Source organism: Microplitis mediator, chromosome 5 (assembly GCF_029852145.1).
Source record: "Microplitis mediator isolate UGA2020A chromosome 5, iyMicMedi2.1, whole genome shotgun sequence".
In the NCBI taxonomy this organism is placed as follows: Eukaryota; Metazoa; Arthropoda; class Insecta; order Hymenoptera; family Braconidae; genus Microplitis; species Microplitis mediator.
Genome location: NC_079973.1, coordinates 27424389 through 27709773, shown reverse-complemented (window position 1 = coordinate 27709773; position 285385 = coordinate 27424389). Strand labels below are relative to the sequence as shown.

Genomic DNA, 285385 nt, shown 5'->3' with positions numbered 1-285385 from the left:
ATATAGTGTCCTGTAGTAGGAAAGACCACAAAAAGTCCTGAGAAAAATTTATTTGTTGAGTTTCGACCAGTAGAAGGATGGGTGGACATGGGTGGAGATGGGTGGAGATGCCACTATGTATTTTTTTGATGAGTAGCCCGTAACTTTTGCCCTGTTGGAAATAACCCATCACAATATAAACGTTTTTTGTTTCATATAGTTTCCTGTAGAAGGAAAGACCACAAAAAGTCCTGAGAAAAATTTATTTGTTGAGTTTCGACCAGTAGAAGGATGGGTGGACATGGGTGGAGATGGGTGGAGATGCCACTATGTATTTTTTTGAAGAGTAGCCCGTAACTTTTGCCCTGTTGGAAATAACTCATCATAATATAAACGTTTTTTGTTCCATATAGTGTCCTGTAGTAGGATAGACCAGAACAAGTCCTGAGAAAAATTTATTTTTAGAGTTTCGACCAGTAGAAGGATGGGTCGACATGGGTGGAGATGGGTGGAGATGCCACTATGTATTTTTTTGAAGAGTAGCCCGTAACTTTTGCCCTGTTGGAAATAACTCATCATAATATAAACGTTTTTTGTTCCATATAGTGTCCTGTAGTAGGATAGACCAGAACAAGTCCTGAGAAAAATTTATTTTTAGAGTTTCGACCAGTAGAAGGATGGGTCGACATGGGTGGAGATGGGTGGAGATGCCACTATGTATTTTTTTGAAGAGTAGCCCGTAACTTTTGCCCTGTTGGAAATAACTCATCACAATATAAACGTTTTTTGTTCCATATAGTGTCCTGTAGTAGGAAAGACCACAAAAAGTCCTGAGAAAAATTTATTTTTTGAATTTCGACCCATATAAGGATGGGTGGACATGGGTGGAGATGGGTGGAGATGCCACTATGTATTTTTTCGAAGAGTAGCCCGTAACTTTTCCCTTTTGGAAATAACTCATCATAATATAAACGTTTTTTGTTCCATATAGTGTCCTGTAGTAGGATAGACCAGAACAAGTCCTGAGAAAAATTTATTTTTAGAATTTCGACCCATATAAGGATGGGTGGACATGGGTGGAGACGGGTGAAGATGCCACTATGTATTTTTTTGAAGAGTAGCTCGTAACTTTTGCCCTGTTGGAAATAACTCATCACAATATAAACGTTTTTTGTTCCATATAGTGTCCTGTAGTAGAAAAGACCACAAAAAGTCCTGAGAAAAATTTATTTGTTGAGTTTCGACCAGTAGAAGGATGGGTGGACATGGGTGGAGATGGGTGGAGATGCCACTATGTATTTTTTTGAAGAGTAGCTCGTAACTTTTGCCCTGTTGGAAATAACTCATCACAATATAAACGTTTTTTGTTCCATATAGTGTCCTGTAGTAGGAAAGACCACAAAAAGTCCTGAGAAAAATTTATTTGTTGAGTTTCGACCAGTAGAAGGATGGGTGGACATGGGTGGAGATGGGTGGAGATGCCACTATGTATTTTTTTGAAGAGTAGCCCGTAACTTTTGCCCTGTTGGAAATAACTCATCACAATATAAACGTTTTTTGTTCCATATAGTGTCCTGTAGTAGGAAAGACCACAAAAAGTCCTGAGAAAAATTTATTTTTTGAATTTCGACCCATATAAGGATGGGTGGACATGGGTGGAGATGGGTGGAGATGCCACTATGTATTTTTTCGAAGAGTAGCCCGTAACTTTTGCCCTGTTGGAAATAACTCATCATAATATAAACGTTTTTTGTTCCATATAGTGTCCTGTAGTAGGATAGACCAGAACAAGTCCTGAGAAAAATTTATTTTTAGAATTTCGACCCATATAAGGATGGGTGGACATGGGTGGAGATGGGTGGAGATGCCACTATGTATTTTTTTGAAGAGTAGCCCGTAACTTTTGCCCTGTTGGAAATAACTCATCACAATATAAACGTTTTTTGTTCCATATAGTGTCCTGTAGTAGGAAAGACCACAAAAAGTCCTGAGAAAAATTTATTTTTTGAATTTCGACCCATATAAGGATGGGTGGACATGGGTGGAGATGGGTGGAGATGCCACTATGTATTTTTTCGAAGAGTAGCCCGTAACTTTTGCCCTGTTGGAAATAACTCATCATAATATAAACGTTTTTTGTTCCATATAGTGTCCTGTAGTAGGATAGACCAGAACAAGTCCTGAGAAAAATTTATTTTTAGAATTTCGACCCATATAAGGATGGGTGGACATGGGTGGAGATGGGTGGAGATGCCACTATGTATTTTTTTGAAGAGTAGCCCGTAACTTTTGCCCTGTTGGAAATAACTCATCACAATATAAACGTTTTTTGTTCCATATAGTGTCCTGTAGTAGGAAAGACCACAAAAAGTCCTGAGAAAAATTTATTTGTTGAGTTTCGACCAGTAGAAGGATGGGTGGACATGGGTGGAGATGGGTGGAGATGCCACTATGTATTTTTTTGATGAGTAGCCCGTAACTTTTCCCCTGTTGGAAATAACCCATCACAATATAAACGTTTTTTGTTTCATATAGTTTCCTGTAGAAGGAAAGACCACAAAAAGTCCTGAGAAAAATTTATTTGTTGAGTTTCGACCAGTAGAAGGATGGGTGGACATGGGTGGAGATGGGTGGAGATGCCACTATGTATTTTTTTGAAGAGTAGCCCGTAACTTTTGCCCTGTTGGAAATAACTCATCATAATATAAACGTTTTTTGTTCCATATAGTGTCCTGTAGTAGGATAGACCAGAACAAGTCCTGAGAAAAATTTATTTTTAGAGTTTCGACCAGTAGAAGGATGGGTCGACATGGGTGGAGATGGGTGGAGATGCCACTATGTATTTTTTTGAAGAGTAGCCCGTAACTTTTGCCCTGTTGGAAATAACTCATCACAATATAAACGTTTTTTGTTCCATATAGTGTCCTGTAGTAGGAAAGACCACAAAAAGTCCTGAGAAAAATTTATTTTTTGAATTTCGACCCATATAAGGATGGGTGGACATGGGTGGAGATGGGTGGAGATGCCACTATGTATTTTTTCGATGAGTAGCCCGTAACTTTTCCCTTTTGGAAATAACTCATCATAATATAAACGTTTTTTGTTCCATATAGTGTCCTGTAGTAGGATAGACCAGAACAAGTCCTGAGAAAAATTTATTTTTAGAATTTCGACCCATATAAGGATGGGTGGACATGGGTGGAGATGGGTGAAGATGCCACTATGTATTTTTTTGAAGAGTAGCTCGTAACTTTTGCCCTGTTGGAAATAACTCATCACAATATAAACGTTTTTTGTTCCATATAGTGTCCTGTAGTAGAAAAGACCACAAAAAGTCCTGAGAAAAATTTATTTGTTGAGTTTCGACCAGTAGAAGGATGGGTGGACATGGGTGGAGATGGGTGGAGATGCCACTATGTATTTTTTTGAAGAGTAGCTCGTAACTTTTGCCCTGTTGGAAATAACTCATCACAATATAAACGTTTTTTGTTCCATATAGTGTCCTGTAGTAGGAAAGACCACAAAAAGTCCTGAGAAAAATTTATTTGTTGAGTTTCGACCAGTAGAAGGATGGGTGGACATGGGTGGAGATGGGTGGAGATGCCACTATGTATTTTTTTGAAGAGTAGCCCGTAACTTTTGCCCTGTTGGAAATAACTCATCACAATATAAACGTTTTTTGTTCCATATAGTGTCCTGTAGTAGGAAAGACCACAAAAAGTCCTGAGAAAAATTTATTTTTTGAATTTCGACCCATATAAGGATGGGTGGACATGGGTGGAGATGGGTGGAGATGCCACTATGTATTTTTTCGAAGAGTAGCCCGTAACTTTTGCCCTGTTGGAAATAACTCATCATAATATAAACGTTTTTTGTTCCATATAGTGTCCTGTAGTAGGAAAGACCACAAAAAGTCCTGAGAAAAATTTATTTTTTGAATTTCGACCCATATAAGGATGGGTGGACATGGGTGGAGATGGGTGGAGATGCCACTATGAATTCTGATGAAGAGTAGCCCGTAACTTTTGCCCTGTTGGAAATAACTCATCACAATATAAACGTTTTTTGTTCCATATAGTGTCCTGTAGTAGGAAAGACCACAAAAAGTCCTGAGAAAAATTTATTTTTTGAATTTCGACCCATATAAGGATGGGTGGACATGGGTGGAGATGGGTGGAGATGCCACTATGAATTCTGATGAAGAGTAGCCCGTAACTTTTGCCCTGTTGGAAATAACCCATTACAATATCAACGTTTTTTGTTCCATATAGTGTCCTGTAGTAGGAAAGACCACAAAAAGTCCTGAGAAAAATTTATTTGTTGAGTTTCGACCAGTAGAAGGATGGGTGGACATGGGTGGAGATGGGTGGAGATGCCACTATGTATTTTTTTGAAGAGTAGCCCGTAACTTTTGCCCTGTTGGAAATAACTCATCACAATATAAACGTTTTTTGTTCCATATAGTGTCCTGTAGTAGGAAAGACCACAAAAAGTCCTGAGAAAAATTTATTTTTTGAATTTCGACCCATATAAGGATGGGTGGACATGGGTGGAGATGGGTGGAGATGCCACTATGTATTTTTTCGAAGAGTAGCCCGTAACTTTTGCCCTGTTGGAAATAACTCATCATAATATAAACGTTTTTTGTTCCATATAGTGTCCTGTAGTAGGATAGACCAGAACAAGTCCTGAGAAAAATTTATTTTTAGAATTTCGACCCATATAAGGATGGGTGGACATGGGTGGAGATGGGTGGAGATGCCACTATGTATTTTTTTGAAGAGTAGCCCGTAACTTTTGCCCTGTTGGAAATAACTCATCACAATATAAACGTTTTTTGTTCCATATAGTGTCCTGTAGTAGGAAAGACCACAAAAAGTCCTGAGAAAAATTTATTTTTTGAATTTCGACCCATATAAGGATGGGTGGACATGGGTGGAGATGGGTGGAGATGCCACTATGAATTCTGATGAAGAGTAGCCCGTAACTTTTGCCCTGTTGGAAATAACTCATCACAATATAAACGTTTTTTGTTCCATATAGTGTCCTGTAGTAGGAAAGACCACAAAAAGTCCTGAGAAAAATTTATTTTTTGAATTTCGACCCATATAAGGATGGGTGGACATGGGTGGAGATGGGTGGAGATGCCACTATGTATTATTTTGAAGAGTAGCCCGTAACTTTTGGCCTGTTGGAAATAACCCATCACAATATTAACGTTTTTTGTTCCTTATGGTGTCCTGTAGTAGGAAAGACCACAAAAAGTCCTGAGAAAAATTTATTTTTTGAGTTTCGACCCATATAAGGATGGGTGGACATGGGTGGAGATGGGTGGAGATGCCACTATGAATTCTGATGAAGAGTAGCCCGTAACTTTTGCCCTGTTGGAAATATCCCATCACAATATTAACGTTTTCTGTTCCTTATGGTGTCCTGTAGTAGGAAAGACCACAAAAAGTCCTGAGAAACATTTATTTTTTTAATTTCGACCCATATAAGGATGGGTGGACATGGGTGGAGATGGGTGGATATGCCACTATGTATTTTTTCGAAGAGTAGCCCGTAACTTTTGCCCTGTTGGAAATAACCCATTACAATATCAACGTTTTTTGTTCCATATAGTGTCCTGTAGTAGGAAAGACCACAAAAAGTCCTGAGAAAAATTTATTTGTTGAGTTTCGACCAGTAGAAGGATGGGTGGACATGGGTGGAGATGGGTGGAGATGCCACTATGTATTTTTTTGAAGAGTAGCCCGTAACTTTTGCCCTGTTGGAAATAACTCATCACAATATAAACGTTTTTTGTTCCATATAGTGTCCTGTAGTAGGAAAGACCACAAAAAGTCCTGAGAAAAATTTATTTTTTGAATTTCGACCCATATAAGGATGGGTGGACATGGGTGGAGATGGGTGGAGATGCCACTATGTATTTTTTCGAAGAGTAGCCCGTAACTTTTGCCCTGTTGGAAATAACTCATCATAATATAAACGTTTTTTGTTCCATATAGTGTCCTGTAGTAGGATAGACCAGAACAAGTCCTGAGAAAAATTTATTTTTAGAATTTCGACCCATATAAGGATGGGTGGACATGGGTGGAGATGGGTGGAGATGCCACTATGTATTTTTTTGAAGAGTAGCCCGTAACTTTTGCCCTGTTGGAAATAACTCATCACAATATAAACGTTTTTTGTTCCATATAGTGTCCTGTAGTAGGATAGACCAGAACAAGTCCTGAGAAAAATTTATTTTTAGAATTTCGACCCATATAAGGATGGGTGGACATGGGTGGAGATGGGTGGAGATGCCACTATGTATTTTTTTGAAGAGTAGCTCGTAACTTTTGCCCTGTTGGAAATAACTCATCACAATATAAACGTTTTTTGTTCCATATAGTGTCCTGTAGTAGAAAAGACCACAAAAAGTCCTGAGAAAAATTTATTTGTTGAGTTTCGACCAGTAGAAGGATGGGTGGACATGGGTGGAGATGGGTGGAGATGCCACTATGTATTTTTTTGAAGAGTAGCTCGTAACTTTTGCCCTGTTGGAAATAACTCATCACAATATAAACGTTTTTTGTTCCATATAGTGTCCTGTAGTAGGAAAGACCACAAAAAGTCCTGAGAAAAATTTATTTGTTGAGTTTCGACCAGTAGAAGGATGGGTGGACATGGGTGGAGATGGGTGGAGATGCCACTATGTATTTTTTTGAAGAGTAGCCCGTAACTTTTGCCCTGTTGGAAATAACTCATCACAATATAAACGTTTTTTGTTCCATATAGTGTCCTGTAGTAGGATAGACCAGAACAAGTCCTGAGAAAAATTTATTTTTAGAATTTCGACCCATATAAGGATGGGTGGACATGGGTGGAGATGGGTGGAGATGCCACTATGTATTTTTTTGAAGAGTAGCTCGTAACTTTTGCCCTGTTGAAAATAACTCATCACAATATAAACGTTTTTTGTCCCATATAGTGTCCTGTAGTAGAAAAGACCACAAAAAGTCCTGAGAAAAATTTATTTGTTGAGTTTCGACCAGTAGAAGGATGGGTGGACATGGGTGGAGATGGGTGGAGATGCCACTATGTATTTTTTTGAAGAGTAGCTCGTAACTTTTGCCCTGTTGGAAATAACTCATCACAATATAAACGTTTTTTGTTCCATATAGTGTCCTGTAGTAGGAAAGACCACAAAAAGTCCTGAGAAAAATTTATTTGTTGAGTTTCGACCAGTAGAAGGATGGGTGGACATGGGTGGAGATGGGTGGAGATGCCACTATGTATTTTTTTGAAGAGTAGCCCGTAACTTTTGCCCTGTTGGAAATAACTCATCACAATATAAACGTTTTTTGTTCCATATAGTGTCCTGTAGTAGGAAAGACCACAAAAAGTCCTGAGAAAAATTTATTTTTTGAATTTCGACCCATATAAGGTTGGGTGGACATGGGTGGAGATGGGTGGAGATGCCACTATGTATTTTTTCGAAGAGTAGCCCGTAACTTTTGCCCTGTTGGAAATAACTCATCATAATATAAACGTTTTTTGTTCCATATAGTGTCCTGTAGTAGGATAGACCAGAACAAGTCCTGAGAAAAATTTATTTTTAGAATTTCGACCCATATAAGGATGGGTGGACATGGGTGGAGATGGGTGGAGATGCCACTATGTATTTTTTTGAAGAGTAGCCCGTAACTTTTGCCCTGTTGGAAATAACTCATCACAATATAAACGTTTTTTGTTCCATATAGTGTCCTGTAGTAGGAAAGACCACAAAAAGTCCTGAGAAAAATTTATTTTTTGAATTTCGACCCATATAAGGATGGGTGGACATGGGTGGAGATGGGTGGAGATGCCACTATGTATTATTTTGAAGAGTAGCCCGTAACTTTTGGCCTGTTGGAAATAACCCATCACAATATTAACGTTTTTTGTTCCTTATGGTGTCCTGTAGTAGGAAAGACCACAAAAAGTCCTGAGAAAAATTTATTTTTTGAGTTTCGACCCATATAAGGATGGGTGGACATGGGTGGAGATGGGTGGAGATGCCACTATGAATTCTGATGAAGAGTAGCCCGTAACTTTTGCCCTGTTGGAAATATCCCATCACAATATTAACGTTTTCTGTTCCTTATGGTGTCCTGTAGTAGGAAAGACCACAAAAAGTCCTGAGAAACATTTATTTTTTTAATTTCGACCCATATAAGGATGGGTGGACATGGGTGGAGATGGGTGGATATGCCACTATGTATTTTTTCGAAGAGTAGCCCGTAACTTTTGCCCTGTTGGAAATAACCCATTACAATATCAACGTTTTTTGTTCCATATAGTGTCCTGTAGTAGGAAAGACCACAAAAAGTCCTGAGAAAAATTTATTTGTTGAGTTTCGACCAGTAGAAGGATGGGTGGACATGGGTGGAGATGGGTGGAGATGCCACTATGTATTTTTTTGAAGAGTAGCCCGTAACTTTTGCCCTGTTGGAAATAACTCATCACAATATAAACGTTTTTTGTTCCATATAGTGTCCTGTAGTAGGAAAGACCACAAAAAGTCCTGAGAAAAATTTATTTTTTGAATTTCGACCCATATAAGGATGGGTGGACATGGGTGGAGATGGGTGGAGATGCCACTATGTATTTTTTCGAAGAGTAGCCCGTAACTTTTGCCCTGTTGGAAATAACTCATCATAATATAAACGTTTTTTGTTCCATATAGTGTCCTGTAGTAGGATAGACCAGAACAAGTCCTGAGAAAAATTTATTTTTAGAATTTCGACCCATATAAGGATGGGTGGACATGGGTGGAGATGGGTGGAGATGCCACTATGTATTTTTTTGAAGAGTAGCCCGTAACTTTTGCCCTGTTGGAAATAACTCATCACAATATAAACGTTTTTTGTTCCATATAGTGTCCTGTAGTAGGAAAGACCACAAAAAGTCCTGAGAAAAATTTATTTTTTGAATTTCGACCCATATAAGGATGGGTGGACATGGGTGGAGATGGGTGGAGATGCCACTATGTATTATTTTGAAGAGTAGCCCGTAACTTTTGGCCTGTTGGAAATAACCCATCACAATATTAACGTTTTTTGTTCCTTATGGTGTCCTGTAGTAGGAAAGACCACAAAAAGTCCTGAGAAAAATTTATTTTTTGAGTTTCGACCCATATAAGGATGGGTGGACATGGGTGGAGATGGGTGGAGATGCCACTATATATTTTTTTGAAGAGTAGCCCGTAACTTTTGCCCTGTTGGAAATAACCCATTACAATATCAACGTTTTTTGTTCCATATAGTGTCCTGTAGTAGGAAAGACCACAAAAAGTCCTGAGAAAAATTTATTTTTTGAGTTTCGACCCATATAAGGATGGGTGGACATGGGTGGAGATGGGTGGAGATGCCACTATATATTTTTTTGAAGAGTAGCCCGTAACTTTTGCCCTGTTGGAAATAACCCATTACAATATCAACGTTTTTTGTTCCATATAGTGTCCTGTAGTAGGAAAGACCACAAAAACTCCTGAGAAAAATTTAATTTTTAAGTTTCGACCCATATAAGGATGGGTGGACATGGGTGGTGATGGGTGGAGATGCCACTATGAATTCTGATGAAGAGTAGCCCGTAACTTTTGCCCTGTTGGAAATAATCCGTCACAATACAAACGTTTTTTGTTCCATATAGTGTCCTGTAGTAGGAAAGACCACAAAAAGTCCTGAGAAAAATTTATCTTTCGAGTTTCGACCCATATAAGGATGGGTGGACATGGGTGGAGATGGGTGGATATGCCACTATGTATTTTTTCGAAGAGTAGCCCGTAACTTTTGCCCTGTTGGAAATAACCCATCACAATAACAACGTTTTTTTTTCCTTATGGTGTCCTGTAGTAGGAAAGACCAAAAAAACTCCTGAGAAAAATTTAATTTTTAAGTTTCGACCCATATAAGGATGGGTGGACATGGGTGGACATGGGTGGAGATGCTACTATGTATTCTGATGAAGAGTAGCCCGTAACTTTTGGCCTGTTGGAAATATTCCATCACAATAATAACGTTTTTTTTTCCTTATGGTGTCCTGTAGTAGGACAGACCACAAAAACTCCTGAGAAAAATTTAATTTTTAAGTTTCGACCCATATAAGGATGGGTGGACATGGGTGGACATGGGTGGAGATGCTACTATGTATTCTGATGAAGAGTAGCCCGTAACTTTTGCCCTGTTGGAAATAACCCATCACAATATTAAAGTTTTTTGTTCCTTGTGGTGTCCTGTAGTAGGAAAGACCACAAAAACTCCTGAGAAAAATTTAATTTTTAAGTTTCGACCCATATAAGGATGGGTGGACATGGGTGGACATGGGGGGAGATGCTACTATGTATTCTGATGAAGAGTAGCCCGTAACTTTTGGCCTATTGGAAATATTCCATCACAATAATAACGTTTTTTTTTCCTTATGGTGTCCTGTAGTAGGACAGACCACAAAAACTCCTGAGAAAAATTTAATTTTTAAGTTTCGACCCATATAAGGATGGGTGGACATGGGTGGACATGGGTGGAGATGCTACTATGTATTCTGATGAAGAGTAGCCCGTAACTTTTGCCCTGTTGGAAATAACCCATCACAATATTAACGTTTTTTGTTCCTTATGGTGTCCTGTAGTAGGAAAGACCACAAAAACTCCTGAGAAAAATTTAATTTTTAAGTTTCGACCCATATAAGGATGGGTGGACATGGGTGGACATGGGGGGAGATGCTACTATGTATTCTGATGAAGAGTAGCCCGTAACTTTTGGCCTATTGGAAATATTCCATCACAATAATAACGTTTTTTTTTCCTTATGGTGTCCTGTAGTAGGAGAGACCACAAAAACTCCTGAGAAAAATTTAATTTTTAAGTTTCGACCCATATAAGGATGGGTGGACATGGGTGGACATGGGTGGAGATGCTACTATGTATTCTGATGAAGAGTAGCCCGTAACTTTTGCCCTGTTGGAAATAACCCATCACAATATTAACGTTTTTTGTTCCTTATGGTGTCCTGTAGTAGGAAAGACCACAAAAAGTCCTGAGAAAAATTTATTTTTTGAGTTTCGACCCATATAAGGATGGGTGGACATGGGTGGAGATGGGTGGAGATGCCACTATGTATTTTTTTGAAGAGTAGCCCGTAACTTTTGGCCTGTTGGAAATATTCCATCACAATAATAACGTTTTTTTTTCCTTATGGTGTCCTGTAGTAGGACAGACCACAAAAACTCCTGAGAAAAATTTAATTTTTAAGTTTCGACCCATATAAGGATGGGTGGACATGGGTGGACATGGGTGGAGATGCTACTATGTATTCTGATGAAGAGTAGCCCGTAACTTTTGCCCTGTTGGAAATAACCCATCACAATATTAACGTTTTTTGTTCCTTATGGTGTCCTGTAGTAGGAAAGACCACAAAAACTCCTGAGAATAATTTAATTTTTAAGTTTCGACCCATATAAGGATGGGTGGACATGGGTGGACATGGGTGGAGATGCTACTATGTATTCTGATGAAGAGTAGCCCGTAACTTTTGCCCTGTTGGAAATAACCCATCACAATATTAACGTTTTTTGTTCCTTGTGGTGTCCTGTAGTAGGAAAGACCACAAAAACTCCTGAGAAAAATTTAATTTTTAAGTTTCGACCCATATAAGGATGGGTGGACATGGGTGGACATGGGGGGAGATGCTACTATGTATTCTGATGAAGAGTAGCCCGTAACTTTTGCCCTGTTGGAAATATCCCATCACAATATTAACGTTTTTTGTTCCTTATCGTGTCCTGTAGTAGAAAAGACCACAAAAACTCCTGAGAAAAATTTATTTGTTGAGTTTCGACCCATATAAGGATGGGTGGACATGGGTGGAGATGGGTGGAGATGCCACTATGTATTTTTTTGAAGAGTAGCCCGTAACTTTTGGCCTGTTGGAAATATTCCATCACAATAATAACGTTTTTTGTTCCTTATAGTGTCCTGTAGTAGGAAAGACCACAAAAACTCCTGAGAATAATTTAATTTTTAAGTTTCGACCCATATAAGGATGGGTGGACATGGGTGGACATGGGTGGAGATGCTACTATGTATTCTGATGAAGAGTAGCCCGTAACTTTTGCCCTGTTGGAAATATCCCATCACAATATTAACGTTTTTTGTTCCTTATCGTGTCCTGTAGTAGAAAAGACCACAAAAACTCCTGAGAAAAATTTATTTGTTGAGTTTCGACCCATATAAGGATGGGTGGACATGGGTGGAGATGGGTGGAGATGCCACTATGTATTTTTTTGAAGAGTAGCCCGTAACTTTTGGCCTGTTGGAAATATTCCATCACAATAATAACGTTTTTTGTTCCTTATAGTGTCCTGTAGTAGGAAAGACCACAAAAACTCCTGAGAATAATTTAATTTTTAAGTTTCGACCCATATAAGGATGGGTGGACATGGGTGGACATGGGTGGAGATGCTACTATGTATTCTGATGAAGAGTAGCCCGTAACTTTTGCCCTGTTGGAAATAACCCATCACAATATTAACGTTTTTTGTTCCTTGTGGTGTCCTGTAGTAGGAAAGACCACAAAAACTCCTGAGAAAAATTTAATTTTTAAGTTTCGACCCATATAAGGATGGGTGGACATGGGTGGACATGGGGGGAGATGCTACTATGTATTCTGATGAAGAGTAGCCCGTAACTTTTGGCCTATTGGAAATATTCCATCACAATAATAACGTTTTTTTTTCCTTATGGTGTCCTGTAGTAGGAAAGACCACAAAAAGTCCTGAGAAAAATTTATTTTTAGAATTTCGACCCATATAAGGATGGGTGGACATGGGTGAAGATGGGTGGAGATGCCACTATGTATTTTTTTGAAGAGTAGCCCGTAACTTTTGCCCTGTTGGAAATAACTCATCACAATATAAACGTTTTTTGTTCCTTATGGTGTCCTGTAGTAGGAAAGACCACAAAAAGTCCTGAGAAAAATTTATTTTTTGAGTTTCGACCCATATAAGGATGGGTGGACATGGGTGGAGATGGGTGGAGATGCCACTATATATTTTTTTGAAGAGTAGCCCGTAACTTTTGCCCTGTTGGAAATAACCCATCACAATATTAACGTTTTTTGTTCCTTATGGTGTCCTGTAGTAGGAAAGACCACAAAAAGTCCTGAGAAAAATTTATTTTTTGAATTTCGACCCATATAAGGATGGGTGGACATGGGTGGAGATGGGTGGAGATGCCACTATGTATTATTTTGAAGAGTAGCCCGTAACTTTTGGCCTGTTGGAAATAACCCATCACAATATTAACGTTTTTTGTTCCTTATGGTGTCCTGTAGTAGGAAAGACCACAAAAAGTCCTGAGAAAAATTTATTTTTTGAATTTCGACCCATATAAGGATGGGTGGACATGGGTGGAGATGGGTGGAGATGCCACTATGTATTATTTTGAAGAGTAGCCCGTAACTTTTGGCCTGTTGGAAATAACCCATCACAATATTAACGTTTTTTGTTCCTTATGGTGTCCTGTAGTAGGAAAGACCACAAAAAGTCCTGAGAAAAATTTATTTGTTGAGTTTCGACCCATATAAGGATGGTCGGACATGGGTGGAGTTGGGTGGAGATGCCACTATGTATTTTTTTGAAGAGTAGCCCGTAACTTTTGCCCTGTTGGAAATAATCCGTCACAGTACAAACGTTTTTTGTTCCATATAGTGTCCTGTAGTAGGAAAGACCACAAAAAGTCCTGAGAAAAATTTATCTTTCGAGTTTCGACCCATATAAGGATGGGTGGACATGGGTGGACATGGGTGGAGATGCTACTATGTATTCTGATGAAGAGTAGCCCGTAACTTTTGCCCTGTTGGAAATAACCCATCACAATATTAACGTTTTTTGTTCCTTATGGTGTCCTGTAGTAGGAAAGACCACAAAAAGTCCTGAGAAAAATTTATTTTTTGAGTTTCGACCCATATAAGGATGGGTGGACATGGGTGGAGATGGGTGGAGATGCCACTATGTATTTTTTTGAAGAGTAGCCCGTAACTTTTGGCCTGTTGGAAATATTCCATCACAATAATAACGTTTTTTTTTCCTTATGGTGTCCTGTAGTAGGACAGACCACAAAAACTCCTGAGAAAAATTTAATTTTTAAGTTTCGACCCATATAAGGATGGGTGGACATGGGTGGACATGGGTGGAGATGCTACTATGTATTCTGATGAAGAGTAGCCCGTAACTTTTGCCCTGTTGGAAATAACCCATCACAATATTAACGTTTTTTGTTCCTTATGGTGTCCTGTAGTAGGAAAGACCACAAAAACTCCTGAGAATAATTTAATTTTTAAGTTTCGACCCATATAAGGATGGGTGGACATGGGTGGACATGGGTGGAGATGCTACTATGTATTCTGATGAAGAGTAGCCCGTAACTTTTGCCCTGTTGGAAATAACCCATCACAATATTAACGTTTTTTGTTCCTTGTGGTGTCCTGTAGTAGGAAAGACCACAAAAACTCCTGAGAAAAATTTAATTTTTAAGTTTCGACCCATATAAGGATGGGTGGACATGGGTGGACATGGGGGGAGATGCTACTATGTATTCTGATGAAGAGTAGCCCGTAACTTTTGGCCTATTGGAAATATTCCATCACAATAATAACGTTTTTTTTTCCTTATGGTGTCCTGTAGTAGGAAAGACCACAAAAAGTCCTGAGAAAAATTTATTTTTTGAGTTTCGACCCATATAAGGATGGGTGGACATGGGTGGAGATGGGTGGAGATGCCACTATGAATTCTGATGAAGAGTAGCCCGTAACTTTTGCCCTGTTGGAAATATCCCATCACAATATTAACGTTTTTTGTTCCTTATCGTGTCCTGTAGTAGAAAAGACCACAAAAACTCCTGAGAAAAATTTATTTGTTGAGTTTCGACCCATATAAGGATGGGTGGACATGGGTGGAGATGGGTGGAGATGCCACTATGTATTTTTTTGAAGAGTAGCCCGTAACTTTTGGCCTGTTGGAAATATTCCATCACAATAATAACGTTTTTTGTTCCTTATAGTGTCCTGTAGTAGGAAAGACCACAAAAACTCCTGAGAATAATTTAATTTTTAAGTTTCGACCCATATACGGATGGGTGGACATGGGTGGACATGGGGGGAGATGCTACTATGTATTCTGATGAAGAGTAGCCCGTAACTTTTGGCCTATTGGAAATATTCCATCACAATAATAACGTTTTTTTTTCCTTATGGTGTCCTGTAGTAGGAAAGACCACAAAAAGTCCTGAGAAAAATTTATTTTTAGAATTTCGACCCATATAAGGATGGGTGGACATGGGTGGAGATGGGTGGAGATGCCACTATGTATTATTTTGAAGAGTAGCCCGTAACTTTTGGCCTGTTGGAAATAACCCATCACAATATTAACGTTTTTTGTTCCTTATGGTGTCCTGTAGTAGGAAAGACCACAAAAAGTCCTGAGAAAAATTTATTTTTAGAATTTCGACCCATATAAGGATGGGTGGACATGGGTGGAGATGGGTGGAGATGCCACTATGTATTATTTTGAAGAGTAGCCCGTAACTTTTGGCCTGTTGGAAATAACCCATCACAATATTAACGTTTTTTGTTCCTTATGGTGTCCTGTAGTAGGAAAGACCACAAAAAGTCCTGAGAAAAATTTATTTTTTGAGTTTCGACCCATATAAGGATGGGTGGACATGGGTGGACATGGGTGGAGATGCTACTATGTATTCTGATGAAGAGTAGCCCGTAACTTTTGCCCTGTTGGAAATAACCCATCACAATATTAACGTTTTTTGTTCCTTGTGGTGTCCTGTAGTAGGAAAGACCACAAAAACTCCTGAGAAAAATTTAATTTTTAAGTTTCGACCCATATAAGGATGGGTGGACATGGGTGGACATGGGGGGAGATGCTACTATGTATTCTGATGAAGAGTAGCCCGTAACTTTTGGCCTATTGGAAATATTCCATCACAATAATAACGTTTTTTTTTCCTTATGGTGTCCTGTAGTAGGAAAGACCACAAAAAGTCCTGAGAAAAATTTATTTTTAGAATTTCGACCCATATAAGGATGGGTGGACATGGGTGGAGATGGGTGGAGATGCCACTATGTATTATTTTGAAGAGTAGCCCGTAACTTTTGGCCTGTTGGAAATAACCCATCACAATATTAACGTTTTTTGTTCCTTATGGTGTCCTGTAGTAGGAAAGACCACAAAAAGTCCTGAGAAAAATTTATTTTTTGAGTTTCGACCCATATAAGGATGGGTGGACATGGGTGGAGATGGGTGGAGATGCCACTATATATTTTTTTGAAGAGTAGCCCGTAACTTTTGCCCTGTTGGAAATAACCCATCACAATATTAACGTTTTTTGTTCCTTATGGTGTCCTGTAGTAGGAAAGACCACAAAAAGTCCTGAGAAAAATTTATTTTTTGAATTTCGACCCATATAAGGATGGGTGGACATGGGTGGAGATGGGTGGAGATGCCACTATGTATTATTTTGAAGAGTAGCCCGTAACTTTTGGCCTGTTGGAAATAACCCATCACAATATTAACGTTTTTTGTTCCTTATGGTGTCCTGTAGTAGGAAAGACCACAAAAAGTCCTGAGAAAAATTTATTTGTTGAGTTTCGACCCATATAAGGATGGTCGGACATGGGTGGAGTTGGGTGGAGATGCCACTATGTATTTTTTTGAAGAGTAGCCCGTAACTTTTGCCCTGTTGGAAATAATCCGTCACAATACAAACGTTTTTTGTTCCATATAGTGTCCTGTAGTAGGAAAGACCACAAAAAGTCCTGAGAAAAATTTATCTTTCGAGTTTCGACCCATATAAGGATGGGTGGACATGGGTGGAGATGGGTGGATATGCCACTATGTATTTTTTCGAAGAGTAGCCCGTAACTTTTGCCCTGTTGGAAATAACCCATCACAATAATAACGTTTTTTTTTCCTTATGGTGTCCTGTAGTAGGAAAGACCAAAAAAACTCCTGAGAAAAATTTATTTGTTGAGTTTCGACCCATATAAGGATGGGTGGACATGGGTGGACATGGGTGGAGATGCTACTATGTATTCTGATGAAGAGTAGCCCGTAACTTTTGGCCTGTTGGAAATATTCCATCACAATAATAACGTTTTTTTTTCCTTATGGTGTCCTGTAGTAGGACAGACCACAAAAACTCCTGAGAAAAATTTAATTTTTAAGTTTCGACCCATATAAAGATGGGTGGACATGGGTGGACATGGGTGGAGATGCTACTATGTATTCTGATGAAGAGTAGCCCGTAACTTTTGCCCTGTTGGAAATAACCCATCACAATATTAACGTTTTTTGTTCCTTGTGGTGTCCTGTAGTAGGAAAGACCACAAAAACTCCTGAGAAAAATTTAATTTTTAAGTTTCGACCCATATAAGGATGGGTGGACATGGGTGGACATGGGGGGAGATGCTACTATGTATTCTGATGAAGAGTAGCCCGTAACTTTTGGCCTATTGGAAATATTCCATCACAATAATAACGTTTTTTTTTCCTTATGGTGTCCTGTAGTAGGACAGACCACAAAAACTCCTGAGAAAAATTTAATTTTTAAGTTTCGACCCATATAAGGATGGGTGGACATGGGTGGACATGGGTGGAGATGCTACTATGTATTCTGATGAAGAGTAGCCCGTAACTTTTGCCCTGTTGGAAATAACCCATCACAATATTAACGTTTTTTGTTCCTTGTGGTGTCCTGTAGTAGGAAAGACCACAAAAACTCCTGAGAAAAATTTAATTTTTAAGTTTCGACCCATATAAGGATGGGTGGACATGGGTGGACATGGGGGGAGATGCTACTATGTATTCTGATGAAGAGTAGCCCGTAACTTTTGGCCTATTGGAAATATTCCATCACAATAATAACGTTTTTTTTTCCTTATGGTGTCCTGTAGTAGGACAGACCACAAAAACTCCTGAGAAAAATTTAATTTTTAAGTTTCGACCCATATAAGGATGGGTGGACATGGGTGGACATGGGTGGAGATGCTACTATGTATTCTGATGAAGAGTAGCCCGTAACTTTTGCCCTGTTGGAAATAACCCATCACAATATTAACGTTTTTTGTTCCTTATGGTGTCCTGTAGTAGGAAAGACCACAAAAAGTCCTGAGAAAAATTTATTTGTTGAGTTTCGACCCATATAAGGATGGTCGGACATGGGTGGAGTTGGGTGGAGATGCCACTATGTATTATTTTGAAGAGTAGCCCGTAACTTTTGGCCTGTTGGAAATAACCCATCACAATATTAACGTTTTTTGTTCCTTATGGTGTCCTGTAGTAGGACAGACCACAAAAACTCCTGAGAAAAATTTAATTTTTAAGTTTCGACCCATATGAGGATGGGTGGACATGGGTGGACATGGGTGGAGATGCTACTATGTATTCTGATGAAGAGTAGCCCGTAACTTTTGCCCTGTTGGAAATAACCCATCACAATATTAACGTTTTTTGTTCCTTATGGTGTCCTGTAGTAGGAAAGACCACAAAAAGTCCTGAGAAAAATTTATTTTTTGAGTTTCGACCCATATAAGGATGGGTGGACATGGGTGGAGATGGGTGGAGATGCCACTATGTATTTTTTTTAAGAGTAGCCCGTAACTTTTGGCCTGTTGGAAATATTCCATCACAATAATAACGTTTTTTTTTCCTTATGGTGTCCTGTAGTAGGACAGACCACAAAAACTCCTGAGAAAAATTTAATTTTTAAGTTTCGACCCATATAAGGATGGGTGGACATGGGTGGAAATGGGTGGAGATGCTACTATGTATTCTGATGAAGAGTAGCCCGTAACTTTTGCCCTGTTGGAAATAACCCATCACAATATTAACGTTTTTTGTTCCTTATGGTGTCCTGTAGTAGGAAAGACCACAAAAACTCCTGAGAATAATTTAATTTTTAAGTTTCGACCCATATAAGGATGGGTGGACATGGGTGGACATGGGTGGAGATGCTACTATGTATTCTGATGAAGAGTAGCCCGTAACTTTTGCCCTGTTGGAAATAACCCATCACAATATTAACGTTTTTTGTTCCTTGTGGTGTCCTGTAGTAGGAAAGACCACAAAAACTCCTGAGAAAAATTTAATTTTTAAGTTTCGACCCATATAAGGATGGGTGGACATGGGTGGACATGGGGGGAGATGCTACTATGTATTCTGATGAAGAGTAGCCCGTAACTTTTGGCCTATTGGAAATATTCCATCACAATAATAACGTTTTTTTTTCCTTATGGTGTCCTGTAGTAGGACAGACCACAAAAACTCCTGAGAAAAATTTAATTTTTAAGTTTCGACCCATATAAGGATGGGTGGACATGGGTGGTGATGGGTGGAGATGCCACTATGAATTCTGATGAAGAGTAGCCCGTAACTTTTGCCCTGTTGGAAATATGCCATCACAATATTAACGTTTTCTGTTCCTTATGGTGTCCTGTAGTAGGAAAGACCACAAAAAGTCCTGAGAAAAATTTATTTTTTGAGTTTCGACCCATATAAGGATGGGTGGACATGGGTGGAGATGGGTGGAGATGCCACTATGAATTCTGATGAAGAGTAGCCCGTAACTTTTGCCCTGTTGGAAATATCCCATCACAATATTAACGTTTTTTGTTCCTTATCGTGTCCTGTAGTAGAAAAGACCACAAAAACTCCTGAGAAAAATTTATTTGTTGAGTTTCGACCCATATAAGGATGGGTGGACATGGGTGGAGATGGGTGGAGATGCCACTATGTATTTTTTTGAAGAGTAGCCCGTAACTTTTGGCCTGTTGGAAATATTCTATCACAATAATAACGTTTTTTGTTCCTTATAGTGTCCTGTAGTAGGAAAGACCACAAAAAGTCCTGAGAAAAATTTATTTGTTGAGTTTCGACCAGTAGAAGGATGGGTCGACATGGGTGGAGATGGGTGGAGATGCCACTATATATTTTTTTGAAGAGTAGCCCGTAACTCTTGCCCTGTTGGGAATAACCCATCACAATATAAACGTTTTTCGTTTCATATAGTTTCCTGTAGAAGGAAAGACCACAAAAAGTCCTGAGAAAAAGTTATTTTTTGAGTTTCGACCCATATAAGGATGGGTGGACATGGGTGGAGATGGGTGGATATGCCACTATGTATTTTTTTGAAGAGTAGCCCGTAACTTTTGCCCTGTTGGACATAACCCATCACAATATAAACGTTTTTTGTTTCATATAGTTTCCTGTAGTAGGAAAGACCACAAAAAGTCCTGAGAAAAATTTATTTTTTGAATTTCGACCCATATAAGGATGGGTCGACATGGGTGGAGATGGGTGGAGATGCCACTATGTATTTTTTTGAAGAGTAGCCCGTAACTTTTGCCCTGTTGGAAATAACTCATCACAATATAAACGTTTTTTGTTCCATATAGTGTCCTGTAGTAGGAAAGACCACAAAAAGTCCTGAGAAAAATTTATTTTTTGAATTTCGACCCATATAAGGATGGGTGGACATGGGTGGAGATGGGTGGAGATGCCACTATGTATTATTTTGAAGAGTAGCCCGTAACTTTTGCCCTGTTGGAAATAACTCATCACAATATAAACGTTTTTTGTTCCATATAGTGTCCTGTAGTAGGATAGACCAGAACAAGTCCTGAGAAAAATTTATTTGTTGAGTTTCGACCAGTAGAAGGATGGGTGGACATGGGTGGAGATGGGTGGAGATGCCACTATGTATTTTTTTGAAGAGTAGCCCGTAACTTTTGCCCTGTTGGAAATAACTCATCACAATATAAACGTTTTTTGTTCCATGTAGTGTCCTGTAGTAGGATAGACCAGAACACGTCCTGAGAAAAATTTATTTGTTGAGTTTCGACCAGTAGAAGGATGGGTGGACATGGGTGGAGATGGGTGGAGATGCCACTATGTATTTTTTTGAAGAGTAGCCCGTAACTTTTGCCCTGTTGGAAATAACTCATCACAATATAAACGTTTTTTGTTCCATATAGTGTCCTGTAGTAGGAAAGACCACAAAAAGTCCTGAGAAAAATTTATTTTTTGAATTTCGACCCATATAAGGATGGGTGGACATGGGTGGAGATGGGTGGAGATGCCACTATGTATTTTTTTGAAGAGTAGCCCGTAACTTTTGCCCTGTTGGAAATAACTCATCACAATATAAACGTTTTTTGTTCCATATAGTGTCCTGTAGTAGAAAAGTCCACAAAAAGTCCTGAGAAAAATTTATTTGTTGAGTTTCGACCAGTAGAAGGATGGGTGGACATGGGTGGAGATGGGTGGAGATGCCACTATGTATTTTTTTGAAGAGTAGCCCGTAACTTTTGCCCTGTTGGAAATAACTCATCACAATATAAACGTTTTTTGTTCCATATAGTGTCCTGTAGTAGGAAAGACCACAAAAAGTCCTGAGAAAAATTTATTTGTTGAGTTTCGACCAGTAGAAGGATGGGTGGACATGGGTGGAGATGGGTGGAGATGCCACTATGTATTTTTTTGAAGAGTAGCCCGTAACTTTTGCCCTGTTGGAAATAACTCATCACAATATAAACGTTTTTTGTTCCATATAGTGTCCTGTAGTAGGAAAGACCACAAAAAGTCCTGAGAAAAATTTATTTTTTGAATTTCGACCCATATAAGGATGGGTGGACATGGGTGGAGATGGGTGGAGATGCCACTATGTATTTTTTTGAAGAGTAGCCCGTAACTTTTGCCCTGTTGGAAATAACTCATCACAATATAAACGTTTTTTGTTCCATATAGTGTCCTGTAGTAGGAAAGACCACAAAAAGTCCTGAGAAAAATTTATTTTTTGAATTTCGACCCATATAAGGATGGGTGGACATGGGTGGAGATGGGTGGAGATGCCACTATGTATTTTTTTGAAGAGTAGCCCGTAACTTTTGCCCTGTTGGAAATAACTCATCACAATATAAACGTTTTTTGTTCCATATAGTGTCCTGTAGTAGGATAGACCACAAAAAGTCCTGAGAAAAATTTATTTTTTGAATTTCGACCCATATAAGGATGGGTGGACATGGGTGGAGATGGGTGGAGATGCCACTATGTATTTTTTTGAAGAGTAGCCCGTAACTTTTGCCCTGTTGGAAATAACTCATCACAATATAAACGTTTTTTGTTCCATATAGTGTCCTGTAGTAGGATAGACCACAAAAAGTCCTGAGAAAAATTTATTTTTTGAATTTCGACCCATATAAGGATGGGTGGACATGGGTGGAGATGGGTGGAGATGCCACTATGTATTTTTTTGAAGAGTAGCCCGTAACTTTTGCCCTGTTGGAAATAACTCATCACAATATAAACGTTTTTTGTTCCATATAGTGTCCTGTAGTAGGAAAGACCACAAAAAGTCCTGAGAAAAATTTATTTGTTGAGTTTCGACCAGTAGAAGGATGGGTGGACATGGGTGGAGATGGGTGGAGATGCCACTATGTATTTTTTTGATGAGTAGCCCGTAACTTTTGCCCTGTTGGAAATAACCCATCACAATATAAACGTTTTTTGTTTCATATAGTTTCCTGTAGAAGGAAAGACCACAAAAAGTCCTGAGAAAAATTTATTTGTTGAGTTTCGACCAGTAGAAGGATGGGTGGACATGGGTGGAGATGGGTGGAGATGCCACTATGTATTTTTTTGAAGAGTAGCCCGTAACTTTTGCCCTGTTGGAAATAACTCATCACAATATAAACGTTTTTTGTTCCATATAGTGTCCTGTAGTAGGATAGACCAGAACAAGTCCTGAGAAAAATTTATTTTTAGAATTTCGACCCATATAAGGATGGGTGGACATGGGTGGAGATGGGTGAAGATGCCACTATGTATTTTTTTGAAGAGTAGCTCGTAACTTTTGCCCTGTTGGAAATAACTCATCACAATATAAACGTTTTTTGTTCCATATAGTGTCCTGTAGTAGAAAAGACCACAAAAAGTCCTGAGAAAAATTTATTTGTTGAGTTTCGACCAGTAGAAGGATGGGTGGACATGGGTGGAGATGGGTGGAGATGCCACTATGTATTTTTTTGAAGAGTAGCTCGTAACTTTTGCCCTGTTGGAAATAACTCATCACAATATAAACGTTTTTTGTTCCATATAGTGTCCTGTAGTAGGAAAGACCACAAAAAGTCCTGAGAAAAATTTATTTGTTGAGTTTCGACCAGTAGAAGGATGGGTGGACATGGGTGGAGATGGGTGGAGATGCCACTATGTATTATTTTGAAGAGTAGCCCGTAACTTTTGGCCTGTTGGAAATAACCCATCACAATATTAACGTTTTTTGTTCCTTATGGTGTCCTGTAGTAGGAAAGACCACAAAAAGTCCTGAGAAAAATTTATTTTTTGAGTTTCGACCCATATAAGGATGGGTGGACATGGGTGGAGATGGGTGGAGATGCCACTATGAATTCTGATGAAGAGTAGCCCGTAACTTTTGCCCTGTTGGAAATATCCCATCACAATATTAACGTTTTCTGTTCCTTATGGTGTCCTGTAGTAGGAAAGACCACAAAAAGTCCTGAGAAACATTTATTTTTTTAATTTCGACCCATATAAGGATGGGTGGACATGGGTGGAGATGGGTGGATATGCCACTATGTATTTTTTCGAAGAGTAGCCCGTAACTTTTGCCCTGTTGGAAATAACCCATTACAATATCAACGTTTTTTGTTCCATATAGTGTCCTGTAGTAGGAAAGACCACAAAAAGTCCTGAGAAAAATTTATTTGTTGAGTTTCGACCAGTAGAAGGATGGGTGGACATGGGTGGAGATGGGTGGAGATGCCACTATGTATTTTTTTGAAGAGTAGCCCGTAACTTTTGCCCTGTTGGAAATAACTCATCACAATATAAACGTTTTTTGTTCCATATAGTGTCCTGTAGTAGGAAAGACCACAAAAAGTCCTGAGAAAAATTTATTTTTTGAATTTCGACCCATATAAGGATGGGTGGACATGGGTGGAGATGGGTGGAGATGCCACTATGTATTTTTTCGAAGAGTAGCCCGTAACTTTTGCCCTGTTGGAAATAACTCATCATAATATAAACGTTTTTTGTTCCATATAGTGTCCTGTAGTAGGATAGACCAGAACAAGTCCTGAGAAAAATTTATTTTTAGAATTTCGACCCATATAAGGATGGGTGGACATGGGTGGAGATGGGTGGAGATGCCACTATGTATTTTTTTGAAGAGTAGCCCGTAACTTTTGCCCTGTTGGAAATAACTCATCACAATATAAACGTTTTTTGTTCCATATAGTGTCCTGTAGTAGGATAGACCAGAACAAGTCCTGAGAAAAATTTATTTTTAGAATTTCGACCCATATAAGGATGGGTGGACATGGGTGGAGATGGGTGAAGATGCCACTATGTATTTTTTTGAAGAGTAGCTCGTAACTTTTGCCCTGTTGGAAATAACTCATCACAATATAAACGTTTTTTGTTCCATATAGTGTCCTGTAGTAGAAAAGACCACAAAAAGTCCTGAGAGAAATTTATTTGTTGAGTTTCGACCAGTAGAAGGATGGGTGGACATGGGTGGAGATGGGTGGAGATGCCACTATGTATTTTTTTGAAGAGTAGCTCGTAACTTTTGCCCTGTTGGAAATAACTCATCACAATATAAACGTTTTTTGTTCCATATAGTGTCCTGTAGTAGGAAAGACCACAAAAAGTCCTGAGAAAAATTTATTTGTTGAGTTTCGACCAGTAGAAGGATGGGTGGACATGGGTGGAGATGGGTGGAGATGCCACTATGTATTTTTTTGAAGAGTAGCCCGTAACTTTTGCCCTGTTGGAAATAACTCATCACAATATAAACGTTTTTTGTTCCATATAGTGTCCTGTAGTAGGATAGACCAGAACAAGTCCTGAGAAAAATTTATTTTTAGAATTTCGACCCATATAAGGATGGGTGGACATGGGTGGAGATGGGTGGAGATGCCACTATGTATTTTTTTGAAGAGTAGCTCGTAACTTTTGCCCTGTTGGAAATAACTCATCACAATATAAACGTTTTTTGTTCCATATAGTGTCCTGTAGTAGAAAAGACCACAAAAAGTCCTGAGAAAAATTTATTTGTTGAGTTTCGACCAGTAGAAGGATGGGTGGACATGGGTGGAGATGGGTGGAGATGCCACTATGTATTTTTTTGAAGAGTAGCTCGTAACTTTTGCCCTGTTGGAAATAACTCATCACAATATAAACGTTTTTTGTTCCATATAGTGTCCTGTAGTAGGAAAGACCACAAAAAGTCCTGAGAAAAATTTATTTGTTGAGTTTCGACCAGTAGAAGGATGGGTGGACATGGGTGGAGATGGGTGGAGATGCCACTATGTATTTTTTTGAAGAGTAGCCCGTAACTTTTGCCCTGTTGGAAATAACTCATCACAATATAAACGTTTTTTGTTCCATATAGTGTCCTGTAGTAGGAAAGACCACAAAAAGTCCTGAGAAAAATTTATTTTTTGAATTTCGACCCATATAAGGATGGGTGGACATGGGTGGAGATGGGTGGAGATGCCACTATGTATTATTTTGAAGAGTAGCCCGTAACTTTTGGCCTGTTGGAAATAACCCATCACAATATTAACGTTTTTTGTTCCTTATGGTGTCCTGTAGTAGGAAAGACCACAAAAAGTCCTGAGAAAAATTTATTTTTTGAGTTTCGACCCATATAAGGATGGGTGGACATGGGTGGAGATGGGTGGAGATGCCACTATGAATTCTGATGAAGAGTAGCCCGTAACTTTTGCCCTGTTGGAAATATCCCATCACAATATTAACGTTTTCTGTTCCTTATGGTGTCCTGTAGTAGGAAAGACCACAAAAAGTCCTGAGAAACATTTATTTTTTTAATTTCGACCCATATAAGGATGGGTGGACATGGGTGGAGATGGGTGGATATGCCACTATGTATTTTTTCGAAGAGTAGCCCGTAACTTTTGCCCTGTTGGAAATAACCCATTACAATATCAACGTTTTTTGTTCCATATAGTGTCCTGTAGTAGGAAAGACCACAAAAAGTCCTGAGAAAAATTTATTTGTTGAGTTTCGACCAGTAGAAGGATGGGTGGACATGGGTGGAGATGGGTGGAGATGCCACTATGTATTTTTTTGAAGAGTAGCCCGTAACTTTTGCCCTGTTGGAAATAACTCATCACAATATAAACGTTTTTTGTTCCATATAGTGTCCTGTAGTAGGAAAGACCACAAAAAGTCCTGAGAAAAATTTATTTTTTGAATTTCGACCCATATAAGGATGGGTGGACATGGGTGGAGATGGGTGGAGATGCCACTATGTATTATTTTGAAGAGTAGCCCGTAACTTTTGGCCTGTTGGAAATAACCCATCACAATATTAACGTTTTTTGTTCCTTATGGTGTCCTGTAGTAGGAAAGACCACAAAAAGTCCTGAGAAAAATTTATTTTTTGAGTTTCGACCCATATAAGGATGGGTGGACATGGGTGGAGATGGGTGGAGATGCCACTATATATTTTTTTGAAGAGTAGCCCGTAACTTTTGCCCTGTTGGAAATAACCCATCACAATATTAACGTTTTTTGTTCCTTATGGTGTCCTGTAGTAGGAAAGACCACAAAAAGTCCTGAGAAAAATTTATTTTTTGAGTTTCGACCCATATAAGGATGGGTGGACATGGGTGGAGATGGGTGGAGATGCCACTATATATTTTTTTGAAGAGTAGCCCGTAACTTTTGCCCTGTTGGAAATAACCCATTGCAATATCAACGTTTTTTGTTCCATATAGTGTCCTGTAGTAGGAAAGACCACAAAAAGTCCTGAGAAAAATTTATTTGTTGAGTTTCGACCCATATAAGGATGGTCGGACATGGGTGGAGTTGGGTGGAGATGCCACTATGTATTTTTTTGAAGAGTAGCCCGTAACTTTTGCCCTGTTGGAAATAATCCGTCACAATACAAACGTTTTTTGTTCCATATAGTGTCCTGTAGTAGGAAAGACCACAAAAAGTCCTGAGAAAAATTTATCTTTCGAGTTTCGACCCATATAAGGATGGGTGGACATGGGTGGAGATGGGTGGATATGCCACTATGTATTTTTTCGAAGAGTAGCCCGTAACTTTTGCCCTGTTGGAAATAACCCATCACAATAATAACGTTTTTTTTTCCTTATGGTGTCCTGTAGTAGGACAGACCACAAAAACTCCTGAGAAAAATTTAATTTTTAAGTTTCGACCCATATAAGGATGGGTGGACATGGGTGGACATGGGTGGAGATGCTACTATGTATTCTGATGAAGAGTAGCCCGTAACTTTTGCCCTGTTGGAAATAACCCATCACAATATTAACGTTTTTTGTTCCTTGTGGTGTCCTGTAGTAGGAAAGACCACAAAAACTCCTGAGAAAAATTTAATTTTTAAGTTTCGACCCATATAAGGATGGGTGGACATGGGTGGACATGGGGGGAGATGCTACTATGTATTCTGATGAAGAGTAGCCCGTAACTTTTGGCCTATTGGAAATATTCCATCACAATAATAACGTTTTTTTTTCCTTATGGTGTCCTGTAGTAGGACAGACCACAAAAACTCCTGAGAAAAATTTAATTTTTAAGTTTCGACCCATATAAGGATGGGTGGACATGGGTGGACATGGGTGGAGATGCTACTATGTATTCTGATGAAGAGTAGCCCGTAACTTTTGCCCTGTTGGAAATAACCCATCACAATATTAACGTTTTTTGTTCCTTATGGTGTCCTGTAGTAGGAAAGACCACAAAAACTCCTGAGAAAAATTTAATTTTTAAGTTTCGACCCATATAAGGATGGGTGGACATGGGTGGACATGGGGGGAGATGCTACTATGTATTCTGATGAAGAGTAGCCCGTAACTTTTGGCCTATTGGAAATATTCCATCACAATAATAACGTTTTTTTTTCCTTATGGTGTCCTGTAGTAGGACAGACCACAAAAACTCCTGAGAAAAATTTAATTTTTAAGTTTCGACCCATATAAGGATGGGTGGACATGGGTGGACATGGGTGGAGATGCTACTATGTATTCTGATGAAGAGTAGCCCGTAACTTTTGCCCTGTTGGAAATAACCCATCACAATATTAACGTTTTTTCTTCCTTATGGTGTCCTGTAGTAGGAAAGACCACAAAAACTCCTGAGAAAAATTTAATTTTTAAGTTTCGACCCATATAAGGATGGGTGGACATGGGTGGACATGGGGGGAGATGCTACTATGTATTCTGATGAAGAGTAGCCCGTAACTTTTGGCCTATTGGAAATATTCCATCACAATAATAACGTTTTTTTTTCCTTATGGTGTCCTGTAGTAGGACAGACCACAAAAACTCCTGAGAAAAATTTAATTTTTAAGTTTCGACCCATATAAGGATGGGTGGACATGGGTGGACATGGGTGGAGATGCTACTATGTATTCTGATGAAGAGTAGCCCGTAACTTTTGCCCTGTTGGAAATAACCCATCACAATATTAACGTTTTTTGTTCCTTATCGTGTCCTGTAGTAGGAAAGACCACAAAAACTCCTGAGAATAATTTAATTTTTAAGTTTCGACCCATATAAGGATGGGTGGACATGGGTGGACATGGGTGGAGATGCTACTATGTATTCTGATGAAGAGTAGCCCGTAACTTTTGCCCTGTTGGAAATAACCCATCACAATATTAACGTTTTTTGTTCCTTGTGGTGTCCTGTAGTAGGAAAGACCACAAAAACTCCTGAGAAAAATTTAATTTTTAAGTTTCGACCCATATAAGGATGGGTGGACATGGGTGGACATGGGGGGAGATGCTACTATGTATTCTGATGAAGAGTAGCCCGTAACTTTTGGCCTATTGGAAATATTCCATCACAATAATAACGTTTTTTTTTCCTTATGGTGTCCTGTAGTAGGACAGACCACAAAAACTCCTGAGAAAAATTTAATTTTTAAGTTTCGACCCATATAAGGATGGGTGGACATGGGTGGTGATGGGTGGAGATGCCACTATGAATTCTGATGAAGAGTAGCCCGTAACTTTTGCCCTGTTGGAAATATCCCATCACAATATTAACGTTTTTTGTTCCTTATCGTGTCCTGTAGTAGAAAAGACCACAAAAACTCCTGAGAAAAATTTATTTTTTGAGTTTCGACCCATATAAGGATGGGTGGACATGGGTGGAGATGGGTGGAGATGCCACTATGAATTCTGATGAAGAGTAGCCCGTAACTTTTGCCCTGTTGGAAATATCCCATCACAATATTAACGTTTTTTGTTCCTTATCGTGTCCTGTAGTAGAAAAGACCACAAAAACTCCTGAGAAAAATTTATTTGTTGAGTTTCGACCCATATAAGGATGGGTGGACATGGGTGGAGATGGGTGGAGATGCCACTATGTATTTTTTTGAAGAGTAGCCCGTATTTTTTGGCCTGTTGGAAATATTCCATCACAATAATAACGTTTTTTGTTCCTTATAGTGTCCTGTAGTAGGAAAGACCACAAAAAGTCCTGAGAAAAATTTATTTGTTGAGTTTCGACCAGTAGAAGGATGGGTCGACATGGGTGGAGATGGGTGGAGATGCCACTATATATTTTTTTGAAGAGTAGCCCGTAACTCTTGCCCTGTTGGGAATAACCCATCACAATATAAACGTTTTTCGTTTCATATAGTTTCCTGTAGAAGGAAAGACCACAAAAAGTCCTGAGAAAAATTTATTTGTTGAGTTTCGACCAGTAGAAGGATGGGTGGACATGGGTGGAGATGGGTGGAGATGCCACTATGTATTTTTTTGAAGAGTAGCCCGTAACTTTTGCCCTGTTGGAAATAACCCATCACAATATAAACGTTTTTTGTTTCATATAGTTTCCTGTAGAAGGAAAGACCACAAAAAGTCCTGAGAAAAATTTATTTGTTGAGTTTCGACCAGTAGAAGGATGGGTGGACATGGGTGGAGATGGGTGGAGATGCCACTATGTATTTTTTTGAAGAGTAGCCCGTAACTTTTGCCCTGTTGGAAATAACTCATCACAATATAAACGTTTTTTGTTCCATATAGTGTCCTGTAGTAGGATAGACCAGAACAAGTCCTGAGAAAAATTTATTTTTAGAGTTTCGACCAGTAGAAGGATGGGTCGACATGGGTGGAGATGGGTGGAGATGCCACTATATATTTTTTTGAAGAGTAGCCCGTAACTTTTACCCCGTTGGAAATAACTCATCACAATATAAACGTTTTTCGTTCCATATAGTGTCCTGTAGTAGGAAAGACCACAAAAAGTCCTGAGAAAAATTTATTTGTTGAGTTTCGACCAGTAGAAGGATGGGTCGACATGGGTGGAGATGGGTGGAGATGCCACTATATATTTTTTTGAAGAGTAGCCCGTAACTTTTGCCCTGTTGGAAATAACTCATCACAATATAAACGTTTTTCGTTCCATATAGTGTCCTGTAGTAGGAAAGACCACAAAAAGTCCTGAGAAAAATTTATTTGTTGAGTTTCGACCAGTAGAAGGATGGGTGGACATGGGTGGAGATGGGTGGAGATGCCACTATGTATTTTTTTGAAGAGTAGCCCGTAACTTTTACCCCGTTGGAAATAACTCATCACAATATAAACGTTTTTCGTTCCATATAGTGTCCTGTAGTAGGAAAGACCACAAAAAGTCCTGAGAAAAATTTATTTGTTGAGTTTCGACCAGTAGAAGGATGGGTGGACATGGGTGGAGATGGGTGGAGATGCCACTATATATTTTTTTGAAGAGTAGCCCGTAACTTTTGCCCTGTTGGAAATAACTCATCACAATATAAACGTTTTTCGTTCCATATAGTGTCCTGTAGTAGGAAAGACCACAAAAAGTCCTGAGAAAAATTTATTTGTTGAGTTTCGACCAGTAGAAGGATGGGTCGACATGGGTGGAGATGGGTGGAGATGCCACTATGTATTTTTTTGAAGAGTAGCCCGTAACTTTTGGCCTGTTGGAAATATTCCATCACAATAATAACGTTTTTTGTTCCTTATAGTGTCCTGTAGTAGGAAAGACCACAAAAAGTCCTGAGAAAAATTTATTTGTTGAGTTTCGACCAGTAGAAGGATGGGTCGACATGGGTGGAGATGGGTGGAGATGCCACTATATATTTTTTTGAAGAGTAGCCCGTAACTCTTGCCCTGTTGGGAATAACCCATCACAATATAAACGTTTTTCGTTTCATATAGTTTCCTGTAGAAGGAAAGACCACAAAAAGTCCTGAGAAAAATTTATTTGTTGAGTTTCGACCAGTAGAAGGATGGGTGGACATGGGTGGAGATGGGTGGAGATGCCACTATGTATTTTTTTGAAGAGTAGCCCGTAACTTTTGCCCTGTTGGAAATAACCCATCACAATATAAACGTTTTTTGTTTCATATAGTTTCCTGTAGAAGGAAAGACCACAAAAAGTCCTGAGAAAAAGTTATTTTTTGAGTTTCGACCCATATAAGGATGGGTGGACATGGGTGGAGATGGGTGGATTTGCCACTATGTATTTTTTTGAAGAGTAGCCCGTAACTTTTGCCCTGTTGGAAATAACCCATCACAATATAAACGTTTTTTGTTTCATATAGTTTCCTGTAGAAGGAAAGACCACAAAAAGTCCTGAGAAAAATTTATTTGTTGAGTTTCGACCAGTAGAAGGATGGGTGGACATGGGTGGAGATGGGTGGAGATGCCACTATGTATTTTTTTGAAGAGTAGCCCGTAACTTTTGCCCTGTTGGAAATAACTCATCATAATATAAACGTTTTTTGTTCCATATAGTGTCCTGTAGTAGGATAGACCAGAACAAGTCCTGAGAAAAATTTATTTTTAGAGTTTCGACCAGTAGAAGGATGGGTCGACATGGGTGGAGATGGGTGGAGATGCCACTATATATTTTTTTGAAGAGTAGCCCGTAACTTTTACCCCGTTGGAAATAACTCATCACAATATAAACGTTTTTTGTTCCATATAGTGTCCTGTAGTAGGATAGACCAGTACAAGTCCTGAGAAAAATTTATTTTTAGAGTTTCGACCAGTAGAAGGATGGGTCGACATGGGTGGAGATGGGTGGAGATGCCACTATATATTTTTTTGAAGAGTAGCCCGTAACTTTTACCCCGTTGGAAATAACTCATCACAATATAAACGTTTTTTGTTCCATATAGTGTCCTGTAGTAGGATAGACCAGAACAAGTCCTGAGAAAAATTTATTTTTAGAGTTTCGACCAGTAGAAGGATGGGTCGACATGGGTGGAGATGGGTGGAGATGCCACTATATATTTTTTTGAAGAGTAGCCCGTAACTTTTACCCCGTTGGAAATAACTCATCACAATATAAACGTTTTTCGTTCCATATAGTGTCCTGTAGTAGGAAAGACCACAAAAAGTCCTGAGAAAAATTTATTTGTTGAGTTTCGACCAGTAGAAGGATGGGTGGACATGGGTGGAGATGGGTGGAGATGCCACTATATATTTTTTTGAAGAGTAGCCCGTAACTTTTACCCCGTTGGAAATAACTCATCACAATATAAACGTTTTTTGTTCCATATAGTGTCCTGTAGTAGGAAAGACCACAAAAAGTCCTGAGAAAAATTTATTTGTTGAGTTTCGACCAGTAGAAGGATGGGTGGACATGGGTGGAGATGGGTGGAGATGCCACTATATATTTTTTTGAAGAGTAGCCCGTAACTTTTACCCCGTTGGAAATAACTCATCACAATATAAACGTTTTTTGTTCCATATAGTGTCCTGTAGTAGGAAAGACCACAAAAAGTCCTGAGAAAAATTTATTTGTTGAGTTTCGACCAGTAGAAGGATGGGTCGACATGGGTGGAGATGGGTGGAGATGCCACTATATATTTTTTTGAAGAGTAGCCCGTAACTTTTGCCCTGTTGGAAATAACTCATCACAATATAAACGTTTTTCGTTCCATATAGTGTCCTGTAGTAGGAAAGACCACAAAAAGTCCTGAGAAAAATTTATTTGTTGAGTTTCGACCAGTAGAAGGATGGGTGGACATGGGTGGAGATGGGTGGAGATGCCACTATGTATTTTTTTGAAGAGTAGCCCGTAACTTTTGCCCTGTTGGAAATAACCCATCACAATATAAACGTTTTTTGTTTCATATAGTTTCCTGTAGAAGGAAAGACCACAAAAAGTCCTGAGAAAAATTTATTTGTTGAGTTTCGACCAGTAGAAGGATGGGTGGACATGGGTGGAGATGGGTAGAGATGCCACTATGTATTTTTTTGAAGAGTAGCCCGTAACTTTTGCCCTGTTGAAAATAACTCATCATAATATAAACGTTTTTTGTTCCATATAGTGTCCTGTAGTAGGATAGACCAGAACAAGTCCTGAGAAAAATTTATTTTTAGAGTTTCGACCAGTAGAAGGATGGGTCGACATGGGTGGAGATGGGTGGAGATGCCACTATATATTTTTTTGAAGAGTAGCCCGTAACTTTTACCCCGTTGGAAATAACTCATCACAATATAAACGTTTTTTGTTCCATATAGTGTCCTGTAGTAGGAAAGACCACAAAAAGTCCTGAGAAAAATTTATTTTTTGAATTTCGACCCATATAAGGATGGGTGGACATGGGTGGAGATGGGTGGAGATGCCACTATGTATTTTTTTGAAGAGTAGCCCGTAACTTTTACCCCGTTGGAAATAACTCATCACAATATAAACGTTTTTCGTTCCATATAGTGTCCTGTAGTAGGAAAGACCACAAAAAGTCCTGAGAAAAATTTATTTGTTGAGTTTCGACCAGTAGAAGGATGGGTGGACATGGGTGGAGATGGGTGGAGATGCCACTATATATTTTTTTGAAGAGTAGCCCGTAACTTTTGCCCTGTTGGAAATAACTCATCACAATATAAACGTTTTTCGTTCCATATAGTGTCCTGTAGTAGGAAAGACCACAAAAAGTCCTGAGAAAAATTTATTTTTTGAGTTTCGACCCATATAAGGATGAGTGGACATGGGTGGAGATGGGTGGAGATGCCACTATGTATTTTTTTGAAGAGTAGCCCGTAACTTTTGGCCTGTTGGAAATATTCCATCACAATAATAACGTTTTTTGTTCCTTATAGTGTCCTGTAGTAGGAAAGACCACAAAAAGTCCTGAGAAAAATTTATCTTTCGAGTTTCGACCCATATAAGGATGGGTGGACATGGGTGGAGATGGGTGGAGATGCCACTATGTATTTTTTTGAAGAGTAGCCCGTAACTTTTGCCCTGTTGGAAATAACCCATCACAATATAAACGTTTTTCGTTCCATATAGTGTCCTGTAGTAGGAAAGACCACAAAAAGTCCTGAGAAAAATTTATTTGTTGAGTTTCGACCAGTAGAAGGATGGGTGGACATGGGTGGAGATGGGTGGAGATGCCACTATGTATTTTTTTGAAGAGTAGCCCGTAACTTTTGGCCTGTTGGAAATATTCCATCACAATAATAACGTTTTTTGTTCCTTATAGTGTCCTGTAGTAGGAAAGACCACAAAAAGTCCTGAGAAAAATTTATTTGTTGAGTTTCGACCAGTAGAAGGATGGGTCGACATGGGTGGAGATGGGTGGAGATGCCACTATATATTTTTTTGAAGAGTAGCCCGTAACTCTTGCCCTGTTGGGAATAACCCATCACAATATAAACGTTTTTTGTTTCATATAGTTTCCTGTAGAAGGAAAGACCACAAAAAGTCCTGAGAAAAATTTATTTTTAGAGTTTCGACCAGTAGAAGGATGGGTCGACATGGGTGGAGATGGGTGGAGATGCCACTATGTATTTTTTTGAAGAGTAGCCCGTAACTTTTACCCCGTTGGAAATAACTCATCACAATATAAACGTTTTTTGTTCCATATAGTGTCCTGTAGTAGGATAGACCAGAACAAGTCCTGAGAAAAATTTATTTTTAGAGTTTCGACCAGTAGAAGGATGGGTCGACATGGGTGGAGATGGGTGGAGATTCCACTATATATTTTTTTGAAGAGTAGCCCGTAACTTTTACCCCGTTGGAAATAACTCATCACAATATAAACGTTTTTTGTTCCATATAGTGTCCTGTAGTAGGATAGACCAGAACAAGTCCTGAGAAAAATTTATTTTTAGAGTTTCGACCAGTAGAAGGATGGGTCGACATGGGTGGAGATGGGTGGAGATGCCACTATATATTTTTTTGAAGAGTAGCCCGTAACTTTTACCCCGTTGGAAATAACTCATCACAATATAAACGTTTTTTGTTCCATATAGTGTCCTGTAGTAGGATAGACCAGAACAAGTCCTGAGAAAAATTTATTTTTAGAGTTTCGACCAGTAGAAGGATGGGTCGACATGGGTGGAGATGGGTGGAGATGCCACTATATATTTTTTTGAAGAGTAGCCCGTAACTTTTACCCCGTTGGAAATAACTCATCACAATATAAACGTTTTTCGTTCCATATAGTGTCCTGTAGTAGGAAAGACCACAAAAAGTCCTGAGAAAAATTTATTTGTTGAGTTTCGACCAGTAGAAGGATGGGTCGACATGGGTGGAGATGGGTGGAGATGCCACTATATATTTTTTTGAAGAGTAGCCCGTAACTTTTGCCCTGTTGGAAATAACTCATCACAATATAAACGTTTTTTGTTCCATATAGTGTCCTGTAGTAGGATAGACCAGAACAAGTCCTGAGAAAAATTTATTTGTTGAGTTTCGACCAGTAGAAGGATGGGTCGACATGGGTGGAGATGGGTGGAGATGCCACTATATATTTTTTTGAAGAGTAGCCCGTAACTTTTACCCCGTTGGAAATAACTCATCACAATATAAACGTTTTTCGTTCCATATAGTGTCCTGTAGTAGGAAAGACCACAAAAAGTCCTGAGAAAAATTTATTTGTTGCGTTTCGACCAGTAGAAGGATGGGTCGACATGGGTGGAGATGGGTGGAGATGCCACTATATATTTTTTTGAAGAGTAGCCCGTAACTTTTGCCCTGTTGGAAATAACTCATCACAATATAAACGTTTTTCGTTCCATATAGTGTCCTGTAGTAGGAAAGACCACAAAAAGTCCTGAGAAAAATTTATTTGTTGAGTTTCGACCAGTAGAAGGATGGGTGGACATGGGTGGAGATGGGTGGAGATGCCACTATGTATTTTTTTGAAGAGTAGCCCGTAACTTTTACCCCGTTGGAAATAACTCATCACAATATAAACGTTTTTCGTTCCATATAGTGTCCTGTAGTAGGAAAGACCACAAAAAGTCCTGAGAAAAATTTATTTTTTGAATTTCGACCCATATATGGATGGTCGGACATGGGTGGAGTTGGGTGGAGATGCCACTATGTATTTTTTTGAAGAGTAGCCCGTAACTTTTGCCCTGTTGGAAATATCCCATCACAATATTAACGTTTTTTGTTCCTTATGGTGTCCTGTAGTAGGAAAGACCACAGAAAGTCCTCAGAAAAATTTATTTTTCCAGTTTAGACCCTGAGACAATGTGAATTGTCTTTCATCACTCTCAGCTCAGAAAAAAGGGGCTCTTGTTGTCACATATAGGCCCAACGTGCCGCTCTCTTCTCGGAGACGCTTGCGAAATACATGATTAAAGATATTCTAGACGTGAATACTTGTCGACATGACCAAACGTGGGGACGCGACCAGAAATAAGCCGAGAAAAAAAAATATATATTTTCAGAAATTGAAAAAAAAAATAAAAATAATAATTTTCAAAAATCAAAAAAATTAAAAAATCATAATTTTGAAAAATAAAAATAATAATTTTTAAATTATAACTTACCAACTGGGGTAAAGCGGGGTTGTTTACTTGCCATCATTCGATCAAACAGGGCGGGTGATTTGTCGACTGACGGTAAAACAGGGCTCGCAGTGACTTACTGGCGGTCAGTAAAACAGGACTGGTAGTAACTTTGAACTCGGTGTTCCTCTACAATGTAGGTGCGCGTACTACAAGAGCGCTGCCAAAACTAAGCGCTGTCCGCCCCCTAACATGGGGCTTTCGGCCTTCGGCCCCATGCATATTTTGATGGCGAGTGGGCCAACCTCCGCCATTTTGTGCCTTAATACATCATGGCGGCCACAATAAACTCGCAGATTAAAAATCATTAGGTTATGGGTGAGGGCAAGTGTTAATAATGGCGTGTCTGAAATTTTGGTGATAGTATTCTTACGTAGAGGTAGCCCTTATGGGTTGGGGAAGAACTTGCATTTTCACCACTAATCCTACGCAAGCAGTTTACCAGAGCTGAAGTCTGGTACCATGGGGGATCCATTCCAAGCCCTACTTCGACCCGAGTCTCTCTATTTCCTGAGATGGGAGGAGTTTTTGGGTCCAAATGAGGTCGGTCTCGTGGTGGTTGTCGTCGAGACACCCACATGCAATGCATGCCTAATGGGTAAGTTAATGTGAGCTTATGCTCATATTTCGCTTTTATAATATATGGTGGATTCAGTATATACGATAGGGATTTCGCAGTGCGAGTATGCCCAAAAGGGCGAAGTATCGGCCTCTCGTCAAACGGAGGTGGGTTCAACGGCCTCGTTACATTAATTAATCATGCGTATTTTGAGACACTAGGAAATTCCATAATCCGTAATTATGACCCACTCTTACCCCTTGGAGCACCTGTATATGGCTTTGTTGTGAATTCTTAGGTCATACTCTACCTGATTTTGATAGAGGGGATCAATTTCTACTTCCAAATCAATTTTCAGCCGAATCGCATCATAATTGTACCCGGGAAAAAAGAATTATATATGGCCATATATAAATGCGTCATATATGGCGATAGGAAGCTTGTTATGACCATATATAACTTGACATAACTATGTATAGAAATTGACAATATGGGCATATATAGTTTGATATGACTATATACTAGTACTGATTATAAGTTTGTCTTTCTACCCGTCTTAAATAAACGGATGTGTCCGTTTATCATGAACCGATACACCAGTGCAGTTTAAAATTAAAAAACGGGCGCGCAATACGACCTGCTGACTGCAAGAAAAGCTGAATTTTATTTCTTGACTGGTGGTTTAGAAAATTCCTACTCTGCCGGCGAAGGGCACAACGGATATCCAATTCTGCTTCCTACATCCCGGATAACACGACTCTGCCCTTATAACCACCCTAATCGTAAATTAACTACAAGTTACTGCCATATTTTCAAGGCAACTTACAAGAAAGTATTACTCAGCCAAGGTTTGCCAGAAACTTGTCTTCAGGTTAGCCGAAAATGTTTCACTGCAGAACTTGCTGAGCACCGTGTGGTTATTAGGGTTATACTCAAGTTCACGGGAAACTAGCCTCTCAAGTTGAAAACACTACAGTTGTCGACAACTTGTCTCTATAAAATGTATAAACTCGATTAATGCTTTCCGAGAACTAGGAACTTACAAATATTTCGATATAACTATAATAAATATATACAAGTGTTGATAATTACACTAATCACAATACATATAATTTTTAAAATATCATGTAAAAATAAAAAAATATACATCAACTGTTTCAAGAGATATAGTCAATAATTAATTTATAAATAAATATAATGTTAATTCTAGTTATGCGATAATTCAGTAATTGTCTTGATTATATTATCGAGTAAACTTGATGCTCCTAATCTAAATGATTCTTTGTTCAACCATTCTTCTCCCAACTCTTGTTTTACGAGTAACATCCATTCCAGTGCTTCAACTGATGTTTTTATTCCACCAGCAGGCTTTAATCCAACCTTTAGATTTAATTAAAATTTATGTATAATTATTATAATACAATATAATTTTCATTTATTTTATAATTACTTTTTTTCCAGTCAATTTTTTGTAGTCTTTTATTGCTTTACACATTACTATTCCAACAGGTAATGTTGCATTTATCAATTCTTTGCCTGTTGAAGTTTTTATGAAATTACTACCAGCTGCCATTGCCACCATTGATGTTTTGTAAACATGATTTAAACTAGGAAGATCTCCAACAGACAATATTGTTTTCATTAATTTATTTTCACATGCTTGTTTCATTTTCGACAATTGATTAAGTAATTCATCCCAATCATGTGTCATAACAAGTGACCTGTCAATTACAACATCTATTTCATCGACTTCAAGTTTTACCGCATCTACAACTTGTTGTAATCTGACATTAAATAATGATTTACCTGATGGAAAATCACCTGCAACTAATCAAACAATTTTTCCATCAATATTCTTATAAATTTATATTTTTACCATTTTCGTAATCATATAGTTTAGAAATAATAAAAAATTAACGTACCAGTTACTACAGATATATATTGACGAGCATCGTGATTTTCTAAACAGTCCATAACATCTTGAACTCTTTCATTATAAATACATATACCTGCCGGATGTAAAGGTTCTGGTGGTGATGATGATGATTTCATGGCATCACCTACATCAATTGGTTTTATAGCCTGAAAAGAATTTTATTCAGACTTGAACTAAACATTTATATTTATATGCACAAGAATAATAGTAATAATAATAATAACACATACCTTCAAACATAAATTTTGAATTGATTCTAGTGTTTCGTTTTCATTTAAAGCTGTTAAATCAATAAATGTGATTGCTTTCCACAGCCAAAACAATTTTTGTTCGTTGTTCATGTCACTTACTTGTTGCGATATTTCTTTTATTTTATTATTTATCCACACTTGATCAAAATTTTGATCATTATTCAATCCACACATTATCAATATTTTTGATTGTGCTCCCATTATTGTTATATGTTAATTTAAATTATGTTATTATTAGTGTTGCTTATAAATAAACCAACAATATAACAACTATCGTAAATATTAAAATATCATCTGCTCTTATTGCATTTAGCCCATAAAAACAAAACAAAAAAAAAATATCAGATAATATTATAAGAATTCAGTAACTTTTAGTTTTCTCAACTCAAATATATAATAAACAAAAATAAATAACACGTCAATACTTGTAGTAGAAATATATAATACTTGTATGGTTGAATAAACTCTGGTGATAAAATAACCAAGTTTTGCAGAGGTCTCTGCTTGTTCGTTTCGCGAGCGTAATTTTGAAATATATATATTCTATGAATATATGTATATGCATAACAAATACGTTACAATTTGCGATAATTTGGAAAAAAATAAATTTTATCATTTTTATTCAAGCTTTCCTCTCAAATAAAACAAATATAAAAATGATAAATTACTTTCAAGGTGTAGTAATTCATTACTCAACAATATACTAATCCATATTTAACGTAAACAAACTTTTATTTACTGCGCAGTCATGTGTAAACAATTATAGCACACTAAATACTAAAGCAATAGGTGCTATAAAACAAACGACAGCTCTTTTTTGAATAAACTTTTATTATCAATTAAATTAAATTGACTTTTTCCCTATGATGTGATTTGAATTATATACTATTTACGGAATATTATCTGTACTGTTCCCACTGTTCCCAATATTCTTTAGTTTGCATTTCCGAAAGCCTGGATACTGTACGATCGAATGCAAATAATTCTTCTTCGCCAGTAAAAATATTTGATTTGTGATTATCCGAACCATGAGATATTGCCAAATCATCCATTAGCATTCGTTTTTCATCCGTATATTCAGTATCACCTTCAGGTACAAATAATTTATTGGCTGCAGCTGCTGCAGATATCACAACTCGTATCTATTTACAACCAAATAATAATACATTTAATTTTTAATTCAAATATATATATATATATATATATTTTACTATAAATTTTTTCATTAATTTATAATCATTTTTATATATTTACTTTGTTATCATATAAAGTATCAATAAGGGTGATAAATCTTCTTGCTTGAGACTTTAGTCGTAAATTAAGTTGAGGAACGTCTCTTATAATTACTGTATGGAATGCTTGAGATATTTCAAGATAATCACTTGCTCCTAAAGGCTATATATTTTATTTCATTATTATTATTATTATTATTACTTATATATTCTAATTAAATTTGTTTTTCTTATTAATAATAATTAATAAAATTACTTACTCTATCACATAATTCTTGAAATGTTGAATCAATTATTTGACCACAAGTTTTTTTAAACGTTACATTACGACCTTTAAATGTCAAAGTTTTCGGTCTTACAATATCATTTTCCATTGAACACAAGTATTTAAAAATAGTATCAACAGCATCATCCGGATCTTGTCCTTTAATAAAATACTTAGTATCTTTTCCTGAACATGATTTTAATCTATAATCTATACCCGACTCCAATGTCTCAATGGCACAATGATCTTTAAGTACTTTAATAAATGGTAAAAAATTACTTCGTTGTAATCCATTTTTATATAAATCATCTGGGGATCGATTACTCGTTGCTACAACAACTACTCCATTATCAAAAAGTTGGGTAAAAAGACGTTTTAAAATCATTGCATCTGCTACATCAGTCACCTTTTAAGTTATATTTAAATTTAATAAATAATATAATTAATTATTATTCTTTATTCGATTAATTAATATAAAAAAGAAAATATGTTAATACCTGAAACTCATCAAAACAAAGTAACCAAGTGTTTTCGGTAATCATCTGAGCAACCGGAGGTATAGGATCAAAAGGCTCAGGCTTTGTTTTACTTACATCTCTTTTAATTGTTTGCTTAACTTGATGAATTTTAGCGTGAATATCCAACATAAAAGAATTAAAGTGAACTCTTTGTTTGTTCTCAATCTACAATATCAATAACAATAATTATAATAATATTAATAATAATAATATTAAATAACAAAATAATTTATTACCTTACAGCAATTGTAAAAGAGATCCATCAACATAGTTTTACCACCTCCTACAGCACCATAAATATACAATCCTTTTGGTGGTTTATTAATTTTATTATTATTTGTAAACCATTTATTCAAAAATGATAAACTTTTTACAGGTTTATATAATTTTAATTCATTATAAACTCTTTGTAAATTTTCAACAACTTTCATTTGATATTCATCTTCAATCAGTTCATTATTAGCTATTTTATTCTTTAATATTTCTCGTGGACTACAACTGTCAAAATTTTCATTACTTTCATCATTTTTAACTACGTGACTTTTGTACTCTCTATAAATACTTGTAGATTTTTCCTTTGGAATACAAAATTTAATAGTAAAACATTTATTCAGTCTCTTCAATAAATAAAAATAACAAGCCATTATATATGTATGTAAATTTATAAACCTGCAATTGTTAAATACCTATTAAAATTTGGGTCCTTATATTTTTTAATTATACATTAATATTTAATAGTAATTATTTTTTTTTATATACTTACTTGAATAAATAATAAGGACAAAGTATTGTGAAAATTTAATTCACGTAACACTTTTATATATCTAAAATCTATACATCAAACTTATGTATACATATAAATATATAAATATAGATGTATATTATTGCAATTGTTTTTATTGCATCTACAATCTATAATATAATTAATATTATCAGATTGATGATAAGTACGCACTGTATAACTATTTTTTACTAATAAACAACTACTGACTTAATTTAATAATTGTAATAAACATTAACATTTCCAGATATTGGATCATCTTATTTTATTTATCATAAATATCATTATATTTACACATAACACGGGAACCATGGGAGGTCATATTTTTAAAAATTATAATATGCTGCTGGTAATACGTTTGTTTATACTGGATGGATATTTTATTCTTACATCTTCAAGTAAAATTTTAATTATCGTCCCGTATCATATACTTAAATATATATTTAATTTTTAATTTAAAAAATATATACAAATATAATATAAATAAATACTTAGTTTATAGTCGTCGCAACGAAAGCTTTGGATTTTTATCCCACCACGGTTTCTTTCCCCACCCTTTAAATGTTAATTTGGCACATGCGCACACTTAATGGCGCATGCGCCTATTTTAATTAATATTGTTTCGGAGGGGGTAGAAATTTGTGGGAAAAAAAATCTTAAGTTTTCGTTGGGACGACTATTGGGAACTCACGCGGGGGCGTAGATTAACAAACATGTCGGACAGTAACTTATACTTTTAAATGCATAACCCATGTGATAGTAGGATAAATAAATAAAATGTTATTAAATTTCATAGACATATCATCTTGGACGGGTAAAAACTAAAAACAAAAAAGTATACATGATGCCGAACGAATTTTATTGGTCGGCTATTTAATTAAATGTAAAATAAATCACGAAAAAAGTGATAAAAATATATGTGATCTTAGTTGCCGCGCTTTGTGTACGAACGTCTCATATGAAAGAAAACCTCATGAAATTAATGCAAAAATTTTTTAAATTATAGGATAATAACAACATTACTATAATTAACATTTATTTACTTGAAACAACAAAAATAATATTTTCAGTTTTAAAGTTTTAAGTTAAGCTTTACAAACTAATCTGGCAATATTTAATCGTTTTTTTTTTTAAACGTAAGTAACAAACTTTTATTTGAGGAGTAATTTTCTTTATTTTTAATGACTTTATCCACGCATTTAATTTATCAACTTTTTCTAAATTATCAAAAAAATTTTCTAATAACACTGAACGATCACCAGCCTCCGAAAATTAAAAAAAAAAACCGCGTTTAAATTTTTTATTTGCTTTAGTCCGACAATCTCTTACTGCACAAAACACTCAATTTTTTTACTTTTTACGTTCTATAAATATTCCAACTTGTATTTTAATTTTCATTTCTTAATTATTTGTTGTATAAAATTTATCGATGACGTTAACCGCATGCATTTACTATGTATTTACTTGACTGTTGTAAGCTATCATTAGTTTGATTTTTCACCACCAGACGACGTGACCTAGTTTGTCAGTTCTCAATATATATTGTATTTGATACTTAAGGACAGAAAGCGTTGTTGTGTGTTCATTAATTAGAATTTGTATATATACATAAGACATCAAAAAACCAAAACTTTAATGGAGTAAAAAGTTTTTACTTTACTAATTTAAGGATAATTAAATATATATTGTTAGAACGTTAGAACGTTCACTCATTATTAACAATGATTGACATAATTTATTGTATATTGTATAATATAATATAAATATTTTGTTTAGTGTTACGAATAAAGTGTATCTGTATATAAGTATTAAATTAATAATAACAAACAACACTAATACAAGTATCATGGCACAAGGAACTCCTGAATCAGATATTGGAAGCTTCGAGTGCTTTACTAATTACACTGCACCTGAAGTATTTATTCAAGGACTCGCCGGCCTTGTTGACCAACAAGATGTTGAATCTATGATAAGAGCTCAAAAACAAATGTAATTATTTTTTTTCAATAAATATAAACAATAATAATAATAATAATAATAATAATAATAATACTTTATTTGTCCTATAGGTTACAAAGATTTGAAAAAACTAATGAAATGCTGACTAATTGTAATCAATTGTCTATTAGTCGTCTAAAATCTGCTGGTGCTGAATTTAAAAAACATACAGCTTTGTTAGCTGAAATGAAAAAAGATTTAGATTACATATTTAAAAAAATTAGAATTGTAAAAAATAAATTAAATCAACAATATCCACAAGCATTTAATGGTAAGTATTGTATTATATTAATATAATATAATTTCATATTATTTTTATAAAATATATATTTTTTTAATTAAATAGAAGCCGTAAGAAGTAGTTTAGCTGAGGAGGTATTAGTTGAAGATATTAATCAAGGACCAAAGCCACTAGAACCGGAAATTATTACCCCAGTAAACAATACGTCAACAGTAGCAGAAAAAAATCAAGACCCCGATTCTGATGGTAATCAACTCGTTCTTAAATCTTAAATAGTCTTATATCTGTATGTCTGTCTGTCTGTCTGTCTGTCTGTCTGTCTATCTGTCTGAAGAAATGTGTATTTCTGTGTGTATATGTAATTATTTTTTATTATCAATTACTATATTAAATTTAATCTTATAAAACAGGAATATGATATTAATTCTCAAACTTACAATAAATCAATTCAAATAATTATTATTAACGGCATTTATTATTAGCAAACTTATTCTTTTCAATTAAAATTTAACTGTTATTCGTTATTATTTATCATATTATAATGTAACAATATTCAAATATTATTTTTCCTACAAGTCAATTTATTCTTTAAATATTCAAAATTTAAGTAAAGTAATAAATGTGTTAAATACAATACAAATGTCAAATTTATTCGATCGCCTGACAAAAGATATTTTCTATTTTATATTAATAACAATAAATCAATCGTACTTAAACTATATTAATATATCAATTATTATAATATACTTGATGATCAATCTTTTTGTTTTTAATATTCATTTCTGATCAAATTTTATAAATCTAACTAATATATATCTAAAATTTACGTGGATCTTTATAGGACAATGAAATTATTATTGAATAATAAAAAAAAATTATAGATTAAAATTAAATGCCACTATCTCCATCTAAAGCATGCGATTTTCATCTAATTGTATTTGTTGAAGATAAAATTAAAATATACACTATTTATGATGAAATTCCATTAATATTACAAAACAATATATATATATATATATATATATATATACATATAAAGATATAGTTCCAGTCGAAGAGTTTCAATTTGCAAAGCTGCGTAAACGACAATTAAAAAGAAAAGACGATAGTTCCTCAACAGATAGCAACAACGACCACAGTAACGCGGATGATTCGTCGGGTACATCGGACACCAATTAATTCATTTGCATAAGAAGATTAACATTATCTTATTTTGTTTATATAGAAAAACTAATTTATTTACTTACTATTATAAAAAAATCATTATCAAATAAGTGAGAACAACTCAATTGTTATTATTATCATGACATCAATGTAATAAACGCGAATAATAAGTTATAAAATTATACACACGTTCGTTACATAATTTTCATTTATACTATTGAAAAAAAAAATCTTTAATTTTAATAAAAGGTATGTCGAGAAGAAGAGAGAGAGAAAAAGTTTATCTTAATATATATATATATCAATTGAATGACTAAGCTAAAGTTAATAATAAACAATTTTAAATAAAAAAAAAAATATATAATAATGAAAATTAAACAGACCAGAATGATATTGTTTAATTTCCATCCTTAATAGAAGTACGTGAACGTTGTACTTATAATTGTACTGTAGAGGAAACACCAACACTAATAATAGCACATTCAAAATCGGAAAAAAGATGCCAACTACCACCGTCATGCCCTAAACCAATCCCGAGCGGTACACAAAAAAATTGTTGACATTTTGTTCAAGTTAAGTTTACGATTGGTCACATGATAATGATTTGTGGCCTTAAATTAAACAAAAAGTCAACAATTATTTTTGGTGCCGCTTGGGTTGTCATTTCCTCTGTTCTGCTCCGTGACTAAAATGAAATTATTTTCTAAGCTGACACCATACCTTGAGGCGAAAAAAAAAATTACTTTGCTAATCTAAAGCTTCGATCGTCATTTCCTTTTTCATTATAATAACTAACGTTACATTGACATTAATATATGGCAAGCCGGTAAATTTAATATTCAAAGATTAAATAATTATTATTATTATTGTCATAACTAGTTTAACAGTGAAATAAAATGGTAAATTCGTCAACTTCACCTATTATGGAGGTGCTATTGGCATCTGCCACTTGCTGTTATTGGCATGTCTGTAATATTTCTCTCCCTCGCTCTCCCTCGTTCTCTACCTCATTTTATTTATCGTATAGCTAATGATATTGTTCCAGTTATATATATAATTAAATTGCAGTTAACTCTCTCAAGTATATTGTAATTTGATAAGAATGTCAAAATGATTCGGAATGCTGAAATAACTATGATAGGTAACTATTCAAATTGAATTTTATAGTAATCTATAACCACAGGCTATATAGAAAATACATAATATTTTTTAGTTTATTATTTCAATTGAAATCTATTATAAGTAATTAATTGTCTAAATATTTATAATTTATAGATATAAAGTTACTGGTGTCAAATAACGCAAAATGACTTAGTTTCAGCTGCAGAGCTTTCTTTTACGAAAATATATCGAAACACGTCAAAAACACACAAAGTTGTTTACGATATTTTATCGTAGTATGTATTACAATACATACATGTACAAACATATTTTTTTTTTTTTTCATTTTTGTTGATAGTATTTTCGTAGTTAAAAAAAAAATGCTAATATATACATAAATAACAAAATTGAAATAAGTAATTCATAAGGACGCTATCATTGAAATATTAATAATTCAACCAAATAATATATATATATATATATATTATATATATTGATGGACTGCCATAAAAATATAAATTTAATTTAATTTAAATAAGATAACATTGACATTAATTGACAAGTTATAAGAGTTGACATAAGAAAAAAGGATTGGGGTTTGAAAATGTTGTTGACCAGTGTTTAGGAGTATCTAAAGGTAGAGTAAAAATGAATTAACTTTTAATTATAAAAAGCTCCCAACTTTCAGGAGTGTATATAATGTAACCGGTTAGTTGTTAATTGTCAATCGTTGTTATTAATGGTGCATATAGTAGAGTAGTAGTCACAGTAATAGTAATAGTGAGCAGTGAATGTTATATAGTATAGGTAGGTATTATACGCAGTGGCGCCAGCAGTTTCTCGTCTCTTTTGTGCTTTGGTTGGCTTTGGTTGGCTTTAGGCTTTGGCGCGTGCATTCACGCGCACTTGCTGACAAGCTTTTATGCCACTCACTTGTGTCTTGTGTACATTACATTAGAAGTTGTAAAAGCTATACTACATTAGACCTTAAAAAAATTTGGTGTTAAGTGAGTGAACTGAAAAGACCGGCAATATTTAGTAGTCCGGTCAAATACTGCTAGTTTATTAATCATTCAAGTGCACTCATTTTTAATTTAATATTTTTATTTTATTATTGTTAATTCAAATAATGTAAAAACAATACAATGACAAAGTGATTGTAAATAAAAATTTTCATTTTCATTGTTTTACAGTTTTAGAATACGACTTACAACAATTAAAAAATTTATCATAAACATTATTCATTGGCTTGATATAAAAATAAAGTTTATTAGTATCCATTAAATAATCAAGATATTTAATTTTTATTACATTTCATATCATTAAATCTGAGGTACGATAATTTATAATTATTTTAAATAATTTATCATTTTTTTTTTTTGAGTAATTACAGTTATAAAAAGAATTGGAAAAATTAATTATTTCAAAGCTTAGAATCAAACACTAATTAAACTAAAAAAAAAAAAGTCAGTTTTAATCGTAACAAAGCTTCTAATATAACATCAAAATAAATAAGAAGAAAATTATATATAGGTATAATACCATAATAGTAAGCAGTTTAGTTGCCGGTAGAACGGAAAATCTTCATCTGCATGTTTTTTCACAATATTATTGCATGCGTCACAACGCGGAGCGTTTCAAGTATTGCACGCGTCATAACACGGAGCGTTTCAAGTAATGCATTACTCTCAACATGTAAAATTCAAGCAATTTTGCAGACTTCAATTGCCTCTGTTGCATTTATTTTGTATTTGTAAGGTATTACAAGTACACTTTTATCCAGAGAAATGCTTTTATTATCATATTCGATGTGTTTAAAACAGATGTATTTTTTTTAATATTAAAAAAAATTCGATTTTAAAAAATTGTTCGTGGACGTCCGGATGTCTGTACGTGTGGATGTGCTACGATTACGTCTGAAAAACTTAACGTATCAGGACCATTCCTGTAATATTAGCTTCAGAATTACAGCGGATTATTTGCTATTTGAAATGACTGTTTAATTCTGTGTTGTTTAATTATAATTAATGAAAAATATTTAAAAATACTGGTCATTATAGGTATATTTCTATGGATATACGATGTTCAGCTTTTGGCCACGTTGGAACGATGTTAGCCAGGCTGATAAATATGTACACGCATGCGCTGTATGTTTCTCATCGGACGCCAAAACCACAAAAGATTGAACCCTAAAATTCAAATAACTAAAAGTAATAATAATAATAATAATAATAAAACCAATAGCACTTATTTATTTTACTTATTCATTAAATTTTAATTTCTTCGGTAGGATACTTAAATAATAAGTTATGTTGTATTTTCGAATAAGCGTTATGAGGCGTGCACTTTTGATTTTTCCAAACTTTTAATTAATATATAGTAATCTCTCTTGACTTGTATACCTATATACTTGATTTATTATAACGATATTTATAAATACACAATATGCAGTTATTAGTTCTCTTATTATGTTAATAATAATGAAATTAATTAAATTTCAATCATCATATAATAAATAAAAAATGAAGTGTTTATCCCAATTTGCATATCGATTAACTGTTGTTTCACAGAAGCAAAAAGAACAGGATTTCTGATTTTGACTTGATTCTATATAATACGTAAACACACATAAAATATACATACATGTATACACATAAATCTTTCTGTCTCTCACGCGCGTAATTCTGCTCTACGAAGCCCTCAGGCTTTATTTCCTTTATTTTCATCTTTCATTCTCTCTCTCTCTCTCTCTCTCTCTTGACTAGTAAATCCTATCCACCAGACAACTTGTGGTACGTATGTGCATGCTCACTAGTCAGCATGACTCAGTCAGGTGTTGTGGGCAGTTTCCAATGTTCAAAGAGAAGCAAAAGTTCTGTTAGAGACATTTCCTTTAATAACATTACAACAATAGCTCTATTATAAATAACTATAGTAAGTTAAATTTTACACATAATATTGCTTAAAAGAAAAACTGATATACGGCAATAAACATCGAATTCTATTATATTAAATACACATAATATATTATTTTGCTGCAAATTCTATAAATCCATAAATTTTCGTGATTTTTTTATCTTTTTCCATTTATATAATTGACTATGGAATTGGTAATTGAAATTATATGTGTATTTGTTTTAATAGATAACATATATTTAATATAAAATACATAAAAAAAAATCCCGAATAGGACCGTATACTAGAATTGTGCGTGACATTTTTGTAATGAAACCGCGGGAAATGTTATTAGTAGTAGTTGTCATTGGTATATATATATATATAGCCGTCGCAACGAGTAGACAGACATCTGGGCTGTCTCTCGACAGAACATTCTAATATTGGAAATTTCAATGATGTCTCTATATACATGTTTTCCTGTACATAAATATATAATATGTTATCAACTAAAAGTATAATATAAAATCGGAATTAGCAGCGTCATATTTACTCACGTTACTAATAATTTAAATATTTTCTAAGTTAAAATATATGTTTGGTACAGATTTTACTATGAAAGCAGAGGGATCAGCTACTGCAATCGTTGTATCGCAAAAAGTAAAAATAAAAGAAGAAATAAAAGAATGTGAGTCACAGGAATTATCCCTATCATTTGATAAAGATTTACCGTCGACTGATACGACTACTGCTATTAACGAAAGTATAATCACAGCATCTGTTACAACTAGCACAATCCAAACTAGTACCATTACAATCAATAATTCATCTAAATCCTCAAAAATACCAACGACTATTCATAACACCAACTCTGTTGTTGGTTTAATTGCAAAGGAATCTTTGCCAGGTGATTTTAAAAATAAAGGTAAATTTTTTCGATAATTTAATTACATAGAGACTGTTAATTTTTATCATTATAATAAATATATAAAAAAGAAAAAAAAAAAAAACAAAAAGCGCTAAATGATAACAATGTCATTAATAAATCAGCAATAGATTTATATACATACATATATATATCCCGTATAGGGGTTGAATAGGTACAAAACAAATAGTTTGAGTGAATTCACTTGTTAGTAGTATATAGTATTATTGCGCATGGTGGTACCCGTATTCAGGCAAATATTTAATGTTGGCTTAAATCGTGCGCATTTTGAGTTGAAAAAGCCCGCAGCTATATTCAAAAGTTCTCAGTTGTTACAATTGTATACACAAAATATATTTATGTAGATATAATTATTTGTATGCGTGTGTCTTGATTATTTTTGATTAAATTAAAACGATCGATCTACTTTTTAGTAGTAGTATATTTATATTTTATATATTATAAAGAAAAAAAAATGCTAATGGAAAATAGGATGGTGTATACAGCAAACATAAGCAAGGAATAAGGACACAGGCGTCAGGCAGTCGGTTAAGCTTATATTAGTTTGCTTGTGCTTACGTATGTTACCCATCCAAGCGACGACTGCCTGGTCCAAACGCGATAAGGCACGTCCAACACTTGCACCGGAATTCTGCTTACTACTGATATCATATCCTTTTCATTAGCTATTTGCTCCTAGTTCCTGTCATTTTCCTAAAATATAAGTTAATAAACTAGCCAGCAGACAATAAAGCCTATTATTCTTTTTCTTTTTCTTTTTCATCATCTTGGTCTCAGTTTTACTTAAACTTTTATTTTATCCTTCATTTTCTTAATTTGTTTTTTTTTTTTTCATTTAAACAAAAATCCTTAGATAGATATGGATACTGATGCAAAAATATCTTTTAAAAATATAGTGGGCTGAATATATAAAATCTTATGGTCGATTTTGCAAAGTGTGGCATACTAGAATTGGTTACAGTAGGAGTTGCGGGCGTGATGGGCTGATGGGCTGATGGCGAGAGGGTGGGAGGGAAGAAGGAAGGAATTGCGATCAAAGCCATCTGTTGCATTGTCCTGGCAATTAGGAGGCGACAGCTGAGTCCTACCGTACTTACACTTCCTCCAGTCTCCAGTGATTCTCAGTGCTCGTGGAGCACGTGCAACTTATCGATCCTATCTCTGTTTTTCTCTAGAGCTCACATAATAACAATAAAATTTACCTCTCACAAATTAGATGGATTCTTCGCATCCTTGAAAAATACAAATTGTCTTAGACGTGTGTATTATTATATATAACAATTACATTTGAGAGTATTTTTTTAAAATAAAAATTTATATATAAAGCAATAGCTATAAAGACCTGATTATTTGCAACCAAATTATACCGAGGTCATCAACAGTTGAATCAAATATATATATATATTTGTATAAATATATTCTATCTTGAGAACGACAAAAAGGTTTTGGTTACAGAGGTATTATCCCTTGTAAATCGCTCGCAAGAAAATGACAGTGAAGAAGAATCACATGACCGAGAAGATAATATATCATCGTCTCCGACTAATTGCAGTTTACTCAAACAAAATTTATCACATCATCAGCAACAAGAATCCTCCTTGGTCGAATTCAATAATGGACAAAAATCTTTATCCTTGTCGACGGAAAAGCAAAGTCTTAAAGAAATATCTATCAAAGTCGAAGACCAAGTCGAAGATCTATCTACTATGACAGGGGGTGCAGATAAAATCGAAGAAAATTTAACAATATCTGAAATCAATAAATGTGACTTGAGCTCATCTAATACTAAAAATAGTATTGGACCCAGATGCGTTGCAAGTATTTTTACAGGACATACTAAATTTAGAAGACTTCTGGGTACTCTTGTACAATTTGCAAATAATATATCTAATGATACTGGTGATACTGTTCGAACTCTTATATTTGGGCTTTTGGTAATTTTATACTATGTATATTAATTAGTAATTATACTCTTTAATATACCACTTGAGTATTTTTTTTTTTCTGTTTCTATAGAGTGGTGGATTGGCTGCAGAAGAGTTTCATGCATCTCTACAAGAAGCAACTAATTTTCCTCTTAGAGATTTTGTTTTACCGTACCTAAAACACACACTCCCTTTACTTCACCGAAATATTACTGCTGCTGCTAGGTCCAATAATCAAGTAATTAATATTTTTTTAGTTACATAAGTATATATTATACAGATAATTAAATACCGATTTTATTTATTACAACTACTCTAAAAAATAGCATAATCAATAGTCAACTGTACCAAGTAATTTTATTACTATGGCACGAAAAAATATTAAATATATCAATGCATAGATTTAGAAACTGAAATTTTACAATATTATTAAGATAAAGAACATAAAAATTTGTAAATTTATTAATTATTATCATTATTAATTTACAGACATGTGCGCAATATTTGCGATGTAATGAGTCAGCTATACTGGAGACTATCAGTCTTATCGTACCGTCTGGAGAAATAGTTCAACTATTTGGTGATTACAATAACAGCAGCAGTAGCAGTAGCAGCAGCAACAACAGCAGCAGTAGTTGTAATTACGGAATACGTTCTACGTGTATGACCAATTCAAATATAAACTCATTCCTACAATCTTCAAATTCTTTTTCAACAGTATCTCTTCACCATTGCAATACTGGAAAAGCAGTTAAACGTCGAGCTTCTGATACTTTGTTCGTAATTTATAAATAATAATCACATTCAAAAATATTCAATTTAAACACACTATTCACAAACTCATAAAAATAATATTAAATAATTAACTACATATATTTATAATTGACTGATCTTCATGCACGTTAAATCATATAATACAGAACAAGTATTCTATGTTAATGTTATAATCCAAGATATACATAGATAATAATATTTATAATTATAAAATAGTCGATAATTTAAATTAATTAAAAGCCATATATAAGCTAGACATGCTGATGATATAAATCTCTTGATCGATTGTCAATGTCAAGTGTCAAAAACACGTAAACTCATCAGGTTTACTTGCTGCTGTACTAACACGTAACACGTAATCGCGGTCAGGATTGATATTCCAGTAGGTTTAAACGGGGTGCTTATGTATACAAGTTATATATATATATATATATATATATATATATAGTAGAGGATTTAGATGAAACGCATAGAAGGGAGGGTGATAAAGCGCGACCAAACGCGCGCGACAAAACGTACTAGTATAATATAGTATAGCAGGAACTGCTCACAGCCAATGCCAGGCTATACTACACCGTCCTCTCGATATGTTCTGGTGCTGACGTTTCAATATATCACTGTACATACACCTTTCCGTCCTTACATACTTATCCCGAGGGATAGACATCTAACAGCGTACAACCATTCATTATTTTTTTTTTGTTTTTATTATTATTATTATTATTATTTTGTTTTTTCCAATTCAATTTATTATTTTATGTATGTGTGCGTAGGTATTATGAGAATGGTGTTGAAGATCCTGTAATTTATGGTAAACGGCCAGTTAATTCGTGTAATCATTCTCAGCATCATCAACAACAACAACAACAACAACAACATCAATCACCTGATTCTTATTGCTTGTATCATTTGTCTTCTGGTAATACTGTTCAAAATAATTTACAAACATCTGGACACGGAAACAATCTCTTACCACCAAATCTTATTCAAATCAATCAATCGCCGTCATTTAGTTCATACCATCGATCACAGCAACAGCAACAACAACAACAACAACAACAACAACAACAATTAAATTACATGACCGCAAGTGCACAAAATATCTCAAGTCTTGATGATGAATGGAAAAATATTCATGTAATGCTCAATTGCATCTTAGGTATGGTAGAAAAAACAAAACGTGCTCTGGTGATTTTACAAAAACGTGGTTCATCTAGTCCTAGTGGTGGTAGTGGTAGTGGTAATAGTAGTAGTACAACTACTCCTACAGTAGCTAATGTTTCTCAACTTATTTCTTCTACTCAGAATCTAAGTAGTAACAATAGTAATCATAATTGTTTAAATGGATCACAAGTAGAGGCAACCGGAGATCGTGGTGGTAATCTTAAACGACTTTCTGGAGAAATAGTTGCTCAAACAATAAGAGCTACTCAAGATCGTCTCACTGCGGAAATTAAAAGACATGCTGAAGAAGCTGTCCAAGAAGTAAAACGTGTTGCTATGGCTGAAGTGCAACGTGCAGTAGCAGCAGCAGTCGCTGAATCTCAAGCCAACGAAAGACTTGGGACTAATCAACAGCATATTGATGGTTCAGTTTTACATTTAAAAAATTATGGAAATATCAGACAAGGATCATTTTTCCGTCTAAATAGTCATTTCATTAATCAAAATATCGAGATGACGTCAAAAACTAATATAGGCACAACTGTTAATTCAAATTTATCCAAAGAGGATGATAAAGAAGCTATTCATCATCTTTCTAATTCCGCATCTGTGAGTATAATTAATGATTGATAATAATAATAATAATAAATATAATTTTTACTTACATTACAGAGTTGTTGGAATTGTGGAAGATCAGCTATGGAAACTTGTGGTGGATGTGGAATTGCAAGATACTGCAGTTCTTTTTGCCAACATCGTGATTGGGAAACAGGTAGACATCACATAACCTGTCGTCACACAAGTCCGCCAACTAGTGAATCACGTCGTTCATCTTCACGTAGTCCACCAAGAGTTGTTACTTTAATTCAAAATGATGTTATCGGCGTTGCTAATAATGGTGCTAATTTATCTAACAATATTACTCAACCAAAGTGATAAAAAAACTATTTTTTTTTTTTTTCTTCTAATTAATTTAATTGAAAAATTAATATAATATACAAAATTATTATTTAATAATTAAATAATAACAAAGTTTTCTTGATATTCATCGATGTATTAATATTTAGATATTTTTTAAGGTGATAGTCATTATTATTATATATTACATTACTCTATTTCTTAATTACATATCATTGTATAAAGCGCGCGCGGAAATATTCGATTGCGATTATAACTAATACTTTAATACAAGATATAAATTTAAATATTTCAGTAAAAATACATCAAATCTTAAGATTTTATTTATATTATTATGTAATATTATCATATATAAATAATGACAAAAAAATTTTGGGAAATGGTAGAATAACTTTTTACATTTGCACATAACAAAATTATTTACATTATAAGTACATATTAATAATTATTAACTATAAAATCACTTAACAATATTATTAATCAATCGGTTCTCTCTCATTGTTTAAGTTTTTATGATTTCATACATAATTTTATTAATATCTTTACTTGAAACAATCAGACATTTTCCTACTATGGCCTTGCACGTATATCTTCATTCTAGTCAATTGATATAATAAGCCAGTGATATTTATGGACTTAATTTTATTATTACGTAAATATTTATCAATAAATTATTTAGGTTTAGACATAAACAATGTATAGTTTATGAAATAACTAATGCACTCAAATATTTCATTATTAATAAACAAAAAATAATAAAAATAATAATAATAGCTTGTTAATAAATTTTGCTCAATTATAGATTTAAAAAAAAAAAAAACATTCATTTCTCTACAGTAATTTATATTTTAAAAATGTTGAATATATAAAATTCACATGAAAAATATATCTATTGACATTTAACATGAACTGTTTATAATATATTAAATACCAAGAAATCAGAGTTTAATTTAGAAAAATTAAAAAAACAATAATGTTTTAATTAAAAATAATAATAATTTATCATTAAACCGCTCCATATTCTTCACTGGAGGGCGATTCATCGCTACCGAGTGGTCGCAAAGGTCTCGGTGGTCTGGGTGGTCGATGATGGTGATGAGACGAATAATGGTGATGATGATGATGATGATGGAGAGACGGTGGTCTACGTGAAGGTACTTGTATATGATTTCCATAACCATCATCACCTTCTTCACTGCTAGGAGACGGTGAAGGGACTCTTTCATCGTGTTCCTGAACTAGTTGCCGAAATTCTTGAATTGATTCGTTGAGTGACCATAACTGGGATAGTAATGAAAGATCTAATTGCCGCAGTCCAAACTTTAATCGATAATAAGATGATAATAATAATAATAATAATAATAATAATAATAATAATAACAATAAAACATTTTAAATGTTAACTAATACCATTTCTTTTCTGAGAATCGCCAGCTGTGAATCCAAAGTGGTGAGTTGTCGTCCAGGTGAAGGTGAAGGCCTGGAATTTGATGACTGTATTGTTTTTCCTACTTTAGATGTTTTACTTGAAGATCTCAAAGGTGGTGGAGGCGGTTCATTTGTTTCTCTAAATTCTTCATTAAGATATAATCCACTTAGGCTTCGAGGCAAAGGAGGTAGTCCTTGAAGGGAAGACATTGCTATTTTATCATATATACTGTAACAAATTAAAATTTTTTCTCCATTATTTAATATTATAAAGCAATAAAATTAAAAAAAAATAATATTTGTGTATATATTTATAACACTGATATACAAACAAGTACCTGGTAAAATTACTTTCAGGTCTTGTCTTACTAAATTTATTAAAAATAAAATTATGATGTGTCGAACAAGTTAAAATTTCGTTGTTTATTGAATCATCATCTGCAGGTAGAGTTATTTTAGTAGATGAATAACGAATCCCTGCTTCTAACCAATCTTTATGATGAATATTATTTTTATCATCTTCGCTGTTAACGGATTTTATATCATCATTTGGTTTTTCAATAACAACAATTGTTGTGCCATCATCATTTAAAACAGTCAAGGCACTGGATGTCAATGAATTTTCTATAAGATGTTTATTTTTTGAAAATTGTGATTTCACGTCATTTTCAGTTGAAACTACAACCTTTGTTAATGTTGTTGTTGTTTTTATGAGAGAATCAGGTAACTTGCTAAGTTCATTATTAGAAATCGCTCCATAAAATATCTTGCGCGCATTCTCTCTACTTGTTAACTCGGTGTGTAAATTACTATTTTCGAATTTATCTATTGCAATAGGTGAAATACTACCTCGAGTTATTGTACTCACACCTATTGATTTACACTCTTGATTATTTGAAATTATTATATTTTCATAATTATTATTATTATTATTATTATTGCTGTGGTTTTGATTATTAGTAGCTACATTTAAATCTTTATTGTTTATATTATTTTTGTTAATTTCATTTGTATTTAAAAAAGTTTCCGTTGTTAATTTACTATTGGATTCATTATTATTATTATTATTATTATTATTTGATTGATGAGACTTTTCTTGGTTAGCTTCTTTTATAGAATCGTAGACAACATTAAGATTTTTTTCAACAGACTCAATATCGTTATTTGAAGAATAATCCGATTGCTGCCAGGGTCGTACGTTAGTTGGAGGCGGTGGAGCTTGACGCGTTGGGAAAGTTAATCTAGCAGATGATCTCTTGAGGGCCTCTGCAACAACTTGTCTGCTTGGCCTCGGAGGTACTGGAGGTGCATGTGGTCGCTGCTGCATTGATGCAAGTTTCATAATTGTAGCAATACTCAGTTACACCTTTTTCTTATTATTATCTTTTTTTTTTATCTCTTTCAATTAATTTATTAATCATTTTAAGTTATACCGTAATTCAAATTTGATATTTATAATCCTTCATACTGTACATTGTCACATAAAAGATTCATTAAAATTTTGATAATAATTATTATTGTTATTAGCTTAAAAAAAAAATTACCATTCTTTTATCTTTATTTTTTTTATTCATTTTCAGCATTATTTTCACTGTTTTTTATCACCCTCTTTTATAGGCATACATTTACTTGTTTATTTATTTATTTTTTCTCTTATATCCCTCCTACACAATCTTACTAGAGTTAAAATTTCAATGTACAATCACTGACATTAAATAGATTTAATATAAAACTTTACGGTACTGTATTTAAAAAAAAAAATTTTGTGATTATTTAAAATATTATTAATTACGTTAGTATATTTGTATGAATGATATTTTTATGCTAAAAGCATTTTTTTATTATTATTTAAAGCACACAATATTCTATGATTTGTAAAATTTTACGTGGTAATTTATATAACAATATTAAAAAAATGTTTTTGTTTTATTTTTTATTGTTATATTACACGTTAACGGTGAATCGTCATCAACAGCAGCAGCAGTAGACTGAATTTACAATCTCTGATTCTCCTACAAATATCTTTTGCACGTCTAAGCTACTCACGTGACTCTCTTTTTTTTTTTTTTCTTTCTCTTTTCTACAACAAATCAAGAGAAGTGTATACATATATTTTCAGTACATAATATTTGTATATATATATATATATATGTATCTTGATATAGCCACGACGCTATCGACAATTGCAATAGGTTTATCAAGTAAATCAAGTCTCAACTAAATTAAACTTATAATACAGAGTACAACAAGTACTCTCACTCACTCACTCATTTAGTTGATTTTTTGTACTCTATAAGTAGTAGTAGTAGTCGTAGTAATACTAGTGTTGTTGTTGTTGTTGTGTTGAGAATAATGACGATGATGAGAGAGTAAAAAGTGCGGGTGATAACGATGACGATAGACTGTAGGATGTGGTATTATAATATGTATAGCAAGGAATTAGCTAGCTAACGTATAGTAGTATCGCGTGAGAGAGTAACCTGTGGTCGTCGACCAACGACCAACCGCGTGACCGGGAAGACAGAAAAAAGCATAAGAAAAAATATGGTGGAACAAGTGGTGGGGAGAATCATGAGATATCCACTATACTATAATGTATAATAGAGAGAGGGTTCCACATTCTCCCTTTCCATACATTTATATTTTACCTTTTAATATATTTAACTCTTGTTTCTTATTCTCACAGTTTTATAATAACATGTTGTACTGCTCACTTAAATATAATAAATAATTTTAAAATCAACTTGTTGTTGTTGATGCACATAATATATTTAAATAATAATATTTATTATTTTATTTTTTTCTAAACTAAATAAATTATCTTACCTGCTTAAACTATTGTTGATGTTAAAATATAATAATAATTATTATTATGTTTATTTATTCTTTGAATTTCCATTCCTGGCGGCACATTGGACATAGGCTGCTGGTTTGTTGGGAGTGTAACCACTTCATGATACAGTGAATGTGAAAACAATGCGAGCACTGTCCCCATACTATGTGTTAAAAAAGTTAAAAAAATTTATTTTTACTATTGACATAATCAATATTACACATTGAATAATAAATAATAAATAAAAAATCAAAAACTAGACATGTTATAATAATAGAAGCTATCGTGTCAGCGAGTCAAGTTATACAATGATGATGCCGATTCATAAACGTGTGGGAGAAGTTCACTCATCAACGATCGATATTTTATGCTTATAAATTTACTTTGCGCAAGTCCAGTAATTTCATTTTAATTTTTGTATAAACTGTACGAATATATTATATTAAAATTTACTTATTATTCATTTACTCATTATGTTGTGGAAAAAAAAAATTTCAACAACTAATTATTAATATTATTTTAAATAATTACTTTTGAAAAGAAAATATTTTTAAAAATGAATGTCGATTATTATTATATTTACCTAAAGGACAATCATCACCAGGAGTTTTACAATCGGGACAACTTGCATCAAAAGGCATTCGACAAATTCCACAATTATCATCATTAGCAATCCATCTCCAAGTAGAAACACCAGTCCAGCCTAAAATAAAAATTAATTATATTATTTTATATATTTAAATAAAATAAAAAACAATGTTAAAAAAATTAACTTACTTTTAATAGTAACTTTCATATTTGTTATCTTTAGTATTATGAGTATTCAAATTTATTTAATATGAAAAAACAAAACTAAAATGATACTGATACAATAAAGGTTAAAATTTTGACAATTCAAAAAACATAAAACTTTACCATACATTTAATTTCACTGCTTACACTTGATTAAAGAAAAAAAATTACCCTTTATTATTTATTCATCAATTAAGTTTAATTATAATTTATTATTTAAAAAACAAAATCATGTTTTTTTTTTACCGATGAAACGGACAATACAATTGTACTTGTATTATTAAGTACGCCGATACTCGTCTCTTTTTGTTGTATTCTCAAGTTATCTCTCTATCTTTTTTTTGTTTTTCAGTTTTTGTTTATTGTTTTCTCGTTTTCTAACAAATGTTAACAACCGTACATGTATACACACATCCTTAACAACAACAACAATAAATAGTAAAGTAACATTGGCGTTCTTGCAGCGTGGCGGTAATAAGAAATAAAAAAAAGTACGCGGAAAATATATAAACGGCGGTTTATTTTTAAAAAAATTATCTAGAATAGCTACACGACTATATGTTTTGAATTATAACCGAGTGACAAAAAAAAAATAGTAAATTGTGTTATTTATTCTACTATAAGTAAATAAGAACTCGGTTTTTTTTGTTTTTAATTTTTTATCATCAGTAAAACACAAGACGCACAAGTCAAAGACAAGAACAATTAGTGACATCTTGAGTTTGATAAATATAATCCATATCTAGTTGCATCGGTCACATTGGAATTAAAAAAAAAATATTAATAATAAATAAGAAAATAAGGGGTTATAATAATTCAATAGTCTGTTGGTTGGGTGTGCTGGTGTTTAAAATTTCAGTGATGTGTGTATGTGTGCTTCTACTGGATCTACTGGATAAGTTTTGTTTAGAGCTTACCAGTTACATACATATCATATAATATACACATATATGTAAGTGCTTACGAGTGTGTAAATGACACACACACAGAAGCAGTAGTATAGATATATATATATATATACAGTAAAATAAGCAGTAGCGTCAGCGTCTTTTATCACAGTGACAGCAGACTGGCTGGATTGGGTTTGGGTTTGATTTTAGCTGTTGGCTGGAAAAAATTTGTGTTTTCGTGATATCTTGTTGCGTGGAGTATAATATATCACCAGATATAATTTTTTACTTATTTATTTTTAAAAACTTAAATATAGTTAATAATTATATCTGTTAAAATGACGTCTCGATTAGAAAAGGAGCGAATTAAACAAATTCAGGATAAGTGTCAGGATCTTCTTACACAAATGCTACGCGACGAAGACAATAAGTATTGTGTAGATTGCGATGCTAAAGGTTTGTGTATGACAACTTAATGTGTAAGCTATCGATATCTACATAATTACTCCAACCAACTACTATCAAAAAAACTAGACATTGATTAATATATTTATTAATTATAACTTTTTAATTAAATATTTATAATCGATTAGTATTTATTGATTTTTCAATGACCTACTTTTATTAAGACAATACAAACAGATAGATAAATAGATATACATAAGCATTTAATAGGTTAAAATTGTATTTTTTTTTTTTTTTTGTTGATATGCACATGAATTCCGAATAAACGTCATCAATATATTGCAGGATTACACGTTTACACAATAATCTTATTGATTAGTCATATTATTTTTCAACTAATTAATAAAAAAAATATTATTTATTTATTTAAGGACCAAGATGGGCCAGTTGGAATCTTGGAATATTTCTTTGTATCAGATGTGCTGGTATACATCGAAATCTTGGAGTCCACATTAGCAAAGTTAAATCAGTCAATTTGGATACTTGGACACCGGAACAAGTTGTGGTAAAAAAATAATAATTTCATATATTATTATTACTAATAGTTTTAATCTAGTAGTAATGTTGAATAATCAACAATAATAATAATAATAATCCATTTTATAGAGTCTTCAACAAATGGGAAATTCTCGTGCACGTGCTGTATATGAAGCCAATTTACCAGATACTTTTAGACGTCCTCAAACTGATTGTAGTCTTGAAAGTTTTATTCGAGCTAAATATGAACATAAAAAATATATTGCACGTGAATGGGTACCACCGACAATGCCTAAAGTTAATTGGGACAAAGAATTAGATGAAGAAGCTGAAAAACAACGAAGGCGAAAAAAATCATCTATTAAAACTAATGCTGATCAAAATCCATTGCCATTAGTTAAAAAACCGGAAGTTATGCCGCAATTGCCAAAGCCCGGTAGCTCAATCAGTCCGAAACCTCCTTTAAAGACACCATCTAATAGCACACCAACTCTTGATTTATTAGGACTTGATAGTCTATCTGCTAAAACGACAAATAATTCAAATAATTCAGGTGATGACATATTCTCTTCATTTTTGTCTGCAACACCTCTCACATCTTCATTAAAAGCCGAAAATATTGTTAATGGTAATAATAATAATAATAATAATAATAATAATAGTAATATTAATAATAGTAATAGTAATAGTAATAGTAATAGTAATTCAGCAGAAAATACTTTGAGTAATAATGAAGCAAGTAAAGCTGATGAAGAAAGTTTTTTCAATCAACCGGCACCAACACAAGAAGAAAAAAGTAAAATGACCAAGGACAGTATTCTTGCTCTCTATGGTACTCAGCAAACTCCACAACATCAACAACAACAACAACAACAACCTGTTTATGGTCTTTCTAGTGGAATTTACACCCAACAAACGCCTGGAATACAACAATTCTCTCAATCACTCTCAGGTGTTGGAGTGTTTGGCCAACAAAATAATTTAGTTGGTCAACAACAACAACAACAACAACAGCAACCATTGCAACAACAAATACAGCAGCAGCAGCAAAACTTAGTAATGGCTCCTTTGATACAACATAGCGTCATGTCTCCACAACACGGTATTGCAATCACTAATCATCACATTAATTTAGCAACGAATCCCATAGGGCTCGTAGCAGCCACTAATCAATTGGGAGGCGGATTACAAATGGCTCCAATTAATCAAATAGCTAATTTATCAAACCCAACGATGCTTGTGCAAACACAAATGGTATTTATTAAATTTATTTTAATTGTTTATTATTATTTTAATTAATTTTTACTGTAACAGGGTGACAGTAATGTTGTGCCTGTTATGAATAAACAGATGGTTCAAATGGGACCAGCTAATATTATAAGTAATAATGGATGGAGTAACATGTTAACAACACAAAATATTCAGCCATCACCAGGAAGTAACCCATTCTTTAATTTATCTAACCAAGCTTCTACGAATAATACTTTTCCATCACAGGTAAAAATTTTTTTTAACTTTTTTAATTATAATTATAATAATAACAATAACAATTAATAAATTTTTTAAAAATATATATTACAGTTGTCTCAGCAGATGTCTCAAATGTCCTTGGGTGGATTGGTAGGGAAAGCAGCACCTGCTACACTCCCTGGTCAAACTCTCTCAACCAACTTGTGGCAGTAACGATTTATGTAATTAAATTCGGCTTGTTAATTGATTCAATCTTATAAAATTGTATTAAAGAAAAAAAAAAAAAAAAAAAAACGTTGATACATTTTATTGAACTTGATGTATAATTTTGATTAAAAAATAATAAATTTTAATTGCATGTTAATATTTTAATATGCGACAAATAAAAAATTATAAATATTCAACGATGTCAATAAAATATTTTTCTGTTTTTATTTGAAATTTTAACAAGTGCACAATTAATGCAAAATTATAATAGATAAAAATTATCCAACAAAAAAAGCTTAATTAATTTTTATTTAAATTTAGATAATTTTTTGTTTGAACTATATAAATATATGTAAAATAATGAATATGTTATTTAAGATATTAAAAAAATATATATAAGCTTACGATGACACAGCTGTGTCTCTAGGGAACTTGAAATTTTTGATTGACAGGAAAAAAAAAATTTTCTCACCTCCGGGCGGAAAGCGTCAACTTTCGTCCCGCTGTGCAAAACGAAGTTGCCGCTTCCCGCCTCCGTCGAGGAGAAAAATAGTATACACTCCTCGGGAAGTAAATAAGAAAGCCTCAGATCACATGTTTGTTGACCTCGGCTTCGCCTCGGCCAACAATTACATGTGATCTGAGACATTTCTTACTTTACTTCCCTCGGTGTGTAATATACTATTATATATATATAATTATTATCTGAGTGAATAGTGAAACAAAAAAAAAATCCCCATCACTGCTATAAACAAAAGGCTATTTCGCGCTATACTTAATAATGTAAATATTTAATGCGATTATAGCAAATAAATATTTAAATAATATTTTATTACGAGCGTGAATTATGTGTTAAGATAATCCGCCTTACTATACGTCATCATTTCAGACAATGATATACAAAAAAAATTTATTTATAAATCGTTGATGTTATATTTTTTATCCATTAAATTAATGGATGTTTTTAAAATTTTAAATCAAAAATGAATGAAATGTTCGAATATTTTATTTAATGATCTTATTTATTTTTTTACTACTTAATCGATTAATTTATAAAAAAAATGCCTAATTATTAATTTACGTGCAAATAGTATTAAAAAAAAAAAAATGATATATAAATATATATATATTAAAGCAAGTTTCTATTGATTTTAATAATGTGCATGATAATCTGTTGAGAATAAATAATTTGTAGTTTTGACGATAAAATACATGATAATAAAATAGATAAATTATATTTAAATAATATATTTTATAAATGAATTTATTTAGCGGGTTATTTTAAATATTAGTTGATATACTACAAGCTAATGCAAGGGGGGGCGCTGATTTCCGGATATCGCCATTTTTATAACTTTGATTGAATGACGTTCGTTGGTCCGTTGGTTTTCATTTTTCATCGAAGCTTCCTTTCCTTTTTGATATTGCTGGATCAAAGAGCACGTGAATAAATAAGAACAAAATGGATAAACCATCAGTTACTGCTCGCGTAATTAAGATCTTAGGCCGAACTGGATCACAAGGACAATGTACACAAGTTAAAGTTGAATTTATGGATGAAACTAATCGTCAAATCATCCGAAATGTAAAAGGACCGGTACGAGAAGGTGATCTCCTAACCTTACTTGAGTCTGAACGTGAAGCCAGAAGATTAAGATAAATATCATTCACGTGGAAAAAAATCATAAACTGAAGTATAAAAGGTATTGTTTTCTTTAAATTTATTTATTGTTTTTCCTTTTATTTAATTTAACAATGCAATAATTGTCATATTTTTATTATTTTATGTTTCAGGTTAGAGCAAGCATAACATCCAACATGTGAACGCCTATTTATCTTCAATTTTTTCCACGAGAAATTAAAAAAAAAAAAAAAAAATGTGGTTATCAATTTATTGTAAAACTCAAGATCCAAAAATATTTATCTATTTGAAGAATTATTATTGATTAAAATTTATAATTATATTATTTCTTAACTAAATAATGCTACGAAATTATGTAATAATAAAACTTGATGATTGGTAACCGCAAAAAACAATTTGTTTCATTTTTATTTTTTCATTAAACTTAATACCCATTTCTTTAAACAGTTATTATTATTATTATTATTATTATTGGATATAAAAAAAATTAATTTATTTACATAATATGAATAGTTGGTTGAGTATAGTGTAGTAAACATTAAGTAGAATTAAGAATAATATTAATAATAGTTTTATTATTAAAAAAGAAGATGTTTTTATATTTAATGCGTTCATGTTCTCCTTCTTTTGGGTGGCGGAGTATCTCTTGGACTCGATGATGCTTTACTGGCATTGTCAATACTTTGTCTGGTTGGTCGTTTTGGTACTCGTTTAGGAGTTTCTCTGCTGGCATCTGAATCTTTTCTCTCTTTTTTCGCTGCTTGAATAACTATAATAATTGAAATCATATTAACAATAAGAAATTATTATTATTATTATTATTATTATATCAAATTACCTGGAGTTGGTTCATCAGCTTCTTCTTTTCCTTTACCACGATTTTTTATCAATTTATTGTCTTTTTTTATTTCTTTAACTTCTCTCTGCTTTTCCTTTTTTATTTCAACTTCTTTAATAATTTTTTTAGGATCTTCTTTTTTTTTATCCACTTCTTTTGGTGTTTTTTGATCTTTCGTTATAACCTCCCGCTTCGGAGTTTCTTTAATTTCCTTATCTTTTTTAGTATCTTTACTTTTATCTTTGGTATCCTTTGCTTTATTTTCGATTTCGTCTTTTTGTTTATTTTTCATAAGATCCATAAAATCAGATTCTGGTAATGTAAAATCTATTTCACTACTAAGATATGGTAAATCTTCAGTGTCATCCTATTTAATTTTTATTTATATATTAATTTATAATATTATTTAAAAATAAATAATAATAATAATAATACATACCAATGCGACTAAATCATACATTGATTCTAAATGATCCCAAATAGCTTTTAAAGAAATATCTTTATTAATAGCTGTTCGAAATTTTTCCCAAATACACAGCATGTGAAAATATTTATGAATACCTAAATATTATAAATAAAATTAACCTATAAATTGATTGTCTAACTAAATATAAATTAATATTCATTACCAACGGGTTTGTGACCATTCATTGCAAAAAAAAGTTGAATTTCATTTTCAACATTCCATTCAAAATCCTCCGTTGGTTCATTTGATTTTTCTTTAACTGCCATTATTATTTTCACTAGATAAAAATTATTGTTTAATATATATATATATACATATATGTTGTTGTTTTAATATTTATTCTTTTTTTCTTTTTTTGACACAAGCCAAATAAAATTAAACAGGCACTGCCATCTATCGATATAATTTTGTATTTTAAATAAATATAGACTTAAGCCCTCTATTTCAAAAACAGAAAACTACAATATGATAAATACTTGACTCAGTTGATTCAAGATTCGAGAGGGGTTCAGATTTGATTATTAAACAACAATACAGCTCTTTCTTTTTTCTTGTCAGCTTTACTTAATTTTTTTTCTAATTTAATCCTGTCAATCAACAACAAAAATTTGTAAAATTATGTCAAAGATAGAAACCCAATTAGAATTTTTAACAAATAATTTTATTACCACACGTTCACAAAATATATCATGTCAAAGTATTGTGCAAACAAATTAAAATGGTTAAATTACCCCTAACTTTTCTCATATTCATAATTGAATATCCTTTAAAGCTATAAATATATAGAAACGTACAACTAGTTAATATCCGGTTTAAAAAAGTGCAATATTTAATGGGTTGCCTTTTTTATTTTTATTTGCTTGATTTCGGTTGAAAAAAAATAATGATACATCACAGTACATAATAAAGAGGTAAAGAAACTGTATGTTTAAAGAAAATAAAAAAAAAGTTATAATAATAAAAATAAATGGAGAATATGACAAAATAGATAGTAGCAGCAGCAGCAGCAGCAGCAGCAACAACAACAACAACAGAACATTGATAAAGATGAAAAAAAAAATGTATAGTAGTGAGGTAAGCGCAAGGTAACTTGTTGGTAAAGGTAAAGCAAGATTTCCAAGGAGAAGAGGCAGAACGGGAGAAGAAGAGGGGATTGACTACCGCATGGAGTCAACGTTCCAAACGGGTCAGCGACCACTATCTCTTTACATGCCTGCTTCCCATCTTTGTGCTTATATACTTGGTCGCGTCTCATTTTTATTTTCTTTCACCGGATTTATTTATTTTTCGTTCTTTATAGCATTAGACTTATTTTCTTCTTATTGTTTTACATTTTTTAAATTATTAACAATACAATAAGTTGGTATTGGATTAGGAAATATGTAGTCATCGTTATATCTTTTATTTTATACATATACAATAACTGCATTAATTACAATTTACTCTATAGAAATTCAATGATTGTGAATATCCTTGATCATGTATATCTGTACAGTATAATAACAACAATTATATTTGAATAGAACAAACTTTAAATAGCTGTAAAATTTGAATTAATTAATATAAGTAATAGATAATTATTAAAAATAAATTTAAGTAAACTGAGATGTTAAATAGTATAAAAGAAAAAACAAAAAATACCAAGCTCTGATAATTAAAGAATTTTAACGAGCTCATCAGCCCCTCTTACTTTTTTATATTTCTCTCTCAATAATGTTTTATTTATTTATTAATTTTATCGAACCTGATAATTATATAATACAATAGGATACAAATAGTACATACAGATAATTATTTAAATCTTGCATTATCAATTATATTAAATTAAAAAATAATTATTCATATATATGCATATATGAGTTGTTGTGATGTATATTTATTTCGGTAAAACATAATTAGGATTTATTATAATCGTAGTTATGTGTAACATAAATGATATTGATGAGAGATAATTTTTCAACTAATATAAAAAAAAAAAAAAATAACCGAAAAGTAAACGATCCGACGCCTATGGTTCGCACCTTACGCAACTTCACTTAAAGCTGTGGACGATTCCAAAACTGGATATACAAGTCCTGTGATAGCCTAGAAAGTATACAAGTCAGATTGTATCAGTGGTCGTCACGTCTCTACTTCCATCAGACAAGATATATCCATTAGAAGATGATTAGATTTACAGGAAATCGGGTTAATAACATGATGTATATATGTGTATAGTATAGATATATACAATCTTTGGAAAATTATTACTGTACTATAAAAAAAACCTGTTCATCTATCTATTGTTTTTTTTTTTTTTTTAACTGATTTATATGAAAAATTCTAATATAATATATATTTGATTTATTCATGTACGGATAAATATTTATTATTATTATTATTATTAAACGCACAGTACGACAGTAAACGTAAGTTAGATATATTGCTTAGTTGCGACCCGCATCAAACACCTGCCATACCTTTTGATGCATAAAAAAAATATGGGTTGATTGTACATAAAAAAAAAAAAACATAAAAATAAATATATATATATATATATATATTTTAAGTCGACGACGATATTTTTCTATATAATAGTTGGTTTGATTGCGGCACCGTGACTTACGGTACAATGTCCGCGCTCTGTCGATGACTACATCCCTATACTTGTACTCTACTAGTAGCTCAATTGTCGATTCATAATCCATAAAATACTCTATATGTTATATTTTTAAATGGCATTTTGTATTACATATTATAGTTATTACTGTAATTAAAGTAAATTTATTTAAAAGTAATAATATTATTAAGTTAAAAAAATTTATGTTTTTTTTACCTTAATATAGATGTAAATATAGATACCAATAGATATAAATAAATGTATACGTTAAAGTTGTATATCACGATGGATAAATTGGTTTTGTTATTATTATTAATATTATTATTGCCGTTGCACTTGTCTCGTCACTGTGTCATGTTTTAAAAGCATCAGTTTAATACGGCCAATAGGAACAGAAAGAGCAACAGGTGATCGTCCAATAGCTAGTCGAGTCCAAAACCAACACCTATAAACAGCATATTATAATATTATAATAATACTCTGGCAACAGCTTATTTTATACCATTATGAGAATACACTCGAGGATTTTATAGAAACAACTAACAAATATTAAGATATTCCACAAGCAACGATTGCATTAGCTATAGGTGTATTTTCTATTATAGATATATGTAACATTTGTTTGTTCAAGTTCAAGTTGATTAGGTCCTCTTAATCACTTTTCACCGTCATACATACATAAACATATCTTCTTTTTTTCATATTTAACAAATACATCAAAATGAAATTTTAAGCATTTAGAATTCAATAAAGTAAATCAAATTATAAAAAAAAAAAAACATTTTAACGATATTTAAGTTGAATAATTTTACTAAATAAATAGACATCATATTGTTTATTGCCATACATTGATCATACTGAATGAAAATTATTATAAATCTGGATAAATCTTAAATATTTTATTTTTCTTAATCGCTACATACATGTATGTTCTTGTAATCAACAAGAAAAGAGACGATTAATTATTATTATACGTCTGTGTATATAAGAATAAGTATATATAACGGTAGATGCTGTATGGTTGTACATATATATATATATATATTGTAGTTATGATAATATGCTCTTAGTTGAAAAAAAAAATTTTTAAAATTATCATGTTTAATTGAATTATTACGGATGAAATTTAATTAGTATTGTTTTTAAAAATTAATTTATTATCAATTGAAAATTTATAAAAATCTACATGTTTTTGATGTTTATTGAATAATTAGATGTTTCATTAAAAAAATATAATTAAATAAAATAATAAAAGAAAAACAGATACATTAGTAATAACATTAACAACAATAATAAAATTCTAGCGTTCTAGGTTTCCATTAATCTTATAAATTCTTTGGAAATCGGAGTGATCGTTCAAAGTCTAGACGCTCAGGCTCAGACGGTGTTTTGAGAAGGGATGTCGAAAAGTGGAGGGATGATGAAAAAGTGAATAATGGAAGGGGAAAAGAGCAAAGAGTGTCGATTTGTATAGTATATATATATATATAAGAGCGTATAGAGTGAACTGGACAAGGATTATATGAGTGGAGGGTCTGAACACCTGGCTTATAGCATACCTACACTAATACATATATACACTGTAAATACCTATAGATAGACACAACATAATACATAAAAACTCACCTTTCCCTTTGATTTTCCTACCTGTACCTGTACTCTGCTTTAATTTTTACAGTTGTTGTATTGCTGACTGTAATACCAAATAAATTTAATATCAATATTCAAATATTTTAACTATTTATTTATTGTAGTAATAGCAGTTTTAATTTTAGTTTTAGTTGTAGTTGTGCAGTAACAACGTCAAAGAAACAACAATAATAATGGAATTGAATACAAGTAGTTTATGGTAGTATATAAACGACAGAAAGAGATAAATATACAAGTAGATGAAGAAAGAATTGTATATGTATAGAACGTATAGAACGAGCGGGGCCTGACGGAGGTAACCTGGAAGTAGGGGAGGGAAGCAGACGAATCGCAAACGACGCGCAGTCGCCAGGTGAACCAACGACAGTGCGCGCGATCACCTGAGACGTGTGAGCGACAAAATAAACGTTTACTCTTTTTTTAATTTTTAGTTTTATCCAGTTTTCGTTTCGTTTTGTTTTGTTTTTTTTTTTTTTTTAATTTTTGTTTATTACTTTTTTTTTTGTTTTTGTTATTAAATAAATTTTAATTTACACAGTGTTTTAATATTGTTAAATATTAAACGGACATGAGTTTTGTAAGGTTAAAATGTTTAAACGACTTTTAGATTTGTCCAAAGTGATTGTTGTGTATACTTACCGATAAGTGGATATATATATATAATTTTTACTATACCTTACCTAATGGTGCTTTCTTAGTAAAATTAGTTTTTGTCATCAAGTGCTCATCGATCATAACCTTTAATAAATAATAATATAATTAACTGAAATAAAAATTAAATTTGAATAATATCGGGTATTCATAAATCATGTTATGTGCAGACAAATAAAATCTCAAGATTTAAAAAAATAAAATAAATTATATTTGATTATAACGGTAAAATTAAAGTTAGTAATTTTGTATGAATCTTTGTACACCAGTGATATTATATTATTATAATAATAATAATAATTATAAAAAATAAATTGTGAGTGCGGTTGACAAGTGTAGTAAAAGAGCTCGAGTACGGCGCTATAAGCGCCTGAAGGAGCTCTAAAAAAATGCAGATGATGACGGGAGAAAAAGGACCGAGCCACCTTGTCGTTCTTTACGTAGCGACCGCAGGACTTCAGGGCAATGCACTCGGTTCTGACGAAGAAGAAATTATACTTCTCATTTATGCCCTCATTGATGTACTCCAAAATAAGGTATATCATCAAAATACGATATTAAATGATAACATTTTATTAATTTATTCAATCTATTAATATATAAACAAAAACATTAACTTGTAAATTTATTATTGACAAGTGGTTGTATATTCTGCCAATATCTATAATAATATTTAAGAATTTAAATTTAACCTTGTCAAACATATTATTATCGTATGTCGTGTTAACATTTTGCTTTGTCATTCTACCATTATACCACGCTTCTTCTTTCTGTTTCTGCATATCAGTCAACTTGCTATATTTTTTTATTTTTATTACAAAATAATAAATTATATATAAGAATATTGACATGTTTATAATATTAAATTGTAATTAAAAAACAATATTTTTATTTTTAAATTAATTTGATTAATTTTTAAAACCATAATACCAATGAAATGCGGAGTCTTATATTATTAGAGTTATACATATGTAGAGAGAAAATTATTTTTATATACACATACATATTTAGTATACTATTACTCAGTAGGTGTCAGTAATTTTTAGAAAAATATATACGTAAGTAAATTTATCAATACGTTCATAGTGAAATATAAGATAACGTTTGTGAGATAATAGATATGATTGCATATGAAGCATGTGGAGCAGCTGCCATTGTTTTTAAAATAATATATCTGGTAGCGGAGGCGGAGCGTCGCGCCCTCGGAAGGTCGTCCATCGAGAGAGTTCGTGCCGGCCATTGCGGCGAATTATAACCCGTTATTTTATATTAAATTATATTTTCAATAAATTATTCATTTCATTAAAATTTTTTCCAAAGACTTTCAATAAAAATTTGTTACTGGCAATGCTAATTTTCTGTAATACGCGTATATATATCATGTTCATAATTTATTCACTTGAAATTGATTTTTTAATCCTATTGTATGAAAAAAAAAATTTTTTTTCTCTATAATTACGTAAACAAATAATGTTTTAATAAAGTCATTTAATATTAAATTTGGTGTTATCTTATCCAGTTATGAACAAGATAGATGATTTCTTACTGTTTTTATGATATTTATATATATATCACTAATTTTTGATAACACATATGAATTATTTTAAAGATTTGTTTTTATTTTATATTAATACTATTTTCAAGTAAATTCTTATATTATTTATTATAATTAAAAATTATTAATATTAGGCATGACTTAACAGTTTTAATTGTATTCAGAATCTCTTAATAAATTTTATTTTACTTATTTATTCATTTATTTTCCAATTTTAAAATCATAAAAATTATTTTACCAAAATAAATTTTGAATAAAACATTAATATTCTGGTAATTTTAAACCTACATATTAGCTATTATCGTGATCCCCAATTCAGCAATTATATATTAACAAAAGTTTATAATTGAATGTATATATATTGCTTTATATCATGCTATAGTTTATATATTTATTAATGATTTTAGTTTACGATAAAAAAAAAATCTCAACTCTGATAGTCTCATCACGTTATATTATGTTCACTGATGAGTACATCGTGTTTATAAATTAACGCAGTATGCATTTATATATTACTAACTTAAATAAAAATTATTAAGGAAATGTATATATGAAGGGCGCGGATTATAACTCAAGAGGTATAAGTGACAAAAACAAGTTTTTATTTTTTTTTTCACTTATACATCTTTACATACTTAATTTAAATTATTTCTGTAAATATTTTTCATTTTAATTTTTCAAAATATCGGTTCTCTCGGATTTTTTGTTGTTAGAGATTGGCAATTTTTCCTTAAACATTTAAAAAAAAACGTATATATAGTTGTGTATTACGACAATGACTAACAAAACGTGCAAAAAATTAACTTTATAGAAAATATATGGAGTAATGCGTTTTGCTATACTGACAACTTTTATATATATATTATCTTTATTAAATTACATTACTAATTCATTCATTATCATCGCAAAGTTAATGATATGTTAATAAATTTAACGTCTATCATACAAGTCAATGATTTTTTTTTTTTAATTGCAAACTAAATAAAATATTATTATAATTTTTGTCATACATATGTATTTCTTGATGTGGTTACATTTTATGGGTAAAAAATTAAGATATTGACTGTTGAATAATTATTGTTTTTATGTATTTATTTCCAGGTGATAGGTCATCAACAATATATTGTACAGCCATCATCTATGTTGGAAGCTAATCAACAAGAAGAAGATACTTCAGAATCAACAACATCAAATAGTGTTATTAGCGAAACAGCATTAACGCATGCGCCAAGTCTAAATGAACAAACTCTTCGGGAACATGGTGTTCCATTGAATCAAGCTATTCAACAGGTAGGCATCATATACATATAATTGATAATAATAATAATAATAACATGAAAAACTATTTTAATTTTAGTAATTGTAACATTATTTAAAAAATAATCATCTGTTTTATTTATATTATTGATTGACAATATCGTTATGCGGGCATAGTCGTTAAATCATATAAGCAAATGAATAGTTGCTAAATTATGTGTTTAAAGTCCACATATTGATAGGGGCATTTCTAATAATTTATCATATTAAGTATATATGATCATTTGTGTTTTAAATTATCATAAGCTAATGATTTTAATAAAAATAAAATAAACATTTAAATAATTAATTAAACATTATTATTTAAAATTTTTAGTTTGAAAGTTGGTGGTCATCTTTGACATGTATATCCGCCGGAAGTTCACCTCGTTTCGTAGTTGATGGCCAAGCTCCTCTTAGACAATGTCTTCATCCTGAATGTTACAATAAAGATCTAGACCTCCCGGAATATTACAATTATTTTTATGATCTTCGTAAGGAGTTTACCAATTGTTATTCAACTCAAGGAGAACTTGCTACCCCCAGTATTCAAGAAATGATTCAATGTATCCTTTTCATCATTTAAATAATTACATAAAATATGGTAATATTTTATTATTATTATTATTATTATTATAGCAATATTCATGTACCAATACTTGATTTTTTTTTATTAACACTAAAAAATACAACGTGAGGTAAAATTTAATTATATATTACTCTTTAAGTACACACGTATATTCTGAAGCATACTATGATCGTTATAGATATTATTGAATAACATATTAATCTCAGGTCAACCGTGTCAGTGTTTCTTAACATCGCGATTGCATTTGTATAAATTGCTGCATTTATTTAAATAATTTATTAATTACCCAAATTAAATATCATATATTTATATAGATCAATAGTGACTTTAAATACTGGTAAAATTAAAAATGTTGATTACTATATTATTAATATGAGTATATTTTGTCAGGTATAATTGTATAAAAATTTATTTAATTATTTATTTATAGTTTTTTTTATTTGAAAAGAGACAAAAAGTTGTTTCAGTTATAAACGTAACGTAAAGGTCAGCCATCTCATCACCTAACGTGCGTCACATATGACTACTACTATACGATGAGCATATACTTTAAAGCCTCACATACATTAAACATTAGTTATCCATAAAATTTAAATTCGAAACTCTGCGTAACTGGCATGACCCAGCAGGTCTTCTTTATATGTGATGACAAATAAGTATATAAAATATAAAAGTATATATACTATATTTTTGACATACATATGCTGTTGTCCATTACATTTAATCTAGTCAGTTTGTATTTTTGCTGGTGTAGAATGTTTATTGATAATCATTCTTTATTGCAATTTCTGCCATCAGTCTAAATGAAAAAAAAAAAAAAAAAAAAAAAAAAAATATATATACAGCTAGTTCTATATTATGCAACAACATGGCTGTGATAACTAACCTGTGACCGTGTACCTTTGCTCATTTCATGAATAATAGAATGCCATAAAATGAAGCATATAAATATAAATCCGGCTACGATATATATATATAGTTTTAGTTTATTTTTGTATTAATTATCATAGAAAAAAAATGAAGAATTTAATTAATGTTAAAATCATTCATAGTAATGGCAATTATTCAAATAAAATATTTGAATCATAATTATTTATCGCGGGTTTTAAATTAATAGTCTTAGTGCGCAAGCGTCCAGCGTATTTGCCCGCGCATGCCCACACTATTATCAATGTTACCAGTGTTTGTGTATAAAATTAATATATATTTAGTCGTTAACAAATACATGGAGAATTAAAGAATACGAACTAATATGAACAAATAATATGAGCAATCATCAGTACATATACAGCATAAATGGTCGGTAAAAATCTTGTTGGATATCACCGGAGTCAGACTTGACAAACTCTACCAGTACGGTTGAGTACGACAGTACGTTATAAAGTAATTATAAATCGTTTTGTTCTTGCAACCTCACACAGTTATCTAAACATTAGCTCCATTTTATTTTTAATATCGATACAGTTGTGCTTTAAAACATAAAAATAATTATATGTTACAGAATATTTAAAATTTATTTAAAACATTGATGTGCTAGTCTTGTATGTGATTTTCGTTATTTTATTAAAAATTTCATTTATGATATTTTTTATCGAGATTCTGAAATAGGTATGTAATATAGTTTCATTTATAATCCATATTAAACTAAAATTTAATACATTTTAATAATATCAAAATTATATATTAATTACACAAATATAATTGTTGGGTTGAATATTAAATCTCGAGTGAATCAACAGGTGCCTTCTATTCAGCTTTATCAAAGCGCCACAAAGCATCTATATATATATAATATACGCAGCATATACCGGCTTAAATATATTTACGTTTATTACTTTTTTTTTATTTTCTTTCTCTCTGTCGGCGACATAAGAATAAATAAAAAGTACGTCATATGGTTTCAAGGACACGAAGGATTTTAAATTAAATTATTATTTTGTTATCTTTATATTATTAAATACTTTTAAAATAATGAAAAGTTGTATATAAACTGAAAGCACAGTTGATCATTGTACTTATTCAACACCAGTTGTATTGTTTCTCAACAGTTGTGTGTATATAAGCATAATACTTAAGTATACGTTAAAACGATTAAAACGATTAAAACATACCTATACCTATATCTAAACTTATACACTTATACAGTATTAATAAAGCCATACATCTGGTACAGGTGGAATCAATATAAATCTTACACTTAATAAAAGTTTTATTATATTATTAAAAATATTTAATTTATATTAATTATATAAATGAGCTTTATTATAAAAACTTTATAGAGTATTTAAATAATTTATTGGGTCAGTAAGAGCAGTAGTTATATATTGTAGTGATATCTACTCTGTAATAAAAAGACGTGAGGTTAGAGCAATGCTTATCAGTTTACTCAGATTAAAGGTCACAATCACCATCTACACCATTAAATATCATCACAATTTAATTATATTTTATTTAAATTTTTATGTTGATATATAATATATTTTAATAATTCTCTTTTATTATTATGATAATAAATTATTCATTTAACATTATATATTTAAAGATATTTGATGTCATATGGTCAGCCGTGTCCGAGTGAATCTAAGTTGAATAGCTTTGATTCACCAAACGGCAGGTTTAGCGTTCGAGCCCTTGCCGTTAGACCGAACCTAGTGTCTGTATAATGTGTTGATATGTTTCAAACCCTTTCCCCTGTATAAATCAACACTTTGACGTTCTCTGGCTGGCCTAGAATTTTTTTTATTTATTATTATTATTATTATTATTGAATCCTTGACTTAAGAAATGATAGATTTTGGTATGTCACTGGACACTGATAATGATTTTCATGTTAAGGAAGTTCAAGATATGGTTAACGTTATTCAAAGAATGATTAAAGATGGTAAGATTTAGAAATTTCAAAAACAACAAGTAAATTTAGTATTTTTTTTTTCAATACTTTTTCATCTTATAGTCATATGATTTGTAAGAAAATTAAAGAAGAAATAAAATAAGAAAAAGGTATTAATAGATATAAACTTGCTACTTGTTTTTTAATATATTGGTTTACATTGTGCGACATGAGATAGCTCCATATATAAAGAAAAAAAATTTATAAATAATGTAAATTATCGTATCATATTTTATAATCTTTTTTTCTAAATATACATGTTTGAATACAATTTATCTAACTTTTATAGTTACAAAAATGGAATTAAAAAAAAAAAATATATATATATAAATTGTTATACTGGTTCAACAAACAATATATACGCTCAGATTATCCAACATGTTCAATATTATTATTCGTTAACGAGAGCTACTGCAATATTCTTATCTCAGTTGTTCTCAACTCATTTGATTATTTAATTATTAATATTTTTTTCATCTGGTTTTGCAATTTACTCATACATAAAAATATAAATATAAAATACAAAGAGCAAGACTTATTTTAATGGATGGTTCTTTTATTCGTTACATCAATTCAGCAAAGTCAACAAAAAATTATTAAGCCAAGTATTGTGCTTAGCTTTCAGTAAATAAGTCGAAAGAGACTGAGTCAGAAGTTTTATTGGAAAAAGTAAGAAAGAGAAAAAATAAAAAAATATTTAAGAAATAAGAGACAGAAGAAAGGCGTATAATTACTCAAAAACCGAATATCAAATGATTCATGTATTGAATTATTAATATATATAATATATATATTATTTTCAGGACACATATTTCACATTCCAGAAGTAATAAATCTTATTTTAGAACCTGGTATATGGTGAGTTGATTGTTTATAAATGTTTAATTTAATTTATAGTTTAAAATTAATATTCTTTAAATTAATTTTTTTAGCTCAAAGGATGAAGAAGTTGATAACAATTGTGTTGTGAGAGCACGTGGTTTACCGTGGCAATCATCTGATCAAGATATTGCTAAATTTTTTCGTGGATTAAATGTTGCAAAGTGAGTAATAAATAATAAATTTAAAATTAGTAGATTAAATTGTTTCGTTATTTTACACAAAACAATTGTAATAAAAAACAAAACAAAAAAATTTAACATTTGCTGGTCATTTTTAGGACTGATTCATCAAGGTAATAACAATAGTATTAATAAAATGTCTATTTTCTTTATAACAGCAATTTAATTTTTTTAATTTTTCTCATGATTTTTTATTGCATAAATTTTTTACCTAGATAATATTATATTTTTACTTAATTTTTTTCGATAAAATTTATCTAAGGTCAAAGATTACTTTTATTCTTCTTTATAATATCGACGTTATTTATTATTTCATTTAAATGGATGAATAAAAATTTTTTAATACTTAACCCTTGAAATAAAATAAAAATAATAATCGATTATTAAAATTATTAAATAGGGGTGGAGTTGCCTTATGTTTAAGTCCGCAAGGCAGACGCAACGGTGAAGCTTTGGTACGATTTATTAATAAAGAACACAGAGATATGGCATTAAAAAGGCATAAACATCATATTGGTAAACGATACATTGAGGTGTACAAATCATCTGGTGAAGAATTTGTAAGAGTTGCAGGTGGTGCTAGTGGTGAAGCTCATGCATTTCTTTCACGTGGTGCTCAAGTTATTGTACGAATGCGAGGTTTACCGTACGACTGCGTTGCCAAACAAGTGGTTAGTTAAAATACATAACAAAAAAATAAAAAAAAAGTTTAATGTTTTAATTTTATTTTTAGATTGAATTTTTTTCTGGTGGTCAGAATCCATGTCAAGTGCTTGATGGTGAAGATGGAGTGTTATTTGTAAAAAAACCAGATGGCAGAGCTACAGGGGATGCTTTTGTTTTATTTTCTAAGGAAGTTGATGCTGAAAAAGCACTTAGCAAACATCGTGAATGTATTGGCGTTAGATATATTGAATTATTTCGAAGTACAACTGCAGAAGTACAACAGGTGTGTAATAATAATAGTAATAAAATGAATCATACACATACATATCTGTATATAATTAATCAACTTTTTTATTTTTTTTAAATAAAATTTTTAGGTTCTCAATAGAGCTATAGATATTAAACCACAAGTCGATATGACACCAATGTTACCACTACCACCTCCATTGCTTCCACAATATATAATTACATCAGGAACTAGAAAAGACTGTGTCAGATTACGTGGACTACCTTACGAAGCGCTGGTTGAGCATATTTTAGAATTTATGGGTGAATACGCAAAGCACATTGTCTACCGTGGAGTTCATATGGTTTATAATTCTCAAGTACATATCGATATATATATATAAATATTTAAAAATAAATTTATAAATTTAACAATGTAAAATTGTAATTGTTAATTAAATAATAATATTTTTTTTCTTTTTTTTTTTATTTTTCTAATTATCAGGGTCAACCCTCGGGTGAAGCATTTATTCAAATGGACAGCGAGAGTTCAGCATTCGCGTGTGCATCACAACGTCACCATCGTTATATGATATTTGGAAAAAAACAACGTTACATCGAAGTCTTCCAGTGCAGCGGTGATGACATGAATCTAGTATTGACAGGTGCAGCACCACCAGTTGCCAAATCGCTGCTGTCATCCGGTACGTTGAGCTCACATACACACCCGGCCCTAGCTCCTCCTGCCGTACCAGCATCTTTACCGGTACAAACAACTACCCAACCCCCATTATGGGATATACATGCATTAGTACAGGCACAAGCTCAAGCTCAAGCTCAAGCACAAGCACAAGCTCAAGTGCAGGCTCAAGCTATGAGAAATCAAGATTTTTGGTTAATGGCACTTGCCGGTAATCCGCCACCACCATCACATCAATCTACATCAACAACTGCCGGATCACAAAATGCTGTTGTAACTAGTAAAGCTCTTGCCTTACCCTCCCCCACGCAACATCAACTATCTTCTTATTCAATAAATCATCATCATCATCATCATGCTGCTGCTGCAGCAGCTGCTGCAGCTGTTCATGCGGCTGCTCTTCATTCTCCACCAACACAACCACCATTTTTATTTTTTAATATGCCCTCGAGAATTCCAATTCTTCGACCTCCCGGTCCTCATACACTTTTATCACCAATTGTACAAACCCAATCAATAAATCCCGCGGCATTTATGGGAATTAAAAGATCATGGGAAAATGCATTTTCTAGTAGTGATACTGTCACCAATATACCAAAACGCCCAGCTTGGCAAACACCTTCAGGTTTTCATGCTGCTGCGGCACCCACTGGTACATCCGGTCTTGCCTACCCCGCTCAATTTTATCCTCAGATTTAATCCCCTTCTTATAATAATCTGAGTAAATTTAAATTTTTTATATAAATAATGCATTTATTTACTTAAACGATTTTATATCTGATTAAATTATTAATCTTGCACAAAAACAAAAATTTATTTTTCGATAAAATCGTTTAATGGTTGTGTTTAAATCATTAAGTACAATCAATAATACGGCGGCTATTTTAATACATTCATCAATATTTTTTCTAACATTTTTTTCTTTATTCTTTTTATACTTGTCATTTGCGAAAATAATAATTACGGAGAAAAAACAGAAAAAAAAAAAAAAAAAGTACTTAGAAATTAATGGCATTTTATCATAAATAGTTTATACTAATCAAAGTATTGCAGTACAATCATTTACAACTAAAAAATATATATATTTTTTTTTATTTGTTTTTACAATCTTGTTACTTAAATATTTTATAAAATTTTACTTAAAGATTATAGTGCCTTAAACAAAATGAAAAATTATTGGAATAATTTTTTTCATATCTATTGCCAGTACGAAGAAAATTAAAAATTATTATGTTTCTTTAGTGACTTATGACTAATGTTAAATATGATGAAACCGTCCGATAACTATTAAATAATTAATTAACTATTAATATTAAAAATAATTACAGTAATATTAAATATATATAGATTGAAAATTACCGTTAATACATATTTATTCGGTTGTACACTATTTACATTGAGTAATTTTTTATGCAATCAGCTCTATATTAGATAACTACAACTTGGTGTTGGCAGTTGTTTTTCGAAAAAAATGTCCTCATTTAAATAATAAAAAGTAAAGTAACATGTACCATAATATTTTTTAAATATTTATACTTTTATGAAAGTATGTATAATCAATATTTAAAGTTTCATGAAACCTTTGATTCTAACAGATTAATTATTATTTTTTTTTACTTTCATTTCGGATCATATAATTGAGTAATCAAACTCTAAATATTCCCATTAAATTTATTTTTAAGATAACTGGTTAAATAAAAAAATTATGTCTTGCCACGTGATTCAATGATTATTATGATGATGAATCTTGCTTCAGAAATTACTCAATATTTTATTGAGTGATACACTTGCATGCAGTGAAATATTATAATAGTTAGTTTTTCAAATAATTATTAATGGACATTCGAAATCATTAATTTTTGTTTTTTTTTTTAATTAAATCATTGTCATTGCAATGCTTAATTTTTCTAATCTTTTTTTTTTTTTTGTTGACAATTTAGTCTTCCATTAATAATACACATGGTAAGAGTTATATAAGTATCCCACAAGTATATAATTTTTTAAATAATTAAAAAATATTTTTTGCTAAAGTACTTATTATTAAAATAGATATTAAATTCTTTGAAAAAACAATATAATTCAGATTTAAAAATTTTTATTTAAATTAATTTAGATAAATAGATACTTAGATTTTATATTCTTCAAAGTGGTTAATGGTACACTCGTCTCCATGTGTATATGTATGAATGTATGTATGTATGCGTGTGTGTGTGTATTTGTGTGATAATTAATTTTAAAAAACGATAGCATTGTATTACTGGTGGAAATATAGTGTATAGTTTTTTTTTTGTATTATTTCAAATTTTTATTTGACAGACTAACTCAAACTCAACGCTATTTTATATATTACATAAAAAAAAAAGAAAAAGAAAAAAAAACTATACACATGTGTTGGAGTTATTTGGGTATATTGGGTTGATAGCTAACATGGTGCCTAAATTCTTTTGTTTTAATTACTTGTTTTTTTTTTTCTTTTTTTAAATATACATTCCGTCAATTATTAATTTTTTTACGAATTTACCGTTTTTTTTCTTTTTTTTTTTTAACGCCTCTTTAACAATGTCAATATGAATTATTTATTAGTTTAATCAAGTTTTAATAAATAATTTATATAATGAAATGGTAAATAAATGAATTGTGATTGAAGATGTGTAGGGTTGTTGTTTAAAAGCTTTACACTATTGCCTTTACTAAATTTAATAATATACATGGGAAAACTACCATTTATTAAATTTTTATGTTTAGATTAAATATTTAAGTAAAATTTCACATCCACATATACAAATTTTGTGTGACGTTTAATACCATTTTTTATACATAATACTAATTATTATAGTGATTTAGATATGGGATATACAGGTCGCTGCAATGTTAGCACCAACATTATTATGCTATCACTTGAATAATTAAAAAAAATATTAAAAAAAAATAAATAATAATAATAATAATAATTTTTTTATTGCTGTATACTCTCTGTAAATTTATAATTATATTTTTAATAATATCCAATAATCATGTTTAATAAATGTAATTGTGTCTTGTGGTTATCTTTGCGCTTGTCGGTATTGGTAAACTTTTATCCTCATTATAAACCTTACAGACGTACTTTTCCGACTGCTATTATTTATCATATTTTTTTTTTTTTTTTCTAAACCACAAATATTGCTACTGACTATATTTTATTTAAAAAAAAAAAAAAGGAACAATTATAACTGAAATATACATGGTAGTATTTATTGCATGGCTTCTTTACGGGCAATAGTCTGAAAATATAATTAATATAGTAAGTAATTTAAAGCTTGATAAATTTAGTAATAGGTAAAAGTACGTCTATCGTCCTTGTCACATTACTTAAAAAAAAAATAAATAAATAAATAAAAAAACATGAAAATACTTTACTTGGGTTTTCAGGTTTATCTTATCAAGTTAAGAAGATTATGCCGTAACACTGTGGTTTTTGTTTTAAGTTTCATATTATTATTTTTATTATGGTTATTGTTATTATTGTTGGTATTTTTTAGCATTTATGTCTTTTCTACTTAATGTTCTAATTATTTTCTTATACATTCATAAATGTATTAGAAAACTTTTCAACACTCGGTTACTCTTATATCGCTGCTTTCTTTAAATTTCCCGTGATATTTTTACATATATATATATTTTTTTTTTTTCTTTTAATTGTCATTCTTATTCACAGTCATTAACTAATCTAAAAGTATCTTTCATTCTTTCTCTATTGTTGTCTCGCAAATTAAATTCTCATACGTTCCAGATGGAAGCAGTCGCACGATGGTGAGTGGTTTTCAAGGTGGAAGGAAATAATTTTTAATTTAAACATGTCACAAAAAGTTTATTTTCGTTTTTTTTTAAATTAAATTTTTAGTCGATATAAAAATAAAAGGATGCACAAACAGTTATTATTATTATTGTTATTGTTGTTGTTATTATTATTATTATATTAATAATATAACATCATCGTCTGTATATGGAAATTTTTAGCCAAAAATGCTTAATGTGGTTGTTGTTGTTGTTGTTATAGATATGAGGTGACGGAGCGTAAGGATTACTCAGAATAATAATCGTTATATATATATGAATTCTGTTGGGAATTACTTATACTTATGTGAATAAAAAAAATGATAATAATAATAATAATAATTAACGAATGAACGAATTGTATGAATGTAATGTATGTGAGTGAGGTAATTTTTTCTGGTTTTTCTTTTTTTTTTCTTTTTTTTTTTAATGGTGATTTGGCAGAAGGGCAAGACACGCAAGTGATACAGTCTATCTACATAAATACATAATTTGTATATTACAAATGTGGTTGGTCAAGTGTCAATCGCGGTATGGTAGCGGGGATCTACATACGATACTAACTTCTGTGCTTTAAGGTAGGCCAAGTCCATTCATAATTTCAAACTCGATCAAGGCATTCATCAAACAAAACACACTCTTATTATTTAATTATTATTTATCCAGAGTCAAGCTATGGTCATTTTATTATTTATAAATTTATTAACTAGTTTTTTCTTTTCAATTTTTATTGATATTATTATTGTATTGTATATATAGAAAATCATTGGGTTCATTGATTAGTTGCTGGTTATTGGTGTCTTAATGTATGCAATGTTTTCTATTTTTTTTTGTTTTAAATCTTTTATAGTGAAATTATTTAATGATAATCGCGTTATAATTTTCAAATTCAATAACTAATGAGTGGGTTATTTATTTTATTTTTATCTGAATGCAAAACTTGGTGTTGATTTATTTAAAATAACATAAAATATATTTTTAAGCAACTTTAAGTTTAAGATATTTAATAATTTTATTGATTATGAATTTGCTAATAATAAATAATTAATAAAAATTAATAAAATTTAAAAATAACAGATGAATTGATGTTGCCGCCAGCACCTTCACAATCAGGGTTTCCACCGGGGCCAATATTTTCACCGCAAGCAACGATACTGCCTCACAATATGCCAGTTTTGGCACCGCCACCCTTTCAAACAGTCGTTTGCTTTCCTTATGCATCACTGTCGTCCCCAATAGATCCATGGCATCATCGTATACATGCACCTGCGAGTTGTATCGGTAAGATAAATAATTATTTATAATTTTTAATTTTATATTTTTTATTTATTTATTTATTTATAATTTAAGCTGATGTTGGACTTCATGCTACTGCAACATTTGGTTTAATAGAAAGGCCAATAGAATCAACAAATGATGTTGATCAACGCCAACAGTTGCTAACATTACAAGCTGCTAATAATTAATTTATTTTATTATCAAGTGCTCCAAAGAACTTTAATGAAAAAAAATTCTACTTAAATTTATTATAATTTCATTTAACTTTTATATCAATGCGTTTAATCTTTCCATCTTCTCAAAAATACTTCATTTTTTTAGTTTTTTTGTCTAGTCTAGAGAGATCAAGCCAAACTGTCATAATAACATATTTCATCGGAATTTAATGATTTCACTTCATCTACGCGGTTTAATAAAACTCTTGATTTTTATTTTAGACAAATAGACATTATTAAATATATATATATATAAGTAGAGGCATATTTATAGTCGTGAATTTCATATAAAGAGAAATTTATTTAATATATTTTTTAATAATAATGTGATTAAAAGATTCATAAATAGCAAAAATAAAAAAAATAAGAATTATCAATAATATAGTTATATAACAACAAATATTACATCTGTCTTCCGCACAAATTATTTTATCTATAAAAAAAAAAAAAACATGATAAGAATAAAAGTAACGTGTAGTAGAAAAAAAAAAAGTGTATCGTCTAACTGTAACAATAATAATCTATAAAATCGTCTCAGTGATTTATATCGATGCACTAAACATATTGTCATTTGTTTAAATAATAATAATAATTTGAACGGCGTATGTTTATCCAAATTTAATATACTTACTATATTTAACAATGACAATTAATTAACTTAGTATAAATTTAAATAATTGATAAATAAATAATGGCAATTGCCAAAGGAGCAAAGTGCTATTACTTTTTTTTTATATATTTAAAAAATTCTATAAATATTGCCGCATATTATATGTACGATCTGCGCGCATAAATTATATTATAAAATGAATTGTTTTCATACTGTGAATATCTCCTCATTAGTAGGAAAATAATTTTGGTGCAATAAAAATTTTTTATTATTATTATATAATATACATTAAATTGTGCAATATTTATATATTATCAATTTAAATTTTATTTGTTTACTTATTTTTTCGTGCAGTAGCTTTTATCAAGTGGCTGCTAGTTTTTTTTTTTTTTTTTTTTTAATTTAGTACTATAATGATACTATTATATAAATAAATTGTTGTGTGATTTTAACAAGTGCTCAAAAGAACAATGTACCGATCAATATTTTTTTTTTTACTTAACATGGCAGATATTGTGAATGATTGATCCAATATATATTTATTTGAAAAAGTAAATAAGATAAATAAAAGTTTATAATATATTTATAATATTAATATATATATTTTGTATAGTATCTAAACTGTAGTTAGTGAATTATATAATAATCAATATATATATGTACTCGTGACAAAAAATTAATATTTTCAGTCTAAGACTTTGATAGTTATTTGCTCTAAGTAATTATTTTATTGTAATTTTAAATAATAAATGATTAAGTGTTATAATTATTATATATTATAAAAAATAGCATGAAGAGTTTAAATATTAAATAAAAATTATTTTAAAAATTGTTTGTTAAAAATTTTATTTATTGCACGTAATCTAAATGTTGTATATATAATATATAAACTTGTAAATGATAAGTACAGATTTATTTTTATATCTAATTTTTATCCTTATAATTACAATAAAAATGGAGTATACTTATATATATTATACAATTATAAGTGATTAAGCTTAATGTTAATTTTTTTTTCTTGTGATAAAAAATGGACGGATTAAATACACAACTTATATTAATACTTGCAGTCTGTATAGTATGACGACTATACATAAATAAAAAAAAAAAATATACTACCTATATAATTACGAAATATTAATTTGTATATAAATATATTTGTATAAAAACAATTTAATGACCTTATTATACTCGTATATAATACGAGTTTACATATATATCTAAACATTTTTTCTTAGATTAACAAAAACGTTTGGCAGTATATAAAATAAATCCTCTCATTAATTTACATATTCATTCAATTAATTATCTATTTCAAGTTATTTATAATATGAAGACTATTATTTACTTATTTAAATTAAAAAATGGAATAAAAAATACTCATAATATACATGCATACGTAAAATAAAAAAAATTATAAATTTATTGATATAATTAAATTTAATAATAATAATGATGATGATGATGATGATGATGATGGTAGTAGTAGTGAAAAAATGAAAAATTAAAGAGCATTAGTTATCAATAATAATAATAATTTAATAAAATTTTTGTACTTGATGATATATATATGTATATATATATATTTTACATGGCCGTTTCCAACGGTTGACTTTTACTTCTAGACTCAGCAGACAATTGACAGAGTTCAGTTGGTTCATTAGACGGTAGAAAATGATCAAAATTTGTTTCCAAAAGAGCCTCACTTTTAGAGCGTAATGGTTTTTCGTCACCACTATCAAGATTTGTTTCAAGTAGTGTACTGCTTTTTGGTCGTTGATCGTAATAATATGTTTGGGGTGGTGTTACAGGAGAAAAATATACTGGAACAGGTTCTGAAATAGGTGTTGTCGGTGAATCATCATTATTAATATATTCCAATGGTTGTTGATTATAACGTTGAAATTCATTTGGTGAATTATATACTGGAGTTGATTCAATATCACGTTTTAATTCACTTATTGAATCTGATGTTGTTAAACTTGAATTCAATGGCAGTGTTGATGTATTATTATTATTAATATTACTAGTATTCATATAATCAGACTGATGATGAGATAAAGGAGTTATTGGTATATCATCTTCATTAGTATCATTGTTGTTGTTATTATTATTATTATGAGAAATAATTTGACAATTGTTTATAGAGGGCCAATTACTATTTGTTCGTGATGTAAATGTTGAATGATTACGAAAACCATCATTTCGATAAGCTAAATCAAATACTGAATTATTATTATCAATATGCATTGATGATGATGATGGTAGTGGTGGTGGTGGTAGTGGTGGTGATTGAATATTTTGATATTTATTTATTGATATATCTTTAAAATCACTGGTACTTGGTGAATAACGTGGATTATGAGCTTCATAAACATCATAACTGTGATTATCTTCAATTGATGAATTTAATTGTGATTTATCCATTGAATCAATACTTCCACCGGTATTTAACATTTTTTTATAATCTAAAGATCGTGATGTTAATGTATCTGTTGATTTTGTTGAAATAGGTTTTCTTCTATATGCTAATTCAGTAAAACCAGATGTTGAACCAACAGATCTAAGTGAATGTAATGATTGACGAATTGAATTTCGTCGTTCAAGTCTTTCTATTTTACGTTTTTTAGATTTAGATATCCAAAATCCAATAGCAAATGCTAAAAGAGCAATAGCTGCTCCCATTGCACCAAGAACACTTATAGCAACAATATCTTTTCTCCATGATAAAGGATCAATATATACTTTTGGATCTATTTCACAAATAAATGGACTTGGTTGACTACAATGATCTATTTCAATAGTTTGATATGTAAATGTTGTACATTGATCTACACGTTCTAATTGTTGTATCCATACTCTATCTGAATATTCAAATCTTTCTTGTTGTCGTCGTAAAAATTTCCATAATTTTAAATAATCACCCATTATAAAAGGCATTGATGCATTTGCTATTCTACAAAATTCACGTGCACTGTAAAAATCCATTGGAGCACCAATATAAATATAACAAGTATCACCAACAAGATCCCAACCTGGTGGACATTTACCACTTAATACTGATTTATTACTAGTATGATATGGATTATATTTAACAACAAGTAATTCTGGTGAATCACTACGGTCTCTTATTCTTCCAGCTACAGCTATTGATTCATTATAACCCCACCAATTAAATTTTGCATCAATATATGATCTCATCATTTCCAAATGGCTAATAAAAAAAAAAATAAAAAATAAATCAATAAATACATTTATATGATATTAAAAAAAAATTGAAGTAATATTAATTTTTAAGCTTGTAAAAAATATGTCTTTAAATAAAAACAAATTTTACTCACTTATCAAATGATTTCATGTTGATTACTCTGTTTATATAGGCATGCATATTCAATATATATATGAAATAAAAAATATAAAAAACAAATAAATAATTTTAACAGTAATAATAAAATAATTTGAAATAAACTTACGTTGATCTGTTGATAGTTTGCATTTCATAATCATTGTCAGGATTAAAAAAAACATTATCAACGTATTGTTGTCCTGGTGTACCAGCAATTACAGTACTACGTCCATTTCTATCAATAGCATAATTTCTATACACAGAAAATAAAAAAACAAGTTAATAAATTTTTTTTTTTATTAATTTATTTAATAAACTTACTTGTAAAAACCATTGTGAGTTGTACTTTGATAAATTGGAAGCCGAACACGTTCAAAACCCGATATTACCAATAAATGTAGACCAAGATTAGCATGTAAATAATTATATGACATATTACTGACAACTTGTTTAAGTAGAATATTGTTATCGTATTGTGCATAATTTTTAATAAAATAATTTCTATATATTGTTATTTCTTGATAAGGGCTACTTTTACGACCCTCAACATATAATGCCGGTTTGTTTAAATTTTCAGCAAAAAGATTATTATTTATCCATCCTTTTAATGATGTTGCTGATCCACGTGAATCTGAACGAATAAATAATCCTCCAGCTTTATTATTACGAATTAAATTATTTCTAAAATACAATGATTGAGTATTTTGTATATCAATTGTTATTGCAGCATCACAAGTTGTAAAATTACCATAATATTTTTGACAATTATTTATAATTTGATTACGTTCAATAGTCATTATTGCATTAACTTCACCAGCACTTGTATATTTAATAGCTCCATAAATACAATTTGATAATACTGAATATGATATATTATGTTGTACATCACGATTAAAACCAATTGCTGATATTGGTAATGTTAAAATTTCAGCAATAAAACCATAAATACCACTAGCACCATTTGCAAATAATTTAATACTTAAACTTGGTCCTTGAGTTGTAAATAATTTATTTTCATTTTTACTGTTAAATTCAAGATCAATTATTTTACGTGCTGTTATATTATAAATATCACCATCATAAAGAGTTATTGTATCTAAATTATTTTTATTATTATCATCATCAGTTGAATTAAAGATATTAAATTGTAATAATCTAAAACCAAATGGTTTAGCACGAAATGAACTTTTAAATATTTTAACACAATTTACTGGATTATTATCATATTTATAATATATAATAACTCGTTCTTCAATTTCAATTTCTTTCATTGTATCACATATATCAATCATACTAAATAAATTATATGGTATATTTAAATTTTTTAATGGTGTAAATGAACTTTCTTCAGCTTCTCTACCTTCACCAGTAAGTGATGCAATATTTATACCATTACCTAAACTATCATTAACAATATTAAATAATAATTCAATATTATGACTTGGTGATATTATATTTATTCCATGATAAGCACTTTGTTCAATAGTAACATGAGATATTATTGGACTTTTCATAATAGCTTGGATTGCTGGTGATTTTTCATTATGAAGTATTCCAGCTCCAGTAATATTTATATATTTTAATATTGATTCAACACGACGTACTGTTTCATGAGTTTCAATATCATGAAAACGATGCTCATAAAGATAATTTTCAAATTCACTATTAGCAATACGTATTCCACCCCAATAATTATCATATTTAATATCAAGATTACGTTTACCACAATGAATAAATACAAATTTACCATCCCAAGGGCAATTATATTTATTACCAAATAATTTATCATCATTTAATCTTAATTTACATTCTTCAAGATTTTTTTCATTACCAATACACTGTATTGGCTCTGGCCATGACCAAATACGTGTTAAAGATCCTGGATGAAATTCATAACGACGATAATGATTAACATAAGTATTTATTGGATCATAACCCAATTGATGACAAGCAACTTGCCCATTTCTTTCAGTAAATTTTATATCACACAAAGGTATCCACTGTAATGTTGTACTATTAAAAAATTCAATAAAACCTTGATTACTTGAACTTGAACATATTCTATCTTTGCACAAACGTATAGTTGTTGTTGTTATTGGATTTATATTAACAATATCTTTTGATTCATTGTTTTGTTTTTTAATTGGTCTCATTATTATTTCATGTTCTTTAACTCCAACAGCATTAAGTGTTCCAAGTACTAAAATACCAACATTTGGTGCAAATTCCATAGTAACACCTGGATAAATATTAAAAACAGCTTGGGGCATTATTGTTATATCAGAGTTAATAATATAAGGTTCTGGTCTTGCATATAATTCAATATTATCAGTAATACGACCACCAAGATTATCTAAATTAATAGGTTTTTTAATTTCCCAAGAAATGGATATTGATGAATCAAATGAATCACTTGTTAAATAAGGTTTAAAATCAGCAATAGCATGATTATTCCAATCATCAAAATCAAAAATCATTGATTTTATTTTAGTATCATTTGTTGTTCCCCACCAATTTTCACTAACATCTATTTTATTATTTATTTTAGCTGTTTTAATACCAGCTAATAATTCATAATCAATATTATTATCACCAAATAAATTTCTATTTATTTTAACTTTTTGAATACCATCAAAACCAACAACATAACTAGGTAGATTTTTCTTGTTATTATTATTATTATTATTATATTTAATTGAATTATAGTAAAAATTAGCTGGAATTTCACCTAAAATTTCCGATTGACTGTCTATTTTAAATTCAACCATATAATTACAATTATTATTTTCAATACGATTATGATCTATTTTCATTTTTTTTTCCATTCCACGAATAGAAATTAAACCATATTTACAATTATTATTATCAAATATATTACGAGTTATATTTAATGTTGCATAATGACCATCAATCAAAAAACTAAACATATTATTATTTTGCCAGGTATTATTTATAAAATACAAAGAGTGTGTAAAATTTTCATTATATTGCCATACATATGGTAAAGATATATCTAAACCACCATTTTTATTTCTTTCAATAGTATTATCTTTCATTATCCAATGAAATAAATTATTTGAATATCTCATATCACGACTAAATTGTACAATACCACGTCCATTATCTGTTATTAATGTATTATTTATATGAATTGTAATTTCGGAAATATTTGACGATAAATAATTCCAATATGGTGAATTAATATAAATAGCTTCCTCTTGATTATGAGATAATTCACAATTTATAAAACGTATTGTTTCATTAGATTTTCTTAAATAATGATCACCTAATTCATCAATATATCGATTATAATATGATGCCATTAATCCTCGTTTATTATTTTTAATTTTAGTTTTTGATATTAGTAATGTTGGAATTGGTCCTTTAACAATACGATTACGTATATCTTGAATAGGAGCTGGTAATGTTGTTAAAACCAATACTCCACCTCCAAGTGCATTTAAACCGCTGATATATTCAAGAATAACGGTAAATGAACTGGAAGATACAGGAAATATTGATAAATCTTTTGTAACATCCCAAACATTATTATTATTATTAATATTATTTTTGGTGGTGGTGGAAATTATTCGTGGAGAATCATGTATTATTATTTTTTCTGTACTAAGATTTTCAATTGGATTAAGTAATTGTATACCAATAACATAACCAGGTGTACATCTTATTTGAATAAAATGTCGAACATTTTCTCCGATTTTTTTACCAGTAACAATATATTTTATTTCACCAGTTACAATATCTATATTATCAATTGTTTTTGGTATTATTATTGGTTGATATGGATTATCAATATTAGTTGTTGAATCAAATGATTGCATAAACCATCCGGAAAATTCTCTTTGTTTAACAGCAGATATTGATGGATTATGTCTAATACCTGAAATTTTATTATTTTCAATAAAACAATTTAATATTTTAAATCCCAATTGTTTAAAACTTATTCCACTTCCTTTATTATCTAAAAAATAACTATTTTTAATAGTATTTACAGCATCTGCTGAAAATATATCTGAATAAATAACACCAAGACCATCTTGAAGACTATTTGATATTTTAATTCCTTCTAATGAATGACGAGAAAAATCAATTTGTAATGCTGGTTTTAATGAATTTGTTGTATAATCTAAAAGACCAGCTCGTTCTATTGTTATAAATTGTAAATCACTTCGATCAGCTAAAGGACTAAGACGTACACCAGCCCAACCAGCCTCTAAACATTTAACGCCAACATCATTATCATGAGTACACGAATATTCAAAATTATCCCAATTTTCAAATTTACAATTTGATATATCAATATCATATTCAGTACATTTAACATTTGTTATTATTATATCTTGATTTGTTCCAGCGTCAGGTATATTTGATCTTTCAAGGTTCCAATCATCTGGATCAAGAATTAAACCCAATTGATGACAAACAAGTGCTGCATCTCTTATAGTCCAACCATAATTACAAACAGTACCCCATTTTCCTTCAATACGAACTTGTAATCTTCCTTCATGATTTGTTTTACCTCCCAACAATCTTACTGGTACTCCAGTCAAATCATCAGGTGGTAAAGTCATCATAGTAATACTTTCATCAGTCATAGTTGTTGCATCATCATAATCATTATTATTATTGTTGTTGTCATTTTCATTACTAATTGTTTCATTTATTTCTTCAAATTGTAGTATATTTATTTCTTCTTTTAATGTCATTATAATATTATTTAAACCTTTACCACGTGCTTCAAGTTTACCAGCTATCATCATTCCAACAGCTGGAGGAAATTTTAAAGTTACTCCAGGTTTTAAAACTAATTTACCACCTGGTCGTACATTTATATCACGTTCAACAATATATTCACCAGCTGATAACATTTCCAATCCATCAACTTCACCTCCAACAAAATTTGTATTAGGATTAACAAATTTTGGTATAAATGATGAATGTGATATTATTGTACTGGTTGCTGGATTAGTATTATGTAATAAATATGGTAAATATTCAATTTTGGCTAAATTATATCTATCTTTACGATCAAAAATTCTTTCTTGGATTTTTTCTTCATCTATATCACTTAACCAATTATAAGTACAATTTATTATTTTACTTTGATCCTCTAAATGCGATCCTATTTCATATTTTGAATATAAATTATTTAAAATATTACGATAAATATCAACATTTGCTGAAGAAACAACTAATACAGCTGCAACACGAGATCTTGGAATTAATTGTGTTATTTGTTGTTGATCGAAAGGCTCTTTTATAATATTATTTCTTAAATAATTTCGTGTAAATATTATTTTTTGTACATCACTGTAAGGTGATAATCCAATACTTACAACAAATACACCTCGATTATCATCAAAATAATTATGTTGAATTAATATATTACTCGGTAATATATTAAATTCTTCATATAGTGGATTACGTATTAATAATCCACCATAAGTATTATAATTGAATTGATTATATTCAATTTTACCTTTTATATTTAATGCTGGAGTTAATTTAATACAAAGTTTAAAATTTTCAATAAACACATTGTGTCCTATTTGAAGATTCATAATACCATTATTATATTTCCAACTTGATTCAACTTGTACAGCAGTTTCTGAACTACTATTAAAACAATTACCACTAATATTAACATATGATATACCTGTTGAATTACCAACAAATACACCAATATCTTTATTTCGAAATATTTCCGAATATTCAACAATTGTTGTTTGATTAAAATGTAAATATTCAGTTGATAAACTATCATTTAACCAAACAGCAATACCATACCCTTTATTTGATGAAATTGTTGTTTTAGATATATTACGATTACCTCCTGTTACTGTTATATTAATACCATCAGCATAATTATAAGATATTCGACTATTAGTTATATTAATGTCTGGTACACCATATAATACATGAATACCAGCAATATGATTATTATTTGAAACTGAAGTATCATGAACATGTAAAAGAGAACGAAGTTTTTCAGCAGCAATTCCACGTCCATTATTATTAGCAATAGCACTACTTGTTATATTTAAATCATAAAGTTTATGATAACCAGCAGATAATTTAACAAAACTAATCATTTGTGTTCGTGGTTGTGCATTAAATTTAAGATATAAATTATGACGAGTTGTTGTAATACTTTGTGGCAATGTTCCATTTCTTATATAAACACGTGCTAATAATTTATCATTAATACTAGTACCATCATAAACTTCAATTGTTGCACTGTCATTACGATCAGTTTTCATTTGTAAAAATTGTAAAGTCAACACATGCCCTGGAAGTGTTAAAATACGTTGTCGACATTCTTTTGAATTTAATCCATAAATATTTTGTTCCATTGATACAATAATTGGAAATGTTTGACTACTTCCCACTGGAAGTGTACAAAGATCATATATATCTGTTCTATCAAGTCTGTCATCTGGTTTTTCATCATGATTTACGTATTTTATACCATCAGCTCCATTATCCATTACTACACAATTTTCAATGTGCGTTAGCCCAGTTGAACTATTTACATAAATTCCATACCCTGTAATTAAAACAATACAATATAATACAGTACATTTATTTATAACAAATAATAATAATATTACCTCGATTATTACGAATAGTACAATTAGTTATGGCAATTGGAGCTTCAGGTAAAGTTATATTGATACCCGTAAAAGATGAGTAAAGTATTGAAACCCATTGCATACGAGGTGGAACACCTTCCACATGTAGAGCAGATGTTACATTATTTTCTCTCCCAGTACCAGCATATCTAATAAAAATTTATTTATAAATAAATTTAAAAAATAATATTAATAATAATTATTATAATATTACATACTTAATATTTATATGTCGAAGAATAGATTTAGATTGTCGTATGTAAAAAGTATTATCTTGAGTCAAAGGATTGTCGTAAGGGGCATTTTCAAATTTAATACCACGCCAATGTTTTTTTGCTTTACTTGATCCATCATGAAATGGTAAACAAACAATTGCTAAATCAGGATGGTAATCACAAACACCAGCACCAAGCTGTCTAAATGACCAATTTTTACAGTCTTGTAGCGATGATTCAATACCCCGACACTGTGGCTCTTCATAAAGTAGCCTTGGATTTTCTGGCCATTGTCTGTCAAACCAACTTGACCATTTTCCACCTTGAAATCCAAGCTGACGACAGGCTATTTCATAATCCGCTCTAGTCCAATTTCGTGAATTTGTGCAAACTGATCGCCATAAGCCCTTATGAAAAAGTTGGACTCTACCCTCAAGGGGACTTGGCCCATCCACCAGACGAATCGATCGAGACTCTGGTAGACCAAGCGATGTCTCTGAACTTGTTAATGATATTTCAGCATCCGGCTCTCCCTAAAATTCATTTTACAATAAATTATATAATTAATAAGAAAAAGAAAAAGAAAGTAAATTATAAAAGCTAATAAAAGATAATTGTTTAATTTGATTGAAACAGTTATAATATATAACTTAGGTCATAATGGTTAATTCGGGTCGAGAACTTTAAATTACCCTTTAACTTGACTGAAAATAGTACACAGAAGCATAAATTATTAGCTCTTCTTTTAACGTTCAATATTCAATTTTATGTTTATAAATATATTTTTAATAGGATCTCAGCTTTGTTTTTGTCATCACATCACACTAGATATTATTTACCAAAATCTCTAAGCTTAATTGATATTTGTATTTTTTAATTTTATTTTATTATATATAAATAAGTTTTTTAAGATTGCATATTTATATGAATACGGTTATATTATATTCTTGAGAAATTGACGCGTATTAATCAGAGCATATAGTGATGTAGCTATAGTTAATGATTTATAATTGAATCAATGAATGCATAATAATAATTTTAAATATTTTATAAAATAATAATATAAAACTCTGTAAGTAAATTAAAACAGAAAAGCGATATCCAACTTAAAGCCCTATTCAAATATATTATATTTTTAATAAATATAAAATTTACGAAACCTTGATAATGTTATACAAGATTTATGCATTTATATATATGCAAGGTAAACAACAAGTTTGACGCGTTTTAATTACGTACATCAGGCAGGTGAATATATTTATATATAAGGTCAAATATAGGTACTATATGATAATATTTATAATCAACAACAAAAAGTCATCAACCGAAAAGATGTGCGGTAAAATTAATACTCTTTCTCTTTCAGCTATTCTTTTAAAACTTCCGGCATATTCCCGCAAGTTTCGGGCCACTGATCTTTATGGTTGGTGTACGGTCTGTACGGTTTGTACGGTGTATCCACCAACTGTAACTTTATGGTTCCCATTGTTAAGATTATATATTTTTTTTTTGGTACTGATGGCAATAAACACAGTTTCTCTACTTTAAGCTGTTTTTATCTATTTATTTTATACATATAGAATAAAAATTATCGCGAAATTATATTAGATATATTGAAAGAAATTTATAATAAGAGTAAGGATCATATTGAATGAGAAGCCCATCCACCAGTTTCTGGTATTTCCGGCGATAGGACAACTCTCCCTACATATATAATTTGATACGGCATCAACAGGCGTTTCTTTATCTTTATTTTATTATTATCTGTCTCATTGTTTATTACATTGTAATAAACTTTTCAATCAATTATAATAAATAAAGTCAAAAGTGTGGACTTGTATTCTGGAAGATATCGTCATCAGAAGCAAAAGAGTAAAAAATGATATATATCGAGTTACACATATAATACTATCCGTAACATTTTATATATATATATATATATATTTTATTTTTTAAATTTTTTTCTTACTCTTGTGTGAATGCACTCAACACTCAACACTCGACGGTGTTTCTGAAACAAAAACTAGGGTTTCTCAACGGTTTTTATTTAGAATATTTTATTATATAAAAAAATAATAAATGGCAAAGTTATTTATATGTAGAAGAAAAAGGGAAATTATTATTTGTTAAGAATCCATAAGTAGAAATTTAAGTGCTTTTCTTTTAACATAAATATTATATAGGGTTTAGATAAACTTGCACACTAAGTAAATACGTTAATTGTATTTAAAGTACACGTGTGTGTGTGTGTGTGTGTGAACAAGTGTTGAAGTAACGGCTAACGTCGCTAAGTTACGGTAATTAAAGTAATAAGCTCTATTTTTTATTCTTGTATAGGATCAATTGCATACAGTTTAAATTAGTCTAAGGTTACTCATCGTTAATCTTTCGTAATCTTTATTTCGTTATATATGATTTATTAAATTAACTAATTTATTCCATCTCAGTATATATACACTATTTTACTTTTAATTGTCTAAATTGTAGACAGTCAACCATCACCGATGAGTAATTCATCATTATTCTCTCGTATTATTATTATTATTCATTGACATATCTCAAAAATAATAATAATATCTTAATTGTTAATAAATTCAGTGTTAGTGAATGAATCACAATGAGAATGTTGAACTGAATCATCCTCACTATCATAATAATAATAATGGTAATTGCGATAAAGGGTGTTTAATTTTTAGTATTATCTTTAAATGTCCGGATTGTAACTTTAGTTGATGGTTCGTAAGCTCCATTTTATGTGATAAGATAAATTCACACACTTAACATCACACATTGATATAAAGGTTTTAGATAAATAAAACTAACATTTTTACCTAAGATATAATAAGTCAATATCACTGAGAAGGGAAAATGCACCAACTACAAAAAAAATCATTTTAATTCAATAAAAATATAAAAGATTTTCTCCGAAATGCATTTCGTTAGACTTTTCTTTTTTTACAATAAACGAAAGTACAGTTAAAATATATATATTTTAAGTAATTGTAAAAATACGGTCGTAAATTTAAAATCATTTGTTGTATACAAGTTTTATGAGTTGAAAGATATACATAAAACTTTTTTTTATCATTACAAGGTAATCTTTTTTTTTAAATTCTTTAGTCTACCTATTTTAATGATATAAATTTTCATCACTATGGAATGTAGTTAACTACAATAACCCACCCACTATATATATATATATATATATATATATATAATATAATATTAAATAGACAAAGAACATTCTCAAGTCCATTGAGTATATCCTGTATAGAGCGCAGAACGCAGAGCACACACAATAACAGACAGGAGAGTAGTGTGTACTTGAATGCATTTCCTCTCACTTAAAAGTTATAATAAATAATAAATCATTTAACTTGGATTGCTATAGCTAAGTAGTAAATATTAAGCAATAATTAAAAAACAATAGTAAATAAATTACCTTTGCTGTGATAACTCCTCGGACCGTAATTCCGACCATAGGTGAAAACCTAATTTCTACTCCTGGTTCAATTACAAGTTGTCCATCTTTTTCAACAAAAAGATCTTCTCGCAAAATATACGGACTAGAGGATCTTTTAAAAATCCGTTGTCCACTAATAATGTGACCACCAGGTAATTCATTGAGCTCTGTCGCGTCATTGTTCTCAGGTGTAGATGGTTCTGTATAGTAAATGGACGGAATGTCTGTTGAACCCTCTGGTTTATCTGGCTTACAATAACTCAGACCAGTCAAACACACAATTGTCCATAAAAACAACCATAAAAATTCTATTTTATGTCGACATATATTTCGATCCATTTTTTAAATCTTTATTATTATTTAAAATTTATTTAATTTATTAATCCTGAGAGATCATAACATTATTATCCCAAGTATTTATTTACTTATTATAATTTTTTCATTCAAAAACACCATTACTTTTTTTTTATATAAATAACATGATTAGTAATATAATAATACACAGAAACTTTTCACTTTTCGCTGATAAGTACTATGTAACATATTTATATGTATGTATATAGATGAAAAAGCACATAGCACACAAACGCACACACACACTACACGCTTACGTTCGATTAAATAGACTGATGCACTCTCCGTGATCCGTAAATTCACTTTCCAGTTTTTGCTCATCCAAGACAAACTTGGATTTGTGTAGGAGTAACCAGTAACTCCAGGAAAATCCACATAGGCCACATATTATAACTTAAACTGACAATATATAATTGTTATCAATAAATATAATTTCAGGACAACTCACTTAAAAAATGACATTGTTATTGTATATATTAAGGAAAGAATCGTTATTATTGTTGTATAGGTCGGTCGGTCGGTCGGTTCGTTGGTTGGTTGAGTGGGTGCGGTTTCTGTTTCTGCACTGGTGTATGCCTGTATGGTAGGTATAGTGGGTATAGTGGGTATAGTGGGTATGGTGCTACCAGGGATTGGGATTACTACTAACAGCAACGAGCAACAGCTTGCTACAGTCAGAAAGACGCTCTTTCCTCTTTCCTCTTTCTTCTTTCCTTTTTCCTCATGCTAGCTTTTAGCTGTTTGCTATACTATAGCGTTATAGCCTGTGCCCTGTATGCTGTATGTTAGTTATGTTACTCAGGCTTGATCACCAGCTCAACCTGACTACGTGCTTGCTTGCTGTACTTTACTCGCTCCTATTCGTTAATCTTCGTTATTTTACTGTACATATATATATGCTTGGTCACTTGCTCACGTGACTCTCTACGTCATGCAGGTTGTTGTGAAACAGGTGAAGATATAATAATTGATACTAACGTTCACTCACATTCATTTCTATACTTGCAGTACTTTACTATCGCATGTTTCATATAATAGAGAGTATAGTTATCATTGCATTACCTTCACATACATGCACACCTGAGTACACCTGAATAATGTTCTCCATCATATATATATAATAATGGAATGCGTTACCTTGGAGACCATCTTGTAATCGTTATTAAAAATAATAATATACTTGCTCTAATTATATTTATAAATAAAAATTTTTAGTTAAAAGTAAAAATAAAAATATTTGCATGAGCAATAAAGGTATAAAATAAAACATATACGTAGAGCGTTGATAAGTTATCATCAATCTATAAGAGAGAAAAAACTGTCTACAATAAATTATCATTCAACATACCACAGCACAACACTACAGATTTAATATTTGTTCAAGGTAATTGTAGATGTCATTGTTAACGTTTTTCTCGTTCTCTCCCACCTTTTTTCCTCCGTACATATGTATGTTGTGTAATCTGTAATGTGGAATATGCATTATATGCATTATTTGATGGAATAGAAGAATAGGGCAATCAGTTGAGTTGAGAGCAGTTGAGAGCAGTTGAGAGTATCAATTGACAAATCACAATTCACCATCAGTTCATCAGTAGCACAGTAGCAGTCCAAGTATATATTTACCAGTTGCCAGTCGTACTACAGTTGTACAGTCAAGTAATTTACAACACCTACGGCACCAACAATAGCAGTAGCTGACAATCAATTAAAAATTTGTTGTTTTATTAAATATCCGTTGGAATTTGGACTTAATGTATTGGATAGACTATTAACAAATATTAAATATTATTAAACTATCTATTGAAACTTAAATTTAATAATATAATAAATAACTTTCATGTAAATTACTACTTTATAGTTTATATTTTATAAACATTGTCAAGTTAGTGAGAGTAAAAAAAGGGTGAGTATTTAAGAAACAAAATATATTTAAAACAATTAATTTAATGATTTAACATGAAAATTATGTCAATTTATTCATACAACAATTTTTATTAGTTTAAATTTATATTTTTTTAATTTTATTTTTTTCGCTGACACACCTAAATATCACTAAACACATTGACAAAAAAATCCCTTAATATTAATTTTAAGGACTTTCTTTTTCATTTAAAATTTTTCCCATTTAAAAAGCATGTAAATCGAATAGCTTTGCCGGATTTTGAGTTATCGTTTTGAAACCAGTTTTTATTTGTAGATTATTTGTTGCTTTTTGAAAGTCTATAAAACGATTTTGCTCTAACTCGATTCATGACGATTGTTTCAACTCCGAAAGTTAATTTTTTCACTATTTTCATATATTTTTGTTAATAATGAAAAAACAGCTCATCATAAAAAATATGCATGGCGCCAATCTTTTAGGAAATTTTGTCCTCTACAAAATTGTTCATTACACTTATATTGCTAAAGTGCATTGTTGATACATATGATACGAGCAGTTGTTAACATTTTACAGTAAAAAAAATTTGTAAGCTTAGGATAGTAAATTTAAAATTAATAAAAAAGTACATGTACTTAAAATTAATATTAAGGGCTCAAACTCTTAAGGAATATTTTTTTTTCGATGTGTTCAATGATATTTAGGTGTGTTTTTAAGCACCCTAATGTACATACTTTTGTAAAACGATGTAGTACTTATTGATGGCCTTGAGAAAGCTTCAGCTCTAGGGTCAAATAAATATGTTTATCTATATATATAAACAAGTATGTTGATTGCTTATGTAACTTGAGCTAATAAATTTATTAGAAAATTTAACTAATAATAATTCGTTATTGTCAATAAATTGAATAAAAATTTTTATTATTATTTAATTTATATGACATGATCAATTTTAATAATTGTATTATTATTGATTATATTATTAAAGTTTTCAGTTAATCACAATGGTGGCGCACACAGTTCTTCTTGACTTTACAGTATCATCAAATGTTATCACTGATGTTGAAAAAAGATCAAATCTCAAGTCAACAATTGTCAATGTATTGAATGATTATTTCAATGATTTAAAACCACTTACTGAGGCAACTATTGATGGTAGCTTTATTGTACTATACAGTGGACCAAGGGCTAGTCTCATAACTGTTAGAGGATATCCACAAGGATTAGTTACTATCAATGTCGAGTATTATAAACAAGATGAAGAAGAGGCATTATTGTCATTTGAGGTATATATCATTTACTTTTGTTAATAGTTCAAAAAAATAAATAAATAAACTAAGTATTTATTTACAACGGTTAGAAAAATATAGGGTTTATACATATTTATTGTCGCGCCTTTTTTTTTTTTTATTTTTTTATTCATAATTTATAATAATTATATGATTGAAAGATTAAACGGTTAGCATATTTTGTCCAAAAGTATATTTAAAAAAAAAAAAAAATTAGTATATTAGAATGATAGAAAATGATAATATGCGAGTGGATAGTTGGGTATATTATAAAAACGCGAAAAAAAAAAAAAGAAACACAGCTTAACAGACAGGACAATTGTAGCAGTGGCGTTACTTGGAAGCTGACATTGCCTTGGCTTTGAATAGTCAGCGAAGCAAACGTTTACCACCCGTAAGGCGAGGCACCATATATGATCTCTATTTGACATTATCAGGTAGAAACAAACTATTTTTCCATCACCAGTTCGAGTTTATAACAATCTTTATTGTTTTAACATTTTTATTATTATTATTATTATTTTATACAACACACTTACTATTAAATAGTTTTTTTAATCCTTTTTATTGTTTAAAATATAATTAGATAATTATTAGGCTAGTCGGCTTGCCAGGAATGCTGAATGAGATAACCGAGCACTTTTTTTACATAATATTTATATTAATTACATGCACTAAGTATTCTTATAATAATTATTATTATTATTATAAAATTTAAATAAATATCATCCAATTATAATAGTATATGCACAGTCAAACAATTGTCTAGTTTAAATAAAAATATAAATTTTAAACTAATAAATAACAAAATTTATAATAATCATTGTTCAATCATTGATTTTATTGTTGTTGATGTTTCATTTGTTATTCATGTTGGTTGTTTTTATTATTATCATTAACGCTGCTTGTAAATTGTTGGAGTATTCATATAAATCACATAATTCATTATAAAACATTTTGCCTGGATGTTAATTAATTTATATTTACATAAATGTGCGGGGTGTGTTTCCATATTTTACTTAGGTTACATTTAATATCATATTATGTATATATTATATATACTAAAGTATTATAATTATATTATATTATAATAGATGACGTAGAAAAGTTTTTTAATTAGATAGTACGTTTATTCTGTTTATTCGTTGATTCGCTTGACGGCTATGATAGTCGACCAGAAATTTGGAGATGGCAATGCAGGCAGCGGCAACAGCTACGCGATCACACACGCTTGTCCCAATAAAACGCGGAGGCTCATTTGAGAGATACTTTCCTACCAGCGGTGAGTTTTTTTATTTATTATTATTTTTACCGGTCGATCCTTGTCGGATAACTATTAACCCAAATTAACTATTATCGAAAAATACTATATACTTATTTTCCCCCCTCAGCTATAACAATAATATTTTATCAGGATTTTAATTGATAATTATGTAAAATTATATATAACATAGCCAGTAACTTATCATTTTTAAAAATAATAGTTTCATTATTATTTGCATTATATCACTCACCATAAGTGCTTTCAGCAATACAGCTTTATCATTATTATTATTATTATTATTAGTATAGACCCATTAATAAGTAATATTGGCTGTGCTTGAGTAAATAATATTTTTAGAGTTTATGTTTATTATTTATAAACTATACTTAACTAATGTTTTTATCTATTTTTTATACTCTCTTTAAATTTTTTATTAACCATAAAATAGGGAAAAAAAAAACTATATCATATTGATAGTTTTTTTTTCTTTTTTGCAATAATCCAATATTAATCCTGTAAAGGCAATATTTTAAATGGAATCGATTACTTAACTACTGCATGCTCTCATAATAGAATGTTTTTTTACAATAATATACATATATATGGAGTATATATTTATTTTATTAAATTTATCGTTTAATATGACACACAGCACGCATATTATTTTTACAAAATATTTATGTTGTATATCCTAATAATTATAATAAAACTTTTATAAAAATTTAATTATTCAGATGAAAGACTATTGGAGTACGATATTGATAAGCTGGTATTTGAAGAAAGATCGCCGTATCAAAAAGTTCAAATTGTCCATTCAAAATCTCTTGGTAATTTATTAGTTCTGGATGAATTACAAAGTAAGTAATGAAATAATTTTTATATTTAATAATTGTTGATCTACATATATATTTTTTAAAGATATGTCAGAAGCGGATCTCATTTATACACAAACTTTGATGCAAAAAGGAAAAGAAAGTTACACTGGGAAAGAAATAGTAATTTTAGGCGGAGGTGACGGTGGTTTATTATGGGAATTGCTCAAAGAAAAACCTAAACACGTAATAATGCTTGAGGTAATTTTATCTTTTATTAATATTTACAAATACAATATTATATTGTAAAAGTATGTAATATAATAATAAAAAAAAAAATTAAAGATCGACGATGTAGTTATAAAAGCTTGTGGTCAACATATGAGAAGTGTCTGTGGTGATTGTTTGGACAAAAGAAAAGGAGAAAACTATGAGGTAAATTATAAATTATAAATTGTATTGTATCATTATTTTTTAAATTAACTTTATTGTTACAATAGATTATTATTGGTGATTGTGTAGAAGCACTTTCACATATGGTAGAAGAAGGCCGGCAGTTTGATTATGTTTTTGGAGATTTAACTGATTTACCAATCAGTCCACCTGATGGAGATGCATGGGATTTTATTAGGCTTATTTTAAATAAAACAGTTAAAGTATTAAAACCTTCTGGAAAATACATGACACATGTAAATGAAATATTATTATTATTAGTACTATTCATTAAATATTATTTATTTATATATATATTTTTTTTATTTTTTTTTTATTACAGGGCAATGGAGCGTCCTGTCCTGAAGCTCTGAGTATGTTTGAAGATGAATTATCACAATTATCAGTACCCGTAACATTCACAAAAGACCGTGCTTTTATTCCTTCATTTTTTGAGGATTGGATTTTTTATCAAGTATCCCGTAAATGATTGATCAGATATTATCAGTATAATGTATCAAAAAAAATTATAAATTTAATTAATAATTTTTTCCTATTATTATGACACAGAATATAATTTAGTTAGATATTTTAAATTTACAATTAATAGGACAGTTACCTTTTAAAATTAAAAATAATAAAATAAAGTTTTAGAAAAGCGTAAATATATTTTCAGCAATTTAGCACAAATAATTAGATTATAATAGTCATAGTAAATTTTAAATTATTCATTTATTTTTGAGAAAGAAAAAAATAGCATTAACAAATATAATATTCCTGATGTTGAAATAATTTAATTATTCAATAGATAAGTATATACTTTTTAAAACAAAACGATAATATTGATTTATTGAACAATAAAAAACAATAATTATGTCATTAAAAAAATTATACTTTAATTGAAACTTATTGCATTTACATATGTAAAAAAAAATAATCATCACTAGCAATCGGTTAAGAAATTTATTTATTTATTTCCATTATTTTTATTAAAGAAAAAAAAAATTATAAATAAATAAAAAATTATAAAAAAAAATGCTTGGGAATTGTATAAGAATAAAAATATAAATTTATTGATTTAAAAAAAACAATTATTCATTTAAATTAAGTACAAAGCGATAAAGTGCAGTGAAAAGTAATTATTAAATAGTGCAAAACGTATCAGACTTTTTGAATAATTTGGTTTTTGGCCCCGATATAAATAAATAATATTACTTCAAGTACAAGATTACAAATATAAAATGTTTATGTTTCCAATAAAGATTCGGTGCAACGAAATTTCAAAATCTCATCGGTAAAATGATCGATTTCTTGTATTGACGGTTCTGTTTCACTTTCAATTAATATTTGCTGAAGCCACTGTTGAATTTGTTTTGGATGTTCATCAGTCATTTGTTTATCGTTTTCAATATTATTATTATTATTATTAGTTTTATTGGTAAAATCAGTAATGTTATATTGATTATGAATAATTGTTTGTTGCGGAACATGATTATTAGAAGCTATTTGTAATTCTGAATAAAGATCAAGCGATGAATTAATTGTTTGATTATTGGTTATTTTTTTTTCAATAGAATCACTTTTTGAATCTTTAATAATATCAGCATCAGTATTTGAACACATTGATGAGCAATTTTCTTCATTATCAATTTCATTATTATTATCTGATGATAATAATAATAATTTAGAATCAAAATTAACTTTAGTCTTAAGATTTGTATTTAAAATACCGGTATTACTATTATCAGATATAGAAGATCTATTTGAAAAAGTAATATTGGAAAATTTAATAGTAACATTTTCATCGTTATCATCTATTTGTAATGATTTATCAAAAGTTATATGATCTTTGTTGTCATCTTCGTATTCATGAATACTATAAGGTTCAATATTTTTAATAATAAAATTGTCTTTGTTATCAATAAACTCAAGTTTACCAAATTTAACAATCGATTCACTCAAATTTTTCGAGTCATTTACCAAATCGACTGCAATACCTGGTATTGAATTAACCAACTCCCAATCAGATTGTAATATTGACAATTGTTGATTATGAATAGCCTCTATTTGTCGTAATAACTGTTTTTCTCGAGCCATCAATGAATTTTTTAAATCTTCAAAGCAAATAGTAACTTGTGTACGTACCTATAATCATTATTATTATTATTATTTACTGAAATAATATATTTTTTTAAAAATTCATTACCTTTGATACATTTTCATCCAATGACTTAATTTTTTCCGTTATTATTTTAATTCTCGTTGTATCACTATTGTTATCTGCTGATTCTTCTTTTTTTTCTATCATTATAATCTTTTACTAAAAATATATCAATATAAGTATCTTGTTGTTTTTATTTTCTTTTATAAGAATTTACTAAATTTTATTTATTTTTATTAATTTATTTATTGCTGTAGAATGTGGATTGAATATTTGGATCAGTTCAGAGCTCAGATCAGCTGCTTACCAACATATTCACATACACTCACACAATTGACATCATGTATATACAATGTAGAACTAGACAATCCCAACAATCCATAATCCATAGCATCCATAGTCATCTGCAGATGTTTTCATTGCGTTATTGCGCACGAGTTGATGGAGATACAAAAAAAAATCATAAAGATTAAGAGTCGGCAAAAACGAGCAAAACTCCTTTGCTTCTTTCAGTGGCATTGAGTTGATTATTTTAAAATAAATAAATAAATTTCTTCTTGACTATTATGTTCTATCTTTTGGATTTTAAATGATCAAGATCAAAATTGATTCTCTCACGCCTGCGCAAACATTATTCTCTATCTCGCTTCCTCACACGTATATCGAGATATCGACCACAAATAACCCGACCAAGAGATGTCCGAGATGTCCGAGATGAAAAAAATTGAAGATTACTGATATTTACATGATACTGAAGTTAGCCGACGCCTAACAATTTTTTGATTTTTTTAAAAACGATAGATTACAAAATAAGAATATTTTTAAAAATTGCACTTACAGTTTATTAAATTTTCTACAAGTGCATATTTTTAGTTTTTTTTTTTTTTTCTTTAAATTAAATGGTTGAAAACGAAATTCGAAAATTGTTAATTGTTTGCTAACTTCAGGATCATGCTATTTACGCATGCGTAATCATTAAATCGCAGTAGCACGCAAGCGTAGTAGTAAGTGTTTATTTTATATTCCAATTACTCATTTCAATTTTTCATTATTTTTCGATTAAAAATTTTCATTAAAGCATTTTTTTTAATAAAAAAAATCGATGTTTGTAAATCGTTAAGGAAACGCTAAATTGGTTTTTTTAAAATTAATCGAAACTCTCACAATCGATTTAAAATATCGATTGTTCGATTAATCGATTTGGAGGTTACACACTTATTCGTACTACGTATATCAGTTATCAGTATAATATATGTATATTAACATAGGATGAAAGATGAAACCGTAATTTAGTTTGAGTTTTTAATAATCAGTATTCAGTTGAATTGAGTTTAAGTTATCATTACGACCAGTACCATCAGTACCTGTCAGTACTACCATTACTATTCAGCTAGTATTTTAAGTCTCTGTACCATTAAGACTGTAATTAATTATTATATTAGTTATATTACTCTGATTGTGTGTGATGACCACGGTACTGTTTCAATTCATTTAATAATATTTATTCAATTGTTTTTTATTTTTATTTTTCTGAGGTTATACTTTGATTAATTCCATTTTCACCGTAAACTCACACACACACACCGACAATTAGATAGTTTAATGCAGTTTAATCTATCGTAAATATATATTTTTAATAATTATTATAACCCTTAAAAATACTTAGTGATTTATATTTTCACAAAAAACAAGGTACTTTTTATTGTCCCGGTGATAGTGATGATGATTAATGATATTCTATAAATCAAACCATTGTAAGTACATCCCAAAGTGTTAAAGTGAGTGAAGAAAAAAAAAAAAGGAAAAAAAAACCGTTAATTTGGTTCTCCGTGTGTGTGTGTGTGTCAAATATTTATTGATGATGTCAGTGACATGTTAAATGTAACAATTGTACAGAGGCATATCAAAAATGTTTCATGACAACAATAACAATTATTATTATTAATATACAAATAGATATACATATATATATATAAAATTATTTTTAAGCATAGAATTGACGGAAGAATAAATAAATATATATATATATATATATATATCTATAGATTCTTGTAGTTGTGTATTGAGGAATTGCAATAATATAAAAAAAGAAAAAAGAAAAAAAAAAAAAAAAAAATTATTAACGCGCACCAATGAGCTTAGTAATAATAACTCTCGAATCAATTTGGTGTGGAGATTTTTTTGTATCTAAAAAAGTGTAATGCCTGGGAGTCGCTCTAGTACCGCTGCTGATCCAGAACATAAATCACCACGTGAAAGTGGTGAAGATTCTGAAGATGAGAGTGAAATTTTGGAAGAAAGTCCCTGCGGGCGGTGGCTGAAACGGCGAGAAGAGGTAAAATTAACTCATATATTGACATTTATTTTTTTTTTCAACATCATTTTACTTGCACTGTATAAATTAAAATGCTTTTATTTTTTATTTCTGTACGCTTTGTATTGAAAAAAAAATTTACTTTTGCAAAATTAAAAATTAAAAAAATAAATTATTATTTTTAATAGTAATTATATATGTTAATTTATAATGTGTGTTTGTGTGTGTGTGTGTGCGAGTATAGGTTTACGTAGGTTCAAAGTCAGCTGTGGCCGGTGCTGAAGGTGCTAATTTTTCTGGACAAGGTATGTCAAGAGGATTCGAGAGAAAAGTATCAGAGTTGGAGGTAATTTATTATTATTTAACTGAAAATCCTTAATACATGTATTTTTATTAAAATAATAATAATTAAGTAGGATGTTTAATTAATTTTGTAAAAAAAAAATAATAAAAATATTTTTACTGAAATGAATATAAATTTGTTTGTGAATGTGCAGGTGGGACAACGTGATGTTCCAGGAATTGACTGCGCTTATTTGGCAATGGACACTGAGGAAGGTGTCGAAGTTGTATGGAATGAAGTGCAATTTTCAGAACGTAAAGATTTTAAAGCACAAGAAGAAAAAATTCAACTAGTCTTTGAAAATTTAATACAATTAGAACATCCAAGTATTGTTAAATTTCATAGATATTGGACTGACACTCATAATGACAAACCACGAGTAAGTTCATTTCATCACTGATGTTATTCATTGTAGTTATCATTTTTTATTTATCTCTATCCGGTATTTCCGGTTAACTTTATTATAGGTCATATTCATAACAGAATACATGTCATCTGGCTCACTCAAACAATTTCTCAAACGCACAAAACGCAATGTAAAAAAATTACCACTACAAGCATGGAAACGATGGTGTACACAAATTTTATCAGCATTAAGGTAATAAACAAATATATATATATATCTGTACATATGATAAACTTGAAATTTTTTGTTACATCTTTGCAGTTATCTACACTCTTGTTCACCACCAATTGTCCATGGTAACCTTACATGTGATACAATATTTATTCAGCACAATGGCCTAGTAAAAATTGGTTCAGGTATATTTACATTAATGAAAAATAAATGATTTATTATTAAAATAAATAAATTTCAGTTGCACCAGATGCGATACATCATGATGGACGAACCTGTAGAACAAATGTTAAAAATATGCACTTTGTTGCACCAGAATATGGAAGTGAGTAAATTGTTTGTTAATAAATATTTAATAAATAACTTTAGCTTAAACAATAATTTTTTTTTTTTTCGAATATAGATTTGTTAACTCCGGCAATTGACATATATGCTTTTGGAGTTTGTGCCCTTGAAATGGCTGCATTAGAAATACATGGAAATGGTGAAAGTGGAACTCCTGTTACTGATGAAAATATTAAAAAAACGATTGAATCATTAGATGATCCCCAACAAAAAGATTTTATAAGAAAATGTCTTCAATCAGAGCCGCTTAGTAGACCAAGTGCCCGAGAATTATTATTTCATCCAATATTATTTGAAGTTCCTTCGCTTAAATTACTTGCTGCACATGCTTTAGTGACATCAGCAAGTAAGTTATTATTAAATTTAATAATAAATTTCCGAATACATATTTATTTATATATTTATTTATTTCTCAGCCAATATATCTGAAACAATAACAGACCAAGTTTTGCAAAGATTATATGGACCGGATACAGTAGTCGCTGAAATAAGATATCAAAATCAATTATCACCTTCCACCGCCATATCATCAACATCATCATCATCTTCATCCTCGTCTTCATCATCATCGTCATCACAACCGCCACTACAGCAAATTCGATTGAGTGACATATCTGTCACCGAGAAATTGGAAAAATTTGTCGAAGATGTCAAGTAAGTTTATGATGATAATATTAATAATATTTTATTTTATCTCAATATTGTAAAAATTATTGACACAGATATGGAATTTACCCTTTGACCGCATACATGGCTAAACTACCTCCACCTTCGGCAGTTCGACCTCGAGCAATATCACCTGAAGTTACTGAATCAGTTAAATCTGTTACACCTGAACCTCTTACTCCAGAAGCCCGTAGGATAGTTCATATGATGTGTAATGTTAAACCTAGTGGCGGTGGTTGTGATAATTTAGAATTAAATGTAATTATTAAATTTACAATTATCATTAACTTATAAAATTAATACTTATTCATTTTTTTTTATTTATAGATGACAATATTGTTAAGAATGGATGACAAAATGAATCGTCAATTAACATGTCCTGTTACTGAAACAGATACACCACTTATACTTGCACAAGATCTTGTTGATAATGCATTCATAAATGAGGTAACAATTAATATTTATTTTATAAATTTTATCGTTTAATATAACTATTCTTATATTGATAGAGTGATCGTGACGCACTGGCCCGTTTAATGGAGGAAACAATTCGAAGTTTTTATAACAAGCAAAAAATGCGACCAACAATGGTATCTTTAACAAATTTGCCGGCATCATTGCTACTTCCTGAACCAGAATTACCCCGTATACAAGATTTGGAAACTTTAAATCATAATCCATCATCAACATCACCCCCATCATCAGTAACCTCAACTACATCAGTATTGAAAAATGACGTTAAAAATATTATACACAATGATTCAACATCAGTGGGCGCAATACCAGGAACAACAGAAGCAATATCATCCACGTCGTCTTCATCGTCCGCTTCATCATCATCATCAATGATACCTTCTACCAGCTGTAGCAATGCTGAAGCTCCACCTTCTACAACAACAAATAATGATTCAATAGTAATTACTAATAATAATTCAGGAGACATTGAATCAGCTGTGGTGGCTGATAGTATTATTGGCAGCTCCAGTTAACCAAAATACTTATAAATACACATAAATATTGTGTGCCACGAGCACAAATATATAGACTGTATTTTTATATACATATATAAGACGTAATAAGATCTTTCTCTCTTCTTCCCCTTGTGTATATATATATACACATTATATTTTTAAAAATTTTAACATTTATTTCAATCAATTATTCTCTCTTATTTTTACGTATTAGTGTGTATGTATATATTATATTGGTGTATTATTTGTTAATTCAAAAAGATTTTTAAGAAATAATCAATATGTACATTAAAAATGATTTTTTTTTTAACTTTTATTGCTATATTTTTTTGCCGCGAGAGAACGACTAATAATTCCAATTAATATTATTATTAATAATAATAGTGCTATTATTTATAGAATATAATATAAACTCGGAAATTACGTATACTGTGAGTGTATATTTAAATTTGTACATATTTTATGTATATGTGTCGATTAAATTAATTTTATTGAATTATTAACTTTAAAAATAACAATAATAATTTATAATTCAAAAAATTAAAAATTTTATAAATATTTTAATATTTAAACTAGTCATACAGTAAATTCTATTTCTCATTTTTTTTTTTTTGGTAAATTTAAAATTAAGACACTACGATCGTATCGTGTAGAGGCTGCTTTATTTTATTATTAAAGGTGCACTTGACTAATATAACTAACGTAAATAAAACCAGTACATTAGTGAAAATAAATGTGATAATAATCAACAAATAGTTTATACAGATCTGTCTTATTATATTTAAATGTGCTTCATACACATACATCAGCTTTACATCAGCTCATTAATAGTATACATATATAAAATTGACTGTCGGCGATAGTTATCGTTACTATTGATATAACAATCAAAATATATTTCAAATAATATATACACAAACAATTATTTTTTAATGTTGTTTCATCTCTTTTTTCTTTATTTCGGTTATCTTATTATAAACTAAAATTATTTTTTTAATAATTATAAATATTATTTATATAGTAAGTTTGATGTTTAATATCTAAAAGTTTATACTACATAGTAAATTAATCAAGTAAGTTTAATATCTAAAAGTTTCAAGTAATTTTGGTATCGAATGCAAGAAAATTACCTTGTTGTTTTTTTATATTATTTCTGACAAAAGCACCCGAGTACGTTTATTACGTTTACACTATTTATTTTCGTCACGACAAAGTTATGAAATTTATCAAACTAGAAAAATCACAGCATTGTGGACGATAAATATTATTATTATTATTAATATTGTTTAGTGGTGCTGTCTTTTAACAATCAAATACGTATTTTTCTTGCATGAATTTAAAAAATTTTAATTTTCGCACGCATCCTTACCCATACATACAGCTTACATTATTTTAAAATGTACATATTAAAATTGCTTGATGCTTTAAATAAATAAAATAAAATCCTTGATAGTTTGAGCTCATCGATTTAATAAATAATCCAGATCATGTGATATACGATCAAGCATACCCGCTCCTGTAATAGTATTTGATGTTGTATTATCACAATCAGTAATTGTAATTTCAGGATTTTCTTCTTCTTTAATACTATTAGATCGTATACATTTGTGTTGCTGTTGTTGTTGTTGTTGTTCACTTGTACTAGCGATATCTGGAATAACATTAATTGTATAATCATCAAGACATTTTTCTTCAACTACATTGTCAACAGAGGAAGATGTTGATGTTGCAGCTGCTAAAGTTACATCTGGCATAATCATTGTTACATTTATTCTTGATTCAATATCCGCATTGCACAAAACTTTAGGAATGCACTCTGAAGAATAATCTACTTGCTGAGCATTACTTCGACGACGATCAATACTTCCGCCCGCAGTACCTAATTGATCACAATTAAATGTCGTAGTATTTTTATCCAAAGTATGATAAAATTCTGGTGGTGGCGGTGGCGATGGCGATGGCATTGATGATGAAATATTGTTATTATTAAATGTATTTGTAATAGATTCTTGATATTTACGAGGACTTGTACTGTATGTTTCAAGGTTTATGTTATCTGAATAATTAATACGAATTTCAGGAAGAAATATATCACGGCGATTTGATGAACAAGGAGGAAGAGATGAATTATTTAAAAACTGTTTATTATTTATTTCACTGGAAATTTGTTTATTACTACCAGCTGTTGCTGTTGCTACTACACCACGTGTTCTTATGTATGAGCTCGGTGGCAAACGAAAGACACTCGCTGTTGCAGAAGATGATGACGCCGGTGGTATACTTTCGGCACTTTCGACAGGTATTTTACTATTCACTAAAAATAATAATTCAGTTGTTTTTAAAAATAATCGAAAATGTTAATATTATTTTTACCTTTAGCGGGATCTGAAAAAGTAATCATTGTTGTCGTAGTGGTCATATCTTTTTCAACATTTTTCCGTCCTATAATTTGTTGAAAAATCGGAGCTATCAATTCGATCTCAGGGCTTCCGATATTTAAAATTAATATTCCAAAACCCTATTGAAATAAATAAATTATTTATTTATAATTAAAAATTTACTCTATTAAGATATAAAATACTTACAAAATAAGCTGAGACCGATGCAAATAGATAGTGATAAAATTCTGACGTGTAATTTATGTAAAACATAGAAGCTACCTCGACAAGAATAAGATTACATATTATTATAGCGGCGTGATTAATTATTCTAACTCTTTGCTGAAGAAATTTATTTTTCACGACGACAATTCCACCATCGCCACTTAGATTTTCAACATTTTCAGTGAACGCATGAGCTCGGTGTAAAACTCCAGTGTAAAGTAACATAAATATCAGAAGCATTGTAGCGACACAACTGACAAATATACTATATACTCCACCGCCAAAAATCAACCACCAAGATTCATGTCTTCTGCCAGTACTAGTGTTGTGAGTTAGCTCTGTTGTCAAGATACATAAAATTGGTAAACCCGTAATTACTCCAATAACTGTTGGCTGAAAATGTCGACTTAAACGTCGACGACGACTATAAGTTATGTCTGCATAGACAATCAGAGCTTGTGATATAGGTGCTGCCATTCCTATCAGCAAAAATGCTTCTAAAGTTACAGCAGTTCTTGCATAGTCTATCTAGAAAAAAAAAAACAAAGAGTTAAATACCGTAATCTATTTATACAGATGAGTTACATAATGTGTGGATTTATTGCTTACTTCTGGTACAATATTGCATGTTGCATACACAAAAATTGACATTGCTCCAATAAGTGCACTAGAAGTTTGTAATTTCAAAAAATTCAACCATGTTGGCCGTTTCCACAGTATAATACCCAAAATAACTGAAGACATAGTACACTGGAGCAAGCAACTACTACATCCCAGCAATACTATGAACGTTGATGGCTTACTTTTTGCATCAACCACCTGTACGAATTAAATATATATATATAAAACATGAATTTTGTTTGCTAATAAAATAACACGAACCTTAATTGCATGCGTTGTAAGAAAAACTGCAAATGTTCCTGGGCGTGAACATATGCACTGTGTTCCTCCCTGATTATTACCAGCTATCAGTGTAATGCAAGATTCAAAATCCCAGGAACCAGTAGACAAATCCTCGACACCACAAGATACGTTCCATCGTTTCAATAGTGATTGATTTTGATGTAAGTGACCCATTGTAAGCACGATTTCCATTTTTGATGTCGATAAATCAATTTTTTGCTTTTTATTTAGAGATTCTTGTTCAACAATCGCGACAGTTATAACACGTGAATTAAAATGATACTCGAGATCAGTACCATCCCTAAATAATATATATTGTATTAAAAAAAATATACATATATATAGATATTTAAAAATATCATATACTAACTCTAATTCCTTAACATAAGCAGTCGGTAAAAAACTTGTAATGTTTTTATAAAGAATAATTGCCCCGTTTAGTAATGACGTCCCGTTAGTAAATAATTTAGACTCTTCTCCTCGTCTCCGTCCTTGTTTTATAAGTCTAATTTCTACTTTATCATTATACCAATATGGATATCTATAAACGTAACAACAAATATTTATTTAAAGTTTATAAAATCCAAGTGTATATTTTTTTTTCTTTTTCTTTTTCTTTTACTCACGTAAAATCATCAGTAGGAATTTGTAACAAGAACTTTGTTTCAGTAATTAAAGATGAAAAAACGGTAACGACATAGAACGGCTGAATATCTATTATCAACGATGGTAAGGCTAGATGTTGTTGCTGGGTTGTGTTTTTCCCCCAATATTCTACAGTTCGCTGAACAAGTTGCTGCATGAGTAACTGACGTCGAAGAATCGAATTTTCATCAGCAAGTATTCGGTTTATTATTTGCATAAACACTTTTGCTGAATCATGTCCACTGTTAATTTGCTTTTTATTAACGGCGTATTGTTCAATTTCAGCCAAAATATCTATTATGCCGTCAGCTTCTCCAGGATACAGAGATAATTCGCGTGAACTTAAAATTTCCCATATACCAATAATGGTATCGTGAGTGGTAGTGTTCTGATAACCGAGAGTCAAGCTACGAAACTACAAAAATGTAATAAGAAAAATATATTATCAATATACAATCTTCTTATAATAAAAGGAAAAATAATTACACTCGAATCTACTTTTCTGAACATCTGATTGATTAAAGGTTCAAAACAATATAAAGATATACATAATTTAGAGAATAAAGAATATAAGATATAGTATCTGATCACTCGACTAAATCTTTTAGCTTACACGTTAAAATAAAAAGCAACACGTGCGCACGTACGCACTTGCTGGTAACACATTAAATTTAGTTTTATATTTAAAATTAATAAAACAAAGTGAACCTTTGTGTACGGATAAATGAGAGGTTGATATAAGCATTCAGAAAAATCTGGAATCTGCCACATTGGGGTAGTAGCATCTTTCATCGCACATATTCTCGATACTTTGTCGCCTGTAAATTGTCGGGGACACTCTAAAAGAGCTGTTGAACCGGGTCCAGTATCTGGCCAGCGCATTCCCCAGGTACTTTCTTTTCTACATATTGGAACAAGTGTCCGATTGATAACATCCACTCGGACAGACATTGAACGATGAGCAACATTACAAGTATATATTGCCGATTTCTACAAATAACTTAATATTATTATTTAAAGTATGCTATAAAATATATATAATATAAATTGTTTTCTTACCTGAGCATTCATGATTTTAAGAATACTTCCAGCCGGGTAAAGATCCTCCCATACTTGATGTCCGGGCTCAAGTTTTAGCAGCGCGCGATTTTTAGTCCAACCAAATCCTATGTCCAAACTTTCTTTGTTCGGAGATGTTATACACATGAGCTGAATGCTGTTACCTTTATCTATAGTAGCGCTCATAGGAAGAATTTTCACATGAGGGGGTCCGTCTTTGACATTTATGTAAATACTTTTGCATTGCTCAAGTCCACTGTCAATTGCTTGACAGGTGTAATACCCAGCATCAAGAAGGGTTGCTTTGGGGATTACTAAAGTAAAAGTGTACGTTTCATCGTTTATCTCTTGTTGGATCTCTATAGCTCTGCGAATTTACATTAATATGTATGATCCTTTAGTTATTATTATAATTTATTTCAGTACAAAATAACGAAAATTACCTGATGGATTTGCTAACATTCACTAAAATATCATCCTTATACCATAAAAAATTAATTTCAGAGCTTCCTTGAACAACGCATTTCAAATACAATTCATCTCCTAGACGAACTTTATTGGTATTTTTAGGATTATTAATTATTTCAAGTGACTGGCAATGAGTCGATGGCAGAAAAATTTATATCAGTATATAAACATAGAATTATTATATAAATATTAGAGGTGTGCTCGTAGTAATAAAATCAATGAATTATATTCTACTCTAATTTAGAATCAAATATTTAATCTAAATAAGTAGAAACAATTGAACTCACTATTATTGACAAAAATATACAAGAAATTTAATCTTCAATCAATCTCGACCACGATTTTTAGCACTTTAAGACCCTCTGCGAGGCTTTCTCGTGAATTCTTATAGCTTACCCTGTTTGAGTTCAATGCGGAGGATCGATTCCTACGTCCGAGTAAATTTTTAGCCCTCTAAATTAATAATTCAATATTTTACGTAGAATTAAGTGGCCGGAACGGCGATTTTTAGCCCTTGGAGACTTTTTGCGAGGCTGATTAAAATATTCATAATTACTAATTATATTTTAAGGGCCAGTTTTCCAAATCGGGGTTATTTTTAATCTGGCTTTAAATTATTATTGCTGGTATATCTATATACATATTATTAATTTGTTATTTTGGGCCTTATTCTTTCTCCGTGTTGTTACTTTTCGCACACTTCTAATATTCATTTATTTATATAAAAATAATAAAACAAAGTACCTTTATTTGAAGAGATGGTTTCTGTTTAAATGTCAAATGAGTTGATTCTAAAACAAAGTCATTTAGTCGTCTTCTTTGAACAAGGCGGTTCAATGCATCACGAATTTTATCACCCTCCGTCGAAATTCCAAAAAACATAAATAACACTTCACCCGATGGTCTATTTATATAATTAAATTTATTCGTAAATAATGTATAATCATAAATACATATAATAATAAATTTAACAAAAATATACTTACGTAACGCTCTGTACTTTCAAGTCCTCTATAATAGTTATGTCTGCATTATTCTTCAAATACTTAGTAAGCTATAGACATAAAAATTATTATTATTATTGTCATCATAATTTTCTTTTATACTTAATTTATATATATAGTAGTGCGCTAATTTTATAAATTTACTTGTTTCTTCAGCAAGCTTTCAAGGGTACTTATAGTCTGTGACAATACCGAAGTACTCCGAATTAAGGAGCTAGTGTTTGCTAATTTTATTCGAAATTCATATCTCGCCCTATCTATTAAAATAATTATAATTATTAATAAAAACTAAAACTAATAGATATTTTTTACCGTAGTACAGTAATGTACTAATATAAATATTAAATATAAATTACTACTATAAATAGCAGATGTTGATTGTTGTTGCCGTTTGCAATTATTACAGGGTCGATTATTTTCTTGGTTTTTTTCAATATACAGACATTGGAAAATACATCTCGGGGTACCTTCCTGACATTCTGTCAATATCATTTCATTTAATAATTTTATTTTTTTAAAATTAATATCGTGTTATATAAATATAAATATACCTTCATTCGAGTTAATTATTGCTGTCATTTGTTGATTATCATTAGGAATTATTGGTATTTCACAATAATCACCGGTATAACCAGGCCTACAATGACATTTTATATATTCAGCTCCAATATGACTACAGGTACCTCCATTGTAGCAAATTGAGCTTCGATGATTTATATCTTTATTATTTTGACTAATACAAAGAGGCCCGTATGAACAATCTTTCCCGCTGAATTCATTAAAGCAGTGGCACTTGAATTTACTAAATAAAATTTGGTTTTTTTTTTATTTTTTTAAATTTAATAATTTATAATTATGAATGTAAGTGATTAATATAAATACCTATAACTTGAATCAATGATACAATTACCAGCAAAGGAACAATTTTTAACAGAACATGAATTTATATTTATTGCTTCTGGAGTAGTTATTTCATACGTTAGATTAAATCCATATACATCCAACAAATTATGAAGAACCCGAACATGATTACCCTCGAGTCTTTCAAGCTCAAATTCAATAACAACAAACGGTCTGTTTGTTTTCAATAAATTATCCTCAAAAACATTACTTTCAGTGACATCCTTTAAGACTGTTGCTCCAAAATTAGTACTCTCCGGGGACTCATAGTATGCATACTCTGTGATCCTGAGACCTTTGTATACATACAGTTGAGTTAGATAAACAGCAATAGTAATGTTATCAATGTTACTGCTAGCCAATTGTATTTCTGTGGCATCAATCACCCAATGACACTTTATTGGAACACTAAATGCTCTGGGAAAATTTGGTGTACTAATTATTCCTCGTAAAGACGTAAAGTAACCACCACAGTTTCGTGATTTTACAGTCTCTTTATTTCGATTTATATCATCATCATTGTTACCTCCACCATTACTTACACCAATAAAAAAAATAACTAATAATAAAAATAAATAAATAATATTACATTTATTAGATATCTTTCTCAACATAATTATAAAATACTGTTGTTGTCAATAGATAGCTATGTATCACATACACTTTGATTTTTCACTGCACCGGCTTTACTGATAGACATCATCATTTTAAAACTTAATAAATATTTCTACTTATACCTAAAATTATATTAACCATAAATAATAAACTTTTATAATTGTATTATCTCTATCTCTATCTCTACGTATGATACTTGTGTGCTATATACTTAAAATTATTTCACCCATATAACTGATTCTCCTCCGGAATTCATTGACAAGCTAGTGGATTGTATCAACACATACTTTACGACTTACGACTTTAAGATCTACATATTTTAAAAGTATTACGAAAATTATACAGCACTTAAAATTACTGAAAGTGACAGGGTTACTGGATGTACAATAAATACTTATCATTTTTTAGTATTAAATATATTTTATTATAGAATATATACGAGAAGGGTGAAACCGGGTGCACACGCGCAAATACAATGATGGAACAAAGGCGCGTATGGCTATAAGAATTTAGTACTGCGACTACTACTAATACTACTACATGGTATTCGTACGCAAACCCTGACACACCTTTTTTTATATATATATTACCCAAATTACAATATATTTATTTATAATATAAAAATAATATAACTAGATGATACAAGTAAGAAAACCAAAATTTGATATAAATTTAAATATATCCATATAGACCGCGTATTATTTTCTAAAAAAATTTGATTTGTCGTTGTTTTATATCACCAAGTTACGATATCGTTGATGATGATTATAATAATGATAATATAATTTTAATACCAATAACGATTGTATACGTATTTTTATTAATCGAAATATTTAAGTTTGTATTAATATACAAATAACAGTACAAGTATATTTTTACAAGGAACGGTTATAATTAATGAATAATCGTAATGATATCGGCAAAGGTAATTGCGATATTTTTGTTTTCATGTGAGAAGATAATGATTTTATATCGACAATATAAGCACAAACTCGTGGTTGATTATGATGGTTGCAGTTCTGCTGTGAATTGCCATAATTGTTATCGTTGTTATCAATGTTATTAACCTTTGACCGCTTCGATAACGATGGATGACTCTCAGTGTTATTTAAATAATCGGGTATCCCCGATTTATTAGTTTGCTGCTGATGTCGGGGTTTTATTGAATTCAACCATTCCATTGAAGAATCATCATCATCATCATCGTCAACATCGCTGCTATGTTCTAATAATTTTATATTAGTTAATATCGAGGCTTTTTGCTCAACGGACTGACTGTCATCTACAACGGGTGAATTTTCCTCAGATAATTGTTCATGTTCTTTGTCAACTTGCATTATTTCTTCATCAAGATGATTATTACTATTGATTTTATAATTTGAATCACATGTTAACGAATCTAATGATTCTTTTGCAGAGGTGAAAACTATGTCATTAGAATTTATTTTCGAGTCTTGTTCTTGTTGACTGTTGTCATTATTTGAGCATCCCTGCGATAAATACTGACTAGTTGACGGTTGGAAAGCATTTCCCGACAATTCTTGTTCTTTGGATTTATTATTATCGTCTTTATCGTCAATACTCTTACTATCTAATTTAAATAAATTCAACTTATTTTTAGCTGGAGATATTTTTTTTACAACCCGAAATGAGGTAACTTGTTCTATTCCATCATCATGTTCATCTTCATCGTGTTCCTCTTGTTCGTTTGGTTCATCTAAAGGGTGATGTTCAAGACAAAAAAATAATCTTGTTTTACGATTTTGACGCCGACGAATTCTCAAGCTTCTATCTTTATTATTTACACCGTTAGTATCATAATCATTATTACCATCATCATCATCATCATCGTCCTCATTATCATCATCATTATTATCATCATTTTCATCATCATCATCATCATCATCATCATTTAGAGTACTGTAGTATGAATTATCGTTTGATTCCTCAAATAACGGCACAATACATCTTTGTAGTGAAGATTGAGTTGCTGAAGAAAATGAATTGGTTGCAGCTTTATGAGCTCCTGCTGTGATTGGATGTTTTTTTTCTAGCTCTGGATGTTCAGCCCAAATATTTTCACGTAACTGACACCGAATTTTATATCGGCATAATTCTTGCAGTGACAAAGGCTCCGAAAACGCTTTATTGTAACAAACAAACAAACTATATTTATTTACTTTTCAAATAATTAAAAAATATAGAATTATTATTAATAGACTTACGTAATATAAGTGAAGTATTGTGGCAAAGACTATCATCTTCAACTTTATCACTATTGTTGTTATTGTGATGATCACGGTTATTATTATTGTTATGATTATTATTATTATTGTTATTATTATTATTACTACTACTACTATTATTAGTATCTGTAGGTAAAACTAGTGAAGCAAATATAACTGGTAACATAACTTTATGTTTCCAACTGTCTTTATCAACTCTTTCAATACGGAGCAGATGATCTTTATAAGGCATAACTAATATCCCTCCAACTTTGACAAATTGTTTTATAAATGCTTCATGAGATTCTGGGCAAGCAGCACCACAGTATACTCTGTCGTATTTTCTAGTACATTCTACTTTCAAACAGTTCCCTAGTAATGACCAAATAATATGATTAATATAATTTTTAAATTAAAAATTAAACAAATAGATAATATTATGTATATTTACCGTGGATAAATACTGGCTCGCAAAAATCAAACTCATCAATGGCTAAAGACTTTTGTTTAAATTCCTCTAATTTTTCGTATGCATACTCCATGCAATCTTTATTCAATTCAATACCATGATTTGTTCCATGATGTTCTGTAATAATATTAAAACCATGTATGAGATTTGTTGTTATTGTTGTTGTTATAGTATAACTTACTTAGAATTAATCCTGCCATGGTACTCAAATATCCAGTTCCTGAGCCAATGTTGAGGAAACTTAATCCAGGCTCCAGGGACAATCCTTCCATAACTTTACTGTATATACAGGGTGCTGACAGATGAATATTTCCGATCTTCCATGATAAATCTTTATAAGCTTCACTTCTGTGGCTCGGTAGAACGTAATCACCCCTATCAACAGCTCGAAAAATTTGCTCAACATTTTTAGTTTTTATATATCCTAAAATTTTTAGAATATCCACTAAATCATCATTATTTTCACCACTTGTCACATTTCCCATTTTTTAAAATATATTTATATTTTCATGTACAACCACACACTGTTTAAATCAAAGAATAACAACAACAAAAAACTGCGTCTCTAATAGTATTATCACATGTAATAATAACAATATTAATGATAATATTATTAATTATTAAAGGGAAGATATATATATTTAGTATGACGTGAGTAAACGACTTTTTATGTAAAACCAGTAATACACAAACGTTTGCTATATTTATTTTATGTGTCGTATATATGGTATATGTTCACTTGATCTTACTGCGCACAACAGATATCGACATAAACAAACTTAAATACGATGTAATAAATGACATCTCTATTTTTAATCGACGTTAACTAAATAAATAATTAAACAAGTAAAAATTAACAGAAAACTATTTAAAAATTATTTTATTTAATGTCAATTGCTATTTATTTATTCATGACATTTCAGATATTTCTGCATAGAATTTATAGAATAGCGCCAAATAAAGTGCCACAAAAAAATGACAAGCTACATATACATATATAGAGTATTGATAGCAGTCTATTAGCACTCACTCACTCACACATTGTCCGCACGATAAAGACAGCTGATTATATTTAAAAACAACCATCAATTCATTCTTTATAATTGTGTTGTTAACTCACGTAAACAAGAGATAATAATTATAATAATAATAAAACTTCTTAGTTTTTTTTTTTTAACACACTCATATACTTTTATCTTTTTATATACATATATGTAAATATTATTATAGACTATCAATTTATTTTTTAGACTTTGTAAGCTAGAGACACCTACGTATAATGTTATTTTTTCATAACTAGTCATATAATTCCCTTATTAATAAGAAAACAAAATACGCGCGTAACTTAATGTTGTTTGAGTTAATTTAATTACATAATTATTTATTAAAAATACACATCATACATTATTAATTTATTAATTATGAAATTTCAAGTATCATACATCCAACAGTTTTAATGTTTTTATAAACAAATTACGTGTAATTAGAAAAACATTTTTTTTTTTATTTTTGACGTGTATTTTTAAAAATTTTTTCCTATTAATATTTTATTTAAAAAAAACTAATATCTGCTACTGAGTGTTATAGTATTTTTTATTTTTAAAATACATTAATATCAAGGCATATAGTCATTATTATTATTATTATATTTAATATGCATCAGTATTTTTCTTTTGTGTATAATGTAAATTCGGCTTTAATTTTAACTCGTAGAAAATACTTTCATGGGGGTGATGTTCGTTCGTAGTGGTGTAGTATAAGGATTGAAAAACGCATGCGCACTAATTATTTTACAATTTTACACAAAGCTTACGCACTTGGTTATTTAGTGTGTATATGTGTCGGTATGTACAATAGTTACAAACGATGGCGACTGATAACTTTAAAATGTGAGTACTTAATTCTTTAAATTATAGTTTTAAATATTATAAAATAATAGTATATACGTTCGGTAAAGATAATAAAATACTATAGATATATTTCTATAAATTGACATTTAATATTTAAACCATTTTGCAAACGTTATAATTGTATGTAATGGCATAGCGCGAAATACAACATACCAAGTAATACGTTATACCATTTTTTGCTACCAATAAAAATAACAAATTATATTTATAAATAAATAAATATAATGTAATAATTTGTAGCTATTTGGTCATTAATTATGACTTGAGTTTCAAAATATATAAACATGCTTTACTACAATAAATATATAAAGATTATTAAATTTTAAAAAGTACATTATATATCATGATCTAGGACCAATTGAGAATGTATTAATTTAATTTTAAGTTAATATACTTCCGTAGCATGAGAAATAAAATTTTTATCATCATCAAATAACTTTTAGTAAGATCGTAATTAAATTATTATTACTAACAAAATTAATAAATATAATAATAATTTTTGTGGTAGTATGAAAAATGACTTAGTTACACGTGTATCTGTGGATATGTAGATCTGTAGATCTGTAAATGAGTATATAAATGTACGTGCGTTGCACCATTTCGATATGAAAAACTGAGGAAAACCCAAATATTTTCGCTGAAGTTTTCAACCATTATAGGAAACATTGATGTATGGGTTAATTAAAATTAATATAATTTAGTCTTTACATCAGAAAGGTGACATATTTAAAAATTACTTATATTTAACATTCAGTAAATCAATCGACTAAATTTTTTTTTTATTGGTTATTTTTCATTGGACTTTTAATTTTATTTTAATTATTGTATGACTAGTATGTTTATTTATGTGATAATAAGTCATATCAAATAAAATATATTAATGGTTATAATCAAAGTATTATATATATTAAAGTTTGTAAATAGCTATTTTTTAAATTTATTGATAAAAAATTTTTTCAACATTGGATAGTTTATTTTACTTTTTTAAATGCAAGGTTATCAGTTTTTATTTTCATTATATTTATTTCTGATACTTTTGATTCGAGTTTCAGTACCAAGTAATTATTATAAAATTATAATTTAAATAACAAAAAAAATTTAAGATAACCAATAATGTAAAATTATATTCAAATTTTAGTCGTAATGTATTGTCACTAGGGTGTGCTGAGTTACCTCACTTACAATCTATACGAAAGTATATCTATATATATAATGATATGTAGTGTCATCTAGTGGGAGAATAATAAATTTAATAGACAAAAATTAATTACATATATAAAGGAATATGTAAATGCAGAGCAGTCGTTTTTAATAAATTAAAAAAAAAAAAAGTTATTTTAATCGTAATATTCAAACAATTAAGTATTAAATATTATTTGAATAAAATGTTTATTAAATAGACTTTTAAATAATTTTTTTCTTACGAATTCCATATACATATTATAGTTATGTGATCAACACGAGTTTAGTGTTTAAATCAAAATTTTAAAAGAAAAAAATTATATATAGGTATACAAATACTTATATTGTCATAAAATAAAAGGTAGGAAGTAAGAAGAACAAGATGTAATTTGTTAATTTTATTATTAATGACGATTATATGAGTTTTAGTTTAGATACTAAAACTTTATTTCAATGTTATATATATATATATATATATATATATATATATATATATATATATATATAAAATTTGTTATAACAGATAAGGTGTAGTGGGAGAAAAGAATAAGAGTACGTGATGTAGTTAATAAAAAAGTTATTGGCTTATTTTATTAGTAAATTTTTTACGGTTCGACCAATTTAATAAACAAATTTAACAGTTTAAGCTTTTTTTACACTTAAATTATTATTTTATTCATTATATTAAGATATAAAGTCATTAATTACATTCGTAATATTTTAAGTAACACTAAAATATATTTCTCAGTAATCGCGCCTTTTTTTTTTTAGTTTAATTATGCATGTATACAATTTATATAAATCACTTTCACTGTTATCTTTTAATTCAAAAATTCTTAATTATCTTCTTATAAAATTTTATTTTAAACATTCAACCCTTATGAACAGGATGGAAGAAACAATTCAAGTTGAGGATATTTCAAGCTCAGAGATACTACAACAGAGAGTATCAGCAGTAACCGATGATGATTCAGCAACACCAGCAGCAGCAGCAGCAGCACATGTTGTACCAGTGGTATACATTCAACCGAATAAAATTCAACATTCAACCCCTTTAAATCAGCAGATACCATCATCTACTTTACAATTAGTAAACTCAACAACATCAACTGCAACCATCATTAACCCCATTAACGCTCCGGTAAATTATTAAAAATTTTTATTTATTTTTTTTTTCCTGTGTTTTTGAATTATTTAGCTACATATTTACATGCTTGTTAGCTATTATTAAAAACATTAATTTCATTTTGTTTTATTTATGAATTTATTTTTTTGTTAGATTGTTACTGCTCAAAATAAAGTATTCATACAAGGCCCACATACAATTAGTTTGTCTCCAAATAAGCAGCATTATGTAATAAGACAACCTATAACAGCTAGTGTTGTAACTACAACTCCAACTTCTGCTCAAGTACAAAAGCACATATTAGTGCGAAAGCCTGCACAAATTTTGCCATTAAATAAAACACCCTCACCACCGCCTCAGCCACCTTTACTTCCGCCAGTTTCACCAAATAATCAGATAATTAATCAACAAACTGGAAAACATAATAATAATTTATCATATATTAATACACTTGATAAATCCATAAAGCCACGAGACAATCGGTCAATTATAATGGATTCATCAACATCAACACCAGCAGTACCACTTTCAAAAACAACAGTAACAGGTAAATATTCTCAAACGGTATTTACCTTGTAAATAAAAATAATAATATTTATCATCATTATTATTATTATTGTTTTTTTTTTTTGTTATTGATAGGAATTGGTTCAACTAACCAGACACTTTTACCAAAACAAAAGTTGGTAATTGCTCCAGTACCAATACTGGGCCAAACGACAACGACAACAGCAGTAGGACCACAAGTAAAAAATGTTACAAATTTTTTGTTACCAGTAACTATATCACAGCAGGGTATCACAGAATCTTCAAAACAACAAAGCGTATTTAATCTTAAAGTGACCAGTGGCAAAGTCAATAGTAGTGTAGAGATTAGTAATAACAATAATAACAACAGCAATACCACTAGCAGCAGCAGCAACAGCAACAGCAACACTAGCAAAGGAGCTATAACAGGTAAGCCATAAATTTAATAAAACATATTATTTTATTATCTTGTTTTTTAAGCAAATGTTCACAGTCGTATTTTAATAAATTATTATATTATTTTCATTTAAGTATTACGAGAATCTTCTAAGTCAACATCGTCAAATAATCCTCCACCTCTTCATCCAATAAAAAAAATAAGTCTATTCAATAAAAGTACTGAAATTAATGTCAGTTCATCAACATCAACATCAACATCATCATCATCATCATCATCATCATCATCATCACCACCAACGTCAGATGGGATTAAAATAACCGAAAATCCAGACTCAGCGGTCATTACACCAATACCGAATAATAATGATAGTAATAAAATTGATGAAAGCCATACTGAAAAAAGAAAAAAAACAATTAGTAATATTTTATTACGAGGCTCAGGGGTAACTACTGAGAAAAGGCCAAAAAAACAAAATCTTTCAAAAACAAGAGAATGCCCTGAAGACAGTGAAATAATTGATCAATTAAATAGTCCGCAGTTATTGGGAAAAAATATACGAGATAAAAAACCGTCTCAAAATGACGATGATATAACTTTAATTAAAGTTGTCACAAGTCAAATAGGAAAATCTAATAAAAATAATAATATTAGTAACGGTAATATCAATAGCAATACTAATAGCAAAAATGATAATAGTTTCACCGATACTGCTACAACAGATGATGATATTAAAATTGAAATGATTAAATCTTCAAGTAATGTTAATTCAAATATGACAAATGGTGATAAACAAAATATTAAATCCAACAGTCACACCGAAGAACTTAATGGTAATAATACTCAATATCACAATAATAATAATAATAACAATAATAATAATAATAATACCAATAATAATAATAATAATAATAATCATCGTCATCATCACAACGATCCAAATTTTGACGTAAACAAAGCTTTGGAATGGAAAGATGGTGTTGGAAGTTTACCTGGAAGTACCCTTAAGGTAATTTTATTATTTATCTTATTTATCAATAATTACGTATAAATATATATTTTAAATTGAATTTTATGCACATCTCGTGTAGTTTTGCATTAACGAGTTTGGGCTAATGGAAGTCGTTGATGAAGATAACTCCAAACAAGATAAACACAACAACATCGGTGATAAGGAAAATGTCTGTTTATCACCCCAAAATTCTTTGAAACCAGCACCAGCAATTACCGTAACCACTGTTACCACCGAAAAGAAAAGTACGTATATTTACAAATAACATAATACAATTTATATATATATATATATATTATAATACATATTAACAGGTGAAGATAAGAAAAGTCGTACTGCTGTATCCTTTGCACCTTCAAATGACACCCTATACTGTTGTGAAAGTTGTGGTTGTTATGGACTGGCCGCCGAATTTGAAAGTCCAATATCTTGTAGTCCAGCGTGCTCTGAAATTATAGAAGATAATAAACAAATTCAACTACGTCGAGAAAAGGAAGCTAGGTTAGTTTTGTTTTTCTTTTTATTTATTTATTTAATTATATAGATTTTTTCGTAATTGCTTATATATTTTGTGAATTATGATATCTAGAGATTTAAAAGCAAAAAGAAAGCGAAAAAAATTATTGCAAGAAAAAACAGCAAAAGCACTGCAACAGCAACAACAAGAAAAAGAACAAGAACAAGAACAAGGACAGGAAGAACAAGAACAACAAGATAAACAGAAAGATGACAAAAAGGAACCGATTGAAATAAAACATGATCCTCCACTACTGACGCCAAAGATTGAATCAGATGATGATACATCTATTAATAACTTGGATGAAACAAGTCGACAAAGTGGTAGTAACGTCAGTAATGAACCGGCATCAGAACCAAAGGTATATTATCAAATATTTTATTGTATATGTAATATATATTTATGTTCTTTTTTTCTTATAAATTTTTTCAGTATCCTTGGCAAACAGGAAAACACGGTTTTTCATGGGCTAAATATTTGGAGTACACTAAAGCAAAGCCAGCACCACTTAAACTATTTAGAGATCCATTCCCGTATGGAAAAAATTTGTTCAGAGTCGGTATGAAGCTCGAAGGAATTGATCCTGAACATCCTTCGCGTTACTGTGTACTAACAGTATTCGAAGTAGTTGGTAAATTTTATTTATTTATAAATTTATAAACAATTAAAATAATCCGTCATATAAAATATTAAATTTATTGTTCAATAGGTTATCGAGTACGTTTGCATTTTGATGGATATCCTGAAAATTTTGATTTTTGGGTAAATGCTGACAGTATGGATATTTTTCCGGTTGGTTGGTCGGAAAAACACGGACATCGATTAAATCCACCAAAAGGATACGTTCCAAGTAATTTTAATTGGAATGCTTATCTTAAGACTTGTAAAGCAACTCCAGCACCAAAAATTGCTTTTGCGAATCATAAAAGTGTAAGTTGTATTCATTTTTAAACTCTGTTGTAGTATAAAATAAAGTAATTAAATTTATTTATTAAATTTGTTTTTTTTTTAAATAGACGGTGTTTGCACCAGTTGGATTCCGAGTTGGAATGAAGTTAGAAGCAGTAGATAGAAAGCACTCGCCTTCGGTCTGCGTCGCAAGTATAGCTGGTGTTATGGATTCACGAATTCTTGTGCACTTTGATTCTTGGGATGAAGTCTACGATTATTGGGCTTATCCAAATTCACCTTATATTCATCCTGTAGGATGGTGTCATCAGTATGGACACAGTCTTACGCCACCAAACCGTAAATTTATTACTAATATTTTTACACATAATTATTTAATAAATAACTAACTAATATATATATATATATATATATATATATATATATATATATATATATATATAATTTTTTTTTTCGTTTAGATTACAAAGACTCTAAATCATTTACTTGGGATGCATATTTACGAGAGACACGCTCGGTTGCGGCACCTGCTAGAGCTTTTAAGCAAAGAGCTCCTTTAGGTTTTAAACGAGGAATGAAATTGGAAGCAGTTGATCGACGTGTTCCACAATTAATTCGAGTAGCAACAATTGAAGATGTCAAAGACCATATGTAAGTTTTATTTATTTAAAATTTAAATTTTTTATCTTAAAAAATAAATCAATATCAATGATAATTATTAACAGGGTAAAAATTCGCTTTGATGGATGGCAAGAGAGTTATTCTTACTGGATTGATGATGATTCACCAGATATACATCCAATGACTTGGTGCTCAAAAACTGGACATCCATTAGAACCTCCTTTAAGTAAGTTATAATAATAATAATAATAATAATAATAATAATATTTAATTTGTTAATTGAATTTTTTTTTGTTTCTATTTAGCTCCAGAATTGCTTAATGAACGCACAGAATGTGGTACTCCTGGTTGCCGAGGTATCGGCCACGTCAAAGGACCTAAATTCGCTACACATAATTCAGCATCAGGTTGTCCTTACTCTGCTCAAAATTTACATAAAATTCGAATGGTATCCGATCGTCTCAATGTTAAGCATGAAATTTGTGATTATGATGAAGATTCACCGTCATCACCATCGTATGACATAATACTGAAAATTGAAAAATCAGAAAAAATTAAAACCTCTGGGGACAAATCGGGAAAACATTCTCCAATAAATTGCAAACCATTGAAATTAGAGAAGGATATAAAACTCGAGGATTATGAAAATGATGAATCTGATCAACGTTTGGAAACATCAGAGAGGTTTGTTGTTTATAATTATTTAATAAATTTATTATATATATTTATTTATTTAACATTATTAATTTTTTATTTTTTTCCTTGTTACACTTGTAGATCGAAAAAATTTTCTAAGCACAATTATCATCACAGTGATGCAGGACAGACTGATGATGACGATGTGGCACCACCACCTGCAAGAAAACGCCGTAAAAAGTATGAAAAAAAAATAATTATTTTTGTTTTAACAATTAAATGTTGTATTATAAATTTTAATTAATTTATTATCTAGACGGCATGTTTCTGAAGAACCTAATTTTTCATTGCCTGTTACGGATACAACCACACCAGGGACACCTGCTCCAACTGCAAATTTATATTGCTCCAATAATATTCCGGACAAGCAACTTCGTACTGAAATTTATCAATCTGTCTACAATCCTGGATACAATCCTCTACCAGATGCTCCACACATATGGGCTAAACACAGTAATGCTTTGAATCGTGTAGTCGCTAAACAGAATACCAATCCTCGAAGATGGTCCAATGAAGAAGTAATTAAGTTTATTGCAAGTGTTCCCAATTGCAAAGAAGTAGGCAGCATTTTCCGTAAACATGTAAGACATACTAAAATAATTGACAATTATTCAAATAATAATAATAATAATACTTATAATTATATAATATATAATATTTTTTGTTCATTTTTAGAGTATCGATGGTGAAGCATTTTTAATGTTGACACAAGAAGATCTGGTATCACTCTTAGGTCTACGACTGGGCCCAGCCATAAAATTATATAACAGTATTGTATTATTACGTCGAAAAGCAACGTGAAGAAAAATTGTGTTTTTTTTTTTTTAATATTTTTTTTTATCATTATCTCATGAGCCTTGATCGCGTTCATTATTAATATTAATATTATTATATATTTCATTTAGTGTTTAATAAGTTAATATTAATTACATTAATGTGACACACGTTGTGATTATCATTCACATTTAATTATTATTATTATTATTACTGTACAAATGTACATATTTATATATATATATATATACATATTCCCATACTTAATAGATTTAACTAGCTATGTAAATGTGTCCTACAATATAATAAAAATTTTGTTGAATACAATTAATTGTTATTATTTAAGCTTTTATAATAATAATAATAACAAGTATCATCACAAGATCGTTCAAAAAATATATGAAATAAACGCACGCGCACAGTTAATTTTCTCACTCTCTCTCGCACATGTTGTTGAAGACGTCCTTGATCGTGATTGGTTCTTTCGAACGCCCCAACCACCTTTTCATCCCTACTATTCTACTTATGTTAGTGTTTTAGTTTTACATATCTTTATGTTTAATGTTGATTCTCTCTTCTCTACAGATGCTAGTGATGCTACAGACTACAGATCAGCTCAGTCTCAGTGTGCTCTACACTGCTCTACACACCACTAACTACTTTACTCTTTACTACAGCATTATAGGATTTATAGTGATACCACTGGATACCACCACCAGGACACCAGCAGACCAGCAGCAACTAAACACCAATATCATCAGCCCTGCCAATGTTTACACACTTTACTCACATACATTCATATATAATGTCTTGTGTCTTGTTGTATTACTACTATATATACATATATAATACTTGTATACCAGCCAGTGTAACTCGAACGACTCGAACTAACTGTCCCTCGGTAGTTGGTGTCCCAAGTCTCCAGTCCCCAACTCCCCAGTCCCAATAACCAGCTGCCAGTTGCTTCGTTGCTTTCATCCAGTCAACAGTCAGCAGTTAGCAGTCAGCCGTCACGAGTTGTTGCAATATTTATTTACTTATATTTTAATTCATCATCAATTAGTAATTTTTGTGTCCTATTATTATCAGGTATAACCAGTAGCTTAAATAAATAGCGGGCAATTTAACAACCAGTGTATCCAAGTTTTATTATAAAATTATTTGTGACAGTTAATATGTTTATGTGTAAATCAAATAAATATCAATAACTTTAAATACTATTATTGAAATAAAGTGAAAATGATGAGGATGATGAAAAAAATAACAATAATTTACTGTAAAAACTATTTTTTAGTCAGGTTGATAATTAAATAACTTAAATGACATAATAATAATAATAATAATAATATTTGATGAATTTGAATAAATCAATAATATAAAGTTATAAAATAGATTGTTGATCGGGACAGATAAAAGTTTAGGTGTAGTAGTTGTCGTAGTTGTTAGTTGGACGCGTGAGCGTGAGTACGTTATGAGTGTATTGTTTTTATTGTTTTCGTCAGTTAGTAGTAGCAGTTGCAGTTATTGCAGTTATTGCTGTTATTGCAGTAAATTTTCAAATGAAAAGAAAAAAAATGTTGAGCCACTAGTGTTATTATCATCATCGTTAATGCTCGACAGAGTGGAAAACCGTGACGGCTCCCGCCAGGACGAAAAAGACAGTAGTGGGCTGGTTAATTATAAATTTATAAAAAGTGTTGGCGTGCTGGATGGTGGGATTTCTATTAACATCATCAGCACCACCAGCAGCATCACCACCACAACCACCACCATCAATAAAATAATGCCTCGGACGATTACAAGACGAGGATTCCAGGCCCTTGTACTTGTACTCGTTACCGTTTATGCAACCGTATTAATATATCAGGCAGTTTTGTCACCACCGGTTATTTCCCCAGTCATGTCACATCAACAGGTGATGATTATGATAATCTTTATAATTTATTTGAAATATATAAATGTATTGATTTAATTTATTATTTTTTGGATTTTCTTAAATAGTGGCCTGAAGAAAATTTAATTGGATTAACTAACGGTCACAGTGTAAATTTTCCAGTGCAAAGGCTAATCGACGTCGAAGAAACAACTGTAACACCTTCACTGGCAACAGTTACAACAACATCTTTATCAACAAACCTTAATGATCTTTTTATTAGTGTTAAAACTACAAGGCACTATCATCATTCCCGGTTACCGGCTATAATCACCACGTGGTTTCAAGATGCCAAAGATCAGGTTTGTACAGCACGCGTCATATACTCATATACTCATATAATGATATCCTAAGGCCAGTAGTGTGAGCTGTTGTTATTTCATTTTTTCATTATATCATTTAAATCAACCATACTCACAAACTCACAAACTCACAAAAACCTTGTTTTACATTTTTTTTTATCTTGTGTATATTATAATTATAATAATAATAAGTATAAGAATAAGAATCGTTTCAATAATATGCTAAGAGATATTAGTACACTTAAAAGTTGTTGTAATTAATTATGTTTATGATAGTGATGATATTTTTAACGCGACCGTCAGTTCTTCCTCTTTACTCTATATAAATAAATGGGATAATTGAGACAATTATACGCATTAAAAAATTAGCTGAAATATGCGAGGCTTTTTCGGTGAATCATCTTATCCGTGTTACTGATGATTATCATGATGATGATGATGATGATGGTGGTGGTACGTTCATTACTAAAAACTACGGCATATAAGAAACAGATGTTTTAAATGGACAAAAGCAATTCATGTATATAAATTTCAGATGATTTACAAAAAAATCAATCTAAATTTAATCATTGCATTTTAAAAACTTAATTTGTAAAAGGTATATAAATTTTTTTTATTAAATATTTCAGACGTGGTTCTTTACCGATCGTGACGATCCACATTTTCAGAATTTAACAAGTAAGTTACACAGATTCTCGCCCAAATAAATACAATTTTTTATAATTTATTACATGCCGTAAAAATTCAGATCACCAATGATGTGCAATTAATCAGAATTTTTTTTTTTTTTTTTTAATTTATTTGTAGATGGTCATATGATCAATACCAAATGCTCATCTTCTCACAATAGGAGAGCATTGTGCTGCAAGATGTCTGTAGAACTGGATACATTTCTTGAAAGCGGTAAAAAGTAAGAACAAATCTTATTATATTTATATATATGTTGTGATAATTACTATTATTAAAAAAAAAAAAATAACAGTTATAATAATTTTATTAAATAATGGAATATTTAAAAAAAAAAAATTTTTTAAATAGCAGCCGGTAATCGGGATGCGCGCTATTCGGTGATTTAATCATGCGTCGTTGGTCTTGTCTAAGATGTTTAAGAATGTCTATGTAATACGTACATATATGATGTATATAATAAAAGAGAAAATTTAAAATATACTGTGTGAGTAGAACACGCTTGGCGGTATAGTGTTTCAAATGTCACATGCGGGTTACACACACATACATTTTTATAGTTAAAGTTACGGCGGTTTTATAGATAAATTTATACGGTGGTTATTGTGTGTAACGTGATAATGCTCTATATTAATAAGTTTTTTTATTAATACAATTTCGCTTTATAAAAATAAAGTTGGTTGATTGATTTTTTGAATTTGCAGATAACACAAGTTTAATATACTGGTGGTATTTTCCCAGTATGTATTAATTATTCTTAGAAAATTTAATAAATACCTCTATAATTTTAAGACGATTATTCTGATACCTGATATTTGTATCCATATAAATTTTTATTTACTCGATACAAATAATAATAATAACAAAATTTATAATGACAACAGCTATACGATAATTATATATTAAGTATGTTATATATTATTCGTACCGGATGAAAAATAAACTAAAAATTGAGTTATTTTTTCGTTCGGCAAAATACACGTGTAGCGGCAAGGTACGCAATTCCACGGAGTAGATCTTGCGTGACTTGTAAGCCGTTGCATGGTAATGTCACGTAATAAGTGTTTTAGAGAAGACCAAGAGATGCCATATCCCTTATTTCTGTTCGCTCAACTCTTCCTGAATGTACACCACTTTTTTTTTTTATTTTTCATTCAATCCTTTTTTTTTTTTTTTTTTTTTTTTTTTTTCTGTGTAATACCTCCGACAGGCAGCGCGGTTAGTTGCTCGAGTTATTTTTTTCTTATTACATTCCTGACACATTGTCATCATTTATAATACTCATCACACGGACCTTTACTCACATGCATAAAACACGAATCAAAATTATTATTTTTATTTTTTATAAAAAAAACCTTTTTCATATTCAATTTACATATATAATATGTTTTATTATAATTTTTAGTACTCGAACTTGTAATTTATTTTATAATATGCCGAAAAAAAAGTTTATTTGTCTCAAGGCAATAAATTTAATTGATAATTTTTTATTTTGACAGCAAAATTTTTTTTATTGAAAATAATATTAATATTAAAATTAAAAAAACTCTTTAATCATACATCTTGTCACATGTATATACATTAATTTGCTCAATAAATTTATTATACATATATGTATATATAATACGTAATGAATGACACAAGCGTGTCGCGGCGCTTCATCATATAACAAGTCAACGGCATATGTGATAAGTATAGCACACACCCATCAATAATATAACTTATGTGTTATGTGACTCTTGAGAACCGTCTTTTATGACTTTATTATAAATATCATAACCATTGATAAAATTAATATAAAAAAATAGTTTACTACAGATAAAGTTAAAGAGTATTGATGGAAATAACATATATAATAGAATATAAAAGAAAATAAATATATAAGCAGTTTCATCCTCATCCTCATCCTCATGATGACATGAAAGTTGAGTTGTAATAATGCATATATACATAAAAGATGATGAGATACACGAGCAGACGCATACAACATTCGTTTTTCATCTAGATGGCAAAATATTAAAGAGTTTCTCTCGGTCCATGATATGAGTTGCGTGCATGTCGCTATTTGAAGATTTACCCGGCACGGTGTGGTTTCGTGGTCGTGCAAGAACTGGTTTGCACCTGATACTAGCCTCACTAGCCTCACTAGCCTCGCTAGCGATCGTATGACGCGGTTCGTTGCCTCCCTCTCTCCCTGATACTTTCAATCCCCATACCATTGCTCCTTATTGTCCCTTATATTGCGTCTTTGCTGTGTACTCCACATCCTTTATATACGCAAACTAATAATTTTTTTTTTTATACTATTTTTTTATCATAAAATGTGTATATCAATCCAGTTTAATCGTGATCAGTGTTATGACTTTTATTCCACTTGAAATTTGATATAAGCATTAGTCATTAAAAAAAAAAAAAAATTGGAGTGAAAGTAGGCAGCAAAATTTAATACCACATTCGATTTGAAATGTTTTGAACGAATAATAATAATAACAGTAAAAAATAATTATTACATTTTTGTTACATGATAGTTTTATCATTAAATATAAAATATAATATCAAAATATATTTGATTACTCTGCGATAATATACAACGATTTCATTCGAAACATCAATATTTGATATACAATAAATTTCAGATGAATTACATCCTATACTCTGGCTATCAAACTTTTATACTTTTATTATTGCATATAGATCTATTTCATTTATAAAATATAAATTTTAAGTATATGTACTCTGTGTTGGAACAGTGAAAAAGTTTAATTTTATATTGAAATATAATAGTAGTGATAAGTAGTTTTATAGCTGGCGCTAAAATGTATTAAGAAAATGAATTTAAATAAGTTAGTTTTGCATGTGCGACGTGCGAGCGGGTTGGGGTAGAGTGAGGATAGGGTGAGGGTACAGATCGCGGCTGTTACGATGGCGGTGGTGGTGGCGATGGCGGATGTACCAATGAACTCTGTTGCGATAGTCAACGAGCTTCTTCCGGTAGCGACGGGACCAACCACTCCCCATGCATTCGCTATTGCAGAATATTACTATATATAACTCGAAAATTTTTTAATCCAAACTTTTATACCGTCAATCATATTATTTATCAACATAATAAATTTTATCAAAAAATTTATATTCAAACTTGTGTGTAAATCCATGTATACATATAACTCAATGATAGTTATTTTTATTTTATGCAAAAGCGTTTTTACTGAAAAATAATCGTATAATATTTTAAATATATATCATGGGTATTTACCATCATCCTGCTTACAGAGCATAAAATATTGAGGATTTATATATTATTATTATTTTTTACAGATCGTAAAACAGGTGGTATTCGTATATATTATATTGCCTTAAAGTTTTTCTAAATTATCATTCATACATAAAAGATATCGATTTTCTTGAAATTATTTATTATTGAGATGATAACTGTAATCATCGATAAACAAAAAACTTATTCAATATTTATATTATTTTTCAGATGGTTTTGTCATTTTGATGATGATAATTATGTAAATGTCCCACGTCTTTTGCGGTTGCTGGACAATTACAATCCTCGGAAAGATTGGTATCTTGGTAGACCCTCAATACCAGCACCTTTGGAGATTATGAGACAACACGGAAGCTTAGCTGAACCTTCCAAACGATTTGTAAGCATTGTTTTTTATTATGTTAATACTTCATTTATTTTTTTATGATAACTTGATGTGAATTAGTTTACATTAATAGTCAAGATATAATTTTATAAAATGTTGATGTTGGTTTACATGATAACAATGAAACAGATAAATATAAATAGCCAACTAACTTAAAATAACAATGTTATTAAATTCTTGATTTCCGTTTAAAAGCTATTGCATTACATTAATGCATACAAAGTTTATTGATCTTGTTGTTTTCTGATATTCACTCAGTTAATATTTTATAATAACATTATACTTATATAAGTTATGTCGTGCACGCGAATTCATTTACTGAAAAATTTTCATATTAAAATAACTAATATACCCATGGTGCGTTGAAGCGAACAATTTTTGATAGGAAATGTAGCTATTATATGGAAAAAAAAAAAAAAAACCAAATAAAAAAGATGTCTGTACAGAAAATAAACCCGGTGTGTGTTCATGACCCGTGTCGGCCTCGTTGCGGTTATATCTCTCTGGATTCTAAGGTATGCTGCTGCTGCTCCTGCTGCTGCTGTTACTGTTCCTGTTGCTGTTGCTACTCTTATTGCATCGAGATGGATACTTTTGCTCTTTCGCTTAAGTCGTTTATAGTTTCGTTCTTGCACGTACATTACCTTCATTATTACTTTGATAATAATATTATTTATTCATAACAATTTCACTTTTACAGAAATATACATATTCTATGTATTGAAAATTAATACACGAGATAAAATATATCTGTATTTATTTAACGAAAGTTATAATGGGCAATGTCTGCACTTGCAAAAGTTTCTGTGGTAGCGGCCTTATTTGAGCTTTTAAAATTCAGTTATTACCTCGTTATAGTATACCGTAACACAAAACAAAAAAAGTCTATTAATATATAAATATAAAATGTAAAAAGTTTCGCATATAACAAGTATAAACATATAAAACAAGTATTTCATTATATATTGGATCATAGCATCTTTCGCAAATAACCGGATTGTATGTTTAGTCTCATATTGGATGATGCTATCGGTTAATGTGAGCTTGAGTTCATCAGTAGGGTTAACCATATATGCTATCTCACAAGAGCTTAACTTTAATATATCGATGTAAAGATATCATAATAATTAATATTATTATTATTTTTAGTTAAAAACAATAATTAATAATAATTTTTTTAATTTTTTTGTTACAGCGCAAAGTTAAATTTTGGTTCGCAACTGGAGGGGCAGGTTTTTGCATCAGTCGAGCTCTGGCACTGAAAATGGTTCCCGTAGCTGGGTGAGTTTTATATAAAATATTTTGATAATGGTGCTAAAAATACAAGGGATAGGTTTGCAGTTTGCATTATCATTTTCAGTGGATTTTCTATTTCTCTATGTATCGTTTGTGGCTACATTTTAATTGTAAAGAAAAAAAAGAAAAATTTTAAACATCTGGGCAATTTATTTGCGAAACTACAGAATAAACATATGTCTAATATAGTATTTCAAGTATATATTATTATTTCCATTGTATTTTTTGAGATGGATTGTTAGAAAAAATTAAAAAAGATGCACATATGATTATTGGCTAAAAAATAATCAACTATATTGTTAATGGTTTATTTTAATTATTCAATCGCGGTAAATAAATTAAGCTGAACCTGTCCACCGCAGATATTTTAATAGGCATAACCACTTACGAATTTGCTGTGGGTACATTTAGCTTTATCGATAAAAGTTAAATATTTTGCATTTAATTAATTGGGAGACATGAGTGCATTAAAAAAAAATAAAAAATAAAACAACTGAATAAAAATTCAAGGTTATTGGCAACATATGCACAAGGTGTATTAATGAATTATTAACATGATATACATGCAGCCTCTATAATTGAATGTGAAAAAAATTAAAAAAAAAACGAGATTATCAGCGCAGAATTACGTTTTCTGACGGACGTGGTATTTCCTCACGGTGGCAATTATCACGGGCAACGAAGCAAGTTACGTAGTCGGTAATAAAGGGGAGGACCGCTCGCGTTCTCACGTTGTGCCCCTCAAGCTAAAAGCCACACCACAACACAATGTTAAAGTTGATTATTCAAGTATACACATGGCAGTGGCAGTGGCAGTGGCAGTAGCAAGAGGAACAAGAGGAACAAGAGGAACAAGAGGAACAAGAGGAGACGTCGACCGTTCCGCTTTGCGATTGCCAAAGCAAGAATCACCTTGAGAATAACTACTAACAGATATTATATGTATAAAAAGGACATTGCTCCAATCCTGTGGATCAACATTTTAAGCCTGCCGCCTTTCTGCAGACTTACAACATAATTACGTACAGAACCTAATGGTAATACGTATATACAGACCATACAGACGATACTTGTCAATCGAAGCACGTTTAAAGTTTTTCTTTATATCGAACAAGACATTTCAATTTATTGTCAACATGAATTTTAAACTCTATGCAAATAAACTTTTAAATTAAACAACTTTAATTTATTGCCTCAACTAGTTTTTATAAAAATAATATTTATTTTTGCTCAATTAGTTATTTTGCTATTACCGGCAACCGTCAATTATCCTTAATAAAAAATCTATTCAATATAAAGAGCCTTCTTCAGTATTTAAAACAATTAAATGGACTTTTGATAAATTATACTGATCTTATATTATATGCTCTTTATTTATTATTATTGTTTGCTAAAATACGTGAAATAACTGGTGACGAAAGTGAGTTAGAGTTGAGTTTGGTTGGGTCTTATTAACGATTAACAAAAAGCAATGCCATGACACTGTCAAAGTCACATTATTAACGTAGTTTTTAATGTAGAAATATATATATACAGAGGTAGGAAGGCAGACAGACGGACATACTAAGTTTAACTTGTACTTGATCCCAAAATTTCGATTTCGACGGTTGGTATTTTAACGAGGCCGATATTCTCGGTGGATTTGTTGGTTCAGATTGTTATTTTTTTATATTTTTTTTTTTTTTTACTCGACTTTTATGTTAGAAAAGCCGAAAGGACGCGATCGGTTCTCTCAGATCCGGTGAGAACGTACATGAGATGAGAGACTGAACGACCGGTTGCAAGAGAAAAGATAATAAAAATAGTATAAAGCGCTTGAAATCTACGCGACAGAGAGCTCTACTGAATTGCGTACTCAATAATAATAAGCTATTCTTTAGAAGGGGTGGACGAGGCGATTTCGGTGCTGAAGCAACTAATCTGGCCAATTAAAAAGACCTCTTAGATACGACGAACCATCACTGTAGATATAACCAACCGAGGCCAAATCACACACTCGGGTATAAAAGGGTGAGGTAGGGAGAATTGAGACGATCGAGAATCCGACTGAGGTATTTGCTAATGAGCTTGCGTCCCTCCGCCAGCGCACAAACAAACGGACGACCCAATCCGAACAGAAAATGTTAATTAAGCGTGTCGCCGGCAACCGGCAACCGGCAACCACCACACTCGACTATTTATTTCATAAATTCACTTTTAATTGGCACCATGAAAATTTTTATCTCCGTAAAAACGACTAAAAAAATTTTTCAATTTCATTTTTTTTTTTTTTTTTTTTTAATTAATTTATAAATTTTTAAAACTTAAAAACATTATACTTATATTATCATTATTATCTATATAAATTGATTAGATGTCAATTGAATGAATGATTGATTATATGGCTGAATTTGTAAAATTAATTCATGAAAAAAAAAAAATAAAATAAAAAAATTTCACCAAGCCGTTAAAATATTAAGTATAATTGTAGAAATAAATTATATTAGTTGAAATCTCTTATCGCAAAAACATTTAATTGATTTCCATTTCCAAGCAAGTTTTATCATAATGGATATTTTAAAATTTTTCTGATATATTGATTAAAAAGTACTATTAATAAAATTTAGCTTTGTGAGCTGCAAACTGTAATATTTCGTGCCATTAGCATTATGTCGTTACCCAGCCATCGATTTGTGAGCTATATTATATAACTTTTATACTTAAAGTTTTTCAATCGATGGCGTTTTTTGAACTTACTAAACTCATTAGGACATATGATAAATTTTTTAAAATTTAAGTCGTGAAAACACCATAAATTATATTTAAAATAATTCCTCCACATGTTTTTACAGAGGTGGAAAATTTATAACGGTTGGTGATCGAATCAGACTTCCCGATGACGTGACAATGGGTTACATAATTGAACATCTTTTGAAAAAACAGCTTACGGTTGTCGAACAATTTCACTCCCATCTTGAACCGATGAAATTTCTCAACAACGATACATTTCACGAACAGGTATTTCAATATTGTATCCTTACTCGATAAAAAATATAAGGTTGCATGTTTACCGATACTTGAAAGAAAAAATAAAATATTCCATATTGGCATGTATACAAATCATAAATTATTATTTCCATAGATATCATTCAGTTATTCCAAGGGCCCCAGAGTCGAGTGGAACATCGTTAAGATTGACGGTTTTGACCTTAAGGATGATCCAAACAGGTATTTATTGACACAAATATTATTATTATTATTATTATTAGACCGGCTATATTTTTTGCTCGTATTATCTTATTTATTGACTACGTATATATAACTTACTTATCTTGAACTGCTAGTATTACTTTCCATTCCAAGCTGTTCCATTCCGCTCTGTGTGTGTGCATACGTGATTATTATAATAATTGCGTACATGAATTCAGTGTTGCCGTTATACAGCAAAATATATATAAGCGCATAGTAATCGAATAGAAAAAAGTATTTACGTTCTGAGAAATTATGCGTATAATAGTAAACTAGATATAGTTATATCCCGTTTATTATTTATGACTATGAAGATATATAATTGTGTTGATTAATATTAACAATTTATTATTTCGTTTCAGATTTCGATCAATACATTGTCGTTTGTTTCGACAAACAGAGATCAATTGCCCTCACAGATGATGATACACTACAATTGTTTGTAGTTTGCATATCAAACGCTTTCAGTAATTAAATCGCGCGTATCCAAAGAGAACGTCGTATGCATGTGAAAAATAATTTTTACCTTTGTTTCACATATTCTATTTGTATATTTTGTATAAATAATATTAATTATCTCTTTGTAAGCTATTAAGTCTATTTCATCTATAAATACATATACAAAAATCACATTATAATTGAAATGATGGTGATATATATCTATATCACATAAAAAACGGGTGATAAATGAATTTTAAATTGATTTAAAAACAAAATATAATATTAATTAGATTTTATATTTAATTGTGCAAATATTATATTATTTTTTAATACTAAACTAGTCTTTTGATAAATAATCAATTAAATGTAAGTTTCTTTTGAGAACGTGATATCTGTAATTAATTAAAATATTATATGTATTTATTTTACTATTTTATATTGAGTAACCAATGTAATTAAATGCGTGAATGGTAATGACCGTGCAATAAGAATTAAGAAAATGGATCATCTTCTTCGATCAAAGTCGAAAGAAAACATGTAGACTGATGTAATTCTATGTACTATACAGCATATGATATGCTATGATATTGCAAAAAACAAAATATTATATACTTAAAAATACTTTTAGAATATATTTATACCAATACAATGCGTATTTGATGGTATATGCATGTATATATCAAAAGTTGCCTGGAAATTTAATAAGCATTGTATTTATTATTACAATTGTAATGTATCATAACATGATGATAAAACAGATATCTTTATTTTCTTATTGGATCGATCAACTTATTCTCTACTTATGTATAAGCAGATTTGAATAAATCTTAAATTTTTATAAAAACCGATTTATTAAATACTTAATTATATTTTTATATATTTTACTAAAATAGTTTATATATACAGTTTATTAGACTTTACGTGCAAATTTTTGACAACAAAAGCCCATACTGCTTCATTGTTTATTAAAATTTTTCTAAAATTCAAGAGTTTATTCGTTATTTAACTTATTAAATATTTCTATGTTAAAATATTACACACGATAAAAATATTATTGTTATTATAATTATGAAAAATACAAATTGTGGTTAATATAAAAATAATATTTCAATTTTTTAAAATATCATATTATCCAGGTCTCTGGATATCTATTCATGTGTAATTTAATAATTATTAAAAAACCGAAATACAATTATTATTATCATATATATTTTACTTGAATTTATTCTTTTGATAAAAAAAAAAAAAAAATTATGCTAATGTAAGATTACAATAAATTTCCATATTATTATATATATAATATAACATAAAAGTTTAACTTGGCTGTTGATAATATGAAAACCTTCTGGTTTGTATCGATGTGTTCTCAAATGCCGTAGGAATAAAAAACAGTAAGCGCATGCTGGCTGACTGAATGATGAGATTAAGCTGATTTTTTTTTCTTTTTTTTCTACAGAAAATGTAAAATTGGTTGATGTTTAGCATCGAGATTGTGATGGGCATGATAATCACATAATATTGTTACACTGAGAGATGAGATGCTGTCAGTGAAGTAGATTGGTCAGCAGATGATACAACCGGGTATAATAAATGCGTTTGTCATATACATATATATAGCTTTAACATGGTGTATAGTAAAAGAAGCTTCGATTTTTAGGTAGCATCACTGCGCACAGTGATCAATATAGAGTGTGGAGCAGAGAAAAGCACAGTAGTAGAGTAGTAGAGTAGTAGAGGGTAGTAGAGGGTAGTAGTGGTGGTCGCTCCAGGTAGTTATCGGTGCTTTTGCGCGGAACGATCACTACAACAGCTCTGGCGGCAGCAGCAGTACAGGGTTGCGAGGGGTTGATGTTGCTGCTGCTGGTGGTGCTGCTGCTGATGGTGGTAACTCGCTGATGGCGGGGGTGAACATTCGAGGAGACTTGGTTGAGGAACGGAGCTCAGTGAGACCCGCGTCGCGATAGCGTACACTACCGCGCACATTCCGACCATAGCAAACTAGGTCAAGCTCACTGCCGCTTCTGCACGGCTCGCTCTCGCAGTCGCATCACAGCCAGCCGTGCAGGAGCGCCCTTACGCTCCTTCCTTCTTTTAACTGTACGTATTTTTTTATAACCGAGGTTTATCATACGACAAATACACTCACTGATATATATATATTTAAATACCAACTAGTATTTTATTTATCAGTATCATAATTTTTTTATTTTTTATAAAATGACATATCAGTCAATATGGTACTTGTCTATTCTTTGTAGTTACTAGCTAAGTCAATACATATACATATATCATACTGTAAAAAACCACAATGTCGCATAAATATTATATCCGTGCAGATAAATAAATCCTCATTACATCCCTCTAGTGTATAAACTATTTGTGTCATAATAAGTATGCAGAGTTGGTTAATAATCTTGAGATTAACCTTCTACCTTCTACATCTACTAAAATTCACTCAATTTTATAAATAAACACCAATTAATTATCAGCAGTATTTTTTTATTTTCTCCCAATAGAAATGAACTATATAAATTGTTATTTCCACTGGTCAAACAATTTATGTACACGTGTGACTTTTATTTATTTCCCTTGATATTAAAAAATTTCTCCTTTAATATCACAGTTTTATTTTCTTTATCGTACTTTTTACTAAAAGAAAATTACCCCCAAGAACACTTTTAAGTTCAGTTTCTCATACGCAAAAGTATTTTTACCTTTTTAGTCCTTGGCCGTGAAATTAAACGCATTTGTAATTTCTACAGTTTTTCCAGACTCACAAAGTTTAAAATATATTTTTTTTTTTATATTTCGAGACAAGTATTTTCACTTTACGTAACTCCCTTACATGAGATATATATATATGTATATATATATATCATTATTTTTTATTTTTACAGCAAATGACAAGAATTTAAATGCACAATAATTAACCAGTATTAAAACTTAGAGATCTTTGAAATAATTACATCTTATAACTCCGTCACAGACAATCGAAAGTAAGTATTTTAACGTGGAAATTATTAAAACTAGATAACTAGATTCTTTTATTATTTTAATCTGTTTCCACAGTTTCATTAGTTTATGTTAAATATATACATAGATTTTTTTTATTAATCAGTAGATAGAAAAGTATATACTTGATAAATGTTTTGACTATATTTGCTATCATTAATGCATAATATAGATGCTTGAGAACATAAGAGTATAAATATATAATAATAATCATTTATTATTTAATCACAAAATTACATCATGTAATACATTTTACAGAGATTATAATATCTCGCTACATGAGTTATTAGTGTTGATAGTTATTAATTTTAAGCCCATAAAATTATTATTATAACAGAAAAAATAATATCGTTAGTTTTCGCACAGGCTATAATGTTGTTTATGAATTATTTAAAAGTTTTTTTTTTTTAACTACATATATATATAATTGACCCAGTACATAGTGTGCTGAAGAAATATCATTGTTGTAAAACTATTTAATGGAAAAAAAAAGTAGTCATGGATTCATATTTTTTTATTTAAAAAAAAAAAAAAGAACAACTCCTCGGAATGAGTGATGTTTAAAAAAATTTTAAATATTTAATTTATTCATATTAAATTATTTTAGATGTTAGTTAATGAAATACTCGAGCACAACCGTACACGCGATAAAATTAAATTACGTTAATATTTGCTCGCGGTCGGTAACGCGTCATCTCAAGTTTTTATTTAACTTTAAATCTTTAAAGAACCATCTCTTTTAAGAGCAACGCTGTGTAACTACTCTTGGTTTTCAACTACTTTGTCCTATTTTTTGATGCGCGTAAAATATCACTATATATATATATATCTTTTTTTTCGGATGGTATATATAACATGTATATAATACGTGCGCTCAGATAAATTAAAAATATGTCTGTGCCATTTTATAAATCAACTTGTACGAAAAGCAAACAGAGGATAAATAATATTTACTTGATGATAAGTGTTTATACACTGGAAAATAACATGTTTATTTCATAACTATTACTATTGCTATTAATTAATTTAACTTGGGTTATCATCGTAATCTATCGGTTATCCTATCAACCTAATATAACATTGGGATGAAATTGACAAAATTAAATTTAAGAAACTTTTATTTACAACAAAACCGAATGAAACGGGCATAAAAAATGTATAAGTAATGTATTGAATATTAAAATTGTAGATATAACATAGAGCAATTTTAAAATATTTATTTCACTCAATCGTCTGCAATTAATCGTCAATGGCAAAACTAAAAGATTATAACTCAAATATTTGAGCTGAGTGTCGGGTGAATTTACTCATCGAATATTTACATATACAATATACAAGAGCTCGAGCACTGATAAATATATATATAGATATATTATATTTACCCATTGATACAAGTCCAGTATTTGTCAAATACATAAATTCTTGATGCGTAAGTGCACGTAAAAAATAATAATGGATTATATTTAAAAGATGTGAATAATAAAGATGATAATATTTATTGGGGATTTGAAATAACGGGGAAAAAGTAATTAATCAAGGATTACTGTAGGAGAAGATGAGAACATGTTGGTTCACGTATAGGTGGTAGCTGGTAGCTAGTAGCTGGTAGCTGGTAGGACGAATCCGATATGTCCGTCAACCAAACAACCACATAGATATGCATTATGCATAGTTGAATGATCGTATCGGCAATCGGCGGTAGTTTGATCATATCATGGTGGACATACGTTAACCCCCAGAGGTGTTTCATACTTGTACTCTAACCAATCATTATATATCTATATATCCCACAATACACTACCAATAAAAATCATCTTTCATTTTTATATCCATTATAAATTTTAAATTAAATAACCACATAATATTATTTTTATATAGAAATTGGCGAGAGAAAAAAAAAAATAAATCGATAGGTTATTAATTGTTATTAGAACGTAAGGAATATGATAGACTTGAGGTGAGCTAAAAGCTAAAGCTTTGTTATCAAGTAGTGGATAAAAATAATAATATTAATAATATATATTGGACGTTATGAATATTATATTACGGATATTAATAATAATAAATTACCAGGAATTAAAACAAAATTTAAAGTTAGTGAATAAAGTTTTATTTTATAAAACTAAAGGATTTATTCGTTAAATTCTTATATAAGTATATTAACTTTGAACAATCGATTAGTATATACTTCCTTGCATGCACAATACTCGTACAACTTTTAAAAATCATCAGCATACAAAAACTTTAAAATACAATATTAAAGTTAAATTATTTTATATCGATGAAAAAAAGATAAAAATATTAAAATGGTAAATACGAATAAATAAGATGAAGATATTAAATATTAAAAATCATTAAATATATATAAAATAGTGATGGCGATGGTTATAAAAGACGACGGCTGTCCAATTAAACCCGTCGCCGTCGTCACCGTTACCACCGCCACTGCCACCGCCACTGCCACCTTACTCTCTTGTTCATTATCATCGCGTGCCTGAGAGCTAGATAGCTAGATAGCGTTTCCGCAAAGGCAAAAAAGCTCTATGCCGCATCGCGCTACTTTTACTCTCACCAATCACAATTAATGAGGTCTTTGAACTTAAATTATTTTAACGATTACAATTAATAGTACATTAATATCAAAATTTATTTTTTAACAAATTCGTATATACTATTGATGTCAAGGGACATGATTGATTAGTTTAAATAACCAAAAGTTTCATCAACAGACAATAACATATAAAACAAAATTTAGTTGTTATACAAGTTATAAGTATATATTTTCACCTATGTCCCATTTAAATTTATAAATTCTTGCTATACTGAGGAAACAATAACTTGTAGTCATTGTATATTTTCAAAGGCTATTTTTATAGCTTGTGACCGTACACCATAAAGAAGAAAAAAAATCAATATTATATATGTAATTTTATAAAATATCTTGATTTTTCTACTCCATAACTTGTATATATGTATTATATATTTATTATAGAGGAAATGGGGGTAAAGTTACTGAGGAAGACAGGAAGAGAGAGTTATTAAACCGGCTTAAGAGTTGTTATAAAAAGTTTGATTAAAAAATTTGTTTTTAATTTTATTTCTTAATAACTCAGAACGTGATTGATTTATTTTCAAATTTAAATAGACTAAAGTCTCGGTAAATATGCTCTCGACCCCAAGTTCACTTGAATAGATCTATTTGCTTTAAAGATCGTCCGACAAAATTTTTATTACACATATACTCAGCTTTCGTATGCTGCACATCCTGAAATAACTTTTTTAAATAATCATAAAAGATTACCAATACTTTTTTACGAGTAATTCAAAGCATACTGATTAAAATAACTTTTTATATTGATGAAAGTTTTCAATTTACATTACAGGAAATATCTCGAATAATAAAAAAAAAAATACAAAAGTATTTAACGTATACATCCACACACAGCAGAGCTCAAAAATACTATTATTAAAAGTATTTTATTGTTGCTGCTGATCAGCCACGAAGCATTACACATGATATATGTTGTGGATATAGTCGAGTGATATATATTATAAAAGAGTATTAAAGTGTGTAATTGGTTAAATAGTTAAACATTGTTAGGCAACAGAGCGTTAAAAAGACATAGTTATGGTAGATTGCTTGCAATATACTATTTCTATGATGTAGGTGTACATATATATATACATATAATGAAAAGTCTTTGAATTTACTGATGAGTAAAGTGAGTAACACTCAAGTATTGTTGACGAGTGCGGTACGCGACGCGGGCAAGTATTCACTCTCTCATTTAATAACAACTATATATAACATTTATAAGATCTCACGTCTCAAGTTTGAGTGTGTGTTATTTATACTATATAATAATAATAATATCTATTTACAAGCATCTTTCATAAATAATTATAATGTTATTAAAATAATATATTATCGGATTTTATTACACATCATTATTGATAATTTAATGGTATATTTATTTTAATTATAATTAAATACATTTAAAGATAAATATTACCATAATATACCTATATGTATATTAAAAATAAAAGAATGTAATAAAAGATATTTGATATAAAATTTATTTGAAATGAGAAATGTTTTAATGTGAAACTGTATGATGTGTATAAAGCGTCACAAGAGGATTCATAGTGTCTGAAGGGTACATAAAAAAAATTCCCGTCTCTGTAAATTTATTGGATTCCGAGACGTAAAACGTATGCGCATATTATTATTATATTCGTACAATTACGATATCTAGATATACCTAGTGAGTTGAGCGAATAAATGAGCAGAGCGAGTATAGTGAAGCAGAAAAAGTAACAGGAGTTTACATACTCTCAGCACATTTAATTCAAAAAAATTTACTGTATACCACCATATACAGTAAATGTAAATATCAAATTATATTACACGTGATATTATATGTGTTGTAATGTTTTTTTTCTTTTATTTTTTTTATTTTCCATTATTATACATAATACTTAGGGTGCATTTACTAGCATAATATACTTGCATGATTCTTTGCGTCGCCACTTGGTTCAACTCTTTTAGTATATAAAACTACTGCAGTAGTAGTAACACATGATCACAGACGACGATATCACACACAACGAACGCTGACGGCGCTTACTCTCGGTTATTTTTTTCACCCTGGATACTGCATACTGCATACTGCAGGGTGTAACCAACCTCTTGGTTCTCTTGGTGCTCTTACTCTCTCATTCTTTAACTATTTCTGATTCTCATCCTACTTGGTTTGTTCACAGCTTTAGATATCACGCTCACCCCTGCTCATCTATACAGAATTATATGAGCCAGCCACGTGTAAGCATTCGCACACAATCGCTTTACATTTTTCCTTCGAAAAACGTTAACACGGAAAAAATATATTTATAGTCTATTTAATAAATATTATATTAATATCCAATTTCATAAAAGTTATCAACCATAGATAATACATTTATTTAAGTCACCAACCTGATTTAAATTAAATGTCTGATAAATATTTACAAGATAAAAATTTTATCTTATTTATTTATTTATTAAAGACATAAAAAAAAGTTTTACGTCTGATATACATCCCATCGTTAAGTCACGAAAACCTGAGATTTAGTCATGTTAAAAAGTGTATACGTAAGTCTATAAACAACAAAAACAAAAAACAACAACAACAACAACAACATATATTTTTCGTGACACCAACATTAGAGATAAACTTGAGAAACTTTAACGTAAATTTTAAACTCCCAAGATACTTATTTTTTTATAAACTTGTTTACAAAATTTATGTATTTATAAATATATAAAGTTTAATAATCTGTATAAGTACATAATAGATTTAATTATAGGTTTATTTATCATAGATAGATAGATAGATAATCATTTTTATTTGACCCTTAAAGCCATAGCTCCCTAAGATCCATCAAATCAAACGATTATCTTTATATCTTTATAATTATTTTCATTATTTTACATTGTTAATTATGTTAATTAATTAAAAATTCGTTAAAATTTTTTGGCATGCACATATTAGAGTTTGTTGTGAGTAATCATATCTAATATTACCTCCACACAACGCAATTGACAGTAATTATAATTTATAACCAAACAATCATAGCAACAAATACGATAACAAGTTTAAATAAAATTTTTGTGTATACAGAAAAATGATGATGCAGCATGAGTGTGTTGTATCAAGTTGGATATCGAAAGTCTTAATACAAGTATAAAGGTTAACGTCTATTCCTCTATTCCTCTATTCACTGTAGATACTCAAGAGTTGAATGGCGCGCGCGGTAGTAGTATTGATCGAGTAAGCGAGCAAAAGTCTCATCCCTGAGTTGGTCCGCGAGCGTGCTGGACCACCACGGTACCCTTATAATATAAAAAATATATATAGAGATCCTCGTATGCTTTATAGTTTACCGCCAACAGTGAGCATTACGTCATTTAGTCATTTATATTGGACACTGGTCAGCGTAAAATTGACGAGAAAAATAATAAAAATTAAAAAAATAAAAATACCTGTCGCGATAGATAATTGAAAGTGATAGTTGGTGACATTTTCTCGAGTATTCAGTAACAGACTACTCGAATGATATACTCTACTCTATCTCTCGAGTTTTTTTGGTATATACTGGAACGTTGAGAGATGTAGGCATCGACTACCATACACTGACATATACTACTGGTGATATTTTGTCAGTGTGATGTACAATCGAGAAAAACTACTCGAAATAGTAACATCATTCCCATGTCACGTACTATATTTTACTGCAGGCACGTGAGAAATATATATATAGATCTTTTGTCAGACACAAGTACAAGCGAGCAGAACAAAAAAAAGCGGATGAAAGAATCAGCAGGCCGCTGGTACCTGGATAAAATACTTGGTCACATCTCAATTTATATTTTATACTTGTTTATTTGTTATCGAAGCATGTAACAATATCCTTGTTTATGCTTGTCCTAAAATATAGTATATTACATACCTAGGCCAGTAAAATAAGAAAAGTCTCAGAGCACATGTAATTGTTGGCCGAGGCGAAGCCGAGGCTGACAAACATGTGGTCTGAGGCTTTCTTTTTTACTGGCCAAGGTGCGTATACTATTTTTCTGCTCGACGAAGCCGGAAAGTTGCAACTTCGTTTAGGGCAGCGGCCCGAAAGTTGCCACTTTCCGGCCGGAGGGCAGAAAATACAAATTTCCCACGGAAAAAAAAAAAAATAAATAAAACGTGAAATAAAAAAAATTTAATTACATTTAGATGAGGATTCTTAAAAAGTCAACATGCGATATACACTCTTAGCAGTTGTTATTGCGCAAAGTTAAATAATTTTATAACTATCCATATACACATCAAACAGCTTTCGAGAGTACGTGTATAATACTTTTAAACTCATATTGCGAATACGCTGAGTGAAAGCAAACCACGAAATATTCCCAAAAGTATAGTAACAAATTAAAAAGGAAAATATAACTATACCACCTTAAACCATCTAACCGCTTTTAATGAATAACGTTATTAATTATAAACATGTAATTAATACCGTAATATTATATTTTTGTACCCAGGCTTTACTTAAGTCTGATTTTTTATTTTCCCAGATAATTGTAATACTTTTAAGATAATTTTGATTTTATTTATTTAAAAAAATTCGTTAATAATTTTGCCGGAACAAAAAAAAAATTATGCAACTAACTTTATTCGCGAATGCTTTAATTTCGCAATGCTGAATAAACGACAAATTTACCCCAGGCAAAAGAAAGAAAAAACCATGAGAAATTTTAATAGCAAAGTTAACAGGAAGTGAATTTCTTTAGTTGCCAGAGCGTATATACTGAAAATGCCAAAGGATTCTTCTAAATTAACGCCAATTGTATAACTTACTTTTTTTCATTTAATTTCTCCCATTTATTTATTTTTTTTTTGTTTAGTTTCTGTTGCTCTGTCGACTCATTTCTCAATATTTTATCCTCAGTGATTACAATAGTCGCGGTACTTATCCTTTGTTTACTTTACAAGTGAATGTGTACCGTTAATATGGTATACAATTTATCTTGTTATATGTGTATAGCAGCAACCCGACAACTTGTACCACTCAATTCTCGGTGATCCGTGATTGGATATTTTTCATGCACATAAATCATTCCTATCCCCGATTTAGTATAAATAGAAAAGTAAAAAAACAAAAAAAAAAACCAATAATAAACTAATAAAAATAATGAATTGACTTTTTTAATTATAATTACAGATATGTATTGGTTTTTGCGTATTACTATTTTAACAACTGCCACAGTATTTTGCTGCCGACAAAGTGAATTCCAATGCGGGAACGGAAGATGTATTACGCTCAATAAAGTATGCAATGCCTTGGACGACTGCGGCGACGGAAGCGATGAGCAACGAGCATGCTCCCGTAAGTATATTATATATCATTATTATTGTTATTCTTATCAGCTTTATTTATATATTTTATAATTTATTATATTTTCCAACAATTAAGTTTAAAAAGAAAATTAATTTTTTTTATTTTCTTTTATAAATTTAATAAATTACCGTTGAATGTCGAACAAAGGAGAAAAACTATGGATTAAGTCAGACTTTAGATCACATAAAAATAACTTTATAAAAGAGCATTAATTTATAAAATTATTTTATTTTAAAATAAGCATAGTAATATCAATAATATGTGTTTATGAAAGTATGGAAAAAAAATCAATCAGCGTTTTCTCTTATGTTTCTGTCTGCAGTAATTTAGTAAAAAGCTATGATAAACAGTACAGTGTGTTATCCACGTAGTTGTACACACTGCAAATGAAATATGTAGCCAACTCCAATAAGATCTATCTATATATAGTGGTTTGTTTATATATATATATACATAGGTACACATACGTGCAGGTATATAACTGATCAAATTTCTTGCAGCGGTTTTATATAAATTCACCGCACGTATAACCATCATTCTAGCATTCTAGCATTCTAGCATTCTAAGACATTCTAAGATATTCGCCTTTATGGCACGAGTACACGGCCAGTTAACCGCTATTATTGTGCTAGAAAACTCTACCGGCAACTCTTTTTTTACTTTATTGTTACTGCATAATCATTGATAATATACATCACAAAAAATAATAATAATAATAATAATCAAATTAGTCTCCTTTAACGACAATAATAAAAAAAAATTTGATCACCAATTATAATATTTATTTTATATTTTATTACTATTATCAAACCTCATATGTGATATCTGATATACTGATGCACATTATCAATGATTGCAATAATTGGTTCAATTTAAATATGATACCATTATATTATACACCAGAATAAAATTAACCCGAATAATTAATTGATAATTGAAAAAACAAATGGATATGACAGTTGATAAAATAATAAAATAAGAGAGGGATGGAAAAATATAAAAGTAAAGAGCATGTGCAGCTTGGTTGCACTTGGTTGAGTCGCGCGGATCACTATATATATGTATTAATATATATATATTTGTGTATGTGTGTGTATATGTACGTAAGGTTGCGGGCTGTGGGCAGACACAGCCAACTGGCCAAACGCCAGCCAGCGGCCAACATTTAGGTCATACTCTTTATACTACATACATATATCTATACTTTTATTCTCAATATAGTAAACTCTTGGGTGTATGGCCCGTCCACCCTCTTATACTATAGTATACTCTCTGTACTTTGTCTGGCACGTCTTCGGCAGAGCTCCACATTATAGCTCAGCACCACATAATCAAGAGCAACGTTTACACAGTGAGACGAGCCCACAATTATTCTGATAATGAAACAATATTTTAATTTGCCAATGTTATTTCTAACATTAGCGGTCTGAGATGAGTTACAGCATCTCACAGCGGCTTACAACACAGAATTAAGTAAAATAAATTCAATTTGTTAATGACAAATTTTTTTTTTCTTCTAATTTTAAAACATCTCTCTGTTATTTTGTTTGAAATTGGAAAAGTCTAGCTGGAATTCATTGGTATTTCGACTTTGTACGAGTAAGCTCTATATAGATATATATAAATATATATGTATTACAGATTTCATTAAAGCTTTCGTTGGATTTGTGCAATCACAGCACTTTTTTATCATACCTTTTTTTTTCTTTCTACTTTATCGAGATACTCGTGGAAATAATGCACGTACGGATAGAAAACGAATGACCAGGCGCAAAAAGTAAAGAAAAAAAAAATGACAGGGGGACTAGAGAAAAGATGAAACCGTGCACCCTCGATGAGGTACGTACAAGTAACCTGCTCGAAGGGTTGTCTCGTCGACCGCTTGAAATGAATACTATAGAAATTTTTTTCTCTTTTCTCTTTTCTCTTTTTTTTTGTTTTCAATCTTGACTACACCCTACTTGAACGCAGCAGGGTGCTATCGTGAGATATACATGCGTGAAAGAGACGGGTTTCTTTATGAGAGGTTTTCCCTCTTCTGTATATAAAATTCATCGCGCATTATATCATGTACTAATAATGAACCAAATATCAAATTCTTTTACTCATTGTACCTCAGCATAATTATTTTTCATCGTTAATTAAACCGTAATTTGAATAATAATAGAAATACGACTTAAAATTATTTCCTCTGAAAATAAGATAAATAAACCCATATAAGAAAAGGTTGAGTGTCCTCAGTAGTCGGGTTATACAAGTGTTTAAATTGTGTTTGATAAAGAAAAATAAAGTGCTTGGACACGAGGTATTCCCAAGTGGCTAAAGTCACATATCCGTCGGGTGAAACTTTATGTATATTTGAATTCGTCCCGTTGGTTATTAATACACTGGTTACACTATAACTATTTTTGGTGTTCATCTACATTATTATTCGCAAATAGTAATAAAAGTACATGTCATTTATCTCTCGTCTATTAAATTATTGTTTGCCGTACAGTTAAAGAGAAATTATATAATGAAATGTTGGGATAGATAAGAGAACGAAAACAAATGAAATTTAGTTACCAAGTGGTGAAACTAAATCACAAGTCAGACTCATCATAGTCAGCAGTAATATAACCGGCATTCAGTAGTTGAGTTATAATATCAATATTCCTATTATTTTCGTCAATCATATTAAATGTCAATATAATAATTAAAACATTTATAAATATAGGAAATAATGTGTCATGTTTAACAATTTATATTTTGACATTTTTTTTTTTTATAAAAATTTAACAACAGTAAATGACAAAGGTGACTTAAATGTTGGCACAAAAAAAATTATTATTTTAAACTATCGGAATTCAAAGGTCGCGAATAATGTCATCATCACAATAAGATTAAATTTATAAATGTTTATTATGTCAATCTGTGACTATAATATAATATTGTGTGAAAAATCAATAAGAGTATATATGTATATATAATATAGAAGCAATAGATAATTGGTCCTGAGTTGGCGCATCAACCAATTAGCCGTTTGTGAAACCCTGCACCACAGTAGGAGACTAGTAACTCTCCCCTCAGGGTTTTTATCGACAGCCACGTTCGCATAATCGGATAGTGCGATTCTCCTCACCCTACTCTAACTACTATACCAAAGTATACCATTCAGTCCAATAATTTCCCACAAAGAAATACCTTTTTGTTATAAATTATCCATATAATATTTAAAAAAAAGAGAGAGAGAGAGTTTAAGCCTCTAAAAATCTAAATTTTTTTTTTTTTTTTTTTTTTCAATTCTTGGCAAAATTTAAGATCTCAGCTTTAGGTGTAATAAAAAAGAATGCCGTAATTGAGAAATTATTACCATGATTATTATTGTATTGATGTCAATACATAAAAAAATAAAATAAAAAAAAATATAGATGTATATATTAATGAATAATTCAATTGACACGGCGGCGTTATGAATAAAATATCGTGATGGTGTAAACGGAGCAAATAGAAATGACAGAATAATGCAATGGAGAAATGGCCAAGCTACTGGTACATCACACTGGAAATGACGGGCATTGTAGGCTCGCGGTGGCATTCACTCGCCTAACAACCGCTCGCCATTCTCTCCCCTCTGCTCATACGATCACCAGCATGTCCGTCTCTCTATCTCTTTTACTCTTATGAAAACGGGTTTAGTTCCATAGAACCCTTTACCCGGCTTCTCCATTTCCTGTGATCTCAATCACTATATATATATATATATATATATATATATATATATATATATATATAAAATAGCTAGCCCTTGAATCTAATAGAATCAACTGCACGTGGATTATTCTGTGCTACACTGTAGAATCACCACCAACATACTCTCCAAACTTGTTATATGCTCTCAACCGTAAATCCTCGTCCTTGCGTAATAATAATAATAATAATAATAAAGGACTTTTATATACTGTATATATTTTATTATATATTAAGATAATAAATAAAATATAAATAGTGCATGTATATGTGTGATATTAATTACAGCTTGCAATAAAACTTATTACGGTGATGTGGGGAAAACTTACTACCTCGAACTCCATCGACCCAAAGAGGACAAAGTACCTTACTTCTGCAAGCTCACATTCAATGCTGTCGGTGGTAACTTTGGGGACATTGTTCAGGTAATGCCTACATATATGCTTCTCTCGCCTAGAATACATTGAATGCCAAAGATAGATTGCTTGAAACTAGGAATTTTTAATAATCTACTCTCAGTGATAGTGTTGCGAGCAATTTTTCTTATTCCTCTTGGAATATGTCGTGATAAAACTTTTATTTAAAATAAAAAAAAAAAAAAATTTGGCATATATTTTATTATATAGTTGACGTCAAGTGTGTATCAATCGTCATTCAACTGGAAACACTCCAGAAAACACCTATAAGTTATTATTATACCGGAAAATTTTCATAAATTTATTCTGTATATAATCATAATAATGATAAAAACAATATTAATAGTAATAATAGGTATATTATGTATTAATAGTGTTCGATGTTTGTCGTCAGCTGACTTTTGACAGTTTTACTCTTGGAAAATTCGTCTCTTTTACTGCGGAAGGATGTCCTGACGGATCACTGCAGATATCAGAAGCTCAGCGTCCCGACGTTGGCGGGTTGTGGTGTGGCACATCCTGGGGACCTGCAATTTACTACAGTGAAACGCCGATCGTCACCATTTCCCTCCGACTTTTTAGATTAAGCCAAGATCAAACGGGATTTAACTTTGACTTTCGTATGGCTTATAAGATGATCCGTAAATCAGACGCAGTAGTTCGATATGGAAATCCTTTTGTCGGTAATATTTTTATTTTCATTTACATTAATATTTAATCATCAAATAATAATAATAATAATAATAATAATAATAATAATAATAGGAATGACTCAAGTAACTCAACCGACAACAGCAGTGGAGCTGGAGCAACTCTCGACGGAATATTCAAATACAACAATGTTGATGTCGACATCGCCGCTAGTAGAAATGGTTGAACCCGAGCAGCAATCTAGAGATAGTAAACCAGTACCCGAACAACAATACCTCGGGGATCTAATTTCGGGTACATACTGCTCGCGGATATTTAGCGATTGCGATAAAAAAAAGTGTCGATTGCAGTCACCAAATTTTCCTGGTCTTTATCCACGTAATCTCACATGCTATTACGCTGTAAGTTTATTATAACATTATATATTATCTATAATAACAATAACAAAAACAAAAATAATGATAATAATAGGTACGACAACATGAAATTCCACCGGGAAAACATGCCCTTATAACTGTTCGACAACCACGAGGACAACTAATTGCTGTTCGAGCCCGGCCGGCCAGCCAAGCTGAGCCACCACCTCGAGAACTTCGTCTCTGGCAAGACTGCGATGTTGTACAAGACTACGTGACTATTTACGACGGCTACACTACTCGTGATCCGGTAATCCTTAAATTCTGCGGTGGAGGTGAACCCGTCCCTGAGGCTACCAGTAGCGGCGCTGAAATTCTTGTCGAGTTTACCACTTCACCATACGGCACCTTTCTTCATCCCACTCCACCACACTCGTTACATGGATTTCAACTTGAAGTTCAAGTACAATTATCATTTTATTTTACTTAAACTATTATTATTGCTATAAAATTAATTATATCAATTATTAATAACTACAGGTTAAGTTTGTTGATGCTGACTCTCCAACTTATGCAAAAAATAAACGATGTGAGTTTTGGCTAAAAGGTAATACTGGCGGAGTACTAACCTCACCAAGTCATACTTTACCGAGAAACACAACTTGTCTGTATCATTTGCGCGGAGCTGGACCAGTTGTACCAAGTCCTACACCACCGAGACCACTTCCGAAATTTCCCGAGACTCGGCCTGGAACTGTATGGAGAAAGCCTCCACCCAAACCACCACAACCCCAGTTCAGAGTTTGGCTTTCGATACTAAAGTTTCACATTGGAACAAACCCCACAGTTGTTCCTTCACAGAACGCTGCCTCTGACGACGATTGCAATACCACTCTCTTCGTTTGGGATGGAGAAATGATGCCTTTATCCGATTGCAATGATATATCTTGGTATTATAACAACTATTACTATTTTTATCATTATTATTATTATTATTATTTGTTTTTTAAAATTAAAATTTCAGTGAAAAAGAGAGATTGAGATATATGGAGAGAACAGGGGACTCTATAACGACAGTAGGTGCACGACCAGCCAGCAATACATCTCTATTAGCAAGATACTGTAAAGATCGAGTCCCTAAAACTTGTGACCACGCTATTTTACAAAATACCAGTCGACCCTGCTCACTTGTCGAGGGTTTTATTTCCTCTGGTAATAGCCTCACCATCGAGATACGTATGATTGAGTCTACAGCTCTCAGGTAACAATAAATTTAATCAATAATACGTTTTTTTTTTTTTTTTTTTTCTAGCCTACGCAATTTAAAACATTTTGCAAACTCAGACATCTTGCAAATAATCGTAGTAAATTTAAAATACCCATAAATACAAGATAAAAATAAAATTTTATTTATTTTTTCAAGGCCCGTAAATTTTCGTGCACTTTATGAGTTTGTGGATCTTCATCATGATGGTGAACCGTACGGCAGTGGACCGTGTTCACGGGTCTTTTACAGCAGAAATCGAGATCAGTACCCGGATCGGAAATTCCAAGCTCCGCGAAATATTTTTCTTTATGGCCGAGGGGGTACTAAAAATTTAAGGTAATAAATCACCTTTTTATTATTTATCACGAGATAAATAGATTATTCTGTCTATAAAAAGACTCTTTAAAACTCGATATTTGTAATAATAAGGTTATTTGCATGATAAAAGAATTTTTTTTTCCAACATTCAACAAATATTTATGAAAAATTATTCAACTTGTTTTAGCTGTGTGTATCGATTCGAGGGTGAACAGGATGAAGTTGTCAAACTACGATTCAATAAGCTTCTCAATGGGAATCGAACATGTCGCAGTGTGTCCAGTATTGACTATAATCGTTTTCTCTGTATTGGCTCCAGCAATTTCTCACTCAAGGCAATTTTATTATTTATTATTACATTATTAGTTATCACGCATTTGCTATTATATCATCATAATAAAAAAATAAATATAACTATGTGATCAATGATAAATAAGAGTGCATGCTGAAAATTATGAGAAAAAAAAAAAAAAAAAAAGAAAAAAAAAAAAGATCGATATGGTAAGAACACAGTAGGATGATGTATATCTGGTCTAACCTAGATGTGCAACGAGCTTTCGCGTAATATCCTGAACTGTCTGACACGAGCTATGTTTATATTATACAAGTTATATGTATTTGCGTGTGCATGTATATGATGTATATACCAGTTGCCATCAACACATTAACATCGTGTGTCTTTATTACTCTCAACATGAGTAGTAACTTGAATTCGTGATTAGAGTTAGTTCTCAACACCCTCTAGCACTATACTAAATTTAAGAAACGATCGATATTTATATGCAACTCTGATATGCCCGCATGGTTCTAGCTCTTGTTCTTGTTCTTGTTCTTGTTCTCGACTCGTCAGAGAATTACGTGGCTGAGAGATTTAACTAAAACTTGTACACATTATTAAATTTTTTAAATATGTATTATCTATTATTTTTATTATGATAAAAAGGTGATGGAACTGCCTTGGTTGAATGCGGCGCCAATTCAGCGAGACTGTCTCTGCTCTAATCGATCACTACCTATAAACATAAAATCACTGTCCCACGTTGTTGAGGTGCATTTTACGATCCACTCAATGAATGCTCTGGATGATTACAACAATATTTTCTTTGAGGGTGTTTGGGATTTCATAAAAGCCGTCCCGTGTCTTCAGAAGCGAAGAGTTCGTGGACCATCAGGGGAAATTAAATACGAATTACCCCTTACAAATGAAGACCAGGTTTCTATATTTCTTAATCTAATTGTAGATAATAATAATAATAATAATAATGATTATGTCTTTTATTTGAAGAAAAATTGCAAACACCATCCGTGGTTGATTGACCCAGGACCGGGACAATATCTGTACATAGAAACACATGGAATAGTGATGAATAGTAACAATAGCAGTGGTAAATGCTTAACCAGCAACCGTATTATCGTACACACAGGCGGAAATGTAAATGTTTCGGTCTGTCCTAAGCCTGAATCAGACTCAAGACATAATGTTGTCCAAGTGTTTAGCAAAGGTTGGTCTGTTGAGCATAAAACAATGATGCTAGCACCTCGTTTTGATCCAACCAGAACAATTGCCGTTGAATTTATTATGAATGAAGCTGATTCTTACTCTGTTACGTGGCTTGAACTAACCAAAAGATGGTAAATAATAAAATAATAATAATTTATAATTGATAATAATTGATAATATAATAATTATTTAATAGGCCATCATCAATAATGGCAATAGCTGAACTGGGAGAAAGTCTACCGCGTGATTGTGAGCAACGTTGTCCAGAATTGAATGCCTGTATAAATACATCATTGTGGTGTGACGGTACTTCTCACTGTCCGTCTGGTTACGATGAAGCACTTACTCACTGTTCAATGCTGTTGCGACTTCCTCCTTTACATTTGGCTATTGGTGCTTCAATACTTGTTACAATAATTGGCTCTGTGTGCTTTATCTTTTGGCGGTGTATTCGCCGAAAAGCGAACCGGTCAATTTCACAACATCGGCTTAAAAGTATATCATCAGAGACAGCTATTATTGGAGATGGAAAGGAAGTTATCTGCTGACAAAGCGACAGTTCTGTACGTTACGTCGAAGTTGACCGGGTTACCACTGTGTGACGATCGTTACGATCATCCTCACGATCCTCACCATTGACGCCATTGGTCTCTCTATGGCTCGTTCATTGCTCCTATTACTCCTTTGTGGGTCTGCCAAGGTGGTACGGACATGATGCCTTGTTAACACATAATTTAATGTTGTTATGGCTATTCAATGCCGTTCAAGTTATTATTATCCTCTATCCCTCGATTATAAAAAGTCCCACTCGCAATAAAAATAATAACTATAGAACGAGCTATAGTAACAATACTTTAAACTCGCTGTTACGTGCAGAGCTGGATAATAATCATTATTATTATTATTATTACTATTATAACTAATTAATTTTATTATCATATAATTAATTATTATATTACCGTGTACGTGGGAGTATGCATGCGTTCGACCGTATTCAATCTTTAGTTATCCCGTTTTAGTATTAAAATTATTATTATTATTATTATTATTGTTATTATGAATAATATTTATTATATTATAAAAAAAAAGGTGGTCGCATATAATCCACAGAATTTTTTAAACTACTCTGTTAATTCCACTGGGGTTAAAAAAATGTATATCTGTTGGAGTCAACACTTCTTGATGTGATTGTTTTATTATTTTTTTTTTTATTCTACTTCCCCGGGAATTCTCTCGATAACAATGACCACACGCTGCCAATATTTTATTGATCATTTCAACAAGAATGTAATTATTGTACAATATTTTCACATAACTTGAAATATATATATATATATATGTACCTATGAAATTATTTAAACCCGAATTAAAAAAAAAATCCGTTTGCGACCATTTAAAATAATAATAATAATGAAATAATTACGTGTGATTTTTAATCACATTTTTTAACGAGGACAATAACTTTATAAAGAATAAAATATGTCTTGAATCGAGAGATTTGCGTGGAAAAGTATAAGTATATAAATATGTATAAGAGTGTATCGAGTTGAAAGTGTTTAAAGATATGATGCATATAAGCGGGTTGATAATGATAATAATAAAATTACTCAAAGAAAATGTAGAAATTGAAAAAATTAAAAACTAAAAAATATATTATAATCATACACGTTCGATTGAAAATATTTGTATGAGTATAATTAAAATTTTTGTATGAATGTGCGCGTATACTGTCTGAATATGTACATAGATAATATATAGTAGTAAATAACAATTGAAATAACTACTTTGTGAAACACGATATAAATTTAGAATACTTATTTGGCATATTATATTAATTAAATGTATACCGACCAAATTCAATATATATAGATATAAGAATGTTGCATTACTTAACAAACAGAAAAATAAAATTTTAGGCATTGAAAGCATGCAAAAAAGTATTGAGGTAGAAAAGATTTAATAAGGAAATGAGTGTTAACTTTTTGAGTTAGAAATAATAATAATAATAACAATAATATACATATGTCATGTGAAATATGCATATATATATATATATATGTTATTTAGTTCGGAGCTGTGCTTCGAATTGTTACGCCGAGATTGACGTCAGCGTCGCGACGAGGGCACGCGGACAATCCAATCGATTTTTACGGCACAAGTGTGGAAACCAACCACATATATTGTAATAGACAAATATTGTAATATCAAATTTTTATTCCTCCGTATGTACACACACACACAAACACGAATTAAATCTCCATCACTCTTTATTCCACGTCTGATTTACGAAACTCCATTTTTTTTTTTTTATTTATAAGATGATATTGTAAATAGATATTAAAACTGTGTACTTTCGCGCATAGTAAAAATTCATACTGCAATATGCAAAAAAAAAAATGACTGAGTTACAATGATCATTATTAAAATAATAATTATTATTACTATTGACTATTCAGAATAACGAGAAAGTAATTATAAAAAGGGAATAGTAGTGTTGCGCACATACACCACGACAATAGTTAATAAATCAATGATAAATTCGGTCATTTAAAAGAAAGCCAATAATAATAAATATTAAAAAATAATAATTTAAAATAAATACACATACACATCCAGCTAGCCGCGGAAGCACAGCCATTATTTTCTTCGTCAGTGCGTGTATATAATAATTATAAGCATTTGCTTGTACACTTAAACTAAATTTGCATGTCAATACTCAACTACCGCCCAAATAATTATTTGACATCTGGAATCCTATTGAGTAATTATTTTTTTTAAAACTTCTTTATATTTTCCAATTGGCATTCGTTATTTTGTTCATTATTGACTATAATTTTGGGACCAATTCGAAATATCAATGAGTAAATGTTTAAAATATTAATTCTACTAATTCTCTTTCTCTCACTTAAAATTTATAACTTTATAGCCGCTTTTCATATTTTTATTCTTTTAATTATTAAAATCAAATAAAAAATTTTTGGGTGGTAATGAAACCAAAAGCACTACGAAAAGAGACCATCACACTGTTTATCTGTGCATTTCTATTGTTAAATTTTACAGTCGTATCTAATTATTACTATTTGCTACCTGCGAGTTAATTTTTGTTGTCGATACAACACTCATACATACAAATTTAATTATAGATATAATTCCATAGAAACGTATAGATATAATAGTTAAGAAACAAAAAAAATTTTTAAATATTTCACAGTATGTTGTTGTTAAACGGACGAAATATACATGAAAAAATTAAATAATAATGAATACTTGATTCGGTATTCGATAATACTCTGTAAATATCAATATCTCTATCAATTTTAAATGACGAAAAAAAAAAAAGATTCAAATCAGCGAAATTCTACTATGTAGATGATAAAGACGTTTCATTATTATTATTATTATTATTATTATTATTGTTACAAAATTCGATTGTAGAAATTGCATATCTCAAAATTGTTAAAAAAATTTTTTTTAAATATATATATAGAAAAAAAACAATTTTTTAAAATCACGTCGAAGCGAAAATAAAGCAATTTCTTTATACATTTAATTATAGTTAAAATTATTTATAAAATTTGTATTGTGTTATATTATGATATTGCAAGATTGAGTTTTACTGTCGAAAAGTTGAACTTAAAATTTATTAAAAATAATACTTACTAAGTAATTTATATTGCACGAATGTGCGAGTGGTCTCGACCATTTTTCAAGACTGCCGAAATACGTCATGTGTATTTTAACAATTATATGATGTATATATGTATTTATGTTTTTGTTATTATTTAAAATTTGTTTTTACTATTTAAATATTGATAATAAAATGAACTGTCATATTGGAATATTTTAAGTGCCATATTTTAAAATTTTAACATTCTGTAAAATTATCCGTTCGTCAGCATCATCGTAATTATAACAACTGTTTATCTTTGCAAAGTGCGGTTGGATAAAATAGTTAAAATATAGCTACTTAAACCTAATAAATCTCCATCAATAACTTTAATAGAGAGAATAAATTTTCGGATTAAATGCAAAAATCAACTCTTTTCGAGCCATAAGTCGACAATAACTTGTAGAGAAAAAAATATATATATTTCAACTAAACACGCACATTAATTACAATTTGAATAAAAACAAATCTAAAGCCAGGATATTTGCAAAGATAGATAATCAAAATAAAAATATTTAAATGTACCTCAACTTATATATAAGATGAACAGTAATTACTAATTGAAAAATTTTAATTATAATTCAGCATTAGAATTTGGTTTATTATCAACTGTTGAATATTTATGACAACATAAAATTTTAAATGAATTAATTCAAATATTATTTGTTCACTTTATTTACTTGTTTTTCCGTTTTTATAATATAATTCATCTTTTTTTTCTACTCCCTCTTCCGGGTTCTTATTATTATATTATAATTATATGTGCCGAATACTATTGTTATATGTATAGATTTATTTGATAATTGCGCAAAGTATTCAATACGTGATGTACATATATACTGTTTTTAAGCACATACAGATAATAAAATTCATTGTAACAGTTATATGTTTTTGGTTGATATTTTTTGTAGGATATCACTGTTTAGGAAGAAAGCAATCAAAAAAAAAAGTTTTATTTTGTTCATAAATTTGTGTTGTCATATGACATTTAAACACGCTTATATTCTGCGATTAATACAATAATAACAACAACAACAACAACAACAATAATTATTTTTTGAAATTAATTATACGAATAAGATTATACAATTTTTTATTGTTGGGATTAATTATGATTTTTTGTTATAATCACCCACCAGTATTATTTATAATTGATCTATATAATATATAATAATAATAATAATATTGTTGAATAAATTTGTTGTTGTCATTAATAGGAATAAAAATAATAATTATTCCCAATAAATTACAATGACAAAGTAGAGTATTATTAACATCGCGTTTCATAAAGACCACTTCTGCCGATATATCTCACCCACTTGATGACATCATGATCAGAATAATTTAGTTTTGATTCAAATACTTTAAGATATCTAACTTTAAAGCCAGATGGAGCAAATGGTACCTCAAAGTTCATTGAAATAGGTGGTCTTGTCCATTTTTTCTTGGTATCAGTTTCGAGTAAATCTATTTCAGCAGACAATTGAGTCTCTTTCATACCTGCCATACGTTTTATTTTCCATACAATTGCATTTTCCGAGGCTTTATATTTAGCTTTACCCTTTAAACATATCAATTGAACACCGGCAGTATTTAATGGAGTTGGTACTCGTACTTCTATTTTTTGTCCCAAAAGTGAGGGCTTAAAATTTGATTTAAGAACAGCTTTAACTTCCATTTTTGTACGGCCAACTTCTCTTACCAGTGGTATTAATCGGAATGGCAATGATATATCTTTTGTTGTTCGGTATCTATAAATTAATTAAATATTTATATTTATATTTATTTATTAACTTATTAAATATTTAAAAAAAAAAAAGTTAAGTATCAATACCTCATTAATTCAAATTCGCCATCCGGTGGTATAAAACTAATGGAATGTTCAGTTTCAAACTTTGACAATTTAACACATTGATGAAATTGACAATCATCAATAACCACAACGGGTTTACCAGAACGTGCGCCTGTTGGATCTTCGCCACCTCCCAGTGCACCACTACCACCCTTCATTCCACGTGCATCCATCACTATTTTATCATTAATACCAAATTTACATTCTGGCATTCCCGACAGATAAGATTTCATGACAACCTATTTATTAATAAACCATCATTTTTAAAATAAAATATCTATATATATTGTTTTTATTTTTACTCTAAATAATATTTTATTAATATGATTATACCTTTCCGGCAACATGAGCGCTTAATACTTGTCCCTGAGGACTCATCAAGAGATTCACATACTCCAATACATCAAGGAATAATTCATTACGTCGGTATTTAATTCCTTCTCGTCTCCATCCGATTTGACCTGTTACTTGAGATGTAATTTGTGCTTGTTCTTCTTTTGTCGCTGACTTAACTCCTTGCTGAGTAATAAATGTCTTGAGGACACCGGTATCGCAATTTTGTGGATATCCAAAATCCAATATTTCTATTTAAAAAAATCTCTTTAATAAATTAAATTTATAAAAATAAATAATTGAATCTTACCGTCAAGCAACTCGTAAATCAGAACAAAATTATTTTTAATATTTTCTTCGGAAATTTTTCCAAAGTACGACTGCATAACATCATTGATCTTGAGAAGAAATTCAAAAACCATTGCTGCGTTAACATTTTGTTTAGTTACTGCAGCCAGCCAAATATTTGCTCGTTTAATATGAAAGAATGATGTACGAGCAATATTGGTGACGGGTGAACGAACTTGCTGACGAGCATGAATAACATTAACTCTAAATGCATCTACGGCATTTCTACCGATGTCATCTCGATACACCCGAGAAATTAATACTTCTCCCTTGTGATTGTACACAAATAGACCTCCGATCATTTTAACGGTGAAAGCTAATTAAACTTTCAATTTATTTATTTTATTTTATATTACTGTACTGCTGAAAAAGAAAATAAAAACATTTACATCATCTACAATGTACGCTAAATTATCTTTGCTAAGTAATCAAGTGCCACGAAATAGCAACGGAATATAAAAATAATTTTTTTAATTATCATTATTATTATTATTATTATTATTATTGTGTGTGTGGCTTTTTAAGACTGAGAAAAATATCAAAATCGATAACGCCCTCGATATCATAATAAATGACATTTGAAACGAAAAAAAAAACTACATATATATATGACGGAGATGCTTCACACAAATGATCGCTGTCGCTGATGATGTATTTTATCGACCACCCACTTTTGTATGACATTAAGAAAAAAATTTTAGAGTAGAAAGAAAGAGAAAAAGGAATAAATGCCAACAAGTAGTAATGGTAATATAATAATTATTTACTCACACATTTCACAAATTAAAATACTGGAATAATGTATTTAATTATTCCAGACTGAGATAAGATTTAAACTTAAAATACTATCCAAGTGCAATCATTACGAGCCAGCAGCCAGCAGCAATCACTGGTAATATCAGTCAATATCAGTAGCCTGCCCAACTGTTCCCAACACCCAACACAGTCCAAATCCAACAACCGAACAACCGTTTTGTCCCTTTTCATCAGAACCAGAAGCCGCGCTCAGCCATCTTCGCGCAACAAATTATACACCCACTTTTTGTTACTACGTAATTCAAAATTATTCATCTTTTTAAACTTTTTCAAATTTATTTTCATTTAATTATTATTTTTTTAATTTTTTACTATTCTCTCATATTTGATTATTTTATTTTAAACAGATTAAAGGTAACAAATAGTGGAATATGGAAATGAAATTGATTGAATATTCCATAGTTCCCTTTGTCTGAGATGTTCGATTGGATCCTACATTAACCAGATGACGTTCTAGGCAATTTCTAAACAATAGTCGAGTTATGTAGTGGTAAAAAATTCAAAAGAGTCATTTGTATATTTATTTTTAAAAATTAATTACAATTTAAATTATTGGAATAAATGTCAAAGAATCGTTAATTTAATCAAGTGAATATCATCACTAGAATATACCGGATGCTGATCAGAGCGAGGTATGTACTCTAATTTGAATACTTTTTTCAATCTTTCCAGAAATTGTTGCCATACTGACACCTGTCCAGGAGTATCTCTCTCTTCTTGAGATAAAATAGCATAAGTATTTTTATTAACTTTACAAAAATACTCGAGAGTTTTAATCAACGGATCTATGGACTTGAAAATTATTTATCAATTAATATTTATTAAATTAAATTAAATTAAATTATATTATATACCTCTGAATAATATACACAGTCAGCAAGAAGAATAATATCTGGTGAAAAATCAAATTGAATTTTAGTTCCCCATTGAATAACTCGTGCTTCAACAGATCCTATCCCATTTTTCCATTGATTTTCATTCATGGAAATGTTGTATTTTAACATTGGAATTGCACTCTCTAAATCAGTCATAACAACGTGAGCTCTAAAATTTAATTATTATTTAACTGAATTTAAAAATTATTTAGAAAAATAAAAAATAAAAAAATATACCCAAGACAGGCTGCTGTCATTCCTACGCAGCCAATTCCAGCTCCAAGTTCCAATATTTTTTTTCCAGCAAGCCATTGACTTGTCGTTGTATTTTTATTATTTAAATTACTGAATGTAATGTAATCCAAGTATTTAGCTAAAACAATTGCTGCGTCCCATACTACACAATTAACATCACCGATTTCTTGTTGATACAGCGTCAATTTATTATCTTTACTCTCTAGTTCGAAATTTCGAGTAAAAATATTTTTTTCCATTATTTTACAGATATATGTACATTTATCATCATTAAGTGTTAGAGGTTAATATACTTTACTATAGTAAATATATATCTTGATAACTATACAAAAATATTTTTGCCGCGAAAAGAAAAACATTTGTTGTATAATGCGTCTGCCGGCCGGCTGCATTTGAGAGCATTTGAGTTTTAGTTGAATATATGATAAATGTGCTCATAAGAGGTTATATATAATTATTTTTTCATTATAAATTTAAACATAATCAAACTTAAGTGGTTATTTACTAAAAAATTGATTTGAATAGTTATAAAAAATAAAATAAATAAAAATGAGTGTGGAAAATGTTGGTTGTAAAGAACTACTATTTAAACGTATATTATTGGCAATAACTGCAAGTATTATTGTCCAATTAATATTTATGAGCAGTGTTATTTTAATTAAAAATATAGACATGACATCTCCATTGTCATGGTTTCAAGACACATGGAAAATAATAACATGTTTAAAGATGTGGTTATACATGGTTATTTTTTCAACAATTATTATTCTTCAAGGAATCATCTTGAGTAAAAATTATTTAAATTACTCATATTCACCATACGCTCAAAGCAGATTTATAATCTTCTGTCGTTTATTTACGCCACATAATTTAATTATTATTTTTATGTATCTTATCAGTGGAATTGTACTCGTATGGTTACATTTGGCATTAGAAGATGGAAAGTACAGTTCATTAACTAAAAAATGCAGCACAAATATTTCAACAACAATAACTTCAACTTGTCTTGTTGAAGAGCATTTATTTTTGCTCCTCGGTAGTCTATGGACAGGAATTTATTATTTTACAAAAACAAATATATTTGTTTTTCATAGATTACAATTTCCTCTTATACCACTATCGAAATTTACTCAAGTACGCAGAGGTATCAGTAATCTAGTGCCAATTACAGTAATCAATGCTATTTGGCCAACATTGTATTTCATAGGACTGTATTATTTTATCGGTTCATATTTAAAAAAGTTTATTGCGTCTTTGTTATTTATTCATACAGAAGAACAACAGCCATTGGACTCAATATGGAGATTACTTAATTTATCATTGATATTGCATTCATGGTTATATACATCATTATTTGGATTAACAATAAACAGTATGCATTTACTATTTAAAGCTTATTTAACAGAATGGATGCAGTTTGAAATTGGACAGCAGCTAAATGTTTACAACAATGTTAATCAACAGCTTAAAGTAACAATAACTCTTCCTGATGCATTGACAATGAGCAAAGTCCCCATTATTCAGCATTTAGGATTTTTGGATCTGGTAACACTGGCACAGAAAGAGAAACAACGTAGAGCAATACTATTTAGCTTGAGCCAACCTGGAGGACATCCCTACAACTGGAATTGCATTGTCGAAAAGTGTTTATCATTTATAAATAACTTTGCTGTTGAAATAAATAGCACTGTACATCCTGCTGGTCAACAAAATGACAAAGTATCAGCATCTCCCTCTGCTGCTTCACCTACATCACTTACATCGCCTACATCACCAGTCACGTGTTTTGAAAAACTAGGAGCACAACCCTATCATATGCGTAATTTGATAAATAAAAATCTATCTCCAACACCAGCAGCAGTAGGAAAAGACATTACGCCAACTGAAAATTGCAATAATTATATTGGACAATTTATTGGAGAATTTATAAAAAGTACACGGCAAAATTTAATATCTTACTTACTGTCAAAGCCTATTATTTTTTATTTTTTTGGTAAACTAAATAACAACAACATTCAATACTTGATGTTTAATGGTCAGCCAATTATTTGGGCTGTTGATGGAATTTCTTCACTTGCTGTGGCATCTCTCCACGAGGATCCGTATGGTATTGTACAAAAAGATTTACCAGCTATAATTGAAACGCTACTCGTTCTCAAACAATCGTTAGATAAACTTCATAAAATGAATATGATAATAACAACAAAAAAACAGCCACATTATGATGACAAAGACGTTAGACAAATGCTCACATCTCTGAGAAGTGCCAACAGACGGAGTATTTATAGAATTGTAACAAAATTCAAGGATTACATTGATGATTTAACTCTGGATCAATCAGTCAGGGATCAGTTGAATGGATTTTTTGTTTGTAAAGAATAAGTTACAAGTTGTTACTGTTATTATTATTATTATCATCATCATCATTAAAATTTGAAATAAATATGTGCGTGTGTGTGTGAGCGTATGTACGAGTAGAGATTCAAACAATAAAAACTCATTATTTCTATATTTAAAATATTTTTCATATCATATAATTAATGTATAAGTAAATAAATTAAATTGTTTTTTTTTTTTCTAATTAAAAAAATTTTATTATTATTTTTATTTATGAATAATAATTTTACATTTTTTTTAAATATTGTACAACGCTTATATTATAAAATAATTTTTCACGCAGTAAATTCCAACTGTTACGTTGTACAGTCGACAATTTACTTAAATATTTGAATAATTTTTCATCATTTTGTATAGCCGTACCATGAATTTTTAAAAATATACCTAAATATGATTGAGATAACTCAAAATCGCGATTACTCATCATCATATGTTTAATCATTTTCAAAAATTGCAACATTATCTCTACTGAACATGTAGGATCTGATGAAAGCGATTGTACTTGCAAATCTATCGAGCTGGGTCCCAATACTTTAAGTCTTTCAATAATTTTTGAAAAATCATTGTCATCATTGTCAATAGTGTCTTTCAACATTTTACCAAATGACGTTAAATTACTAAAATTATTTGGTATAAGTAATTTACTATTATTATCGATATCTTTATTTTTATTAACATCAGACAAATCAAACTCAACTTCCAATGAAGGTATAGTCGGCAAAAAGAATGGCGCACTCTCAGGTGCTTTTGGAGGTTCAATTGGTTTGTTTCGTTTTTTTATTATGTCAATATTGAGAAGATTTTGCCATCTTGAATTTGCTAATGATGACATTGTTATCAGATTCGAAGCTAATTGATCCGGTGAAATATATTTATTTTCATCGTCATCTTGTTCATCAACAACTTGCATGTTTTCTGGTTCACTATCATTATTCGGTGCTGAGGCTATTTTTGGTAATCCAACTAAAGGTATTGAATAATTTGATGGTAATGCTTTCAATGACACATGAGAATATAATGTACGATTGGACCACAAATAAATTCCTACATTATTCATATGAGCTGTTACCAAAAATTCACTAGTAGGAGAAAAATGTAATGATATACAAGCTTCGGGTATCTATTAAAAAAATATAAAATTATTATTATTTTTATTGTAATTATCAAGTTAAAGTTAATTTATTTAAAAAATTACCTGAAATACGTCAATTGTTTGGGCAGATGGTATGTCCCAGGTTCGTATAGTACAATCCAAAGAGGCAGTTACTAGCCATCGAGCATCGGGACTAAATGTAGCGTCAGTTAAGTGACCAGTATGACCACGAAAATGTCTAACTAAACGCCGGGTATCCAAATCTATTAAAATCGTTGAAAAATCTTCTAATGCTAGGGCAATAAGAGAACTTTCTGGATGTGTTCTCACCCATCTTACAGCTTCACTTAAAGTCAATACTGTTTGTGGTTCAGTATCTGGAAAAAAAAGAAAAAAAAAAAGGTTAGAGTATTTAAATAAAAAATAAAAAACGATTAAAAGAAAAAAATGATAACCTTGAGTAGGTTTAAATGGCCAAAATTTAACTTTAGCATCTCGGCCAGCAGAAACAACATACTGATTTAGTGGATCAACCATGATTGCTCTAACGGAGCCTTGGTGTGCGCCTTTTTCATCTCCATATGTCGCTCTGTGCAATCCCGATTGAATATTAAATCTATCAACGTGTCCTGTATTATATCCTATTACGACAAAATTTCCACAGTGTGTTAAACACACACTCGTTGCATTAGCATTATAATTTCGAGAAAAACGTTCGGGTAATATTTTATGCTCTCCCATTTTCAATTTATCATATGACCAAGTGGTGACAACACCCAAACCCAAATGACATGCAGCAATATTGTCCCATTCTTTTTCACGTGTTTTTTCATAAGCAAATTCGGTTATTGGTGGCATTATAAGATTATCCTCAACGTTACGTTTCTTTTTCTTTGATGACTTTCTGTTAAATGACGCTCTGCCTAAACTCTTATTAAATATTTCGGTGACAGTAGAAAATATTCTCAATGATGAATCACCACCAGCAGTCAATATGTTACGACCGTCGTCTCCATAAAATCTAACACAAGTCGGTGGCTCAGAGTGTCCTTGTCGAACAATCAGTTGTCGAGCAGCTCCATCAGCTAAATCAAAAATCCAAATTTTTAAAGAGTTATCTGGCGAAGATGAAACGATTAATGGCTCATTTGGCAAGCACTGTAATCCAGCAACAGGTCCAGAATGAGCATTTATAAGCTGTGAATCAACTCTTTTCTCATCAAGGTTCCAGAAAACAATATGACCAGGAAGACTACCAGTAGCCATTATTGGACGCTCGTGATCGTCTGTTCTAAATGTTATTGATGTAACTAAACCCCAGTCTTGAATAAGTTGAAAAACAGTCTCATCTAATTTTAAATTATGTAAAATAATTTTTCCATTGGCCAATCCAATAGCCACTACATCCAATGCTGGTGCCTGTTCAACGACCGTTACCGTTGAATTCCATCCATTAAAATTATAAATCATTTTTGATGTCCTGATATTCCATAACTGCAAATTACCCTGCTCACTACCCAACAGTATTTTATTTATATAAGTATTTGGATGCATTATTGTTGTTATTTTAAATACATTAGTACTAAAATTCAACTCTAATTCAAGTTGCTCTGTTTTTATGTCCCATACTTTTAAAATACTTTCATCATCAACGGAGATTAAATTTGGTCCAAATGGCAATAATGCATGAACATGATGATTATGTTTAGCATAGGTATGCTTGAGTTCAGTCCCTCTACGCCAGGCATAAATATTACCCTCGCTGGCAGTATACACGTGATATGTATCACCAGCCAAACATGTTATATCACCTGGATGACTACCAGATACTGTCAAAAGACTCAAATGCGAACAACTGTACGTATGAAAACTTTTTCCCACACAAGTTACTATCAAATTATCCTTTCTTCGTTTAATGTAACGTGTTACAAGTGGTATATGATTACTTACATAACCTAGAGCACGATTTTTTATAAATATTTTACTTTCAGGCATTTTTACACTATTTATATCATCACTCATTGTTTCAGGCATTTTTATATATATTCATTTATTTATTTATTTAAATCCTGCAATAAATAAAATATTCAAATTATTTAAAAAAAATTATAATATAATATTATTGTAGATTTAATTATTATAATATTATAAAAATTAATACTGATGATAATAATTATCTTACCTCGTATAAATTTATAAAATAAATTTAAAATTTAAAAATCATAATTTATTTTCCTATAAGAGCACGTGTTTTCTGACGATGTGATGATCGCCATTAAGTTATTTCAAGTCATTATTGCGCATGCGCGTTGATGCAAAGTCATGGACTCGATCGTAGCCAAATAGTGGGAGAAAAGCCCATTCTCCCCATTCATTTGCAGGTTAAGAGGATGTTGATAAATAAGATCTCTGTAAAAAAAATTAAATAGGTACAATATGTGTTGATGATTATTGATTTTGATTAATGTCATTGATGAACATGACACCAAACAGAGCATGCATTAACACGTGTTGTATTTATTTATTTTAAATTTTTTATAACTCAAAATTATATCTTTAGTGGAATAAATTTTTGAAATATAAAAAAAAAATAACACGTAAGTTATATATACATTTAAATTATTCAAAAATAATAAATTTGTTTTTTTGCTCATAAAAAAAATTTTACAGGTTAATTTAAAAAATAAACTGAAAATGACAACAGATTCATCAGACAATCAGATAGCAACAACGCCTAATTTAAATTTAATTAATAAAAATTCAAATAATGATACTGACACAAGTAATTTAAGTAAAAGGCAGCTCAAAAAAATAAGGAAAAGAGAGAAATGGCTCGCACAAAAACCAGAAAAAAGGTATGTCATTTTGTACAATAGATAAATATAATATTTTAATTAAATATTTATTGTTGTAATTAATAGACGTAAAGAGCGATTAAAAACAAAAGAGAAACGGGCTTTTGCTCGGGCAAATAACATAGATCTTGGACCTTCAAGAAAAGAATTAAAAAAAAGTACCATGGAAAATAGCACTTGTCGATTAACAATTACTATCGACATGTCATTCGATGATTTAATGATTGACAAAGATATTGCTAAACTTGTAAAGCAAATACTGAGATGTTACACTCTGAATAGGCGAGCACTTGCACCAGTACAATTTTCATTGACAAGCTTTAATAACAAGTCGAAAGAACAAATGGAGAAACACAACGGCTATCAACATTGGGATGTTAGTAGACAGTACACATAATTAGATAGTATAGTATAGTTATTATTTATTTATTTATACTACTTTTTTTTTTAGGTTAAATTTTATGGAGAATCATACTCAAAGGTATACAGTGATAAAAAAATAATTTACCTTAGCAGTGAATCGGAAAATATTATTGATAACTTAGACGAAGATTGTGTGTATGTAATCGGTGGTTTAGTAGATCATAATTGCCACAAGGTAGTTATAACTTTTTAATTGATAGTTTATATATTTTTTAAATTATAATAAATTCATGTTTATTATCATATAACTATAGGGTCTATGCCATAAACTTGCTGTTGAATCGGGTATTCAACATGCTCGATTACCACTAGATAAATTTTTAAAAATGAAAGCTAGAAAAGTTCTCACTATAGATCATGGTAAATTATTTTATTTATTCTTAATTTTAATATTAATTACTATCAAACATGTTATTAATTTTTTTTTTTATTAATTATTGCAGTCTTTGAAATTTTATTGAGAATGACAGAGGGGAAAACGTGGCAGGAAACATTTCTTCAAGTATTACCAATGCGAAAGAATGCCGAACTGGTGTCGGAAGCCGAGGAAGAAATGGATTCATCAAATGAAAGTAATGAATGTCAGACTGATGTTTGAAAATTGTACATAATATATAAAAATAATAATAATAATAATGATCTAAGATGATAAAAATTTATTTCGTTTTTTCATTTTTTTTAAAATTTACATTAATGAATTTTAAAAAGGGGTACAATCCGATGATACTTTTATTAAACACGCCCACACATGCGTGTATATACATATTTTTTAAATTCTCATTTTAATAATTACACAAAGTGTAGAAATATAATTTTCAAGCATACGAATCACTGTTAATCTATTACATTAAGCACTTATTTATTATTATTATTGTTGTGTTGTTAAATTAACATGATTTTTAAATTTCGAGAATAGGCCAATCTCACTCATAATATCTATCTTACTTTATTTTTACAGTAATAAATAAATATTAGTAATACATACAATTTCTGTAAATTCTCTCTGTAATCTAGTTATTAGTATACATTTTTTTTTCTTTTTATCAATCTCTTACTAAGTATCCAGTGTTAAAGCTTTAAAAAATTAAAATTCACAAGAATCGTTAAAATATAATACAAATGAGATAAAATAATTCTATTAAATATGTTGTAAAATGATATTTGATGTACATGGTTTCTATTGCTGATTTAAAAAACTGCGTTTAAATTTATTTAAGTGAACAGAGTTTTCGGTAAAGAGATAAAATTCATAGATTCTCTTAAAGTCCTGCTCAAAAGATAACGTATGTTTATGTATATATATAATACATATATACAGTGTGATATGAATTTTTAGTGAATTGTTGAGAAAAATATAGAAGAAAAAAAATAAAATAAAAACAGTAAAATTACTTTCGACACTTTTTTTTTTTTTAGTTTTTTCTTTTATTTTATAAATCTAATTGATTTGTTGTTTTTTTTATTTTATTTATATTTTACAGCACCATGTTGTTATTTTCATAATAAATATTACCAAAGTCAACACCCCACATATGACTTATGGAAGGTACATATTATGTACTATTAAAAAATGATAAAATAAAGTTAAATATTTAAAAGATAAAAGTACCGTCAGTCATTGTTTTCTGTGTACAACACATACAATTATTTTTTATACATACTGTAGTATAAATGTTTTTTTTTCTTTTAAATTTATAGATTACTATCATTGTTAATTTCATGACTGTCGATAACTTCAAACTCGCTTTCGTCACTATCCCCGTCACTATCACTAGATAAATCTTTGGATTTAAGTTCAAGTTCTTCTTCATCTTCCTCAGATGAAGAAATTCTTTCAAAATGTCTACTTTGAATTTTCAATCCATCTACGTCAGTTTCACCACCACTCAACTCTAGCTCCGAAAGCTCAAGTCCATCAGTGCTGCCATCATCATGAGATGGCATTTTTAGTCCAAGAAGTTCATCGTCATTAAATGGATCTTAACAAATTAATATAATAAATAGATTAGTTTAATAAGGTAAAATAATTTTGTTTTGCATATATAATTTATAAATAAGTACATATTTGTAACATACCTATTGGTTGATCGAATGATGCGCCACTGGGTGGCGTTGGAGAATGGTCACCGGTCTCTCCCGCTCTATTTAAAACTTGTAAGTTATCCTCCGTAACAACCGGCAAAAAATCATCAATTTCACTTTCCCATTCTTTTATTTTACATAAAAAAAAAAAATAAAAATATGTAAATTTTTTATTATTAATAATAACGACAATATTTTTTCTAAAGAATAATAAAATTATTTACCTTTAGATGAAAATATCTTTTTTGGTATTCTTAGGAACAAAGCAGGTCCCAATAAAATGCTCATACAAATGGTGTAAGTTAGAAGAACACCATTTACTGCACCACCGATAAGCCATAGCACGATTGATGCAATACAAACTCCAATACAAAACTAATTATTCAATAAATAACATTATTTACAGTTTATATTGATGAAAAATATAAATAAATTGTAAATAAAATAATTACCACTCCTGGCTGATTTTTTCTCAGCAGCATTAAATTTTCAAAGCCCACTTTAGCTTTGCTAATTATTTTACCAATACATTCTGCGTGTGGCGTCGACGATCTTTAAATTAAATTTAAAAAATTTTATATAGAAAATAAGTATTTAATAATTATTTAAAAAAATTAAAAACATACATAGTGGAGTCAGATAATGATTTGTTATCCTGTCCTTTCTCTACTTGTGCTTCTAGAGTACTATAGCAGAGAACGAGGACCAATGCAGCACTGCTGGCTGCCGCAAACCCACGAATCTCCAATACCACAATACCCCTGAAAAAAAAAAAAAAAAAAAATTAAAAATAAGACAAAGACATTTCGACAAACAACAACTTAAGATTCATACAATAACAGGAGTTTTTAATAAAAATACATAAATATGTATTTATAAAACAATGACTGTACTGGTTATTTGTTTCATCAGATGGTCATTCATTTAAGAATACATACTTCTAAGTATAAAAATATTTCACAACATTGTGTAAATAAATAAAATTACGTTTTATCAATGTGTGAATACCGGGAAAAGTATTGATAAAAAAAAAAGAATTATGATCAATATAAGATGAAAAAAAAAAAAAAAGTTTTGATATCGAAAAATTACTGACGTAATTATAAATATAAGGTATTATTGTGATTGATGTTTAACGTATTCAAGGTCACGAGCAATTATATATATGTATATATCAACTAACTAGAAAGAAATATCAAAGTGAAAAAGAAAATAAAAAATATACTTGTATAAATGTGCACATTAAATAAGAATCACGTGATTATTCACGTATGTCTAAGTTTTAGCTTGTTGACACACAACACACTTATAATAATATACATATTTATATACATCATGCGCAAAAGATAGCAAAAGATAGCATAACAAGGTTTAGTTAATAATTATTTGTTAAAATTTATAATTATTTTATTAATATACGATAATGTGATTATAATTAAGTATGTAAATACCGATAATTAACATTAATTTTTTACAATTAATAAAAATTATCAACTATGCGCTGACATTATTTACACCAATTATAATAATAATAATTAAGAAGTTAACTCACCAAAATAAAATGTTAAAGACAAGGACAACAGAAATGCTGTTGAATGAATTTTCCCACAATAGTATACTCTCTATTATGCTAAAAAATTTTTCCGATGTTTCTAAATCACCAGGAGGTAATTTTTTTGTTGTTTGTTGCTCATGATGATGAGGATGAACAGATGATTTATTATCGACCAGATGTTCAGCTGTCCCTTTCATCCTCCGAAAATACCATCCAACTGTCTTCGATAATTTTTCCATATTTTTCGGATTATATATTTATAAATAACAAAATAATTCTATATATACATATATATATATATATATTTAAAAAAAATACTACAATATCACGTTATTGTCACTTGGCATGTTATTTTCGAAAGACGCACATTAACCCCTACGACTATTTCTGTCGCTTAACAAACTTTATTTTCCCAATTCTCGTATCTCGTCACCGCTAACTGCGTTGTTTGTGAGGCAAGATGAATAGAGAACACCCTCGCTCAATACAGACTACAGGCAACTCAAATAAATCCCTCTCTCTTTTTTTTTATTTCTTTCTCTCTCTTTCTCTTGATTACTTTCGTTATATACCTGCTGCCACGAGGTACTAACTATTTTTTTTATTATTTAAATAATTTATATATATTGAGCTTAACCCCTTTGTTAGCTGTGATATATTTAAATTTTCACTTGTACAAAATTTTCTTTGTCTAAAAAAAATTAAAGTTACCACACACGATGAGTAATATGATCCACATAGATTTAAATAAATCTAGTAGTTATATTGCACACTAAATTAAATAAATTTAAATAATAAATAATAAAATGACACTTGGTTTAAGTTTTAAAAAGTTTTTCTCTAAACTGCGTAAGTTATTATCAGTATATTTATCGAGGAAATTGCGATGTGTTTAATGTGTAAAACTGAAACGCTGAAACGACTTTTGTATGTTGTGTGGGTTGTGTGTACCAGTGTACCATGTGGTTACCCCACTACTGTATACTGCAATACTGGTTTTACTTCTGCCTCTACTCACTTCTACTTGCTTCTACTGATCGTCGTTGTGTCGTCACTGCCAGTACTTGGGCTATTTTTCCCCCTCTTACTTATTCGCTCTCTTTCTCTTTCTCTCTCTTTTTTCTCTCTTTTGTGTTTCAAAAACAACCCTATCAATAATTTATATTTTTCTTTTTATTAACGATAACTCTCTTTGACAATCGTTATAAAAAATATAAAAATTTATCATGTGTAAAATAACTCATATCTTAAAATATAAATAAACAAATTTTATTATTATTGTTATTAATAAAAAAGAGTTTACTTTTAAATTATAAAAGTACTTGGAAAAATAATAATAATAATAAATTAAGACAGTACTTACTGAACGTCATACTTTTAATGCTCTTTTAATGTATATACCTATATATAGATATTAGTGTATATTGTAGACAATATGAATATGAACTAAACGGCGTGATTCTCTTTCGCAAAGTATAAGTATATAATAAAGTGCATAAACCTCCGTCTACAATTCCCACCTTGTGATCTTTGCTACTTTTATACACAAAACATGTGACACATATTATTATTATTATTTTGATTCTTAATATAAATTACATTCAATTTAATACTCTTACTATATCGATTATACCTACAGATTAAATGTATGAATGAATCTTGCGTCATTATTTCTTATTATTGTTATATTTGTTTATTTATAAACATATATGTAGTATTATCAAAAAGCATGTTCTCCCTCATTGCTGCCTTAATTAATCATTAAATGATATGATAGTACACGAGACGTAAATGTCAGGCGATTAAATATACATATATATAGAGAACGTATTTTTAATATAAGCTAATGAATTGTATATGTACATAGTATAAATATTTTTCATCAATTCATTGATAGGTTGTTAAAACTTATTTGGCTATTGCTCCAATTTTTGGCATTAGGTCATCTTACTAAATCGCTTTATGGCCTTTCACTTTACCTTGACCTCAATCCAAACTTATATTTCCCTCTCTGTTTAATTATTATTTTTTTTTTTTAATCTCAACTATATTATAAATTAATTAATGAGATGTTGATAAAGATCACTGTTAATTAAAAATGTATTTTGCTTAATTAACTACTAAGCCTAATTGTAATGACAAAGATAATTCAATTGTTAAAAATTTATTTATTACACATTTTTGACATGCACGCACTCTTAAACATTTTAGATAATTATTCAGTCATTTCATATTTATCATACAATACTTTTTTTTCTTTTTTAAATTAATAAAACAACGTATGGTACTTTGAATGGTCATCAAGTTCCTTTAAATAGATATCTTGGCTTCCGCTACGAATACTCGCAACAATTACATATAGTACATTAGAAAAAAAAAAAAAAAAGAAAAAAGAAACCAACGATATATTTTTTTCAACTGTGCTGAATCATCTTTTTCGTACAAAAACAACATATTTATTATGTATTTTTTCAATCTCTTTAATTATAAATTATTTTAAGTAATATACAGATTTATATATTTTATAATTTCATCATAACTTTAATTAATATTTTAGCTGTATAATTGCAACAAAATAAATTTATATATATATGTATGTATGTATACGTATCAATAGATGAGGTTTTATAAAACAGTTAACGATATGTCGGCACAGAGAATTACGTTATTGAATATGTGTTATATAGTTAAGATCGTTGTATAAATATTGAAAATAAAATAAAATAATAATTAATAAACTTACAATTAATAATTCAATAAAATATATAAAAATAAATTTTAAAAAATGCAATTCACTATGGCAATTCAATACAAAATTGTGTACATTATTATTATTATTATTTTTTTTTTTTTTTTGCTAAGTATTATTATTATTGTTAGTCATACTTATAAAAAAATTAAGTAATTTAATAATTGTAATTAAAAATAAAAAAAGATAAAGAAATTCGATAAAAAGTCACTTTGGCCTTGTTTATAAAATTTAATCATACACTGGGAGACAGATTTTTGAATTTCAACAAATAAATTTTTAAAAAGTTACTTTCCATAATTAAAATAATTTCAAATGCTAAGTATAATTGTAATGAGTGTTTAAAATTCATAAATATTTTAGATTATTACAGCATCATTACTTATTTGATCACTCTATATGTATATAGAAAAGGCACTTTAATAGAAATAAAAAGAAAAAATTAAAATCACGTTTAAATAATCCAATAGGGGGCTATTTAATTACATTATTTGTCCGCTAATATTTAAAAAAAAAAGATTAAAATGATAAAAATAAATAAAAAGACAAGTTAGATATTTTACTGGACGTTCTCTTTACATGTTGTCATTATTCACACCCGCTTTCGTCGTAGTCTAACTAGTATATTATATGGCAGTAATTTATATTGCAATAACACGACGAATAATAGAAAATAAAATTTTAAATATTTACCGATTTTTTTTTTTATACTAATGTAATAAACTAAAAAAATGAATAATTTAAAAAAAAATTATTCTTTTACATAAAGTTGGAAGTAACAAGTTTTGTTTAAAAAAATTTTCAAGTTGGTCGTTAAATTTTTTTACTTGCCGGCATAAGTAGGATTTTTAAATGTGGATGTTGCTTGTTTGTAAATTGGATTTTCTCCCTATAAAAAAATATATATTTATAGATAATTAAAATTATTAAGATTTAATAGTAATAACTAAAATAAATTACCGTATCCCATTTAGCCATCATTCGTTCTTTTTCGAATTTCGCAAACTCTCTTCGATCGTGAATTGTCGTTAAAAGTTTCCAGAGTAATAAAAATGCTAAACCAATAAGAACGATAGCAGCTATTACTCCAAGTACTATTCCCAGGACGTAAACCGGAGAAGGACATTCTCGTTCAGCTTGAGCTTTCACTTTCAGACAATTTTGTCCATCATAATAGTATACAAAATTGTATTTACAATCGTACTCATCCGTTCCGTAACACGGGACTTCATCATTGTCTACATCGACTATTACAGCTTCCACAGGCTCAGGTACAAACTCTGTGCAAACTCTAGCACACTCTTCCTCAGTTAAATTTCCAGTTTTGTACATTTGACACTGAACACAAGGCTTTAATTCTTCACAACGACTTGGACAAGTTGGACATTTGTTACAGTGTTTACCAGAGTATCGTATATTACCCTCCTCGTGGCATACACATTCACCACAAACACAGTCACCCTGTTAATACAATACATACATATAACATATAACATAATAATAATAATAAAGACAAGGTTTGTATAAATTTATTAGTACTTACATGACCAGAACATAAAAGGCCGTTGATAGTACCTGGAGCGATACAGGTATCATTGGAAGATCGACATTTACAGCTTGGACCAGTCCAACCTGCATTACAAACACACTGTCCACATTGGCATGTACCGTGATTCGAACAAAGATGTCCTTCATCACGATCACATGAGAAGTTATCGCACTCACAAAAATGACCTGAAATAATCTGAGAAAAAAAAAAAATAATAATAATAATAATAATGATAATGATTAATAAAATAATAAAATAATAAATGAATGAATTACTTCTTCAGGATTTTCACGTTCTTCGCATTCACATTGACCGCATGCACATGTCCCACGGCCGGAACAGTCTACCAGAGATGTATTGTCCGGTCGACAGGATTGGAAATTACGATCAAATCCAGTTATTTCCTGGTGTGAACTGCATTCACAATGTTTGCCGAAGAATCCATCATAGCATTCACAAACACCGCATTTCAATGTGCCTACACCATTACATTCTGGTGATTTAGGCTCGTACATTGGACCCTCATGTTCACATTCACAATCACAAAGCATTTCTAAATTAACAGTCAACGTTTCATTTATTCCAACGGGATATATATCGAATTTTTGTTTCCATTCAGAGCGATTTGTAGGGCAACTTGTTACCTCTATTTCCGCTATGAATTCAACTTTTGTTCCGACCTTTAATCCATCACATTTTGACGTTTCTATTGGAGGTCCGTCATTTAAACAACTCGAAAGATATCTAACTTTAATAACACTACTAGCAGTATCTTTCATTTCAACAGAACTTGATATTTTATCATACTGTTCTCTTATCAATTCAACAATATTACTCGAGTCATTGGAAAGTTTACCAGCAAATGAACCCTCAACATGTTTTGTTAATCTTTTATAGACACTTATCTGTTCCTCAGTAACTGCCCAAATAATATTTATAGCATTTTGTTTAACTTTTAAATTAACTTGAGATATACTGGGATAGTCTTGTACTGATGAATGAGTATAAAGTCCAGTATGGTCAAGATGGCATAGACCGTCATTTGGCCGTATAATACCACCTAATTTTCCATCACCGGCATAGTGGAATCCAGCGTCTGTTGAAAATACCAACAGCCTTCGAGCTTTTTCACGCCAACCAATTTCACTTCTACACACAATAGCCTGCATGATAGCATCAAAACCACCCTCAGGAGCATCTAAATTACCAGACACGGATGCGTTACTCACCAAGCTGGCAAATGCACTCGTATCAGTTGACAATCTCATAACATTTTTGTAACCATAAGGTGCCGCACATCCATCGCATGGCTCAATAAGTGCTTTCGGCAATGTACTGACATATGGCATAACAACTTTATCAACAAAACTACCAAATCCTAAACGGAAGTTACTTGTTATTTTACTCATACTCTCAACAAGAAGCTGTCCTAAATCCGATAATTTTTGTTTATCATCTTCCATAGATTTACTCAAGTCCATAAGATAATAAAGATCAACAGGATAATCTTCAGCTTGTGAATAAGCAAAGGACATTCTGTGTGCTTCATTTATTCGAAGTTTTAGATTAACTTCTTGAGGCCATATTTGAACAGCTTCTTGTCTACTTGAGCTGCTGCTACTGCTACTCCAAGATGATGAACTGCTTGATGATGATGACGATGAAGAGGAAGAGATCGATGAACCAATTAAACCAGAGTTTTCACCACCAGCAATAAATCCACCCTTGGTTAAATTACGATACCTTACCATACTAAATACATTATCAGGATTCCATGTAAATTCTTCCGGACATATTGCAAATATTTTAGTATTTATATTTGGTAAAAAGCAACGTTTTTCATTGAATTTCTGTAAAACAAACAAGTTAACAAACAGGCATACATAAAATAATAATAGTTTTAAGGAAATAAGTGAGACTTACTGGAGCTGCACACCAAGCACAATGAGGCGTTTGTATGCAGTCATGACAAGTTTGTTTGCTAATACATGGATTCATTCCTGTCAATCTTTCAGGCGGAGGAAGAGTAGCTGCGATTTCAGTGATACATATCGCCAAAGATACAGCAATCACTGTCTTGTATATTATATCCATCATTACTGCAATAAATAATTATATTTTATTGTTTTAATTTAAAAAAACAAAAAACATTATATACACATAATAATATATCCTCATATGTGTCCGATAATATAAATTAAAATTAAAACGGGACAGCAGCGCGACATACTTATGTTTACTGAGTCAAATCTATTATTAAGACACTGACTCAGTACTTGGCAGAGTAATATTTAACACACAAGATGATGCTTTCCTTGCATTAAGAATCATACATTAATATTATTATTATTACTAATTTATATATATATATATATTTCTTTTTTTTATGAATAACAATTGTTAATATTTTATAAGCATAATTTGTGTACAGAACAAATAAAATATTTTCATTTTTTCTTTTTCGATATGAAATGAATTAATAAACAGTTGCAGCAAAGCAGCAAAAAGTATTTATTAACACGGTGTTGAATTTCTGACAGAGAAAAAAGTTAAACTAAAGTGTGAGAAGTTTAGGTGCGGTTAAAACCAGCTCTCCCACGCTTCCTTCCGACCGATGTTCCCCACATTACTCAACACCCTCACAGTAATCAAACAAATTAAAACGAAATGAATTAAAAAAATTAAAAATAAAAAAAAACTGTCCTTTTATGGTTCGATTTTGATGATATCTCAAATGAACTGAAAAAATAAGGAAAAAGGAAACACCCCTGTGACACTAGTTGCTATTCCAAGTATTGTGGTGTTGTCATAATTTATATGATGATAAATCGAATAAAATAAAATATTTAAATAATAATTTTTGGATATTTATTGGTAGTGATTGGAACTAAATAAATGCTTACTTTTTAAAATTATATCTTGTATTCCGTATTGTTGTTGACTTTATAGAGCATTACAAATATATCTATCGTATTATTTTTTTCTTATTAACTGGATTACCATAAAAGGTAACCCTTACAATTCCGAGGAACTAGCTTCCTAAACTTGTATCACACACAATCCACTACACACCACAGCTTGGATCACTCTCATGAACTTTCAGATCAACTGAGATCAACAACTCCAACAAACTCTTGCTTACTCTTGCTGTCTTGCTTTCTTGCTGGTTGCTGCTGCTGCGCTACGCTACAACTTATTTTCTTTCTTCTCTCTCTCTCTCTCCTTGCCACTTTGCCGCTTTCAGACCCACTATTCTCTCTGCTATTCTGCTGAGTGCAAGTGATACTGTAGCGCTCTGTAAATGTGTAAATTACAAGAGAGACCAGACTATCTGTCATATAGGTGACAGCACCTGTCAATTCATTTTTATTCAAAATAACCGCGCCAAAATACAAGCATAATCTTTTACTCATTCTTTTTTGCTCATAAAAAAATTCATAAAAATTATTTACAGTAATAATGTATAAATACAAAATTTATCATGTAAATAGATTAAAAGTTGATAAATATATATTTAGTAAAAAATATAAGCAATAAAGCAGAGCGCTGGTGGCAATATTTTCAACGCAAGGTAATTGTGCTAATAAAACTCTATACACATTTGTAATATAAAAAAAAAAAAAAAAAAACACTTGAAAATTCAACACATGTGAATGTAAGTATATACAGTACAGAACACATGAACATAAACTTAGTAATGGCATGAGTTTGTGTGTGTAAATACTAACATCACGACATCACTGTATTCTGAACACTGAACACGCAGCAGAAAACAGAATACAGAACCTACAGAACGCACTACGCAGTAGACATATAAATATATAAATACGTCGTATATTCTTTATAGTGCGTCACTTTAGTCCACGGTTAACGAAAATTGCCAATCAGTTGAGTTTTGAAAGTACGTCTGCTTCCAACGGCAACATATTGTTCCATTGTTAAATCATTTACCGTATTATTATTATTATTATTAATAATTTTTTTTCTTTGTGTTTTACATCAGCATTTTACATCAGCTTTAACAATGTCAAGTCCAGACGAATGCAAATTAAAAGCTGGACATCCACCAGCAGGTTAGTAATTAATATAATTATACTAATTATTATTACTTATTCATATTATAATTTCAGTGAAAGCTGGTGGCATGAGAATAACTCAGCATAAAACACCACGAGAAGAACGTGAAGCTAAACCCAGCAAAGATTCCATTGAAAGTAAAATATCAAACAGGTCATAGATTTTCCATTGTTTACTTTCATTATTTATTTATTTTTTTTTTTAATAATCATTGATTTTTTTTTGTATGTAGCCCTCCTAAAACAATAATGATAAGTGGCGCACCTTCAAGAGGTAACGCTGATTTTCCTCCAGAAGCTGTTCAACATTTTCATGAAAAACCAACTTCATCTCATGATTCCAAAGTATCTCATTCTACTCGAGCCATCGTTATTCAACAGCCTAGGAAGTAAATTATATTGAATATATATAAATTTATTTTTCAAGTGTTGTTAAAACTAATACACTTTAAAACAGGTTGATGAAAAATACTTTAACGCATTTTATAAAGTTATTTGGTAAAAGTGTCATATTACATTATAATAATGTGTGATACTATAATGATAATTATTCTTAAATATTACTACGATTTATATTTTTCATTTTGTTAAAAATTATTCATATGAGTTTGTGTACTTTATTACTACTCTTTCCATTATTGCATTTATTGCTTATCTTAGTATTCTCAAGAAAAAAAAAAAAAAACAGTATACTTTTGAAAAACAAATAATAATAATATTTTTGTGGGACCACAATTTTTATTATCTTTTCTTTCTTTCAATATCAATATGTTTTTTTATTTTTTCAATATGTATTTTTATTAATTATTCAGTAATTCTTTTGTTTATCCTTTGGATTGGATATATATTTTATATAAGAAATAATAATTATAACTTGTATTTGGCATAGAAAATATATAAAATTATAAAAAAAAAAATCAAACGACTAAAAAGTTATTATTGACTTTGATTGTCTTGCTTAAAATATAAATCCATTAATATAATAATAGAAAGAAAAAAAAAACAAATGTATTTGTATACGGTTATAAAAGGAAATGACGACACGAATTACCGCGAGAACGAGTGTATTCTTTTGCCTAGCAACCAGAAATGTATTAAGTATAAACATAACGAGCCGTCGATGTGTCAAATGTGCCCGTCGAAAAACAATAAGCAATTTAATGTTTATCCATCTTCTAATCCACACTATTAATATAAATGTACTTAAAAAGTATTAATATAATAAAATTTTTAGTGTTTGTGTGCTTATAAGAAATAGCAAACAGCTGTCGAGCCGGGTCAATACCCGGTACTTATCAGTTATTTGAATTCGGTAAACCTCCGGCAGCGATATATTTTTACATTACAATCAGAATTTATAATTTATCAATATCAAGATGTCAGGAAAAAATAATGGTGAAAAATTATCAGAAATAGACAGCCATGTCACCAAGCATTATAACATCATCAAACGACTTGGCAAAGGGGTAATCATATATTTTTATTTTTTAAATTTATCACCTCACATGTGATAATTCGTACGACCTATAAAAATTAAATTTTATCATTTTTTTTACAATATATATTTTATTGTCAGTAATAATCAATACATAATGTAGTCATGAGTGTGCATTTAAATATTTATGTAGTGCTTGGAGATATAGATAAAACAACTGTACATCGTACGTTATCACATTACATGAAGATATATATATATGTATATAATAATTAATTTTTGTTTTTATTGCCAAATATTAATAATAATAATAAGAATAATAATTATGCCAGGCATATGGAATCGTGTGGAAAGCTATTGATAAAAAATCAAAAGAAACTGTAGCAGTTAAAAAAATATTTGATGCTTTTCGAAATCAAACTGATGCTCAGCGAACATTTCGTGAAATAATGTTTCTTCTGTCTTTCTCAAATCATGAAAACATAATTCAATTAATTGGACTTCATAAAGCAAACAATGATCGTGACATTTATCTTGTTTTTGAATTTATGGGTATACATTTATACTATAATTATTTAAAAAATTTTTATATATTTATTGTCATTGGTATTTTATTTATTTTAGAGACTGATTTACATAATGTTATAAAAAGAGGAAATATTTTGAAAGATATTCATAAAGTTTTTATTATGTATCAGTTGTTTAAAGCAACAAAATATATTCATTCAGGGAATGTTATCCACCGGGATTTAAAAGTAAGCTGTTATTACTTATTTATAGAGTTACATTCCTGTAGACTGTACATGCAACGATGCAATAAAAAAATTAATATTATGATAAAAATAAAATATATATATTTTTTAGCCCTCAAATATACTCCTTAATGCTCAATGCCATTGTAAAATAGCAGACTTTGGGCTGGCTAGATCAGTCACGCAAATCGGCGAAGGAGATGGAGAAACTGGTAGCGACCCTACTTTGACTGATTACGTTGCAACAAGATGGTATCGGGCTCCAGAAATATTGATAGCTTCTAAAAAATATACCAAGGGAATAGACATGTGGTCGTTGGGTTGTATTTTAGGCGAAATGTTACTTGAAAAGCCACTTTTTCCAGGATCTTCGACGATCAATCAGGTCGAAAGAATAATGGCAACCTTGCCACCCCCTACACCACAAGGTTTTACTCCTAAATTCAATCAATACTAATATTTATTAATTTTATTTATATTATTAACAAATAAATATATTATTATAGATATTATTTCTGTAAGCGCTGGATACGGATCAAATTTGTTGGAAAAAATTCCTAATATATCACGGCGCACTTTACAACAGATTTTTATTGGTGTACCTGCAAAAGCATTAGATTTAATTGAAAGACTCATTGTATTTAATCCTAATCACAGATTGACTGCCGTTGAAGCACTGGAACATCCTTACGTTGCTGAGTAAGTAATTATTTTAACCACATATTTTACAATATTATTAAAACTATAATTTATAAATTTTTAATATTTTAATTTATAGTTTTCATCATCGAGCTCATGAACCTGAGCGTGGTACTAACGTCATACCTCCATTGCGTGACGACGTTCAGCTGAGAGTTGAAGATTATCGCAATAAACTCTACGCTATGATGGATGAAAAACATCGTAAACACAAAAATATGTAAGAATAATTACAATGGTCTGATTGATAAATATTTTTTTTTCGTGATGTTTATTTTTCGTAGGATAAAACACAAATTTTGTAGTAGGTCTAAGCCTAGAATTCGACGGATTTCGGAACATATAAGAAAGGACACAGGACAAGGTGACGCTGTTGCGAAAAAAAATTTTGAATTTTGTAGTAATGATCTACGAAAAGAGCGCGAGTTCAATGAGTCATTTAAACAATCACATAATCCCGGTAAATTTTTTTCCTTTATAATTTATTAATGAGAAACTTTCTACAAAAAAATTATTACAGGAAGTAAAAGTAACATATCCCAATACGCTCACAATTTGATAAATGGAAATTTTCCAAGCATAGCACCCAGTCACACTAAAAGTTGTCAATTTGTCAGTCACCACCAACATAATCATAATCATAATCACCATCATCAACAACAGCAGCAGCAACAATCATCTCTAACAAAATCTCAACGTTCTGTACAATCGGATCAAATGACTGGAGTAAGTTGATTTATTTTCATTATTATTATTATTTTTTTTTTCTAATAACAGCAGGGTGTATATGTAAATCACCAAAATTGTATCGTTACAGGCTACTTGCCATATGGGATATATTTAGGTATTGTAAATTTTTCGAAATACACAAAAGTGTCATTCATATTGTTAATAATTTATTCGGTTTAGTTGATCCATTAATTGTTATAAACAGCAAACAATTATTTTATTTTTATCTTGCTAGCTGTAGGATATGTTAATAGTTTAAGACAAAAAATAAAATTAACAAATACAATTTAATTAAGATAAAATGATAAATATTTACTTATTTTTTCAGTATGGCGTTACTAATAAATCGAATAACACATCATCGATAAATCAGCCAACGAAATTACGACGTGGTATTAAATCACAAGGGATTAATAATAACATAAATAAATACTCAACAATAATAAATGGCAGTAATGCTCCATCGAGATATTCATTAGCAAAACGTGCTAATAATCAGGATAGTCCAACGAGTAGCATTAATTCTGTTAATAACTATATCACTAAAATTCCAAACAATATTACTAAACATTTTGCCATGGGTACTGGTAGCAATGGCCCAATCGATAATAATAACTCATTGGAAAGTCAAGTGATACTTAATTATTTAAATCAAACGATACCTTTAAGAACAACGGCAATAAGTGCAATAAACGGTAACAATCGGACTTCAGCAGTTAATAATAACAACGTAATTAATCGGCATCGAAATGATAATAATATCAATGAAACAATCGGTGGATATAAAATTACGCGTAGTCAAACTCTAAAAAATAATCTTAAACACATTGCCGTACAAAAACAATCAAACGTAAGAAATTTACGATCTATGAACAATTATAATCAAAATCACGGTGTAATTACAGCTTCTGCGTACAGCGATTTGAAAAATGGATCTGTAAAGTGGTAAAACTAATTCACACCAATGTTTTCTGATGCTCATTTTAATACTCGCTCGACAACAGAGATAGTAACAATAATTGTTTGATAAATTTTTTGTAAATAGACATTTTTTAATTCAATGCTCACTGTGTGCGGTGTTACTACTTTTCATCTACATAACTCAGACATAATAGTAATAATAATAATAATAACAATCTAGTCACAGATAAATTATACAAATCCTGCCAAACTTTCGGATTCTCTCTGACTGAAATTTAATTATTTGACAATTATAATAATTACCATAATTTAGAGCACGACGAATGACGTTAAAGTCTTCATTTATAATTTACATGATTATTGTTGTTATTATTATTATTATTATAATTAATTTATAATATATTTATATATATCATCATCGCGTATATTGCGATTTATTTGACTACACTGTGCCATAGAATCGAATACAATCTGTGCAATTAGATCACTTGATATTTAAGTGTGAGAAATTTTTTATATGTCCAATTTTAAATCTACACACATATATAAATATATATATATATCTTTATTTATTACACTTATGTATATGTACAAGATTTTAATAAAAAAAAATTAATATATATATGCAATCAGTAATACTTATTTGAATGTAGTAATTAGTTTTGATAATGTAGAGTTTTGGTTTTTAGATTTCGAAAAGTATTCAAATTTACTTATTCAGTTGTTTCACAAAAACAAATACCGATACTGTTTTTTTTTTTTTTTTTTATAATGTAGAGTTTGTGTCTATATATGATACGAAACAAACAATATGACCGGTTTGTTTGATCAATAATATATAATTTAGTCGTTTAGCTGTCAAATAATTTGTGACGAACAAATAAAATAATTGCAGGTACACAATGGTGCTGTTAACAACGAATTACATTGAAAAAGAATGTGTTCGGACACAATCTTTGAAATCTTTAACCAAAAGAGTTGCAAAAAATAATTTGCGTAAAATTACTCATCTTCATATGAATGGGAAATTTGTTGACGCTATCGTAAGTTTGTATGATAAGCAAATAAATAATTTAAAAAATACATTAAAATAAATAATAATTTTAGGGAAATCTTTCAGGATGTAGAAACCTGAGAGTCATATATTTGCAAAATAACTCTATTTCAAAAATTGAAAATCTTCAATTCACCGTAAATTTAACCCACTTATATCTTCAACACAACAATATAAAGAAAATTGAAAATTTAGATAATTTACGGAATTTAAAAATTTTATTTATCGGCTACAACAATATTTCTGTTGTAGAAGAAATGGAAAATTTAGAAAATTTATTTGAACTTCGTATCGAAAGTCAACGACTTTCCAGTGGGGAATCAATAATTTTTGATCCAAGAAGTCTCTATACCCTATCAGTACACTGAAATTATTTATATTATATTTTTAATGATAATTATTTATATTGATCAGCGTTTCCTTTTGTCCGATTGCAGACTTATCAGTTGAGAATCTTGAATATATCTGGAAATAATTTGACCTTTTTGAAACCTCTCAGCTGCTTGTGTAATTTAGAAATTTTGATTGCAAGAAATAATCTTGTTGATGATATGCTAGACTTGATTGAAACAATGAAAGCATTGAAGTCACTTACAGAACTACACTTGCAAGACAATCCTGTTACACATCAATTCAGATATCGAGAGAACGTTATTGCTAACAGCAGCTCACTAAGTAAATGACAATTATTTATTTTATGAAAATATAATTATTTATAACATAATTGGTATTTGAGCAGATACTTTAGATGGGAAAACGATACCTCGAGTTACCCGAAATTTTCTGACAAAATTTCAGAATGAGAAACAATTGCGATTGGCCCAACGGAAAATACATAAAATGAGTTTGAGCAACGACATTACAAGTAAGTATTTAACATCTGTAGTACAAAATTTTTTCTGACACATGACTCATAGGAGGATGCCACTGTGTACAGATTTTGGCTCATCGTTTCGAATCGTCTATTTTACTCGAATTAATCCTAAAAGCTTTCAAAATAAACTTTTTCTTTCATTTGTATGCAACAGGCATATTAATTCGTGTTCTTGATGACATTAGCAAACTTTATAATAATTGCATGCTTCTTTGATATTAGAGTCGCGAATTACCATTTACAATTACTACCATCAATTAAAATTTCAATTTTATAATAATAATAATTAATAAAATCAAACAGCTTCTCTGAACTTACCACCGGCATTTGAACGATCTATATCACGAGCCATACTTCAACCTGGCCCAAAATTATCAATTAGTGCAACATCGGCTATGGAAGTTAAGCCGCAAATCTATCCACCATGGACATCAAGTAAAATCAATCATTCTTTAATATATCATTGTATATAGCAGAAAAAAAATAATTTTCATCATTTAGTTATTTTATTTATAGCCTCCTCAATCGCTGGAAGAAAAGATAATCATTTTACTCCAAGACCTTTTTGGAAGGCTGTTAATCCTCGACAAAAACATGAACATAATCATCTAAAATCTGCGTACATAAATTCAGTAGTTATGACGTCATGTTTAAATAAAAAGTTATAGTAAATATGTAATGCTAATAATAAATAAGTCACATTGAATTGTGAAGGTTAAAAAAATATAATAAAAAAATACACACATGAGATTAAATATATACAAATGGAAAGAACAATTTAAACAAAGTTTGTCGAGCAAAAGTACTCGTTGCTTTAATCATCGTCTTTTTTTTTTTTTTTTTTTTTTTCATATATGTATATATATACTGCATTATAAATTCACATTTTTATTATAATTGTAGTAGAGAACGCAGCTGAACAGGATGTATAACAATTCAATTATATAATATAATATATATTTCAAATCAAATTGATGTACTTTATTATTTCATTTTCAATATATATTTATATATATCTCTTAACAACTCTATAATTAACGTGTGTTTCTGTTATGGATTTTCAATTTTTTTGTATCTTTCAGCGTTAATTTTTTAATTTTACAATCAAGACAATATAATTATTGTTATTATTATTATTTATATTTTATTTGTTCTTCATATATTAAGCGCTGCTAAAATTAAAAAACAAAAAAAAAGTAATTTAAATGTATAATAAAAAAATATAATACACAATGTTAGTTATTTGAATACATAAGCGTGGAATGTTACAAACAACAATAATAAAGCAGGGTGAGATAACATTATGTGCCATTTTCGTACTTTGGAATTGAGAGATATTCACTTATATTTATATAAATATAAAATAAAAACAATATTGAAATGTTATTTGTGACAAAAATGAAAATAATCTTACTAAATATAAATATATTATTATTAAAATCAAAAAATTTTTTAAAATTATAATGTGAAAGCCACACTAATAAATAATAAAAATATACTCAATAAATGTGGGATATTTATGTCATCACTTATTACAACCTTTAATTTTTAATCAATATGTAAAAATATAAAACTAACTAATCACTTTTTATTGGCATCAGAATAAGTTAAAAAAGTATATCTAGAGAAAATTAGTTAAAAAATCGAAGAGCGCAGATATGGTAAGACTTTATTTTTAAATAAATTTAATTCCACTGTTACTGAGTATAAAATTATCATTGATATCAAAGTAATTTTTACTTTTTTTTTTCAATATATTAAAGGGTATTTAAGTAAAAAGTTCATACGCTGCAGACATACATTTTTTGAGTATACAAGCTACGCTAGATTTAGACATATACGCTGACCAATGCATCTTATAGCTCTTGGTTTTACAATTAATTATGATAATAATAATAACAATAATAATAATAATTATTATTATTATCATTATCGAAAAAATTCAGTACTTGAGTCTACAGGATTTATGAGCAAACCTTCGACATTGGTCTGCTTAAGTGTAGTAGGAGAACGTGATGACGTTTTATTGTAATTATATACTGCTTACAGGATTTGTTTAAATATATATTTTAAATTGTATATTCAAAATAAAAATACTCAATTGTTACAAATCATACTATACAAATATAGTTGTAGGATTAAATTTTATCATCACTTTTTATTATTTAAACGTATTTTTCATAATATTGTTAAAAAAATACGTTGCCCATAATAATAATAACATTATTATGTTTATAAAAGTTTAACTAATATTATTATATAATATATCTTTATTAAGTAATTGAAAAATAATAATTACCCAGATCTATTGTAATTTAAATAAACATTTTTTTTAAAAGAAAATGCTTCTTTGTCAACTGTACGGTTTTTAATTTAATTTTTTCAGTTCTCCAAAAAGAAGTAATAAGGTTTATCATAATTATTATTATATATAATATAATAACTTGTTAAGCGTGTACCGTACTTTTAAAATTCGATAGCAAAGTCTACAAGTATTATTATATCTGTAATGTATAAGTTTTTTAAAACTCACCCTGTACTGTCAAATTTTATTCAACCTCTGTACAAATATGCGTAAGATTCAATCATACGCTAAGTAATTGCAATAATAATAATAATATAAAATACAATATTTTCCGATAATTTTTTTTCAATTAATATTAAATAATTATAAATTTTTTAGAAGATATCAACTTCTTCTCGTTTATCAAAATTATAGTACTAATAATAATTAAAGTTATTATTATTATTGAGTTGTTTGTTGTTGTATTTCAATTTTCTCTACCGTCATATCAGGATTCATGGCTGTTGCTTCTTGAATAGCTTCAGCAAGTGCTCGGTCATGGTCGATTGGATCACCATCTGATTGTATTGTTATTTTTTGTTCTACTCGAGTTTCAACAACCCCATCTCGTTCCGTTTTATACTATATCAATAAATATAGCAAAAATTAACGAGGGTTTCATTAAAAAAACAGAAAAAAAATTAATAATATAAATACAAACCGTAATTGTTTCTACTGTTCTAGTTTTACTGGAAATAGTTTGAGTGCTAACTATTTCACCAGTTGCACTGTAACTTCCATCTTCATTTTCCAAAGCGACTTTTCTTGTTTCAGTTGCCACTAATGGTACAGTACTGGTAGCGATTACATTACTGTCTGGTTCACCCGAAAATACATGAGTCTCTGTTGCCACTATTCCGGCAGAATCTCCCTATTGATTAAAATTTTTATTTTAATTATAGAATACAATTATGACAAAACAAACAAAAAATTTGGAATCATTGCATAGACAATTTTTTTTTGTTTGCGGTGCTCACACAGTCACTCGTCTATTTACCTGGTACACTGCAAATAATCCCGTTAACTTTATCAATTATTTTAACGTCTATACAGTAATTTAGACAAAACATTTCGAGCAAACAATATTATACAAACATGTATTACAATTTAATGTTACCTTGATAAATGTATTAGAAAATTAAAAGCTGATGATTTATTATTATTATGAATAATAATAAGTAATAACAATAAGTGGTTATGTGTTGATGAGAAAATGATGATTACCTGATAATACTGATTGTAGAACTCACGTTGATCATCATCAATGTCAATAGGCGTGCCTGAATCACCGCTGCTTGAACTGGACGTACTGAGTCGTCGTGAGAAGAGCTACGCCATGCAATGTGGGTTATTAGCCAAGCCGCCAATCATTAATCAATTAATTAAATAATAATAAAAACAATCACAGCAAACTATCATACTTATGTAATAATTAAAAAAGAAATATGAATTTTTTAATCGAGTTGATTTTTTAAAATTCAGTTAATAAATTATTTACTTGTTATATTATCTACACACTAAATTATTTATATATGATAAAATAATAAATGTTAATATTATTGAAAATGATATTTTTAGTGGCGTTACTTTTTACCACAAACAAGTTATATATTGTGATATTATATGGTATCTGATAAATAAAAAATAAATAAATAAATAGATATAAAGTTTACCTGCTCTCCAGAAAGCACATGGCTTGTGGTTCTTACTTCTTGAGTAACAACTCGCTGCTCTTGTCTGGTAGCACTAGTGGCAGTTGTGTGTGCTACCGTTTTCTCTTCAACCTGATATGTCAAAATAAAGTAAAGTAAAACAAAATAAAAATAAAATGAAAAATAGATAATTAAAAAAAAATAATAAATTGTAAAAAAGAAGAAACAAACAAACCTGACTGGTTTTTTGATTTTTTTCAAGATCTTCATGCATAGTAGCAGTACGAGTGGTCACGGCTGTTGCCGTCATATATGGAGCTCTACCATCATCCTGAGTTTCTGCCTACATTTATACATAATATGCAAAACTAAATACTTTTTAACTATTTTTCAAGACACTAAATAATAATAATATTAATAGTAATGTCAATTACCTTATTAACTTGGGTATTTACTGTAACTTGTCCTGTACCACCTGGTGTCAAATCTTCTATTTTTTCTTCAATATTTTGTGTCAATCCTTCTTGATCTTTTATTACCGATTGTTTTGTTGTTGTTTTAACAATAGTAGGTGTACTAACTGGAACGGCAGTTTTTTTTATTTTTGAAGGTGTAGTAGTTGGAAGACTTGGAGCTACGGAAACGGGAATCTGATCATAATCCATTGGTTGATTATTTTTACCATAAATAATACCATCCTTGATAAATCCACTATCATCTCCAAATATTTCTTGGTTGTATGGTTTACCATTGGTGTCGTAAATTTTACCATTTTTAATGTAACTTCCGTCATTACCAAATGGACTTTCCGTTATTGGTTTACCGACACTGTCACAAATTATACCCTTTCGTACCATCGTAATAGTAATATGAGTATAATGTTTGTCAAGTAGTTTACCGGATTTATTGTAAATAAGACCATCTTTTACAGTATTACCGTCAGCATCAAATGCTGATTGTTTAATAGGTCTTCCACTTTTGTCAACTATTACACCTTCTTTGACTCTTAATCCCTCAGGTCCAAATGACTCTTGTGTCAGAGGTTGTCCATCAGCATTACAAACTCTCCCGGCTTTGACAAAACAATTTTCAACTGGCAATGGTCCATGATTAAGTGGTTTATTATTAGGAGCATAAATTATACCATCTTTAATAGATTGTTGCTGTCCATTAAGACTAATAGAACTTTGATTTAATGGTTTTCCATTGCTGTCATATATTTTTCCATTCTTTATTTTATTGCCAGAATCATCAAAAGGCTGTGATGCTATTGGTTTACCGTCATTGTCACATACCAAACCATATCGCACAAAAGTTAATGTAATAGTAGTTGTTTGTTTTTTATTAAGCGGTTTACCATTAGATCCAAATATTGACCCGCCTTGAATATAACTACCGTCTTTACCAAATGTACCACGACTAAGAGGTTTCATATCTTTATCATAAATAAATCCATTTTCTATGAATCCACCGTCATGCCCAAACGAACTATGATTTAAAGGTTTTGAATCTTTACCATAAAGTCTACCTTCTTCAACATAATATTCGTCGGGTAATTTACTGCCGGCATTAAACAATGCACCTCCCCAATTGTACAGTAAACCATCTCTAATATACGTACCATCGGGTTTGAATGCTCCCAATTTAAGTGGACGTCCATTTCTATCATATACTATTCCTTCTTGGATATAACAACCATCTGATAATAAAGAACCTTGATTCTTGGGATTACCTTGTCCATCAACTATTTTACCATCAATAATCGCAATATTGTCTGGTCCTTTATCATCTTGTGTTGATGGTTTACCATCTGGACCAATAATCATACCATTTTTTATTTTATGTCCATGTGGACCAAAACGTCCGTCTTTTATTAATTTACCGTCTTTATCATATATTAATCCAGTTACAACATACGACCCATCTGATCCAAAGGTATCTTTTACAAGGGGCGTTCCCATATCATCAAAAATAATTCCATTTAAAATGTAACAATCGTCTGGAATGGGTGAACTTAAATTCAATGGTTTACCATCTTTACCGTATATTTGTCCGTCTTTAATAAAACTACCATCAGGTTTAAAGAATGACATTTTAATAGGTTTTCCATCTCGATTACAGACTTTACCTTCTTTTATACATGCACCTTCAGGTACAAAGGAATCTTGATTAAGAGCTTTATTATTTTTACTGACAATAATTCCTTTTTTTATTTGACTTGCATTAGATCCAAATGATTCTTGTTTTACTGGATTACCGTCTTTACCAATAACAATACCATCTTTAATAGATAAATTATTATCATTAGCACCGACACCACCCAAGTAACCATGATCGAGTGGTTTACTATCTGCGCCATAAATAATTCCCTCACGTATAATAGTATCATCAGGTTTAAAAAGATTCTGATTTAATAAACGTCCATTTCGATCATAAAGTAAACCTTGTTTAATAAAGCTGCCGTCGATCAAATACGGAATTTGATTTAAAGGTTTACCATCTTTAGCATAAATAATTCCATCTTTAACAAAGCTACCGTCTGTTTTATAAAATGAATGTTTTATTGATTTACCATCTTTAGCAACAACTTTACCATCTTTAAGATAAGCACCAGTTGGAAGTAAAGATGCTTGATTTAATGTTTTACCATCTTTATTGTAAACAATTCCATCTTTAATAACAGAACCATCGGAACTAAAAATTTCATTTTTAACTGGTTTACCGTCTTTTGCATAAACTTTACCTTCAGTAACGTAATTACCCTCACGTCCAAGATCACCGCTTGACAAAATTTTACCATCACGACCGTAAATCAAACCATCAGATATATAAGTTGAATCCGGAAGAAGAGCAACTTGATTAATAACTTTTCCATTTGGTGCACATACAACTCCACCCACAATATAATTGCCGTCAGTACCATATGAACCTTGAGTCAGTGGTTTACCGTCATGTGAAAATATTAATCCATCTTTTATTGATGCACCACCTGATCCAACTTTATCTACACTAATTGGCTTACCGTTTTTTCCAACAACTCTACCGTCTTTAATTAACGAATATTGAGGTCCAAGAGAACTTTTATTCAGTGGCTGACCGCTACAACAAATAATTCCATTGTTTATATAATATTTATTATCATCTACACATGGTATTTGTTGATTCAATGGTTTTCCATCTTTTCCAGTAATTAACCCATTGACAATGTGCACACCTTGTGGACCAAAATCTGCTTTTTTAAATGTTTTACCATCTTTTCCATGTACTTTACCATCTAATATTTTATTTGAATCAGGTCCCAGTGAACTTTGATCTAATGGTTTATCTTTTAGATAAATCATGCCTCCGATAAAAATTGTACCATCTGGTAATGGTAGTATCAAGTGTTCTTGTTGTGGCTCAACACTTTCAGGTATAATTACACCAGGTTTAACAGCAGCTATATTGCCCGATTGTTCTCCAGCAATAAGAGCAGCAGAAGCACTTTTGTCATTTGAATTTTGTAATCCTTTCTGTTGTTCTTTCAATCCTGCGGATTCAACATAATTTATTCCTGGAGTTTTTAAACCTGTAGCTGCTGGTGTTGCTGCTGTAGTGGGTGGTGGTGGTGGCGGTGGTGATGGTGATGATGTTACTTTATTCGGTGTAATATCTTTGGTTTTACGTTTTTCAGCTGCTGACTCTACAACCTTTTTATCCTCTCCTGGAGCATAATTAAAGGCTAATCCGGTAGCTTTTTTACTTTCACCAGTGAGTGATTGTTGATTGTTACTGTCTGGAGATGCAGCTCTGTCTTCATATGAAAAACCATGAGGTACATATGATTTTTTGGTGGGTGATGATGGCGTTTCTTCGTAATCATAAGACTTGGTGTATGCTGGTGATTTTTTTTCTGTTTTTTCTGTTTTTTCAGGTGTAGCAGGCATGGGTTCAACAGGTTGTGGTTGTCTTGATGACACTGAGATATTTGAATCAGCATCACCCATTGACTCATTATGTTCTTTATTATTTTTTGTTGGTTTCTTGGTTTTATTTTGATCTTTATCCCGTTTACCAAAGAGGAATCCACCGACAGGTATCTTTGATAGTAAAAAAATAATAAATACATGCGATACATGCTACAGAGCAACTACTTAATATATTTATATAATACTTATTATTTACGAAATTACTATAACAACAACAAGGGATCTAAATATTTTTAAAGTAATGATGATATCTAATAATTTAAAAGTTTCAAATAATTTAATGCATCTACTTATGAAAAATAATTGTTATAAAAAATCCACAAACCTTTATTTTCTCCTTTTTGTCCCGTTTTTCTGGGCTTCCTTTTTCCTTCAATTTTTTATTATCAATAGACGTGCTATCATTTATCAACTCGGAATTATTAAGATCATTATAATTTTCTTTTTCATTTTCGTTCTGTTTATCCTTCTTCTTTTTACTGGTAAGCTCACCACCGGCAAGCGGTAAAACCGCAATACCTCCAACCGGTTTCTACAAGTAAATTAAAAAAATCGAATCACAAAAGCGTTCCATGCACGCAAAAATAAATATATATAGTCTGAAGCTTTCAAGCTCGAATTACTTTTCAAAAATTTTCATTTTATTTTATTTACACACATGTTGTATGTGAGAATTTTTTTTTTTTTAAGGTAAAAACTTTTCTTTTTACAGCAAAAAGCTTACAAAGAACACGACACATTGTTGATCGTGCGCTCTCACTGCCGTTAAATACACATAGATTTTTATTTTTGTTTTATATATATTATAATAAACGATGATCCTAGCATGCTATAAAAATATCATAATTACGGTCTGCGCTCCCATATATTTATAATAAATTTTTTTTATCATTATATTTCACTATATTTATTTGTGAAAATTTAACAACCCCCTTGACACGTAACGCAATAATTGAAATATGAAATTCACAAATGTATCATGCAATTGATGGAAATGAAAAAAACACCAAAGATCCACCATAATAATCTAACATTGAAATAGAGAACTACAGTGCGATATGTATAGATAGATTATGTATATATAGTATATATAGCAAACGGATAAATAAATATTTATTTAATGAGGGGAAATGAATGATGAAGATATACCTTTTCAGCGCGTTCCGCGTCATATTCTCCTTCCAGGCTACTGGCACTGCTGGCCGATGTTGTTCCAATACTTGTTTTTCGAGTGAGCTATCAGTGGTTAGTTATATACGTGTCAATTAATCGTTTTAATCTCAAATTTTTAAATACTCGGAATTTATTTCAAGTCAAAATAATAATTTCCTAGGTACGTGTTTCCTAACTTGTTTTTATAGATATGAGAATAATTTATCGTGATTCTCTATTAGATATAATTCAAAATATATTATATTATACCTTATATTATTACTTGCTCACCTCAAACACGAAGCGTTGGGTGTACTCTAATCTCGCTTAAAAATTATTCAATTTATTTTTAATATCTTCCTAATAAAAAGTTATAATTTTTTTTTTGGTTTGTATGAAATCGAACATACATACGGGTAAAATAAAATCTTGAAAGCGTAGACCGCATCGAGCAATATATCGTATTATAATTATCGGAATAATAAAAGTAATTGATCTCCAAAGAAAAAAAAAAAAAATAATTTTTGTAGATATAAACAAATGTTACCTTTTCTTTCTGTTTTTTTATCGGACTAGGCCTTTGATCAATGTGTTCCATATCTGGAATCATTTCAGGTTCATAGCTCATGGTATGACGTTTACTTGGTTCTGAGCCATAAGTTTCAACGGTTTGTGACCCACCTAAAGCTAAATAAATATAAAAAATATTTAATAACAGTAAATTTTCAGTGTTTATATATTAATAAACTTTAAAGAAAAGAAATAAAAATTTAACAGCAAATATACCATCCATACTGCGAGAAGTTAGACGACGGCCGCTGAGTGATCTCTCAAATTGAGGAGGCTGTCTTTCAATTGGTATTTTTTTAGTTTCATAATGTGTACGTCCAGAATATCGAAATCGTGATCCTAAGTGTGGTAGCAGACCCACTTTCTTCACTGGCTCGGGACTCATGAGTCTTAAATTTATGTTATTAATTTATAAATACAAAGAGAAGAAAAAAAAAGTACGAAAGTGTAATTCCGCAATAGAGAAAAAAAAATACCTGAAGAAAGTGTGATGTTCGACACAAACTTTCCATAACTTTTTGGCAGCTCTGTGATTTGCTAATTTAAATCCAATCGTTGATTCGTATTGTTCAAATTCTCCCGGGCGAATTTTAATATAAAAATTATGTCTTTTGTATGAAATTTTTAATATTTTAGGCCATGCAAATCGATTAATTCTCAGTCTATCTCGATGAACTAAAAGACCTGAAGAGCACACACCAAGCATTATATCTACACCTTCAGAGTCTTTTGCTGGATGAAGATCAACACCATACATTGCTAGTTTTTTTGCATTCTCCAAGTAATGCAATTCTGCTTCAGCAGGTGTTTGACCTCTGTTTATAAATAATACATATAATTAATATATTTATTAAACCAAACTATTGTAATAATATACAATAAAAATAAATTTACTTATGCGTTTTATGAAGATCCATAACTTTCTCAACTAATTCGGGCGTCTGATTAGGTGCAAATTTAAAGTCTTTTAAATAATCTCTACCATGCTCTTGTGGATCATAATCGCCCACTTCTGATTGTACTAAATAAGACCCTAACAATGCGTGAGTGACAAATGAACACGCTAATCGTCCTGTTATTATATCATTTCTAATTTGAAGACACAATTGGTAACGAGTAATATCTTCCTGCAATTGAGCTGGGTCTGGTGGATAAAATTTAACTTCAAAGTTGAATTTCCAAGGTTCACCTAAAAAGTTTAATTGATTAAAATCATTTTATCATCTATTGATTGCTGGTCATAATTTAATTAGGATTGGCTCGTATTATATTAATGTTTTTTTATTGGCTTACTTTTAATGAATTTTGTAATTCTTCTTTCGAGATCAAGCCAATTTCGTGGATCGTATTTGTCTTCGTAAATGAGGCCAAAGTAATCTTTCTCAATTAAATTAATACTTGCACATATTTTGTCAAGAAGCTCGTGTCCTTTTGCTTTTCTCTGTAATGCAATTTATTAATTTTATTATTTTTATTACATTGATACAAATTATAATGTCTAGGAATTAAAAATCAACAATAACCTCGATAGAAAAATCTTTAGTAGTACCATCGAGCAATGTTACTTTGGCTAGTGCCATTTTACCCTTAACCATTGGACTTTTACTTGGTGAATGAGTTCCTGTTCCATTTTCAGCTGCGGTAACATTACCAGTACCTCCGGTTGATTTTTGTTCTTCCGGCATTTTTAATCTGTAAAAATAATTTTATTCATTTATACAACAGCAATGCAAACGTCTGAAACTACTGCATATAAATATATTTTAAAATTCATATAAATTATCTGTATAATAACTCATCAACCTACACAATTCCATTATCTCAAATATGAGTTGTTCTTTAGCAATAAATGTGAAATTGTTTCGTAAGGAATTGATAATAAATAACGTTAAATCTTTATTTAATAAGGTTAAAAATAATAATTATCAGGATTATTTTTTCATACAATAACTATTTATTTATTTATTCATGAGAAAAAAAGAAGAAATATATATTATTGAATGAGCGTATTTTTGCGCATGTTTAGTTAATACATAAAAATAGAAGAAAAAAAAATAAGAGTATTACTCATGGAGCAAAATATAACATTAACAACAGCATCAACAATCGTACATGAGTATGACTCAGAATCAAAGTCAGATAGCGCACCTTATTCACCTTATTCAGTTTATATACAGTATTCAAATAAACGTGTACTTTTATATTACGTAATCATATAGTGGTTATGGTGCACGCACGCACACAATATAAAAGTAAAGTAATATAATTTACAGTGAGTGTAAAGTAAATTGAATCGTCCTTCATGCTAGCATTCCAATCATAAACGACCAACTTCTATCGAACACAACAAGTGTAGCTCTGTGACAACGAATGCCGTTGAATTTATGTATCATCATCATCATCATCATCATCACCATCACATCATTCATGCGAACGTATCTTATTCCGCGAGTTATTCTAAATTTTAACAGGCTCACTAGTATATATATACATATATTATTGTACAAATCTTTGATTGCAGTAGTTAAAATTGACTGATCCCGTCAGCGCTAAAAAAAAATAGGGTGATCAGTCTTCAAACTTGATACATATATAATTGTATGTAGGCGTTTGTTGGTTGATATAAATCTCAGTCGTATGTAATTTAAGTTTTTTAAATTTTTTACAAAATTAAATTAGATTTAATTTATATAAAAAAATAAAAAGCGATTTAAAAGAGAAAATAATGTCTTGTAATTGTTGTTTGATTGTTGAGTGGTGAATAACGAATGCATGCACTGAGGCCATTAAACTTTGATGGATGATTTTAAAGAGTCTTTTTTGTGTAGCAGTTTCTTTTGTATACCCGTGGTCCATTCAGTTGCATGGCTAGGGCTCGTTTGTCTCCGAGACGAGCGCGTGGGTTATGTCTATCCAACATTGATCTAAAGAACTATACATGCAATATATACCCGTTTTTTTTCTTTTTTTGTTTTTTAATTTTTTACTTGCAACAGGCACATCATCCTCCTCCTACTATATTTGACGCTGAGTATTTTTCATTCTCCCTTACGATGAACTGACAGAGCGCATTTTTTATGCATAAATATAATGGTGTATTATATTATATACATATACAATTGCTGAGTTTGTTGTAACAAACACTTTGGCCTCTGGCAAAAAATAATTGCAATATGAATTCACCGCATATTAGAGACTGTTTGTCATTTATGTGTACGCGCGGAAATCATACCGTGGAGAATAAATAAAAAACAAAAAAATTTTTTAAATTACAGCTGGTTGAGTAAGAGAGGGAACATGTTGATTATATCATGTGGATATATATACATGAGCGTCGCAATATCCAGACCCCGTTAGAAAACTCGCCAAGTTCATTGTTACTCTGGTCACGGTGTATGGAGTAACGTAAAATGCAGTTTTTTTTTTTGCAAAAATTATTTACTTATTTTAATATTTATTTTTTTTCCTTTACTGCGTCATACACTGACGCTTCGCAAACGTTTGCTCAAAAACAATTTATTTTGTTATGCATTAAATATTAATACTATTTTAAAAATTTATTTTTTATTTTATAACATGAATCGATAAGATTATTAAACACAAGCATATCTAGTGTTCTACACAGAATATAAAATAATGATTTTGGTACCTATCGTACTCCGGTACGAGTTTGTTGACTCTGACAAACAATATTGAACCTCATCAATTATCCTCGCGAAACCCTAATATATATACTATGAATATTTATTTAAATTTTTCTATTATTTTGCATTATACTTTTACTTCCTGCTGTACAGAAGGGCTTAAAATCATGCAATCTATTTCCGTTACGCAAAAATAAAAGTCCATGTTTTAACGAATAAAAAAAAATTTTTTAAATATTAAACTAAAAATCGGTATTTAAAAAAAATATAATACATCATTATTCGTGTCTATGAATTACTTCCTTTACAGGAAAGTTGTTTGAAAGTCGTGTGCAAGTATATTTAACATCTGTGCTACAAAAGTCGGGCATACATACAACACCAACAACAACAGAGTAGTCAAAGTTTGATCTAACTACGATAACAGAGTAATTGCATTTTTCTATTAATAACGGGTACAAAAGGTCATGAACCATGAACATGACCAACATGACACACAATATGTACAATAGAAAAAAAAAAAATAAGTAATGAAAAGGAAGAAGAAAAATAAAGTGGGGGTGTAAATTTATTACGCTGGGCTTTAAATCCTTCACAAGTGATCTTAATTGAGGTCATCAAGCAATTATTCGGATTGTTTGTCATCTAACCCGATGAGGTCAGCTACTTATGTTATTAACCACTATTCCAGTATACTTTCGCAACATTCTCTTCTTTGAGCGCCATAAAAAATAAAAAAAACCACAAAAGTATATCAACTTCCTCATAACCCTTAGACATACACTCGCAAATTTAGTCGATACTATCGGTCAAGATCTGAAACGACTAAAATCCATACTTTTCAAAGGGTTTTCGTGACAAAAAAAAAAAAAAAATGTACTTATAACAAAGAAAAAAAACTAACGGGTAGTATAAAATGTACATGCAGCAATAACTTGTGATGAAAGAACGATTAAATTTTTAAATTATCTTTTAAAAATATATGAATGGTATTTAAAAATGACGTCATCACAAACCATATTATGAGTATTATAAAAGTGTACAATGCTACTGATCACATTAACGATTTTTCAATACAGTAAATATTATAAATAAATAAATATCTAATATATTAATAATAATAACTGATAATATTAAATTTATATATGGACATGAGTAATTCGTATAAATATAAACTACACTATCATAATTTTATTTAAAGGATTTTACAGGTTTTATGAATTAATTAAATATTTACGACTTTTTAAAATTATTATTATTAGCATCATCATCAACACACGTTGATAAAAGAAGACACTTGAAGCCTGGTTTTAATATGTCAAACACGCCTTGTATTCAATGAAATTGCATTAATAGCGTAAAATTTCATTTTATTTTATTTTCGAGTTTATTTAGAAAAAAAAAAAAAAAACGTATGCGTGTATATTCACCAAATATATTTTTATAAATGTATGAAAATAAATAAATTTCTTCTTTTTTGTTTCTTTATTTTACTTAAAAATATTTAGGACACACGTATACTATAATAGCCTACGATAGTATATATCCCCCACTCCTTATCTTTGACAACTGGGAGCGTCAGATTTATATCTAAACAATGATTAGTGTATCAGAAATGTTTCTACCTTACGGGAAAATATAAAAAAAAAAAGTAACTATCTAATAGAAAATAAAACAAAAGATAAATTTGAATAATTAATAATAATATTAATACAGCGATGAGTTATTATCAGCAAACGGCAAACCCTTTAAACATATTATACCGCGGCTGTCGTCCTGACTTACCTTTAATTTCCAGACACACTTTTTATTTATTTATTTTATTTTATAGAATATATCCTATAGGTGAAATCCAATATGGCAAGAAAAAGTTTTTATTACAGTGAGATATATAAATAAAATACACAAAACAGTTATTTAATTTTTAAATATTTTAAAAAGCGAACGAAAACAAAAAAATGAACGAAAACACTTGAATTGAATAAGTGTAAACAATTGGCGCATTAATAATACTACCAATAGCCTAAAAACGTTTTATAAATATAACAAACACTACAAACAGGTTCGCCGGACAGAATCGCGGCACCGCGGCTGCACAACGCTGCTTGCTGCTACTGCACGACGCTACTCCCATTCCCCCCACCCACTATTATTTCGAATCATCACACAACTCACACAACCACCTATATTTCATCATTGCTTCACCAATTAAAACTAGTTCCTCTCTGTCAATTCTAAATTATTGTTTTTTTTTTTTTTTTTTATAATATCAATACATGAAATTATTATATTTTATACTCAATTTTTAATATTATATTATTTAAATTCAAAAATTTAATATCATTACTATTTTTATTTTATAATTCTTAGATTTGTAATCGTATTCCTACGCCGATTCAAGATGGCGGTAAACACATGTATATATATATGTATACTTTTCAACAATACAACACAACACAGAGCGAACAGAATGAACAGAACCTGACAGCTTACGGGCCAGGAAAATAATCAACCAGGAGATTTCTCTTATGACGCAATCGCATCGCGGACAACACCCCGCCCAATGTGTTTCTTTCATCAATTATATACTACTGTAATGTTATAAATATTCGGGTACAGATGTCAGTAGTCTAAAAAAGACACAATTCAAATTTACAAATTTACCAGGTGTTGATAAAAGGAAAAATCAATAATCAGAATTATCTTGATCTTATATGTTTATTTTTTTATTCGAATATTTTAACCTATATGACAATTGAAGAGAAGATAATTTTTAAAAAATTTAAATTCAATTTTCTTGTTCAAATACTAAAAATAAATTTACGTAATTATATACATATTAATGGAGGCGATTAATCGAGGCCTAATTAATAAAAGTACTATAGGTACTCACTATTATGTTAGTTATTTTAATAACAAATGAAATTAAGGCGCAGAATATGAATGAGGATAATAATAGAATGATCAAATGGTGCTATGAAAATCCTTGATATGACTTTGAATATTGGTGAGTTTATTAGTCACGTGGACGGTGTCGATGTGTCATACAACAATAATTGCTAAGTAAATATATAAAATGTCAAACTCCACGTCGTCTGTGATAACGTTGATAACAGAATTTATAAATAGGGAGTACTATTGGATACTCTGAATAAAAATAATACTCGGCTTTTGGTAAGGTTAGTAATTATTTTTTATTATTTTCCACTGATTAATAAAAATTTTATGTAATCATAGTAGACAATAATTATATTATTTAAGCATTAACTAATTTATTAAATTTTAATGGAAATAACAATAATTTTAATAGTGTGCAATTGACATAAATTTAATAATTAATAACAATAATAACGATAGTAAATAATGGATAATAAATGGAACGTGTTGGTGACCGGGGGTGCTGGTTATATTGGTTCCCATACGGTATTAGAATTAATAAAACAAGATTTTCCGGTGGTGGTGATTGACAACCTTGGCAATGCCCATAAAGGTAAGAATTTAATATTTTATCTTTATGATTTATCATTCTGATGTAATTTTTTGTGTTTAATTACCTACAGATGCTAATGCCAGTAAACCAGAATGTCTTTTACGCATAGAAAAACTTGCAAATAAATCGGTAATATTTGAAGAATGTGATATTACGAATATAAGTGCTATTGAAAAATTATTTAAAAAGGTAAATTGTTGATAATATTTAATAATTTTTTTCATTTTTTTAATATAAATATTTAAAAATATTTCAGTATAAATTTCAATGCGTTATTCATTTTGCTGCTTTAAAAGCAGTTGGTGAATCATGCCAAAAACCGTTGGAGTATTACAAAACAAATGTCGGAGGTACATTAAATCTTTTGCAAGTGATGAATGACAATGGTGTCAAAAATTTAATCTATTCAAGCAGCGCTACTGTCTATGGTGTGCCGGAAAAATTGCCTCTTACAGAAGAAATGATAACTGGTAACTGTACTAATCCTTATGGAAAAACAAAGTATATGGTTGAAGAAATTTTAAAAGATTTGTGCGCATCTGATAACTCATGGTCGGTTATATCTTTGAGATATTTCAATCCTGTTGGTGCTCATCCGTCTGGAGAAATCGGAGAAGATCCAAATGGAATTCCAAATAATTTAATGCCTTTCATAGCTCAAGTTGCCGTTGGTAAAAGAGACATGTTGTACGTGTACGGTGATGATTATGACACGCCTGATGGTACTGGTATGTAACAACATGATAAATAAATTATTATTATTGTAACTGATGGAATATATATTTATTATCATGTTACGTTTTTCTTTATTCAGGTGTCAGAGATTACATTCACATTATGGATTTAGCTGACGGTCATGTTAAAGCTATTATTTATCAAAGTTCACGAGACGTCAAAGGTTTTAAACCGGTCAATTTGGGTACTGGACGAGGTTATTCTGTTTTAGAGGTAATTCATGCATTTGAAAAAGCTTCTAATAAAAAACTTGCATACAAAATTGTTGAAAGACGACCTGGAGACATATCATCGAGTTACGCAGATGCTTTGTTGGCAAAAAAAGAATTTAATTGGGTCGCCACAAAAAATATTGACGACATGTGTAAGATAAAAAATTTTATCTATTTGTATTAATATAATTATGGAATATTTAGATATTACCAATTGATTAAACAAATAAATTATTATAATTATTCAGGTGCAGACACATGGAACTGGCAGAAAAAAAATCCAAATGGATTTAAATCAGCCTGATTTACAATTCAATTATCAACAATGTGAGTAGCCAAATGAGGGATAGATATTTAATAAAAACAATTACCAAATGAAAAACCAAACTATATTTATTTATGAATATAATAAAGATTGTGAAATTTATTTATTTTATTTTATTACATTTTTTTATTTGCATAGGTAATATTTAACTGTATAACTTGAGATGATGTTAATGTGAGTGTAGTATACTCTTAAACAGAAAAGCCTAGATCTAGCTGGTAATATGTAATACTGTTGACCTCAATCACGAGAAGAATTATGTAATAATCTCTTAGTTGCATATTGGCAGTGAATATTTCTGTCGATTCTTTTACATACCACGCAAAAGTTGTCTTTAGGACAAAATTTTTTAAAAATATTATATAGGCATACAGGCATATAAAAATATCATAAATTTATCTATTCTACTTACATTATAAATGCAATTATAAAAAAAAAATTAAACATTTAGTAATTTAGCCTGGTTTATTTTCGTTTATCTATACTATTTTTAAATAATTTAATTTGCACTTGTAGACTAAACGTTTATTAAGAATAATCTACCAATTAAACTTTCATAAATATATCTTTCTCACATATATAGATGTGTGTCAACAGAGGCAAACCGTTATTATGAAGGACATTTTTAAATTTTTATGATAGAATAAACGATAGTAATCTTCAAAGCAGGATTATCCGTTACTCCAATATAACGAATATTATTATGCAGTCGGAAAATCTTTTGTTTATGCAATCTTACCACGGAGCACTACTTATTTATATCTAGTGCGTTTTATGAATTCCCACTATATCTTTATCCTATATTTTTTACTTTACGATGTTCTAATTATTATCATCATTATTATGAAATAAGGAAATAACTTAACAATGATATGACGTAATGTCATCGTAAATAAAAAAAAATCATTGTTATAAATAACTAATTCGTAAATAAAAATCAAAGTTGTCTCTATAATTATAATTTAAAGTAAAAAAAAAATTTTCTTTTAATTATAAAAAAGCGCGGCAACTACATATACATATAATAATGGCGTTAATCGATCTCAATAGGTATTCTATAGAAAAAAAAACAACAACATATATATAGTATTTATGCAATACCTCGTAATTTATGGAACAGTTGTGAAAAAATGATTTAAATGAATCTATATTTTAGGACCTAGAATAGATGCAGAAAATAAATGATACAGAAATGATGTCTCATATTGTCATCATGATGAGCTTGTCTACTTATACTTGCGTAATTAAATTAATAAAATGAAGTTAATAATTATTATTACATAGAGTAGGCGTATGTACATTGTTGTTGCTGTTGTTGTTGTTGTTGTTGTTGTTGTACATATACAGTACATATAGCGGTGATCGACCGCACAATGCTGTACAGGTTCGAGTAGTCCGAGGTCCTCATTGCGACTAGTAAATTGGTGTCGAGACAACTCGAGACGACGAGCACGAACAACAAGACAGTTAGTTAATCGCATGTTCATACCGTTCTCAGTTCTCATCTAAAATTTTAGTATATCTAATAATATTTAACTTAAAGCTTAAATCACCAGACATAGTTTACTTTTTGTAAATATTTATTGAGCTGGTTATTAAATAATATTTATTTATATAAGTTTTAATTTTTTAGTAAAATGTCAAGGAAAGCGACAAAAGCTATTACACAAAGTAATGTAGATGAACGAGATTATTGTTATTATTATTATTGTTGTTGTTGTTATCTCGTCAATTACATCATCTCAAGATGATCTTGAAATTGAAATCATAAACGTATGTACTATTGTTATCACTTATCATAATAAAACTTAAGTTACAGTGAGTATTTGATAAAAAACTAAAACAATATTTATCTTGTAAACAAATAATTACATTACCAAGAGGAAGTATATTAATAGCAAAAAAAAAGTAAATAAATATTGTGATGATGAATAACTCCGGTATCGGAAGTGTTTTTAATAAAAATGATAGATATATGTGTGAAAAGTTTTGTGGAGTTATATATAAACAAAGTTAAATTAAATAGAATAAGAATAAGAATAAAAATAACAAGTGGATCCTTGATCGGATATCGGATGTAGCAGGGCCGTACAGCAGGAATAAGGGGCACACATAGACTTAAACTTGCCACCTACGCTATTTTATTATTCTATATAGTATCTATGTACTACATATTATTAAAGGTAAAATACATCTACAGCGTATACATACATATATACCTACCTACTTATACATAACTTGTTTGATATCCTTTTTCTTCTGGCGCACGCGAGTGTGTGATTAAACAAGGATAGACAACAGTCAGTTAGTCGTCCTTTGCTTTCCTCCCTTTCTTATTACATATATACATATATGTATGTGATGTTGTAGTATATGTATATGTATATACGTTCTTTGGTTGTTCGTTCAGTCAACAGTCAAGTTCCCCTACCTAACCGGTGTCCAGTTATGTTGCTGTGGCGAACGTTGCTAGCAATAAGACGGTTGTATTATTTCTACTCCGTTCCTTCGCGACGTTGCGCGTCATCGTAAACCTTTTAATTCGATAATAAATATTTTATATTTTATTATAGATAGTTTTTAATTATCTTAAATATTATATAACGTTAATTGTGAACTTTAGTTTTTTATTCTCTTTGATAACAAGTGCTACCACAAGTGTTTATATATATAGGCATCTCTGAAGAGCAAGAAGATGCACGAGTTGTCTTCATTATCGATTTATTTCATAAAAAATTTTCACCATCTTTTCATATAAGATGCTGATAATTGTTTTTGCAAAATAATTATAATATAAATAATTAAAAAGGGTGCCTTTTAAATGGTTATTTTAATTTGGAGCAGAAAAACATCATTTTGACAATTTAACGGTGAGTAAATAAAAATATTTATTTTATCATAATAATCATGATGATGGATAACTTTGGATTATTTTTCTGTAATTTGTTGTAACTGAAGCAGCAGCAGCAAAATCAAAAGCACCAGTTGTGTGAGAAGTTAAGTTTCTGTAAGCTAGTGACTAGTGTGTTGAACCGTTCAGGTCGCGCGCACCTGCCATATTGATTCTGTATATTCTCTCACGTTTACGTATCATATCATACTACAATATATTATATACTGGTACTATTATGCTTTTGCTGATACTATTTGACCATGTCAAAAAAAAAAACAATAATAATTTATATACTGTCTGATCATGACAAGTTTCTAATATCAGTATAATGTGTAAGCAGTATTAGATAGTTTTTTTTTCTTTTCGTTTGACTATTCTTTAACAGTATATAATATGATATATCTTCCTCAACAGGTGGAAGCCCCTCTTCTCTTTCCTATCTAATAACTCTTCCTATCCTGCAAGTTCAACTGTGGAACGATCGCAGCGACGTTCTTGTTGAGGAATGCGTACATGTATCTGTATACCGTGGGTATATATGTGTATATATATATATATATATGTGATTTGGTAGTAGTGGTGGTTGGTGCTCCAAGTCCTCCAAGTGGATCTTGGTGGTTCTTGGTGGCTCTGATGGCCTCTACTGGTATCGGTTGGTATGGTGGGATTGTTGCATTTGGCGGTGGCGGCGGTTGATTTCTGGAACGCGGTAGACGCTGGTAGACGTGATGACGAGATTTCCTGTATAATATAACAAATATATATATATATATATTAATTTGAAAGGAACTTGCGCGTGAGTTTTCTCATGACGGTTTTTTCACGCAACAGTTATTTTTCCCTTGTAACAGTGAATTTTTTCACAGTATTTACATCATAAATTCTTTTGTTTATAACTATGTTTTAATGTAAAAAAAAATGTTGGTATACCGTTTAATGCTAAAATCAGTTAACGGATCCCTGTGAACGATTGCTAAGTCCATAAAAACAGACCATCAAATAAATAATAAAAATAAATCTCGAGTTATATTAGCGCAATCGTGATCTTGCTAAATCAATGCAATTGACCTTCGCAACTATTAATTGACATCATATATATGTACTGTGTAGCTAAGCTCAAGTTTAACGACAATCACTTCCTCATTAAAATTTTTATTTTTTATTATAATTCATTAATGTACATGCCGAATAAATACACAATTATAATCATAATAATAACAATAAATTATTTTTTTTTATTATCATCTTAATTTATTGACTAGATTTTAAATTTTATTTTACATAAATCTTTCAGAATTATAACTTATTACAATTGTCATTGTTTATTGACCTGACAATAATGTATGATTTATGATTACGTATCAGAGCATATTAATAGCCGGTATTTTCAGATATTGAGATTGCGAATTTTTTTTTTTTTTTAGATAAAAATCTTTTATTGATTACTGTATAAATTTTATATTATGTTATTGTAAACAAAAAAAAACAGGTGTTAATAATATCATATTTATCGCACTTATCGTATTATCATTAAACGGTGTACCAAGAATAAATTGTGTTGTTGATCTTTATTAAAAAGTATATTTTTTCTGGCAGATTAGATCAGACAAATTATATTTATAATAAAAATGTTTTTGTTGTCGTGGGACTGTTTTTGTTTTTGTTGTATGTTCTTTAGGATTATTTTTTCGTCTATTGCAATATTTTATTCAAGATAAATATTACAAAAATAATAAAATAGCGAAAAAGGATTTAAAAAAAAAAAAAAAAATTAATGTTCCCCTAAAAACTACAGACTACTAAAATATAGACAGCTTGTTATTGCAAATTCTTTAGCCGGATCTTTTCGATTAAATAAAAAACAGGTTTATTTTATGGATAAAGGAAGGTTCCAAATTTTATTCGAATGCAAATAAATAAATACAAATCTATATATATATACAACTATCTAAAAAATGTTATAAAATTTTTTGTCTGCAAATGGTAAAATATAAACATTTAAAAATATTATAGCATATCTACTATATACCTATACATATATTAAATTTTTTTAGTTATTCTACATGCGAATCCCGAAATTTATTTAATTCATCACCGGTTTCTAAAAATTTTTGTTTTCCTCTTTGATGTCAAAAAAGACGTTTGAATGATAAAAATTCGAGTATTCAAAAAAATATAAATAAAAAAGTTAGATTTTTTACAATATTTATTGTCGAGACATATATGTTAAATATTTAAACTGAAAAATGAGGAAAAAAAAACTGAAACTAATTATAGCACATATGTATACATTAATGGTCTGTTAGTTGAAAATGAAAGGAATAAATTATTATAATTATTATATTTTGATATTTTAACATATCTCAATGACATCCAGTCACTTAAAAAACTTAAAAAATATATTATAAGGAAGTCAAATGATAAAAAGTCCCTCGTGAACTTGAACGTTATTTCAAAATCAATACACATAACAACGTATAGTTATAATTATTAATTTTTTTTATGTATAATGACATATCTATATATATATTAATATACTAATCATCACATCACCAGCAAGAAGGGTATCGGAAAACGCCCTTGACGAAAATATCTATACTGCTTTGAACGAGGTCTCGAATATAAAATCTAAAGAATTTATTTAATTATAAAATACCGTAAGCTTTGTTTTGACCTTAAAAATATGTTTTTTTTATAGACAGTAAATAACTCTGTTAAATATTAAAATTAATAAATTGAATGAAATAAAGATATATTTATCGAAATAATTTATGAATCGCTTGACTTTTTTGCTAAAATCAACTATACATAAGTAAACAGGCCAATTACTCTTTAGATTAATCGTCGATTCTTGTTTAAACGTAAAAAACTGAACGACCTTCTGGTGTTCTCAACGAAATATCATAGAAAAAAAATAAAAAATGCGATAGGACTAAAAAATAAATGAAGATGGTCAGAGAATGACTGTGCTAACGGCGTCAGGAAACTATTCGATGATCACAAGATAACCTATCATAATTATTATTCATGCAGGCATTTTATATCCTCAAACTTACCAACTTACTTACCTATTTATGCATTTATCATTGTCTTAATATACACCTTTTATATAATTATTAAATATGATTTATTATATTTTCAATACATGACATAATTAAAGAAATTCAAATTTTTTTAAAAATAATTATTCGCATATCATTTTTATTTTTTTTTAACGGTATTATTATTATTGTCGATAATTTATTTACGAATTTGAAATTTACTTAAATACATTAGTAAAATACCGGGAATTTTATAATATTTTTAATCATAATAATTCAAATGTTTTTTTATATTTGAATTTTTAAGAAAAACTAGTATAAGATTAATAATCAAGCTGAAGATGAGCAAGTGTAAAATATTTTACATGACGTGTAGTAGACGTACTCCCGAGAACTTGCAATTTATTTTATTGTCGTTGTCTCTTTTTCTTTCATTCTCTCATTTCTTCTCACTCCTCAGTATGTATATATAGGGTCAATTTGATTAGAGGAGTCTCTCGTTCAATGTAAATTATTATGACCATTACTCAGGCTGGTAGCCTTTTTCTATTATTTATCCTTACTGTCCAATAATCCACTTCGACAATTATTTATTTCTGATGATAATCATGATAGATTTATTAAAAAATATCCATTTGTTTTACTCGTTAAAATTTATTTAAAGGATATAAAATACAGTTTAATTTTTATAACAAAAGTTAAAAAATTTTATATACAGATAAGGAAGCTTATTATTGGTGTATAGGATTTATAATAGGCCGGATAGGAATTGAGAACGAGATTGAGAATAACCGATATAAAGTGAATATATCTATATTTAAACATATATCAGTATAACGTCATATCAAGTTATTGGTATAGGCTGAAAGACAGGTTTAAATACACATCATAACGCGTGTGTTTTATAATATTTTAGAATCGATGTCGCAGAAAATGTGTGAGACGGAAACACGCTCCAAAACTTTTTTATTTGCACTGTCTAATACGTTATACATTAATCTATGTATATATACTAAAAATACGAAATGATCATAATTTTTTATAAAATATTTATCTGGAAAAAATAAAGTTGGCAAGACAACCGGCATTAAATTTAAAAATTGACCGCTGGTCAATTTTTCACTGGTCGCAGTTGACGTCAATTGTCAGACAATTTCTCTATCTTACATTACTAATATAATATACAGACAAATATTATCATCGTCATATTAATAACATGTTAAAACGTGCCTTATTTGCTATTTAAAAATATATATGTATATTATTCTTTTATTAATGTTATGGTGACAATAATCATTGGCATATTTTTTACAGCGACTCGTTTCTGTGACGTTTAACTATAAGATTATGTTTTTATTTTCATTTGGCATATTTAATATATTTATTATCATAACTACACGTGAGATTCTGTAATAATTATTCATTCATATATCGTCTCTTAATTATGTTTTAAATTATTTTTATCAACAAGAAAGAAATTTCACTGTCGATACCAATATCGATGACTACATGACATATACATGTCATGCTTTCCAGCCTTATTCTAACTGATAAAAAAAATAATTACATAGATTATTCGAAGTGTGTATATACTGACTTATACACATGAAAGTTTTTTTTTTTTTATATCAATTGACAATTTCTCGAATTTTCTTGATAATATCTCTGACAATGCATATAATTTCTGAGTGCTCAAAAGTTTATAAAAACTACCATAGAGTTTTTCTTATTTGGATACGCCGACAAGTAAATTAATCACGCGACATACGATTTTATTTTTTCATTATTTTATTACGTCAAATAATAATTATTTTCTAATAAGGATATAATCGGTTATTTTTTCCAGTAAAATCACGACAATAACGCGAGTCAAAAAAATAATTTCCAATCGAAAGTATATTTATGTAAGAATAAGAAACTTACGCGGGTGTGTGTCGTTGTTGTATATTCGATTTATGTTGTCATGACATATTACATTTTATACGTATAGAAAGTGGACGACTATTTAAAAATCTACTTTAATAAAATAATTTAATAACCATTTGATGAATGCACAGATTGTAAAAAGTTATTTATTATTTTTTTTTTTTACTTTTATATATAAATCATGTTGAAGATGATATACATCATAATTATTGTTAATTAATATAATTTATTATAGGTTAATACCTTTTAAATATGCAGGTGACGATGCCAAGTGCATTAATATGTACACATAAAATAAATAAACGCGGTGCAATTTTTTCCTATCTTTCTATCGCTGTCTTGTGCTCACTATAGTAGTCGTTTTAAACCGCGCGCGGTCTTTCGCGATATACAAGCTATCTAATATATATATATATATGTGTAATGTAGTTGTGCGCGCGTCGTAGTATACCAGATACCAGGTTGCATTCAACAGTAGTCGACATCAGTTGGTAAACGGACACGACATGCGTCGGATCTTATATATTAAGTAGTATTCTAATATTATATATTAACATCCTACGACTAACTTATTTTCACAGTTTATTATTTTAAATTATGCATTTATAAGATTGGGTACTAGTTTTAATTAGTGACAACGAAAATTTTTATTTTTATTTATTTTTGTTTTTATTGACGTGAAATTTGTTAGTGTCATGCAACAAGGTATGCATTATACATATATATATTTTTATTATTCTTATTATTTAAATTGTCATTCTAATTTATTATTTATACTTTTAAATGAATGGTGAAAAAAAAAATTTTTTTTTTTAAAGTTTTGATAATAAATTAACAAGTTTAAATTTTTTCCCGCTTATTTATATACAGAAAAAAGTAGCAAGTAGCTTTGTTGATGCTGTTTTTTTGAATTTAAAAAAGAGTATGATGATATACATGCATATGCATATGTGGGTATATATTGTTAGATATTATATTTTGGAGTGTCTTGTTGTAAAGAATGTACATATATATATAGGGTCAATGTGACATGGAGTACCTTTGTCGGTTGTATAAACTTGGATGGGTTTGGATGGCTTGGATGTACCCTGCAAGGTCATAACATCAGCCTTCTGTTGCCTTGAACGATCGTAAATAACCAGCATTTTTTAATTCTTCCTATTGCTTTTGTTATTATCGTGAGGATAGCAAATATGCATTAAACATTTTTTTTACAGTTCTTATTTATTATTATTATCAGCATTTATCTCTTCTGCAATGATATGTGGTATATATAAATTTTCCTAAATTTTTGTACTCTCAAAATAAAAATGTGCTTTTTTTTTCTTATTTTTTTAATAACCAACGGAAAAATTTGATGTTATTAGCATTAGGGCTGAATTGTCATACCGGAACGTGATTCAACTATGACTAACAGGCTTCGCTTGTGCGAGTTTTATTATTCCTCGACGAGTTTTATTACTTTTAAACTGAATAGGACGATGTGCAGTTATATTAGTTCAAATCTATTATTCACAGATATCACAATACATTGTCAGTTTTCGGTTTTTGTTAGGACTCCTTTCTACAGTTAAATTAAATATTAAGAATTACAAAAATCATCTTCAAGTAATGAAAATAAAAATGAGTTACTGGCGTAAATTACAAGTAGAATAAAAAAATAAGGATATAATATAGAAAAAAAAAAAAAAAATAGCCAAGTGATAAAATAGTCGTGCGGTGGAACTTGGTGTAGGTTCGTCGTCGTGAAAGTGTCGTGAGACACGACGGAAAATAGTGTCTAAGTGACACGGGAAATACCACTGGAATGCCATTCTTTCAGTAGTGTAGTAGTTCTTCCATTCTCTTTTTTAGTGATTTGCGGAGTCGGTGGTAGCCAGATTATTCCTTACTAAATAAATTATTATAAACTTATTATAAATTTAATCTTCAGTAGTTGTCAGCAATATCATCAGTAATACTACTGCCATCATCACCATTACATCACTAGTAATAAATACATTTTTTTATAGTTTTTATTTTTTTTTTTTAAATCCATTAGCTGTTAAATTGATAATAATAGCAATAAAAGGCATGATAAAATAAAAAAAAAGCTGTACTATTATGAGTCTGCGTATTACATTAGCAAAGAAGAAAGTTGTTGACGGTTTATATATATATATAAATAGATATATGTGCGGATTTCCGGGCATGTACACATAAGAGAGAAATACACCTGACAGGAAAATGCCCTCAACTCGTCTCTACTATACGGTCAGTGTAATAAGTTAAGTCTCGAAGAGGACGGGTAGGAGTTAGTATAGGACTGAGGGGCAACAACCAACAACGTCAGAGTAGTTTCTCGTCGTCTCGTTTCTCTACGGGCTGTTGTTATATGTGTGTTGATGATGATTACGCACCTGACAGGAAACGATCATTAGGATTTCTGTCACACACATTCCCTCCACTCGAGTACTGATGGGACACGAATATGTCACTTATAGCATACCTAATTGTTTTCTTGTGTCAATAATCATATTTTTTTAATTATTATTAGTTAATTAAATTAAACTAATAACAATAGATTTATCAGCATCAGTAGATTTAAAATAATTACTGCTAATGAGTCTTACACGGTGGTGGTGGTGATGGTGATGATGCTGTTTCTAGTGCTAAAATTACTTTGATGATGAATCAAATTGAAAGTTCCGTAGTAAAGGAGGATAATCTTTAGATGATGGGTACCTCGGAAGACCGATCAAGGTAACCGCCGTGCGCGGCGTAAAAAACACGTACCCACCACAAAACCACCGGCGTTGAGACGGTTGAGATGTTGAGAATATACCAGTTGAGAGCTCGCACATAGGCCATTGACTTGTTTAAACTTTCGCCAGAGCGCTTTCATATGGAGCATCAACACATATACATATATATATATCTGTATACCCTTGGTGTTTTGTAAATGTCAATATAATTGTAGTCAATGACTACGTCATCATCTTATATGATCCTTTATAAATGGATTACACTAGATGGTGACATGAATTAATTCCATTGTATATATATACCGATTAAATATGGATCTATTGCTTCAGCGATTACTTTTTTATTTTTATTTGTTTATTTAAAAAGTGTCGTATATATTATAGTATCAGCATACTACAGTTATAATTGATGATTGGGAAGAATAACCGGAAGGTATCTGTCGAAGGTATGCAATAGTAGCTATTTTTGTACGTGTGGGCATTATGTACAATTTTGCATACAATAGCAAAAATAACGTCGCGGTGTATGCTCTTATGGCCGCGACGAGACACCCGGGTGTTGATACTTTTTTTTCTTTGTTTAATAAATAAAATCTACTGTTTATACCGAAGCAATAAAAGAGAAAGAAATTTAAAAAAATGGGTGACTGTTATAGTGCCTCATTTCTTTTATTTTCTTTTTTTTTCTACTCTGTTACAATAAAATTTTATTGGGATCATTGGAGGTGAAAGCATATCTGTAATAAAATTAGATTTGTGTTGGTATTATAGATATATAAATAGATCGATAGATAGATAAATTCATGATAAACTAGTCTATGATTGCAGTATAGTATAACGGAGCATTGGAATAAAAATATGATTGGGTATGTGTTGTACGGTGTATTCATTGGTGATGCTTATGCGTAAATACCTGAACTACTCGCACTTAACATACTTACTATTTAATATGCACAACTTGGATCCAGTTGCTGTTTGCTATATACTATAATATATATGCTATGGATATCATGTATACATATGTATCATGATATCCATATAGTATGAATTATATGATCAACTACCGTTTACAAATAGCAAATACCTGTACATTTACTTTGTATCTTGGTTTGTGGGTCGTTTGCCCGGAAATATAATATTTATATTTGTATAAAACTATAGTAATCATATTGCTTCTACACTGTAAAAAGAGCGGTGTTAAAAATGGACTCATTTTAACTCCGCCCGGTGTTAAAATAAAATTACACCGGTGTTAAAAATACCGGTGTTAAATCGGGGTAACCGGTGTAAAAGCGGAGTAAAATCGGTGTAAAGGCAGGGTAAACTGCGTCCGCTTGGATTATTAACTTTAAAGATTATAAAACACAAAAAATGTCAGTTCTTTATGAAAATTAATAAAAAATATCATTTATTAACAAGTATAGTGATCGAGTAAGTAAAAATATTCACAAAGTAAAATATTTTAACACTGGTAAAGGATATCTACACCGGCGGCGGCGTTATTTTAACACCGGTCTAGAATATTTACACCGGTGGCGGCATTATTTTAACACCGGTCTAGAATATTTACACCGGTGGCGGCGTTATTTTAACACCGGTCTAGAATATTTACACCGGTGGCGGCGTTATTTTAACACCGGTCTAGAATATTTACACCGGTGGCGGCGTTATTTTCACACCGCTATCGGGGGTAAATTTAACACCGATAATTTTAACACCTACACCGTTTGGACTTACCCCGGTGATTTTTTACAGTGTATATAAAAATTTAACATTATCGGACGCGGTTAATTATGAGTTCACGTTTAAGATTTATGTTAAACATATATATATGTATATGTATTCCCAATGACGAGAGGTTGTCCTTCGAAGAGGTTTTGTATTCAAGTCGTGCAAGCCACATGTTGCTGCGATGAGTAAATAATAAGGTCGTAATTAAATTCGTTCAATGCAATGTGTATAGATACTGTACTTATTAAACACGTTTTAATATTTTACGATTCTTTAGATCGTCGCGACATAATCTGACTATATCACCTGTATTGCCGCCATTAGCTTATCGTTATTATCATTATCATTATGATAATCATAATCATCATCTGTACGAGACCATCGTGCAAATATATATTCACCATTATGTTTATTGTCAGCATATATGTATATGTATATATATTTTATCAAGTTTATAATACTACTCATTAAAATTAACATTAACTTGTCCATAAAAGTTTTATGTATAGTGTCGATGTAATTTAACAACATTATCTACTACAATTATACGGATTAAAAAATTTAATTGACAGATTATTGCATTTATCTATTATACAATAATTGATGATTCACATAAATATATGTATACATAAACGAACAAATAAAAGGAAAAAAAAGCATACCTTGAACTTGATCTTTATTATGTTGTTCGTTACATTAATCATTAAACTTTAACATGTACGTTTCTTGTACTTATAGGTATACATACATTATTTATTACAAATGTTTAAAAATTTGTATATGTCAAGTGTATATGTGACGACTCATCAGTAGCACATTATAATAACTTATATATAGCTGATGTAAAAAAAACCTTATAAGTATATATATACACCTGATGCCAGTTGTTATTATCATCAGCTCGGATGAGATCAATTACAAATAATAAGACATAATGTATATATATAGCATACAGATAGCAACAAAAAGTATACATGAAATTAAAATATTAAAAATACACCATCGTTTCAATAAAATTCTCTAATCATTCAATATACAAATATTAATGATATTATAATATAAAATTATTTATTTGTATCCCTGTCAAGGCCGATATCATCATATCCACCGATCTACGTCGTTGTTGATTCTTTAACAACACGCAAAGGGTTGAAAATTATTTTCTCTCTTACTGCAAATACTCTAATCATATACATGAGGAGTATAGCGAGACTTCCTTTCCCTCTGGAGTTTCGAAAAATTTCCTGCACGCACGCTCAAATAATCATTATCTCTACCAATACTATGATCATTATTAGTATTTATCTTTCATTTCATTAATATTTTTATACCATTTAAATATTTCTACGTTTGATAAAAATGCTAAAGTATGTGGGACAAAGGACACACTTTTCCTTTTATCCTCAATCTATATAAGACATCTCCCCTTTTGACCTATATTTTTTAATATTATTATTATTAATACTTATCCCATTATTAATCTCTCTCTGTCTGGGTTATAAAAATCTGGTCTATCAAAAATGATGAATTCAAGGTCGAGAAAATTAACTACATAATTAAACTTCATAAAGCTCTATAAGGTCTATTACATAATTTCAAAATACTTTAGTTTTATTACTGCATGTCAAATATATTGTATGTGGATGCATATAAGAATTTATGGAATGTGAATATATATGTATTTTAATCTAGGTTCCTCTAGCTCTTCCGTGTCACTAGGTTAACGGTTAGTTTTTTTTCCCCTTTCCTATATAGTCACTGTCAAGTGTAGCTCTGTCAATTTAAAAACAGAAAACCACCAACAGTCAGCTATCTTTTATCGTTACTTTTTTTGCTTATCTTCTCTTGAATAAAATGTGAATCGAAAAAAGATTCCCAGCACGTAGCACATCACTTTGTATAGTATGTTAATCGAGAGACAAAAAAAAATAAAATAAAAAGACAACGTCATTTAACAAGGACACTAAAATATAATAAATTTTTCTTATTCTGTGCAACGATATTTAAACTAATTTACATATATATATACATGTAAAATACGATGCACGTAGAAATGCAATGATTTTGACAATAATTTATAATAAGGAAGAAAAAAAGCCACGTCTTATGTGTATAATAATATAATAAAACGTTTTGCTTGAAAATGGTATGCTTTCGTTTTAGCAATAGGTATAATATAAAAAATATATTAATCTTGGTTGGTGAATTCAACGGATACCGCGAGAAACATCCGGTGGGAAAAAGCAAACCGGAGTTTCTAGTTGGCATGTCAACTCAAAAATTTATTCTTAATTTATTTATCTCAACTACATGTTCTATATTATATTCATATTTATAATAATAGTCATAAAATATAATACTTGCTATTTTTTATTTAATTTTATTTGTTTCAGATAATCAGTGCCTTATTCAATTGATGTCATGTACTACTTGTTATATTATTACTATTACGTCTTATTAAAGCAATAATAGTTACAAAAAAAATAATAATAAAAGTAAAACTCTATTTACGTCATAGTTGCTTACAACATACATTTACATACATGTATTATTTAAAAACCTCGATTGATCCTGAATTACATAAAAAGATTTAGTCGATCAATATAATAACGTCAATGTTGCCAAATAATAAATAATCGACCATGTAATCTGTCAAAGAGACATGACGAATATCCATGTACGATGATATTAATAGGATTTTATTTAACTTTAATAAATTTACTTTAAAGTTATAAAAAAATAAAAAAAAATAAAAACAATACAAGAGAATTAAAGACTGAAATAAAATTTTTGAAAAACAAGGAGAGCATGAAGACCATGGGAGATATTGTCGCTGCTGATTCGGTTTGTGATGAAGGATGTGTTCAGCAGATTACTGGCCAAAACACCAGCAATTCAGCAGTAGCATCAGCATCAGCATCTGCTGGTAAGGAGCTTGGCCAACGAACCTTGAGATCCTTGAAGCGAGGGTTAGGAAGAATATGGAAAAGACACAGAGGCAATGCCTCGATCACTGAATACGATCCCTGTTACAAGGTCGCTTATCTTGGAAATGTGCTTACGGGATGGGCCAAAGGTAACTTTTCTCTGATTATCTGTCTATTTAATTAAACCAGTTAATAAAAATAAAGAGTATACATATATAAATTAAAATTATCAACAAGATTTGCTCTGAAAATCGCAATAAATTTATTTGATATAGTGATATTGCAACAAGTGTTTTTAATAATTTATAATAGCGCTGCAAGAGAATAATACAAATATGCATAATATATGTAAAATTTTTTAAAAATTATTATCATTTTTTGTTACAAATAAAAGCTAATAGGTCACGTGTATTTAATTGTTTATTGCAGTAAAATCTAATTGCGCTCACATTGATCGATAAAATTGTCTATGGACTTATTATACTTTAAATTAAAAGTTGGTAAACGTGATTTAATGAATACCGGATATATGGAGTTAAATTGAACGATCTTGTTTACCATTAAAATTAATATATGAATTATATATGTATTTACACGGTATACTGAAAGTTAAGAAGCGATTTAAAAAAAAAATAAATAAATAAATTATAACCACAGAAAACAACAAGTAATTAAATCTTATCGTATTTTTTTTTCATTACGTATGTCCGTCGTGTAATTTTTCATTATTCTATTATCAAGTTAATTATATCACCATCTGTTTATAAATACAACTAAAACATAATATAAGATGATCAAACTATAATTATCATTTAAATAATTACATATTTTATCATGTACAAAAGGTTACAGTCAGGTCATTGATTTTTATTATTATTATCTATTGATTAATCTTAGAAGAATGTAATAATAATAATAATAAACTATTTCAAGGTCGGTGAAACAATACATCAATTATAGGGTTGGTTAATAATAATAATTAAAAATAACTTGTAGATTAATTGCGTAGAAAATATGTGACAATTGTGAACAATTTTTTTCACAAACAATTCTTTCTACAGATAAAGATAAACTATAATTTACTATTGTAAAGATAAAATAATTATATATCCGGTGTAAAATAAGGGTTTTTTTTTTATCAATTATCAGATAATTATCTTATCAACGGAAAACAATTGATATATAATATTTATCGTTTAAAGTTGTAATGGAATAAGAATGGATTTAAATGGCAATATGGTTTGAGTACTAAAGGAATAAGATCTCTTGTTGCATAGTGTCGGTTGAGTGAACCTTTCTCTCCGTGTATCCGGTCTACTGAATATCCAGGTGAAAATAATATTATCCGTATACTTCCGATTTTTCTCGATATACCTAGCAGTTTAATTTTTCTTTCCTCTATTATACGGTATATAATTCATGGGCTTAAATTTTTTTATGCCACAATAATAATAAAAGTTAATAAAATTAGAGAAAATATTTAAAAGGCGTTGGTTTTATAAATCAGTGATTCAAGTCGACTTCGATGTACATTTATAATATACACAGAGTACACGGAGAAGAGGATTATTCAGAGCAACACACTGATGGAAAGTTGTTTTAAATTGTAAGAGAGGTCACGGACGAGCAAAGCCTTTAAATTATTATTGTATATATATATATATTTATATAGCGCTATGTTTGCTTGAATGACTAGCAAAAGAAAATAATAAAGTAAAATATGTATATAGTATTAGTTGTTTAAAAGAGTTATTGTTGAATTGACAATAATTGTTATGTCGACCTCGGCGAAAGTATTAAATTTAATAGATTTTTATATTATTGTAAAATGATTGTAGTAATAATATAAAAAAAATGTTTATATACTAGGTGAGGGCTGTGTTGAAAAGCCTATTTCAACCTTGTGGCGCAATTACGTTAGCAGTAACAGACCAGACGTGACGATGAGACTGACGGTTACGAATGGTGGTCTGACGGCCACTACCAAGGACCACGGTTTGACAGAGTACTGGGCACACCGTGTTACTTATTGTGCCGCTCCTGTCTCACACCCACGCCTCTTTGTCTGGGTATACAGACACGAAGGGCGACGTCTCAGGCCTGAATTAAGATGTCATGCTGCCCTGTGCTCAAAGGAATCAACCGCAAGAAGACTTGCATCAACCTTAAATACACGACTACATCAAGCCCTCATTGAATTCCGTAGGGACAAAGTATCACGACAAAATGCCAGGTAATTTATTATTTATATATATATAAATAATATGCAACCTAAAAAGGGTAACCGGGTTTACATTATTGGGGTCGTCAGTTGTCGCGAATAATATAAACAAAGATTATCCACCTTGTTATTTGTATATGTAGATTGTAATTGCTACCGCTGTTACTGAACACATATACCTATATGTATGTATATTCAAGTGTGCTCCATTCTTATTCACCAGTCGCACCAGTCGTACCATCAACAAGTTTAGAGATATAGAGTCACGAATTGGGTCGCATCAATTCCACTCGCTTATCATTCATATACACGATTCTATTTTAAATCTGCGATCGATCAATTCATTTTTCTTTGTCTATTATACAATCATTTTAATTAAATTTATTTACTTTTTTTTAGGCTCTCGTTAGCGAACGCCGTTTACGAGAATCCGTCACTTCCACGTAGGAAAATATTATTGAGTACAGGTGGACAAAATTACAGGCCACCTCTTGAAAGATCTAAAAGTGCTCCAAAGTTATCAGCTATTGAAGAGGATTCTGTGGCTGAAGAAATTGAACAAAAGCGATTGCTTGAGGAATTGAGGTATATATTTTTTTTTTCTTAATTTAATTGGAAAGAAAAAAAAAGAATTTAAAATAATAATAATAATAATAATAACGATGTAATGTGTCTATAGGTCATTGGAGAATGTAGCACGTTGCTGGCAGGATCAGGATGGTTGGCGATTGGCAAGATTGGTTGACGCTTTGAATCGTGCCGGCGCCTCAAGCGAATACTTGGACGAAAATGCAAGTATCTCAAGCGGATGCGAGACTGCGAGTACGTCCAACAGCGAAGAGAGAGCGCTTGGTATTGATGATACCAATAATGCGAGTGTCGACCCCGAATCACGATCTACCTCCAATGGTAGAAGAGTATTATTCTCCGATGACATTGTAAGATCTTCTTCCGGTGTTGTTAAATTTGTACCCAGAAATACATCTGAGTGTTGTTCCTCTTCTTCTTCATCATCATCATCGTCATCATCTTCATCTTCATTTTCATCTTCTTCCTCTTGTTCGTCTTCTTCGCCTTCAAATTTCATTGTGTGTTCGGGAGGAAATACAAGATTTATTAATTGTGGAAGAACCATCGGTATTAGAAAAATATACTCATCCTTGATGGCAGGTGACGATGACGATTTAACGGAGGAGGAAAACGAACAACGTGAAATAAATCAATCTTCAAATCCGGTATTTGAGTTTGAGGACAATCAAGTATTTAGTGAGGTATGTAGAAAATATTATTTTATTATTATTTATTAGATAGATATTAAAATATGCTGACATTTAGTAATATGCTGGTGTTGTGTTTCTCGTTGAAATTATTCAGGTCGTCGACTACAGGCCTCACGGAGAAAGTTCAGCTAGATTGGAAAATACTATAACCGGAAGGAGGATGGAAGTGAAAGCAACATCAGCAGCAGCAACAGCAGCCTCAGCCGTAACAGCAATGCCGGCAACAGCAACAGACGAAATTTATTCAGACTGTGTGGTTGTTAATCAAGTAAATAAATTATTTGAAACAATAAAAGAATCATCTTTTGTAACTCTTGATTCATTGGATGAAGAAGAAGCTGATAGTGATGAAAGTGGATATGTTGAAGCACCACCAAAATCTCTTTTAGACATAAACAATGACTCGTCATCAGATAAATTTAATGATAATGACAATGATTTATCCTCTAAGATGAACATTAAATCAGATCATCATTATTTTATACCTACTGAGGAAAATGAAAAATCTTCAGAAAAAGTAAATGATAATAATAATAGTACTCGCCAAGACAAAAATATAATCATCAGTAACAATACTTGTGATAAAATTCAAGAACAATATCAAGATTCGATTTCTCGACATAAAGATCGGGAAATAGTTGACTTTATAACGAGTCCAATATCTGAAACAATTAAAAAATTAGCAAATGCATCACTTAAAAATTCTAAATCAATTGAATTATCAAGTAGTAATTGTCTCAAAGCATTAAATACATTTAGACATACAAAATCATTCGATGGCACTAAAACAATAATAAATTATGATGATGAGCCATCACCCAGTCTTGATCAACGAAAGCAATTGCTCGCCAAACAGGGAGTTAAAGTTTGAACAATTCAATAATTAACACAATGGCTTTTGTTGCTCAATATTTCGTCTGTATAGAATTTATTTGTGAATAAATGTCCGCAATCAGGATGACAACTAGTCCATTTAAATCACTGCGTACTGGTCGAATTGCGAAAAAGTTACAGAATATAAACTACAATAATTACTATTATTAGCATAATAATAGTGAGTGCTAGCGTGTACGCATGCATATTTTTACGGGGTATTTGATCTCTGTATAAAAAAAAACAAATAAAAAAAAAAAACGCAAATTTTAAATTAATAAATGAATGAATATATTTAATAATATAACGGATTGATTACGTTGCACATCTAATGAGTATCTCAGTAATTAAATGTATGTATATATAAACATGGCAATAATAATAAAAATTTTTTTAAATTAAAGAAAAAAAAAATGTATTGAACCGGGCAAAATTGTTATGATAAAATTGTTATATTTGTTGTTAGTATATTGATTATGAAATTTATTTCAATTTTAATATCATTATTATTGTTTAAAGTTGATTGATTGTTTTATAAAAAAATAAAAAAAAAAGATAAGATAATAAGCTCTCTGTGTGTACAACTGAGAATAATAAATATTATATATAAATATATATATATTTTAACACATTGTTAATGTGTGTCATCGATATATTAGTATTATTATTTAAATCATATTCATTAATTGTAATTTTGAAAAAAGTTTATTTGAGAGCATTACAAGTAAATGAAAAAAAGTTTTAAAATGTGTGTATAGTATGTACCAATTATTTAGCAATAAGAACAATTATTTTTATTAAAAATATACGTTTGTAGTATTTTAAACCTATTGAAATTAAATCAAAAAGTTATCATTTATGGTATTTTATATAAAATACTCTAATAAATTCAATGAAAATCACATCAATGCTATATTTTTTTTTCCAGTACTATAATCACATGATTTTTTTAATAATAATTATTTATATAGTCAAAAAAAAAAAAGTTTAGCGCTCAAAGAAAAATATTTAAATAATCATTCTAATTAATTTAAAATTTTTTAATTATTTATTTATTTTTTTTTGTTTTGGTTTAATAATTAAGAGACCTAGTACCCGATCACTCATGATTTACTATATTCTACTAAATATAAATATACAAATACATGGAGTGATCAGGTACTAATCCTCTGATCGGGTACTAGGTCTCTTACCTCAATAAAAATTGAGTTTATAAATTTCCGCGATAGAAAAAAACTGCGCGCGAATCTCAATGCTTATGCGCAACAAATAAAAGTATTCGGGCTTCGGGTGGATGTCTATGACACAGGTGTATCGATAATAGAGATCCTGATGGTACAGATTACCGATAATATAGATAATTATATTATTTAAAATCCAAGATATCGATCGATATTATATCGAATTACTCAGTAGGTAAATTTTAGTCAATCTGTAAATGGCTCTTCAGTATTATTCTTGTTTGTCAGTATGATGATGTAGGATTGTGGTACATATATGTAAAAATATTTAATATTTAATAAATAAAAATATACAGACGTGAGAGAAAATAAAAGAGAACTCGAGGCTCGTTGAGTTTAGTACAACAGAGATGTAGAATCAAGGGATCAAGGCCAAAAACAGCGATGGGAATAATAAGTAAAGATCAAGATCAAGGTAAGATGATAAAATTGATAAATAGTTTAGTTAAATGCGCCTACGTCGTACAGAGTAGATTACAGTTTCAGAACGACTATTTTTGATATGTAATACATAAAAAATATATATATATACATGTCGTAGTACAGAAGACATGACCTAATAATGTACATAGTACTCTACACGTTTGAGTCTAAGTAAAAAAAAAATTTTGATTTATATCGAAAGATTATGAAATAAAATTTATAATTTTATAGTCAAAGCGATGTAAGCCGTAATTTTAACAATTGATACTCTAATGAGATTATTTGTTCATAAAATACTGATCCGTGCACATGAGGAACATCGCACACCAGTCAAGATTTTAAGACATATAATATTATATTATATCTCCTTTCTTTTTCTTTATCTTCTTCTGGTTTTCTGATGGTTTACATATCAGGCATATTATCATCATCATCATCGTGAGTATAACGGCCTTGCTGCAGCATGTAGGTCATGAAACAAGGTCCTACAACCTATACAAATAAACCCCCCCCCCCCACACACACACGCACAAACACTCAAACCTTTACAAATGCTTATAAACTCATCTGGAAGAGAAATTATATATATATATATATACAAACGATTTTATATCAATACTCACGATGATGATATTACTTGTATTGGGAGTTTATATATTATATATATACTTATCAACTTCCTGCTAAAGGGTTTTACCTTAAAAAGTACATAAAATACAAGTGTATATTAATGTCTACATATCGATATTATATATATACACGTGACTTTAATAGAAATGAACACATGTGTGGTTTTAATTTTAAATATAATCACGTACGGTGTGAATGATTTAGTTGCCAATAAGAGAAATCGAACCTGATAGTTCAATACTCGGGTTAAAAAAAATTTCATTTTATTGTCATTATTATTATTAATCTCTTATTTAATAAAACTTATATTTATTCAGTAATATTAAATATATAGGAGCTTTGTTTGTTATAAAAGTAAATCACTGGAGTGCACAAGTGCACACTTGACCTTAATTCTCGATAACAATTATTTAAATTAAATAACCCACTATTTAATGTCATAAGTTCATTAGATGATATATCGATTATATATCTCTTTCATTGAGCATTTTTAATTCGGCAACTGACGTCATATAAAATAATAAATATGTTTTTTATTTAAAATATTTATGTTTTTAAATTTTTTATAATTGTACATACATAAAATTATTATTGAATGGTAACTAGTTTCTTTTTTCGTTGGGATAAGTTATATATGCACCTGTCATTTATTATTATCATTATTATTTCATTGAGAATGAAAAATATATTATAACAGAAAGAAACTGTAACATTAAAATTAATTGAATTATTCATTTTAATAATTAAAAAGTTTTAAAAATAAATTTAATCAGTTGTGTTTTCTCTTTTTTAATTTTAAATTTAAATTTAAAAATAAAATGTCAATTATACTAATGAGATGGAGATAATTTAAAAATAAATAAAACTAGTTAAATATAGACGGCATATTGCTGGTGATGGTCGTGATGGAGTAGGCCCATTCTGGCTTTACTTTGCAGGATCCTGAACCGAGAACTGAGAATCGAGAATCGAGAATCGAGAACCCAGAACCGAGGCGTCTGTTAAGTGTGCCATGTAAGTAGAACACATCGGTGCCTGGTACCAACACTTGGTCCGCTTTACCCTTCTCTCCACCACCTCATCCTCATCCTTATCCTCATCCTCATCCTCCACCATCACCATCACAATCACTATCACCACCACCTCCTCTTCCTCCTTTTTTTCCTTTTTCTCCTCTTTGATGTATGTATTCTCTCTGGTTCACGCGATCACAACTGGTTTGTGGTCTGCCTGCTTATACACTACAGTGAAAGACTTTCTTTAACAACTATGCTACCACTACTCACATTATTAAACGCACACAGTCTTGTTTATATTAAATCCTACTGTTCTACTCAATTTACATTTGTTTGAATAAATATTTTAATGCTAAAAAAAAAAAAAACTACCTTTAGGATTTACAGTACAGACACTCTAGGAAATTAAAACTGTATTTCTATTGTACCAAAAAATAAAATTAAAAAAACAAAAAGTAATAGGGTCACTGACCTACGTGGGTCGTGTCTGAAAGAGCACCGAGAGGACGGAAAGAAGATGGAGAAAGAGATGCAGAGAATCACGCTGCAGCTTTGCCACCTATATACCTAACATATTTTTTTTCTTGACCAGTTACACATGTTATTAAAACAAAATAATAATAATTATTATTCTGCCGAATTAAAGAAATCCGTGAAATAGCGATTAATTAAATACTTAAAAAATAATTATATGCATTAATATAGTTAAGTTGATAAAGGGATAATGAATGAAATAATATTTAACAGACATGATCGTATAATAAAAAAAAAAATAAAATTATAGTGACAAGTAAATAAAAATAAAACAGTGAAAAAACTATCAACAACAGATTATTTTAATCTTAAGCAACTATTTTATACGTCTCTTATATTAAAAAAAATATTTAAAATTAGATATACACTAATTCAGTATAATTAATTATATTAAATATAGATACAATACTGCCATTCATTACACTTTTTATTTTTTTTCTATTATTATTATTATTGTTATTTATTATTTAGAGACACTATTTATTTGTTGTTGATGCAAATTATGTATTATTTAACACCGTTTATTCAGTGTATCAAAAAAAGAAATAATAAATAGTGTTGCATCGAGCTTGAAATAAATTATGTCTTATTTTTTATTATCATCATCAGTTTTTATGTTTGTTTGTTTGTTTGTTTAAATAATCTACATACAAAGATTTGCGTAGCCAGCTACGCTAGGTACCAAGTATAAAAATTAACTGTGTTTATCACACACAAATCTAATTATCTTTTTTTTTTCTTTTTCTTTTTCGTTTCCTTTTTTTATAATTAAAAACTGCCATTGAGTAAATATCATCTCACTTGAATTTTTATTAATTAACAAGTCACACATTGGACCCGAGTGTTCAAAACAATACAAAGTACAAGATTTAGAAAAAGAAAAAAAAAGAAAATAATAAGAAAAGATACTATAATAAATATGAAGCTGGGTGTGTACGGAGTACTTAAATAGATTTAATCTTTAAAAATTATAAAAAAGAGATAAAGACAGAGAAATAGGGAGACGGTAAAAAAAAGAAGAAAAAAAATGATGACAGAAATACCCTTATCAATGGGATTTAATAGTTTATATATTTCGTGAGATCTGTGGATCATCCTCATGCGAAAGAAGAGAACACAGCCGTCATTTCATTTTTTATGCGCACGTATGCATCTATTTTTCAAAAATCAATCATAGTTTTATACTCTCCACTAAACTTAAATTCGAATAAATAATTTAACATAAATAACGAGAAAAATAAGAGAAAGTAAAATTAATAAAAAAAAAAAGGCAATAAATAGAAATAAATAAAAAAAGAGAAAAATGATTGATGCGACGTATATATTAATAATTTTTTTGACAATTTATATACATATAAGACTAATTTAAATAATAATTAATAAATTGACATTATATTATATGAATTTTTTATAATCCCGAAGGATTATTTGTTAATGTATTGTCGCAAAAGAAAAAAAAGTAATTAATAAAGAAGCAAATAAAGCATAAAAGAATACTATTAAATAAGAGTAAAGAGAAAAAAGGAAAATTGATGAAGAAAAAAATTAATAAATGAAGCAAAATAAATAAATGGATGAGTGAAGATGATAAAAGTTTTATAACTGGTGATAACTGATAACAAAAACAATATAAATATATATTTATTTAAATGTAAGTTAAATTAAATTAAAAGCACGTGACGGAAGGACTTAATAACATATTTTTATAAATATATATATATCTATCTAACTATAAATATAAATATATATATATTTATAGGTACATTGTAGCACGATCACAACAGGTCGCGCTTATTGTCTCGTTATACATTGTTTAATGTCTCTTATTTAGTCGCACGCAAGTGTCTATACATAAACATATATGTAATTATAAATAAAATAGTACCATGCGCGTTAGCAAGATATACCGAGCAATAATTATTTTAAATTACATACAATGTCAAAAACTAAGTACTCAATTATAATATATAAAAATAAGTGTCATATTATATATACATGGCGCACAATTCGCACCATTGAGAATTTTATTCCAAAAACGACACTCACACATATATATCTAGATTTTTTTATATTTTCTTTCTTTCTTTTATTATCAGTGTTAATATATGTATACTACATATATCGCGCGCACGCGCATTATTTGCACTGGTACTTTTTTTATAAAATAATAATATTAATAATAATAATCAAAGTTCCTATTAATCAAGGTTTCATACCTTAATTAATTTTATTTTACACATACTAGTTGTCGAATATACTCACATGATTTACTTGTTGAGTATTTTGGCTGCTGTCAAGTAATCTTGTATTATCATCATCATCATCATCATAAAATTTACTATTTTTATTAACAAAATCAGTAAGCTAATATACACGACAAATGCCATAAGTATCTGATTGAAAGGATTTTTTGTTATTATTATTATTACTATTATTATTGTGCTACTCAACACAACGTATATAAATATATATCACTGACGTTATTGTTGTATGTGTGATCATTTAGATTTTTAAAAATAAATAAAATAAAAAAAAAAATAAAGAAATTTAATCCCTGCCAATTCTCTTGTGAATCTGTTGATGTTTTATTAGATGGGCTTTTTGTCGAAAAGCTTTACCACAAACTTCACACCTGAATGGTTTTTCGCCCGTATGAGTTCTCAAGTGAACTTTAATATTGCTTTTATTTAGAAATCCTCTATTGCAAATAGAACACCTGTGAACGGGTTTTTCTTTACCACCTATAAGACTTGACTCTGTACCGTAGGGTAAAGCTGTAGTGGCTGGATTTTTTTTTGAAGGATTTTGATTGCCAGCTGGTGATGGTCGTGATCTTTTTCGCGTGTGAGATGGTGCAGCAAACGGGGAATGAAGTAAATGATCAGGACTACAGGATGTTGATACCCTACCGGGTGGACTGACTGGTGGATAAGGACTCGTTGAAGAGGGTGTCTCACCACATGATGGATTTTGAAGACCCGCATTACCAGCTTGAAGTCTTGCTTGTAGCAATGGTGCATAACTTGTTGTTGTCAATAAATTTTGTAAAGTTGATCCATGTTGATGATTATGATTATTAGGTTGATTTGTTTGTGAGGCATATATCTGTGAGTATGGATTTGGTGATGATGTTTCATGGGTTTTAGGTGAACACGCAGTGTCAATCCATTCCGCTATATCAATCCAATCTTTTGAATTATCAGCATCATTTTCCGAGCCAGGACCATTTCCACCACCAGGAACAGTTGTATCCGCAATAGCAGAGCCAATTATTTCAGCAATATCTTCAATATCATATTCAACTTGCTGTGTTGTTGATTGGGGTAATTGATGCTGTTGAGTTGATTTTTGTGTCGATTGTGGACAAGGTGTACTCGATGATACAACCGATGATTCATAGTATTCATGATTTGAAGATGGTGTAGGTGAAGAGGAGGATTGTATTGTAGGTCTTTGAGCAGATGATGCTATCGTATGATAATGATGTCCAGGTATACCATTTATACTTAAATGTCCAGTATAACCAGTAAATGGTGGTAATGGTTTTAATTCAGCTAACGAATGAGCAGAAGCAACAACACCCACTGATGAACCCAATAATAGAGTATCCCAAGCGTCATGAATAGAACCTGGTGTTGTTTGTTTAACATCAGAGGGTTCGAGAAAATCGGGACCACTAGTGGCCCATGGCAAAAGAAGGCTATCAACACCGACTTCTGTTGCTGCTGCTGATGCTCCTACAACAACAAGTCCACTTGATTGACTGCTACTGTGAGGAGGTTCAACACCAGTTGATCCTGTTAAATGGGGTGCTCCTGAACCCGGTACCGTTTGTGTCTCATACTTCATATCGAGAGCTGCTATTTCAGCTACTGATACTGGTGATACAACTATATTATCTGAGGTTGAATGTTGTTTATCACGATCTTTTGAGGAAAAACACCGTGATTGTGATGATGATTGTCCACTGGTGCTAATAATATCGTAAGGTGATGTTGCTGTTAAATTTTCTTCGGTAACTTGTAAAACGTTTCCTTGGGGTGATGGTACATTCAATGAATATTCAACTTTAATATTATGATCTTGATTATTCGTTATATCAGAATTTGTGTTACCTGATGATATTCTCGATGTTGATAACAGAGAACTCAAAAGAGATGCACAATATCCTTGTGCAGAACCGGTGGAATCATCCGTCGTTTGATTATTACTATTATTATTATTGTTATTATTATTATTACTAATATTATTATTATTATTATTATTCCCTTTCGGTATATGTTCTGATTTAATTCTGACGTTAAGTGATGAAAGAATACCCGTTATTGAATCTCTCGAAGAAGAGGATGAGGTTGGGGAAGACACAGTCGTTGTATCAATATTATTTGCACTGGAATTTCTTATGATATTTGCTATTGATGTTGAGGCGGCAGATGAATTAGTCGCATAGTCTAAATTTGTTGTTGTTGGTGATGCTGTTGTTGTTGTTGTGGTTGTTGTGGCTACTGCCGCTGCTGCCGCGGCTGCTGCTGCTGCTGCTGTTAATAAAGATGACAATACTGTTCGATTGCTACCAGCAGCAACACCGCCAGACTGATTATGATTATGATTATGATTGTGATTATGATTGTGATTGTGATTGTGATGATGATTGATTCCTCGCGTTATATGCGAGGAATCTGATGATTTTGGGGCAAGCAGTGTGGAAAGTACGTTATCAGATTGTTTTGAAGAGGTTGAAACGTTTGTGCCGTATGAATTATTGCAGGTACTCGTGGTTGATGATAATCTTACAACATCTGAGCTACACCTATTTGAGTTAGTAGTCAATGAGTCTATTTGGCAGAAGCTAGAAGTTAATGATACTGCTGCTGCTGATGAAGATGACGACGACGAGGATGACGACGATGATGATGATGAAGATAAAATCGGTGGACTCGTTGTCGCTGAGGCAATACCCAATGATGAGCACAAATTTTTATTTATTTCTTGATTATCGTTATTGTTGTTGTTGTTGTTGTTGTTGTTATTATTATTTAAGTGGTCATAAGACTGTTGTTGAATCGATGATGATAAAAATGAATAAGTTAAAATAGGACTCGACGTATTGCGAGTATTATTTTGTTGCTGTTGCTGGCCACAATACTGATGTTGATTTATTCCCGGAAGTCCCTCGTCGATTTTAGGTGGTCCTGGCGTCGAGACAGTTGGGAAGAGGGAACCAGGATTCCACCAGGGATCCACTCTACTGCCGGGGGTGTTGCAACCGCCAACGGCGCCGCGAGGACCTGTAACAATTTTAATTTAAAATATTTCAACGTGACACATTACTCTAAATATTTTTATCATCACCTCAATTTTTTAATATATCTATACATATTTAATTTCATAAATAATTATATCTCGAGTCGGGTTGATTATTAGCGGGCAGAATTACTATACAGTATAGAGTTACATACATACTTATACACCGACTTGTCTCTTTCTCTTCTTTATACGTCAGAGAGAAAGAAAAAGGAAATAAAAAAATATATATAAAAAGAGTTGCTCTAGCTAACTAGGTCAGTGGCACACTACCCGCAGCCACAGTAAGACTGTAGGTATATATATATATATATATATTCATCATTTCACTAAATCACGTTATATGCAGATACATTTTATTAAAAGATAATCATTATTTAAAAAAAATAAATTTTTGAAACAATGATAAGAGAGGAAGGTTATAAATGTATATAAATGATTGCGAGTAGTATTATATAGGATGATAAGAAGAGGAAGAATAAAAGGCGGTAGTAGCTTATTTCAGTACAACCTTCCCTCAGGTCACCGTCCTTGTCGTCGGGTTACAGTGTTACAGTGCGTCCTTGTCGACTTGAGAGCTCAACCAGGAATGGCAAATAAGTGGTGGCGGTGTTCCAAGGTAGGGAGAGGAGGGAGAGGGAGAGTTGTAGAACCGTGACGTGACTTGATTGTACCGTTATCCAGCACCGCAGTGGCGTCGCAACTCTAACAATCGTTAGTTTTGTCAGAGATAAAGAGAGAAAGGAGTTTATTATTATTTTTTCCGGCCTACGACAATGGTGAGCCACTTATCAATGGGATTACTGGGTACACATAAGGACGAATAGGGAATAAACTCATACCCCCACACACACACACACACACACATACATCAGACAAAGATTTTAATCATTGGAATTTAGGTACGTGGTACGTATGCACGTATGTACTTGTGATATGTTAAATTGGGGACATGCATCTACAACAAATGTCACTTGCAGCAAATAATAATAATAATAATTACAATTTACTTTGCAGTTAAAAATTAAATAATCATTGCTGACGTAGAATATGATGGCAATGATAACGACGATTTAGAATAAAAATCATGATGATCAGAATTGAGTATATAGTTTCTACAGGTGACCCACTTAAACAAGAGGAAAGTGACTCAGCATTCCATCAAGCAGATCATCCTGTAACCAACCGAGTACAAAAAAAAACCAGCAAATACTACTAACTATTATTATTTTATCTGATGATTCTACGATCGAATAAAAAAAAAAGAAACAAGTATAAGTACATGAGTATAATACATAGTAATAATATTGAATGATGTCTATGGGATATATGTATATGTTATAGGTTTTAGCAGTGCACAACTTTGGCATACTGATTGTATTATATTATGTATATTGTATACGCGTCATGTTTTGCGTGACTGTGTGCGGTTGTTCTAAGCACACGTGCGTCATGGTTGTCCAGACGTGATGCAGGCTGTGTTGTACAGGGGAATCGCCGGCTCAGCTCGACGATAAGTAGAACGGAGCACCGTTAACCCGCCGACAACCAATAGCTTCTCCACTACTTTAGTTCACGCGCGTTTGTTACACACTCATGCTCACACACAACACATATACATGTGTACATACATACATATATAAATATCTATATTATACACGCATACAAAATTTTGTTGAGTGCACAGCGTTTGCTTTCCTTTTCATTGTGGAAAATAGCGCGTGCGAATTGACAACTATACCCAACTATAACCTACTCTTCGACCTACATCTGTTTCTGTTAGTACAGAGTTATTTTATGCCCAGATGTCCCAAGAACCACCAAAAATAATAACAAAAAACAATCATCATTATCTACATTGATCTATTATCTTTACTATTAATTTTATCTTTGCGCTCAATGCAACAAAATCGTTGTTATATTTTTTATAAATGATTATGATGACTTTACTTGAGTAAAAGTTTATTGTACCAATAATAAAAGGATACATGAAAAAGGATGTAAATATAAAACAGCCGTTTGGTCAAAGTAAATTGTATGAATGTATACAATATTGAAGATTGTAAACGCAGGTGTCTCTGATGATATTTCGGTCATCGTATTCGACAACTTTCGCATTATATTCATATATATATATATACATATTTGTAAAGTGATATTGAGAACGATACAACTTTTTTTTAAAAAATGAGGGTATTATCCGTGGTATTTAAATAAATTTAACGATAGACAAATGATCAAGTATATGTGGGCTTATACGAGAGAAAAGAAATTTCAACGAGTGTAGTATGCAGTGAGTTTAATGCAAGATAAACTGCACAGACAATGTAAGTATATGTACATACATACTAATGCCGAAGATATATATTATATGATAAATAAAAAATATTATTTATGGAGACAAAATTATAATAGCAAATAACTTTATTTTTATACTCTTTATTATTTATGTTAATGTTGATATAAATACATTTAACTAATTAGACTTGTCGAGTTGTTGTATATAAATATATATGCATGCATGTATATGTACCGAGTATGTGGGTGCTGTTGCCCTCTTTTCCAGTAGCAGCAGCAGCAGGATCATAAAACACACATTACTTCCTCATGTACGCATGTGTACTCGTTACAACAACAATAATAATAATAATTAAAACCATCACCAGAAAATTTTCGTTATATTCTATGATATACTACGAATGAGAAAACTATCATAAACGATGGGATAATAATAAAATAAAAAAGAAAGAGAAAAAAGGCTTAAAAAAAAGTCGAGTGTGTGGGGAAAGGGGTGGGGGAGGGAGGGGGATTGTGACCTGGTATGGCTTGGTCAACGGAGAAAGTGCGACTACGTAGATCGAGGTAAAGGTTAAAGGCTTGTTTGCTTGCTTACTTGCTTGGTTACTTACTTATACGCGAGTAGTTTATATATACTATACACAAATTCGGTATTTTGTGTGATGAAAAGGAGAAAGATAAAAAATTTATATATGTACAAATCTCTGAATAAGATATGTACGGAGTAGGCAATAATTAACCTTGGCCTTCGGCAACTTTCAACCAACTTGGCTCTCTTTGATTCCTATATACACGTTTATATATAGAGAAACATCATTATCAGCATCAGTCGTTGAGAAAATTGGGCCAACCATTAATTAAATTCTTTTAAAAATTTCGTCTATTCATTAATCAGCATCTAAGAGAAATAATATATCTATCTATCCATTTTAATAACTTTTTCAAGATGACGATAACAGAAAGATGTAATCGTAATAATAATAATGATATGAGAATGTGGTAGATATATATGTGTATGGCACAATGAAAACAGTTGGTTGTGTGTATGGTGAGAAAAGGATTGCTCCGGTTGGAATCAGGTTTTGCGGTGGTCGTCGATCGTGCAGGAGGCTGTATCTGCTATACTCACTTGCGGAACTGACTAGTCGGAAGCCCCCTTTTCCCCCCCCCCCATTACTGGCACACCGGTTAATGTGGTACACTGACCTACTCTCGCGGCAGCGCGTTCGCGGGACACTACACACACTCACACACATACTCATACAAACATATACATACTATCAGTGATATTACCATTGCGCGTCACTCGTGCCTACATCAAGGTGGGGAACACCACCGTTGCTCGCTCATCTGGTGAACCACTCATTTCTTGTTCAATATTTCTCCAATATTACATTTTATATACCCATACATTCTTACCTCAACACATTCATCATCTCGTTTTTTGGTTCAATTTTCATAATCATTAATTTTAAACAAATATATATTTTTGAGTTTAGCTGAACATTAATAAAAAATGTGAATTGTTTTTAAACTTACATAGGAGCAGCGTGGTATCCAGAGTGGTATTGTTGTTGCCCGCGGGACCTCCCCTTACGAATCTATCCACTGAACGAGACACTGTCACCTGCTGTTATTATTATTTGTACACGTTAATTTTCCTTGTTTTTGTATAAATCACTTAATAATTTGTCTAATGGTGTTATATTTATATAAATGTCACTATTATAATTTAAATCCTTAGCTATGTCCACATAAAATTTTTTACTTTACTACCAATATTATTATCGTCATTCTATCATAATTGTAGAAAATAAAATAAAAAAAAAAGTTAATAAATAATAGTATTAATCACGTCCGCCACCTTTTTCTTTTACGTCTACTAGTAATCCTCCTCTTCCTGGTCGCAGGTTTCCGTGGATAACACTCTGAATAAATTTCGCTGGCCGTATCTACCACACCGATTGACCACGCGAAGATCCGCGATCAGGAAGAGGTCCAGAATATATCGGCACAGTTGATTGCCGATATTAACAATCCTTGAAATCTCTCAATCCTCATTAACAATTTTAATTTCATAAAGTTTATATTTACAAGCAATAATATATATTATTTTATAATTTTAATAAAACTATTGTTGTTAACACTTTAGTACTATTAATTGCACTAGTCATCACTTTTGTCATTTGTATTACAAATCTATAATCGTATTAAATAAATCACTTAATCGTATTAATAAATAATCTAATTATGTTCCACAACCGTATGCACAATAAAAGAGTATGTATAATTGAGATACATAAAACCGAAAATTAATCAACTCAAATGTGTATCCGAAATGCAGAAAAAAATTTTAGTGTACTGGCCCGGCGTGAAGATATTTTATAAAAGAACTATTCCCTCGATGATTATTATCTCTTGGATGATATGTCCACTTACTCCTTCTTCCTTACTTTATTTTTTGAATTAACTTGTTAATTTGTTTGTTTGTTTGTGTCTCACTCTGAGTGGGTTATCAATAATAAGAGATGACTCGTTTAGCTGACGCGAGAGACCGTGAAACAACGTTGGCTTATACTTTGGCCGGGGAAAAGCGACTAATTTCTAAAAGTAGGCGAAGAAGCGAACTGGATGGCCTGTGGGCCCTTACTGTGAGGGGCCTTTAGAGGTTTGAACGATCAGAGGCCCCTACTTGGAGCCAGGCCTCATGGCTACACGAACGGACGGACTTACTACAGCACAGAGGCGGGCGGGCGGGCTTACTTGTTGCCCCCTCCCCTCCTCCCACCCTACCCCACCTTACCCTCCTCTACTCTTGACTCTAGACCGGCACGATGAAGCCTCTCTTCCTGGTCAAAGTCCCCTCTTTACTTATTTTCACTGTTGTATAGAATAAGTGAGGACCTCTAACCGGCATCCTCCAACTTCAACCACCACCACCACCATTACCACCATCACCATTACCACTATATTTAAATCTTAGACAGTATTCTATCTACCACCTATATAAATTACTCTATACCACCTTTACGTATTTACCTCCAAGATTATTATTCCTCTTTCGCCATCATCGGCAACAACCACCACAACAACATTGTCTTTTTTATATTTACTATTATAATCCTCTCGTTTTATCAAAACTTAACTGTCATAAACATATTGTCCAACAAAAATTTACTCATCATAAATTTAAAATCATTATTACCTCATTATCTATACTTTATTTTTACTTACTTATGCTTTAATAACCATTAGCCATTAATCATCATACGCGCACACAAACTAAAATACTAATTTCGTTTTTTAAAAATATTACGAATTTTCATTTTTAAATGTACTGAAAAAGATAACATAGCTATTTACTTCTGTCAGATAGTGAAATAAGTATATACACCATGACGGTTCCTGATTGAACACATTAGTTAGTATATATATATATTTTTTTTTTTGTGTAATTAGTCTTACCATTACTTTATCACGCAAATATGCCCTTAAGCATTCTTGCTGACTAATATCGATTGTTGTCATAAATATCTGTAAAAGTAATTTTTTTTCTATTTTTGTAAGATAAATAAAATTAAAAAAGAAAAAAAAATGTAAACGAAAAACGTAATTATGATGAGACTCGATTAGAGTAAAAGTACACTTTATTAATTGTATATTGAGTCTGTTCCGGCTAGAGTCAGACAATTTTTTTTTTTTTAACTTTAATTGGCAAAATGAATTTCGTAATTTTGTTGCGGTTATCTTGAAGTACGATCCTCATAAGCTGATTAATTATAATTGCGACGAGTAATGCACACGCGCATTTATTATTTATACTATAACACATATGTAGCTACTACTGTTGTATATAATGCTACTGTTGATGTATAGTTGAAACATCAAGTTTAGTTGTATTGTTGGCAAAAGGGATTCTCGTACGCTTTCAGCACATTCTTCGTCATGCTCTTTTATTATAACTCGAAATACTTATATACTGATTAATTGTATACCTATAATATATCTCTATAAAGTATATGCGTTAATATATTTATTTATTATTTCGAAAATATATAAATTCAATTGTATTTCTCAAGATATTTGGTCGAAATAAAAGTTGTTTAAATTATTCAAGGTAAATACATTTTCTCTTAACCCTAATATATATATAACTCCTTCAGTGTAAATTTACGTTAATCCTGTTAAACCGTTGCATTTGAAAATTTGTGTTACTCAGTTTAGATTCCTGAGAAAGCGGAATACTGCTATTTATCCTATACTGAACAACAAGAGAACTAGGGCTATCGAAAAAAAAAAAAAAACAAAAAAAAACTTTACCAGTTTCAAGTATTATTGTTATCTCGTTTTGGGTCTTATGTCAATACACGAAATACCTTGACAGATTTTATTTTTTTTAATATAGCTTTTCAACTCTGTACCCGATAATCCTCAAGAGGAAAGGAGTTGTTACCGTAAACTGAGACAATTTTACTCTCGGAAATTTTAAACATTGAACGCGCAACTATTCAAATAAAATTTAAGCAATATTTGGTCATGAACAAAAAAAAAAGGGTCAACTATACCAAAGGAAATAACAAAATAAAATATACGTTCAGAGGAAACAATTGGGTATTTCTATTTTTAGAATCCCTGTATTAAACTGTGAGGTGACAAAAATAAAGTTTAATGGGACAAAAAATAAAAAATAATAAAATAACAGTATGCAATTGAATATTCAAACAATAGGTGTAGATATATATCCTACTGCGATTTATCTTCGTTGGTTGTTTTTTGACAAGGTGAGGGAGGATTTACAACACTTAGTTAACTGCAGAACGAAGGAAATGTCGTCGTCCCATCTAATCAGCGTGTCCCTTTTGACGCAAAATATATACAATTTCATAACTTCTTTTGCCGATGGTTAAAAAACAAGTTTATAGATGTCAATAAACTAAAAAAAAAAAATTTTATACAGAATGTGGCATTGACGTTTGGGAATTTTTTAAAAAATTTTTTATGCTCCTTCAAGGTGCATCATGTTCCTTGATAATATTTAAAATATTAAAAACATATGTTTTTTTTTTTTTTTTTTTTTTTTTTTTTTTTCAACGCACAAAATATATTTGCTACAAAATGTATGTAAGTATATTATATGTGTTCATTTATCACACGCTGTGCACCCAAATTACAGTGTAACAATTGATATATACAAATATATGTTAGATTTACAGAGGTCGCACGCGTCACATTTTCAAAAATTTCACATGTTGTTGTTGCTTGTCAATTTTCTTTCCTTTCAAAATATTTACTGTGTTTATAGATTTTTCTTTCAATGCCCAAGGTATATATAATTAGGTCCCAGCAATAAAACACACGTGTTGTTATAACTAAATCCAGATAATGTGAGAGACTAGTCGTGTGTTTGAAACACTCTAAAATCTAAAACATGTGTTGCTGCACGCGACTCACCAATACATATATGTCTGTGCCCTTCATCAGGTATATAATAAGTTATCGTAAATTTTTGTATACACATAAATATATGAGTACATATGTATGCTGTTAGACTTGCATAGAACGAATAAACGAAATGTTTTGACCAAGTGTATAGACGATTGATCGTCTAATAAATCGTCCAAGCGAAGAAATTCTAAAGAATGTCAATGCTCGTGTCCTTTTAAGTTGTAAATTGACTGGAAAAACATAACTAAAAAAAAGAAATATACCAATAATAATAATAATACTACTTAGTTAACATAAGGAAATGATAATTCTAATGATCTCAATGTATATAAAACGATATCTCCTCGAGAAAACTAGGTCTTAGAATACATAACAAACAATTATAACATAACAATTATATTTTACATTGTAACTTTATTCAAGGCACAAGTAGCCGTAAAATCACTGTACTATGAGGCTGTGCCAATTACGCTTATCAGCCAGTGTCCTTACATTTTTCTATGTCTTAAAAATATATTTATATATTTTCTATTATTTTTAATTTAACTCTTAATAATAATAGTATACTTGAGAAACAAAAGTTTTAAAAAATAAATGTAATATATCGTTGAAAAGGCGTGACAATGCGTCCAGACAGGTCCAATGAACCTTTCAATGAACATGCCAACTGATGGGGCCCATGAAACGTGTATGGATAAATATTGTTGTATATCTAAAAGGGGCGCGTCTAATCTCGGTTTCCACGTGTTATTCGGATACCTAAACACAATGCCTTGAGAATAAATTGCATTTAAAAATAAGACGCAATTTCGCACGGCGTACACCTAACATTTCAAAATATTTTGTACCAAACATATTCGACACGCTGTGTGCGGGCTGATTCTATTATTTTTAAAAATTCGTTAAAATTTATGCAATTGCTGTCAATGCTTTATTCTTCTTTGCCTATACAAGGAATTATTTAAAAAAAAAAAATAATTTTTACATAAATAAATTAAATAAATAATTTTTACGTAAAAATATACAGATATTTATATTTATCAAATGCATGGAAAGAGAGAGAAAAAAAAATATTTGAAATAAATTCTGGACGATTTACGAATTTATTGGCGTAACTAAATGACCACCGGGTTTGGTCCCACTTTCCGTAAGTACCTCTCCGTCTGTTGGATCCTTTGTTCTGTGGACCTAAGATACTAGATGCGGTTTCCTCTTTGGGTCTCTCTTTTTCTTCTCAAAAATTTTTATTTCTTTTCCTTGTCGTTTTGCGATACGGTGGTCAACTTGTCGAAATTCAGCGGACGATTGAAATAAGCGCAGGTACACAACAACTTTTGCGACATTTAAGAAAAAAAAAGGTGAGGTCGTAAATATAACTTCTGTGTAGGATTACTTATACTGTGACTCTTGTTTAACATGAGAAAATGCTCCTGTACTTGTAGAAATAGCAGCAGGCTAGCTTGACTTATCTGCTGATGCTGCTGCTGCTGTAGAAAATTTACGGTGGTTTGTCAAAGAACAGTTTGCGGACATAAATGTGGCCACTGAAAACTTGTTGTCCTTTTACCCGGTCTCATTTTCATTCCTATTTTTCTCTAGTTTTTCGGTTTATGACCTCTCCCCCCTTTTTGTTCCTTTTACATGCACCTTGTCGATTCAATCCAAATTCATCGTGTCTCCAAAGCTGTAAATTATATATTTTCATAAATTCTTCTTTTTTTCTCAAATATTTTTCTTTCACTGTTTTTCGACAGGCTGCTGACATTTAGGTGTGTATCTATATTTTTATTATTACACACAAATAAATAGTCAACTCGAGGTCATCGCCATGGTTATGGCTAATATATATAAATATATATAATATTCAAATATTAATTATTCCAACAAAAACTTCTGTATACATAATACAAAATCTAGTATGTATATATTATTCAATACATTGATTGTTGATGTTTAGAAATGCAGGTTGACTATAAGAAACCACACCATTTAATTGGAAAAAGTAATGGATCATCAAGTACAACACATACTACATACTCAACGTACGGCGGTGGCTGTGCTATTACTCGTCCTTGTCAAGGCCTTCCGTTTCACAAGTTATACATACATAAGTATATATATATATATATATATAAAGTTATTTTATATAGTATGATATTTTTCTCTGGCCCGCGATCATTCATGCGAAAACAAGGAGAGATCCATGAGTTGTGCACACACCATGCACACATTACTTCATATATATATATATATATATATATATATATATATATTTATACAAACTATGTGAGTAGTTTCTGATGCGATATGCTGGCATGCGATTTTACGTACACTTATAATAATCTTATATATAGGTATATGTTACTTATTACTGAGTATATATACCAGGAAGAAAATTCTGTAAAAACCCATCGTCATCAGAATCGTAACTTTTACTCAATTGTAACTTTTATAAATGAATTAAATGTACGTCAAACGGATACATTTGTCGGCCGATTAAAATTTTTAAACTTATAAGCTAGATTTATTTTCAACATATATATATTTATATAGATAATATACATATAGTGATGATGATTGAAAAGCGTAGAGGGATTGAGGAATTCATCCAGTGTGATGGGAAACTTAAAATATTGATAAATCGAAGACTTTGAAAAGTCAATAAAAAGAAATTTTTTTAATTCTTACATAAATTTATTAATTTAAGTATTCATATTAATATAAAATAAATGCCGGTAAATTTTCACGTTTTGCGCTATTTAACATCCGGCTCGAAACCAAGAGTGGGTCGTATGTATGTAATATAAATATAATATTTAAATATACATTGATGGGAGAGCTAAAAATTTTGTTTCGGACAAACCGGGACTCTCAACTTTTGTCGACGATGGCCAACTGGAATCCACCGACATTTTTTATTTTATATAGCAGCACCGGATGAAATAAAAGTCAAGCGAATAATAGTCTCTTCTATACGTGAGAGACTCTTTCTTCTCCTCCTTCTTATTATTATTATTATTCTTTATTACTGTCTTTGCATTTCTTCTTTTCTTTCTCCTGATAATACTCTCGAGGTATATACATATATATATTCATGGTTTTGTCCTGTTTAACAAGTGGGTCAATCGAGATGGAGAGTGCGCCTAAGAACGTAAGATCATCAGGCACACTAAAACCAACACCTTATTATATTTATATATGTAAAAAAAAATAAATTAAAAATTATAAATATACATAACATTATTCCATATACAAGCACCAGCACCAGCAGCAGTAACACCGATCTACTCTCAATCTACTACACTTCCAAATTCTCATACGTCTGTCTAACTGTTGACCAAGAAATCCGTTAAGCCCGCATCATCCAACATATGCCCACTGCTAATGCTTACATACTTTTTAATATCCCCCTTTTTTTTTTTTATTTATTTTTTTTCCATAGACGGGAGCAACATTGATATATCTATACATATTCTTTTATCTGTTATCTAACATAATTATTAGAATTTTGAACGTTATTGTAATTATATTGAAAATAAATAAAAAAAGATACAGTTTCATAGGCATATAGAATATAAATGGATATTTATTAAAAATGAATAAAGTATTGATGGGATATTATATTTAGTGAGTACATGAGTAGAGGCTGGTTCTTGCGGGAGGACGAGCATCTATATATATATATACATGTATATATAAGAGCTGAGGTAAAGTATATGGTAAAGGAGTTTGAGTGAGGACATGAACGTTTAAAGCCAGTCAGCATAGTATAACATAGGTAAGTATGTTTGTAGGTCAGTGGCACAAGCCAAGCCACACAATATGCGCCAACAACGATCACCAACGATCAACAACGAATGACTGCATGGTGTATTGGTGTAAGTCTCTCCTTCTCACCACCTCTTGCATTCCCTTTACTCTTTATCCATTCGATAGTGTAGTAGTTAAATATTATATTATATACATCGAGATATCGACAATTTACATTATTGATCCTGACGTAGTTTATTATTCTTGAACTTGATTGTTGACAATTCTCGTACCTCGTGTGGTGGTTAGAAAATATTACTATATCTACATGACCGTATATATAAATACGTTATTGGTTTTACAAATCACACCTGGCTCTGTTATATACTTAATACATTTTTATTTATCCATATTACAATAATAATAATAATAATCTTTAATAAAAAATCAAAGATTGCATTATTAACACACAATAATGTAAAAACTATGTGGTGTTAAGTATTAGCAGGGCAACGATATTGTGGATAAAAAAAAAAACAAACCAAGGACATTTGACACACCGCTGACCAAATCCTTGCCCAATAAATTTCTCTCATGAGTAAACTGTCTGACCTGGCCAATACGAGTCATTGACTCTAATAAATATAAAAGATTACTAACTATATATAATAATAATAGATACATACATACATAATGATATAAAATAAATAAAATTGATTATTCTGCACGAGAGATTTAAAGTTTTATTTTATTATCGGGGGCAAAATCACTAGACACTAGTATATTAGTGTGCCGTATAGTATGCTCGCTACGGCATTATTATACAGTTAAAACGTTAGAATAACGGGATGGTGGCTACAGAATTTTGGACATTTTTGTCTCAGTTGCCAGCGACCGCTTATCGTTGGAATTAATAACGCGTTCACTAATACAACAACTATACAACTATACATACATACATATATATATACATATTATGTAGGTACGTACGATTGGTTGTGCAGGCAACGTACCATGACACCTACTCCGAATTTATTTTAATATGTATACGTATATCCCACTCTAGTCTCACTTGCTGGCATTTAAGAGATTCTGTCAGTATACTGACCGCTCCGACATTTGAAAATTTGTGTCATTTTGAGACATGACACTTACACATAAACCTCTGCATCATAAACCTCAATTCGTAGCACGTAATTTATTAGCTTGATTTACTTTTGTTTGAAAAAAATTATTATACTTTAACAACTAATAGACTGTACTACTGTACACTGTGTACTAAATTTTTTAAGTAAACTCAGAAATTAGTCAATCCATATAAATATATACGTACTTTACAGCTAATTTTTGGTTTTAATTAAATACATAGACTTACAAGTTATATACATACATAAAAAATTTTTTATTTCTGTTTGCCTGGGTAAAGAAAAAACCGCACGACCAGTGGTGTGTGTCGAAGCATAAACTCTGTGTTGCCGCGGGCCGCGGGCCGCGAGCATTACTACTTTGTTACGCCTGCTGCGGGTCATATACTTTTTTTTTCTTTTTTTTTTTAAGCCTAACCAAGAATAATAGCGACAACTGGATGGTATAGCAAAAGTAATTAATAGTTATTGGATCTCAATGAGAGAGTATTGGTGTCTAGCTCGACTCTCAGAAAACTATATTCTACTCGAGATAAAAAATATTGACAAGGCCTCGATACGCCTTCAATCATTAATATCACCCAAAGTAGATCGATCCGCACTGATGACAACTTGTTTGACGCCGCTGAACTAAAAATAAATATTTAGAAATTATTTAACTACAAGTCATTCTCATTAATTTACAGGCAAAAAAAAAATAATAAATTGTTAAAATTCAAGTACCTCTATTATTCTTTTTATTTATCGTTTTCTCGGTAAATTGTTTTATTTTGAGCTCCCGTAGAGTCAATCTTCAACCACAATCTATATATAGGTTTAAGATACTGCCTTCAAATTTTGTTGTATTGTTGTCAGTAGCAGATAGAGTAGCTCTTTTTATATACAATATAATATAGTAGGTCGGCGGTTTGGTTTCTTTCGACACGCTATGGTCTACCTAAATTTTCGTAACAGAATGCATTTTTGAAGGTAGCACAAAACCCGGTATAGTATACCCGGAAGTATCCGCAATAGAAAGTACCAAATTGACGTTTAATTTTTTTTTACCCCATAATAAAAAAAAAAAAAAAAAAAAAAAAAAATAACAATTCCATGAAATATCGGTATCTATACATATATTTATTTATTTATATATTGTCTTGATAAAGGATGTACTACTGCGGTTCTCTATACATGTATAGATATATATGTGCATACGACAAGAGGTGGATCACATTATTATATTTTTATATATATATATATGATGTATATACTAAGGTTGGTTTATCAAAGCGAAAGTTCCGTGACAAGTTGTGCACTTTCTTACGTTTTAGCCTAACCGTTACGTTCTCGTGAGTAAACTGACGAAGCATGGAACCCAGTTTTTTTAAATTTTATGTTTTTTTTTTTTTTGGAAACGATAAAAAAAAACTCCGTCAGCTGATTTGGGACAGTATGTCACCGTCGAATACATTTTCATCGACAAAAAATAATAACTCACTGACAATTAATTTTTTATAAATTTGTATACAATTATACTTGATATGATATGATATGATAACTTTAGTATTATGTGTCTGATGTCTGCGATGATGATGATGGTAATGATAATGGTGAGTTTGGTAAGACATGTTCACTTTTACCGTGAAGTAGCCAACCATCAACGACCATCAGCATCAGTACGGCAGCAGTAGCAGCGATGAGCAACTACTTGGCAATCATTTTTTCACGAACCAGCTGATGTATATAAATATATATGTATATATAAATTTATGTATGCATGTATGTGGAAGCGCGTCTTGATGGCAAACAGGCGACAAGCCTCTGCTTAGTAGTTAGTTGTTTTGCTTTCTCTTTCGGGAGTGGCATGCTCTAGTTCACTTGCCGCCACTGCTCTGCCACCTCAAAGCTAGCTTACATATAGACATATATATATATATATATATAAATACATGTGTATATCCTATGGATCCATTGCAAATCCTGTTTATATTAATATTGTGTATACATACATACATACATATAGATAGTAGCAATGCGTTAAATTGTTGCGCATCTTAACTGCAATTCTCCACGATCTACTAATTAAGAATACCCGTAATCGAGCATTAACACGCCAACACATGGACGCACTCTTGACAGATTTTAAAAAATATGACGCACCTATCCTCATCCCAAATTAGTAATTACACATTTTAATTCATTGATTTATTTAATTTTATAAATAATAATTTGTACATAAATGAAAAAAATAAATAACAATACCACTTATATATAAATAATTGTGCTTATTTTTTTATAAAATAGAATGTGCATGTATTACATTATTGTAAATTTTATTTCAGGAATAATATTTTTGAATTTCTTTCAGTAACGGCTTTTCGGTTATTTCATTTATTTCAATGAACCTTTTGTTACCTCGACTGAAATAATATACATCTCCGGTATAAATATCAAACCAAAGCGCATGAATATGTAGATCATGCCTCTCTAGTCGTTGCTTTAAAAATCCATAGGATGCGATATTTTGTAGCTGTTGGAGTGTATTTATCTGCCAATAATAATTTTTATTTAGTAACAATAATAATACTTAAAATGATTAAATTAAAACAAAATATGTACTTGTGATAATTTATCTTCGACGGCAAACTTATCGTCAGGATCAATATAAGCGACAAATTTTCTCATCGGAGTTTCAGCTTGAAAAATCATTGGTTGATTGAATCCAGTGGTTTTTAATTGTCTATATTTATCTAGACTACTGTTTGCATGAGCACACAGCCATGCTCTCAATGGAGATATTCTTCTATTTATCTATTATTTTATTATTATTTATTATTAAATATATGTAATATAAATAATAGATGAGTTTATATGTTTACTTTAGAAGCGAATTCTTCATCCTGGAGTGAATATAATAAATTCATAGCTTTGCAATCACTGTGTCCACAGACAATAATATGTCGAATATCATTAACAACACATCCGAGCTCCAAAGCTGCTGGCTCACACATTGTCAGTTCATCGACGAAATGTTGCGAGTGTGGAATAACATTACCAGCATTACGTACTAAAATTATTATTTAATATTATAATCAACAGTTGTAATTTAATTTATTATTAAGGAAAAACATTACATAAAATAATTAGTTCCATAAGTTAAATAAACTCATACCAACGAACATATCTCCGACATTTGTTTCAGTGAATCTAGTTGGGATCATCCGTGAATCCATGCAAGTAAAAAATACTGCCTTAGGCTAAGATAAGAGAAAAAAAACAAGTAATGCTATCAAAATAAGTCAATTTATTAATAATAATAATAATAATAAAAAAATATATATTGTTTGAAGGGGTGTGCAAATAGTTTAAACTTACGAATTATTCGTAAATTTATGAATTACATTCAAATATTTTAGTATTAATAAATATATCATGTGTAGATGGCAGTAGTTAACGCTCACTAAATTACTCTGCATAGTGGGATTTTTTGTTCTTTTTCATTATTTTTTTCTATATAACTTTCAGTCGAAAAGAGCGATTTCATAATGATCGTAATTTCATTAGAGATTTTATAGTTTTATTGGTTTGAGAAATATTTTTTTTTTTCTTCATCTTATCTCAAATAAAATTTTAATAAAAAGTAACAGATACATGCTCAAAAGATTATCATAAATGAGTGTAATATCGACAACAATATAGTAGATATATAAGATAAAGTGGTGGTGAGAGAAGACAAGTGATAAGAGAGACCAAAGTATATCATTATAATTAAACTAGCAAATGACGTGCACGTGTGTAAAACCGGCCATTTTTAAAGATCATAGAAAGCATGTGAATGATAAAATATTTAAACACAGCATAACAGAAAAATAATTATAAAAACTTACTTCGGGATGATCTTTAACTTGTTTGAATTGTTTAACCATTCCTTCTCTGTGACACTGCCTGTACTTCATTATACCCTTTATTATTCTATCCATTATTTTTCTCCAGTCATTAACGATTAATTAAATTTTGTTTTTTTATTGCAAAATATACATACATATATATATGTGCAATTGGTGATTAAGCACAAAATATCATATATAATAAAATATCCGCCATTCACACTGGAATTGCTTGCGTGTATATCGCGGGAAATTCAAAGCAAAAAAACTTGTCCTATTTGCCATAATTATTATTATTATTATTAATTTACTATTCCACATAAAAATTAAAACAAGGTTAATTAATCAATTTATTTAATTATTATTTTTACTTTTATTTTTTTTTATAATTTCTCATACATTAACTAAAAAGAAATTTAAATTTGTCTAATCTAATACATTTAAGTTTATAATACAATGTATTTATTTAACAATAAATTGACGAATGTGTAGGAAAATATTGATACAAACTTTTCAATAATTAAAAAAAATTTTTATACATTTAAAGAAAATCAAGTGTTGTCATTTACATACACTTTAACCAGTCTAATTATTTTATTTTTTAAATTTCCAGTCATTTATCAGTACTTATTGTTTTTTTATTTTTTCAAATTAATTCATAGTTTCTTTTTTACACAAGAATATTATTTTATACAAGTTTTGACAATTAATCAGTCAATGAGCTTTTCTTTTTTTTATTTTTATATATATTTGTCACATATTTGCAATTTATTTAAAGCCAATTGAAAATGTGGGTCCGAGCGACAATGCGCCTGGACCGAGCTGAATTTTATCCATTTAATGCTGAGCTTTGACTCACACGCTCTAGTTTTTCAAAGTGCTTTCGGGCGTTTCGAATATTGATAAGTGTCGCTGCTGAGGCTAAAATATAATTACGTCATAAATTATATATACATATATTAATTAAATGAATTAAAATAATAAGAAACTTACGAATTGCAGGATCAGACATTATCACCATAACGTAAGTGTTGGAAGTAAATACATCAATGAAAGCAGCAAAATTAGTATTTCTTACTTCCATACTTAAAAATTGAGACGCTAATTTGCTGCAACTCAATTTAAATTGTTTTATAATATTTGAAACTTTTTCGAAACGATGAACATCCCTGTGATACTTTCTTTGACAATGGCTGATAACTAAAAAGGTTGCTCTTTCAAATAGTAAAACTTCATCAGCATCAATAATATTGGCAAATTGTTCGAGACTTTGTTCCAATTCCTTAACATTTGGAATCAGCATATAAACAATGGAAGACCAAGCCCTTGATAATAAACAAATTTATCAATAACGTATATAATAAGTTATAATTAAATAAAAATTACCTATATAAAGTTTCATCCCATATACTTGTTCTAAAACACGTACAGTCAAGAGGAAGACTTAATTTTTTTAAATCTTCAGCTCTTTCCCGGAATATGACGTCTCTTTGATCTTCTTGCACAAGATCCATCTTGTGGACGAGACAAAATATTTTAGCATCTGGGCTATTTTGCAGTATAGCTTCCAAACAACTTTGGTAATAATGCATATCTTTATCTAATTCTCGTGATTCTACATCAAATACATAAATCAATACTTCAACATTTCTAAATATATTATCTCGTTGTGAAGCAAAATAATTTTCCATGAATGCTTCTTGGCCACCACAGTCCCACAAATTTAGTACCAAATTACCAAGAAATCTCACATGACTGTGTTCAACATCAACTATTGATCAATAACAAACCAAAAAAAAAAATATTAACTCACTATTTAAATATTCAAATTTCATATTATTATTATTATTAATTTTTTACTTGTTGCTCCCAATCGCCTGGTATCTCTTGCAATATAATTCGCAAATATAATACTCCGCATACTGGTTTTTCCAGACCCACTTTTTCCCATCAATAAAACCTAAAAGATTTTCATTTTAGTTTATCAGTATTTTTTTTTTCTATTATCATAAATATGTACGTACCTTTTTCTTCATTTTTAACAATTTTTTATAAAATATTTAAACGGATAGACGACGACTAATTTTCAATACTTTGTTGACAAATAGTACAATTATTATCAGCACATATATATTTTTACCTTAACTAATAAATTAATTATGCTTATATTTATTTTCAATAATTTAAGTTAATTATTATATTCTATTAGTTATAAAAATAAATTATAAGCATATATATATGTAATATGTTGGTAAATGACACTTATTACTGTGAATAGAAGGCGTATGTTGGTATGAGTAATTATTAAGTTAATTATAAATCGACAGATATGATAAATCCACAAACAATAAAGTAAAAGTCTGGTCAAAGTTTACTCCTATTATTATTTAGTATATTCACCCAGTATGTGTTGTGTGTGTATCTTTCTTTTCATTTGATAATCGATAATGATAATCGACAGCAAACTATTCGAGATTCGAGTTATTTAACGTCAAGTCGAGAGAACAGGTTTACCAACATAACAGAATTTATCATCATTAATTCCCCACAGCTCAAATCTCCAAGATGTTCCAAGACAACAACAACAAAAAACATTCTTATGCAGACATGGAAACAAGAGAGGAAAGAACTAGAGAGATATCTCATGTATAAATACGTTTATTATTATTTTAAGAGTAACAATATACAAATAATCATTTTTGTTGTATGATTTTTTACTGCAAGTGAATTTAAAAAAAAAATTAAAGGAAAAAGGCTGAAGAAGGCGCTTGTGTAGTTCAAACAACTGACAGAGAGAAAAAAAAAAGAGAAAGAGAGAGACTAAAAAGGAAAAACTATCGACACCAAACACACATAGAAATAAATAAGTGGTGTGTGTGTGTGTGTGTGAGTGTTGTGTTGGGGCTAGGAAAAGTGTGTCTGCTGATAGTGGCAGACCGTGGTGGCTGGTGACTGGTGACGACACGAACGCGCAGGCGGGCGGTGATTCAGGTGATTATCTATATTCAGATTCATTTATCCGTTTATTCACAAGAGAAAATTAAAATCAACTAGACTCTTGAACAAGATAGTAGTTGTGTGTAACATTTAAATGACCAAGTGTTTTTTAAATTATTTATAAAACAAAATGTGAGTGAAGTTGATTTATATATGTATATGTATATAAAAAATTGTTATTGGTTGGTGTATAATACATATATATGAGCTAAAGACCGACCGACAAGCATTTCCAGCAGCAGCAGCAGCAGCAGCAGTGTGAGCAGTAGTGAGCAATAGTGAACAGCAGCATCACAGCACGAGTTTTTCAGTAGACAGAAACTGACAAGAGTTGTTGCCAGTTTAATATAAATTCAAATTTTTTGTTTTCTTTTTCTTTTTGAATTTTAGTTGTTTTACTGTAGTGGATGACACGTAGTGGTGAAATAAAATGAATATATTTGTATCCTGGGTATCTTGTAATTCGGTGGATGAGTGAGTCATACTTAAAACACACAACTAAGTACTCCTGAGGGTGGAATTTGACGCACAGTTATTGCAATAACGAGTAACGACATTGACCTATTCTTTACACCACTGTACCAATCTTTTATTATCAGTTTCGATAACTTCCAAAGGATACTACATCACAATAATCACTTGGCTCCTTATTTTATTTTTCTTGCCAATTTATTTGCCGTAAAAAAAAGGAAAAAAAAGAAAAAAATAAAGAGTCATCCAATTGATTCTTCCAAAATTTTATTTTAATATTTTTAATAAACCAACTTAGAGGAATATTAAATTGAAAATTACTATGGAATTAGTTTAAAATATAGACATAGAAAGAAGAAGAAGAATAAAGATAATATTATTAAAAATACACAAGTGTATTTACCACTTGTCCTTTCAACCAGTCGACTGTGATCTCAAAAAATTGTGATTCCACCTGATAACTTAAAAGGTGGTGGTACCTACACTTATACACTGGTTTTACAGTGTACCAGTTGCTTAACAATAGCCTTTTATTATTTTTAAAACTTATTATTATGTGTCATCAGAGCCGATACCATACAACCTAACACATTCATATACATACATTCATCGGATTATTATTTTACAATGATGATAAATACGTCCAGTAATTAATATAACCAGTATAATAATAATAATTAAAAAAAAAAAAAAAAGGACAGTATTTAAAGCCATTGAAGCTTTAATAAACTCGTGCCTAATAACCGACAGATAAAAAAAAAAACAGACTGAAAAAAAAACAAGAAATAACTAAAAAAAAAATAATCAGCATGTCAGATGAAGAAGATAAACCACCTGCACCTCCCGTCAGACTCACTTCAAACAGGTAAATCTCAGAACCATATATTTCATAAATCGTTACCGTTACAATTTTTCTTTCTTTTCTTTTTTCCTTCTTTTTTTTCATCTTTCTTGTATGATTGATACATTATATTAAATTCAATTCATTGTTGTAAGAATGATTTTAACGTAGTGACATTATATTTTATAATTTTTTCTGTATATAATCTATAGAAAAGAGGATTAAAATGAGAACGAGAACGAGAAAGAAAGAGAGTTTCATCTTCCAGAAATAGATTAACAGACACTAATTTAGTGACAGCTAAAAATAAAATGATTTAACCGTGTAGACACTATAGATATAGATATTTATAACAAGTTCACGAAGGGATGTCGTTAAAAAATATTATTCAACTATAGTCTTGAAAGAAAAATTTTGTTTTTTTTTATTTTTCGTCTACTTCTGTTTCTTCTTTTTATTTTTTCTCTTTCAGTATTATAAAACTCATATGCTAAGTAAAAAATAAAAACTGTAGGTTGTTGCTGAAAATAATAATTGTGTATTATTTTAATTTAACAGAAGTGAATCGACACCAAATTTACCGGTGGATATGCGGCCACTACCAAAAGAGCCTGATTCGGATGAACGTAAAAAGAAAACATTAAAAGGAAAAATGAAGGTTAAAGAGAGCAAGGATAAACCAAACATCAGCTATCCAACGAATTTCGAGCACACCGTTCACGTTGGATTTGATGCTGTTACCGGTGAATTTACGGTACGTTTAATACTCACGCTTATTAATTTTGTTAATATCGTGCACTCGCTTGCTGCTTTGCTGTTTTTTATGGAACAACGGAATATCCAATCAAAATATATATTTAATCATTTTTTTTCTCAAGTAACAGTAACTCGTAGTTGTTGTTGCATTTATTATTATTAGAGGAATGAAAAATATATTAAATAATAAAAAATAGTTTTTAATAAAAACGTAGTTGAGAACTGGATTTTCCGTGTCCGTATTAAATATTTTTAATTCCGACAAATATATGTATGAATATCATGGAATTATTATTATTATTATTATTTTTTTTTTATTGTTATTATTGTTGAGTAATTTACCTGATGCTTTTTAAATCTATGATTTTCTCACATGAAAACTAACTCAAACACGTATTTCTTTCAAGCTGCCACTCAAAGTAAGTAAATTTAAACAATCACAAGATTTTATTTTATGTCTAATTATTAACTTTATTTTTTTTTATTTACTTACTTGTTTGTTTATTTTTTATTTTATTTTTTTTGTTACGTTATCACCAGTTTATTTACGTTGCAATCAAATTTAATACACATTCCGTTAGATTTTGTTTAAATTGCTTAATAATTAAGTATAGAACTTTGTAGAAAAAAAAGCTTTAGTCAACGTTGCTTACAATTGAAACAATAAATGAAAAAAAAATAAAAAAAGAAAATGATAAATAAACGAAAAAAAAAAAAAAATGACGCTTGATTCCATTTAGAACTCCATTATCAATGCATTAATTTTTATAATATTTAATAGATGATTTATATAAAATATTTTTTCATTTTTAAAATATGGATTATTTCTGTTATTTTAAATTTTTTGTTCGATTAGTATGTAAATAAATGAAATATTTTGTGAACGATGCACGTGTTGGAATGAATAAGATTAGTATTATTATTATATTTATAAAATTATATAATTTGAATATATTGGATAATTATTGATATTTAAATCTGATTATTAATATTTAAATATTATTATCAGGGAATGCCGGAAGCATGGGCAAGACTCCTCATGTCAAGCAACATCAGCAAACAAGAACAAAAGAAGAATCCTCAAGCAGTATTGGATGTTTTAAATTGGTATGACAACAGCAGTAAGGAAGTTAAAGGATCCAAGTATATGACAACTACTAAAATGGTTGGCAATGCCGGTATGTTAATAAAATATACAATAATAATTATTATTATTATCATATTATTTGAATGATTTTGTTAGCACCTATAGAAAGAGCGAGTAGCCCTCGTAGTATGGGAACAGGAATAAGTATTGGTATTGGAAATGTGCGTGGGCAAGCAATGTCTCAAGCATCTGGTAGTTCACATTCACAACAATCTCTAAGCAGAGTTAGTAGCAGTAGTCCTAGTAGTACTCCTACAGATGCTTGTGCAACGAGTTCCGAGCAAGAAGATGAACCACCGCCTCCGCCAATCTCCGCAAGACCGGAACGCACCAAATCTATTGTAATATTTTTTTTTTTATTATTATTCAATTTTATTGATTATTTTTATTCATTTATAAATGTGTTATTTAATGTTTATTGATAGTATACTAAACCAATTGAAGAAGAACCAGTTTTACCACCACCTTTACCATCATTGGGATCTCCTCAACGAAATGGTACACCCCAATCTCAGCATCAATCACAACTTGATAAAAACAAAAATCAAGCAACACCGACATCAACTACAACAGATCAATCGCGAATCGGTCAAAATGATAAAGCACGAAAGAAAAAAATGTCTGATGATGAAATATTAGAAAAGTTAAGAACGATTGTCAGTGTTGGTGACCCTAATAGAAAATATACTAAAATGGAAAAAATTGGACAAGGGTAATAATACACAATACATATATATTTTATTTATATTATATAATACTAATAATAATTATTATTACAGGGCTTCGGGTACTGTTTATACGGCAATAGAAACTTCAACGGGAATGGAAGTGGCAATAAAACAAATGAATCTTTCACAACAGCCAAAGAAAGAGTTAATTATTAATGAAATTTTGGTAATGCGGGAAAACAAACATCCAAATGTTGTCAACTATCTCGATAGTTATCTTGTTGGCGAAGAACTGTGGGTAGTAATGGAGTATTTACCAGGTGGTAGTTTGACGGATGTTGTAACTGAAACTTGTATGGATGAAGGACAAATAGCTGCTGTGTGTAGAGAAGTTTTGCAAGCGCTTGAATTTTTACACTGTAATCAAGTTATTCATAGGGATATTAAGTCTGATAATATATTACTTGGATTGGACGGTGGAGTTAAACTCACGGATTTTGGTTTTTGCGCTCAAATATCACCTGAACAAAGTAAGAGAACAACAATGGTTGGAACACCTTACTGGATGGCACCAGAAGTTGTTACTCGAAAACACTATGGACCCAAGGTAAGTAAATTTAAAAGTTATCGACTACGAGTGTTCTGGCATTCAAGTTTTTATATAAATATGTTTTTATAATGTTTGGTAAAAGGTTGATATATGGTCGTTGGGTATAATGGCAATAGAAATGATTGAAGGAGAACCACCGTATTTAAACGAAAATCCTCTACGAGCACTCTATTTAATTGCAACGAATGGAAAACCAGAAATTAAAGAGAAAGAAAAATTATCGAGTATTTTCCAAGACTTTTTGGATCAGTGTCTAGAAGTTGAAGTCGAAAAACGCTCTGGAGCTTCTGAATTACTCAAGGTACTCATTTAAATTTATTATAATTATATATATTTATCATTTTTAATAATTAAATTGTATTGCAGCATCCTTTCTTAAAATTAGCAAGGCCACTTGCTTCGTTAACACCTTTAATAATGGCAGCTAAAGAGGCGACTAAAGGACATTAGGTAAAATTAAACATCTATTGCGAAAAAAATAATAATAATAATTCACCCTCCCAAAACGGTAACGGCACAATAATTCAATTTAATAATAATAATAATGATTATTATTATAATCATAGGAAATAGTTAGTTACAAGTTCGGTACCGTAACAGTATCGAAATAAAATGACTTTTTGAGTCAATAACAATACGAGTAATCCTCATGTGATATGTGAGTTTATTTCGTATTAAACCTGACTAGTAGAGAATGATCTGATGAAAAAAAAAAAAAAAATGATTTACAAGAGCTTGTAAGTAATAAATTATTACGTCTTCCGGGTTTAAAAAGTAAAAATAAAAGAAAAGAAAAAAAAATAAAAGACTTGGCGGTTATTTACAATGGCGATTTTTTATTACTTTCGAGGGCTTAGTAAATTAATGTCAGTTATTTTCTATATATGTTAAACTAGTATTACTGATTCTTTTAGCTACAAAAATTATAAATAAATAATTAAGTAAGTAAACTTACAGCTAAAATTTTGTTAGACTATCTATATAATGATAAAAGCCATAAGCAAATACAACACAGGTTATTATATAGAACAAAATAAGTAATAAACATTTATGACTAATCTTATACATATATATATATATTAATCGAGAATCATATAGCAAAAACAAAAAATTTGTCTTCACCTTGGACTTATATTTTTGAGAATAAAATTGAAAATAAAAAAAGTTAAAGAAAGATTTTTAAAAATAAATAAATAAAAACATATTTATTATTTTTTATTAAAAACACTATAGTGTTGTACAGTAGCCCAAGTATATTAATTTAAGGGTTTTAAAATTTCACTGATCTTTATAATAATAACAAAAAAATAAATAAATTAAAAAAAAAAAAAATTGAAAAAAAAATAAAATAAAAAAAAAATTACTCATAAAAAATATTTTAAGCTGCTTTATCAATATCAATAATGTTTAATTGGCATATCGCTTTTAATCAGATGTAATATAAGTTTAAAAATTTTATTAGCTATATAAATATCAATCATTTTTGACGTATATATTATTATTATTATTATTATTAAAAAGAAAAGAAAAAAAAACGTACACATAATACGTAGCAATTTATTAACTCGTGGTATTTTAAAATTATAAAATTTTTATAAAAAATTAGTTTGCTTATTAAATATATTGTTAATTGAATTAATTTAAAATATATGAGGCTCAGTAAATTGTTAGCCATTATTAAATATATTCCGTTATTGAGAATATTATTTAATGGTCTGTCAGTCAGAGCGTAAACGATAAATAAAATAAATGATCGAGGAAATTTTAAGACAAGGCTGAGGACGTTGTGAAAAATTGTGTGACACTTTAAAGTGCCTGTGCGTCTTGTCATGTTTTAGAGAGATATGTATGAAAACATTATTGCGGTAGTGGATTTTTATTATTTCAGTTTAAGACTCCGAAATATATGTAATTAAATAATACAATTAAAATATAATCGAATTTTTTATACGTGTACAATATTTTGGAAATTGTGAAATTGTTGTACGAGAATAATAAGGGCCATTTTAGTACATATTATATTATATTATAGTTTAGAACAGATTCGATATATATATATTAATATACAATATAGATTTATTATTACAGTCGACTACCCGTCACAAGCCTGCCCTTCATAAGCTTCTTTCCCTCACTCTTTTGAGTTTCATACCAGATAATTCGTTATAAACCTCCGTTAAAATTCTCAATAATTATAAACCAAGAATAGGAAAAAATAAACAAATTAATGATGAAAATTTACTTTCTATGTTTCGCGAACTGAGTCGTTGACATTTAAAGCTTCTGCTACAGGTTTATGACGGGTAGTTGACTGAATTTTTTATTTTAATTGTATTTCTTTTTTTTTTTTTTGAGTATAACACTAGTATACAAGTATTAAAATTATTGAACAAAATCAGGAAAACAAATATGCATATATTATTATCGATAGAGTTTCTAAACTCTTTGATTATGTTGATGACAGTATTTCAGAGTTGATAATGCTCACATAATTTTATACAATATTTGCGGCAAAATTAATCTTAAATTTTATTCTGTACTTTTTGAATAATTATTAGGTAAACTAATTATAACTATAAAAGTTTATTTTTCAATTATTAATCTATTATTGTAAAATTCCAGTAGAATCAACAAAAATATGAGACTTTGCATTTTTAAAAATATCTCGAGCATTTAAGACCTGAAATATTTTAAGAGAAATAATTAATTTCGAGCATTTTTTCATGACAGCAATAATTATTCCGATATTCAAACAAAATCCATTTAATTTTCTTGTTATTTGTATTTTTTAAATCTTTTTTTCTATCTATTTATATATTATGAATGTTTTAATTGTAAATTATTTGTAAAATCTTGATGTTTATGAAAATGCTCAGAAAATAACTCCATGGAATAACATGGAGGCAGCAGGCCTAGTGACAGAATTATACAATTCGATTGATGGTGTCTCATATGTCTCACTCACAAAATATACGAAAGTTGTTTTTATTATAAAGTTAAATTTTTACAACGGAGTAATATTAATAATAATAATTATTATGATAATAATAATAGTTATTATACTAATTATAATCATTGAACGCGTTACGATATGAACAACAATAAAAAACACTATTTTGTTTTAGTGGAGTCAATTTTGTAAGCGATACCGTATTTCTTTTTTTCTTTTTTTTTTTTTTACCGACAAGGAGAAATAGGAGGATGACAAAAAATTGTAATGAATTAAATAATTAATTGTAAAATAAAAAAAAAATATGCCTAGTGGTTTGCGTATATATATTATATATATTGTACTGTAACTTACGTTTTTTTTTCAACGTTAAAATAAAAAAAAAAAAAACATTTTATAAAAAAAAAGTTTTTCAGATTTTTTTTTATTTCACACCTGATTAATTAATACAGATTAAGAGAAAATCAATAAATACATTTACGATAATTATGATTTTATTGTTTTTACAATTAATAATTATAATTATTATTTACATGCTATTATGGCATCGTAAAATGGTCGATGAAAAAATAAAATAGATCTGTTACTTATGTAATTGAATTTAATAAAGTTTATTTGCACTTGATTATTTTTTTTGAAACAGAAAATTCGTAAAAAATTTATAAAAATTTTAAACTTTCAGAATGAGGGATTAATTATTTTATAGAGGAAAAAAAAATAAACTGATCAAGTGCAAATATACTTAATATAATATGTAAATATAAATGCTGATAAATTACGTCTTGTTTGATTTAGCTTCTCCGGCTTCATGGAAGCTTATAGAGGCGGAGTTGATGCAGAATCTTGTTCTTGTCGGTTTTGGGCCATCGTTGAATACGTGGCCTAAATGAGCTCCACATTTTGAACAGGTCACCTCGGTCCGCACCATATCTGGGTTTGCGATCAGCAATAGTAGATTGCCACCAACTGGTGTGCGTCGTTATATCGACGCATTTTTTTTGTTCATTTCGGTGGTGAATAGGTGGGGAGGCAAAGGAAAGACAGAACAATAGAGTGTGATTAAATTGAGACCTACATCGAGGTTTCTTTAATTATTTTTCATTGTGAAAAATAATAACAGCGCAATCAGTATAAATTAATAAAAGCACCTTCAATAAATTTTTTCTTTTTTATTAATTATACGCTATAAAAGTCATTTTTTATTAAATTTAACATGTATTAGAAACGTAATCAATAATCAGCTACAGCAATTGTTACTGCTATTAGTTTTTTTAAATAAAAAAAAGTAAAAAAAATAATAAATAGAGCTCAAGACAGAGAAATTTAAACAAAAATTTTCCAACTAACATAATTTTTTTTATGTACAATTTTAAATCATTATTATACATATATGTATATAATTAAACATGATGTAAGTCTACTACAATCACACTCTAAGCATTTAACATGCAGGATAAAATAAATATATCATCATTTTTTTTTCTTATTATCGTAAGCTACATTTGAATGTCAATCGACATGCACAAAAATTTTAATTTCAATTAAATAAATAGTATATAATAAATTACATAGATTTGCTAAAGCGATTAGAATAAATAAAAAGAAAAAAAAATTGTGTTTATATTTCTAGGTAAAATAAAACAATATTGGATAGGAGGGCACAGAGAAGGAAATTATAATTCTAATTAGGATCAAGGAACATTGATAATAAATACTATTAAAATTATATCAAATTGCTTACCATTTGTAGTATCTTTGGTCAATTTGACTTTTCCTTGATCCAACACTTGATTGAATGCTGGCCAGCCACACCCACTGTCATACTTTGTTTCTGATGAAAATAATTCCTGATCGCATACAATACACGTATAGGTTCCTTTTTCATAAAATTTATTGTAACATCCTGTGAATGGTCTGAAGAGAAAAATATTATATTTTTATTAGATTGAATAAGACATAGAGGAAGTATAAAATAAGCTTTGATGTTATTTTAGAAGCACTTGGCCCTGAGCCGTTCGAGACACATGCTCTTGAAAAAGTTATTTTTGACACTCGCTGTGTCACTCGTCCAAGACTCCATTCTTATTTTTATTTTATAAATTATAAAATATATTTTATCAAATAAAATAATATAAATTATGTTTTAAAATCAACATCAAGTTACTGTGACAGTGTGTAAAAAAGCAAAGCAAAGAAAAAAAAAACAAGTTTGATAATAACATATGTATTGCACCTTTCAGTTCCTTTCTCTTGAGTGACATGCCACTGTATAGGAGTCAATCGTTTTCGCAATTCCTCTTTGTTTGTATCCGACATGTTTTTAGTTTCCTTATGAAATACTGAAAAAATAATTAAAAATATAAATCATTATGTATGTAAAATATAAAATATCGGAGTATAATTACACGCACGCACTACCGTATGCGATGATATGGCCGTAAAAATACGTATTAACTATTATTTTAAGTATCGAGGTGCGATTCCCCAAGTCTACAGCTTATTATACCGACCCCACTACTTTTATCTTATATATATTTATATAAAAATCCTCAATGAAATATTATAGCTACCTAAATATATTGTGAATCAGATTATTAATATACCTCATGTCCTCTATACTTTTTTTAGTCGTGTGATTTTTTTTTTTTTTTTTTTTTTTTTTAATACAATATGTACACTGTACCAATAAAAAACCAAGTCATTTTCATATCACAATATGATGCAATTTAATTTTATAATAATAATAATTAATACAGTGATAATAATTATTTGTTACAAAACAATTATTTTAAATTAAAAGCATTTCATGACAATTATATAGATTTTTTTTTTTTTCTTATAAAATAAAAAAAAAATAATAATAACGAAAACCTACGTGGTGATTAATTTACTCGATAAATTGTGATAAATAATATTCAATATGGCGTAATCTTCGAATAATACAAAAAACAATAAATCCTTTTCGGTGTTTATCTTATTCAAGTTGACATTTAAATTTCCGATCTCAATAAAAGAAATTTTAAAAACTAATGCATCGTTAAAATTAATAATAAAAAAATTGTTAAAATAAAATTTATATGATATAAAGTAAACAAATATGTAAAAATAATATATGTACCTATTTGGGTGACAGTAAAATGACGAATGACAGGCCGTTTAACAACACCAATTAATAAATTTCGACAAATATTCATTCCCTCCAATTATTTGAACGTTATTATTACTTTAAACCTATTGTTATTTTATTTATTTTTTTTTTTAAGTAACACTGCAGATAAATATGGTTAGAGTTGTTGTTATCATTATTTTATTATTACACTTTATGTGTTGGTACTCATGTAAAACAAAATAGATTTTAAAATGCTCTGTAAGATGTCATTCTAATAGAATTTATGAAATTTCGAAAACTCGCTGGAAATAAAAATGCAATTAACGCAATTATAATTACTGTGCTGAGATAAATTTTTAATTAATCTGTAATTTTTAATTTTTATTTTACAAATAATATAAATTAATAAAAAAACTTTGAGAAGTAATTGTGGTCATCGTCCTCAAGAGAGTAAATTGTTGTCCGGAAGGTAAGAAAATTTGAGAAAAAATTGAAAGACGGCAAATGGACCATTTTGAAGGCATTGTCTTTGTACTTGGACCCCATTGCCAATATTTCGCAGGTGGAATTAAATTTCAGTGACGTTATTGCAGTCACGAGGTTCAAAATTATTTTAGATGGCTTGGGAAATCGATCACGTGAAACGCTACTTGTTTCATACAAATTTACAACTCCCTGCTTACTTCCAGTGGCTAAAAACTATCCACTCGATGATATTGCTATTGATGTACTTGATATACATCCGGTATCAATTGCTCTGTGTATGCAACTTCGACTATCAATATCCCATATATATATTTCTTCAGAGTCTGTAACAAATAGAAAATAATTATCACCATACTCTTCGTGATCATTAAAAATTACTGGAATAAATTTTTTCTACAAACCTCCGTGGGTAATTAATTTTTTAGTATTTGGAGTAAAAGTTATAGGCTGCCATCTTCTATTCATCTTAGAAGTATGAATCAATTCTTTCGTTAAAGCTGATAATAAAAATATTTCTCGGATTTTTCCTATGACTGCAATAAATTTTCCATCAGGTGATACTTCGAATTTCTGTGGTGGTGATAGTGGTTGTAGTAGTCATTGAGGGGACAAGCAAAAAGTAGATGATTTATAATTATTAGCCACTCTTATTGCAGTGGTAACGTAGAACTTTCGCAGCTTCAAACTTATTACGTGCATTCACGAAGATGACGATGACTGTGAATATGGAAGCGTCATTGACCGAGTCTAGAGACCGCCGACGTACACTCGCGTATATCCCTCCGGCGTCATTATTAATCTTATTATTATTTACTTTTCACTACAATATATGCTAATTTATTTTTGTTTTAATTTAAAATATTATATTAAATCGGGACAATCGAATGTCCTTATTGTCAATATTATTAAAATGTTTTTATGATTTAAAATAGCAGGTATTCGGAATCGGAAGTATCCTCATCTGGCAACTCGACTGTAGGTCGTACTACCTCCACGACTCGGAATGCATTGTCCAATATACCAAATTTTTCATTAATTTGTATTGCTCGGCCTTCCAGTGGATCTTTTGTTGTTTTAACCGGCGGGATATTGAAATTGGATTTGATCTGTATTCTTTTCCTTGGTGTTTCCGCCACTATTGTTTTTTTTTCAGGCGTCATTTCTCTTTTTCTTTTTGATGTATTTGGCTCCATAGGATCCATTTGATTATATTTTATCTTCATCTTGTATTTTGAGGTTCTGGAACTACTTGATTGACCGGCATCGATTCCTAAGCAGGTCTTCTTGCCGTTCTGACCCATTTCCAGAGGATACTGGGCAGGAGTATTTTTCGAGGAACAGGCTCCACCATCTCCATTGTCGTCGAGTTTTCGGGGGAAACATCCTTCTTCCTGGCTATGTAGTGCTGCAGTGGTTAATGGAAACCTAAAAAAAAAAAAATTAAGGAAAAATAAGCGATTGTTGCTTAAAATGCTATAGCATTTTATATATTATACTAGCAAATACTAACATTATATATAATGTTAGTATTTGTTTAAAAAAATTTTAAAAAAGGATTGTACCAACCTTTTAGGCATTTTGGCTGTCGGTTACACTTTATTTTTAGACTTATTTTTTGAAGCTTAAATTCAATGACCGTTAAAGAAGACGATCTAAGGAAAACTAACTGTCGGGTCCCAAGTCTTCAGTTTATAAAATGATCGAAGGATACTCCAGGGGTAGGAAAAAATAAGCCAATAAAGTTTGAGGACTAATTTGCGAAATTTTACTGGATAAATTAGAGTGTAAAGTAGGGTCGGAAGCAGCCGACTGGTTGTTACAGAAAGTGTAGGGCAGAAAATAGGGAAGAAAAATATGACACTCGATTCTTAGTATTACAAGTACACGGACTTTGGACTACTAAAGTATTATCTAAGTTCCGGGGATTAATTGACGTCAATACTTTGAAACAATGTAATAAATATTGGGAGAATGACATCGTCTCTAAGTATAATTAAAGACAGTGCATGTTTGCTGAGTACTAAAACGGTTTCTTCGCTGAAGATTTGCTGACGTCTAGTCATAAAGGATTTGGAGATTTCGAATGATAAAAACGTATAATATTAATCTCTTAATTCTTAAATGAAAATAAAAGTGACATATGCAATGACGATGACAAATTTATTTGTAAAACTAAGCTTCGATAGTTTCAAATGTTCAATTAGGTAGATATTTACTTTATTGTCGCTTAGAAAATTTTTTCAGAACAAGAATAAAGTAAATAATTTGTTTCCAGGATTAAATTAGAGTATTTAGTGTAATTATTATTTATTTTCTTGGAAATCGCTTAAATGATTTTTTTGAAAATACTTTGTAATTTTAATAAACTCATTTAAGCGATTTCCAAGAAAATAAATAATAATTCAAATTTTTTTGTCTTTCGCGTCAATTTTATATATTATTGGCAATAACTGCAAGTATTATTGTCCAATTAATATTTATGAGCAGTGTTATTTTAATTAAAAATATAGACATGACATCTCCATTGTCATGGTTTCAAGACACATGGAAAATAATAACATGTTTAAAGATGTGGTTATACATGGTTATTTTTTCAACAATTATTATTCTTCAAGGAATTATCTTGAGTAAAAATTATTTAAATTACTCATATTCACCATACGCTCAAAGCAGATTTATAATCTTCTGCCGTTTATTTACGCCACATAATTTAATTATTATTTTTATGTATCTTATCAGTGGAATTGTACTCGTATGGTTACATTTGGCATTAGAAGATGGAAAGTACAGTTCATTAATTTTTGCTCCTCGGTAGTCTACGGACAGGAATTTATTATTTTACAAAAACAATAAATATATTTGTTTTTTATAGATTACAATTTCCTCTTATACCACTATCGAAATTTACTCAAGTACGCAGAGGTATCAGTAATCTAGTGCCAATTACAGTAATCAATGCTATTTGGCCAACATTGTATTTCATAGGACTGTATTATTTTATCGGTTCATATTTAAAAAAGTTTATTGCGTCTTTGTTATTTATTCATACAGAAGAACAACAGCCATTGGACTCAATATGGAGATTACTTAATTTATCATTGATATTGCATTCATGGTTATATACATCATTATTTGGATTAACAATAAACAGTATGCATTTACTATTTAAAGCTTATTTAACAGAATGGATGCAGTTTGAAATTGGACAGCAGCTAAATCTTTACAACAATGTTAATCAACAGCTTAAAGTAACAATAACTCTTCCTGATGCATTGACAATGAGCAAAGTCCCCATTATTCAGCATTTAGGATTTTTGGATCTGGTAACACTGGCACAGAAAGAGAAACAACGTAGAGCAATACTATTTAGCTTGAGCCAACCTGGAGGACATCCCTACAACTGGAATTGCATTGTCGAAAAGTGTTTATCATTTATAAATAACTTTGCTGTTGAAATAAATAGCACTGTACATCCTGCTGGTCAACAAAATGACAAAGTATCAGCATCTCCCTCTGCTGCTTCACCTACATCACTTACATCGCCTACATCACCAGTCACGTATTTTGAAAAACTAGGAACACAACCCTATCATATGCGTGATTTGATAAATAAAAATTTATCTCCAACACCAGCAGCAGTAGGAAAAGACATTACGCCAACTGAAAATTGCAATAATTATATTGGACAATTTATTGGAGAATTTATAAAAACTACACGGCAAAATTTAATATCTTACTTACTGTCAAAGCCTATTATTTTTTATTTTTTTGGTAAACTAAATAACAGCAACATTCAATACTTGATGTTTAATGGTCAGCCAATTATTTGGGCTGTTGATGGAATTTCTTCACTTGCTGTGGCATCTCTCCACGAGGATCCATATGGTATTGTGCAAAAAAATTTACCAGCTATAATTGAAACGCTACTCGTTCTCAAACAATCGTTAGATAAACTTCATAAAATGAATATGATAATAACAACAAAAAAACAGCCACATTATGATGACAAAGACGTTAGACAAATGCTCACATCTCTGAGAAGTGCCAACAGACGGAGTATTTATAGAATTGTAACAAAATTCAAGGATTACATTGATAATTTAACTCTGGATCAATCAGTCAGGGACCAGTTGAATGGATTTTTTGTTTGTAAAGAATAAGTTCCAAGTTGTTACTCTTGTTATTATTATTATCATCATCATTCAAATTTGAAATAAATATGTGTGTGTGTGTGTGTGTGTGTGTGTGTGTGTGTGTGTGTGTGTGTGTGTGTGTGTGTGTGTGTGTGTGAGCGTATGTACGAGAAATGATTTAAACAATAAAAACTCATTATTTCTATATTTAAAATATAAACAGAAATATTTTTCATATCATATAAGTAAATAAATAAAATTGTTTTTTTTTTCTAATTAAAAAAATTTTATTATTATTTTTATTTATGAATAATAATTTTACATTTTTTAAAAATATTGTACAACGCTTATATTATAAAATAATTTTTCACGCAATAAATTCCAACTGTTACGTTGTACAGTCGACAATTTACTTAAATATTTGAAAAATTTTTCATCATTTTGTATAGCCGTACCATGAATTTTTAAAAATATACCTAAATATGATTGAGATAACTCAAAATCGCGATTACTCATCATCATGTGTTCAATCATTTTCAAAAATTGTAACATTATCTCTACTGAACATGTAGGATGTGATGAAAGCGATTGTACTTGCAAATCTATCGAGCTGGGTCCCAATACTTTAAGTCTTTCAATAATTTTTGAAAAATCATTGTCATCATTGTCAACAATCTCAGAAAAAATTTTAATTAATTTTTATAAAATTTTCAACTTCCCGCTGAGAAAATCGACGATTTTCAAAAAATTCGGGAAATTATTGGTTTCACCCCGATTTTCAAAAACCGGGTTTTCATCATATGTCGACATTTGAAGGTGCTAGGATGCTACTCTGACATTTTCAGAGCGATGTCTGTATGTATGTATGTATGTATGTATGTATGTATGTATGTATGTATGTATGTATGTATGTATGTATGTATGTATGTATGTATGTGTGTATGTGTGTATGTGTGTATGTTTGTATATGTGTGTGTGTGTGTGTGTATGTTTGTATATGTGTGTGTGTGTGTGTGTGTGTGTGTGTGTGTGTGTGTGTGTGTGTGTGTGTGTGTGTGTGTGTGTGTGTGTGTGTGTGTGTGTGTGTGTGTGTGTGTGTGTGTGTGTGTGTGTGTGTGTGTGTGTGTGTGTGTGTGTGTGTGTGTGTGTGTGTGGATGTAAACCTCTCATATCTTTTTGATGAATGAACCGATTTAGATGGTTCTTGCGGCATTCGAAAAGTATCTTCTGAACTGAGATTTTCAAAAAAAATTTAGACCATTTAGTCAAATAAACTCTGAGATATTTAAGAAATACGAAAAAAACAAAAATTTTTTTTTTCGTTTTTTTTGGATATTGTGAAAACTGTTGGATCAATCAATTCCAAAATCTAATCAGCTCTAGAACTCGAAAAATGCTTTCGATTGCCACCAAGAACGTCTCAATCAGATAATCCGTTCAAAAGATATCGTCGACGAAAGAAACAGTAGAAAACGGTTTTTTGCAAATATCGTCGAAACGACTGAGCCAACCATTCCCAAAATTTTATCAGCTCTAGACCTCAATAAAACGCGCCGATTGCCACCTCAACCGCCTTAATCGGATAATCCGTTCGAGAGATATCGTCGACGAAAGAATGAAAAAAAATCGTTTTTTTTTGTTTTACGTGAATATTTCAGAAACTATCGAATCGATCAATTTAAAAATCTCATTAGCTCTAGAACTCGATAAAAGCTTTCGATTGCCACCTCAACCGTCTCAATCGGTTAATTCGTTCGCGGGATATCGTGGGGAAAGAATTGGTAAAAAAACGGTTTATTCGAAAACAATGGAATACAAACAACATGTATTCACAACAATGCTTACGAGCTCAAGGAGCTCGAAAACAGCGGGAAGTTTTAGGGCTGGCCCGCAGGGTCAACCGATAGACAGATTTTTTTTTTGTAGTAACACTGCAGATAAATATGGTTAGAGTTGTTGTTATCATTATTTTATTATTACACTTTAAGTGTTGGTACTCATGTAAAACAAAATAGATTTAAAAATGCTCTGTAAGATGTCATTCTAATAGAATTTATGAAATTTCGGAAACTCGCTGGAAATAAAAATGCAATTAACGCAATTATAATTACTGTGCTGAGATAAATTTTTAATTAATCTGTAATTTTTTATTTTTATTTTACAAATAACATAAATTAATAAAAAAACTTTGAGAAGTAATTGTGGTCATCGTCCTCAAGAAAGTATCAAAGTACAAGTAGGAAATGATATTATCGACTGTGCAAGAAAATGATGAGAGGGTTAAATTGTCGCTGGTCCCTTTCTAGGGATAAATGCTGGTCTATCAATCAGCTTTCCCGAAGCATTTAAATGAATTTTCTCAATACTCTACAGAGATTGAATTTGTACTCTATATGAAAATTGAAAGTGAAAACCAAGCACGATAGATAAGAAGCAGCAAATGGTAATATTTTTATATATTAAATTTGAAAGCTAAATGCCGCTGATTTATATAAAGAGTGTAGGGAAAATATTTCAATAGAAAATAATTGTTTTCAAATTTAACTTTGAAAAACTTTGCAATTAACTAAACTAAATTTGTAAAGGAACATGGAGCTAGAATATGATCGTTCAAAAATTTTCAGCAAAAGAATTTTTTTTTTTTTTAATGTGGTTTTTTTAACTCAAAATAAGTTACTAACTAAGAATTTTCATGAAAAAAAAATTTATAAAACTTCTTGGACAACGATTATTTCATAATAAAATGAAATTAAAATTAAAAAATTCAATCAAAATTTTCTTTTATACAACAACATTTTCTTTTATAAACATATATTGATTTATTTTTATATCTATATATCTGAGACGATAGGAGATGGAAATAACAAAAAACTATTTTTTTTTTATTGTTTTTTTTATTGGTGATCAAAAACAAATTTACTTATAAATTCATCACAATCTAAATGTGTAACAATTTCTTCGCAACAGTCATATGGTAGTACATTTTTAAATAAAGAATAAACTAACTTATTACATTTTTCTATCGATAAGCTTTTTTTAACGGCATAACTTACTTTGCTTTTTAGCTTAGTAAAGTATATAAAATATTTTTCTTTGTAATCATCGATACATAACGCTCTAAAGTTTTCGTTTGATGCAAACTTTATTATTTTGTCCATATCAGAAATTAAAATATGAAAAAAAGTAATATTACTGTTACCTATTTTCTCACGTTTCATTTCATCCACGACTCCTTGAATATTGTTTTTAATGTTTTTAAGTCTATCTTTATGTTCTTCCTTTGTAACTTTAAGCGCAGTTCGAAATCTGGAAAGGTCTGCAACACTTAGCTTGTTGCCCGACGGCGAACCTATCAAATGTCTCGAATATTTTTCCGCCATCAAGTCGTAAGTAAGTTCTTTACATTCGAGCTCGCGTTTTGTTATATACTCTGTGTCATTGACAATCTCTGGAAATTGATGTATTAGACGTATATCAAAAACAGAACGTTTTAGCAGCGCATCATCTAAATTATCGAAATTTAAATTGGTATGATACAGAAGATAGTTAACAATTTTTCTGAATCCGTGCCCAATACAGTAATCGAAAAGAGTCACCGAAGGGTCTTCCATCTCGCTGCTAGCTCCTGCATCAATTAGTAGTTTGAGTATTTCTAATTTTTTATCTACTAAACTATAATGTGTCTTACAATAATACGGAGGAATACCAGATCGGTTGAAAAATAGACCATATGTTACTAACATTTGACGATTACAATAATCCTTGCTTATTCTTATAAGAGCTCCGTTGTTTAATAAGAGCTTAACCATTGGAATATTATGGCCCATTACGGCTTCGTGCAATGGAGATATACCATCTTTACTTAAAGTATTTACATCTGCTCCATATTTTAATAATAATTTTGCCATAGGTAAAGAACGACGTGCAACTGTGTAGTGTAATAAACTAAAATATTCATCTTCATATCCTATTTCAGACAATTGGTATCCATCATGTCCTTTATTAACAGCCATACTTGCGCCATAGTCCAATAACAATTGAGTCATTTTTAAAAAAAGATGAGCCACCGTAATATCAATCGGATGAATATCATTAACGTTTGTTGGAATAACAGAAGCATTATGTTTGAGTAGTAATCTCGCACATTTAAGATTAGCCGATTCGCAAGCGAAGTGTAGTGGCGTATATCCGTCTTTACATCTTGCATTCATATGTGCACCATTACTTATAAGAAAATCCATAATCTTGAGATATCCATGTTTTGCTGCAACATGAAGAGGAGTCATCCCATTTCTAGTACTTGCATTTACATCAGCACCTCTACCTACAAGTATTATAACAACTTTGAGCTGCCCTAATCGAACAGCATCGTGGAGTAGGGTGTTCGAAGAACGATCCAATTTTTGGTGTCTTTTTTTAATGAAATTTTTTGCCAATAATTCAGTCAGTTTTACATGTTTACGCCTCACTGCCATTCTAATAAGAATATTATATTCTCCACGAAAAATGGGAAGTGGTAACATGTTTGCTGATTTTAATAATTTTTTACACTTTTTAGTATCATTTTCGAAAATTGCAGACATTAACTGGCCTCTTGTAGTAGATGACATTTCGATCAATATCTTCTTGATAATTATTTGAGCGAAATAAAAACTCAAATTCCAAAAAAAAATTTGGTGACAATAATTTTTTTTTTATCAAGTATGAATAATAGAGGAGAGTTTCAACTAAATCAAAATATTAATTTTCAGCTTCTCAGTAGCTCAACAAGTTTTACATATATTCAAAAACCACTTAATTTAAAAGACTTATAACTTTTAAAAGAAACGCACTAAAATATCAATAACTTGAATTCTTCTAATCTTATCACTCAACAATTAATTACAAACTTTTAACGTAATGTGTACGAAAGACGTAATTAATTATACAAGTTTATTGTTTTATGGTAACTGAGCACAGCATATTTTAAAAACCACTTATTCGAAAGACGTCCAACTTTTAAATGATCTCTGAGCATCACTGCTGCCAGAACGCAGACGAAAAGTTCCCCTTCCAAAGTATCACTTCAGCACATCGTTTACGAAGATCTTTTGGGAATTCCCCGGATGAATTTTTAAATACTATGTAATTTACTTAAATTTAGGAACATTAAGGGAGCTTAAATATATTGTAATCTGTAAAATATTTTACGAAATGGGATTTAAATCGATTTTAATCTATATTTT

General features: G+C 30.1%; 39 protein-coding genes across 87 annotated transcripts; 18 read left to right on the top strand and 21 right to left on the bottom strand.

The window, feature by feature from the left end:
- Positions 1–38512: 38512 nt before the first annotated feature.
- On the bottom strand, positions 38513–40294 carry LOC130668938 (deoxyribose-phosphate aldolase). The gene is made up of 4 exons (XM_057471491.1): positions 39597–40294; positions 39353–39512; positions 38881–39257; positions 38513–38810 (listed from the first exon to the last, which is right to left on the bottom strand). The coding sequence occupies exons 1-4, from the start codon at positions 39816–39818 to the stop codon at positions 38637–38639; spliced, it is 933 nt and encodes a 310-aa protein (XP_057327474.1). The 5' UTR covers positions 39819–40294; the 3' UTR covers positions 38513–38636.
- Positions 40295–40428: 134 nt separating this feature from the next.
- Positions 40429–42551, bottom strand: LOC130668935 (putative ATPase N2B). 2 transcript variants are annotated; one of them, XM_057471485.1, is made up of 7 exons: positions 42396–42551; positions 41869–42301; positions 41612–41797; positions 41394–41520; positions 41110–41273; positions 40872–41012; positions 40429–40759 (listed from the first exon to the last, which is right to left on the bottom strand). In XM_057471485.1, exons 2-7 carry the CDS (start codon positions 42274–42276, stop codon positions 40517–40519), a joined length of 1269 nt encoding a protein of 422 aa, XP_057327468.1. In that variant the 5' UTR covers positions 42277–42301; positions 42396–42551; the 3' UTR covers positions 40429–40516. The 2 variants fall into 2 exon arrangements, with proteins under 2 accessions (XP_057327468.1, XP_057327467.1); XM_057471484.1 differs by having other exon boundaries at positions 41110–41520; positions 42396–42550.
- A 517-nt stretch (positions 42552–43068) lies between these two features.
- On the top strand, positions 43069–56326 carry LOC130668929 (protein CBFA2T1-like). Of its 6 annotated transcripts, XM_057471465.1 has the most exons (10): positions 43069–43549; positions 44190–44402; positions 44483–44682; positions 44758–44898; positions 50420–50737; positions 52214–52692; positions 52775–52921; positions 53173–53459; positions 54231–55230; positions 55294–56306. In XM_057471465.1, exons 2-10 carry the CDS (start codon positions 44260–44262, stop codon positions 55555–55557), a joined length of 2979 nt encoding a protein of 992 aa, XP_057327448.1. In that variant the 5' UTR covers positions 43069–43549; positions 44190–44259; the 3' UTR covers positions 55558–56306. The 6 variants fall into 6 exon arrangements, with proteins under 6 accessions (XP_057327448.1, XP_057327450.1, XP_057327447.1 ...); XM_057471467.1 differs by lacking the exon at positions 43069–43549 and having other exon boundaries at positions 43945–44402; positions 50420–50719; XM_057471464.1 differs by lacking the exon at positions 43069–43549 and having other exon boundaries at positions 43946–44402.
- A 39-nt stretch (positions 56327–56365) lies between these two features.
- Positions 56366–58309, bottom strand: LOC130668934 (probable serine/threonine-protein kinase roco9). The gene is made up of 3 exons (XM_057471482.1): positions 57306–58309; positions 56950–57196; positions 56366–56859 (listed from the first exon to the last, which is right to left on the bottom strand). Exons 1-3 carry the CDS (start codon positions 58307–58309, stop codon positions 56545–56547), a joined length of 1566 nt encoding a protein of 521 aa, XP_057327465.1. The 3' UTR covers positions 56366–56544.
- A 597-nt stretch (positions 58310–58906) lies between these two features.
- On the bottom strand, positions 58907–61318 carry LOC130668940 (anaphase-promoting complex subunit 11). Of its 3 annotated transcripts, none has more exons than XM_057471494.1 (5): positions 60716–61318; positions 60578–60605; positions 60384–60503; positions 59794–59963; positions 58907–59047 (listed from the first exon to the last, which is right to left on the bottom strand). In XM_057471494.1, exons 1-4 carry the CDS (start codon positions 60716–60718, stop codon positions 59848–59850), a joined length of 267 nt encoding a protein of 88 aa, XP_057327477.1. In that variant the 5' UTR covers positions 60719–61318; the 3' UTR covers positions 58907–59047; positions 59794–59847. The 3 variants fall into 3 exon arrangements, with proteins under 3 accessions (XP_057327477.1, XP_057327479.1, XP_057327478.1); XM_057471496.1 differs by having other exon boundaries at positions 60721–61318; XM_057471495.1 differs by having other exon boundaries at positions 60578–60663; positions 60764–61307.
- Positions 61319–61382: 64 nt separating this feature from the next.
- LOC130668933 (stromal membrane-associated protein 1) lies at positions 61383–65002 on the top strand. Of its 4 annotated transcripts, none has more exons than XM_057471481.1 (6): positions 61383–61544; positions 62319–62452; positions 62554–63052; positions 63134–63678; positions 63739–63921; positions 64006–65000. In XM_057471481.1, exons 3-6 carry the CDS (start codon positions 62566–62568, stop codon positions 64105–64107), a joined length of 1317 nt encoding a protein of 438 aa, XP_057327464.1. In that variant the 5' UTR covers positions 61383–61544; positions 62319–62452; positions 62554–62565; the 3' UTR covers positions 64108–65000. The 4 variants fall into 4 exon arrangements, with proteins under 4 accessions (XP_057327464.1, XP_057327463.1, XP_057327462.1 ...); XM_057471480.1 differs by lacking the exon at positions 61383–61544 and adding an exon at positions 61578–61938 and having other exon boundaries at positions 62554–62977; positions 63137–63678; positions 64006–65002; XM_057471479.1 differs by lacking the exon at positions 61383–61544 and adding an exon at positions 61578–61938 and having other exon boundaries at positions 63137–63678.
- Positions 65003–65485: 483 nt separating this feature from the next.
- Positions 65486–66003, top strand: LOC130668941 (40S ribosomal protein S28). The gene is made up of 2 exons (XM_057471497.1): positions 65486–65804; positions 65896–66003. The coding sequence occupies exon 1, from the start codon at positions 65564–65566 to the stop codon at positions 65759–65761; it is 198 nt and encodes a 65-aa protein (XP_057327480.1). The 5' UTR covers positions 65486–65563; the 3' UTR covers positions 65762–65804; positions 65896–66003.
- Positions 65985–67400, bottom strand: LOC130668939 (MRG/MORF4L-binding protein). The gene is made up of 4 exons (XM_057471493.1): positions 67211–67400; positions 67021–67142; positions 66582–66948; positions 65985–66512 (listed from the first exon to the last, which is right to left on the bottom strand). The coding sequence occupies exons 1-4, from the start codon at positions 67311–67313 to the stop codon at positions 66355–66357; spliced, it is 750 nt and encodes a 249-aa protein (XP_057327476.1). The 5' UTR covers positions 67314–67400; the 3' UTR covers positions 65985–66354.
- Positions 67401–71629: 4229 nt separating this feature from the next.
- Positions 71630–87540, top strand: LOC130668930 (RNA-binding protein fusilli). Of its 6 annotated transcripts, XR_008990086.1 has the most exons (13): positions 71633–72483; positions 74604–74792; positions 75136–75364; positions 78179–78268; positions 79081–79135; positions 79210–79320; positions 79739–80009; positions 80072–80287; positions 80382–80609; positions 80735–80933; positions 84341–84420; positions 84702–85323; positions 85823–85981. XR_008990086.1 is itself a non-coding variant. In XM_057471473.1 (12 exons), exons 1-12 carry the CDS (start codon positions 72337–72339, stop codon positions 86209–86211), a joined length of 2034 nt encoding a protein of 677 aa, XP_057327456.1. In that variant the 5' UTR covers positions 71633–72336; the 3' UTR covers positions 86212–87540. The 6 variants fall into 6 exon arrangements, 3 of the variants coding, with proteins under 3 accessions (XP_057327454.1, XP_057327456.1, XP_057327455.1); XR_008990085.1 differs by lacking the exon at positions 84341–84420 and having other exon boundaries at positions 85844–85981; XR_008990084.1 differs by lacking the exon at positions 84341–84420.
- A 248-nt stretch (positions 87541–87788) lies between these two features.
- LOC130668927 (protein bark beetle) lies at positions 87789–102005 on the bottom strand. 2 transcript variants are annotated; one of them, XM_057471460.1, is made up of 7 exons: positions 100502–102005; positions 97063–97592; positions 96824–96993; positions 90516–96759; positions 90322–90447; positions 90190–90216; positions 87789–90062 (listed from the first exon to the last, which is right to left on the bottom strand). In XM_057471460.1, the coding sequence occupies exons 1-7, from the start codon at positions 100859–100861 to the stop codon at positions 88436–88438; spliced, it is 9084 nt and encodes a 3027-aa protein (XP_057327443.1). In that variant the 5' UTR covers positions 100862–102005; the 3' UTR covers positions 87789–88435. The 2 variants fall into 2 exon arrangements, with proteins under 2 accessions (XP_057327443.1, XP_057327444.1); XM_057471461.1 differs by lacking the exon at positions 90190–90216.
- A 330-nt stretch (positions 102006–102335) lies between these two features.
- LOC130668936 (spermine synthase) lies at positions 102336–108096 on the top strand. Of its 4 annotated transcripts, none has more exons than XM_057471487.1 (8): positions 102336–102782; positions 103747–104044; positions 104373–104484; positions 106046–106168; positions 106230–106384; positions 106469–106558; positions 106624–106812; positions 106899–108096. In XM_057471487.1, exons 2-8 carry the CDS (start codon positions 103763–103765, stop codon positions 107043–107045), a joined length of 1098 nt encoding a protein of 365 aa, XP_057327470.1. In that variant the 5' UTR covers positions 102336–102782; positions 103747–103762; the 3' UTR covers positions 107046–108096. The 4 variants fall into 4 exon arrangements, with proteins under 4 accessions (XP_057327470.1, XP_057327471.1, XP_057327469.1 ...); XM_057471488.1 differs by lacking the exon at positions 104373–104484 and adding an exon at positions 105218–105329 and having other exon boundaries at positions 102340–102782; positions 103754–104044; XM_057471486.1 differs by lacking the exon at positions 104373–104484 and adding an exon at positions 105218–105329 and having other exon boundaries at positions 102341–102782.
- Positions 107801–109396, bottom strand: LOC130668937 (probable serine/threonine-protein kinase DDB_G0283337). Its single transcript, XM_057471490.1, has 2 exons — positions 108762–109396; positions 107801–108700 (listed from the first exon to the last, which is right to left on the bottom strand). The coding sequence occupies exons 1-2, from the start codon at positions 108861–108863 to the stop codon at positions 107801–107803; spliced, it is 1002 nt and encodes a 333-aa protein (XP_057327473.1). The 5' UTR covers positions 108864–109396.
- Positions 109397–109979: 583 nt separating this feature from the next.
- Positions 109980–114095, top strand: LOC130668931 (nuclear receptor-binding protein homolog). Of its 2 annotated transcripts, XM_057471475.1 has the most exons (12): positions 109980–110190; positions 110762–111051; positions 111275–111376; positions 111528–111752; positions 111841–111971; positions 112041–112135; positions 112192–112275; positions 112354–112641; positions 112712–112949; positions 113018–113219; positions 113289–113408; positions 113471–114095. In XM_057471475.1, the coding sequence occupies exons 2-12, from the start codon at positions 110917–110919 to the stop codon at positions 113948–113950; spliced, it is 2100 nt and encodes a 699-aa protein (XP_057327458.1). In that variant the 5' UTR covers positions 109980–110190; positions 110762–110916; the 3' UTR covers positions 113951–114095. The 2 variants fall into 2 exon arrangements, with proteins under 2 accessions (XP_057327458.1, XP_057327459.1); XM_057471476.1 differs by lacking the exon at positions 111275–111376 and having other exon boundaries at positions 109980–111051.
- A 278-nt stretch (positions 114096–114373) lies between these two features.
- LOC130668928 (uncharacterized) lies at positions 114374–122194 on the bottom strand. 2 transcript variants are annotated; one of them, XM_057471462.1, is made up of 16 exons: positions 121497–122194; positions 121166–121416; positions 120971–121093; positions 120759–120871; positions 120597–120664; positions 120355–120514; positions 119586–119734; positions 119143–119509; positions 118792–119073; positions 118065–118498; positions 117809–117979; positions 117418–117739; positions 117145–117354; positions 116518–117063; positions 116306–116450; positions 114374–116246 (listed from the first exon to the last, which is right to left on the bottom strand). In XM_057471462.1, the coding sequence occupies exons 1-16, from the start codon at positions 122126–122128 to the stop codon at positions 115393–115395; spliced, it is 4827 nt and encodes a 1608-aa protein (XP_057327445.1). In that variant the 5' UTR covers positions 122129–122194; the 3' UTR covers positions 114374–115392. The 2 variants fall into 2 exon arrangements, with proteins under 2 accessions (XP_057327445.1, XP_057327446.1); XM_057471463.1 differs by having other exon boundaries at positions 120974–121093; positions 121497–122143.
- Positions 122195–122990: 796 nt separating this feature from the next.
- On the bottom strand, positions 122991–126007 carry LOC130668932 (uncharacterized protein DDB_G0287625-like). Its single transcript, XM_057471477.1, has 4 exons — positions 125005–126007; positions 124806–124940; positions 124355–124726; positions 122991–124272 (listed from the first exon to the last, which is right to left on the bottom strand). Exons 1-4 carry the CDS (start codon positions 125306–125308, stop codon positions 123005–123007), a joined length of 2079 nt encoding a protein of 692 aa, XP_057327460.1. The 5' UTR covers positions 125309–126007; the 3' UTR covers positions 122991–123004.
- A 560-nt stretch (positions 126008–126567) lies between these two features.
- On the top strand, positions 126568–134799 carry LOC130667541 (lethal(3)malignant brain tumor-like protein 3). Of its 4 annotated transcripts, XM_057469187.1 has the most exons (18): positions 126568–126712; positions 128804–129056; positions 129195–129588; positions 129684–129998; positions 130101–130799; positions 130926–130975; positions 131058–131223; positions 131293–131479; positions 131568–131856; positions 131928–132126; positions 132205–132425; positions 132512–132743; positions 132866–133055; positions 133130–133251; positions 133331–133709; positions 133803–133901; positions 133978–134302; positions 134397–134799. In XM_057469187.1, exons 1-18 carry the CDS (start codon positions 126690–126692, stop codon positions 134520–134522), a joined length of 4269 nt encoding a protein of 1422 aa, XP_057325170.1. In that variant the 5' UTR covers positions 126568–126689; the 3' UTR covers positions 134523–134799. The 4 variants fall into 4 exon arrangements, with proteins under 4 accessions (XP_057325170.1, XP_057325167.1, XP_057325168.1 ...); XM_057469184.1 differs by having other exon boundaries at positions 130101–130975; XM_057469185.1 differs by lacking the exon at positions 126568–126712 and adding an exon at positions 128126–128276 and having other exon boundaries at positions 130101–130975.
- Positions 134800–135159: 360 nt separating this feature from the next.
- On the top strand, positions 135160–146178 carry LOC130667542 (fringe glycosyltransferase). The gene is made up of 9 exons (XM_057469189.1): positions 135160–136410; positions 136497–136730; positions 137360–137408; positions 137538–137640; positions 140902–141070; positions 142272–142357; positions 145204–145369; positions 145494–145579; positions 145963–146178. The coding sequence occupies exons 1-9, from the start codon at positions 135967–135969 to the stop codon at positions 146021–146023; spliced, it is 1398 nt and encodes a 465-aa protein (XP_057325172.1). The 5' UTR covers positions 135160–135966; the 3' UTR covers positions 146024–146178.
- Positions 146179–147778: 1600 nt separating this feature from the next.
- Positions 147779–169484, top strand: LOC130668861 (uncharacterized). 3 transcript variants are annotated; one of them, XM_057471355.1, is made up of 14 exons: positions 147779–148138; positions 148939–149037; positions 156806–156970; positions 161000–161136; positions 161522–161810; positions 161893–162179; positions 162250–162597; positions 162675–163084; positions 163159–163395; positions 163558–163737; positions 163907–164054; positions 164663–164932; positions 165005–165351; positions 165417–169484. In XM_057471355.1, exons 3-14 carry the CDS (start codon positions 156808–156810, stop codon positions 165766–165768), a joined length of 3168 nt encoding a protein of 1055 aa, XP_057327338.1. In that variant the 5' UTR covers positions 147779–148138; positions 148939–149037; positions 156806–156807; the 3' UTR covers positions 165769–169484. The 3 variants fall into 3 exon arrangements, with proteins under 3 accessions (XP_057327338.1, XP_057327340.1, XP_057327341.1); XM_057471357.1 differs by lacking the exon at positions 148939–149037; XM_057471358.1 differs by lacking the exons at positions 147779–148138; positions 148939–149037; positions 156806–156970 and having other exon boundaries at positions 161088–161136; positions 161502–161810.
- Positions 169485–169973: 489 nt separating this feature from the next.
- Positions 169974–172410, bottom strand: LOC130668867 (AP-2 complex subunit mu). Of its 2 annotated transcripts, none has more exons than XM_057471368.1 (5): positions 172192–172410; positions 171383–171783; positions 171073–171323; positions 170722–170978; positions 169974–170638 (listed from the first exon to the last, which is right to left on the bottom strand). In XM_057471368.1, exons 2-5 carry the CDS (start codon positions 171720–171722, stop codon positions 170158–170160), a joined length of 1329 nt encoding a protein of 442 aa, XP_057327351.1. In that variant the 5' UTR covers positions 171723–171783; positions 172192–172410; the 3' UTR covers positions 169974–170157. The 2 variants fall into 2 exon arrangements, with proteins under 2 accessions (XP_057327351.1, XP_057327353.1); XM_057471370.1 differs by having other exon boundaries at positions 171383–171780.
- A 315-nt stretch (positions 172411–172725) lies between these two features.
- On the bottom strand, positions 172726–173690 carry LOC130668870 (protein N-lysine methyltransferase METTL21D-like). The gene is made up of 3 exons (XM_057471373.1): positions 173349–173690; positions 173091–173280; positions 172726–173028 (listed from the first exon to the last, which is right to left on the bottom strand). Exons 1-3 carry the CDS (start codon positions 173603–173605, stop codon positions 172801–172803), a joined length of 675 nt encoding a protein of 224 aa, XP_057327356.1. The 5' UTR covers positions 173606–173690; the 3' UTR covers positions 172726–172800.
- An 11-nt stretch (positions 173691–173701) lies between these two features.
- LOC130668866 (nucleoporin NDC1) lies at positions 173702–175894 on the top strand. Its single transcript, XM_057471367.1, has one exon. The coding sequence runs from the start codon at positions 173916–173918 to the stop codon at positions 175746–175748; it is 1833 nt and encodes a 610-aa protein (XP_057327350.1). The 5' UTR covers positions 173702–173915; the 3' UTR covers positions 175749–175894.
- Positions 175895–175959: 65 nt separating this feature from the next.
- Positions 175960–179188, bottom strand: LOC130668862 (WD repeat-containing protein 36-like). Its single transcript, XM_057471359.1, has 4 exons — positions 179039–179188; positions 177312–178925; positions 176959–177233; positions 175960–176883 (listed from the first exon to the last, which is right to left on the bottom strand). The coding sequence occupies exons 2-4, from the start codon at positions 178888–178890 to the stop codon at positions 175990–175992; spliced, it is 2748 nt and encodes a 915-aa protein (XP_057327342.1). The 5' UTR covers positions 178891–178925; positions 179039–179188; the 3' UTR covers positions 175960–175989.
- Positions 179189–179303: 115 nt separating this feature from the next.
- Positions 179304–181514, top strand: LOC130668869 (tRNA methyltransferase 10 homolog A). The gene is made up of 6 exons (XM_057471372.1): positions 179304–179453; positions 179527–179711; positions 179778–180087; positions 180163–180309; positions 180389–180494; positions 180578–181514. Exons 2-6 carry the CDS (start codon positions 179551–179553, stop codon positions 180730–180732), a joined length of 879 nt encoding a protein of 292 aa, XP_057327355.1. The 5' UTR covers positions 179304–179453; positions 179527–179550; the 3' UTR covers positions 180733–181514.
- LOC130668868 (reticulophagy regulator 3-like) lies at positions 180776–184709 on the bottom strand. The gene is made up of 6 exons (XM_057471371.1): positions 183769–184709; positions 182843–182977; positions 182669–182768; positions 182441–182591; positions 182211–182342; positions 180776–182113 (listed from the first exon to the last, which is right to left on the bottom strand). Exons 1-6 carry the CDS (start codon positions 184008–184010, stop codon positions 181827–181829), a joined length of 1047 nt encoding a protein of 348 aa, XP_057327354.1. The 5' UTR covers positions 184011–184709; the 3' UTR covers positions 180776–181826.
- A 2616-nt stretch (positions 184710–187325) lies between these two features.
- LOC130668863 (integrin beta-PS) lies at positions 187326–191245 on the bottom strand. 2 transcript variants are annotated; one of them, XM_057471360.1, is made up of 6 exons: positions 190973–191245; positions 189993–190168; positions 188345–189919; positions 188064–188264; positions 187481–187981; positions 187326–187409 (listed from the first exon to the last, which is right to left on the bottom strand). In XM_057471360.1, exons 2-6 carry the CDS (start codon positions 190164–190166, stop codon positions 187344–187346), a joined length of 2517 nt encoding a protein of 838 aa, XP_057327343.1. In that variant the 5' UTR covers positions 190167–190168; positions 190973–191245; the 3' UTR covers positions 187326–187343. The 2 variants fall into 2 exon arrangements, with proteins under 2 accessions (XP_057327343.1, XP_057327344.1); XM_057471361.1 differs by lacking the exon at positions 190973–191245 and adding an exon at positions 190300–190435.
- Positions 191246–191790: 545 nt separating this feature from the next.
- On the top strand, positions 191791–192714 carry LOC130668871 (death-associated protein 1). The gene is made up of 4 exons (XM_057471374.1): positions 191791–191970; positions 192073–192142; positions 192200–192299; positions 192379–192714. Exons 2-4 carry the CDS (start codon positions 192094–192096, stop codon positions 192536–192538), a joined length of 309 nt encoding a protein of 102 aa, XP_057327357.1. The 5' UTR covers positions 191791–191970; positions 192073–192093; the 3' UTR covers positions 192539–192714.
- A 294-nt stretch (positions 192715–193008) lies between these two features.
- Positions 193009–197279, top strand: LOC130668864 (extracellular signal-regulated kinase 2-like). Of its 5 annotated transcripts, none has more exons than XM_057471366.1 (9): positions 193014–193611; positions 193913–194132; positions 194205–194335; positions 194445–194760; positions 194839–195031; positions 195111–195251; positions 195340–195491; positions 195552–195757; positions 196089–197279. In XM_057471366.1, the coding sequence occupies exons 1-9, from the start codon at positions 193522–193524 to the stop codon at positions 196707–196709; spliced, it is 2070 nt and encodes a 689-aa protein (XP_057327349.1). In that variant the 5' UTR covers positions 193014–193521; the 3' UTR covers positions 196710–197279. The 5 variants fall into 5 exon arrangements, with proteins under 5 accessions (XP_057327347.1, XP_057327346.1, XP_057327345.1 ...); XM_057471365.1 differs by having other exon boundaries at positions 195316–195491; positions 196089–197278; XM_057471364.1 differs by having other exon boundaries at positions 193009–193611; positions 193913–194335.
- Positions 197280–197438: 159 nt separating this feature from the next.
- Positions 197439–200952, top strand: LOC130668859 (protein phosphatase 1 regulatory subunit 42-like). Its single transcript, XM_057471350.1, has 7 exons — positions 197439–197499; positions 197577–197724; positions 197789–198094; positions 198173–198410; positions 198475–198600; positions 198913–199044; positions 199126–200952. The coding sequence occupies exons 1-7, from the start codon at positions 197474–197476 to the stop codon at positions 199275–199277; spliced, it is 1128 nt and encodes a 375-aa protein (XP_057327333.1). The 5' UTR covers positions 197439–197473; the 3' UTR covers positions 199278–200952.
- Positions 199810–214432, bottom strand: LOC130668857 (uncharacterized). Of its 3 annotated transcripts, XM_057471344.1 has the most exons (15): positions 213725–214432; positions 209819–209987; positions 209589–209736; positions 209190–209484; positions 208772–209110; positions 208512–208684; positions 208273–208412; positions 207723–207809; positions 206899–207105; positions 203040–206684; positions 202841–202948; positions 202627–202737; positions 202178–202282; positions 201615–201824; positions 199810–201535 (listed from the first exon to the last, which is right to left on the bottom strand). In XM_057471344.1, the coding sequence occupies exons 2-15, from the start codon at positions 209978–209980 to the stop codon at positions 201356–201358; spliced, it is 5910 nt and encodes a 1969-aa protein (XP_057327327.1). In that variant the 5' UTR covers positions 209981–209987; positions 213725–214432; the 3' UTR covers positions 199810–201355. The 3 variants fall into 3 exon arrangements, with proteins under 3 accessions (XP_057327327.1, XP_057327330.1, XP_057327328.1); XM_057471347.1 differs by lacking the exon at positions 202178–202282; XM_057471345.1 differs by lacking the exon at positions 207723–207809 and having other exon boundaries at positions 213725–214431.
- Positions 214433–214783: 351 nt separating this feature from the next.
- On the top strand, positions 214784–216803 carry LOC130668860 (UDP-glucose 4-epimerase). 3 transcript variants are annotated; one of them, XM_057471354.1, is made up of 6 exons: positions 214784–215113; positions 215297–215429; positions 215500–215618; positions 215686–216157; positions 216244–216528; positions 216625–216803. In XM_057471354.1, exons 2-6 carry the CDS (start codon positions 215303–215305, stop codon positions 216678–216680), a joined length of 1059 nt encoding a protein of 352 aa, XP_057327337.1. In that variant the 5' UTR covers positions 214784–215113; positions 215297–215302; the 3' UTR covers positions 216681–216803. The 3 variants fall into 3 exon arrangements, with proteins under 3 accessions (XP_057327337.1, XP_057327336.1, XP_057327335.1); XM_057471353.1 differs by having other exon boundaries at positions 214785–215118; positions 215250–215429; XM_057471352.1 differs by having other exon boundaries at positions 214786–215118.
- Positions 216804–219140: 2337 nt separating this feature from the next.
- Positions 219141–236652, top strand: LOC130668858 (putative uncharacterized protein DDB_G0277255). Of its 2 annotated transcripts, none has more exons than XM_057471349.1 (6): positions 219141–219571; positions 231430–232112; positions 233833–234196; positions 234584–234769; positions 234864–235455; positions 235559–236652. In XM_057471349.1, exons 2-6 carry the CDS (start codon positions 231845–231847, stop codon positions 236333–236335), a joined length of 2187 nt encoding a protein of 728 aa, XP_057327332.1. In that variant the 5' UTR covers positions 219141–219571; positions 231430–231844; the 3' UTR covers positions 236336–236652. The 2 variants fall into 2 exon arrangements, with proteins under 2 accessions (XP_057327332.1, XP_057327331.1); XM_057471348.1 differs by lacking the exon at positions 219141–219571 and adding an exon at positions 225062–225266.
- Positions 236653–240537: 3885 nt separating this feature from the next.
- On the bottom strand, positions 240538–246939 carry LOC130667378 (uncharacterized). The gene is made up of 2 exons (XM_057468888.1): positions 246888–246939; positions 240538–245469 (listed from the first exon to the last, which is right to left on the bottom strand). The coding sequence occupies exons 1-2, from the start codon at positions 246937–246939 to the stop codon at positions 242729–242731; spliced, it is 2793 nt and encodes a 930-aa protein (XP_057324871.1). The 3' UTR covers positions 240538–242728.
- A 13383-nt stretch (positions 246940–260322) lies between these two features.
- On the bottom strand, positions 260323–262279 carry LOC130668990 (beta carbonic anhydrase 1). The gene is made up of 5 exons (XM_057471607.1): positions 261993–262279; positions 261278–261362; positions 260985–261172; positions 260725–260916; positions 260323–260653 (listed from the first exon to the last, which is right to left on the bottom strand). The coding sequence occupies exons 1-5, from the start codon at positions 262083–262085 to the stop codon at positions 260444–260446; spliced, it is 768 nt and encodes a 255-aa protein (XP_057327590.1). The 5' UTR covers positions 262086–262279; the 3' UTR covers positions 260323–260443.
- A 132-nt stretch (positions 262280–262411) lies between these two features.
- On the bottom strand, positions 262412–264234 carry LOC130668989 (ras-related GTP-binding protein A). Its single transcript, XM_057471606.1, has 5 exons — positions 264017–264234; positions 263853–263952; positions 263379–263763; positions 262986–263317; positions 262412–262913 (listed from the first exon to the last, which is right to left on the bottom strand). Exons 1-5 carry the CDS (start codon positions 264026–264028, stop codon positions 262822–262824), a joined length of 921 nt encoding a protein of 306 aa, XP_057327589.1. The 5' UTR covers positions 264029–264234; the 3' UTR covers positions 262412–262821.
- Positions 264235–264531: 297 nt separating this feature from the next.
- On the top strand, positions 264532–271842 carry LOC130668987 (serine/threonine-protein kinase Pak). Of its 3 annotated transcripts, none has more exons than XM_057471603.1 (9): positions 264532–266325; positions 266860–267055; positions 267465–267476; positions 268067–268235; positions 268310–268545; positions 268630–268916; positions 268984–269479; positions 269565–269783; positions 269849–271842. In XM_057471603.1, exons 1-9 carry the CDS (start codon positions 266270–266272, stop codon positions 269930–269932), a joined length of 1755 nt encoding a protein of 584 aa, XP_057327586.1. In that variant the 5' UTR covers positions 264532–266269; the 3' UTR covers positions 269933–271842. The 3 variants fall into 3 exon arrangements, with proteins under 3 accessions (XP_057327586.1, XP_057327585.1, XP_057327587.1); XM_057471602.1 differs by having other exon boundaries at positions 268301–268545; XM_057471604.1 differs by lacking the exon at positions 267465–267476 and having other exon boundaries at positions 268301–268545.
- A 1281-nt stretch (positions 271843–273123) lies between these two features.
- On the bottom strand, positions 273124–275749 carry LOC130668991 (methionine-R-sulfoxide reductase B1). 9 transcript variants are annotated; one of them, XM_057471608.1, is made up of 4 exons: positions 275551–275749; positions 274666–274771; positions 274174–274346; positions 273124–273398 (listed from the first exon to the last, which is right to left on the bottom strand). In XM_057471608.1, the coding sequence occupies exons 1-4, from the start codon at positions 275624–275626 to the stop codon at positions 273208–273210; spliced, it is 546 nt and encodes a 181-aa protein (XP_057327591.1). In that variant the 5' UTR covers positions 275627–275749; the 3' UTR covers positions 273124–273207. The 9 variants fall into 9 exon arrangements, with proteins under 9 accessions (XP_057327591.1, XP_057327592.1, XP_057327599.1 ...); XM_057471609.1 differs by having other exon boundaries at positions 273124–273362; positions 275551–275747; XM_057471616.1 differs by lacking the exon at positions 275551–275749 and adding an exon at positions 275308–275331.
- Positions 275750–275798: 49 nt separating this feature from the next.
- On the bottom strand, positions 275799–277690 carry LOC130668992 (uncharacterized). Its single transcript, XM_057471617.1, has 3 exons — positions 277594–277690; positions 276429–277452; positions 275799–276350 (listed from the first exon to the last, which is right to left on the bottom strand). Exons 1-2 carry the CDS (start codon positions 277602–277604, stop codon positions 276951–276953), a joined length of 513 nt encoding a protein of 170 aa, XP_057327600.1. The 5' UTR covers positions 277605–277690; the 3' UTR covers positions 275799–276350; positions 276429–276950.
- Positions 277691–278467: 777 nt separating this feature from the next.
- On the top strand, positions 278468–280244 carry LOC130668986 (nucleoporin NDC1-like). The gene is given in 2 exon segments (XM_057471601.1): positions 278468–278823; positions 278825–280244. Coding segments are annotated over 2 exon segments (1680 nt in total). The 5' UTR covers positions 278468–278506; the 3' UTR covers positions 280188–280244.
- Positions 280245–282292: 2048 nt separating this feature from the next.
- On the bottom strand, positions 282293–284635 carry LOC130667377 (ankyrin-3-like). Its single transcript, XM_057468887.1, has 2 exons — positions 283360–284635; positions 282293–282297 (listed from the first exon to the last, which is right to left on the bottom strand). The coding sequence occupies exons 1-2, from the start codon at positions 284633–284635 to the stop codon at positions 282293–282295; spliced, it is 1281 nt and encodes a 426-aa protein (XP_057324870.1).
- Positions 284636–285385: the final 750 nt, after the last annotated feature.

What these genes read in the sequence shown, in the direction of transcription:
- LOC130668932 (XM_057471477.1), bottom strand. Translation starts at nt 125,308, where the DNA reads ATGGGAAATGTGACAAGTGGTGAAAATAATGATGATTTAGTGGATATT. An exon ending in CATGGCAGGATTAATTCTAA is followed by an intron (nt 124,941 to 125,004) that starts GTAAGTTATACT and finishes ATATTATTACAG; the next exon opens with AACATCATGGAACAAATCAT. An exon ending in CAATACTTCACTTATATTAC is followed by an intron (nt 124,273 to 124,354) that starts GTAAGTCTATTA and finishes GTTACAATAAAG; the next exon opens with CGTTTTCGGAGCCTTTGTCA.
- LOC130668868 (XM_057471371.1), bottom strand. Translation starts at nt 184,010, where the DNA reads ATGGAAAAATTATCGAAGACAGTTGGATGGTATTTTCGGAGGATGAAA. An exon ending in GTCTTTAACATTTTATTTTG is followed by an intron (nt 182,978 to 183,768) that starts GTGAGTTAACTT and finishes TTTTTTTTTCAG; the next exon opens with GGGTATTGTGGTATTGGAGA. An exon ending in TCATTATCTGACTCCACTAT is followed by an intron (nt 182,769 to 182,842) that starts GTATGTTTTTAA and finishes TTTAATTTAAAG; the next exon opens with ATCGTCGACGCCACACGCAG.
- LOC130668867 (XM_057471368.1), bottom strand. Translation starts at nt 171,722, where the DNA reads ATGATCGGAGGTCTATTTGTGTACAATCACAAGGGAGAAGTATTAATT. An exon ending in GCGCTCATGTTGCCGGAAAG is followed by an intron (nt 170,979 to 171,072) that starts GTATAATCATAT and finishes ATTAATAAATAG; the next exon opens with GTTGTCATGAAATCTTATCT. An exon ending in GGCGAATTTGAATTAATGAG is followed by an intron (nt 170,639 to 170,721) that starts GTATTGATACTT and finishes ATTAATTTATAG; the next exon opens with ATACCGAACAACAAAAGATA.
- LOC130668989 (XM_057471606.1), bottom strand. An exon ending in CAGGCGATTGGGAGCAACAA is followed by an intron (nt 263,764 to 263,852) that starts GTAAAAAATTAA and finishes ATTGATCAATAG; the next exon opens with TTGATGTTGAACACAGTCAT. An exon ending in AATGTCTGATCCTGCAATTC is followed by an intron (nt 262,914 to 262,985) that starts GTAAGTTTCTTA and finishes ATTATATTTTAG; the next exon opens with CCTCAGCAGCGACACTTATC.
- LOC130668866 (XM_057471367.1), top strand. Translation starts at nt 173,916, where the DNA reads ATGAGTGTGGAAAATGTTGGTTGTAAAGAACTACTATTTAAACGTATA.
- LOC130668931 (XM_057471475.1), top strand. Translation starts at nt 110,917, where the DNA reads ATGCCTGGGAGTCGCTCTAGTACCGCTGCTGATCCAGAACATAAATCA. An exon ending in CTCATAATGACAAACCACGA is followed by an intron (nt 111,753 to 111,840) that starts GTAAGTTCATTT and finishes ACTTTATTATAG; the next exon opens with GTCATATTCATAACAGAATA. An exon ending in ATAATGCATTCATAAATGAG is followed by an intron (nt 113,409 to 113,470) that starts GTAACAATTAAT and finishes TTATATTGATAG; the next exon opens with AGTGATCGTGACGCACTGGC.
- LOC130668858 (XM_057471349.1), top strand. Translation starts at nt 231,845, where the DNA reads ATGAAGACCATGGGAGATATTGTCGCTGCTGATTCGGTTTGTGATGAA. An exon ending in GTATCACGACAAAATGCCAG is followed by an intron (nt 234,197 to 234,583) that starts GTAATTTATTAT and finishes ACTTTTTTTTAG; the next exon opens with GCTCTCGTTAGCGAACGCCG. An exon ending in ACAATCAAGTATTTAGTGAG is followed by an intron (nt 235,456 to 235,558) that starts GTATGTAGAAAA and finishes GAAATTATTCAG; the next exon opens with GTCGTCGACTACAGGCCTCA.
- LOC130668938 (XM_057471491.1), bottom strand. Translation starts at nt 39,818, where the DNA reads ATGGGAGCACAATCAAAAATATTGATAATGTGTGGATTGAATAATGAT. An exon ending in ATATATATCTGTAGTAACTG is followed by an intron (nt 39,258 to 39,352) that starts GTACGTTAATTT and finishes TTGTTTGATTAG; the next exon opens with TTGCAGGTGATTTTCCATCA. An exon ending in AAAAATTGACTGGAAAAAAA is followed by an intron (nt 38,811 to 38,880) that starts GTAATTATAAAA and finishes TTAAATCTAAAG; the next exon opens with GTTGGATTAAAGCCTGCTGG.
- LOC130668859 (XM_057471350.1), top strand. Translation starts at nt 197,474, where the DNA reads ATGATACGAAACAAACAATATGACCG. An exon ending in CGAAACAAACAATATGACCG is followed by an intron (nt 197,500 to 197,576) that starts GTTTGTTTGATC and finishes AAATAATTGCAG; the next exon opens with GTACACAATGGTGCTGTTAA. An exon ending in GGAAATTTGTTGACGCTATC is followed by an intron (nt 197,725 to 197,788) that starts GTAAGTTTGTAT and finishes TAATAATTTTAG; the next exon opens with GGAAATCTTTCAGGATGTAG.
- LOC130668937 (XM_057471490.1), bottom strand. Translation starts at nt 108,863, where the DNA reads ATGATAGAAAAAAAAGAAGAATCAGCAGATAACAATAGTGATACAACG. An exon ending in TGGATGAAAATGTATCAAAG is followed by an intron (nt 108,701 to 108,761) that starts GTAATGAATTTT and finishes TAATGATTATAG; the next exon opens with GTACGTACACAAGTTACTAT.
- LOC130668934 (XM_057471482.1), bottom strand. Translation starts at nt 58,309, where the DNA reads ATGAAACTTGCATCAATGCAGCAGCGACCACATGCACCTCCAGTACCT. An exon ending in CCTGAAAGTAATTTTACCAG is followed by an intron (nt 57,197 to 57,305) that starts GTACTTGTTTGT and finishes AATTTGTTACAG; the next exon opens with TATATATGATAAAATAGCAA. An exon ending in CGATTCTCAGAAAAGAAATG is followed by an intron (nt 56,860 to 56,949) that starts GTATTAGTTAAC and finishes TATCGATTAAAG; the next exon opens with TTTGGACTGCGGCAATTAGA.
- LOC130668928 (XM_057471462.1), bottom strand. Translation starts at nt 122,128, where the DNA reads ATGTTGAGAAAGATATCTAATAAATGTAATATTATTTATTTATTTTTA. An exon ending in AAAGCTTGCTGAAGAAACAA is followed by an intron (nt 120,665 to 120,758) that starts GTAAATTTATAA and finishes TTATGTCTATAG; the next exon opens with CTTACTAAGTATTTGAAGAA. An exon ending in AATGTTAGCAAATCCATCAG is followed by an intron (nt 119,510 to 119,585) that starts GTAATTTTCGTT and finishes GTAAATTCGCAG; the next exon opens with AGCTATAGAGATCCAACAAG.
- LOC130667542 (XM_057469189.1), top strand. Translation starts at nt 135,967, where the DNA reads ATGAGTGTATTGTTTTTATTGTTTTCGTCAGTTAGTAGTAGCAGTTGC. An exon ending in TTCAAGATGCCAAAGATCAG is followed by an intron (nt 136,731 to 137,359) that starts GTTTGTACAGCA and finishes TAAATATTTCAG; the next exon opens with ACGTGGTTCTTTACCGATCG. An exon ending in CTGAACCTTCCAAACGATTT is followed by an intron (nt 141,071 to 142,271) that starts GTAAGCATTGTT and finishes TTTTTGTTACAG; the next exon opens with CGCAAAGTTAAATTTTGGTT.
- LOC130667377 (XM_057468887.1), bottom strand. Translation starts at nt 284,635, where the DNA reads ATGGCAGTGAGGCGTAAACATGTAAAACTGACTGAATTATTGGCAAAA.
- LOC130668871 (XM_057471374.1), top strand. Translation starts at nt 192,094, where the DNA reads ATGTCAAGTCCAGACGAATGCAAATTAAAAGCTGGACATCCACCAGCA. An exon ending in AGCTGGACATCCACCAGCAG is followed by an intron (nt 192,143 to 192,199) that starts GTTAGTAATTAA and finishes TTATAATTTCAG; the next exon opens with TGAAAGCTGGTGGCATGAGA. An exon ending in GAAAGTAAAATATCAAACAG is followed by an intron (nt 192,300 to 192,378) that starts GTCATAGATTTT and finishes TTTTGTATGTAG; the next exon opens with CCCTCCTAAAACAATAATGA.
- LOC130668870 (XM_057471373.1), bottom strand. Translation starts at nt 173,605, where the DNA reads ATGGAAAAAAATATTTTTACTCGAAATTTCGAACTAGAGAGTAAAGAT. An exon ending in ATGACAGCAGCCTGTCTTGG is followed by an intron (nt 173,281 to 173,348) that starts GTATATTTTTTT and finishes ATTAAATTTTAG; the next exon opens with AGCTCACGTTGTTATGACTG. An exon ending in ACTGTGTATATTATTCAGAG is followed by an intron (nt 173,029 to 173,090) that starts GTATATAATATA and finishes ATAATTTTCAAG; the next exon opens with TCCATAGATCCGTTGATTAA.
- LOC130667378 (XM_057468888.1), bottom strand. Translation starts at nt 246,939, where the DNA reads ATGACGCACGTGTGCTTAGAACAACCGCACACAGTCACGCAAAACATG. An exon ending in AGTCACGCAAAACATGACGC is followed by an intron (nt 245,470 to 246,887) that starts GTATACAATATA and finishes AAATTGTTACAG; the next exon opens with GTCCTCGCGGCGCCGTTGGC.
- LOC130668927 (XM_057471460.1), bottom strand. Translation starts at nt 100,861, where the DNA reads ATGGATCGAAATATATGTCGACATAAAATAGAATTTTTATGGTTGTTT. An exon ending in ACTCACAATGGTTTTTACAA is followed by an intron (nt 90,448 to 90,515) that starts GTAAGTTTATTA and finishes TTCTGTGTATAG; the next exon opens with AAATTATGCTATTGATAGAA. An exon ending in AACATGAAATCATTTGATAA is followed by an intron (nt 90,063 to 90,189) that starts GTGAGTAAAATT and finishes TTTTTTTATTAG; the next exon opens with CCATTTGGAAATGATGAGAT.
- LOC130668936 (XM_057471487.1), top strand. Translation starts at nt 103,763, where the DNA reads ATGGTGGCGCACACAGTTCTTCTTGACTTTACAGTATCATCAAATGTT. An exon ending in AGTTCTGGATGAATTACAAA is followed by an intron (nt 106,169 to 106,229) that starts GTAAGTAATGAA and finishes TATTTTTTAAAG; the next exon opens with ATATGTCAGAAGCGGATCTC. An exon ending in CTGGAAAATACATGACACAT is followed by an intron (nt 106,813 to 106,898) that starts GTAAATGAAATA and finishes TTTTTATTACAG; the next exon opens with GGCAATGGAGCGTCCTGTCC.
- LOC130668990 (XM_057471607.1), bottom strand. Translation starts at nt 262,085, where the DNA reads ATGGATAGAATAATAAAGGGTATAATGAAGTACAGGCAGTGTCACAGA. An exon ending in TGTCGGAGATATGTTCGTTG is followed by an intron (nt 261,173 to 261,277) that starts GTATGAGTTTAT and finishes TAATAATTTTAG; the next exon opens with TACGTAATGCTGGTAATGTT. An exon ending in ATGAAGAATTCGCTTCTAAA is followed by an intron (nt 260,917 to 260,984) that starts GTAAACATATAA and finishes ATAAAATAATAG; the next exon opens with ATAAATAGAAGAATATCTCC.
- LOC130668941 (XM_057471497.1), top strand. Translation starts at nt 65,564, where the DNA reads ATGGATAAACCATCAGTTACTGCTCGCGTAATTAAGATCTTAGGCCGA.
- LOC130668940 (XM_057471494.1), bottom strand. An exon ending in TATGAAAGTTACTATTAAAA is followed by an intron (nt 60,504 to 60,577) that starts GTAAGTTAATTT and finishes TTTTTATTTTAG; the next exon opens with GCTGGACTGGTGTTTCTACT. An exon ending in TGGTGATGATTGTCCTTTAG is followed by an intron (nt 59,964 to 60,383) that starts GTAAATATAATA and finishes TTTAACACATAG; the next exon opens with TATGGGGACAGTGCTCGCAT.
- LOC130668863 (XM_057471360.1), bottom strand. Translation starts at nt 190,166, where the DNA reads ATGATGGATATAATATACAAGACAGTGATTGCTGTATCTTTGGCGATA. An exon ending in GCCTTTTATGTTCTGGTCAT is followed by an intron (nt 187,982 to 188,063) that starts GTAAGTACTAAT and finishes TTGTATTAACAG; the next exon opens with GGTGACTGTGTTTGTGGTGA. An exon ending in TGATGGCTAAATGGGATACG is followed by an intron (nt 187,410 to 187,480) that starts GTAATTTATTTT and finishes ATTTTTTTATAG; the next exon opens with GGAGAAAATCCAATTTACAA.
- LOC130668869 (XM_057471372.1), top strand. Translation starts at nt 179,551, where the DNA reads ATGACAACAGATTCATCAGACAATCAGATAGCAACAACGCCTAATTTA. An exon ending in GCACAAAAACCAGAAAAAAG is followed by an intron (nt 179,712 to 179,777) that starts GTATGTCATTTT and finishes TGTAATTAATAG; the next exon opens with ACGTAAAGAGCGATTAAAAA. An exon ending in ACGGCTATCAACATTGGGAT is followed by an intron (nt 180,088 to 180,162) that starts GTTAGTAGACAG and finishes TTTTTTTTTTAG; the next exon opens with GTTAAATTTTATGGAGAATC.
- LOC130668861 (XM_057471357.1), top strand. Translation starts at nt 156,808, where the DNA reads ATGTATTGGTTTTTGCGTATTACTATTTTAACAACTGCCACAGTATTT. An exon ending in GATTTCAACTTGAAGTTCAA is followed by an intron (nt 162,598 to 162,674) that starts GTACAATTATCA and finishes TAATAACTACAG; the next exon opens with GTTAAGTTTGTTGATGCTGA. An exon ending in GATTGCAATGATATATCTTG is followed by an intron (nt 163,085 to 163,158) that starts GTATTATAACAA and finishes TTAAAATTTCAG; the next exon opens with TGAAAAAGAGAGATTGAGAT.
- LOC130668939 (XM_057471493.1), bottom strand. Translation starts at nt 67,313, where the DNA reads ATGGCAGTTAAAGAAAAATCAAATGAACCAACGGAGGATTTTGAATGG. An exon ending in GAATGGTCACAAACCCGTTG is followed by an intron (nt 67,143 to 67,210) that starts GTAATGAATATT and finishes TATAATATTTAG; the next exon opens with GTATTCATAAATATTTTCAC. An exon ending in TGTATGATTTAGTCGCATTG is followed by an intron (nt 66,949 to 67,020) that starts GTATGTATTATT and finishes AAAATTAAATAG; the next exon opens with GATGACACTGAAGATTTACC.
- LOC130668935 (XM_057471484.1), bottom strand. Translation starts at nt 42,276, where the DNA reads ATGGCTTGTTATTTTTATTTATTGAAGAGACTGAATAAATGTTTTACT. An exon ending in TCTTTTACAATTGCTGTAAG is followed by an intron (nt 41,798 to 41,868) that starts GTAATAAATTAT and finishes TTGATATTGTAG; the next exon opens with ATTGAGAACAAACAAAGAGT. An exon ending in TTTGTTTTGATGAGTTTCAG is followed by an intron (nt 41,521 to 41,611) that starts GTATTAACATAT and finishes ATAACTTAAAAG; the next exon opens with GTGACTGATGTAGCAGATGC.
- LOC130668857 (XM_057471344.1), bottom strand. Translation starts at nt 209,980, where the DNA reads ATGCCGGAAGAACAAAAATCAACCGGAGGTACTGGTAATGTTACCGCA. An exon ending in AATTACAAAATTCATTAAAA is followed by an intron (nt 209,485 to 209,588) that starts GTAAGCCAATAA and finishes TAAACTTTTTAG; the next exon opens with GTGAACCTTGGAAATTCAAC. An exon ending in ATGTGCTTTCTGGAGAGCAG is followed by an intron (nt 202,283 to 202,626) that starts GTAAACTTTATA and finishes TGCATGGCGTAG; the next exon opens with CTCTTCTCACGACGACTCAG.
- LOC130668864 (XM_057471362.1), top strand. Translation starts at nt 193,522, where the DNA reads ATGTCAGGAAAAAATAATGGTGAAAAATTATCAGAAATAGACAGCCAT. An exon ending in TCAAACGACTTGGCAAAGGG is followed by an intron (nt 193,612 to 193,912) that starts GTAATCATATAT and finishes TAATTATGCCAG; the next exon opens with GCATATGGAATCGTGTGGAA. An exon ending in TTATCCACCGGGATTTAAAA is followed by an intron (nt 194,336 to 194,444) that starts GTAAGCTGTTAT and finishes TATATTTTTTAG; the next exon opens with CCCTCAAATATACTCCTTAA.
- LOC130668933 (XM_057471478.1), top strand. Translation starts at nt 61,821, where the DNA reads ATGACGTCTCGATTAGAAAAGGAGCGAATTAAACAAATTCAGGATAAG. An exon ending in AGCCGAAAATATTGTTAATG is followed by an intron (nt 63,053 to 63,133) that starts GTAATAATAATA and finishes ATAGTAATTCAG; the next exon opens with CAGAAAATACTTTGAGTAAT. An exon ending in ATAATACTTTTCCATCACAG is followed by an intron (nt 63,922 to 64,005) that starts GTAAAAATTTTT and finishes TATATATTACAG; the next exon opens with TTGTCTCAGCAGATGTCTCA.
- LOC130668862 (XM_057471359.1), bottom strand. Translation starts at nt 178,890, where the DNA reads ATGCCTGAAACAATGAGTGATGATATAAATAGTGTAAAAATGCCTGAA. An exon ending in GCCATTTAAACCTACTCAAG is followed by an intron (nt 177,234 to 177,311) that starts GTTATCATTTTT and finishes TTTTTTTTCCAG; the next exon opens with ATACTGAACCACAAACAGTA. An exon ending in AAACAATTGACGTATTTCAG is followed by an intron (nt 176,884 to 176,958) that starts GTAATTTTTTAA and finishes TTTTTTTAATAG; the next exon opens with ATACCCGAAGCTTGTATATC.
- LOC130668991 (XM_057471608.1), bottom strand. Translation starts at nt 275,626, where the DNA reads ATGAATATTTGTCGAAATTTATTAATTGGTGTTGTTAAACGGCCTGTC. An exon ending in CAAGAGAAAGGAACTGAAAG is followed by an intron (nt 274,347 to 274,665) that starts GTGCAATACATA and finishes TTTTCTCTTCAG; the next exon opens with ACCATTCACAGGATGTTACA. An exon ending in GACCAAAGATACTACAAATG is followed by an intron (nt 273,399 to 274,173) that starts GTAAGCAATTTG and finishes GACGCACACCAG; the next exon opens with TTGGTGGCAATCTACTATTG.
- LOC130668929 (XM_057471465.1), top strand. Translation starts at nt 44,260, where the DNA reads ATGGCACAAGGAACTCCTGAATCAGATATTGGAAGCTTCGAGTGCTTT. An exon ending in ATAAGAGCTCAAAAACAAAT is followed by an intron (nt 44,403 to 44,482) that starts GTAATTATTTTT and finishes TTTGTCCTATAG; the next exon opens with GTTACAAAGATTTGAAAAAA. An exon ending in CTGCTAGGTCCAATAATCAA is followed by an intron (nt 52,922 to 53,172) that starts GTAATTAATATT and finishes ATTAATTTACAG; the next exon opens with ACATGTGCGCAATATTTGCG.
- LOC130668930 (XM_057471471.1), top strand. Translation starts at nt 72,337, where the DNA reads ATGCAGATGATGACGGGAGAAAAAGGACCGAGCCACCTTGTCGTTCTT. An exon ending in ATTTTAGAACCTGGTATATG is followed by an intron (nt 79,136 to 79,209) that starts GTGAGTTGATTG and finishes TAATTTTTTTAG; the next exon opens with CTCAAAGGATGAAGAAGTTG. An exon ending in CAACTGCAGAAGTACAACAG is followed by an intron (nt 80,288 to 80,381) that starts GTGTGTAATAAT and finishes TAAAATTTTTAG; the next exon opens with GTTCTCAATAGAGCTATAGA.
- LOC130668860 (XM_057471354.1), top strand. Translation starts at nt 215,303, where the DNA reads ATGGATAATAAATGGAACGTGTTGGTGACCGGGGGTGCTGGTTATATT. An exon ending in CCTTGGCAATGCCCATAAAG is followed by an intron (nt 215,430 to 215,499) that starts GTAAGAATTTAA and finishes AATTACCTACAG; the next exon opens with ATGCTAATGCCAGTAAACCA. An exon ending in AAAAAATATTGACGACATGT is followed by an intron (nt 216,529 to 216,624) that starts GTAAGATAAAAA and finishes ATAATTATTCAG; the next exon opens with GTGCAGACACATGGAACTGG.
- LOC130668987 (XM_057471602.1), top strand. Translation starts at nt 266,270, where the DNA reads ATGTCAGATGAAGAAGATAAACCACCTGCACCTCCCGTCAGACTCACT. An exon ending in TAAAATGGTTGGCAATGCCG is followed by an intron (nt 268,236 to 268,300) that starts GTATGTTAATAA and finishes TGATTTTGTTAG; the next exon opens with CACCTATAGAAAGAGCGAGT. An exon ending in ATGGAAAAAATTGGACAAGG is followed by an intron (nt 268,917 to 268,983) that starts GTAATAATACAC and finishes TTATTATTACAG; the next exon opens with GGCTTCGGGTACTGTTTATA.
- LOC130667541 (XM_057469184.1), top strand. Translation starts at nt 126,690, where the DNA reads ATGGCGACTGATAACTTTAAAAT. An exon ending in CGTCGAGAAAAGGAAGCTAG is followed by an intron (nt 131,480 to 131,567) that starts GTTAGTTTTGTT and finishes TATGATATCTAG; the next exon opens with AGATTTAAAAGCAAAAAGAA. An exon ending in AACCGGCATCAGAACCAAAG is followed by an intron (nt 131,857 to 131,927) that starts GTATATTATCAA and finishes AAATTTTTTCAG; the next exon opens with TATCCTTGGCAAACAGGAAA.